Source organism: Larus michahellis, chromosome 4 (assembly GCF_964199755.1).
Source record: "Larus michahellis chromosome 4, bLarMic1.1, whole genome shotgun sequence".
NCBI classification, from domain to species: domain Eukaryota; kingdom Metazoa; phylum Chordata; class Aves; order Charadriiformes; family Laridae; genus Larus; species Larus michahellis.
This window is the reverse complement of record NC_133899.1, coordinates 78,906,331-79,194,688: the sequence shown is the minus strand read 5'-3', so window position 1 is coordinate 79,194,688 and position 288,358 is coordinate 78,906,331. Positions and strand designations below refer to the sequence as shown.

Here is a 288,358-nt window from a genome sequence, read left to right as displayed (position 1 = left end):
CAAACTGCCAACGCCAGGAAAATAAGAAACTACAAAGACAGGGATTTACAAAAGAACCTAAGGGTTCAGGCAACCAGCTTTCAATGAAAATAGCAAAGGTTGATTATCTCCTCATTTGCCTCAAAAATTCCACTTTAGAAAGCTAAAAAAAGGCTACATTTTAAATGAAAAATTTTGCTCAAAAGCAAACAGCATAGCCATTTTCATGGGTTTGACTGTTTGCTTGTTTGGAGTTATTTTATTCAAAACCAAAATATGTCCTAACATCAGGTAACATGAAATAAGACCAAGGTCATGTCCACAAACACCAAAAAGTCACAGGCCTGGTTTAAAAGATGGGTTAATAAATTTAACCATCTCTCATTGACTTGACTAAGAATAATGTATAGTCATCCAACAATTTCACAGAATCTTTCAAAATAACTCCCTTTTTAAAAAGCTAAGCTTTTTCTTGTCTTACAAACACATATTGACACTAAGAGATTGCTGGGCATAAAACAGATCATGTACATCACTAAATAACTGCAGGATTTTGTACGCCCTAAGTGTTATGAATCAAAGAAAATTCCATCAACAGCCAAATGTCACTTATAAAATAGTGCTCTTTTCACCCAAGCACCATCAGCTCTAATAATTCCAAGACATTTTAGTTTCCAGAACTAAGATTTCACCACTTTTGGAAAGCAGAAAAAAAATTACTTATTTTATAAAATCTTTAATTATAATATTCTGATTGTTCTAAGATAGAGCCTCTACAGGTAGTCTGTCTTTTCTGTGCACAGTCATCAGGGAGTGCGAAGGAAGCCTGCAAGTAAAAAATGGAAGCAGTTATTTAGTAAAAAGCATGGCATCATGTTATATCATTTGAGAATGTGGCCTATCATTGTGGGCTGCTGGGACTAAAATACATACCATTCAACAACTGTTAAAAAACTATTTTCAGAATTATAGCATGATGTGAAACGAGAAAAAGGAATAATACAGAAATGAAGCTATACATTTAGGGCCTGAATCACATAGCAATTTCACAGCCTGAAATGTGCAAAATTTCACAATTAAAACAACATTAATGGCCTGTAAGCCCCTAGCCACAATCTCAAAAATTAAGGGGGCCATAGGCTGTTATGACGAGATCCTTTAAGTTGGCTTTCTAAAAATCTTACTTGAGTTAAAGGGTACAGTTTCCAGATGATTCAATGAAGAATATGTTACTTACACATGGAAAACTCTGCATACATGATCATTTCAAAACAGGAAAGTAAACACAGTAATTAACCACTACAGATGAGACTTTCTACGAGAGAGACAAGGAAATTCCTATTATCTTCCCTTTGTGTCACTTCTCTTCAATGGCCCAGGATTGCGTTTTACTGCTTTTGCTGGCTTGTTTCTTAAACTGTTTACTCTCCTTGGTTCCATGCATTAGCAAAAAAAAAAAAAACCAAAAAAAAAAAACAAACAAACATAAAAAACCCAACCAAAACAAAACAACCACAATGTTGTTTCCCTAATGCTTTTCATTTAAGAATAGTCCCTCTACTTTGATCCTCATTTGGATTTTTGTACTCTGTAACAGAGATTGCAGCCAAATGATCTATCAAAGGAGGAATCAGAGGATACCACCTGTTACGCAACTGGTCATTTTAAAACACATGTTGCATCACAGTGAGGTAAGAACAACACGGTGCATACGATGTAAACATTGGTCTCCAAAGCTCTGTACTCAGTCGCTGCCTTTGCTATAGATTTTCTGCTTGACCTTCAGCAAAAGAGTTTCTTTGTGCTTCTTAGTTCCTTATTCACAAAAAGGAGCTGCTATTTCTTCCTTCTGTAACAGTGATGCTTTACAATTCTACATACCAGAAGCTGTGATGCCGTTATTACAGAAACGATGCTCAAAAAAATACCTAAAATAAGACACATCTCCACAGAGTTTTGCAGGGAGATGTGAGCTCATTCTGCCCACACTTGGAGATGACTGGCCACAAACCCACTCTAATCCAGTTTAGCTATGGTTAGCACTTACGTAAACTACATGACTTCCAGTTTAGAGCAACCTCACATCTGCCTACAAAAAGCATGTCGACATACAAATACAATAGACGGTGTTTCTGTAAACTACCTCTTAAAATAAGGAACCCTGCAAGCGTCACCACTCAACAGTTGTTCCCCGTCTCTCCCAAAAGGGTATCACTCAGTAGCAGCACATGATCTGGCAGCATTATATTATATAAGTGACTATAAGAGCTTCTTATGATCTCTTTTGTAAGCGCACATGTGTTTGCAAAATTGCACTATGTCTTCAACAGGCAGCTCGTGAAGGTTTCTTTGCTGTGTGCCTGCATATCTATAAAGCACCCAATCACTGTGGGACCTGAACACAGAATACAAAATTAAGGTCTTTTGGGCTGTATCACTTCATAGCATAGTATCAGGTTAAGACCAAAAAGGATTTTGATGAAAAAAGTACTGCACACATCCAACAACTAATTTAAATGTATTATTATACCTGCCACTAAAGTTACACTTGAAAAACACCAAAAACATCTAATTCTCTGTGTAGGTGAAAGAAATACCTAAATATGTATTTATTCTTTCATATAAAAGGAAAACGGGCCAGCATTCCAGATCTGATAAGCTCTGTACTCATACTTTCAAGCAGATAAGAACCACAAGACATACACCACACTGCTTGGAAGGCTGGAGGCAGAGGAGGAACTCCAGTTATAACTCATGGGTTGGAGATCGCAAAAAACTCCTCAGTGGCCGGAGCAGGCTGGTAAGCGCTGCCGGCTCCCTGCTCCCACATCAAGGGACTCAGATTGCCCAGCAGTTCCTGCACCAGCCCACTGCCACTCACATGATGTAGCTATGACACAAAAAACACTTCTGAACTTTTTGTGGAGCTACATGACATTTTAATAGCCACAGGCTGGGTCATTCCTAACCAATATGACTGAATTAAAGAAAACAGAGAAAGCTTTCAAAACGGGTATGTTTCTGTAGCTTTTACATGTACAGATCTATGTGCTGAAGGCACTACAAGGCAAATTAAGCCCAGAATGAAGAGTTACAGCATTACAAGCCCCAAGAAATATGGACTGGTGTTCCAAATACCAGAAACCCTTCCAATATGTGGTACTGTTAGAAGGATGTATCAAATACAGGACGAGATTTACAGCAAATACAAACTGCACTTGGAAAGTTACTTCCTACACCTTGCAGCCATGCGGAAGGGACATGGTTTGGAAATGGCATCCAGGGTCGCTCTTCAGAGACTCACGTTTGTCATAAAATTCTTGAAATCAGCCACACAAAGACAGATATGGCAGCTCTGGCATTGAACTCCACTATAATGTTGGGCTATTTTTTTCTCTTCTGTCCCTCTGTGCCTCAAATGTACTTTCTCGGTTTGGGATGATAGCTTTTTAATCTCTGCCTATGTGTGCGCAGAGACTTGAAACTGTAACAGGGTCTCAGGGCGCTACTGTAAAACAACCTCACAAGGGTTCTCTGGGTACAACTTTAACACAAAATAATAACAATGTTTTTGTTTATTATATAATATTATCATTAGGTAATAATTGCATTCCAGAAGAACACCACCACACATACCAGGAGCTGTTAGCCTATCGCACCAATACATTTTTTCTTGGCAAATTGTATTAAAATTCTATTAGTAGTTTTTGGCTCCCTTTATCTTTTGAATACATAACGTGTCAGGTTTCCTGCTCTTTCATATTCAGACCAATGTTTAAACTAATTTTACTGAAGAATTGGCTTACTTTATTTAAAAGAGGGTATGTTCTTTCAGCTCAGTCATATGACTGAAAAGGACAGTATAAAAAAGTATAAAATGTTATTCAAACCATAATTTAGCATGCAGTTAAGTCTCTTTAATGAGCTTCATGAGCTCTGGATTGAACTAAATTGAAATTCAATTACACAACAGGATGGAATCACATTGATTTGCGATTCAAATCAACGATCTATATTTACAGGAACATATTCACTTTATCCCCAATTTTTTATATATTATCTATGTATTTTTTTAAATTTTATCTACAATTGCTGACCTCCTCTGAGCAAATAAACAGTCTTTTTGGAAAGAAAAATAAAAATAAATTCCGTGACTGTATTTTCCTTGCTAGACAAAGCACCAAGAATTACATAGAGCTGTGAACAGTTAAATAGCATGAGAGGCTTTGAGTCATCATACGGCACTGCTCAAGGTCTCAAGCTGCTGCACACAGAATACAGAACGCATTTAGGACGCATCTTCATCAAGTTCTTTCACTGGACTTTGACTCAAACACCTACTAATTTGTACTTGCACTACACTTACCAGATGCAAACTCCTTGGCACAATTTCTGATAGTGTAATAGCTACATATGCATAAACAAGGCTTGGAGTAGTAACAAGAAACCTCTTAAACAGGAAACTAAAGCCCTCAAGCAAAGAGATAGTGGGGAGGAAGCATTATTTGGGAAAGTCCAGCTTTACCATTACTTCCAAGAACTTGAAATGGCAAGACAGTTGAAATGCCTATCTGGTATTTTTGAGATATCAACAATAATACTAGCGCATGGGAACACAGTACCATGTCTAACATTCCAGCATAAATATACCACGTAGCAATTGGATTTGAAAAGTCCCTGAAAATCAGAGATTCAACCTGTCACAACTATGGTGCACTAACACAACAGAAAAAATAGAGATTGGTGGTTTTGATTTAAAAAAAAAAAAAAAAAAGAAAGAAAGAAAAGAAAAGAAAAAAAGAACAATAAAAATGCAACAATGTACTCTTACCTTCAGAATTTAATATAAGCAGGTTGTGAACTAAATGGCCAGGAGCTGTCATCTGTACACATGCTCACATTTTTTTTGTGACAAATCCATTTTTTAATATTACAATATAACGTAAGTGTGCCATTTGCTCCCATTGAAACTAGTGTTAATCCAGACAAAATATTGGGGGTCTGTATTGGAGAGTATCATATTACTGAAGCTCAGATTTTCAAAGCTAGTTAAGTAGGACATAAAAATCAATTAGAAGGCCTTAAAAATATCTGCCTTCAGGTCTACTTCCCTGGATTCCCTGAGGGACAAAAGCTCCTTACTACACATCTTAGGGGTATTTTTCCCCCGAAATCCTGAAACATAATAATTATAGCTTAAGTCTTAAAAAAAAAAAAAAGAAAAAAAAGAAAAAGAAAAACAAAGAAAAAAAACCCCTTCATATACTAGCTTCCCCTCTCAACTCCGACTTTTGAATTCATTTCTCCTGACACTATAACCAGAGAAAAGGAGGTCCAGGTGCTCTCATTTTAATTTCACCTTAGAAGAATTACAAGTAAATAAAACTTCTTTCTTCAAGGATCCATTCAGTCAATTAGAATCCCATCTTGCACATGTATCCTCTGTCAGAAAATGGTTCCCCAAGTATGCGGCACAGACTGCTACCAGCAAGGATATGGCTTTGTATTCTGCCCAAAGGACCATTCTATTTGTGATTATCTACAATAATCAGTCCTGAGGACAATTAACTCTCACCTGCTGGACAAATAAATCACATTTTTAAAAAACTGACGTTACCTCACCAAGCCCTCAAAACAAAAACCTCCCTTCGGTCTCTCCTAAAGCATGACTACTTTGTAAGTTAAAAAAGGAAGCAAAAAGTTATGTTTAAGGGAAGAGTACACCTTGAAACAGAAATTTAGGTGAAGCCCTAGTTTCTTCTGATTTTCACCTATGACATCTCTGTCAAATTCTTGTTTGTGATTTTGAACAATACCTGTTCTTGTTGCCTGTCATCTAAAGACTTTTATTTCCTGTTTTTTTCTGCAGCGTTCGCCTCTGGTATTTTGAAACCAGAACTGAAATATGTTCACCATACATAGAAATCCTTGCAGGCAATACTGCCCATCAAATAAATGATACAACAACCCCTAGCTCCAATTCATGTTAAGACCAATCATGGGTACCATCAGTCAAGCAGGTTAAAATGCTAAAGCACTACTTTTTATTAGCCCATAAAGATCAGGCTTATGTTCATAGTTTGTTTTTTGTACTGTGTATAGAGATCACATATTAGTAAACTGTTGATCTTGGAGTCAGAGGTACCCTGCACTTTAGGACAGGCTGTCCTAAGCTACAAATTTAAAAACAAGTTTGGGGGAAGGGTTCTGTTTTTCACGTGCTGAAAATGATTCCTAGCCTCTTCACGTAGTCATATAAAACCGTATCTCCAGGCATTTACTAGCATTGCTCAACATCTCTGAGCCTCAGGCTATCTGCACCTGCCCTCAGCATGATACTGACAAGCAGCAATGAGAAGCTGATGGCTAGAGGGGTGGCTACTAGGTGCTTTACATACGATATTTCAAAAATGTAAATGCAATACTCATCTTAAACAAAAAAAAATCACGCACTCAAAAAGTTGGCATTAATCTGGATAGCAAACCTCAAAATTTTACAAAATTAACTCATCAGCCTGACGTGTCCCATTACAAGATCTTATCACTGGTTTAACTAAACAAAAGGAAAAAAAATGAACGAGAGAAGAAAAACATACAGGGAATAATTTATATTTCTTTAAAAAGAAAGTTCTTTAGGAAGTGCTTCAAATTTGTTTCTGTCTTGTGCTAAATGAAGCAGCTATTGCTGTGGAATTTTAGGGTGTTGTTTTCTCCGCTTTCTTTCTAATGAACACTGGAGTGAACATTACAGCAACATCCATCAGAAATCATTACAGCACAAGTTATAACTACTCCCCAGCAACTATAAAGTATGTAGGTTGCTTTCTTTTTTTCTTTTCTTTTTTTTGGTAAAATTTTCTGATTCCTGTATTTTACTTTAACTAGACATACTTTGCTTCTTCGAGCTAGAAATTTCTCTTTTTCCAGGTGACTGCCCTCTTTTTCTGAGATATGCACCCTTTGGAATCCAGTACAAAGTTTATTACTTACGTATAAGTAAACTTACAATAAAACTTTCTGGAGAACCAAGGAAAAAGAAAGGGTTTAAAGTCTTAGCCAAAGCCACTCTCAAGAACTAAAAATCACATCTATAGATCATCTTTCACACTTCACGAAGTTTTTAACCCTTATTCTTCTCTTTCTTTATTTAAGAAACCATAAAATATTAGTTATAGTTCCAATGAGCACGTTTATAACTTCAGTTATTTTATTGCTAACTACTCCTTGCTTCCAAATAACTTAACCCATCACTTTCCTTCTAGCTAAATGCACCAGGGTGGTACCACAGGTACATTCAAGATCCCATTGTTCTCAGTGTTGTGTAAATTGCCATAAAGGGTTGGAACTAGATGATCTTTATGGTCCCTTCCAACCTGAACCATTCTGTGATTCTGTGATTTTGCTAAATATTCTGTCATCCCAATGAAATAAAGAATCCCTTGGAAATTTTCACAATTTTGCTGAATTATTAATACCTGGTAATTCACCACAAAGTCAAGCACTACTATTATTAATCACCAAAAGAATACATTGTGCACCTATATAATGTTTCCAGATGAAATTTTAAAGTACCTTAAAAGAAATAGATATTTTAAAATACTACAGTTGGATGATAGTTTCCTCTGTACAAAGTGCCAACATAAAGCTTGTGGAACTTTCAAGTCATAATTTGAGGATCTAGAAGGGAGATCAATCAATACACATTTCTAATACTGTCACCCTGTACAGGGATTGTTTGTACAATTAAGTAACACCTTAATAGCAAGTCACCTCCTTGAAAATTGGGGAGTAAGATTCTTACTCAACAAGATCGGAGACAACAGAATCCCAGTCTAAAACATGTAGAGCTTTGCAAAAATCAGTAAAAATACTATTAAAACATTTAAAAAGTTATAAGTATAAAAAAATGCATTGCTCTTAGAAGTCAGATGAATCCTCTCTGTAAGCATGCCAACTCCGATTTTAAGATTAACTAATCACAAGTTGCTTAAGTGCATGTACAAAAATTAAGACATAATTATATCAAAAAATTTAGAAAGTGGCTCAATGCCAACAAGAGAATCTCCCATCAATCATATATGGTACTCTTCTTGTTACATCTCCCTACCTGGAGAAGCAGCTGTGTTCTACAGCAAGTCCCAACAATCTTTAAAACCTGGCTCCTGCAGACACAATAAGAGGGTCTAAAATCATAACCAATTAGGCCCTTCTGGTTTTGTTCACTGTTATATGGCAACATAAGAAGCAGGATCCTCGCATTTTATAAAACTCAAATTTCACAGCATTTGACAGTTGTACCAGTCCAATCCTGCAGAAGCCAAAGAACTTCCATGAGATAAGTGATGGCTGTACTTGGCCTAATTATCTCAACTACGCCTCATCCAAGATGTATTTCAACAAGCTGACCCTATAATTACGCTGCAGTCAATGGTGAAACTTTCAATGATCTCAACGACAATAACAACTAGAGTTTCAGACAAGGGTAATACTATTCTTGTGTAAAAACTGGAAGCAAATACTGACATCACTAGGTTCTCTAACATCACAAGGATTTAGCAAACATATCATACAGGTGCAAGAAAAAAAAAATCATACCGGAACACTTCATTCAAATACATACAAAGTTCTCTGTGATTACAGCACACAAGTTACTGCTATGCTGTTATTAGGGCTAGCTGGAAGGTATTAAAATTTAAAGTCAAATTTTAACACTGCAGAGGCAAATCACTTAATACTTCCAACCTGTATGGGCTTACTTTATGAAATCAAGCAACATTGTGGGACTTATAAAAAGTGCTGTGTGATCTGCTATTTAATTTCTGAGTTTCTCTACTCTCTAGATGTGGCCTTTCCGATTCCTCCAACGGGAAAATCTTCTAAAAGAACAGACCATTCTGTAGCCATCCCAGACTAGACATGAAAAATAAATATCATCATTATACACCTGAACCCAATATGTAGGATATATTCATATTGTAGGAGAATTATATATTAACAGCACACTGTGAAAACTGAGCATGCTGGGAAAATACCAAGCTACTCAAAACCAGTATTGTTCATAATATAGTTTTTCCACTTTGGAAACATACTTTGGCACCCTTACTATTAGGCCTAAGTATTCTGAATTTCAGATAAGCTTACAGAGAAGTGGGGTTTACTCAGCTACATGTAAAGAAATATAGGGTTCATTCTTTTCTGTGTCTGAGAATAACTTGTCCACTCTGATTAAAAAGTATGCTGCTACAGAGGTTGGTAATTAAGCCTTTGGAGTTTGCCATTCATTAAAACTTGGTGATCCCACCCAAAGCACTTCATCATCAGAACCATCTGGTGTTCTTTCTGCACAATTACCAAAATACAGAACATATTTTGACTTGGCACTTGCATTTGGTAGACACTTTAGTCATTTTATAAGCAACAAAGAGCATCTTGCCAAAGCACAGCCTCAAAAGGAAATTTCAACACACCAGAATTTGACTTCTATCCTAGGAAGTCCTACAAGAATAGAAAGAAGGAACGTTTTCACTTTCAGCTGTCCTCACCTTCACATGCCAGATACCTCTTACCAGTTCCGTTACTCCATGTTTCCCCTATATGTTGATGATTCAGAGCATTATCTAATGGATAAGGGGTAAACTGAATTACCTTAGTTTGAGACTCAGTTTCTTTTAAGGTCCCTGGCTCTGAAATAAACTAACGATCCACCAGAAATTAAACTACTAGAAGCAAAAGGAACCAAAGCCATTTCACAATAATACTCTGAAGAAGAATAATATCGAGAATATTTCACATGAGACTTTCCCAACACATTTTTTTTTCAGTGCCTGCACATACAATAATAATATAAGCTCAGCTTAAAATACAGGAAAGTCTGAAAAACAAAGGGAGAGGACAGGAACACAGACTACTCCTGAATGATACCACAATTCTTTTTGGCTCTTGGTTTTCAAGATCTACATAAAAGAAAACATGATGAGAGCATTGAACATACTTCCAAGAGCATTAATAAGTCTCTCTTGCAGATTGCCTTTAATTCACTTATTTTATTCATTTCTGCCAATAAAATTTGTGGGGAAAGGTGAAAATTTCTATGCAGTAATGATGTTATTCTCAGCTTTCTCAGGACAGTATGGATAGCACACACACAAAAATAATCAGAGAGCTCAAAGCCATGACCAATAATTCTCAAATCTAGACATTTCAGTCACTTTGGGAATTCTGAAGATAAGTTTACATTTTATGTTCCTCGCCTTACAAGAATCCCATATTCAAGGAAACAAAATGATGCAAACCTATTGAAACACATACTCTAAGGTATTTACTTTATATAGCATGCTAGGTGGAAAAAAATGCTTTTCTCAAAGACTAATGCTTACTGAACACACATAGTATTAGTCTGGTTGATGTCAAAATTAGTAAAAATATATGAAAAAAGCAACAGGCAAATATTTAAAAAAAAAAATAGCACAGTGTAGAAAATATATCCCAAATGAAAACTACAAGTTCCACATCAAACAAAAAGGCTGCTGCACTCCATATGGCATGGAAACCTTTAAAGTACTACAATAATATATAAACCGGGAAACACAGGTTTTCAGATCAAAATGAGCCAACCAGGACAGGGATTTGCACCCATCAAAATTTTGGATCAGTATTTGGACTGGTACAGCAAAAGAATAACATATTAGATAATTGTAAACATGGAGAACTGAAAAAAAAAATTACCAAAAAAATTCTAAGAAAGTTCTGTAAGAAATTTGGATGGAAATTAAACAATCTGTTATTGCAAGTAACTTTGCAAGGTTAGTCCCTCAATAAAACAACATTCTGAAGAAACAAGTCTAATGAAATTATAATAGTGAGATGCAAACAGGAGATGGATAAAATACGTAATAACACAAAAACATATCTGCACAATAGTAAAAGGCAGTGGAACTAATGAAAGTGAGAAATTAGAAATAGTAAATTTTGTGAAGAGATCTATGAGTGCATATGGCAATCTAAGGAATCACGATTGTGTTCATCCTTATTAGACAAGCCATCAGATGGACAAAATGTAATATATGAGCAAGTAAATAAACATTTGACTACATAGAATGTCATTCTCATTGGGTGACACTCCAAAGAGTATAGATGTCATCTGTTGGCAAAAACAAACTGCATATTACATCCTTATTTTTATACAGGATCTCAGAGCAGATTTCCTAACATCAGAGATTTAAAAAACAAATATGGTGGTTTTCCCTTTAATTTTATCATAGCTAATACTATTGTATCAAGTAGCAAATTATTATCACGTCATATTCTCGTATCTTTTGAGCATCAGCGTGACTTTCTTAAGTCTCTACCAACAAGTTAAAAGAACAAAAGTATTTACTTTCAGGAAGGATGATCAGATTACTGTCACCTTACAAAAGCATTATGGGGTGTCCCTGTTATTTCAACTACTGTCAGCACAGTGACATGTAGAAGCCATAATGTGATGATAAAACACCACCCCCAAAAGGAACAATTGAATTAAAATGCATAAAAATTGAGAAATCATTCAACTTACACCTTAGAATCTTGAGCAACTGCTATAACATCAGAAAAACTTTCACAGGGAAAGATGTTGGTGTTTTCAGGCCAATGGAATTAGTATTTTGGTTTAAATTTCACAGCATCTAGAAAAGCCCAAACACAAAGGAGCAGATTCACTAATGTATTACTTCAGTTTTTCTACGTTAACTTCACAGAAACAGTGGTGTCTCATTTGCTATGAGACAAAGTAATTAGGTTTAATGTCTATATTTAAAAAAAAGAGACATCCTAACATCTCCACTTCAATTAAAAAAAAGTAATCTGCATATGATAGGTCCTTGCTTTACCTTTTCTAATAAAACTAGCAGTTTACCATTTATAAAAGTGATACATTCTGGCATATTTTTGATGCAAATTCTGTACAAGCAATGACATGAGATAGTAGTAGTCCTAAATTCCTCAAGCATGTTAAGACTGAGTTACCAGCTCTGAAAAATGGACACTTTTTGCAAAGCATATGAGCTAGTCAGGAGCCCAGTGCACGGTTTTTTCTATAATTGTGCTCCAATGGAAGAAAAGAGAAGCTGATGGATATAAACAGAGCAAGATACATTGTCTGACCCTATTCTTACCTACCCAAATGGGAACAGGACCCAGCAGAGATTTCCCAAGTCCTCCCCATGCACAAATATATGCATTTCTATATTTTTTGGCCTTCACAACTGTGAATCAGAAACCAGGATCAGACCAGAAATAACTGCAGTCTGCTTTTCACGGAAACATAATTTTCTTGTTATGCCTTGCTATAGTTATATATCTTGTAATGTTATTCTTTTCACATCCTAAAAATCTGCATCACTTTTTTTTTTTTTTTTTTTTTTTTTTTTTTTTGCTTCAGGATGAATTCTGCCTTCAGCTGCAAACTGGGAGTTCCCACAGAAGCCACGGTGGTGGCACACTGGTGTAAGAAGACAAACAGACTCACACTTTGAGTTAATCGTGTCCTACATACTTTTATAGTAATATAATACATACAGTTTATGTTGTGATTTAAGAATTAAAAACTAATCATATGTAAAATTAGGCCATTCAAGAAATAACTCCCAAATAAGTTGGAATTAGAGCTGTATATGAACCATTCAATGCTTGCACTTGCATCAGTGAACTGGAAAAGCTCGGTAAGCCAGCAAGGCTTAGGTACAGAAGCTGGCACTCCAGAATTGTCCACAATCCCCTCTCCTTTAAACAATTAAAACAATCCTGCCATTTAATGGCAAGGAACAGGGAAGGAGCAAAGAGGAAAAAGGAAGGAAAGGATAAGGAACGAAATCCTTAACAGTATAGCCCAGAAGAATAACTTTTTTCAAATCTGGTCAAAAATTATTCCATTCTGTTTAATTCTGAATGCATCTGAAGCTCCTCCTTATTACAATTAATTATAATTGTAATACAAATTCATATGAGAGACGATAATCCCTTTTCCAAACTTCAAATAAAAAACGCTGAAGTCTGCCAATAATAAAACATATTTATCCTATTATGTGTTTCTCAACTTCCCATATACTTAGGAAGCACTTCCATCACTGGCTGCAAAACATCTGCATTGAACTCAATATGCTATTTTTCACTAAACTCTATGTAGATATTTTCCTGGAATTTAGAACTGCAAGTCAGTCACATGATAAATTAATCTAGAATATCATCAATTGATCTATATACGATCAAGTTACAGCCAACCGTATTAGTCTTAGCAAATTATTGTGTTGCTTGAGCTCTGGAATCAGCAGTCTTTAGTTTATTTTTCTAGCTACTTGGCTGTCATTTAGAATGAAATTTTCATCGGTTCTTTTGATGAACAGAGGATATAAAAGCTGAGCTATGTTGTTTATGGCAGACTAACTGCTTTTGGGGGTATTATTTTAGTTAACAGACTATATAACTTCAAATTATAAAACATGTTTTCACAAACATGTACACACATATTTAAATTCACAACTAGCCAGATACATACAAAATACTCCTGAACTGAGAGATATTCAAGAAAAATAAGAACATGACTCTTTACCTTTCTTCAATTTTTAAAATCCTAAGGGAATCTATAAGCTCAGTCTTTTTTTTCCCCTCAATTTTTTTTTCTCCCTGCTTTTTATGAACAGAAATCCTGTCACACCAATATATTTTTGGCCAGACTACTGCATTCAAAACTGCCCTTTGACTTTGGGATACTGTTTTTAATACAGAACGAATATGACAGGATGAACAGAACTCTGTTCCTGTGAAAAGGCGGAAGGCAACGCAGAGAAGCAGAGACACGGGGAATCCTGAATATGCAAAAGAAAAAGATAGACAAGTCTTTCAAGGAAAAGTAAGATGAAATAAGAATATACACAACTGCACTAAACTGCAGCAGGTATTTAATAGTATGTAAAGTAAATCTGCTCTTAAAGTAGCCAATCACTTTGTAAGACTCCATCTTGAGATGACCCTGATTTTCCTAAAGATGTTGTCAAAAACCTGTTCTACAGAGTCTCAAGTTTAACCCCAAAAATAAAAGCACACATGACTAATTTTACATTGAAAACGTTGACATTTCCTATCTTATGAGCTGCTGAAAATATACTGAAAAAATTCCTTGAACTTGCAAGCTAGGTAATAGCTATAAGGAACGATCAACCAATAGCAAACTAATTCAAATATGCAAGTTTAACATAGCTTTAAATAGAGAAAAATATAACCGATTATAAAGAGAGCAAAAAAAAATGTAACTGTCAAAAAAGAAAATATCTGGGTTATGTAAAAGACCTAAGAAACAGCAACAGTAGCATATTTGGCCTGTTTCAGATGCTTAGCAAAGCTTTTCACCCTCTAAACAAATGCATGGAAATTCACAAATTCAGGCAGACGAAGTATATGAAACATATCTTTCCATAGATGCAGATATATAGAATATAACATCTAAATATCTGTTTAATTACAGAGGAGAGAGCATTGGGTGTTTAACAAATCAGACAAACAGAAATCTTATTGAAAGACCCTGTTCTTACTGGAAATCTGGACTAGCCAGATGCTGCTGCATAAATGGATTAGCTGTTTGTGTGTGTTACACAGTTTGAGACGATCTGGAGTAACAGGGTTGGTAGCGACACAGATCTGACTGGAGGCCATCACTGAGGACCTTCAGCTTTGGTAGCCAGCAAAGCCATACAACTTCTGTATGGGCTGCAAGAGACAGCTGAGACCTACACAGTGCATCCTCTGATTCTGTTCTTGCCCTGAATGCCATGGAAATTCATTTGCACACTTCCTGGCAAGACTGTTCTTATTTGCAAAGTAAATCAGCACCACTGTTGCTGCTGGGCAAAGTGAGAATGTGTGCAGGTGAAGAATTTGACTCTCCATCCTTAAATGCATTCAATTAGACTTGTGCAAGTGACATACCTGAATGAACTATTCACCAAAACCGAGCAGCTTAAACAGCAAGTCAATAGACTCAGCTGTACGCAAAAAGCAGATGGGAAGTACCCACACAAGTGGAAGATACACCAGAACTCTAAGGTAATACTCTCACAAGGTATCCCTGGTTTTGTCTAGTCTTACCTACACCTGTACCACAACTGCCTTTTAATGCGTCATTTGTTAAAGACACCCGAAATGCCCTTATTTAACACAGCACATCGTGAGTGCTAAAATAACCAGAAAAAAGTATTTTCACAGTAAAAGAATAGTAATATATGGCCTGGTGATGGCTCAAATCACAACACTGACCCTTACTCTTTCAGTGCCAACATGAAAGATTAAATTGCTAATAGCACAGCAGTGCTATATTTTCAGACCTGAAGTATGTAAGATTTCTCTACCATAAAACCTGCAAGTAGAACACTTGTGAATTATGAAGGTCCTTCCTTTTTAAACAAATTTAGAAAATGTAATCATCCTTCACAGGTGAGATATTCTGTTTATTCTATGGAGAATCATTTCAGTCTAAATTAAACTCTTCAAATGGTTTGATGATTGCTGCAATAAGGACACAACAGGGAAAAGATCTGGGAAGAGAACAACATGTTTTAGATGAATGGCTGACAGAAATATTTCTAGTATATGAAAAATACTGTGGTTTTTTTAAGCAAATATCAGTATTATTTTTTCAAAGCATAAAAACTAATGCTGTTTATCTGCACTAAGTGGAAACGCCAATCTGCACTCTCTTCTTTATCTTCAATATGGACTGAGTACTTCAAAGATAAATAAAAGATATAGGTCTTTTCAGCATTCAAAAAAAAATTTACTAGTGGTACAAAGACACCTTTCTAGATACTTGACTGTCAGAAAACCCTGCCCATTCACCATTTAAAAATGAGGCCTTTTTAGGTGCCTTGACCTTGAATAACCAAACACAGGGCAGAGTGAAAATGGCTTGCCTGTTAAAAATTTAAGACGTAAGTCCTGCCACAGATTGCTTAGAATCTAAGCAGCTCAGAATCTAAATTAGATTTTGATAAGACAAGTAGTTACAAAAAGCAAAGAAAGAGGTTAAAAGCACAATACAAGCCTCTGGCATTTTCTGTTTTTTCTGACCCTAACCTCAAACCTCACAGACAGAGAGAACATAACCAAATAGATGTCCATCAAAAACTTGTGGAAAGGATTGTTTCATATGTTTCCCTCTTCCAAGCTGTCTCTAAATAAAACAATCACACTTGTTTAACAAGTGTGATTAAAAACACTACTGCCAGCAGTCCTGGAAAATTCTGATATGAAGTCACAGAACCCCACCATTACTGAAAACCAGGTGCAAGATATCCTACTACAGATTTTGGTTTGTTGCAGTATGACGTGCCTGCCTGTTAATGACTTAAATTATCTCAACAAAACATTTTTTAAGAGAAACTTCAAAAAAATAACCAGAAACACTGAAATCCGGGTGACTTAAAAACAGCTGGGTGAGGCACCCTATAAGCTGTCTTTTCAACCTGTAACTTGCTTATCCTGGTGCTAACACTCTCTTATTTCCAAAGAATACCCAGTGATCCTTTATATACTGCGCAAGGTAAACTGTAGTAAAACTCCGTCAAGCATCTTCTGTAAGAATCATTTGTCTTTGTTAACAGCATTTGCTTTCCATAGCAATGTACTCCCTGGAGGCTTTCTTGTGCATACCAAGCAGTCAACAAATGGACTGAAGAGGAAGAAGGCCAAGACAGGCTTGTTTTGCCTCTCTGAATGATGTTCCCATTGGCAATGGCAGCTCCAGGCTGCACCATTTACACCATTTAGCCTTCTCTGTAATGAAGAAGTCTCACTGAAACCAGAGTGTTCTTGCTAGTATAGTTGAAACAGGCACTCTGGCAAGGATCAGATCCAGACACAGAGGGTTTCTGCATGGCCATCTGTCTGCTGCTGGTCCTGAGAACTTTGCCAGGTTTACGGACAAGATTTGAGGTTTACTGAACAGTGCACCCTGTCCTCTTCATTACAGTAGGATAATGGGGAACAGAAGGTATGAGCCAAACTAAAAGCAGCAGAGCTGAAAACTGCAGCTTAGGGTTAGATCCTTAAGGGAAGAGAAGGAACTGAGGATAAGGACCTGGGACGTTGCTCTCGCTGGTTGGTCAGTTTGTAGTATGGAGCTTCTGGAAGATAAAGGGTCCAACCTACATAAGGGTCATAGATCTAAAGTTACCACTGTACTTAATTAGGCAATAAGAAGCTTATCACGTGTGTGATTGAGTACCTCATAATTAAGGGCTTGTTCCAAAGCCTGTTTAAGCCAATAGGAATCTTTCCATTGACTTCAAAGGGGCTTTTGATCAAGCCCTGCCTACTTAGTAGGATACCTCTCTCCCCATGTCATAACTTAGCAGTTGCCATCAGGAGGCACTCAAACTGACAGTCTCATGGCTTCACCACAAAGCTGCTGGTGAGAGGACACTTTCATTTTAGGACATTTGACCTCATTTTGTCACTGCAGGCAACTGCTGATCTTCAGGACCTATGACATCTACTTGGTCAGAAGCGAAAAAATACACTGAGGTGACTTGAGGCGGGTAAGGGTAGTACTGAGACATTTCTTGTGTTAACTGGGTCTAATTTTTGTTGGTGCATGTACAACAACATAGACTATTGGCACAGAACACAGAATGTACGTGCACATTTTTCAATCCACGCAAAAGAAAGAGAGGAATGACAAAGGCTCCTCTAATACACATAATACATTATATATATACTTCCCTAACCATTAGGCAGTATCACATAATAATCATTTATACAGATACATATTTCTGAATGCATATTAATTCTGAAAATGCGTACTGTGTGGCCACACTGTAACTTGTCACTGACAGACATTGTGGAAATCCCCCTTATTTCATGGATCATTGATCCAATGTGTAAATCCTTCTTAGCTTGCAAGCCATTGACCAGATAAACCATAAGGGCTCCAAAGGGAAAGAGCCTTTCTGGTCTGTCGAGCAAATTCAGCAGTAGCACATGTACTTCAAATCCACATGTGAAAACCTCTTTGAAATTAGGGTCCTGATCCTGCAAATCCTTATGCCCATGATCTATAAGTCATCCCAATACAAGTCTAATACATTTATCAGGCACCCCTAGAAAAACATTTTGCTTTTCATGTTAAATGTTTGTTTCCAGAATCAAGACCTAAATACAACTGGAAGAATAATGTCTAGAAATAATTCAGCCTTTTAAGATTTTCCACTCAAAATAAGTAAGTACTGTGTACTACATGAAACAGGAAAAAAGTCATTTTTTAAATTAATAAGTAGAAAAACTTGCATCTATATATACTGACTTTTTAAATTTACGTACTCTCCCAACTTTCAGAACAGCTAACTGGACTTTCCCACCATCATTGATTTAAGCCAAATCTGCAAATTTACAGCTATGATTCAGCAGCTGAATGCCTTTGAAAACGTATATGCTAGTAATACAGGCAATGCTCGTACAATAATATTTTGCCTTTTAAGCATTTTGTTAGATAACCTATATTTTCCTTAATTTCAGATCTGAGGCAAATACAAATCCAAACTACAGAAATACAAATGTTATTTTCTGTGGTGCTGGCACACTGTTATTTTCCAGATCACCCTAACATGAGGTAACTATTATCGATTGTGAAAGCACAACAGGTGGGTCACATGAAAGGTCACATTAGTTTTGTTCACAGGGCCAAACAGAAGGTTTTCATTATCCTTAATAAAAACAGAAGCAAGTAATAAAATATATCATTGCAATAACATATCTCTCCATTCATATGCAATAACCTCATACATTAGATCCTACCATTTCAAAATACTGCTGTTGGCTCCAGCAATACGATTATTTTTGCGGTTGCTACTTATAAAAATAATATTATAAATCATAGTTTGACTTGCAAATTTCCACACTGTTCTTTTTAACTGCTTTTTGAAATGTTTTTCTGGACAAACCTCCTCAAAGCATGAGTTCACCTAGAAATATTAAGCACTTTAAATGGTCAATAAGGCGGCAAAGATTTTTAGTAATTCCTGTCATTAGCGTAATAGCAAATCATGGTACCTAGAAGTAGTTAGGCACCTTGTTCAAACCCTGATGGTAAATTAAAGTAGAGTCATAACTCAGACATGGTGTAAAAAAGTCAAAACATATTAGATCCTTTCACAACGGTCTTCAGGACAGACTGGTTGACCAGCTCCCTTCTGCTTGCAACACACACGTATGGACAAATACACACTCACATCGGTGCAACATCAAAGGTTTATAGTTTAAAGTAAATATAACATATTCTTGCATCTTACAGAAAGCATATTTTACGTTTGTCACTTGGATTTCTCATACGTATATCATCTGTCTTAAATACATTTCAATACAAATTAAAGGCTTGTATTAAAAAAACATCAGTCAGTCACTTTTCAACATCTATTTCAGAGAAGATGGTTAATAATTTCTGTTTCTTTCCAGATAAATACATTTTTAACTTAAATTTTACTTTTATTTATTTCTAAATGATGCCTCAATATTTCTAGGCTGAATGTTAATCAGTAAATTGGCTTTTCTCCACAGCTTCTTCTAACTAGACTATTCTCCAATGCCTTCTTTTGCAGCTGTGCATCCCCACCTCAGGATGAACAAACCTGGATATAACATAGAATTGAAAGCAAAAAGTATAAAATAAATTTGCATTTGCCTAAAACATTATTTCCCAAAATAATGGGGGTTATAGGCATTAGCAGTAAGAGTCAGGTGCCTCCCCATTGATATCATAGCAACAAAGAGAAGGCCCGCTCTCAAAAGCAGTAACTTGTTATCAGAAAGCAACATGTGTTATTGGAAACAGCAAATGTATGGGACAATGTACAGCTATCTACGAGTGCAAAATACCCCTGCTAGAATGACTTTTGAGTTTAGTTCCAGAAAAACGAGCTGCTTATCAGTCTGTAACCTAATTGTGCAAAGCTCATCTTGGGGCATGTTGTGTCTGCAGAGTGACTTGCATTCCGGCAGCCAGGCAGCCGCAGCCGACGCAGGGCCTCACTCCCCGGAGCCCCCATTCCTACAAGTTTTAGGACAATGCATTTCTTTTCAGAGCCACACCTGCTGCCACTTCTGACAGACTATTTTGTCGTGTCTTCCTTAAGAGGTTTAAAAATCTTTCTCACGATTCGAAAATACTAAGCTGCAACTTCACACTTTTTCACACCTTACTCCTCCCCCCTCACAGTTTGATGTGCTAATATTAAAAATCCTAGAACATAAATCAGTAAGTATATTTCCATGTTGGGTGAGGCAAGGGTGCGGAGGATCTCAAGCATTTTAGGTCAGGAAAAATGTCTCCTCAGTTACAGTATCTGATACAGACACACACTGTGTGGTATTCTCCAGTTTACAGGGTATGCCAAAATCTTTATCTATAAAGTGCTAAAGTAAAAGTAGTGAAAGGTAAATAATTTAGATGTGAAAAAAATGCATCTTGAAAGCATAGTCTGACCAAACAGAATGTGTTTTATTCTCTTCCTGCTTAAGCTAAAAATTCCAATGAGTTATTGGAATTATTCCAATCAATTTAGATAACTAAATTTGTATTTCACTTTTTCCTGACATTTCTGTGTGCACTGTACTGAAAACAGTTTTCCAAAAGAAATACAATTTAAAAAAAATATATAAGTCCTCTCATTGTCTTGGTGAACTTTAGAATAAATTAGTACTCTTTGACAAATTATCTAAAACCCCAGTGATAAAATGGTAAAAATGCTTTTTACCTCCCATATCCCAGAAAAGCATAAAGTTAAATGAACCTAATCTAAAACAGTATGTAGCTGACATTTTGTAAAGAAAGCCTAGTATAAAAAATAAAAACACTGGAGGAAAATTTTCAATGTCAATAACATGATTTATATGATTTACAAAAGGTCAGTTATTTGGGGGCAATCTTTTGAAAGATTTCCAATATTTACAATTCAGCTATTTCTACATCTTTCATGGTATTGGCACACCAAATTGAATATTTAGTTTCTTCAACGCTCATATCAAAGCATTACCTACATTACAGTTAAAATGGGGGACCGAGGTACATAGTGGCTTATAATCAGGTACGGTCCCATCTGACTGTTCCTCCGAGAATCGACGACTACTCAGGTTTGTTTTAAGTGTAGGGTGAATTAAAGATAATGCTATGGTAAGAATAAGACATACGGTAGCTGTTTCCAAAACATAACTGGTAAAGCAGCTGAAGCAGGAGCACCTAAAGCAAAACTCCTAAATTCACATTATAGCCATGAAGTCAAAGGTAGCTTCATTTTGGGAGGTGTTTGGCAAATATCTCTTCCTCCATAATTCTAAGGGCAAGTACCTTTCCAAAGCCAACCACATCCACTTAGAAGTCTTAGCTTGAATCAGAACTCTAACTTCAGACGTTCCTGCTCTGAAAACATCATCCCGGTGTCCATGGGATCATTTCAGCAAGACTTCCCTAATCGGCATTTGCAGCACATGATTGGGTTTTCCCCCTGAGACCTTCCCTGATCAACACATCACGGCAGTCTCATTTCTACCACCCATCCCAGCCTCCTCTATTTTCACACAGGAGTTTACACACCCCTGTACTTAGCATGTTTCTGATCTGACACTAATCAGGTTTTTTGGCTCAGCTTTGAAACAAGCTGTTGTCTAACAACAAACCTAGCATTTCCTTCAGTATCACACACATGCATGTGCCCACTCACGCACACATTTTAACGTATATGTACTATATACCCCTTTCTAGGAAGAAAGGCCAACTCCCTCCAAAAATCTATGAAAACAGATGACAGACACTTGTTGCATTCAGTCCTGCTGTAGTATATAAGCTACAGACTGAAGTGCTTCTCTATTGTTCCTGTTTGTCTGTCCCACTTCACACTGAGAGCTGCAGGCATGAATGGCTAGTTTCATAAATAAACGTTATTTTTCAACTAACAAAGGAACTAGCAGTTTGGACTAAAATTTCAAAAAGGTCATGAAAATCTGGAACAAAGCCAACGCATTCTGCATTCAAAAATTGCAAAGCCCATCTCACTCTCACTTAAGTGTTGTTCTTAGTTCTCAATTACCTTTCTTCAATAGCAATGAAAGTATATGCTAACACAACAACTTTGTCTGGCTAGAAGAGCCATCGATGAACAATGAGACCAAATCAGAGGCTTAGCCTTTGGATTCTACTTGTATGATTAATCTGTAGTGTCTATAACCTTGATAGCATTCATATACTATTAATTAATTCCACCAGTTCAGGTAGCATACCCATTGACTTGAGGAAATTTCAGACTTTGGTCAGTATGAAAAAATTACATTACATCCTGTGGATGACGAAAAAAAGGAAGGAAAAACCTTTGTACCTACCGAATTGAGCTGTTGTGATCTCAAATCAGTTGTTCTGCACGTACGGATATAATGACAGGAAAAAAAGTAATTATAATTAGGTGTCTATTTTGATTTTTCTCTTCATAGTATCCGTACTGAATGTCATTTGATTTTAGCAAACTATAAAGTCATTTCAGGCAGGCACTGTATATCCTTGCAGTTACCGGTCTACTTGGAGTCTCTAGTTTATTTCAACAAAATTTTTATATGCGAGCATTTAAACATTTTTAAGGCTTAAAAAAAAAAAACACTTAAACAGTACGGTGATGATCCAAGAAGGCAAAACAAAAAAAATCACTGATCTGAGCAATGTATTAACAACTGGTTTTCAGTGATGAAAACAGAGAAAAATCTCAAAACAGAAAAAAAGAAGAAAAAAGCCAGAAATCAGGGAGGCTCAGCTCCATTAATGGTCTGATTTTGTAATTGGAGCTACACTACCATTGAGTCATGAGCCCAAAAAAAGTCTTATTTGACTTTAATGGGACTCCATAATGTGCCTAAGGGCCTGTAACACATAAGGAGGACATTCATGAGGATTGAGTTCTTCATTTTCAACAGATGTCTTTATTGAAATTAAATTTCTACTACTAAGATGCCCAGTTTACTACTATTACTTGCCTGGAAATTTTCACTAACATCAACTTCCTTGGCAGCAATAAAGTTATTCTCACACTTTATCATTACCGAGAAACTGATAAATTCTTCGCACCACATCACTTCAAATATCTAACATAAATGCCTAAATTAGGAGCTAGGGCCCTCTATACAGTTACTGGTGTTCCCAGAATCATAAAAGCAACACAAATAGGAGACCTTCTCTCTCTGCTCACTGAATAAGAGAGTCTGAAGTTAGATAAACTGTGCATATTACGCAGAGAACATTTTCATTTGTAAGACAATTAAGCTTCTCCAGGAAAAAAATGATCTCAGGTTAAATAAATGGAATATTTCTATAAAAAGAAAATCCAGAACACAGGCACAGAGTTCAGGACATGTCTAAGAATTACATTTTGAGAGAAGTTAATCTTGGAAGTTTCAATAAGTTTTCAATGCAGATTGCCATCATAGGATGTTCAGACTACTACTGAGGATTCACCGCTGGAGAAATAAATTAGGTAAAGGAAATTAACTCAATGCTGATGAAACAGATTGGGATAATAAATCCATCAACCTAAGGAGTGTTTCCCCAGAGATAGTAGTAAAAGTCCAAATACTCCATGGAACATTTATAAATATACTAAAGGTGATAAGAAAAATATATTTTGGAATGGCAATGATAATGAAGAAACATTTACATTAATAGTCATAGAATATTTGAATAACTTTCATTTGTTTCAGTAGCACTAATGGGGAAAAAATGTTTCTTTAACAAGAGTATTGCCATAGTATCCAAATAGTAACAAAGTAGTATTCCATCTTATTGGAAATACAAACTACTTTCAATTTCATATGCATACAAAATGCTGTCATTTGTAATCTGTACCAGGCTTTCTGCTACCTACATCAAGAAGTTAACCTAAAACTTTCCAAGCTAGTAGCTCCAAAGCCAGTACTGCAGCTTCTTCTGCTGACCAAATCAATTTCAACATTTCGTGTCTCTGCATTCTTCACAAGAGCACAAAACTATACCACAGTAACCTGGGTTATCTGCAATTAATCCCTCGTTATGTAGATCTGAAAACTAAAATTAAGATGACAGCACCACCTTCATATCAAGGCCAATTGTCAATGCCACCATTTTATAAACAGACACTGTTCATACAAAACTGTTTCAGAAACACAGTTTTAGCAGTTGCACAGTTTATAAAAGAAAAAGTTAATATGGCAAGATGTAAACTTATTTCCTATTTCTCTGTTTGCTCAAGTTAAAGAATTTGCTTCTGTTTGCTTCTGCACCCTATCATAGTCCATCCTTAAAATACATAATGTCAGACAGTTTCCTAATCCATGAGAGACTTCCAGGACAGTAATACTGTATCTTAGAGTGCCAAAGTTGCATTTTTGAAAAGTAAAAGTATTTCCAGCTTAGTTTTGCTTCCCAGCCCACCTTCAGTCTGATATCACCTTCATTGTTTTTCCAGACGAAGCAAATCACTTCTTAAATGCTATGCCTCATTTTCTTTTACAGGCAGTTTCCAAGAGGCACCGGCATTGAATGAGCTGTGAAACTACGCTGAAGACTCAGACTCAAAATCTTAGCAACTGGATGTTCACTGTCTTTTTACCTCACAGCAAGTTAGCTTCTACCTTATGTTTCCCAAATGACCAAATCTTTTTAGATTAGAAATACTGAGCAGAAAATTACAACCGTCCTTTTAAAATTTGCGCCCTATAATGCTCACTTTACCAGAGACAGATTATCTGACCGATGCGTTTCCTTCTCCATTTGTCTGGCCTAATTTAACAAAGAAAACAAAGCTGGCATAGTAAGTGGTTTTTTGCTCTCCCTGACCGAATGCTGCCTATACCAGTCCAAGAGGAAAAACAGTCAGACTAACCCTAACCTACTTTTCTCTACTACTTTTGCACATGGGCACCAATTAAAATATTGAATCCATGAGTCAAAGAGGAGTTCGCTCATTTAACATTAATGACAACCCCCCAACACACATTGCCTAAAAGTTAAAATGCATCTGTTTTAAAAAAAAAAAAAAAATTAGGTTTTAGTACCAGCAAGCATGTTAATTGTAGTAAAATGAACAATACTGAAATTGTTTGAAGATGGAATTAAATTTAATGAAATTCACAAACAAACCCCTTTTAGAAAGTAACAACAGTTTTTTGAACATTAAAGAGAAGCTCATTATATCAAGACAACTCCAATGTAAAAGGCAACCCGACTTCAATCACTGCATATCTGCATGTTAATGAACTTGCTGTGTGCAGCAGGGACTGAACAGAGTAAGTAATGGGAAGACTGTCTTAAAGCATACAGTACACTTTAAAAAAAAACACGCCACCTTTAATCAATGAAACACCTTTTCATTCGTACCTTAATAGCAACTGAAATGATTTCAAACGCAACACAAAGGGAAGATGATACTTAGTAAAGGTTTCTTTAAGACATAACATTTCTTGCACATTCTTTCAGCATTCACATGCTGTCAGCATCACTGTGGCAAAGACTTTCAAGTTTCAGCAGACAGATACCGCCTAGTACAAAGTCTTTGTCATAATAATTTCATTGCAGCCCCCTGATCAAACATCTAGACAAATCTGAGACTGAAAAGTGAGAGCTAACCAGTGACCTTTGATTAGAACCACAAGCACCAGTTTTAATAAAATGCCTCATTCATCGCCTTCCACTGCCAACAAGGAAGGTGTGTTTGAGCCTGAAAAATGTAGTCAATATACCATTTACACCCATATAATGATTCCTATTATTCACCGTTAGAATTTGTGACTGTAGCAAGTGAAACATAGACATCTTAAAATAGCTAAATGAAAACACACTGACAACATTCTACCTTTAAAATATATTCAGGAGCCTGCCTCTGCCTTTCTGTTGCCTGCTGCTGGCTTTCATGTCTTGCTGATCGTATTGTAATAGGGTTGGCTTTTTTTCCCCCCACAAACCCTCATTTACACAATGTTTGGTTTGTTACTCTTTCTCAAAATCTATGACTGTTGGTGAAGTCCAGTTTTAAGGGGCCTTTAAACTTGAACTTCACTTAAGTAACAGTGCCCCATTCAAACATACATTTATAAAGCTGCCTTTTTGTATATTACACAGGAATATTTATATATTAAATTTTGAACATTCAACTAATTTCTGGAGCTGAATATGCTACCAAACTTTGAGGGAAGGTTGTAAAAAGACTTTGCAAACTTGAGCAGTTGTTCAACACACGTTTTTGCCTAAAAATGTCCAAGTTGCTGGTCTCTAATACAGAGGTTCAAGGAAATACAATTAAAATCCATTTCACATATTTGTGCTTTAGCATATCAGGCAAGAGGACAGAAAGGGGGTCTTATCACATTTATTTCCCACTTGAAAAGCGAAAGTCTTAAGCAGGGTAATAAATATTCAAATGACTTTGCACCACTGAGCTACCATATCAAGCTAATGATCTGTAGTCTGGAGCTCTATAAAAAGAAAGCTTACTGCCTGCCGTCACCTAGAGGTGTTGCTGTAAACACTGTGGGGGGATATTCTCCTCTCAGTGTGTGTGCGCGTAACTACACTTAATGTTGTTTTCAAGACAGAATATATTGCTGAGTCGTAAAACAGAAAGACAGGATGAAACAAATGCAGAAAAATGCAAGGACAAAATGAATTAAAAGAAAGTTTCTGGAGATTTAACTTAACTTCTTTCTTCACTGTGCTATGAAGGAGTGGGCTTGCATTTCAGGCCTCACTTGCGCAGCCACGAAAAAGAGAGATATGGATGTTCAGTCATATCTATGGTGGGAGCTCATGGCTAGTTAACTAAGAGCAAGACGGGTGAACTCCACAGTCTGCCAGAGCCTGCTGTAATCTTGAATTCAGTGTAACAGAACTACTGATGTTATAGAGTGGTATGGCCCACTGCATGAGAGAGCAGTCCCCTTCAGGCAGGAAGAAAACAGGAATAAACGACAGATTTGTTACGAACAGTCTGCATCCCTGCTAGAGCACGGATCAAGCAGACATATGCTCCATCAAAAGCCATGGAGAAAAGGCAGCTCCAAGTACATAAAGAACTATTTCTAACTGCACATGTAATGGTAGAAAAAGTCTTATCTTTATTACAAAATATTGCATAAGAAAAAGAGAAATGGCCTGCAATTCAAGCGTAGGCCTGGAAATGAGCCATATCTTCCAAGTTCGAATTCTGGCTAGGACCCAAACCATCTTGAAACCTTCCTGCTTCAGTTTCCCAACTGGAAAAGTGAGAATAAACATACTTGCCTACAGTATTCCTCTTGAGAGAGTGAAGGATTAATTAAACACAGTGTACTAGTATCTTGTCTATTCAGAAGCTCCAATGTCCCTTATCATCTCTAAACAAACATAAAAGAACAGCAATCGTGCATATTCTCTCTTACGTGCACTCACTCTCTAACCTGAAAGAGAGTTCAGACACGGTTGGATAGGTGATTTAGATAAAAAGAGAGACTGAAAGAAAACTGCATGGAAAAGACAGATAGAATCAAAAGTAAAGCTCCTCCAAGGTCCACATTTACTTTCTTCTGAGTCTTACTCTTACAAAAGCACTAACCATCTTCTAAACCTGGAGGAAAGTGCCTGTCATCAGAAACCCTCAGGTACCTCTCACCAAAGACAGGAAGGCTTTAAATGACAAGTAACCTGGAACCGGACAGCACAGGAGGGTGAAATAATTTGCCTCTCTCCCAACACAGTAACATAAACCAGGTTCTTTCTGTCTCTGCTTTTTGTTCTTATAGATTGCATAGCAATCCCTGCTGGCCCAAAGATGGCTGATGGTGCCTTCTTGCCTAAAGTATATAGCAAGCAATGCCTTGCCAATTCTTTGGCCTTTTAAATCAGTTGGAAGAGGCAAAGTTCTGTTCAGTTATAAAAATAATATAGTATCAGATACCAACTTTTGACCTATCATGATTCTGTCAGTGCTGAACTACTCAAATTTACTCAGCAGCCAGTCAAACTCTAAGACCTAAATCAGCCACGGTTTCTCACATACCAGGATACAGCTGAAGATCCGGTTTAGCTTCAGTTCTGTAAGATGGTGTACACAGGCCTTTGCAACTCACAGGGCCTGTCTACAGCATCTCCAGCATCTCTCGCATCTCCAAAAATGGGAACCCTTAAGTGGCCATTCTTCATTGACTTTTCATTTCCGGCAGATAGCTCTGAAACAGAACTGTCAGAAAGGAAGACAGTTCTGACTCTGTGAACACAAGTGAGACGTTCAATAAGAATGAGAAGCTAAGACAGCTAAGACTTCCATAGCATCTAAATGACCATTTTGACCAAAAAACTAAAAGATGAAAAGGGAAAAAAGGACACTTGTTATTCTTCACTTGAAGGAGAAAAATACCTCCCCATTATAATTTTAATTGTAATTCTTAAGGTTTGCTTGTTTTCCAAAGGATGCCTTCTGAACTGTTCAAACGCACAAGTCCAGCTCATGCACAACATACATGCAAACACTTTGCAACTACAGAATCAGGCTCACAGAATTTTGTTTACCCAAGGCCTGAATGACCCCTAAAAATATAATACAGTTTTAACATCCTGGTTCATTATGCATTTACCAATACAAAAATGAATGGCTGAGAGAAGAAACTTTTATCACCTTCCACTGATGCTTTTCTGATTGTATTTACACGTTTTAAACACAGAAGAGACAAAGACAACTTCTCAGAAGTGTTTTAAGTACTGTGGAGTCTGACAAAGGCCAGGAAAATCTAGAGCTACCGACCTGAAGCTGCCAAGGGATACTGTCTATGTGTGTACATACCACACCTTTAATGACTTGGTACTTCTCATTTTCATTCTATAACAGGAACAGCTAGTGACAGAATAACCTATCAGAAGGTTAGATTTCCTAGTTTTTATTATATGGGGTCCATACAATCACAGATTTTAAACATATTGTAGATTTAGAATATAATTAGTCTTTGTTTCCTCTACATAATTAAAAAATTGCTTAATGTACATTCACATTAAATTTGCTGGACGTTTTTTCAACTTTTCACTTGCAGACAACTAAATACAATTGCTGCTGTAATATAATATAATACTACTGTTTGTTTCTTTCCTGGAACTGCCTGGCCTTTACACGAACATTGCCACCAAAATGGAGCAAACCAGACTGTTAAGCATTAGCCCTAAGTTAAGTGGTAACATGATCTATTTAGTGGCACACTTATCAAGTCAGTTCTACTGCTGTTTATTTAAATCGAAATTGAAATATTAGCTGTTCAACAAAATCCAAGCGTTCTATGCAGGAAATTGAAAGGACTCCAGACCTTCTTATAATGAGAGAATTTTTGACAAGTCCTCCCTAAACAGTTTCCTATTCTGAAGTACAGTAACATCTCTAATAGTCAAGAAAAAAAAAATCTATAACGACGCTGCAAGAAGAAAAATGTAGCCAGGATAGACAGAGCGCAGATAAACTGGTAAGCATCATTACTTGCATGTAACAAAGTCCTTAGGCTCTGCAATTACATGCTAAATGAAAGGATACTCTGTCCAAGATAATAAAATAGTCAAATGGATTCCTGATAATATACATTGTTTGATAAAAATTTGTTTAAAAACAGTTTTACATCATACCTTTTAAATCATGGAAGAAAGGAAGAGAAATCTACCTACACTCTCACACTCTTGAGGGCATTAGAACTATTGATCAACAAATACTTCAGATACAGTAGCTAACCAGATTTTGTCATGTACCTTTATAATCACTTAAAATCCTCTGCAAGACCCATTTCCACTACCCACATTTTTCTTTCTTTGTATATACTTTAAATGTTGTGATTTGAGATTATAGAGCGCAAGGATAATTCTGTATTCCACTGTTGCCACCTGTCAGTGAGTATTTCCTAAGGGTAGTGCCACTATTCCCAGAGCTTCACACATCAGTATAAAGAGTTGAGTTTTCATTCTACGCTAGCTGCCTCTGAATGTTCAGCCATAAAGATTTTGATTTGCTGATAGGTGTGTTGCAATGCAGGAAAACCAAAGGAGAAGTCAAGCAATGTTATCTAAATAAACCAAAAACATTACGCCTGATCAAAGCTACCATACAGCTAGTTTTGGTCAACTAGCGTGGCATAAATAGCATAATCTCATAAATACCTCAATATAAATTTCAAAATTGACCCTACAAGCTTTTAGTGAACAGAACAGCCCAAAAATAATCAAATTATCTATTTACCTGAGCAAGGACCTCAGAATCATACCTCTTATTCCTGGCTGGGGGGGGGGGGAGAGAAAGAAAAATCCTACTCCAAAGAAAGAGGCACATTCTTCATGTAATTTTTCTCATGCCTGAAAGTAAGTATTAAATATATAGTACAAATTCTGCTAGTGTCTTGTTTATGATTAAACGGTATTGTTCAGTATTGTTCAACTTCTTAGTTGTCTGGGGTTTTTTTACTGGAAAAGTATTACTCTATTGTACACATTTTCATTTTTAATAGATGATTCACTTGCTTGATACTAAATGGAACAAATGCCATAGTAACGTAATCAAAAATACGCAGACATGTGTTTCCAAAATTAATTTTGATATTTCCTGTCACTGAACTTGCCTCATCAGAGCATAATAGTAATTTTATAGTTGTAGCAACGCTGATTTCACCACACAAGAATCTACAGGAACATTTGAATTTGCGCATGTTCAAGAATTATTTAATTTTTTGTCTTGAACAGCTACACAGCCAGTTCGTTTCAAATTCCTATCACCTTCCCTTTAAGTTGGGCAGAAACCGGATTCAGCATTTCCAAAGAATAAGAGTTGAAATCTATACACAGTTAGTTTCTCTCTTACAAAAATAAGCAAGTCTCAAAAATCACTATTACACTTTTGCTTGCCATTTAAATTGCTTTCTTACTATTTAAAATGTGTATCTTGATCCTCTTAAGTAATTAGGCAATCAGTAAAAAAAGAATTTGGCCTATTACAATTATTGTTCAAGGCTTATTTTATATATGCACTGCAGGGGCTGTACTGAACGCTTATTTTATAAGAGTCCTTTTCCTCCTGTTTCACACAACATTTTTCAGAAAATAAGCAGTTGCACAAAAATGTTAACATATGGCAGTATTTTTGGAACTGCTGTAGAAATTAAAGGCAATAAAAATTGCCTTGGACAAGAAAGGACAAATAGGCCAAACCAAATAATTATTCTTGCAGCTTTCTTTAACCACTAACTCCATTTTATATGCAGTTTCCGATGTCTCATATTAAATCTGATCATATATATTTAATTCCATTCTTAAAAATTTCAGTAGACAACTTCAGTGCTAACCTACAACTGCCCTGTCAGAAAATCTTTGATGTCACAGCATAATAGCTCCTGAAAGAACAGCACTAATACTTAATGTAACATGAAACCAGGGCCCTGCAGTGGGGCTGTCTGCTGTCAGGAACAAACAGTTTCACTGCTGTTCCCCAGAAGTGACAAGATTGAGAACTAACAGGGCAGCACCTCCTCAGCGCTAAAGGAGACCTGTGCACCAGAGTCACTGGCAAATCCGATTTCATCATTTTAAATACATCACCATTACTAAAAAAAAATAAAAAACAAAAAAACCCAAACCTAAATAAAAATGCCCAGCATTGCAGCCATAGTTCATCTGAGATGTTCTCTTCATCTCTTGTAAATACAACTGTTCTGATGTGAAGATGAATTATTCCTATGCTGCAAATGATGAAACAGGAATCTGTGTTTATGTGGAATTTCTTTAAATTTCATGCTTCTAAAGATACTTGTGTTGCCCAATGCATCCTAAATTCTTTTCCAGAATTTATTATCTTGCTTGCTACGACCTTTGGATCTCTTCTATTTTAGTTGAAATTTTAAGACTATAAGTATTGCTAGGTGGCCTTCAGCAGAAAGCATAAGATACCTTTCTCCATTGCTAATGCAGGTGATTACAGGCCCGCCTACGAACTTACTACCAGATTTTAACTAATGCAAACCACTGCATCCCACAGAAAGCACTGGACAGACCAGATTCTAAAATCTTACATTGCCCATGTTCTGAATGGCACCAAACAGTCACTTGGGCAGTGCCCCTGTCAGTGGAACTAAAGGCTCTCACAGGAGGTATAAGATACTTACAGAATCAGGCCCCATACGTCTCCACTTTGCACTCCATATTTTTACCTCTTTCGAAATATTTTTAAGATTCGCATGTAACATTGCTTTAGGTCAAAATATATTATTATACATGAGAGTACCAAGCTGCCATGGAAATCAGCTCCATTTCTGGATTTATTTTCTCTCTTGGAAAGCTGACTAGTCTATTTTATAAACTAGCAATAGCTGTATTTTTGAAGTTTATAAAACCTGCCCTCTGGCTAACTTGTAAACATAGGATATATTATCCTTTTGTTTGTAAAGCTTAATCCTACAACTGTCAAGCTGAATAAACCTTTAGAATAATAGTAAAAATACAAAAAAAAAACCAGTCATCATTAACAGAAAATTGAACTCAGATTGAGATAAAAATGTCAGTGGCACCATTTTTGATACAATTTTTGGGAATACACATAAGACTGCTAACATTTTTATCATTCAAATTTCTCAAAAGTATTCTTGGCCCATCTAATTTTAGAAGTCATGAAGTGATAAATGTTTTTTAAAAGTATCTATGTTTCACCATCCTCCTTCAATGAATCTCTGGTAGTTGGCAAAAAATAATTCTTTGTGTTTTAATCATGTAGGACCTTACTGACGCTGAATTGGAAATGAGATTCTTCTTGTGGGTTCGAAGCGCATATCGATACAGCAGCATTAAAAACTATCTATCTGCTCATATATTTGCAACTCTTAGCATTTGTTCCCAGAACATACCTAAATACAATACCCATGGTACAAACACTGAATTAGAGACATTCTTTACACCTTGTAGTCTAAGAAGATTACACAAGAGGAAAGAAGGGTACTGTGAGTAAAGTAATATGTTTTCAATCATGGTCTGTGTCAGTGTCAAAACAAAGATAATGCCAAATTCTCCTACCTCCCTGTTCAGTGCCCTAAGTACTGGCACCCACCACTGCATGAGAGGCTTATATCGTTCCTCCTCTTATGAATGCAACTAGAATTGTTTAAGAAGCCACTGCTAGAACTCACTGTCCCTCCACTTAGACATTACATGGTTTGAGCTGTGGTTTCAACTACCTCCCTTTGCCACACAGTGACATTACATTTGAAATGTTCACACAGTCATTTACTGCACCTCAGCTGAGAGGCAGGAAAAAGAGAGCTAAACGTATGATTTCTTCTGTCCCTCCAGCTAGACGTGCAACAACATGCCTGTCTACACTCTAATCTAGGCTATATATATACACTTTACCTCAGCTATTTTAAAGATGGAGCATAAAAAGAAAGACAAAAAGTCAAGATTTAAGCTAGCACTTCACTGTACGCCTATTCCATCTTGGTGGGGGCAAGCAAAAACTCTTACACAGACAATTAAATTCTCTTTCCTCACTGGTTTGAAAAGATCAAGGTTTGTTCCTGCTGAGGAGAAACTGCATCCATTACCTTTGCCTGAAACATCTAGGATTTTCACAAATTTCTTCTTTTTTTAATTCAGTTTGTTCAGTTGATCCTTTATGATGCTTGGTCATGAATTTAGAGAGAATAATGGACAAATAGGTAGGTAAAAAATAAAAAATATAACTGGGAATAATCATACAATAACAGAAAATTATTCTCTGGCTCCTGTAATTCTAACACCATTGAGGTAATGCCAAGATTATGCTTTGTAGCAGAACAGGTAAGAGGAAGAAAACAATTAGAACCATTACCTTACATGGCCAAGACATTTTGAGTGAAGACCAAATATCTGACAGAACTGTCTAGAGATCTCAGTTCAGATAAAGCCCACTGCTAATTATTGCCTGAAGAACACTCTCTCAGAATGAGAAAAAAAGCTGGTAGAAAGCAGAGAGAACTTGGAAACAGAAAAAGTCATTATAAACAAATATAACTTATTTTCAGAACTTGATATACTAATTGTAGACAGGCATTCTTAATTTCTGCAGACAAACAACATAGTTCTAAACAAGGGAAGAAATAAAAACTGGGTTAAACATTGGTCTCGATATAAAATCTTAGCAATTTCATATTAAACATAAATTGATTATAAAGAACATATTTATTTAGCATCAGCAATTATGTAAAATGAGCCATTCCCTCTAGAGATTATCCATAGCCTTCTAGACAAAACAAGCCCCAGAAGCTTTTAATCCTGACCATGTTGCAGGCTGACCATTAAACAAAGGAGCAGGTCAGTAAGGAAATTTGTAAGCCAAAAAAAGATATAAACCACCACTAGTGAATAAGGATTCAGTCCTCCAAAGTGCTAAGCATGTTGGCTCCAATCCAACAAAGTACTCAACTACATGCTGAATTTTAAGCATATACATAGTCTCATTCCCACTGAGATTATTCACAGGCTTTAAAACTCATCATGTACTTATATAGTCTGTTGAACTAGGACCAGAGCACTTGGTATCCCCCAGGACTTGAACCCTGAGTGTTATCAGCTGGACCTGAAAGAGCTCAAGCAAATTCATTTTCTACCTGCCTTAGACAGTAACTCTGAACTTCATTCTAAAGATGTGAACCATTCAGAGATTACGAGTTCAGATTACCCTTCTTCCACAACTACAAGTAGAAGAATGAGGGTTCAACAGCCATTCCTGTGGTCCACTGCAGCATTTTCTTTTGGTTTGGGTCAAAAAAGGAAAGATAAGAAAAGAAAAAAAAAAAAAAGGAAAGAAACAAAGAAAGAAACAAAAATTTTCTCTCCCCTGAGAAAAAAAAAACCACATGCTGCACAGTCCAGCTGTAAGAATCATCATTGCCTGAATTATTGGGAATAAATACCAACTATCCAATTGATCATTGCTGTTTGTTTTAATACAAAAATTGTGATAAGGGGCAAACTTCTCTTCATACATGTGATCACATTCATTGTGGCTCCAGTGCCAGAGGACAGGCAGCCTGTGGCTGTCAATGACTTCTGGCAAATGAGAATCTCTTACCCAGCGATCGCCTTTACCACAGCTCTGGAATTCACCACGAGGGGACTGACACTCAAGCATGACCTATGAAAACTGGTGTAACACTGAGCTTGCTTTCAGACAAGCAAAACAGCAGAAGAGCAAAATGCAAATAAATTAATTTCTCACATCAAACAAGTAATGGCTAATGTTAAGCAGCCTTTTATCTGTGTGCAAAAGGGGTTGTTTGTTTTATGTTCTGCCTTTTCTTTTTTTTTATTTCAGGGCCCTATTCATTGCAAAAAAAAAAAAAAAGAAAAAAGAAAAAAAAGATATACCAAATATTTTTAAATACAAGTAAAGGCATTTTATCAGAATCTGAATTTTATAAAAAGCTTAGTAAGATACTGACACATTAATCAAGCAAAAAGTTGCACAGAAAAACTTAAGGTGAATAGAAAAAGCACATGCACCTTCATGTCTGAAACAACATTTGAAACAAATTGTAAAAGACTATTTTGTGTAGTGGCTGCTGTGCATCATTTGGACAAGTATATTACACAGTCAGGGATGATGCTACTAACCCTGGACACTCTTAGGAGAGACGCCGAGGATATATGGATCCTTCACTGGAAGTTTCAGTGGCTCAGTGCCTCCTATGATAAAGCTTCAGATTTCTTGTATTTTTGGACTGTCTCCCTATTTCTTACCTCTACAACAAAACTAGCAGGCCAGCCTGCGTCTTAGTTATTTAACCATAGTGCAGTGGGCCCAGCCCAGCCTAACATGCACAGCTGGAAGACTGCAGGCCATGGTCTACTTCTCCTAAAAGAATTTTCTATCACAGGAAGTCAAAAAAACCCTCCCTCGTTAAAAGTACAAGAACTGCAGAACTTTCCAGAAAGCTGACAAGGTAGGAAAACTGTTTCCCTCTTACATAACACAATATTCCCAGTTCTGGAGGTTATGCATCCCAGTTATCAACAGCTGTTCAGTCATTACTCCCACTCTAAGCTCAATTAATATCCCATTTGATTGTGAGTGACAGAAATGCTCAATTTGATATCTCATCCTCAGTTTCCTGGGAAGTGGAAGAGCATAGGTGAAGAAGGAGAATAAAGTCATTAAGTATGCCTTGAAAGGCTGCATCCACTAATGCTGCTCTGCCCCCACACATCTTAGGCTTTTTCTGTCTCTCTGCTTCTCACCTTATCCTCTTTCTTCCTTTTCCCCCTTCTCGTTTCCTCTCATTCAAGTATTCTCCCTCCCTTCCCATCCACAGAAACTGACTACGTCAGGTTCTAAAGCGCCTGTTTCGTTTCTGCTTTGCTTTTAGCTAGTCTCAAACCTTCATCGCTAACAAGACCAAAAAGCTACCACTCCTCCATTCACAACTATTTTAAAGACATAAAATACAATTTCATTTCACGTTCAACATTCAGACCACAAACTGGTGTGCCAGTGTATTGGGTTTACTAATTTATACTGATAATTTAGAATATGTAAAGCCTTTCAACAATATTTGCTATCAGTCAGTTGTTAAAGGATCAGTAAAACACAAAAATCTTTAAGATTCATGCTAAGTATTCAGGGGCTGTTCACACAAATATTTATGTACACATACAAGACTTGCTAAAAAATACAAAAATGACCGAACTGATCCACTCATTCCTTCCCCGGAAGCCTACTTTTTCTCAGACAGCAGGGACAGATAACTTGCATCCCAAAGTATTTGTTGTGAACAACTTGATGAGCAACAGAAAAGGAATATGGAGTTCAGTCTTGAATACAGTAAGTACTAAAGGGGACTTTTTTGACCACTGCATGTTATCTTCTCAAAAAGACAGCATTACACCATCTATTTAGATAAGTTTTAATAATTTAAATGTATCAAGCTATTAGCAAATAGTGTCTGACTACAGATATGCATGTTCAACAGCAATAAGAGCATTACAGTTATTATTCAGTTCAACACATTCACTCTTCCCTCCCATCTTTGTCCTTTCATATCCCTTCCCCTCCTCTTCCTCTCCCTTTGATTTTTCATCCCTTCAAGAAGGCCCAATTCAGCACAGTGTGGCATCAGCAGAGACCAGCGACAGCCACTGTTCCAGCTACAACAGTGAGTGGATTTGAAAAAAAAAAATCAAGGGACAGCTTTAAAGTTTGGGAGAGCTGTTTAAATTGAATATGTAATAACTCTACTGAGGATTTGGACTTTAGCTACACTCAATAGGGGTGCTTCATTACCTGCTTGTGGGAATGCCACTTGTCTGTGATGAGGTCACAGCCTCCTGGCGATAAATTCCATATCTGCTGTTTAGCCCGGTCAGCTGAAAACAAACTAGCAGATGCCATGCTGATTTGCATCTAGTTGCTATCGATACTAAAGAGACAATATGTGAAAGACAGGAAGTATCATACGGGAGCCACGCTTAGACAGTGTGAGGGGAAACAAGCGTTCACCTTCATCTAATCATCCCATGCTGAATTACTGAAATAGAAAGTCTTCCACAAGAGGAATGCAGTAATCAAAAACAGTTTGGGGCTGGATTTGTCTCTTACTGGTTTAGTTGTTATCCTAGGCATTTCTGTGCCACTTTGACTGGGGGGGGGGGGGGGTGGAAGAATCCATCAGAAGTAGAATCAGCAACAGCTTATGCCTTGAAGTTTGTACTTCTATAAGAAATCACCCTTACATACAATTCAGCAAAACAATTTCCTCCTGTTCCTTTTGCTTTTGGTCATGTTATACAATATACTCACATCATGAAAAATTGAATTCAGCCTGTCCAAGCGAAAACTACATAAATTAGAAACTCCAGCTCATTCCTCAGTAATTACTCTTTAGGTTGCTCAACTACCTTCTCTCTCCTACTCACATTTTCTCTTTCCCTGAAAAGACTATGTCTAACACTCACAGCATTCAAAGCCTTTCGCTTTTACACCATCATCTTGACTTTGTGTCTGTAATTTGATCCCATTCCATTAGAGTGTTGTGCAATGGTGTTTTTGAGTCAACTGTTAGAGGACACACCCATTCACCCCATAAAATGCACGGCAGTATATCTGCACTAAAATACACTCTGGTGTATCTCCACTGCCATCGCTAATTAGAGTTTTTGTTACATTCTTAAAATAAACATTACATATTGAATCATTATTGTTTAGAGGCAACTGTGAAGATTAAAATAATAAGGAGACTTTTCACTGATACAGGAAAAAAAAGGAATCACAAGGAAAGGCTGTGTACACAAGCGAGGAAAGAAAAAACTTTTTTGGCTTTCACCAAAGGCTGAGGGAAGATCTGCAAAGCAGGGAACAAAGGCCCACTTAATTGCTTGAATACTGAGTAGACATGGTCCCTTGAAGTCTAGGTTGAATGTTGTGGGTGAGCATACAGACACACCTGAACTGACTCCACCGTGTCTATATGAGTTCGTATACGGAGGCAGCAAAGGGTGAAAAGTTAGAGGGATTGTTGCACCTAGTGGGGGCTACCTGAAACTTACCATCCCTCAGGAGCATCAGGCATGTGGTGCAGAAGCCCAAAGGCATGCTAACGCATAAGCTACCATATCCCCAACCTGTGCAAATCATTCTTGAAGAATAAAGGGAGCCTGTGATTTATTTACCTGCAGCAACAATATAGCTTCTAAGTAGAAAGGCTAACAGCATCTGCTCTTCAAGTCTAAGTAGCCAGATGCCAGAATAGCCAATATGAGCATGTTCTTCCACCTTAAGGCAGAAAAGTGACTTCCCACTCAGAACTTTAAACCTCAGCAGAACTTCTGCCATAGGAACATTCTTTTTTTCTCTGGCAGGTATGCTGACAAATTTGTAACTTGGGGTATTCTAACAGTGATCAAAATACATAAATAACACCAGTAAGAAGAGTACAAAAGATCTGTTGTACTATGGCTCAGCGTAAATGAAAATGTTTTATCTTACTCCTTTTTCTAGAACATTAGGTGGCAATACTTTCTGTCTTTATCTCTTCTATTTCACATTTTTCCATCTCACTACACTCCTCTAAACTTACTCCTCACAGCTCATCCCAACACCAGTTGACTACCTTCTAACACACAAAATCAAGACAAAAATCAGATCACATCTAACTTGTTTTGAAATAAATGAAAAGGTTCCGTCATTACTTTCAAAGAGAAATACCACAGGTACCATAATTTCTATGTGGAAAGAACAGGTAGTATAATGGGAACCAGAGCCTATGGAAGGCAACCAGAAAGCATGAAAGGCTTTCCCTAGAATTCATCTTTGACCTTTTGGGCAAGCAATGAAAATAGATATAGCCAGCAGAATGTAAGAACGTATGCATGTAACTACCATAACAAAAATACTACTAAAAAATATATTGAAACATGTCTACTTCTGTACATAAAAAATTTTCATGTGTCCATCTACATATACTTGCACTAAAGGTTGAATAAAGTACATTCTTACTGCAATGGCCTACATGAATTCCTCAGCAGAAGAAAAATATTAAAGGATATGGGGGAAGACAATCCACCCTCAGCAGATCAGGTGTGACTGAAAGAAAAAAAAGAAAATGTACAGACACAGCCTCCACCATTACAGGAAGGCAGCAGTCAGAATCCCCACGTGCTGCATGTACTATACCAGAAGTCCCACTGAAAGATTAGACATGGAGAGAGGGTTGATCTAATACGTCGTTTACATGAGATGAATTCCTGTAAATGTCATCCTAAAGCCATAAGCAACATCACGTAGACAAACCTGATTCCACCCTAACTGAAACCAAGTTATTTTCTACCGTGAATCCAGTGCAAGCAGAGCCTTCACATGCAACCCCTCTCCCAACACAATCACAGAAAGGTCTTTCCATTGAATCCAGAAGGAACTGCATCACGTCCTAAGGAATGCACTTGTGGCTAGAGTAAACTGGCACTCTTCCACTTAAGTAAATGGGAGTTACACTGGCTTGTGCCAGCTGAGAATCTGTCAAATATCAAATTATATTAAAATATTCCTCTGAAACAGCTCAATGTTCAAATACCATATATATTAAATCCTTCAAAATGTTCATTCTAATAATAATAAGGCATTCAGGCATACGGCACCCCTCTTATCCAGAAAACTCCCAAGATGGGATTCATTATCTAGTTCCACCTACTACTTCAATAGCTGGATTTGGTACTTCTGAGGTAAAATGCTGCGAGTGTCCTTAGCGCACTACTCTACTGCATTTAGGAAAGGAAGTGAGGATTAACTGAGCCACTTAAAACTATAAGAAGAATGTAGATGGGCAACTACATCCTATCTTAGCTGGAATTAGGCCATGACATTGAGGTTAACCCCCCTACTTGTGCAAAAATACCACGGGTTTTTACTAACCACAAATGGTCAGGAGCTCAGTTTAACAAGCCCATGCACAACAATAATACAGATGTAAAAAGCATGCAGAACAATCTCTGAAAGTGTGATATTCAAGCTCAAAGTACTCACGTATTCATACACCAATTGTAATGTAAAACTAGAAAAATGAAGCGAGATTGCAAGATTGCCGTAATACAATACTTTCACAGTACAAACATCTGTTTAAATATGAAGACTTCCTAAAAGCTTCATCTCAGTAGTTTTGGAGCATTAATGGATAGAGCCTCTGTAAAACGAGTATCTATGAGTAATGAGGAAATTTGCAGCGCTCGCTGCCTCCTCCGCACTGGGACACTGACCAATACAGTTTATGAAGTAAACAATTCAACAGCAGCCCTCCCGGAACAGCTCCTCACCAGGGCGATCTACTCAGGAATTAGTCACATTTATTCCAGAAAAGAGTATCCAGACAGGGAGTGCCCTGCAGTATTTTATGTCAATTTTCCCAGGTCAGCAGGTCCTTGGAGTAATGTATTATTTCTCCTTATGTTGTGTAGTAGTTGGAATTAGTAAATACATATTGTTTCATTACAAGAATTATGTTCCAGCACATGCATTTAATTTGCCATAAAGTATGGTATGTAAGAAATCACACCATCTACAATAAATCTAAAAAGATATTAGCATTTTTGTTTCTAATACAAGATATTTCGAGCGAGTAGTAAAATTTCAATGGTATATGGAAGGGGTCTTAGAGAAACACAAAAAAATATGACTATAAACAAGCCATCATTCTGGTAAGAGGAAATACAAACAACCAGAATAAAAATAGTTGATGCACAAAAGCCATAATGAGGGGGTTGCTCAAAAAATAACTTCTACTTTGAATGGTTTGGATGAAATACAAATTATCCACAGAAAAGTGTGGACTGGCATAAATGTTTGTACAAAATTATAAGTATATTTCTAGAAGTATGCAAGAGACAACCGCCTGCATGCTGCACAAGGTCCCAACAACGCTCTGCGTAAGTGCTAGTGCACAGAGTCCAAACCACTGCATTTTAATTACTATGCAGCCTCAGATATATTGCCTTTGATATGGAAATGTTCTTGTTCTCTCATCTTCACATACGGTCTCATGCACAGAAATCTTTATCTGATTCATAAAAAATAAACTAGAATCCAATCTCAACACCTGACCTCAGTGCTTAGAAGTTTTTTACTAAGCATGGTGTCACTATAAAAAGAATGGGTAATATTGGTGTAAAGTTAGATATTTGGAGCAATGATATGAAGGATTTGCAGTTAGGAATCAAATCAATACTGCACCTCTGAGGTTTTAGAGTTTCCTGTTGCCTTCTGTCAGTCTACCAGCGACTGGAGAAACAATTGACTGTACACCTTTCTATCTAGCTCAAGAAGAAAGGAAAAAATATTTAAATGACATCCTGTCTTACCGCCGATAGAAAAGATGTAACTTAGACACTTGCTATATGAAATAGGTTCTGAAATCTAATAAACCAGTAAACATCAAACTTGCCAGCTCTTTTTTTTTTTTAATTTGCACATAACATTTTTGTGCATATTTTAAAAAGGTATGCACAACAAAGTTCACAGAGGAAGACGCAAAATGTTTCACAAGCTTTACTTTATCAAACAGGTAAAATGAACATAAAGAATTCTTAAAATACAAACCTAGTACTTTTCTATATTGTAAATTAATATGATGCCTGTAAGAAGGCTAAAAAATTTCGCTTTGACGAAACTTACCAGTCATTCGGAAAAAATATTAAATATTCAGACCTAGATAATTCTCCTAGCTCTATAGAATTACATTCTCTTTTTATAAAGAATACGATCTGTGTAACCTCTCTATAGAAGATAATGACCCATCTGTAAATCATTTTGTTGCAGGTTATCTGTTTTTTATCACTTCTAGTACCTGTCTGTGCCTGATATGATACCCTTAAACACATTAACTTGATGGAATGTTTCGCCTGACTTCAAAAAAACGTCGACTGATAGATATTTATTCTCCACTATAAATGAATGACTCTGATTAACCTAGTTTACCAATATACCTAATTTTATATTACTCTTTCCAATTCACAAGGCTCAAGAAATATTTGATTAAACTAACTTCTGAGCAATGATTTTAAAACTTGGGATACTGTTTTCTTTCTTCTTAATTTAAGGAGACAGTAAACATAAAACTGATATGAGTATTTTAAAATATACAAGAAGAGGAAAGAAATGTCTATGTACTGATTCTTGTTTCTTTAAGAGAAAATCCATTTTTCAGGTTCCTGTTGTACTAATTGAAAGAGAATTATTTAAAACTTCACTGAATACTTGAATATACGATGGGTATGTGTAGCAGTTTCACCAGTGCCAAAGAACTCTAGACTTTCTGAAAGACAGTAAACTAAAAATTGGCAGAAAATCTCTTACAATGATGTCACAAATATTTGTTGTTGCCACAGAATAATGTTTTAAAAGAACACCTACTTCTGTGCTGAAAAGGCTTTGGGAACATGTAATTATCCAGTTTTATCACTGTAGAAATCGGCTGCTTTCCAACAAATACGTCTATCAGATCTCTCTCTCCTGCGCAGAACTACATCTAAATAAATATACACGTATTTCATATAGACATCACACTGGCCCAAGTACACAACCTTACTGATGACAGCATTATACCATATTTTGTTGTTTTCACAATATGATGTCATGGCCTGTAATGATACATTAATAGATACTGTGGGAGAATCGCATGTCTAAAAAATTCTGAATAGCTTGTATAAAATAAAAGGAAATTCAGTTTCTGTGTTATGGTAACAAGTCCCCTAAAGTTCCCATTCTTGCTGTTCTATCTAAGGAAAAAATAGAAAACGGTGTAAATAAAAATTACAGAAAAAGACACTGAAAGAGGTGCCTAGAAATCAGCTTACTAAGGCACAAACTTGAAAACTTGCACAAACGTGCACCTTTGTGTTTTGCTGCTACTTGACGAATAAGCTGTATGTGAACTACTGAATACCTCATAAAGCAGTACTTCTCTCACAGGTTCTGACATCATGCAGAAATGTTTCAAAGCTCTGTCTCTGTGATTTACTATATTAACTGAAATGTTTCAAAAATATGTCCTTGTATCACTTCAGCTGACATAGCTTATATATACACAAACAGCCCTATTTACATAACTTTTAAAACTTTAGTCATTACACACAACCTCTGCCAAACCAGACCACTGATCTTTAAAGTCACACTACAGAAAAAGAAATATACACCACCCCATTGTATGGGGTATAAAGAAAAGTGCATCACTGCTTCTCTTTCCTAAGTAATTTTTGTTCTGTGAAATAAATAAATAAATAAATTGACAGAAGCCTTTTAAATGGGATCTATACACTTTTAAGGGGAAAATCAAACCAACTGTAAAAGATTAATGGATATGCTTCCTGAAGTGATATCTCCCAAGGTGATTACAGTGTTTAGCAGATATAAGGTCATGACTAAAGAAACTTTCTAATGCCCACTGAGAAAAAACATATTTGGATTTGCCATTATCATGCAAAGCTCTGGCCTTTATTACCACAACATATTCCAAGGCCTCTAAGAACTGCAGACATACATGGATATTTTTGACTAAAAATACAATCAAAGATGCAAAAAACATGTCCAAAGGGATTTTTTTTCCCCCATTGAGCAAAAGAAGTTCAGCTGGAAGTGACCACTAACAGTTGTTGGCCACATATTAAAAACCACCGGCTAGGGAACAAGCACTGGCAGTTCCCACTTGTGAACAAAATCAAATTGACAAGTGAAGGCAACTAACTTTGGTCATCAAGTTATTATTTTCTACAAGTCAAGCACTAGTGGCCTTATGAAGGGAACTGATGGGCTCCACTTTGTTTCTCTTCTCACTTTCACCAGTGTGTAAATGTAGGAAGGAAAAAATGACGCAGAGATACCTAAGTTCAGCAGAGAATCAGCAATGTGCAGGGAGAGACAGCCATCTGTCTCACTCCCTTTATGCTACGTGTTGTACACATGGCACTCGTTTGCACCCTACGATCTAGCAGAAAAGGGAACTACGAGAGCTTTGAAGCAGCCCAGCAAAGTCTCCCAGCACTACTGAAGCAGAGTACTGAACTGCAAAGAAGAGAGAGAAAATAATGCATTTAGCAGAGGATGCGCGCCTGCAGACCAAAGGGCCTCTTACATTCTCATCGCTGAATGAATTAAAGTTCTAGGGGAGGAGGCCGGAGAAATCAGAGTGAGCGAAACAAAAAGTGTGACAGGAGAAAAGGAGCCAGGAACCGTAAATCCGGGGACAGCGCGGGGAGACGCCAGCAGCCCGACCCCGCGGCCCGGCGGCCCTGGGAGGCGCGGGGTCCCCCGGCGGCGGCAGCTCCTTCCCCGCGGGGCTCCGGCTGCCCCCGCCCGCCACGGGGCTGGGAGCCCTTCCGACAGTCCACACGGCTCCGCGGGGCGCGGAGGGCCAGCCCCACCACCACCACCCCCGCCGGGAGGGAGCTGCCGCTGGCACGCTGCGAGTGGCTGCGGGGGCCGGCCCGGTGGCCCCCGACCGCCCCAGCCGGCGACAGCGAGTGCGCCGCCGGGGCCCCGGGCCCCGCGCCCCCTCCCCCGGCCGCGGGAGTCCGTCGGCGGGCAGGGAAGCGGCCTGGAGAGCGGGGCTGGGAGCGGTGCCCAGGGCTCACCTTCCCCTCCCCCCGGAGAAGTGCGCTTCGGAATGGTTTTGCAGGCGAGGTTGGCCGGGCTGCGCTTGGTGCATTGATTCCAAGTGCAGTGCCTGGTTTGGTTTCCGTATATTCTTTGGCTTTTAATAGCTAGCTGAGGAAAAAAGAAAGCATTATTGTTTTCTTTCTTTCCTTCTCTCATTGCCTATTCTAAATTTGACTCCAAAGTTTAAGCAGTTGAATTGGCTAATTCTGAATACAGTCTATTGAGAGACCAGACACAGCAGTATATCCCTGTATAGCAATAGATACAATGTGCTGAATTGGCAGTCTAATTATAAATGTGGCATTTGGACCTCCTTTCAGACCCAGTGCCACCTTACCTTATGAGGGAACTTCAACTACAGCAACTGTTCAAAACAAAATGCCATTACAGGATCAGCTTCACCCAACACTGGAACCAGCCAGGGGATTGTTTTACAAACAGCCTTTCTCACTTAACACAAGAATGTATTATAAGGAAAAGTTATGGATAGCGCAGAGTCTGAAGAAAACGCGTATGTAGTTTCTGCCAGGTGTTGAGCTACTTCAAACTGCAGCATACTCCAAATGACCTCATTATTTTCTTTTAAATGTACTCACTATAAATAGATTATTTCTTAGTTTTACTAGAATGAGCTGCTAGGTACGCTTGCTGTTTATATTCTGAGTGTAGTGTGCATATAACGTTGTGAGCACGGAAACACGCAAAATATCCTGGCTCAAAACAAAAACCTGCAATAAGATCTTGCCAAAGAATCACGGTGTGCTGAAAAAAGTTTTTTTAAGCGTCTTTTCCAGGGAAATATTTGTATATAATGGCAGACTACATGCACATATCTCACATTCATTCTCATTATTTACTTTATGGTATAATGGCTTAATTAAATGAGTGGGCACAAGCACGTCAATAAAACAAGTCAAGTCAAGTCGAAGTCTCAAAACAGGTTTCAAAATTACTCCATTACACGAATACAGAAAGGGAAATTCGTTAATTTTTGGACTTGAAACCCTGTTTGGGAACTGGATAAAACTGTTCTTCTGCCTTCACGATCAGCACTGAAGCTGGAAATACCAAAAATGTTAAAATGAGGGCAAAAGAAAACAGCAGGAACAAAGTGCCGCTCGTGTGCCGAAGGCTATTTAAATTAGCTTAATAAACATATACCTTATCTACAAACAGCAGGCAAAGATATATTACTTTATCACAGAAAGTTTCACCGTCTATGTTTTTGGGAAACACCCCTAGGACAGAAGTAATCTGTCGTCCCCAGGCTCCCACCAGGCTGACTTTCCCTGCAGCCCCCCCACCCCCGCCACTCAGACACAACACTAATTGTCTTTTCACGTTGCCACTTTCACTCCTTCCCGTCCTTAAAAAAAAAAAAAAAAAAAAAAAAAGAAAAGAAACAAAACACCCAACACCACCGTGAAACGGCCCGCAGAAAGCAAAGACAGCAATCAAATCGATATGATCAGTGCCTCTGATTGACCTCAAGGCCCTGCTCTGCTAAAGCACACAGCCCCTGCTGCAAAGCGGGTTAACTGCTCGATGCTGCTCGACACGACTCGGAAAGGCAGCTGGGAAGCTCTCCCGGCAGAGGAGCGACTCTCTGGCAGCTCAATTATTAATGCACGCGTGGAAAGTACCTGCTCACATCACGCCTATATGTTCTCTCTCACGTATCTACACACGGCCGCGCTCACGCAGGGGCGACCCCGCCGCCGGTACACGCGTGCATGCATTACACGAGCGGGCTCGGCGGCAGCGCCGGTGCCCGCTCCTCCCCGGAGCAGGGCAAGCCGCAGAGGCACACTCATTAGCTCCCACTGATGATTCCTTTCAGGATCATGAATGGAACAATTGTCAAAAACTGCGGGAAAAAAAAACAAGCCCCGAGACTATTATATACAGACACAGCTTGTGTGCGCGCATGTGACATTTGCAGGCAACCCAGATTTGTTCATAAACTCTTCAGCATTATCCGAGATAAAACATTAAATTGCTTATACGGTTAAAGAGGCTTCTTATCCCCAATCAAAAAACAAACAGCTTCGAAGGTAGTGAAAGCCAGGAAAAGAACAAGCTCTCCACCAGACACACCTTGCCTTACTCGTATCCTACAGCACCGTCTGTAAACAGCTGCGCTAGCTTTTGCAACTGCCACTATTTTATTTTAAAAGAATAGTAGTAATAATAATAGTAAATGAAATACTTCCTGAAAACTTACTTTGCATTTAGTTTAGGCACTAGTCTTTTTTTCAGCTCGCAAAGGAAGCCGTTTTGTCCAGGTTAGGTATTGTCTACTTATGGATCAGCCTCTGGCTAAGGGTTTATTTTAATTTATGGCTTATGCATTCTTTTAAGGTCGATTTGCATGACCTCCGGCAAAGAGCTAAGGCAGCAAGAAATCCCAAGTCGAACGTTGCCACAAAGCGGCACACATCTCCCCTTCCCCGGGTGTAAACAGAGCTCTCTGATGATGGACTGCTTTCTTCCCCCCTCCCTGTGTATCACAAATTAGGGTGCGATATCAATTTTAAAGTTTTCAGTATAACTTTATCCAAACCCTCTGCTTGGAGAGATAAGGCGCCGCCACAGAACTGCAAATCCTCGGGACAGTGCCCCGGTGTGGCCAAAACCGACATTACCACCTCCACTCCAGTAGCTTTGTATTATTCCATGCTCCGAGGATAGCACTCATTTGTGGCGAACTTCAAAGCAGTTACCCACCTCAAACTTAACGGAGAATTTAAAAGCACCACTAAACTCCCTTCGTCTTTCTCCATCCCGTGTCTTTTGGGGTTATCCGTGAAGAGAAACCCACGCGAGCACTTCGGAGTAATGACAGCAGCGCTCTGCTCTCAAAGATTTATTTCGGATTTTATTTTTCCTCTCTCTCTCTCTCTCTCTCCCTCTCGTGTTAGTTCCTTACGTACAGTATCTTCCCAGCACCATGTGTTCGCCTGCCGTGGGTGATCTTAAAATACAACGCTGATCTGTCACTACATTTTAAAATAAACTCTACACGGGAAGGATGAGAAAGTGTTGTGATTTGAAGGTACTGGGGTCCCTTAACATCTCGGAAACCTCGGGATTCAAACAGCCCCGGAAACTCGCATGGGGACGAGACTATAACTACTTTTCTCTACGAAGAAAAAAAAAAAAAAAACAAACCAACACAACACAACACCCTCGTGGTATAAAAGTAAATAATCGTGCATGGGGAGGCAGGGGGAAGGGGTGAATTCAGCAATGTTAAAAGCTAAACAACAGATCTACCTCCGGACGCTGCTGCTTCACTCAATTGCAACTAACAACCCATTAAAGACAGCGCAGGGGGAACCGGATTCTCTCCTGCAAAGCGACATAAATCCAGCGAAAACCCATTAAACCACCACCACCACCACCAAGCCACGCAGCACTACACACCACAGCAAACAACAGGTATACAACACAATAGGGCTTTTTTTTCCTGGTTACCTCCTCGGGATCCAGTGTGGCACAAAGCACTGGGAGAGCCTCCTTTTTTTTTTTTTTTGCAACGCGCTTCGGTAATTTTCATTAAAAAAAAAAAAAAAAAAAAAAAAGAGGGAAGGAGGTGAAAGGGGAGAGAGAAAGAGGAATAAATAGGTGGTAATTCAGTAAAATAAAATAAATGAACTAGAGTCTGCTGGTGTTTCTCCGGGCCATGGATGTGCAGGATCCCGATCGTTAGAAGTTTGCGGATGGGTTGCCTGGAGATTTGGTTACAATCAGGTTCATTATTATTATTTTTTTTTCCCTCCTGAAACAAGTGAAGGCGATGGTTACTGCTGTCAATCTTGGCAATCAATGTGAGCGGCCATGTCGTAAGTATTCAAAGCATTTCCCGTCGTGCAACATCAGAAAGTGAGTGGCCAGGGCATTGATCTGAGGAAGGCAAAAGGAGGCAGGGCTCCCCCGCCCAGACAGCACAGGCAAGATGAGACAACACAGAGAGAGAGAGGGAGAGGGGAAGAGAGAGAGAGAGGGAGACTGAGAGCGAGCGAGCGGGGAAAGCAACAACTGCGGAGAAAGTGAGCACAAAACAGAAAGTGAAATCACCCCAGGCTGCCAGCCGCATCCCCGAGAAGCTATCACCACTCACATTGCTATTAGACAAATGAAACCTTAAACCTCTCTCCTCTAATGACCACTGATTGCCCGGAGTGGTGAGGAAAGGTACTAGAAAGTTACCGGGGAGGGGGTGCGAGGGCGGGGAGCCGAGGGCGGGCGGGGGCCGGAAAAGGAGGAGGGGGAGCGGGGGGGGGGGTCCCGGGAGAGCCGGTTCGCGGGGCCGGGGCTGCGCGGGGGGAGCGGCGTGTCACACGCCGGCCCTCCCCCGCCCGGCACGGCGCTTCCCGGGGAGTGCGTGGGGAGGCACACGCCAAAAAAGTCCTACCGGGCTCCCGCTCGCAAATCAAAAAAAAAAAAAAGAAGTCAAGGAGGGAGAGGAAAAAAAAAAAAAGCGGGAGAGAGACGATCTGCAGGACATGGGAAGGACTGGTGGGGAAGCGGGGACGAGAAAGAAAGCACTCAGCAAGCGCTTACTGACAGTTGATAAATGGGGCTCTGAGGAGCCCGATCCCACAGCCCGGTCGGGGTAAAAACCAGATGAAACGTAAAGTATGAATTACACTGGAGAGGGGAGTCCGGCTACAGGGACCCGGGGGAGAGGAAGGGGAGAGGAGGAAGGAGAAGGCACTCAGAGTCCACAAACTGTTTAGTGATGCGTTCAACAGAAAGGTAAAACGTGAGCACAGTTAAAAGGGAGAGACAGGTACGACCGGAGAAGAAAAAACTGATTTAGGACGGAGTCGAGCTGAAGTTGGGATTCTCGTGGCGACGACGAGAGATTTTAGCAGCGACAATATATAAATATCTCTCTTTCTGCCTACCAAAAAGCAACAGATAGGGACTCGACTATCAGCTTGAATACCAATTTAGGAACTCACGCTCCCTTGGAAGTGCTAATTGGGGGGGGAGGGAAATCTGGGAGAAAGAAGGGAAAACTATAAGGAACCGAGGAGAAAAATCAACCAGTGGCACAGAGTGCTGCAAAACCCAAGAAAGTCTCTCTGCTGTATTTTTACATGCCGAAGGTAAACATAAAAGAGTCTTTCAAACTGTCAGGGGCCCGCAGATCAGGTGGGCAAACAGCGCTGCAAAGCTAACGTCTCCCTCTTTTGATATTATTCACACCTAGGCTAAACTGTTGTTAAGATGGGAGTGCGGAAAGCAACCTCAAGCCCACAAAATGAGAGAGAGAGAGAGAAGTTGTTGATTCATCTCTGTATTTTTGGCACTTTCTCCCCATTTTCCAGAAGGCGCCTGGAACAGTTAGTAACAGAGAAACTTTTTAATTTTAAAATAGCTTCATAACTTATAGAGGCCAAAAAGACGAGGAGAAAGCCTGATTTCGCTTTCCTCCTCTCTCAAGTAGAAATTTGCGGAATAGGTTAGATCCAGAAGCATATTCAGCCCCACTGCGAATGAACCTTGCTTCATAAGGACGTGATGAAAATTGAGCATTAACGTGATGGCACAGGACTCATCTGATCTGGCTCTATTTCATTTTGTTAACAAGCTGTAAAACTCAACACACTATTAGCGTCGTGCACGTTGCATCCTATACCTTGCTATCCGAGGTACTATCGTCCCTCTCGAGTCGAGTCCAGGGAAAATGAGTTTTAAGTCAGAACCTCTTGGAATAGCGGACCTATTTTATACAGTATTTTTGGCAATTCCACTACGATAAAAGGAGCAATCAAGTCCTACTCGGCAAGCAGCAAACACCTTGAAACAGAACTTTAAAATTATCTAGTAAAGCTTTATTACCAAATTAGCTGGCTGCGGGCATAGTAGCTAATTTCCATGCATTCTTTCAATTTTAAGAAAAGATACTGAAAAACTGAAACTCGGAGACAGGGGGTAAATTGTAAGATTGTAAATACTGAGTTTGTATTCACCTGCGCTCAGCTAATTCAAAGTATTCACCTTGCTGCAGTTATCTGGGCTGTGGATTTAATATCAGGAAATAGCTGCCTTTCCAGACATTGCTATGTCCTTTTTAGTCTTAAATTATATGAATGATTGGTCACTAACACTTTCCTTGTAACACATTTAAACCTGCTGCAAATAAAGGAAACACCTTGACTTTTTGCATAACTAGTAGCTTTGGCGCGCTAAAATGAGCTCTGTAAGAAACGAGATGTAATCAGAATACAGGGACGAACTATCCTGCCCGAGTTTGCAACCCCATCAGTTTGTTACTGGAAGTTTGTGGGGTTTTTTCTTTCAAGAAACAAACAGGAAAAAAAACACAAACCACCACTCCTCAAATGTAGCGTCCTCCTTATTAAGTACAAGCCGGTAATGGGACAAGAGATAATTAAGGCATCAGATAAATCTAACCGCCCACCTAGCTCCAAATCGGGGGAGCATCTCGCTGCACTCCCGAAAATCCTTTGCGGAGAATGACACTCGGCTGGGGCAGGACACCGCAGAGATGCGTCCACATTCCCAGGCGGAGCGCAAGTAATACTCTCCAGCTTGTTGCTTCCCCTGTGTGATCAATTAAGTTACAGATGCAACGCACAGTGCCAGGGAGCTACAACTTCTCCGCGGTAGAAAAAGAGGACTCCTTGGGCATTGTATGCAAATGTGCAAGTATGTGCGCTGCACAGGAATAATTGTGGTTCCCTCTTTGTTTGCATAAGTGAACACCCGCCGTGTAGATACGTATACACGTGCCGAGAAACAAGAAAACGCTTTTACTTTTAGCGTTGCCATACGTTTAGAGACCGCGTTTTAAATTGCTCCCCTCGCTTTTGCTTCATTAAGGCTAAAACCAGGCAGAGCAGGGCAGGCAGCGCAGGCAGATGTTGAGGAGGGATGCTGAACTGCTGTGGGTCCTTGCGGAGGGAAGGGATCGGAGGCGCTCAGTTCACGTCGGGGCACTTACCTGTTCACAGCTGGCATTGCATTTTGCGCCGTCTCCCTCATTAAATACGTTAAAGTAAGGCAATATTCAACAAGCGAAGCAACCTGTCTATGTGTTGTTTTACATACCGCATCTTTAACATGATGAGCAAACCTACAACTCTTGTAGAGTTGGTGGAACAGCCTCAGAAGTTTTGATTCAAAGGGCAAGAAATTCTACCTTAAAAGTCACTCACCCAATTCTAAACTCCTCTCCCCAATTAATGCCGGACAATTAACAGACACATTTATAAATTCCCTCTGCTGAACCTCTCCGACAATGAAGACTTTTTATAGGCTTGTTAAAGATGTTCAGAGAAACTTTTGCAAAATAATCAACAGCATCTGAGAGAAAGCTAAAGGAAAAGAAGTTAAAGCCTGATCATATGATTGGGAGAAAGTTTTGTTAGACTAGATAGAAGCATATTATGGCACGTTTCTTCATAAGCAAACCCATCATCTGATACGAGTTCCCCTAGAAAAAGAACCTCTGGCGATCTCCTCAAAATTTAGGGGACGTTTGCATCTTATAACGCCCAAAGCTAAAGATCTGACTGAAAACAAAAACTCTGAATTCCTTACAGCGTCATCTGCCAACACAATGTATTGTCCTGGCGGAAAGAGGATCAAGCGGATTTTAATTTCATTTGAAACTGTGCATCATCTTGATAGTGAAGCAAAAAGCCGCAGCAACAGTCTCCCCACTCCACCCCCCCGGTCCAAAAAAAAAAAGGGGGGGGGGGAAGTGGAAAAACCATATAAAGTTTTACAAAGAAAATAACAGCAAGTTTGACATGAAAACCCCTTCCTGTCTCGGAAAGTTCATTTTAAAGGTCCCCTCTGTAAATCTAAAGTGCAAACACCAGGCTAAGGTAGTGAGTGGCTGGAATTTGCATGCTGATAAGAGAAGGCTGTTGTACTTACAGTGACAGAGGGCAGGCTGCGGAAGAAAAGCTGTTTGTGTTAGCCTGAGAGTCACCCAGGGCTGCAATGAGAGGAGAAGAGAGGAGTGGGAGTGCCAAGCTGGATACACCTTCACCGCATCTCATCACATCTGCCAGCCTCTCTCTCCCTCTCTCTTTCATTTCCACATTCCCTTTGTTCCTGAAAAAAAAAATCTACACGTCACATCAGTCCCCAGATGCAGTCTACACCAAAGAAAAAAAATGAATAATTCAATCAAACTGTGCATAGTCTCTAAGGCAATAAATCTATTGCACTTAAAGAAACGAAGGGTAATTACCGCTATAGAATTAGAATAAGGCCAGAGCGCGCAGGGATCCCAGGGTCTGTAAACTCCACGGTCAAATAAAGTTTCATTTATTTAATCCTTTGACAACCCCAATGTAAACTAAAGGGGAGGATCGGAACTTATTCCGGTTGGGTTTGAAAATGCTTGGAGTGAATGTTATAAAAGGAGAGCGCCCGTGATCTGTAACAAACACAATGCAAGGAAGTAGAAGTGTTTCGCTGCATCACCTCCAGGGTCCGTTCCCCCCTCCCTAATGAAGAGCAGACCACGCTCCCACTTCCACCGGCTTCTGCTGCTCTCTGCAAGTGCAACGGGAATCGCTGGCAGCCAGCAGCCGCCTTACCTGCTCCTAGATTGCCAATAAAGCCTGACAAAAACTCAGGGTAACCGGCAATTTTGTTCCACGCTCTGGCGGAGAGAAGCCATGGGGAATTTGCGCCGGCACGGATTGACTCGAAACGCTGCCCCTGACTTCTGGATTTGTGCTGGGCTGAGTTTGGGGACTGCCTGCCGGGGGGCGGGGGGAGCACGCTGGGGAGCGGATCCCAGCTGGGCAGTCGGCGGCAGCGCTGCCGGAGCCCTGCGACAGACCGGCCGAGGTAGGATGGAGGAGAGCCACACTTTTCCCTCTCCTACCTCTAACGTTGCTCTCTCGGCTCGGAGGTAAGATGACTCTATATTGTGTTTATTCTCTCCGGGTAACTCAGGTCCCAGGGGCATGCTTCTGTATTAACATGAGGGCGGCGGCTCAGGGCTGTGTCTCAGATCGTTATACTCAAATCAAACTGGAGTTTAACGTCGGCATCTGCCGCTTTACACTTTCAATCACGTTCTTTGTAAACTTCTCCTGGGGAGGCTGGGGGAGGAGAGAGACAAGGAGGGGAAAAAAACAACCCCAGGTGAGACCTCGCTGATCAGACTCTCGCTCTTGTTCAGCCGGCCTTTGTGCGGCTGGGAAGATTAAAACATCTTCCACTGACGTAAAGCATCGCGCATCTTCTATACTTGAACCGCTTTAATAGACAGTTTTGATTTATCCAAAACATTAACGGAACTGTTATTCTAATAAAGGTAAACTAGAAAACACACTTGCCTCCCCGCTCACTTGGGCTTTGTTTATGTGCTTAAAACGCCACCGTGAGGCGAGTGCAAATAAAGCAGCGAGAGCAGCCGCCTGCCAAGGAGCTCTCGGATTAACACTTCGCAAAGCAAAACAAACAGCGTTAGCGGCAGCGCGAAAGTCATCGAAGAACCCGCTGCCGGCGGGCGCGGGGTCGGTGGCTCCGCCGCGGGAGCGCCGCCCGGCCGCCTCCCCCCGCCCCGGCGGGCTCCGAGCGAGCACACGCACACTCCCGCTCGAGGGAAGGGCGGGCAGCACTTAAGGCGAATTTAGGGAGATGGGAATACACAAAGAAAAAAAGCCAACGACAGTGTTTTCCTTAACCCGAGTCCCTCTTCTTCCTCCGCCTTTCCCGCAAGCGCTGAGCGCACCCTGCCCTTCCCCCAGCGGGACTCGGGGGGGTGAAGAAGGCGCACCCCGGCCCCTCTCCTCCCGCCGGCACCGGCTCCGCAAAACGCCTCCGACCGCTCTGCCCGAGGGCAGTTTCCTCTGGCAGCGTGTGCCAGGGAGCACTTCTGACTCCTCTGCCCATCTTCTTTCCTCCTCCTTCCCCGGCCAAAATCAGGCCAGCTACACAGCCCAGGATTTTCCTTCTCAAGTCTTTTAGGTGATTTCAAGTCAAAGGCTGGGTTTATAGATTATAATCTACACTCGATTTATTTTTTTTTAATGGAAGGGGAATGCAAAAAAAGAAAAAAAGACAGGCTGTTATGACCCAGTAACAGTACCTGGGGTGACACTGTTAAAAGTTGTGGGCAAGACTCTGCACGGTGAGTTTCTTAGGCACTCTCCAGGCGCAAGAAAGCTATAGGAGTGGATCAGCTTTAGGAGAATGATCCTGTTATATAGGGGCACAATGCATCACAATAAGTGTATATCATCATAAATGCAGCTCTCAGCCCTACTCCCACGAAAAGCCTTAAACCAGGAAGGGGTCCTCTCGTGGGACTTTTAGCTGCTGGTGGGATTGATGCTCTCCCCCAGCCACCGGAAAGCATTCGTCACATCAGGGCATCCTGGCACCCAGAAAAGCACTAAACTTCACCGGCAAAGTTGAAGTCACCAAACTCTTGGCTACAAGTTGCACTGGCAGCTCTGCAAATGAATCATGAGAATGCTAGTAACAAGCTTAAAAAAAAAAAAAAAAAAAAGGCAATTACATTCAGCTGTGATTGGAAATCACAGTAAGACTGAATACCTGATACTTTGCAGGTAGAGAGTAAAAAAGAAAAACAGTAGCGTGACTATGGAGGGTGCAAGCATTTCCACTGAAATGCTGCTCTTATTCTGGGTATTTCACCTAACAGCTGGATTTGCCTACTTGTCATTTTAATAATTTTTCTACTCCCATCTCTTAATAGGATGACCATAAAACACAGTTAACATATAAAAAAAAGCAGTTCAAGATTAACAATTATTTTAAATGTACTTTTTCAGAAGCCACTAAAAGCCAAGCAAGAAACGCTTACAGCAATCATCACTGTCATACTATGCAATCTCTTCCTTAAGCATACACCTGTGTGGTCTCGTGTATTATACCAATATTCCCAGCTTCATCTGGGAATAACTGAGCACATCTTGTGAATGAGGAAGGACGGAAAGATATACTGACTTATCTACACCCGCACGCACATTTGAGGAGCTGCTCCACATTTGAGGAGGGGCCACATGCTAGAAGACCCCCTTATAGCCTGCAGTAGTCCTGTTTTATATTATAGCCCAGGGTAAACCGTAGGTCAGTGATATAAACGTGAAAGTTCATGAATATTTTTCCCTAGAATCTCCATCACAGAAAAACCTTTGCTAAACATGATTACTGCAAACCCCTATGAACCATTGCGAGGGTTTATCAGCACACCACGGTGCTTTTCTTTTTTCACTGGCAATGTCCCATTCTGACAGCACATGCTGGAATTCACCAGAATACATACAGACTTTATATTATAACATTGTATTTATTCCATCAGTTTATTTTTGTTTCATAACACACACCCCCCCAAAAAAAACCCCCACACAAAACAACCAAACCATAATCCCAACAACAAAGCACAATTTTTAAAGTTCTTGATCTAACTACCATGCTACAAACAAGATGCTATGTAAAAAACCAAAAAACCCTGAAGGCTAGAAAAAATATACAAAGCTGTCTTTCACCTGAGGACTGGCCACATTGCAAATAAATGCATCGCCACTAAGCCACATATATATACACATGAACAAAAATAAAAGGAAGCCTCGAGATAGACCAGTGATTTTGTATTTTATATTACTACCACTGTGCATTTAAAATTGCATTGGTTTTAAGATGTTCCTGTGGGTTTGTGATAATATGGCCTAATCTCGTAGGCTTGTGTCATCGTCAATTGTTTCACCCAGAAGCTCAAGCCCTGTGCATGTAAAGTGCATGCTTCTTATTAAGAGGATCAAAATTATGATGCTGAAAAGGATAAGCTGTTTACAAAATACCAAGAAAAAAGGTGAAAATATCTACAAAAAAATTTTGGGGTACAAAGTTGTTTCGGATTGTCCCATTTTGCCTGGAGCTTATAAATATCATGGCATATTGCATGGGGAGTATGTCTGTCTTCTCCCTTTGATCACCTCTTAGAACACTTTACGTTTTGTAACCAAAATACGCAGTAGTAACTTCTTGCACCAAAGTTGACTAAGAAGCAAATCACTGTATAAATCTTTCAAAACATGTTTAAATATAGCCTACTAAACCAGGAACACTGGGTAGAAACTGCTGAAAGTATTCAGACTGTTAAAAACTAAAATGCGACATGATCTCAACATATTTGAACATTCAATTATATGAAATGTTTTTCCAACATAATATCAAATTTAAGACTGAAGTAAAGTAAATGTGATTTGACTGCTTTGGAATCTTCCTAAGACAAATGACTGAAAGATCAAGGTGTTTTATTTCCTATTTGAATCAATGATCAATAAGTCTTACACAAGAGAATCACGCATTTTGAATATAAACCACACTTTCTTAATAAGTGCAAGTTAGACTGAATAAAATACCTATGTTTTGAGAGGAAAACTCACTATTTTTTAAGTCATTGCAATCTATATAATTATGAAGTAACTTGAATAAGGCATCTTACATTGGTCCTAAATTTTTTACTGAAGTAAAACACTCATTGATTCCAATGTGAGTGTTGCCTGAGTAATAGAGTTACCTGTCAAACTGTTAAAATCAGCTAACTTTTAAAAGCCTGTAGATTGATGGAATAGCGTGATTATACTGAAGGTATGTATTTAATATGGAAAAAAATAATCAAGTTACCAGGCAAAGCATTTTAACATATAGAATAAAAGAAAGCAGCAGTATAAGTAGATATTTTTAGGGGGTTTGTAATTCTGTGCCTGGTCACGCAGACGCTTATGCTTGTAACTTTATTTATGTAAGTCACGCCAGTGAATCAGTACTCCCATGTCACAAGCATTTGAGGTTTAGCACCTAGGACAATAGAAATAGGAATAAATTGGCTGTAAACATTTCACTAGCAAAACAAGACTATTTGTAAATCAATTGCAATGGATTACACTGTAAGAGTTATTTTGGAATATCGTATTTAAAAGTTGGTGACATGATATACATTTTCTTTGTTTTGATTGAATAAGCTCTTCATCAACATTACGTAGCAGAGTTAAATTTTAAAAATGTTCTCATAAAAATCAGAACTCCTTTACAAAAAAAGTCACCATCAAACAAACGAAAAATACTGACATACACCTTTTTCTCTTTTTTTTTTAAATGAAGTATTGAAAGCTTAATTCTAATAAGAATATTAAGTAAAAAATGTTTACTCAGTGGTATTAGCATAGTTGAAATTGTAGTTTATAAATTTTTGAGAGCATCGGCATCATGCTATGGTCGTCATAGAAACTACCACAATATGTCATTTCAATTAATTTTACATGCAGTGATGCTGAGGTCCGTGTAACAATTCTTTTAAGAAGTTCTAGAAGTAAACATTGAAGAGCAGGAATAAGCAACAGCACCCTTCAATTGTTATTTAATTAACCAAACAGGAGAATTCTAAATAATTTTAAAACTATAACCAAGCTGGAGAAACTAGTTCAGCAGACTTTGACTTGAAAAACATGAAGAAAGACGAAAGCTACAGAAACATTCAGACTCTAACTGAAAAAAAGTATCTTTTCCCAATGAGGCAGGTTTGGCAAAATATGTAAAAAAAGATTTATTCCTGTTTAAGAAATATAAAACATGAAATAGTTTTAAATCATGAATGTTCCTTTTGTGTGTGCAAGAAGCAAAAAGTCAAATGCTACAAATCCGGGACCATAATACAATATAAAAAAAGCTTTAAAGGTAGGAAATGTAACATGAATAGATTTATTTTTCCTGTATAATGCAGCTACTGTGTGTTATGAATGCTACCTTAAGTAAATCATTGCCAGACACACTCAGCTGACATTATTGACTTGATTGTTAGAACAGAAAAGCTAACCAAAATAAAGGCAGTGGTTTAAAAAAAAATAATAATTGTATTGTTATAGTATAAAATTAATTTCTTTATTTTTACTGTTATAGGACAGTATGAACATATGCTCTTGTTTTCTTATTGCATATGTATGATACAATACCCAATCCGATAGTTTATACATGAAAGAAAATACTGAACAGATCCTAATGAGAAAAAAAATGTACATTTTCAACACATTTTACACAGTGATCAATAATTACATAGTATATTTTGTTTAAATTTACCGAGTTGCAACACAGACTAGAATATGCAAGACCTTTCAAACTGAGACATGAAACAAGCTTTTTGTAAGTAAATAAAAACTATGGATATTAAAAACAAAACAAAAAAAAAAGAAAGAAAAAAAGAGAAAAACTACAGCCTAGACAAGCTATCTGCAGTGAGAAAGGAGAAGCATCTAGAGCTATCCTTTCTGATAGGATTAAGGAATGCTACAAAAGAAGCATTTAAATCTCTAGTTTTCCCTGACAATTAACAATGAAAAGCAGATGTTTACAAAGCTATTTTACATGCTCGTTTATAAGATGCTAAAAGATGGTTTGTGGATGGTAAGAAGGAAGAGCTGGATAACTGCTTGTCTGGTGTATATTTAAAAGCATTTTCATTGGCTCAGTTATTGTTAATAATGAAAGAAACACTTTGTGCTGTATGGCTGTGACTATAGAAAACTGCCGTCATAAAGTCCTCAACAAACTCTTAAGATGCAATTTACAAAGATAATAATAACACAGAATTATTTCACTTCTCTGAATGCTACACATTTGCATACCAGGACTGTGTACAATATACTCATAATGCACATTCATAACAACAAGGACTTCTTAACATTGCAACAGCACAAGATCTGTGCATTAAAAATCTACAGTTCCAAGTTTTCCTTTTTGGTGGGAAACCATTTGTATAAACCAGATGCTCTGCATCTACACAGGGTAAGCCCACATTCAGTTCTACACCTTCATTGAATGGGATCATATCAAGAAAATTATGAAACACTGGAAGGTAGCAACAATATTACAAAATTCCCTCTCACATAGAAACACGGCAAATTAACTTTTCACACAAATTTAAGAAGAAGCCTGGTCTATAGCTGTGAGTCAGGAGATGTGGGTTCTATTCCTGGCTGTGCTACAAACCTACAGAGTGTTTTTGAACAAGTCACTTACACCAAGTCACTTGAGTAGAAAAAATTCAAAGAATGCATGCCTCGAGCTCCATTTAGACAGATCCGTATCTGCTTATATTGGATGCATGCGAATGTAGGCATATGTCTCTGAAAAGCTAGGGCCTACCCTTTTTGGACTTTTCATCTTATCCTATTTTTCAACGTGGAGAGAGACTGTTGGGAGACTTAATTCATAAAAGACTCCTCACATATCAATTATATTTATGCATAACAAGATTATCGTTAAAAGTCCCAGCCCTGCAAAGACTCGTATGCACGTTTCACTTCACACATTTGTAGTAGTCCAATTTACTCTAATAGAATTATTCACTCTGTATAATTCTAGGCATATAAACTTCTGCAGTATCAGGAACTAAGTTAATGGAATAGATAACGTGTAAAAATACTCATACAAGTTAGTAATGAGGTTCAGGCTTTACATTCTTGAAATCCTACGTTACATTCAATAGAAGGAATTTTTTAAATATTGCTACTGTAATGTCCTGGTACAAGTAAGTGGATGCATAGCCAACTCAACATGAAAATTTTTTGCTATCTTATTGCATCTACATTTTCAAAACAAACAAAAACCTCTTTGCGACGTGCGAAATAATTCCAAAAACTTCAGTTCTAATCATAAAAGATACTCATAAATCACCTGTGTGTTGCCACCATCCAAGCTGGTTTTGGTTTTTACCTCAGACACTGAATAAATTCTAATTTCTGTTAATGCTTATGCTATTCCTACTACTTATTCAGTTGTGAATGAATATATTACACTAAAGTACAAAAATATTTAGTTCATATTAGTTGGCCGGATTTCATTTCTTCGACGGACTCTTCCGCAACTCAGGCTTCCCATTTACAGGCTACTCTCTTGGACTAAAATTATGCTACATACATAATGATATGCAAAGTAGGTCAAGTTTCAAGCTTGCAGCTACAGCCATACTTAACTTCACTCAAATGGATACTGCTCACAAGGTTAAAACTAAACACGCATATAAATGTTTATAGAATTGGGGCTGAAAGTAGCAAACAGTCTTCCTGATTTGGATGGATTTTTACCATAACACAAATTATTTACACAGAAATCTAACAGCAAGGCATAATTGAAAATATTTTGTATACCTTTCAAAAAACACCATGGGGAAAATACCTTCCCAGCAGCTGTTATGGGTAGAGCAGGCAGGGACAAAAGAAGGAAACAACTTCTCCCTCAGTCTGTAATAGCCCACGCTGGTATTGCGCTAATGCCAAGTACCAAACAAGCTAATACCAATGCAATTCACAACTGCCTATTTTTTCTAGTACCTCGTTCCTCAACCCAGAGACACAAAAGGTATCCTCCCTTCTCCCCACAGAATTGATACTCCTGGCTGGGTCCTTGAATGCTGGCCTGCCACAACCACAGAGGAGGGGACACAATTTGCCTCTGTCTCAGTATTTTGCCGTTATTTTAATTTGATGGCATTTTAATAATATGGAATGGTTAGCTTTCTCAGACTACCATCTGAAATGTCTGTGACTAAGGTTTAAGTTCTGTGGGTTTTTCTTTTTTTTTATTTTTCTTCTTTTCTGCTTTGAACATGTCTTTCAATTAGCTTTCTAATTTATGCAATAGAAAGGTATGCCCAAGGTGAACATTATTTTTTAAAAAATTATTAACTTAGGAAATGTTCACAGTTAAGCAAAGAAGCCCATGCTCATGCAATTTGGAATTAAAAAGAAAAACATGTTGAGCAAAAGGAGAGCACTTTAGAATCAATACGATCAGACGCACCTCAAATCCCCAACTCTTATGATCAACAAGTAATAATTTCTTTAGCATGGCAATTTTTCACGTAAGCACTGAAACCTAAACCTAGATTGTAAAGCAGTATTCAAGGGGTCATAGCTTCTGCCTTTGCTTTTCCTGTCCTTTCTAGAACTCAGAGTTGCAAAGAAAACTTGTCATGTTATGGTTTTTAATGTACAAAAGTGGGGAGAGATGAGTGTGGAATTTGCAATGTATTAGATTTGAATGCACACATCTATTGTAGCCATACATGATGAGTCTTTTATCATCCTTGTCTTCAGCACAGGGAGCAATTCCTCAAAAACAACACAAAATACTCTGACATACTTTCTAAGGTTCTGGGTCAAAGGAGGTGAAACCAGAATTTTTTAAGGGCTATTTAATGAAAGATTGATATAAGAAAAGACTAAAATATGTGCTTTAAATGTAGTACACCATACTGAATCCTTTTTCAACTCTAAAAAACCCAACCCTCTCCTATACAGTATTTGGCACACTTGTTTTCTAAGAGTGAGATTCAAACTTTTCAAAGCCCTTACATGAGGAACTTGTTTCTTTTTGCTCAAAAAATTAATGAAAGATACAAATCCTTTGATTTAGAGAGAAGCTTTATTTTGTGGAGAATATTAAGGGATTTTACTGTTGATATTTTCACATTAATATACATTATTTATCTCCACAGGGTGGCGAAAAAGAGAAAATTGCAAAGACTTACTGGGTGGCAGGAAGTGGGATTCACTATAATCAACAGCAGCAGGGGACTCTTTGAGGTTGTGTTGCAAGATATATTCAAGATTTTAGCAGAAAGAAAATAATTGCATTTAATATTGTGCTGGTGGGAAATAACATATGTTCAATCTATTCCAGCTTTTATACTTACATGCAGATTTAGACTATTGCCCTTTAGATGCAGAGATACTACTCCTTAAGATCTGGATACTTTTTTTTTCTTTTTTTGTACACTTATGCAGAGGATGTCCTATTATTAGCCAGCTAGAGCTTTATACTACTTGCAAATTTTACCTCAAAAATTTACTAAGGTTTCAAGAACATACTCACTGGAAAAAATAAACAGATCTATGTTCAATAAGCAAGCTATTACCAAAATATAATTAAGTTTCCAGCACTATTTTATTTTAGTTTTTTTTTATTAAAAACTCAAAAATTATATGTTTTCTCAAATGTTGGCTTAAAATTTCTTTCTGGGTCAAATCATTACACTTCTTACAAATTCAGAACTTCTTTAAAATGGATGTAGTTCTGTCTGTGTAAAGAGTAACTGAGAAGTTGATGAAATAATTGAAGTTTGTTAATACAAAAAAGCTGCCAGTCATATAAAGGTTTTCCACACTTGAAGGGGATAAAAATTTGTGCATATGATAAACTAACATTGAGGCTCAATTATATCTCATATAAGTTCAGGAAATTAAAAGTAGCTGTCTAGTCTAAGCTAATTGTGTAGAATTCCCTTATAATCAAATACATACATACAGAGAGGTATCTCCATAGCATGTCTCAACATTGCTCTGTTTTGCCCATGAATAACTGAAGTAGAAGAGACAAACTCGACACTGGAGAAGTCTGTCCCTTTCTCCTGACTTAAAAAAGACCTAGAAACAATTAATTTAGGCTAGATACCTATCTTTTAGTGACTAAAGCAGGCGAGATGAATTCTATCTGGCACGGCTGTTGCAACCCTTGTCTAGTCTGACTGTTTACCTTTTGTCATTCTCCTGCTTTGTGTTACTTCAGAACAGTAATCTCGGGGCTGACCATCATCTATGTAAAATGCTAAAGGAATGGTGATGATTTACACCATATGCGGATCTGCTGTTCCTCCCCGATGAGTTTAGTTGAACACTTCAGGGAAGCATATAAAATTGTTTTTCAATGAAAATCTGTTAAAGCCCTCTTTTTCATAATCCTATAATTTTCTTAATTTTCTATGTAAGTACAAATGGGAGTACATGTATATATGTATACAAACACATCATAAACTTCTGGAATATGAAAGATGCCAGATCTGGGCTTTATATTGACATAGACTTCCAGGTGTCTGCGAAAAGACTTACTTTGGGAGTTGGAGGAGGAGGTGAGGGGAAGCAATCTTCCTTTCAAGAACAGCCCTCTTAGAAGTCATATCAAGGCTAAACAGATTGGTTTCATTTGTAAAATGCAATATATATACTTCACAAGCTGCAATTCCATGGTCACTTTATGTAACTTAAATGGCTGGCATTACAGAATTTACCTTTCTTGCCCCATCCTCACTGCCAGCAGTAACATTAAGTGGCTACATAGTCAGCCAGCTGAAGAAACTGCTCTGGATTTGGGGGGCGGGGAGAGGGGGTCTGTTGTGATTTGGAACAGCGCAACTACACAACAATTAGTGCTGGCGCAAGAGGGGACAGAGGTTAGTGAATGGGTGCTGGTGTGGAGATCATACCAGCTTACAGAGAGTGGAAGTGCAGGCTGCGGGTGGGATCCTATGGAACCTTAAACCAACAAATGTTCAGGTTGACAGTCTTGCCTCCCATCCTTTCTCTAGCAACTAAGCATTTCTATTATTTCCCTTGCATCAGCACTAACACCCACATAAGTGTGCAGGAGCCAACTCAGGGAGGTGACTTGTCTGGAAACTAACCCCACAAAAGTGAAAAAAAAAAGAACAACCAAACAAAAAAACTTTTCAGCCAGATCTGCTCCAAGGAGCAATTCACAGAATGATCAGGCAAGAGCTAGTGCCAGCACAGCGGAGAAGGTGGAAACACAGAGCCAGAGGCAACAGAGGAGAAGACAAGGCAGCCCAAACTTAGATCAACTCCAGCTGTGATGGACCGAGAGCTGGAGCCAGCCTGACCGCTTACAAGCTTCCTCTAAAACCTCTGCACTTTCTTTGAAAACACTATGATAGAATGAGTAAGTATACAGAGCTGGAATTACCAAGATGCCGAAGAAATAAATTCAGGATGCTTACTTATACACTGAACGAGACAAGAAGCAAGAAAAAAAACCCCATGGTCTAAAAGCTATCTAGCATGGTTTCTGCAGAATGTAGCAGGCAAGGACAAATCATTCCCGACTAGTGTACTGGAGCTATACAGACCACATTTTTGACTACATTTCTACTTTCTAAGCCTTCATTGTGTAGTTCTGGGCTGACAGGAAGACATTAGCAGTGGCTTCAGAAAGCATTACTCATAGTTTAGAGGATTCCATATCATCATTATAAAACATGTTATTCTACGTATTATTTTTTCAATGCAATCATTGTGGAGTTGAGAACATAAGGTAGAGACAGCTTGAGAAGGACTGGAAAAGATTGAAATCAAGGAAACTAGGAGCTAGCATTTGAAAAATTAATATTGCGGAAGACCAGACTTCTTTTCGCTATGCAAGTATCTAAATACTGCCATCCCACTTTCACAAAAATATGACTCTTTTGTTGCTTGAGGATATGTAAGTTTTTAGCACAAACAGATATACCCTAGCTTACGTTTGTGAGGGCAACTATCTAGACATGATGAAGTGTTGGAAGTGTTGTAAAACTGAATTTAAAAAAAAGGAGAAAAACCTTTATTCAAGGAGAAGTAAAATCAACAACAAAAAGATTTCTAATATTATAGTAACACTATAAACAAAATAAACAAAGTCTAATATGTTGACTACAGTAGCAATATTAAGGAAAAAAACCTCTGTAAAAGATAGATTTTCTTAAAGCTTTGGAAATCGCAGACAAAAGCTGAAGGGAAGATATAAGGGATTGGCATGTCAGTTCCTAAAAGAGACTAGGCTATTTGCATGTAACTTTGATTAGATCAGTAAGCCAGCTACAGGGAAACTGAGATATTTGATTAGTTTATGTATGCAAAGTACTTAATAAATAAATAGATATTAGTTAGTAAGTTTAGATATTCCATCCACAGCCTGTACTAGTTGGAAGGAAGATAAAAACTATCACTGATTTAGAGGAAAACGTCCAAGAAAAGATTTAAAAGTTTGACACCACCTGACTTTCCAGGAAGTCCCAGAATGAAGGACTCTAACAGACAACAAAGTGACTGTGAAACCTCTGTTCCCATGAATACACATTGACTAGCAGACAGGTCTTTGAATTTAACTAGGATAAACTAGTATTTACAGCACTACATTTGTGCTCCCACTGTTGTATCTTCCTGTACTGAATTACAAATGTTCTAGGGTCCTCTGCCGATAACTTAGGAAATTAGTTTAAATTATATGAAAACATAAAAAGATTCCAGAAAGTTAAGTAGAATGGTCAAGATATGTTAAAGGTTAACACAAACATTTGAACACATGATGGGGTAAAAAATGCTTACTTCTGGAGGACAGCAGTGGAGAGCAGCAAGGAAAGAGTGTGAAGAATACTTCAAGGGGAAAATGCTGGAAAAACACTGTCAAAGGAATTCAAAGAAGAGAAATGCGAGCAGAAGTAATTACATGCAATCAATCCATTTTCAGATTTGGAGAATTATTGGATGCCAGTTTTCTAGAAATAGAAGTTTCTTAGAAACAAAAGGTTCGTGTATGACTGTCCCCTGGCCCTGTGTACAGATACTGAGGAGAGGGAAGATAAAGAATTAGATTTCTGAAACTCTGATTACTGACCTGCCCTGGTTGAGACAATAAAATCAAAGTTTAGTTGAGTTAATTCAAGTTGGATGTATATTGATTAATTTATTTTTTTTATTAGCAGCATTGCTATGGTATACTTTCTGTCTTCCTGGACAAGCAGAAAGCATCCTGGGAAGGGAAAGACATATGGGAAGGGGAAGAATAGGATGGCATGGAAGGAAGGAAACATGTTTTTTTATGATATGACTGTAAAAACACCTGTAAATCCCATGTCTTTCTGATCTGCTTTGTTCATAGAGATTTGATAGCAGTCCTCAAAACTGAGTTCTCATTAGTCAAGCAGATCAAGTCAGTTGAACTCAAACTGCCTGTAGCAGCACAGCTCAAGGATTCAGCCACACTTAGTGGCTAGACTTAATTAGATTAAACATCTGAACATACTTCCTTAGGGAATTTGTCATAGAGACAGGACAGTTTTGGGTTTTTTTAATTAAAAAAACAACAACAAAAATCCCCAAACAAATAAACAAACAATTCCCAAGCACCGTTTCCCTTTACAGCAGAAATATAGTAAAACATATTCATAAGAATATAAGGACCACAGAGCATCTTTCCTATCAACAGTATTTTAACCTAGAAACTATAACTTGTGTAAGTCAGTCATCAGAATGGAGTACCCAGATTTCAAGTGATAGTATTTTTAATAAGTATATGTTGGTGTACAACTGTGTACCTTTGATTGAAGCCTGGAACTGCTGTCTTCAGAGCAGGTGATTCAGGCAATATTTTGCAATTACCCTATACTGTGTACCACAGGATTGTTCAATCCAGCATGCTTCCTCATAGTCCAGCCATCACAATAAATCATGATATGCACACAGAAAACATTATAATAACACAGTTACAAAGTAACCACCCTAATTTAGTAGATCCCGTATAGTATTCCAAAACAATAACACACTTACTTAAAATTTAAAAGATTGCTAATAGTGAGGGGACACGACTGGTCTTTTGTAATGAGTTCACGATATCAAATGTCCTCTTTATTGGGTGTTTGTCACTGGGAGAATTCACGGGTAATCAGTGATCTTTTAAAATCTGCTGGATTGTCTCTCATCTCCTGTAATACCCTAAGAAATGTCCTTTCCTGATTAGAAGTTTTGGTAACTAAAAAAGGCCATTCATAAAAATCACAGTGAATTTAAGCTTTACAAATGCATATCAGTGCAGCAAGTATAAGTTGCCCTATAAAAACTGTAAAGTAGATAATCAACATGCCAGGACACTAGAAACTAAGGTGGAAAAACATATAAAAGGTTAAATCTCTAGACAACAAAGAGAAACCCAAACAAATTCCTCTATCCTAAATTATCACCAGGATTACACATCAACTAATTACAATGCAAGAATATGAACTAGGTTGCTTACAGGCAGTGTGTAAACTTAAAGCTGTTCTACACTGAAGGTTCATTTTTCATACATGCTGTCCTGTATTAGGCATAAATATCTTTTCCTGTACAACTATTAAAAGTACTTTCAAGTATACATATAGTCTGCACGTTTCTCAGGATTCACAAGTTTGAACATATGAAATTGACAGTTCTTAATTAAATTACACATAGTTACAGACTGTCTTTTGGTGTCTTACAATTTTAAAGTCATTTCAAAAATACAGTAGTGCCTATTTACATCTTGAGAAGTTGTACTTTAAAATTGAAACAGTTATGGTTCCAATCTGCTACTCATAACATACAAAAATAACAGATATACATAATTCCAGTAGGCACTACACTTTATTATATTAGCCTTTACCAAGGAAAACATTTTCAAGTAATTTTTCTGAACAGAAGTTTATGAACTGAAGTCAGAAAGGTGGTCTATAAATCAAGTAAACAATTTCACTATCAATGACTTCCTCCCTTGCTTCCAAGTATCTATTGCACACAGAGACTTCATTAAAGTGGATTGCAAAAAAAATTATACAATAATATTTGCGTTTCATGTTGCAGTTTTAATTTATTTCAATATAATATCACACACTTCCAAATCAGTAATCAGTAACTTTAAATTTAAAATTCCTTACCTTTTTTCACCAACAAAATATATAAAGTACTTAAAAAACAATTGTTCTTTTAATAATATTGTGAATATTAGTTTCATTAAAAACAAAATGAAATTCATTATATTGCTTTGCAAGAACAACAGTTACAAACAACAACCAACAAAAATTAAAAAAGCCTTTGCCTATATGTTCATTTCATTATGTATCTAAAAGATTATGCTATCTCTGTTCAATTGCTCAACAGTTCAACATTCAGAATCCATTTTTACATCCCTGACATAATAAATTTAGTCGTTTGTAGCTGTGTTACAAAATGCCTGAAGACTAGAAACCCCAACCCACAGCTGCATCCCATTCTACCAGGAACTATTCATACAGACAGAAGACATACAGTAAAAGACAGATTCTGTCCTGAATACTCTGAAGTTTAACAGACAAGAGAAACAGAAGGTGAGAAAAAGAATGTAATGCCTAAATAAAAGTATGGAATGTGGGGCGAAGAGAAGGTAAGCAAATGGGTCATGCTCACCGAGGAAGACTGTGGCAAAGCTAGAAATTACACCAGATCTCACACTGTCCTCTAACACAAAAGAATTCCTTTTTGCATACATATAGTTTGCTTGCTTTTCTGCAGGTCTTATGCCTTATTAAAACACAGAGTAAAATAAAGAAGAGATTTAGGACCTTTACTCACTTCTTCAAATTAAAATCTGATCATTACTAGGGTAAGCAGGAAGTCCCAAGCACTACCCCTCAAGACAATGGGAGCTCGTATTTGACTTGCTACTAATAGTTTTCTTTCCCTCACTGTGTATGGAAGAAATCTTAAAGTAAGAAATTTTCATCCAGTGAGTAAAGGAAGAAAATATAATCTGAAAATTTCCTTTGACGTCTTAAAATGGGAAACACATAATTACAACAAGGGAAATTAATTGCTAGCATTAATCCCATGTCCTCATTGCATTCCTAATTCTTAGTTCACACAGTCATCTAACAAGAAATACAAAGCATACATTATATATAATCCCAAAGCATTATAATATTTGTATTAAGAGGATACACAGATTTGCATTCTTAACTGGTTTTATATGTATGTATGTATATATGTATATTTATATGCATGGAGACACAGGAAGACAAATACATATATAGTATATCAATACATAGATATATATACACTTCCTGAAGAAATCAAAACATTTTGAAAGAAGAAAACATACCTTGCTTGACCACACTCATTACCTGTTAGTGAACTGTTAATTCAGATTTTTCTCAGGCAAATGCCCAGTCGTTGAGTTTTACTATAGATACTTTTTTAACGAAAAACCTTTGTTCAGCAGATTTCTAAACTAAACCTTTTCCTTCTAGCTGAGTAATAGATATATCTATTTGTTTAAGTGTCGTAACATTTATAATCTCAAAATAATACCTGCATAAGTAAAAACAATTCACTGCATTCTAGCACTTCTAAGTGAAATTAGTGCCTGTTACAGAAAGAGCTAACAGAGGCCAGCACAGAAAAAAGAAGTTGGGTTCTTTACGGTCTTTCTGACACACCTCTTCCTATGTCAGACTGCACTGCTGTCTTTCACTTGCTATCTCTCTAATCCTAATCCTTGCCACCACGACAGAAGCTACTACTAGTTTTGTGGCAAACCAAAGGAGAAGCTATGTAGTACTGATGTACTCCCAGAGAAGGTCAAAACACTCATGGAAATAAGGAAATCAAAGCCCACTCCAAGATCCAGCACCATGTTTTAACATGACTTCAGACAAAGCTTTTCTTCTCGCTTCTGTGTTGTAATCTTTAACCAACATCTTTGTTCTGCTTCAAATGTACTCAGCTATCACCATTACAGTCATCAAACTGCTGTTAAAGCCAGGTATTCACAAACTGATAGCTTAAAATAATAGCAATGCTGTTTAGCAGACATACTAAACAAGATAAACTATTTATTCTGTTGAGCTCCATATAGTACCAGAGCTACTGAAGCTCTGATAGAATTCTGCAGCACTGTACCTACTTTCCCTGACAGCTAAATTCAGAACAATCTTTTAACCAAAGGTAAGATTTTATTTTAGATATAACCTATTCTTTGGCTGTATTTCTACAGGCATATTTGTCCCTGGTTGTAATGTATCTATCACCAAATTATATGTTTTGTTCTTTGTTTTGTCCAGCAGAGATTTTCTTGTTGTTATTGTTGCCTGTGAGCACCAGCCAGAACAATAAACTGTTCCAAATAAGTTCCCCTTACGCAGCATTGGACATGCTAAAAATTTACCTGCTAATGCCTGATCACAAGCGAAATGCGTTTGAATTTTGTTAGTTCTTAAAACAGAAAATCTTCATTTATTCTGACATAAACATGATGAAATCTAGAGTTAAAACTTTGTTAAAAATGTCCCATCATTGTAAAACAGAACTAAATGTTCTATTTCTCAGTGCTGCTCAAGGAGAACACTTTGAATGTTCATTTAAAAACAGAAAGCATGTATATGAAATAAAATGCATAGACTTATCAAACAGAAGGAATATTATAACAGTAGATGCAGTGCTGTTCCTTTTTACTTTCACTGGTCTGCAGTTCTTCTGATTTGTATTAACTAGATTGCTGCCACTGATAAGTCTCTTTGCTATGGCATCTGACATGACAATTAAAACTAATTTTAGGAATATTATAAGTGTTCTTCTAGAAGTATATCACACAGGTTTTTTTCAATGCACAAAATATTTTCCTCCTAAATATCAAGGAGATAATAGACATTCATTATCTAAATTCCTTTTTAGAAGTCCAGGTTACCCACATTTCTCCATGTTTAAGGACAGCTGGCCATCAGTTGGGAACAGCGGGTTGAAACTGTTAAAATAATTGACAGGACACCGTGCAGGCTCCAAAAAGCTGTCTTGAATGGGTGTCTCCTAAATCAAATATTATAACTTTTCCCTGAGTTTATAACATGCAAGATATAGTCCTATGGCTTGTTCATTACAGTCATTTTCGTTCCATTCTGTTTTCATGTTCTTTTTTTTCTCTTTAATACATCTTTGGATCTATTCCCTTTCTTAAATCCCAGAATATATGGTAAGAGCTTATCCAATAAACACTTTTCCAAATGTCCTAAAATATGTTACATAGCTCACAAAATATGCAAATAAATGGTTATTGCATTGATGTGTTCAGCATCTTGTAACACTCTTCATAGCGAAACAAATTTGTTTAAACAGTTTAAAATGCAGAGATCTGCCTATATCGGTACATCTAAAACACAACTACTTAAGCAGCATGCCATCATTGTGGTTTTCAGACTCACTAAGCGTAGATTACTGAAAGATACCACCTGTTTGGAAGAGCAGCATTGCCCATTACGAAATATTTTTCAAATCCCGACACCTAAAGCAGCCATGTTGTATCTTTAAAAGTAATTGCATGCACCTTTCAAAAATAATAAAACAAATCTTGTAATATCCCATACAGTGCTGTCAGTATACCATCTCTCCTGTACCTACAGAGAAACAGAGATATAGAACGAGGACTTGATTTACCCCATTCAAAAAAAATGTCTGTAGCATAGCTGCAAGGAAAACTCTGACCTCTTGAGTCCTTATGCCTTAGCCACTTGACCAACATAAACACCCTCCTGCTCCTTAATAATTATTTCCTAAGAAATAAACGTAGCATACTTTCAAAACTGTAGCACAGATAGACTGAAACAACACTTCAGCTGCTTATACTTACAGATATAAACAGTACACAGTTCATAATCCACCTGGAGTTTTCAGAAGGTTTTGATATCAATGCTGTTCAAACACATCCTCTAAAATGTCGAGTCTATAATCCCTCAATATGTGTCAGATAAAGGATTTCTTATTGATTTGAGGTCAGGATTTCAGCATAGTGAAACTCATGCAAACTTAAGGCTTTTTATGTTGTTTCCTTTCCTTTGTCTGGCTACTCCCTTCTCACTTTCAAACACGCAATCTGTGATCCATGAGACTTAGGAAAAAATCCAAAACGGTTTTCCTTGTAATTCAGTACATCCAGATAAAACCATGCTAGAAGGTTATTATTGATGCCTTGTTTGCTAATGCTATACACACAATCTAGTATATGTAATCCTTGGATGTTCTGAAGAATCGTTGCTAAAATTAAAGAACCTTTGTTTGAACTTAAAGTTTCAGTGAGTGAAAGGCATCTGCTAATTGAAGAAAAGCTTAGGAAAAACTGCAAAAAACTGTACTTCCTTACTATTACTGCTTTTGCAAACTAGCCACAAAACCTATCACACTAGGTAAGCTCAACAAATTGATTCAGGTGCCTAAGATTAACATTCACAGTGTTTTCCTGGGACATATCTTGCCCTCCTTAACACATACAGAGTTGCATCATTAACTCATTAAGTTTATTTAAAAATTGTTCTCCCTATTTGCGTGATAGGCTGCAACTAACAGTCTGTTTTGTAAACTAAGCAAGTTTATTCTTGGTCTGTGTTCATGCAATGCTTAAGATTTGTCTACATACAAAAGTTATGCTTAATTACACTGATTTAATTTAATCAGCTCAAGCCCTGTACTGTGATGAGAACATAAGGTTGCTTTCTACATGTGAAATTCCTCTTGTTAGGGAAGACGGACACAGTCCTTTTGTGCTATTACAGTTGCATCCACATCCAGGTTACACCTGCACAATTATTTCAATAAAACATAATGCATAGCCAAAGTGCTTACACTGCTGTAGCACCCACGTTTAGAACAGAACACAAATCTGAAAGAGCAGATGGTCCTTAGAAATTTTGGTAAGAGATTTCATCAGGAATTAAAAGTCTCTTATCTTTGATGTGTACTATTTTAGAGCTGATGGAAAGTTCCGGACATGATAGTCAGTCTCTACCAGAAGAGAAAATGGCATAAGTACTGGCAGAACCAGCTTCCTGAGGTTCTGTGGCAACCCAAAGGATGAAAAGGTGTTTCAATTTTCATAGCAAACAACCTCTAACTTTGGATACTTTTAAATAGCATTCAGGACGTATTTATATTTGCTACTTAGAAAACTGAAAGACTGAAGATCCAAGGTCACCTGCACCAACAAATCCTAGTAAATATTTGAAAGTTCAAAGTATTGAAAATGTCCCAGAATTTCTTTCAACTTAGGATGAGATTTTTCAGTATTTTGCAAAATATAATGGCTCTTTGCTACATGGTAGCACATGCACTGAACTATAAAAACAATGTGAAACATTAATAATTTGAAATTTTCTTAATAGAAATATCTAAAAAGAAACTTTAATCATTGACCACATTGCTATTTTTATAATTGAGCTAGGATCTCCATTCTAGGGCACTAAGAAAATAGGAAAAATAAAATTTAGGTCTACAATATGCAGTTTCATTAATGGAATTTCAGCAGTTAGAAATGGTTTTAATGAACAAATTGCTCTGTAAGCAACGGAAATGTTCGTAAAGTGGCTACAAGTTGATTTGTCCTGTATCACACTCACGTGGGTCCAACCACACTAATTGCCGTTTGCTGCACATATGTCCTGTGGCCTCTCTCTCCTCTTTCCCCTGACCAAGGGTAACACCATGAGCTCCGGTTCCCTTTAGCGCTTCACCAGAGAACACAGCTTGGTAATCAGGTAGGAGCTGGGCAAGACGCAACACACCGTTCACACAGAAATGAAGACAAGCTGCCTGGTTGGCTCTAGATACTGCTGCATTCACTTTGCAGTATTAGCTGCACAGAGGAACACTTTGGACCACTGTCTTTCCCCATCTAGTCACCAGTTTTTCTGAAACTCGTTAAGAACTTGAAACTTTTCAGACACTGCCCCACTGTCAAATTCTATTGAAATCAGCAAACATTTTCTTAGGTACAGGCTGGCATAGACATTGCAGATGCGTTTCTATCAGAAATGAGAATGAAACACACTTGATAATGAACATAAATATATCTCTTCTTTTCTGGAGATAAGTGGTTGTCCTGCTTTTCTGCTTCTAGATTCCTAAACTTTGTCCCTCTATGTCTGGATAATGCAAGAGGTCTCACTTTGCACAATCACAATATCTGATAGTAGAATGAACAAATTCACAGATTTGTTAAATTCCATCATCATCAATATTTCTAAGCAATCCTCTACTTCAGTTACATAAAATCATTATTAACTATATAATGACAGAAACATTTTAAATGCTATCAGACTGTAAAAGCAGTATGTTATGGACTCCTGGAATCCTGGGCAACAGGTTATGGAATATTTTATATGAGTTTTCAGTTTTGGATAAATAATACTGTTTGCATATGGAAATTTTTAGGTATAATATTATTTCCTCACAAAATGCCTGTAGATTCAGAGAGACAAAACCACACCAAAGTGTAAGAGTTAGGTATATATGCAAATGACAGAGGGCATGCAAAAGATCGTGTGCTGTTTCTCATGCATTATATACAGAGTATATATGCATCTTCATCTATGAATTGAGTATCTTATGAAATTCAGTGTAAGATAATGAAATACAGATAGACTTACAGATGAACATTTAGGCTTCCCACTCTAATTTCTGTTATCCGCTACAAAGCAAAAATAGTCTGAAATGGCCAAACCTGTCTTCAACAGATAAATCTTTTTTAACTAGATATATGAATGTTATACGTGGTCTAAAAAATTTCATGTTATAAGTCACTTCAGAAATAACAATGGATTTATAACTCCCTCTCGATAGCACAGACAAGTGCTACTCTAATCCAAACCACTGGGTTGAGGCAGGTTGCATGATATGCCCTCCCTCAGGACTGTTTAGATCCACCTAAGCATCAGCGCTGAAAGTTATTAGCAAGACATAAAGTATTTGGAACTTTAGTATATTTACTATTGTTCATATTTAAAATCTCCTTTTAAATATTTTATAACTTTCTGAAGTTCTATTAAGGAACATTTCTTGGTTATTAAATCACTCCCCACCCTGTTGCTCTACAGGACAACACTGTATGCTCTTAAAGGCTTGGGTGGCCTAACAGAGTCTGTGGCTGCTCTCAGACTTCACTTGCTAGATATATTTACCTTCTACCATTTCGTATGGAATTATTTGTCGGTTTCAGTGCCATTCCTTCCTCTGAGCCAGCGCTTTCACTTTATTTCATTTTTATCTTTTAGATTCATTTTGCCTCTTCAAAGGGATAAAGAAATTGAGGAACTAACTCCAAATGTACCTTCATATGGCTTCCATCTCTTTATGACAACCCTCGAGATGAGCAGGCACATTCTGAAAAGCACAATGATAGATTCCTTTGTATAGTGATCTCTCTTCAGATCCCATAAACAAGCACCAAAAAAATTCTTAAATAATATGGAATTTCAGCTTAGATGGTCACAAATTAACCAGAGAAGGGTGTATGTTAGTTTAAACAAATTACTCACATTTTCCATTTTTGGTCTATAGCATAAGAAATTAGATAGTTAATTTTAAATGCAAAACTTTGTACAGCGTGCAAATCATGTCTGTATGTCAAAGTAAAATAACAAACCTAATGAGGAATGTTAAAAAAGCAAGACCCATTAGTTTAAAGATACATGGAAGCAGCCAAAGATGACAAACATGCATAAAATTCAAAACATGATGGAAAAGGGAACAGGCACTGAACCACATAAATCAGTGTTTTGAATTCTATTTCTCTGTGGGTATAATTGTACCTTAGTTTCTTATAATGATTTATTGAGGTAAATAGTCTGTATGGTTTAACAGCTACAGCTTCAAAGTGTCAGGCACAGACTCTCCTTTATTCATGAGGCAGCTGAGTATTGGGATGTGAATTAGCTTCTGTATTCTGGGACTTGGCAAAGTTTGTTTTTAAGGTCCTTATAAAGGATTCATGTTGATGCAGCTATTCAAATGTGAAAAACACTGTGCTGTAATGGATGAAATAGAAAAGCTTTACAGTAATTCTGGAGGTAAAAAAGTAAAAACACTGAAATAAACCATTCAGAATTACCTTCAGCAAAAGAAAGGAATGCCCCAGAGTTAATTTTAACACATTATATCATTTTGGGGAACACAGAAAAAAACTAATTTCTTGATGAAATACAAACGTGTGGTGGGATTCCAGAATTTACTTTTAAGTTAAAATAAAATAATGTACAAAAAAGAAATGGTAGAAGTTTAAGCTGTGATATTCACATTTTGGGTTGATTGCCAAACCACACGTTCTATTGCTCACAGACCAGGATAAACCAACCATTAACTAATCAAAAGAACCATCATCCATGAAAGCTATGATGGCATTTTAACAGTTCTTAATCTATTAATAAGAAAGAATAATTTGCAAAATATATTCCCTCTTCTGTTTATATTCATAGGGCCATTCTTAGCAGAAATTATATGTAGGCTCCCATGGTGTAGAAACCCTATGAAAGCCATGAAAATTCACTAAGCTTCCTTACGTACCGTGCCAAGATATTCAGCAGGAACTTTGGTCGTTGCCAAGAAACACGTGTGCCTCAGATACAGAAGCTCTGCATGTACCAGTATTTCAACATTCCTGGAGAGAAATGTGACCCCTTGATGCATACACTGGTTTGCTGGCATGCTTGCATTCCTCCCCATCTGTCAGAGTGGCATTCTGCCTTCTCACAAGGTGGGATGCCAGTTTTGGAGCACAGGTGCCAACCAAATATAGGTTCAGACTAATACTCTGCAAAATGTGGCAAATGGCATTTCACCTGCAAGAAGATTGTCCTACCTCTGACCCATGCCAAATTAGGATTGCATGCTTCATTAGCAAAAGGGGTCATCAGCTGAAAATCATAGGCAGCACCAGAAACACTGTGAGTCTTCAGCGCTGAGGCTTAATTTACAAGACACCAAATCTTCCTAACATTGTGGACATACAGCCCTTTTGAGAAAGCTGCGACAGACCATGGACAGAGATCTGTTGAATTCGTCCTCAGGCTCATTTCTGACAAATTCCAAGATTCTTAAACAGGGCAAATGAATTAACAGTGGGGGAAAGGCATAAGTAAAGATCTGTGTTACCTCTAAGGGGGTTTGCTAACAACACAAAGAAAACTACCCTTATTATGACTGTCAAAAAACCCAAACCAAAACCACTTGTTATCAAACACCAAATTGCTCATATAATTCTAAAATTCTTAAATTATAATATAATATTTTGTTATAAAAATTGACATATGATATAAAAGGTTAAGTTGGCTTTTAGTTTGAGAATTTATGTACATGTGAAAGCACACTAGTCATGAACAACCATTATAAGAAAACCATTCAACATACAATGACAACACTGGATAATATTAAATGGTATTTCAGTATCTCGGAATAAAGTATATTTTGAACTCTTTAATGAAAATATTCCACACAGAATTAATCTAACAAGAAAAGTTAAATATTCAGTTGATCAATAAACAGAATAACCACAAAGCAGTGTTGGTTTTGCTTCCAAATTATCATAGCCTACTTTATTTATAAACATACAAAACAAAAATGAAGCATTGCTAGTCTAAAAGTTATCTGCTTTCAGGAAACAATTCATTATCCCCTCTTTGGTAATTTACTGTGATTTCTGTAATTTATTTATCCCAGGATGCACCTGATATATCATAAGCTTTAGATGATTTTGTTAACTGACTATCCAAAAATGAGAGTCATATTATGCATAATTCTGCATTATTTAGGCTATTCAGAAGGCATGACACTGCTATTCCCAAAAGATAAACTCAAAGCTATTAATTCTTACTAGCACAAAATTATAAGTCAATATGTTGAATTCTATAATTATAATTCAATACATTAAGATGCTGAGTCCTGCATTTGAGTTGGAATAACCCCATGCAACAGCACAGGCTGGGGGCCAACTGGCTAGAAAGCCTATTTGCAAGAAAAAAACTAGAGGTCCCTGTGGACAACAAGCTGAACAGGAGCCAGCAGCATGCCCTGGCAGCAAAGGCGGCCAACAGCATCCTGGGCTGTTTTAACAGGAGCATGGCCGGCAGATTGAGGGACCTGATAATTTCCCTCTTTCTGTCACTTGTGAAACTGCACCAGGAGCAATGTCTCTAGCTCTGGTCTCCCCAGTACAAGACAGATATTGAAATGGTGGACCAAGTCCATCAGAGGCACCAAGACAACTAGGAGGCTGCAGCAGGATATACAAGGAGAAGTTGAGAGAGCTGGGTTTGCATGGCCTGGGGAACAGCAGGTGAAGGTGAGAGCTTATTGCTGCCTACAACTGCCTAATAAGAGGTGTACGGACGGTGGAACAAGGCTCCTCGCAGAGGTGCATAGTGACATGACAAGACGCAATGGACACAAGCTGAAATATGGGAAATTTCAATTCAACAAACAGAAAAAAAACTTACCTTGAGGGTGGTCAAACACAGGGCCAGGTTGCCAAGAAACACTGTGGCATCACCATCCTTGGAGATATTCCAACTTGACTGGAAATGGCCCTGTGCAACCTGCTCTAATTGGATCTGCATTGAGCAAGAGGTAGGACTAGATGACCCCTGGCGGTCCTTTCCAATCTACATAATTCTGTTTCTATGATACACATGATACGATTTTGTATGATACATATACAAGTTTTAAAAATGCTGTATACAGGAACATTTATGACTATCGCACTCTAGGCACTCTCTATTTAGGGACACCATACAGCCTTCCATTTGCTTTTCTCAGATTTTCATTCAAACAAAGGCTTCAGTCTTTTGTACAGAATTACTTCTAGTAAATTAACAGCATTATACATGGCATTTATACAAAGCCTTCCCACCTCAGATCCCAAATGCTTTAGAAATAATGCATTACTTAAAATAGAAAAAGGCACCTGTTATGCCCCCAGAAAAACAAGGAAGGTGGCATAAAGTCAGTAGAACAGCATATTTTTCTTCCTGGCACACTGTGTGCCTGTATGTCACAACCATACACAACAATGTAAAGGACACTGTCCTGCCTCTAGGCAGGATACCACAGTTCCATGACAGTCTCAGACCTATCATAAATATCACGAAATATCATATTAAGAGGACATGCTCTTTCATGCCTAGGTTATTTTATTTAAAATTTATTATTTCAGACTATTAAAGATATCATAACACTTGGGCTACAAATTTCGACGCTCGAAATCAAAATGTACATAAATTGTTGCAGTACTGCACCTGAAACTTAATGTCATTTATTATAAGAGAATGAATACCAAAACGGTAAAGTCAACTTCAGTACAGGCAGAGCACACAGCAGGTTCTTGGCAAAGTCACCAGATAGTTTATGGTTTGTTAATACGGTGTATAGCTTGAAAAGATCACTGCATTAATTTTAAAGACCTCATGTAAGAAATAAGATGTTGGTGTTAAACAGGTAAAAAAGGGTATTGAGTTTCCCTTTTATTTTTGTGTTTATTGCAGTCACTCAAAGCCAATAGGCTGTGACTGATACACGGTTAATAATCCATGGGCCCAGTACATGGACAAAGCAAATATGTATTTGTACAGTATACTTTTGTACAGTAAAGATCTTCCAGTAGCTAAAATGAGCAAAAATCAGCATTGCCAGGGAGACACACTGCCTACGTTTTAAGTAACACAAGTCACCAGAACACATATAAACTGGCTGCAATGGACCCGATTCATCCTCCTGTAGGCTCCTGTAAATAAAAGGAGTAATGAGTGATCACATATTTAGAACATATACAGTCAGGCCACAAATTAATGAGAATGTTTTTGCTGGAGAAAAAAAATCTTTCTGATGCGGGGGGCAGCAGACAGTATTGTGATATAGCTCGGTCATGGAGACGCAGATATTGTCAGAAAAGAAAAATCTTCAGTAGTCTTCAAAGTTTATTTGGACACTGGGTGCATAGGAAAAGTCTATGTGGTCCACTGATGATGAAAGTTAAGCAGAAACATTTCTTTTCAAAAAGGACTCTGACTTGGGAGCTAGGCAGATAGATCAGAGTTTTAACACACCCATTTTTTTCACACCTTTAAATCTTTCTCAAAACATTTTGGATCAAGTGACAACCAGCAGTATAAAGACACCTGGTGTTATTTCTTATTCCTTTCTGCTGACCACTTCCACAAATGTTACTGAAGTCCCTAGGGAGGAGCAACTACTACAATCGTTAGGAAAGAGAACACACAGAGCAACTGTTTTTCCCATACCAATTACATTTCCTTCTAATTTCTCTTTAACCATACAGTAAAAGACTCAAAGGTGTTAAGAACAGGAATAATTATATGAAGAGAAAAATTCTGTATACAGACAACTTTCAACTGACTGCAGAGACTTTGGCTTTCACAGCACCACGTGACTCAAAAAAGGACAATGTTAATTTTGTTCAACATTTTTCAGCAGAGTGTTAGTCACTGAAGTATGTTAAGGAGTGGTTTGTTCATGCCATTTTCAAATTACCTGATCACTTAAATTCCCTAAGAAAAACAGACGGAAATGTTAGATTCCCTTTTCCTTAAAGTATTCTGCTTTACTACAGACGGATGAAACAGGAGATATACCAAAGGAAGGAATGACTGAGTTTTCACTCTAAAAAAACACAATTCATTTTGATAATACTGAAGATTTTATCTCATCATTCAGACACACAGCAGAATAATTGAATTTGGCGGATACTTTCTGTGAAATGTCTTGTCTTTATTGGTGCTTTTATGTGTTAGCAAGCACAAAGGAAAAAGAAGGAAAAGAAGTGAGATCTATAAAGCTATATCTTCGTTGCTATAAAAATGATTTTTACTCAGGTACAATATTCTAGCACTGTACCATGTACAGCGGTAAATGAAGAGGCCTAGTCAGTCTAATATGATGTAAAATCTTAGAGGAAGCAAAGAGCTGTATTTCCTTATTTTGATGTAGCTGGTTCACATCAACTCCAAGTAAGAGATATATGGTTGGCCTTGACTGGCTACACTGATATAAAAACTACCTGAGTCCTGTCTCCACTAGGACCGTACCTAGAGAAAGGTGTCCCAACGTACCTTTTATGATATTAAAAAATGGGGATTTTTTTAATCTTTGTATTGAGGACAAAGCCTAATACATGCAATGGCACTGGAAGCCTGCACAGTGCTAGGTTCAAGGACATCAATTCTCCATTCTTTGTTTTCTTCATTTATTAAACTGGGGCAACAATTTTTTTTTTCCTGCGGTATTGAATAATGGCCTGTTGTGCTAGCCCAGAAATAAAAGTAAGTAAAGATAGTCTTTGTATTGATGTGCTGCCTGTCTTGTTTACGATAGAAACTATTTTGTTTTTAGAAGGGAAGTGTTCTAAGAAAAGCTTTTATAACAGGTTCAGAAATATAAAAGCCATTTCAGGATGAGGACATCTCTATCCTTTATTTTGTTAGTCCTTGAAAGGGCTTTTTAAATGTTAACAGCTATGACTGCCTTCCCTCAACTGATGCTCCCTTCTCAGCAATCCTTCTGTTGACATCTCTTTGTTTGCTCTTAGCTTGTCTCTCCTTCTTCACAAGCCCTTAAAACAAAACTTAACCAGAGCTTGGAATTGAACTTTTGGCAGACATCAGGCCACTAAAACACACTGAATAAGTATGTTGTGTAAGTCAGATTTCAATAAAAAAATTTCTTTTCCCACCTCCAATGATATACAGAATATTTTCCACTCTTCTCTGTGGCAACCTCTATATATTGCAGTGACAACTACTAAGCAAAGCTGGTCAGAAAACAGGAAGCATTTTCAGCTTAAAATATGCTGAAAGAGATGAAACAGTTTTGAAATGCTAGGGTAATGTCCTGTTTCCATTTAAAAAGAAATAAAGCTTTCTGCCTAAAATAAATTTAATTTAAACTGTGCACTTAAAGTAGGTGTATGTGTACATAGATACCTTCTTTTTTTTTTTATTTCAAGATAAAAAAAATCAGTAGTTTCCTTGTTAAGCTTTGCTACAGACAGATACTGGCAGCATTCCCTGTCTCACAGTGATAGCTACTTTGAGTATCAGAAGTTCATTAGTAACAATTAAAAATTCTACAGCACTTGAGAAGAGATTGATCCTATTTTATATGCCAATGTCACTTAGCATATTATAAATTACAGTAGTCCAATTACACTATAGCTAATATTTAGCACTTACACATTGGTTTGAACACACACTGTGCAAGCCTTAATTAATTCTTAATGCTGGCATGTAGATATTATCCTAATTTCACAGATAAAGCAGAAAGGTGAGATAATTTGCCAAAGGGCACTTAGTTTTGGGTGGAGCCAGGGAAGATTCAACACTGGATCCATAGCTTCCAAGCCAGGGCTGTCCAATGTCTTGGTCACTGTGTGATAGTTTTATTACTGTAGCTTTGTTGGTCCCCACACGGCAAACACATCCTTATCACATTACACAATGAAAAAATTATTGTGGCTGTCAGACCTAGTTCTACTTTAATGTACCCTACCTCTACACAGAGAGATCAAAAAAACCAAAACAAAACCAAACCATTTCCAAGATTCTGCATCAGGTTCTTCAAACATGAAACTGCTTCTGCGAGATCTAGTTAAGCCTCAGCTTTCCCATACCTAGCTTTCCTAAGCTGTTGTCTGCCTCAAAGTTTTTATAATACAGATTGCTCAGGTTCAAAACTTCGATATGGATTGGGGTGGACAATCTTCATTAAGGTAAATTTTCTGATATTTCCTGTAATAGAGCAGGTGTTCACCTACCCTCCACCCCCAGAGATGTTTCCCATCCACAGACTGGAGCTCACAACAGAAGCAGAGATATATAGAAAAGTCCAAGACAGAGTATAATCGTACATGACAGTGAATAATTTTGTTACCTTATTTGTCATTTCACCTCATCTCACTCTCACCGTATTGTCTGTCTCAGTTCATTTCCAACAAGAAACCTCAATGTTTTGCTTTGGCTATAGTGATAGTCATTTAGTTGAGGTCTGATTTCTGCATCATAGCTGGTTTCTGCTTTGTGAAAAAATCTCACCTTTTGTAATTGAGTGTTAATTTCGAATAGTCTCTTCAGAGAGACTATGTCAAAGAAACGTGGAAAACTCACACAAATATTGCCCAGGATCCTTAGCTATTGTTTTATTTATATTCTAAAACAGTCTCACAGACTGGAGAAGACAGGTTTCTTCTTAGAAACCAAATCTGTCTTGTTCTCCAGGGAATCACTGTAGTTCTCATTTGTTCAAAAGAATACAGCAAACATAACATTGAATCCTAGCATTGCAAGATTATGATTTATTAGTGTTATTGGAATTATACAAAGCTCATGAGTTGCACATCCTCAGAATTATCTGTAATATCTCCATAAAGATAAATGAAACCTTTACGTCACCAGTCTGCTACTGAGAGACTCCACATTTTTGTTAGCAATCTGATCACGCCATTTTTAAGTTACACCATAAGTAGATGGATGCTATTTAATGCATCGGATGTATTTGTTTATTAAGGTACCTCTTTTGGTGCAAAACAGAGCATTTTTATCCCAAGTGAGCAATAAACTAAGGAAAAAAAATATTTGTAAAAGCCTCTCACTAAAATATTATCAACACATCATCATTCAAAATGTAAACAAAAACACAGTTACCAAACCATTAGTCAGCCATATAAAAATTAGCACATTTCAGCTGTCCTGAAAAAAGACTTGGATTTAACAGTAAATCACCACTAAGACCCAATTATAATAGCTGATTTAGAGTTTAACAGTCTCATTTTCTTGTACTTCTTTTTTTCCAAAGCAAACCTTCTCAATTTGTCCCATAAGGGAACTGTAACCATGAAGTTAAATTTCACACTTTTTTAAGGAATAGGTCTTTAATAGTACAGAAACTATAATAAAAGCTTAACTTAAAAAAATGGAAAAGGTACAATTTCACTGGTACTAATTACCACAATTCTGATTAAGCTAACAGACTAAAAATGCTTCTAGATTCTACTCAAAAAAATTGAGTACTTTAATTTATAAAGTGATGTTATTTTTACAATTTTTGCTTTTTTATTCCCCTTCTGTTAGAAATATTTTTTTAAATACTGAAATTTAAATTAATCCACTGTTACAGTCATTATATAATATTCTATATATTTAAATATATTAAAATTAGGTTAACATTGTAAATATAACATTCTCTCATATTAACACTTCCTGCTCTTTATCATTGTGAAACAACTGCTATAGAAGTTGTAGAAAGCAGGCGGAACAGCTGTGCCTTTCTATTTGATTTTGCACACTCAAGGAGCACAAATATGTGAACATGAATTTAAATATCACTATCCTAGTACTGTTCTGTATAAATAAAGATTTAAAATAATAATATTCTACATGTATCTTAAACTCTGAAGCTACCTACCCAGGAGTGGAAGGGCTATACCAGCACATGTCTACATTATTAGATTTTGTGCTTCATCTTCCAGAATATTTTCTTAACAGCTCTTCTTTCATTGTATTTCAGTCCTACAAAATAATGATGGGTAACATCTGAATAACAAGGCTCAGGGAAAATGCTAAAAAGTATCAACATGAATTAATAGCTTAATTACCATACTCACAAAAAACATTATCATGACACATTTTTAGCTCTGTAAGGAGGAAGTTCATAAAGACAAACTTAGCTAGGATCAGTTCATCCCCCAAGCACAAAGATTCCTCTCAAAGGCAGTTCAGAGCAGAAGCCTGACTTCAGGAGCCCTATAGGAACTTTTCATTCACTACAGGGAGAGCATAGGAAAAATACATTCAGAAAATGGAAGGTAGCCACTGCAGGATTTTTCCCCAAACCGTTTGAAAGCTGGACCCAGCTCTGACCAGCAGTCAGATCACCTCAGCTAAAAGCAAGTTAATGGGACCACATCCACCACCATTACCCGCTCCAAGCTGCTTCAGCTTAAAGAGAAGTTACTTGCAAGGAACTGAACACGCCTCCTTTATGAGATGTGTTGTCCATCAGCATCTTTACACTGTGTGTAGATCTATGTGTTATGGGACCTATGCACTATGTTTTCAATGTTATGTTTGCCCCTAATCACTCTTTGCAGAGCGTGGTTGTCTTGCCTTGCAGATGACTACACCTGGCATTAGCAGCCTACCTTGTCCATCCTTCCCTCTAACCTTCAAAATCCAAAAATTTCCTTGAGGGAACACAGAGCTAGACAGGTGGGTGGATAGACTTACTGGCTCAAATTCAAAACGTTTTACAATGGTATTGACAAAAACAATAAAAATGCGAATGAAAACTTATGGATAGAAGAAAATAAGCCAAACAAACCACTAAAGATAAGTAGATGCAATGAAATGCAGCTTAGATCACTGCAAGTTAAAAGAAAGTTCAGATTCAAGCCAACTATTGAGAAGAACTGAAGATTTGTGGCATATTACTGGCGGTAGCAGTCTGAGGAGTATCAAGGACTACAGAACCCTGGGAGCAGTGGTAAGGGACTCTCAAGTGCAGGTAGTTTTTTCCTCCTGGTCAAAGGGAAGAGGGTTGAAAGGGCCAGTTGAGTCTGGCCAATCAACAAATGGTTACAGGACTGGTGCCACAGACAGGGGTTTAGTTACTTAAACTAGCCAGGTTTAAACTGCGATATGAATTGGCACACATCGTTCACACATTTCAGCATGCACACCTGAACCTCCTGGCATTAGCTGGACTGCCACAACATTATCATGAGGAAAAAGTCACTATGTAATTGAGGAATTAAAACAAAGGGATTTTCTTAACATTAAGGCAAGAAGACCTAAAGATGTGACTGTGCATCTTCCCATCCAATAAATCTAAGCAGAAACTCCAGAATATTAACATTCAGTGGCAACCCATTCAAATTAAGCTAATTTTGAAGCAGACATATGTGGGAAAATAATAACTTGGGGGCTGTAAGTGAATTTCTGCTTGGTACACAACATACACATGGAGGAGATGGGACCGCAGGAAGGACAGTGATGGCAAATGGCCAGAGCCGCCGAAGGGTTAACTGGAAACATATGGCGCTCCAAACATGGGCTTCCACACGGGTTACAAACTGCCATTCTCCACACGAGGGGTCAGTACGGGCGGGTGGGAGGGGAGTGGGTCAGGCTAGAGCCGAGGGGACGCAGACGGTTACCGGTGCGAACCAGGGAGACCGCCCGCGCCGCGCCGGCAGACGAGGGAAGTGGCGGGAACCTGGCGGGGTTCTCGCGACTGCGGCCGTTACCTCAGGCGCGAGGGTGGGGGGCGCGGGGGGCGCTACCGCCGCCTTCAGGCCACCCGTCACCCAACCTGAGGCGCCGGCAGCAGGACGCCCAGGCGGAGACAATCGGCGGGCGGAGATCGCCTTCCCTCAGCGGGGATTACCTCAGGCTCCGCGCCAGCCGCCGCCCCGCCGCGCTCACACGACGGCCGGAGCGCATCCCGAGGGGCCGGGAGCGCCCCCCGCTTACACCCCGTCATTCCCCCAGCGGCACTTCACGCCTGACCGACAGCTGTGCCCCGCCAGACACCACACCGAAGACAAAGTGCTTAGGACCGGCTGCGACACCCCCACCGTCGCAGCAACAAACCCCACCCACCATCGCCCAACCGCCCGCCGCGGCCCCGCCCTCGCCTCTCTCCGGAGGCGGTGCCCGGAGGCGGGCCCGCGCACCTGCCAATCATTGCACAGAGGCGGGCTCCGGCACCGCGGAGGCCTGTGGGACTTGTAGTCCCAGCCTGCCCGCCTCGCGCCGACACAGGCCGGGCGAGAACTACCAGTCCCAGCGCGCCCCGCGGCCGTGACCCGCCGCGGGCCGAGGGAGCGGCTCCGGCAGGAAGGCGGCAGAGGGGCCCGGTCACCCAGCCGCAGCCATGAGCTCGGCCAGGGAGTCCCAGGGCCACCACGGCCTCAAGCGAGCGGCTTCCCCCGATGTAAATGGGCGGCGGGGCCCGGGGCGGTGGCGCGGCGGGAGAGGGGGAAGAGGAGGCCGGGAGGGAGGCCGCGGCGGGGCCCTGTTACGGCGCCCGGGCCCCGTGGCGGGACGCGGGGAAGGCCGCGGCCTTCTCGGCCGCCGCCTTTCCTGACGCTAACGGCCGTCCGAGGGACCGCGGCTGGCGGGGGAGGCGGTGGCGGGGGGCGAGGGGCCGCTGGGGGGCCGCCGGGCCCGTCGCGTCGGAGGGGGCGGGCGGGCGCAGTCAGCGTGTGGTCCCGCAGGGCTCCAGCAGCTGGGAGGCGGCGGACCTCGGCAACGAGGAGCGGAAGCAGAAGTTCCTGCGGCTGATGGGCGCTGGGAAGGTGAGGCTGCCCCGCTCCCCCCCCGCGGGCACACGGGGACCCCAGCGGGAGGATCCCCTCCTCCCCCCCGCCCCTTCCCCCGCCAACTGTGGCGGGTACGCGGGGTTTTCCATTTGCGATGCGCGAAACCTCCCCAGAAGGGGCCTTGCTGCAGGCCGCAGGGCTCTCTGGGCAAGAAGACAGCGCTCAAAGGGAATTTCGCTTCAGGACCCTCCTTAAAGGAGGATTTGGGGTTTCACAGCCGCAGCTGCTATGTCAGCAGCGGCGCAATGCGAAACACCGGTCTGAAATTGTCAGGTCTCTGCTCTGTAGCTTCCTCCCTGCCCCAACGCCTTTATACTTCCAGACCAGCTAATAAAATTATTTGTAGACGCTTCAGAGAGAGTCTTTGTTACAAACTAACAAACCTGTGCACTAGGTCTGTAAAATTCTCTCTCATTGGAAAAAAAAATAAAGATTTTTAAAAAATGGTAGCTGGTAGACTAAAACAGCAAAATAATAAATCTAATTAAATAATCCAGGAAATATTTTTAAGGGCAAAATGGTCTAAAACTATTTCTACTATGATTTTTGCACAAAATGCTGCAAAACTAGTAAAATATAATCATACTTTTGCCACGTACAAAATGTTGTTTTAGAGTATTGCAATTCTATTTCAAGAAAAATAATTTCACTTGTAATAGCTTATTTTGCTTGAATGCAGTATTTTTGTAAGCTAAAATATTTTACTGTATTAAAGAGGTGAAAGTTAATACTTCATAGTGGATAGGAATACAATAGCCTGTTAAAACATCCCGCTACTGCTAATCTATAGGTCTGCTTGGATACTTAATGCTGCTTGCTATGTAATGCCAGTTCTTGCCTATAGGGATACATTTGCTAATGAGCAACTAGTGAGACAATATCTTAATGAGTGCTGTGAAGGTCTTACCTGATACTGTGACCAGTCTAAAAGTGGGATCATTGTAAGATGCACAGACTGAACTATTGCATAGTGCCAGAGAAAGAGACCCAAAGGGTGAATTGTTAGAACCTAAATTTACACTTGTCCAGCATTGTGTTGTGTAGTTTTCATATCAGGTGATCACCATTCTTCCTTGTTATCTTCCTCGTTAAGCTGACGTACTAGCATGACTTGTCTTCATCTTTGGAGCCGCAAGAAACAGAATGAAATGGAACCAGTTTTGGGCTGTGGGTAGAGTAAAGAGTACCTCGCTTTGGGGTTTTCTTTTTCAGAAAATTCAATGAAGCAAAGATGAAACAAGTTCATCAAGAGGCAGAAGCTGTTAGCTAATAAAACTTACAGACTTACAGTTGGTTGTCAAGGTTTGACAGGAGACCTTTTCCATTTGAGATTTCCAGAATGTTGGCAGAGCTGTCAGTGCACCCTAAAGCTCCAAAACAAACTACCTTTTCTTTTAGAAAGAACATACTGGCCGCCTTGTTATCGGAGACCACAGATCAACCTCTCACTTCAGGACAGGTCAGTTTATCCAACAGCTGATACAAAGTTGGAAATTGAACACTTATTTAGGAATATCCCAGTACTTTGAGCTTTGTAGATGTTGCAGGGAGGGATTTCAGGTTTTGTGGAAGAAGTTGAAGACTGGTCAGGCTGTGCAGTTGTAGAAGTTCCTAATTTCTCTTTTTAGATTACAGACAGTTTGTCTGACTGCACTTACTTGCCTTCTAAAGTCCAGGTTCTGCAAAGTCTTGATGGTCGATTAAACTTGTGTACAAATGCCCTGGAAATCAGGGCCTGTAGTTCCTCTGTCTTATTTTGCTATCAAAATTGGAACGTAAAGTTTTATTGCTATTGGTACCTAGCAGTATTATACTTCTTTCTTGCTGCCAGGTATGGATATCCTAACCTCTAAATCATTGTGCATGGGAAAGACCAGAGTTGATTTCTCCCCGCACCTGATTACCTATTGAATAGAAAGATCTCTGCCTTAAAGCAGTGAGGTAGAAGTTGAAAAGATCTGCAAGGTCATTGTGGCAATCAGCAATAAGTTGATGTCATGTAATGTATGAGCATGATAACTTCTTATCAGGCTTGCTCAGGTAGTAAGTCAAAGTACATTGAAACCAAGCTGCGCTTGGCTGTCTTGAGAGACGCTTTGATAGAGCTGTATAGAATAGCAACTGTCAGAGTTCCAGAAAACTTCTTTATTTGATATGCTCCACTAGTAATTTTTCAGTTGATGAAAAATGATCTATGGACCAAAACACCAAAAGAAGCCTGAGGATTGGTTCCAGGTTCTGCTGTTAGCTTGCAGAGTGATTAAGAATCACTTCCTTACACCTGAATTTCCTAGAAAGGAGATGATGCTTCCCCTAAGGAGTCATAAAGAGTCAGTACTGCTTTGTTATTAGCAAAAAGTTAGGATGCTGGGATTTTTCACATAGAACAGCTATTTTCTTAACATGTTACTTCCTTGTCCAACATACGGTTATTGTCCTTTTATAACAACATACAGCTCTAACTTCCACATGTGGAAATGTTAGTTTGCAATAAAAGCTTTTAATTTTACAGACATACAAATTTAAAACTAGAGTGTTGTAGGCCTGTCCGGGGAGAATTAGAGATTTCTACCTTTCACAAGATCAGAGTATTTTTAGCTATTTTAGACCATATTTTCTACCAGTAAAAAATGATTCTTTAGGTACTTATTCAAACAAGTAAGTAAAGAGCATATAGAAGTAGCTCAGGAAAATTAATTTTTTTGCTAATTCCTAAAGATGGAAGAATGTAGAGCTGTAGTGATTACTGATAATTGAGGATGGATGAAATAGTTTCAGATACAGCTCTAGAAAAAAGAGTGGTAGTATTGTCCTGACTTCTGCTGCTATGACTTAATTTAAAATCATGGTTTAATTATAGTAATTGCATGTTATGTGGTAAAGGTCAGAAACTTTCTCCTTGCTGTGACGTGTTGCAGTATCGGCAGGAAGCACAGAGAAGTCATAGTGGCTACATTTGCCTTGTTTAGTAGAACATACACCGCATGCGGTACAACCGTCTGAATGCGTCAGGTCTTAGGAACTTACCAACCCACCTTTGTATCAAAGCAGTTTTGCTTGCACACTGATATGATTGCTTATAAATCTGATTGTTTGTATGCAATAATAATCTCGTGGGTTTAGATGGCTAAATTTGAACTTTTTCACATATATAGTGATAAACTTTGAAAACGTGACTTCATGTAATTTGATGTCTTTGTTAATTTGAATGAACCATAACCAAAGTACACTGGACAATGCAGGGGAAGAAGACAAGAAAATGAATGAGGAACTGGAGTCTCAGTACCAACAGAGCATGGACAGCACGATGTCCGGACGAAACCGGCGCCATTGTGGACTTGGGTTCAGTGAGGTAGTAAGCTGTTTATTTCCCTAATGATTTGACTTTCACTTCGCTAAGACAAGATGATCCACGGTTTAAAAATCCAGTCACCACAACTAGTGGCAAACGTCAGCAGTTTGGGTTAAAGGACAAACTTACTGCAGGCACTCGTCCCCTATTTGTGTACACTGGTGGCCATTTAGATGCCGGGACATGATTGATGCTTCTCATTGTTCTGAAAAGTGATATGACATGCTTAATGCTCCATAGTAGTCAAGACTGATTAGGACAGAAAGTGACAAATATATTAAATCAGGGTGTTGCCAAGGAATACATAAGAAGGCAGGATGGCCGTCTGCCTTGCTGATGAGAGCTAATTAATTTTAGCTTCTTGTTTGCAGTGAGGCACATACCTCTATGATCCTGAAAAGTAAGTGGCTGTAGAGGGGTCAGACAAGGGAAGGTCACTGTACTTCCAGTGAGCTGACACCTGGTCTTGTACTTGCAAGGAATTCTGTAGGAATAAGCAGGAAGAGAAGCGTGGGAAAACCCAACAGAATTAGGTTATTAGGAACATGTCTCCATCTGCCAATTGAAAGGTGCAATAATTAATTTTTTGCAAACTGTTAGCAGCAACTACTGCATAAAAACATAGCTGATGTTTCCAGAGTGAGTAAAACCACTGAGTGCAGTGCTGAGAATACTTAATATTACAGCCATGGAGGCTTTGCTCTTTAGGAGCATGAACAAAATTCCATTTTGATTGTTCTTGTTAGCAGTATCATTGGATTACTTCAGCGTTCCTCATGCTGCGGTGTGCTAAACTTATTTTCAAAGATTAGTCATGAGTGAATTCTCAATGGTCTAGCTGTTTGTTTCATTATGTTTCACTCCATGACAAATATTCAAGTGTCATCATGTACTGTGAACATCAAAGTAAGGCATTACTTAAACTGATGTGATCTGAAACTTTTCCAACTCATTTAATGGTGTCTTTAGGATTTCTGCTGTAACTAAATAAGAATGTGGCTGATGAAACCGTGGGCGTCACAGTTGGTATGGTTAACCACTTCAGCAGAGTTGCTTTCTGTCTAATAATTGGTATATTAAAGACCTGTGTTTAGCAACATAGCCCATTTTATTACTAAAATGAAAGAAGCCGTTAAGCGAAACATTCTCACTGGGAGCTTTTAAAAGCTGCAGTGGAGTTCCTAGGATATAATGGTTTATCTGTCTCATAATCGGAACTTCTAGTTTCAGGAAAGTGAAGAGCAAGAAGAGGCAGCTGGACACTCCTCTGAAGAGAGTTCAGAGGACTCTGAAAGTGGCTCTGAGTCAGAGCAAGAGGAGTCTGCAGAGGAGCTACAAGCTGCTGAAAAACATGATGAAGCTGAGGTTCCAGAAACCAAAAAAGAAGCAAAAAGCAACTATAAAATGATGTTTGTTAAAGCCAGTGGCTCATAACTGCAGATGTAACAGCTTTGTATTTGAAGTACAGTAAGCCTTATTGTTACAGTGCAAAGTGGAGGACTGCTACAGCACAAATCTTTGTATTATGATTTTAAAAAGACCCCGTTAGATGACAAAAAGTAGTATTTGCTTTCAGTTGCCATGGATAACATTTTTATGGGCACAGTGGTATTACTGGTTTTTGTAAAGCGTAAAATACTGGATGGAGAAATAAATTCTTTTGGTTCCTGCCCAATCTCTACAATGTTATCTAAACTGTCCTTCCCCTTATTCCATGCCAGATAAGGAAACTTCATGTTAGTGGTTTCTTTTGTTAGTACCCCAGTCTTGAGTTTTTAACTATTAAGATTACATGTGAATTACTGGATGTTGCATTAGTTGTACAATACCAATATCAGCACTATTCTGTGATGTACTTGAGCTTTAAACAATGATTTTGTCTATAGATGCTAGTGTTGACAGGGCTAAGAGGAGAAATCACTCACTTCTGTGATAGTATTAATCACTGTATCCATCTGAAATCCTACAGCAGTTGCACGGGAGAAGACGTTTTAGGAACGTGTAATACAACAGGAGGCTCTGATTCCTTCTTTGGGTTTATAATGAGGGGGATAAGCTGTAGTTATACCTTCCAGTAGAAAAGAGTGACTTTTGAATTATTGGCTCCTGGTTATAGCACTGAGCTGTTATTAAAATTAAGTCCTCCCGAAGAAACCAGTTTACTTTGAAAGAGAAAATATACTTTGATAATGAAAAGGATATACAGATCATTTAGCTTTTTTAAATATAGAATAGAGAGTTAAGCACACACGCCCTTCTTCCTTTTCTCCCCGTACACGCATCACTTGGAGGTCCAAGTCAATCATCAGAAAAAGGTTGTACCTCTCAAGTAAAGTTGATACACTTAAAGAGTCAGGAGTTCCAGTCACTCCTTCCAGCAAGAATTAAGCGCATCCATTCCTCTGCAAATTTATAGTTTACTGTATTCAAGTAATTAATAAAATATCAGACCTTTTTAGACTCTGTTTCCTCTTAGTCCATCAGACAGATCAGCTGCCTCTCCTTGCTGGGAGAACAGGCCATCTGATCTGCACCTCCAGTACAGCTTCATTCTGCCACAACAGCGTCTCAGGAAACACTCCGGATGCTTGTGGAGAATCTTCCATTTCTGGATACGATTTATGACATGCAGACAATTGCAAGCCAGTTGGCTTACATGAAAGCAGCAGTATGTACTACCATTGTATAGGTTTATTGGACGTAAGCATTGCAGCATCAGTTACGGGGGGAGGACTTGGAATAAGTTACATTATGGAAAAAATAAAAGTAATATGATTGTAAATAAAAACTTGAGTGTAGATTTTGATTAATGTGTTTTACTGTACTATGCAATACATATTTTTTCAAAGACATTGTTTTAAGCACAGCATTACAGCAGCCGCTAATGGTCAATGATTTATATTTGCTTTGTGTGGATTTTTTTGTTTTCCCAATACTGCAAGCTTCATAGACAAAAATTAGAGTTGCTTGTACATGATGAAGAAAGAAAACCTCACCATGACTTAGGAAAGCTGCTCTATCTCTAGGAAGAGGGAAGCCCTCACTAAAAGATCAACTGATTAACTTTCCTAATAGACTGACACCAGTTTTTTCCTAGTTTTAGGCACTCTAGCTACCCTTAAATCGGCATTTCACTGATAAATTCCATTAGATGTGTCTACTGGCTGTTTATTGCCTTCAGTGCAATTACAAAATTAAGTCATAGGCTGCAAAATGCTGCATATACACTGACCTCTTCGCCCTTCGCCTTCCCTCTCCCAGCATCGAAGCTAGCGCCGCCCTCACCACCTTTTCATCCACAGCTGCTCAGCACCCGTGCAGAGCTCCGGACTTGCCCATCAGTGTGCACTGGAACAGAGACGCCTTCAGAAGGTGACAGAATCCATTGCTGTAGCCCCACCCTGCCAGGCAGAGCGCCCCGGCTGCTTTCCGACTGAGGAAAGGTACAGTAAAACCTCACCTGAGGGCTCTTCTCTGCAGCGCAACCGACCTGGAAAGACCCAGGAGCAGCAGCTGCAGCTGGCAGGCCCTGCGCGGGTCTCTGCCACAATGGGCACCGGCAGGGCCCTCCGCCACGGCTCTGCCCTGAATTGATTACAGCCGCCTGCCTCGTACAACAGATTTGGCCATCAGTTCCAAATACAAATAAGCGGACTACACAAGAATGAAAAATAAACTGAAATTAAACTATTCTGGTAACAGCTCTTACCAGGAGAAAAAAAAACAAAACCAAACACAAACACAACACAACACAACTATTCCCCAGAAGTACAACACATAATATTGGGACCATCTGATGAGGTTTGCTGTAACCCATTTCTGATGCTGACTTACTTAAGACTCATCCGCTCAAAATAGGAAGAGTTCTACACAATCATGTCTGTTTCTGTGTAACTTAGAAACATACTTTTAAGAATTTGCAGATTCATCTATGAAGCAGCCTATCTAAGAAGCTTCTCCGTGCATACTGAGAAAGGCTGACGTAGTTCAGCATAGCTTGTGCAGTAAATGTTTGAATTCAGGAGTCAGTTTTAGCCACATTTGGTGTAATAGCATCAGCAGTAGCGGCATGGATCATAGCACCATGGGTTCAGCTCTCATAGGAGACAGAGAACCCAGGAAAAATAAAGGCTGATGTCTTGGCTGACCTTTGCAGATTGGTATGGAAGGAGCTCCCAGAGATCACAGCAAACACTAAATCATAAAGACACTAACTCATAAACTGCATTTGTCTTTTCAAACAAGATTTGGCCACTGAAATTCCTCAAAAACCAGCTTATTTCCATCCCAATAGAAAGGCACAAGTCTGCCTGTACCCCAACGCGTCTTAGGAAACAACAGAGGAAAGTTAGATCTGTCGCAGAACAACGATTGCATCTGGTAAAAGTTTTAATCTGTTTCTAAACCACCCTGAAAATCTACCCGCACAAAGGTCAATGCAGGCGCGTTGTCAGCACTTGGCTTCGGGAGACTGAAACCACCTGCGCAGGCCGAAAGCCGCGGTGTGCCTGTTCCCCTCCCACTGGCCCGGGAATAGGGCAGCCCTCAAGACAAGTACCATCACAACCCTACTCCCATAAGGCCCTGCAGTCACAAAAGAGGATGTTCTCGGCCAGGTAAAAAGGGATCCATTTCTTTCTCAGCATCGTACAGGAATTCTTCCAGGCCAAGACAACTAGATCTCGAAGTTGCCCTGTAGCTTTATGCAACTGCTTTACAGTTTACTCTCCCTTTCTCCCTGCAGAGGAGGCTGACAACTTGATTCCTGAAAGCACAATTTATAGGCCAGCTTCAAAGCTATAGGTCCTTCTAAGGCTCTGGTTGGGGAATTCACATCAAAGCAGCTGTGCACATGTTGTTCTGATGCCAGGGAGGACGGTTGGTAGAAATCTCGGTGGATTTGTTACAGTCCCCAGAACAGGGATTAAATTATGCACTGAAGCTGCCTCTGTAAACTGCAGGAGACAAAGAGAATAAGTGGCAGTGCAATATCTCATAATCAAAGTCGGGCACAGTTATTTGCATCAGTCTCTTGGAAGCTGTCAGGGGATTAAGAGAAGGGACATGTGTCAAGGTACCCTCGCTGAAGGGACAAAGCGGGAGTTGGGTTTCTTTGCTTTTAAGACTGCCACCTCAACTGCATCTTTCCTGAGAAAAATATCTGAGTAGTACACAGGCGTCCAGCATCATGATGGGTAGATAAAAGTTACCTTAGTTTTTGCACAGCATTAAAGAAACAAAATACTTGGTGATTTAATCTTATTTGACTTGGTTTTGATGTGCAGGTGCAGAATGAGATCACGCTGACACTTTGTGCTATTATCTATCCAAATCCAGTAGCATTTACAGGGTCCATAGCTCAGGATGATCTAGTTGAGAAAAAAAAAAGAGAAGCATGAAAAGTAACATACATCAAAAGAGGGGGGGTTGGTACCTTCAGTGAAGGAATACGGGGGCTCATAAAAAAAACCCCTTCCTCCCTTTGAACTTTTTCAACACTGCCCACCTTGACCAGCAGGGAAATTCTCTCAAACTGTTACCATAAGTAAGCGTTCTTAACACAACTATATCAAGCTACGTTAAAGACTGCCGCAAGGTTTGACAATCTGAACTAGCTCCTTTTCACCCTCATGTTTCTTGCTAAAATTTAAAACAAATGCAGGTGAAGCTTTTAATCCTTAACTGGCTGGGGCCAAGTCTCCTTCCTGTTACAGCCACTGAGGTCTAGTAATCATGATCTTGTATTGTATGGATGCAGTAACAACATCTCTTTCCAAAATATAGTTCTTGGTTGTTTTTTTTTTCAAAAAGACTTCTTAACATAAACTGCTACTGGACACACAAAAAATAGAGAACAAATTTACTCAGTAATCAACTGATGGAGCCACTACCCAGATCCTGAATAAAATGTGTGTAAAATCATTTGTCAAGTCACTTTTAAAGTGGATTCAGTAAAGACAACTGAAGAGTCCTAGGGCATACAGAAGGCTTTGAGGAAGCCAAGGAACACAGCTACACTCACGAGATGTCCCTCTCTCTTCCCTCTGAGCCTCTCCATCCAGGTCAGGACTTGGAAAGCGAGCAGAGGAGCCAGTGCTGGTACTCGTCTTGGCAGTGGTCCCTCAGCTTTTGCCGATTCTGTGTCTTAGCACCAAATGAAAGGAGAATGGGATCAACATGTGTATGTGTGTATTCACACCCCCAACACACACGCACTACAACCATGTTGGGCAGAAGACAGAATCCTGTTCCATACTGGGAGAAGATGATGCTCAGAGGCGCAGTACGGAAGAAGCAGAGCAGAGACATAGAAGGACTGTTCAGCATGAACTAAGCAGTGAGAAAAGCCAACAATACAGACAATACAAGAGACAAATAGAATTAGCAGTGATTTTTCCAATGTCAACATTTTCCCCAGAGTAGTACAACTCATTGTAATTAAATGTCACCAGCGACTTCATTTCATTAGAGTTACATCTTGCATAAGCCGCTGAGGGTTTCAGAAAACCTCCAAAAACATCCTGTGTCTCAAGAGATGAACCAGAAAACAGCGTTAAGGCTTTTCTCAATTCTGGCTCTAGAGACAAAATTGAGCCAACCCAAACCCCCTGACAATAGAACAGAACCCAGGCCAGAGACCGCAGCAGGCCACCCAACGCTCCGTCTTGCACTGGCACTTCGCAACCCCTGAGGGAGAAGCACTCGCTCGGGCCAGGCTCTGTGCCAACCACTTTCACCCCTGGCTCCGGGGCAAGCCGTTTCTACAGGGAGGCAGAAAGTTTCATTCATACCAGCCATTCCTAACTGCAATTTGGCAACAGCAGCTGCCAATAGAAAAGACAATTGTCCTGCTACCAAAATACTATTTTAAAGTCATCAGTGATAGTCTCCTTCACCCACTGCCACCATCAACACTCTACTCTCATTTACCTCATTCACAAGGTATTTTTTGTACTAGGACACTAGACTTAGACTCTCGCTTGCCAGCTATTCCTTCTTCTTGTTTCCTCCTCTACAATTTAGGCTGAGTCCCCTTGTTAAAGCATTTTGCTCCTGCCTGAGTCCATGTATTCCAGCTCCCTCAATCTTTCCACAGCCTCTCACTTCAAACCACTGGCTGTTCTCCACTCTCACCTTCAGCCTCTCACTTGGTCTTGTTTGCAGGTACATCTCTGCCATCATTTCCTACAAACTCACCACTCACCTTTGTGTTCTGAACCTCTCCCTCCCTTTAGCGCTTTCTTATGTTACAGTTGCTGCTAAAAGGCTGCTTCTAGCTGGCAACAAGAAAACAGCATTGTCCTTTAAGCTTACGTCTTAAAACACTATTTCATCCATAACTGCTCCAAAAATGCTAATTCTCTCAGTGTTTTCTTTGGGGGCTGTTTTACACTCTCTGTAAGGCAGCCAGGAGCACTGACAAGTAAATAACAAGTAAACAGTGCACAAATGTACACGTATGCAATACTTCCTGCTTTTATGTACTTTTATAATTAGCTCTCAAAGTTATTCTGCCATCTCCCAGTAATTTCATGGTAGGCTTTATAATTTTACCTTCTTCTTAGGTTTACCTGTAGTTTAACATTCAAAGTACGGTTGTTGCACAGAATACCTCAACAGACTTGTATTAAAAATGCTCTTTAAAATTCCAAAGCTTTGAACTAAAGAAGTATCTCAAGAAGTTTTCATGGAAAGTTCATCTCGGTTGGTTCAATTCAGCTACAGTTAGATGCACCTTTTCAAATAATGGAAAAAAAAATGTAAAGGGGTCAGACCCAATCAATACAGTTGTTCAAACAGAATTTCAGGCACTGTGATGTGTGTATTTTTTGTGCTCTTTCTTTGTACTGCTCCACTGTGAAGAAAGGTTGCTTTTGCTCGTAGAGCAATAAAAGTCTTAGCCTTTTGAATACAGCCAAATAACCAATGGGAATGTTTACTAGGTGTGGAAAATGTAGCAATTTTTCATGTTCTTCTTGTGCATGGCTTTGTTCTTTTTATAACTACGAAATACACAGACACACGCACACGCGGCACAAGCAAACACTTTAAAATACCCGAAGACAGACAGAAATCAGAGGGGCAACATCAGATCATGCCTCCTATATCTTCTAAGTTTTGACACTAAGTAAATCTGGTCTTTCCTTCATATAACACCCAGAAGTTAATTGCCAAGACACATGGGAAATATGTGGGTTTACAGAGGGGAAGAGATGCTGATATAAAATACATACACATATATTTGAAGATCTGGAAATCAGATGAGTAAATGGTGCAGGTGGAAAACTAAGGATGTAAACAGCACCAGACCACGTTGGGAGTGCTCCGCTTTCTCAAAACTCCAACCCCTCCCTCCAAAGGCTGCTCTCGGGGGCACCCGACACCGCCTCACTGGGCCTTTGACAATTTTCTTGAAAGAGCGGCGCCCAAGTTTAGTACTACCTTTCAGTAGCTTCCAGTTCCACACATAAGCAACTTTCTAGAATAGAATCCCTTAATGCAGCTGCATCCTGGAAAACTTTTCTATCTAGGGTTTTTTTCCAACTGTTCCAAAACAGTCTGGATGGCTCGTAACTACTGCTACTGCCCAGTCCTTCAAAAGAAGAGCTTCATGTAGACGTACAAAGACAAGCAACAGCTCTACAGGATTCCCTACCAGCCCAGCAATATCTACAAACTCCCAATAACAGTAGTGGGAAAAAGGGGGTGTGAGGGTGTTAGGGAAGTTCAAAAAGGTGAAAGCGGCGCTACTTACGAGTATCGGGCTGTAGGTTTATACATTCAGCTGTGCAATAAAACTTTAATAATTTTAGTTGAAGAAACTGAAAACAGATGTATAAGGGAAGGCAGTCTGCATAATTTTTGCTTGGTATAAAATTACAAGACACTAATTAGAAAACAGCACCTTCAAAAGAAGAACTAATACAGCTTTCTAATTAATTTCTGTTTCTTTAATTATAATTAGTCCCAAACACTTAAGCCGCTTAATAGGCAGAGAAAAAAAGCCACTTTGTGACCAAAATTATATTGATCTGCAAGTAGACATCATTTATTTCTAGTCTTAATATTCGAACAGTAAGTAACACCTACAAAACAGGATTTTGATTAAAAGAAACAGGACTGAAAAAGGAAATTGACCCAAACCAAACACTATATGCATATGAAAATTAGTCCCAATAATTTAAATAAATACACCTAGCCCTGAAAAAAAAAAATGGTCACTGGAGAACAGCATTTCATGTATTTAATAAAAAGTTTTGAAAGAAAAGTTATCTTGACTTATTTTTTTCCCAAATATGAGATTAACTATGGACACAGACCAAAATCTTTAGAAAGAGTAGTTTTGTTAAAAATATTAATGGTGTAATTACTTAGGGCAAGATCCTTCTCTTTTATGCATGCCTGAATGAGCAGATTTTGTGCATGTGATCAAAGGAAAGAAAATTAACATCTCCCACAACCTGCAGAGCCAAAGCGCCTGCGTCCCTTTGCCTTCACTGCTGGGGAGCAGACGGAATTCAGAGTCAGTGGCCACTGCCGGCCGGGATCCCACGGGCTCTGCTCTTCTCCCGCCAATTGTGGCCACATACTCTTCCCTCCTGCTTAACAAAGCCTCTGGAGAAAGAACGCCCGTTTCACTCAACCACCAAACGCGGTCAAAGGCCCCTTTGTGTGCCTGAGAAACAGGAGGAGCATGCCGTAAGCAGCTCAGCTCTGAATTTCTGCACCTGAAGGTCAAGTACTCGCATTCTCAAATATTTGCTCTTGAGTTCGCAGAGTCAACGCGAAGCCACAGAAATACTTCTGACTGCTTCCTTACGTTTTGTTCTAGAGATTAAGTTTCAGAGGAATTAAACATTTCCACTGGTCTCCATCAAACTGATGTCATTTGAGGGATGCCTGTCAACTGATGTCATTACACTGCTATAGCGTAAATCACTGCTGGTTAACGGCTACTGAAATCTGCTTTGCCAGTTGCCCACCAACCCTCTCTTTGGTCAATACCCCGTTCACACACTGTGCCTGTTACTACGGGATGCCTCCAGGTTTCTTGTTTATTCATTTTTAAATGGAAGTTACTTTTGATACTTTATTTCACCAGAAACTAAAGGGCTAAGACTGTGTCAGACAAACATACGCATCTAAAAGATAGAAAGGACAGTACTGTAGTCATTGTGTTTAGGAGACAGCCCTGGAAAACCTTTCTATTCAAGAATAAAGGCAGATTTCATCAAATGCTAAAAAAACATTTCTAAAAGAAAAAAGAAAATAAAACTGAAGCTTTGGTACAGGGGGAACCTGATCCAAATCCCAGTGAAGCGAGTGCAAATGGACTTCGATGGAATTTGAACCAAAGAAGAGCAAAATGTGGTAACACCACAAACGACTCCAGATTTTCAGCCACATGGACACCAATAAGAGAGTAGACATGACCGAGGCAATAGGAGGCAATTAGGTTAATATTTTAATCTGTACATATACCATTTTCCAAACGGTTACATTTCACTTAAATTAATGTTTTCTTGCAAAATATTCATTTATGCTTTCAAAACTTTTTATAAAGGCAAAAATAAATCATTATTTTGGCAAAAGGTTTTGAAGTTGATACTGGCAGTATTGAGGTAAAATAGATTGCATTAGCTAAATATATACTTTTAAGAATATTTCTGAGTATAGTGTTAATATAATATGATTTGTCTTAAAGTCTGAAACTTGAAGGTCAATTTCAAGGGTTTTGTAGCTATTACTTGAATACAGCAAATGAACAACTTAGTGGTTTCACAAAATACTGCAGGAATATTTCTCGGTCATTTCTGATCCAGAGCTGTACTCAACTAATAATTACACGGTGGGAAATCTTTGCATGTCTTGCATTCAATGCGTACACAGCCTTTTTTTCAAGTACTTGCAGCAATTCATTTAATCTTCTTTTCTCCTTATGTAATTACCTCACCCTTTGCCCTTTACATAAGTAAAACACTGAATTTCAAAGTTTGGCAAAGTTAAGCACCAGGTGAACATACATATGAAATTAGCAGGTGCCACATTACATTAGTTTTGCTGTTTCTAGGATAAATACTAGTCAATACATCATATTGTAATGCTTATTGAAAAAAATCAGAAGAAAAATACATATTTACTAGTAAAATGACATATCCTATTATACTTTTTATTGCTTAGTTCACATATTTTACTTAAAAGTTCTCTTCTTCCACATCTCAACTTTCAAAAAAATAAAAATAAAATTTGTTAGCTGTGTGTTACTGAGGGGACAGCACTACTGTCAAGAGCAACCTAGCATACTGTGTATTGATACCAGCAAGTTAATCATATGGGATCAAAAAAGCGAATGGGAGTTAAAACTGGCTTTCATTATGGCTTTTGTGGAAAATTTCAGCTATACGGTGGTTACCGATACTTAGAAATTCAAGCTACAAGTTCCTTGCAATGTAGCGTTTAATGGGCAAAAGGGTGGGTGGTGAACTCTACAAACATATTCAATCCAAACCACCCTCTCAGCAAACGTCTGACTGGCGTTAGCTCTACCCACACCCTATGAATGTGCTTCTAGGTTTGTTCAAATGTGCATTTTCTTCATGTAACTTTACATTGTGCATCTGAGCCTGAGGGGGAAGTAACAGCATCTTTTAACATCTATGCAAGTAGTTTTTCTTAAAATGAAGTGAGCCCTTGATTTAAAAAAGTTCTAAAATACATTGTCCTAAAAATACATTGTCAGTATTTTACAGAGTTTATTAAAAGTGCCATTTATTCATATAAAAAGTCTGAACTAAACTGAAGTCAAAATAAAATTATTTGCGATTCTCTTCATTTTCATAGAAAATCCCCCTATTATTCTCTGAATTCTCAGAAGAACGTGTCATCAGCCGATGAGTATCTTCACAGAAAGCTGGGAATCAATCTCCTCTTCCTTCCCCGCAGCGTCACTAGGTGGGATTTGCTTGGAGTCTTATGTCAGTGTTCACTTACTGCTTTGGCTAGCATGAAGTAAAATAAAACATGGTTAAATATTAGCGGGAGTACACCAATACCAAGAAGTAAGCGCTTTCAGGAAACATTTTTTTTATTAAAGCCTTCTGCAGTTTGACAGAACGAACGATTCATCTGGACACATTAAGCGACCAATTATCTCATGACGCCACTGATGCTCAAACTCCTGTGTCCCCTGCACGTCGCTGGTTAGTGCAGCTAGTTTCTTGATTATTTTTCCTGATGAAAATGGAGGGGTTTATATATGTGTGTGTGAATATATATCTATACATACACATGAACGTATGTATACTTATACAGACATGTGATACATGTGTTTTTAAGTCAGTCTGGAATCACAGAATGGTTGAGGTACAAAGGGACCTCTGAAAGTCACCTGGTCCAAGCCCCCTGCTCGTCTAATACCCTGGGACCGTGTGGTTACTTTTCTGGGTTCTTGAGGCCGCACATGGGTACCCTATTCGTTTGCAAAGATAGTGACAATCAATTAGCATATCCCTGGATATAATAGTAGAGTCAAGTGTAATTCAGACACAGTAAAGATGGTAGAATCTGGTTCTCAGAAAGATAAACTGAACCAGAAAAGCAAAAAGCTAATTCCATCAATGACTGGAGAGGCTTCTAATGCCTATACACCTCTCTTGATATAAATTTGTCATTTTTCACAGGCCTTGTAGAAAGCGGGTCACTGCCCATTTGTGCCTTTCTGGTATGTGCTCATTTTTATTTAGATTTTTATTTTTTGCTCAGATATTTGACTCTGATCAGTGACAATGAAAACAAAGGTATCTAGAGATTAATGCTATTGAAGTTATTCACTAAATCAATCCTCTTGACGACTTCATCTATGTTTTAGCTTTTTGTCCAACATCAGGCAATAAAATTAGGCCAAAGAAAATCAGAAAGGTGAGAATAATTTCGAAGTAAACTATGGAAGTATGACAAGTGTCTTAACTAGGGGCACACTTAGTGGTCAAGTATCATAATATTTACAGGTTTTCCTATGTCAAATAGGGAAAACTCCGAAAGTACTACTGGGAAGAAATGATACACAGTTCTTTATAAGGACAATGAAATTATCACAATTTTAATACTTGAAATAGCAAAATAATCCAATTAGAGACAAAAATCAAATCTTCTGTTAACACGATTCAATGACAAACACATAAAGGCATGAAAAATTCAAACGCAATATCGTAGAATTAGTTATAAAGGGCCAAAATTTCAGCGCACCTTAATTAAGACTCCGATGATAGTTCATGTGTAAGATACCAGCCCATAAATGAGCCCCCTGTTTATACAACTTTGCACTTTGGATTTTCTTGAGCAGCAACTGCCACGCGCAGGCAAAAACACCTACGCACCCCTATGGTAGCCACAGGAGTACACAACCCTAGCCACCGGAGTACAAACTGGTGCTGAAAATCTGGCCCCACGCTACCGAGAGTACAGATGTCTCTCTCCTTCACCACATTATGGAAGATTATGGAAGCATCTTATCTGTAGAGCGACAGCAGTTATTTGAAGACTTCATTAGCCCACATGTTAGCTTATTAGAAGCAATATTTACAAGAATAAAAGGTTTCTGAAAAATAGATGCATGCGTTCATTTGGATCTAATTTAGGTTTAGTAAAAATGTGAAAATTCAGCAAGCCACAGCAAAGGCGCATTGGCAAATCAGACATGCCGAGAGCAGTTAGTTCTTACTTTTAAGGTGTTTAAACAAATGTGTAGTGAAATCCATTGCTTAAGGGGGAGTGAGGTGGCTGTGGTACAGAAGGTGAGGGTGCTTTAGATGGATAGGTCAACTGCTGAGCTAGAAGGGATCACATACAGGAATTAGGCTGCACAATCAAACATTCATATTATAAACGGAGCGACCTTAATTTTCTACCACATGAATAGGAAACCTGATTAGTAATGCAACGAGGTGTTACACTATTTTAGTTAAACGGAACATAATTTAAACAACAACATTTCTACCTACTGGTTTTTTCTATTAGTTGCTTAAGTTATGCAAATAAACGTTCCTGTTTTGATGAGAATATGGACAACCTATCTTAAGATGAAGTTTCATTGGAACATTTTAAGGCCCACAACACTGATATAACCTAATCCAGCTCTGCTTTTAAAACTGCAGTTCTGGACTAGCACCTATAGTTGCCGATTTCAAGATTTCACTGAGGTTGTAAAGGTTTTCAACATTTCCTTTGTTATATGCCAATGACTTGAAATAAAAATAATATATAGAAAAATCACACATTTTGCTTAGTACAGTGCATGATATAGTAAATATATTTTCAGATCTCAGCTTGAAACTTCAGGATAAAGAATAGAATGATTAAAACTATCCCTGTTTACAAACCAGAGCAATGGTATAGTATTAGAAGACAATAATCATAAACCTAAAGTAACTGAAACTCAGTCTTAAATTCTGCTTTTACATTTTGGAGGGCCAAAAGCAGACATAATTCCAAAACACACAATTTATGAAATGACTTCTTGATACTCCTGCATTTGATTTTAATCTTCCAGATTCTTGGCATGATTTCCATTTAGAAGGTTGATTTCTCACTAGGAACAGAGGAGCTCTAAAATGCTGCTTTACAAGAATTAGATAAATGTACAATTTATTTTAAAATATTTATATTATAGCATCTTAACATAACCTGTTTCCCCCTGAAAAGTGGGAAACGCTACGCTTCACAGTCTTTTCATAAACAAATCTTTGTAAAATATCTTGATATTTAGTTTTGGATTTTCAGATACAGTCTGCTTCATCAACAAGGAGTAAATGACAAAAAAAAATAATCAAACTACAAAAATAGGAATGTGAAGGAATCTGTAAAATTAGGATAAATAAGAACGTGCAATCAGCTGTGCAAAGCATCAAATGCTTTTCTTTTCAATCACTTTAGATCATCAGAAAATAGTCCGTAACTAAGAAACCTGAACACTTTTTACGGTTTGCGTATTTTCTACCAAAACCAAACCACTCAGGTTTTTTGTTTTTTTTTTTTTCAGAATTCCTTGAAAAGCGCTTGTTTTTAAAGTAGCAAGTAATAATTGAAATCAAAGCAAGACATGTTTCAAGAAATGACTGTTTGAGATACAAGCGTGGCAAGGCAAACCGCACACACATAAAGGTTTGGGCTTCCTTAAAGAATCAAGGACTTGGTTACTATGTTAGGTTTTTTAAGTGTCTAAGAGACAAAAGAGCTAGATGCTATAATTCAGAAAGAAAGTTAAATTAAAAATCATCTCACAACTAACTGAATTTTTTTTTCAAGCAGCATTTACATGTTTCAGTGCCGATATACATTTTAATTCCCTCTTTGGGGAGAAATAAAGAATTAAGAAGATTTCTTTGGTTATGTATACCTAAGAATATGTGGTGATCGCAATTTTGAAATAATTACAATTAAGAAATAAAATATAACCCAAAAATCTGTAGTAATGAAAACATAGCTACTACATTCACTATACAACATAAAAAGATCAAACATACTTCAGTACTGTACAGTTACTGCAACTTCACCACACCCAGAAGTAAGTTAACTGGCCACATGAAGACTGTTTAATCTTCACTAAAGGCAGGCACTCTGCTCTTATTGTACCGACACAGAGGAATAATTCCATGTATGAGCTGCGTTCATCTTGGCTGATCTTAGCTTTGGTGCTAGATTTTCCCAGGAGAAGTTAGAACCCATGTGGCAAAACGCTGTGTCGGTTCATTCCTCCTGAAACACAAGGCCACTCTCCATAACCAAAGTGTGCGAGTCCCTCTTACAAGGACCTGGTTACTAGGACTGGGACCAGACTGCCTGCGGAGAAGCCGTTTTGACTCATAGATGCCTGAAGGTCCAAAAGGTTGTTTCTGAAAATGCTCCCAAGATTTTACGGTTCTAAGGTTTGGTTTTTTGTTGTTGTTTTTTTGTTTGGTTGTTTTGGTTTTTTTTAATAATGTCTAGCCTCCTCAGTGAATCATTAAATCCCTTCCGGTCAGTTAAATTACCCACAGAACCTCTCCAAAGTCTCAAGAGTCATATATTGAAAATGTATTCCAACCCCCCAAAATCCCTTTCCCCCTAGGTTTAGCTGCCACTGCATTCGTGAGTATACAGCCACATCAATCACCCGTCAGTTACTATAGATACATATTAGCATCTGGATATTGGAATAATCTGTCTTTAATGGGAAGGTCTAAAGGGCTTCTGTGGCAAGTGCCATAAGTTTAAACTGACATCTTCAGGTGAGAAATGTGCATATTTTTTCTCCATCATAGTTGAAGTTTCCATTATTTCCATTCTCCACTGGAACAGTGAACTGTGCCAGTTATAAATGGCCAGTCAGATACTTGCTAGAATAGCTGCTGCATGTTTTACTGTGTGATACAAATCTCTTGACATTTCTTACTTATTTCAACTGTAAAGCAATCAAGAGTGAAATTATCACTTTCAGTAACGTATTGCACAGGATCTATTAATTTCCAGGCATCAAGCAGAATTCATGCACAGCTCTCTTGCTCTGACCTCTAATCTTGGTCACCAGACAGAAACATGCCAATACCCATTTTACAATGTCTTTTTCAGCCTGTTGTCATACAGCTCAAGCTGCGAATGATTGTACTCTAATCTCAGTCACTGGATCAGGGAATCTTTCTGTTAAAAAAAAATTTAAAACCCCTTTGCCTTGATTTTTTTTTAAATGAAAGATCAATTTACATTTTAAAAATGAATATAGAAATACCTCAACTAATGTAACTATAGGGAATTCATTGAAAATGTTAATTTTTTTAGTACTAGTAATAAGTTTCCAAGCAAGTTTCCAAGCTCTGAACTTACTGATCATACTATTTTGTCCCCTTCACCCTGTCCATTGGACGCCAAATATCTCAACAAAAATCTTTAGTCTCTCTAAATGTGTTATCTATGCACACTTTTCACTATTTTGAATATGAACGACTAAAACTCTCTCTTATGCCAGGAGTTCAGCAACAACCTCACACAACTTTAGAAGCTGGTAAGAAAGAGCTGTTATTTTGTAAATAACTAAGTATTACCTGCTACCTCCTTGCTCCTCTGAGAGGCTTCAGAAGCCAAAGCGTATGATATGGTAATGATGCGCTCCTGCTCTTGCAGCTGTGAATCTAAATCAACCGAGTTGTGTTTGTCCTGGGCAACAGTAGGCTGTAGATTGTGCATACTAGTGGGAAAGTGCAAAACAACATTAACATTTACAAACATACAGAAGAATCCACCATGCAGATGAGAACAAGCTTGAATTCACACAGCAGTTTTCAGATCTCATCTATCAAGCGCTGTATTTTATTGAAGTTCTTTAAGTAGTGTTAGATATTGTATGCAAATGACTGCAGCATGCAAAGACAAATGATGCAGCCATTACACATCTAGTCATAATTTCTGTATAGTCTTAAGTACATCTGAAAGTCCTTTGCTGTAAATACGCTGTTTACATGAAAGTGCTACCAAAAAATGCGATTTATTTGAAGTTGTTAATAAAATTTGGTAGTGCCCAGAGGAAAAGGTATAACCTGGTGGTCCTCAGGTACAGTCTCTTCCCCAAAAGACAGCAGGTACTTGAGGTAATCAAATTCTTGAAACTGAATGTTTCAGTTGACTCTACATTAGCTGTAAACAGCCAACAGTGTTCTTTCAGAACTCCATCTCTCTGGAGACAACTGAAACTTGCTCTCACACTGACTTTTCTTCTGCTTTTGGCCAGATCTGTGCCTGTCCTTCCTCCTCATTCTCATCTACAAGTTGCTTGTTAAGGAATTACTACTATTTTAGGATATTCTGAAAAAAAATGGCCATACACAAAATTTGTCATTATCTCTTCTACTCTGTTTTAAAAAGGAGTTTTAAGTATACTACATAAATTCTGCGTGCATTTTCTAAAAGTCACAAGTTACACTTTGATAATCCAACAGGAATAAGACTGTCGTATGAAGTTAGTTACCAATGTTTTACATCAGCCCTATATAAGATTTGGAAAAAAACCTGACCTTGATTTAGTAAGAATATTCTTTATCTTTTCTGCTTTGCGCTGCCTTGCTGCCAGTTCTTCTGTAGAAAGAGGCTCTTCTGGCTCCAGTTCAACATAGCGTTCTGGAATTGCAACCTTCTTGGGTTTTGACAACTGCGGAAGGAAAGCAAGCATCAAGTTTTTAATAACAAAGACTTACAAAAAATTGAGATAAATTCTCCTCAATGGGAGAACACAGTGAAAAGAATAAAGCGTGGGCTTTCACAGTCAATACATGTGCCTGATACTAAACACTCCCTCTGGATACGAGCTGATGCCCTTTTAACAGTGTCTTTTCCCTCTGATTCATTTTACTTTAGAAGATAGATCAAACAAATATTATAGAGGATTACCACAGAAATCAGAACCAACAGAGAACCTTTCTTCAGCTCAGGCTTAGAGCCCAAAGTAGAACGTTGCCTAAAGCTGTTACAGTAGAAAGAAGCAACCACTACAAGACTCACTGGACAACCTGAGATTTTTATGCCATGATATTTATGTCATGCCAGAGAGAACTTCCTACAACTGAAAGAAAATATCACCTAAAGTTTTAATCTAGGGTATCAGGTATTATTCTTTTGAGAACGCATCATCTTCCAGAAGCAGTGAAGAAAAAAAAAAGAAGAAGAAAAACAGTTGTTTGTAATCATCTTAAGAAATTCTTGAACTATAAAATCTGAAATTCTAGGTGTTCAAAAGTTGTCCAGGGCACTGACCCAGAAACATATCACATTGTACAATTGTAACAACACATTGCAGGCACATAATTCTGTAGACTGAAAATTTTACTACGATTGCACAAATGCTAGCAACAAGTTTTTGTTAGCATCAGTTTCTTTGTGGAAAATTTTTGCTCCACATAAAAGACAAAAATCACCCAATGAAAATTCAGTTTGCCAATGGACTTTGAAAACCAATGCTTATTAAAGAGAACAGCTTGCTTTTGAAAAGCACAGATAGAAGATGTGTGAATATATAAAAATAAGTAAAGAGGAACTATTTTTTTCTTCTTCTCTTTAGATTTCTGTTAAAACATTCATGAGGCAATGAGCTTTTAGAAGCCAAAGTTTTAAATAAAAGTAATCCTAAATTTTTCACCACTGAACTTAGTCCACGCTAATTCAGTGGCATAAGTAAAATGGTCTGACCTAACCTTCAGTAATTAGGCTCAGTAATTTGCAGGCAATCATAGGCCCAAAGCATACAATACAGTCATTGGCATTCATAACCACATTAAAATCAAATCCTTAAATATTTTTATACTTCCTTCTCAGTAAACCCAAGGCCAATGCTTCCTGAAAAAATCCTCATTTTCCACGACACTTTTTTACCTTCAAATCCAACTCCTCTCTGGAGCTACACGTACATGTATTTTTTTTTCTTTTTTTTTTTTTTTAATTTATATGTCTATTTCCATACTGTAACTAACCCGGATCAGCTCATCCTGCCACTTCCAGAATAACAAACTCTGTTATCATGTGAATAGCAGATTTATTGGCCTTAAAGACTCAACTGAGTACATTTCCTTATGAGGCACAGAAGCACCTCCAGTGCAGAAGTGCCTGCCAGGTGAAGAGGGTGGGTATGTGAAATGGAAAAGGACAACTGGGGTATCTTGTGAAAGAAGATTTACACTCAGAGCTTCAAACCTGCTTTGGTTTGGAATTCTCATCTGGAGAAGGCTGGAACAGGCTGCCCAGGGAGGCTGTGGAGTCCCCTTCTCTGGAGATTTTCAAGGCTCGCCTGGATGCAGTCCTGAGTAATGTGCTCTAGGCAATCCTGCTTTAGCAGGAGAGTTGGACTAGGCGATCTCTAGAGGTCCCTTCCAACTCTGAAGATTCTGTGATTCTGTGGTTACTCTGAAGTAGGATAGAAACGCCTATAAGCAAAAGTGTTTCCTATCCTAGGCTTAAGGCACTAATTTGGATGTATGAAGTGATTCACGTAGCCCTGCAGACCTTCTGGAAAAAAAAAAACTAATAGCAGAATGCACCAAGAAAAGGTAACTCAACAAAAGTATTTTTTCCATTTCTGAAGTTTACAGGAGCCCTGCATTTTCTGTAGAAAATATACAAAGATTAATTGAAAGATACACTCATACACTCAATAGATAATGGCTCAGAGATACCACCTCTTACAAATAACACTTTATATAAAATGATGCATTTCCAACAGCTTTCAAAAGAGTAGAGGTGCTTTTTAATTATAATTAATAATTTTACTAACTTTCCACCCACCATGGCATTTTACACAGTGCATAGTACCTACTGAAATCTTTCCACTTGCTATATTCTTTCTTTTCCACAAGATGGCTCAATCGCATTTCAAACAAATACTTCCCTCAGTTACTAAAGTTTCAAAAGATGTAGTGCCCAGAACACCAACCAAGTCATTTGAAAAGCTGACAGGAAGGTGTTTTCTGTTCTGACCAGAATAAAGCAGAGCTTCCTCTTCTCTACCATGTTCTGCCAGTCAAAATGAAGAGTGAAGTAGCTCTGGGGAAATAACTTCTACTTCATTGCTGTTCCTTATTTTCAAATACTCTTGATGTTGTGAAAAAGATTGGTGCCTAAGTTATCTTTTCTTCCATTTTACCAGTTAAAAGAAAGGGAGCAGACAGAAATGGACGGATAACGCTACATGTCTGGTGCCCTTGTGAGGGTTTTGGCTTTTATGACAACAGGATATTCTTTGATGAATATAACCTGTTAGAGAGGGATAGGAACCACCTGCCTAGAAGAGGCAAGAGAATCTTTGGCAGCAGGTTGGCCAACTTAGTGAGGCAGGCTTTAAACTGAGAGACTTGGGGAGTGGGGTCCAAAATGGCAGTGTTCATGCCATTGCATCCAACTGTGAATAAGCCAGGCCAACCAGAGCAGCGACAAATGTTCCTTAGCTGACTCAAGAGGAGGACCAGAAGGCCAGCAACCTCAAGGGTGTGTATAACTACGGTGGATCCTCTTGCACTACTCCAGGGAAACCTGCATGCTCGACTACCTCTCTGAAATGCCCGTACACCAACGCACGCAACATGGGGAACAAGCAAGAAGAACTAGAGGTCTGTGTGCAGTCACAGGGCCATGATCTCATTGCAATTAGAGACACGGCAGGAGAGCTCATATGACTGGAATGCTCTCGTGGATGGCTATGTACTTTTTCGGAAAGACAGGCCAGCAGAGCGAGGTGGTGAAGTTGCTCTCTATGCAAGAGAGCAGCTGGAATGTACTGAGCTCTGCCTAGGGGTGGATGAAGAACGTGTTGAGAGCTTATGGGTAAGGATTAAGGGACAGGCTAATATGGGTGACACTGTTGTGGGTCTTTACTACAAATCACCGGATCAGGAAGAGGAAGTCGATGAGGCCTTCTACAGACAGCTGGAAATAGCCTCACGATCACAGGCCCTCGTTCTCATGGGGGTCTTCAACCACCCTCATATTTGCTGGAAAGGCAACACAGCCTGGCACACACAGTCCAGGAGGTTTCTGCAGTGCATTGATGATAACTTTTTGACACAGGTGGTGGAGGAGCCAATGAGGAGAGGTGTGCTGCTGGACCTTGTGCTGGACTAGTTTGGGGATGTGAAGGTTGGGGATAGCCTTGGCTGCAATGACCACGAGATGCTGGAGTTCAGGATCCTGCGTGGAAGAAGCAGGGCAAAAAGTAGAATTACAACCCTGGACTTCAGGAGAGCTGACTTTGGCTTCTTCAAAGACCTACTTGTAGGAATCCCATGGGCTAAGGCTCTAGAGGGTAGGGGGGTCCAAGAGAGCTGGTTATATTTGAGCATCACTTCCCCTAAGCTCATGACGGATGCATCCCTATGAGTAAGAAATCAAGTAAAAGAGGCAGGAGACCTGCATGGATGAGCAAGGAGCTTCTGGAAAAACTCAAATAAAAGAAGGCAGTCTACAGAATGTGGAAAAAGGGACTGGCTGCTTGGGCAAAATATAGAAATGTTGTCAGAGTATGCAGGGATGCAACAAGGAAGGCTAAGGGTCACTTGGAATTAAACCTCGCAAGGGTTGTCAAGGGAAATAAGAAGGGCTTCTTCAAGTACATCAGTAGCAAAAGGAACACTAGGGAAAATGTGAGCCTGCTGCTGAATGAGATGGGTGTCTGGTGACGGAGGCAAAGGCGACAGAGTTACTGAATGCGTTCTTAGCTTCAGTCTTTACTTCCTTCTTTCAGCCTCACCTCCATCCCTGGAAAGGTGATGGAACAGCTCACTGGATGTCATCTCTAAGCATGTAGAGGAAAAGAAGGTTATCGGGAACGGTCAACATGGATTCACCAAGGGGAAATCATGCTTGACCAAACCGATAGCCTTCTATGATGGCATGACTGGCTGGATAGATGAGGGGAGAGCAGTGGAAGTCATCTACCTTGGCTTCAGCAATGCTTTTGACACCGTCTCCCAGAACATCCTCATAGGTAAGCTTAGGAAGTGTGGGTTAGATGACTGGACAGTGAGGTGGACTGAGAACTGGCTGAATGGCAGAGCTCAGAGGGTTGTGATCAGCAGCTCAGAGTCTAGTTGGAAGCCTGTAACCAGCAGTGTTCCCCAGGGGTCCGTACTGGGTCCAGTCTTAGGCAACATATTCATCAATGACCTGGACAGGTTAGAGAGTTGGGCAGAGAACCTAATGAAGTTCAACAAGGGCAGGTGTAGGGTCCTGCACCTAGGGAGGAATAACCCCATACACTGGTACAGGTTAGGGATTGACCTGCTGGACACTAGCTCTGCAGACAGGGATGTGGGAGTTCTGGTGGACAGCAAGTTGACCATGAGCCAGCAATGTGCCCTTGTGTTCAAGAAGGCCAATGGTCTCCTGGGGTGCATTAAAAAGACCGTGCCCAGCAGGTCAAGGGAGGTCATCCTCCCCCTCTAGGGAAGAGGAAGTGAGGCCTGGTGAGGCCACATCTGGAGTACTGTGTCCACTTCTGGGCTCCCAGTTCAAGAAAGACAAGGAACTACAGGAGAGAATCCAGCGGAGGGCTACAAAGATGATGAAGGGACTGGAGCATCTCTCTTATGAGGAAAGGCTGAGAGACCTGGGTCTGTTCAGCCTGGAGAAGAGAAGACTGAGAGGGGATCTCATCAATGCTTATAAATATCTAAAGGGCGGGTGTCAAGAGGATCGGGCCAGACTTTTTTCAGTGGCGCCCAGCGACAGGACAAGAGGAACAAACTGGAACAGAGTCAATTCTGTCTGAACATAAGGAAAATTTCTTTCCTTTGAGAGTGACCGAGCACTGGAACTGGCTGCCCAGAGAGGTTGTGGAGTCTCCTTCTCTGGAGATATTCAAAACCAGCCTGGATATGTTCCTGTCGAACCTGCTTTGGCAGGGGAGTTGGACTATATGATCTCTGAAGGTCCCTTCCAATCCCTACCATTCTGTGATTCTCACCTTTTTTTTTTTCCAATTTATATAATATTGTCTAACTTAATCACTTTTTCCTCTATAAAGCCTGAGATGTCTATTTCAAACAGTAGAGCAAACCTTTCAATTTCTTCCCTCCACTAAAACAAACCTTACAGAGATTCTAAGTGCTAGGCCATAAATAAAATACCTAAAAGACTCCTTTTCGTTCAAACTTCCAGCTAACTTTTGAAAGAAAAGATGAGAATTCACTACCTAAATCTTAGAAAGGTTTTTGGGGGACAGAATTTTGGGGCACAGAATAGAAGTCAAAAAACGATGAGTGTTACCTCTCTGCTGATATCTAAATCATAGTCTTGAGGCTCCAGGTCGGTCTCTGTCACTGCTACTGGCTGAACTTTTAACCATTCATTTTCATCCTTGTCTTCTCCACGAATTGCCCTCTCAAGTAACTGCAAATCAAATTCTTGCTCTCGTTTCCACTGGTAATAGATACAAAACAATTAACAGCATTCAACCATACTGACAAATCCATCATTTAGCAATGTACATTACTACTGCTGTAAATGCTATATTGCTGAAAGAATCCACAGAGCAAACGCCTTTAACTGACAAGAAAAAGAAAATGCAACTCTATTTCTTGGAACATATGGTTGGGAGATCTGATCTCTAGCTGTGCTGCACAGATTTTGCAGTATTGTTTAATTTTTCAGGAAACGTTCAGCAGTATTAAATTCTAATAAATGTATTAATCACAATTTCACATATGCTGATTAACATGGAACTAGCTACACACAAACATCTTTGGAAGCACAGATGTCAACACAAGTGAGACTAGAGCCTGACAGATATTCTAGGCATTCTAACCAGGCCATGCTGTGTGATTTTGAATCACTACACAGGAAGGGTATTTATATTGCAGGTTGAGTATTGCTACTTGAAAATTTTATCTGTCTTGCTAGAATAATACCCAGTGATTAAAGCTGATCATATTTTACTTACTAACATCAACTTGTCTTGAATTAAAAAATAGTCATTTAGTAACTTCTAAGCTCTTATGTCTTTACTAAAGTAAAGTATCTACCTGCAAAGATAAAAATCTTTCACATTCTGTCTTTACAAGGTAAATATTTAGCAATAATGAATTCAGAACATATTTAAATTAAGCAGCATAATTTTAGAGTTCCCAAATCCTTGTATAGTAGCTCCTTTACAGCTAAGCACAATACAGCTCCATATAAACTCGCACTTAAGAACACTACCAACACTTTTGTTCAAAAAATTAAGTTTAGTTGCAGCATCATTCCATCCAGCAGATCTCAGCAACTTTACCATACAGAATTGAAACGTGATATTAAAAGCAATGGGAAAGAGAAGGGACAAAAGGAGCAACAAAAACATTATCTCCTCAAGTGTTTAAGGGTACCAATAGAATGTGCCATTGTATGTTTGTTAAAAGTATCTCTGCCATTTCTGTTACAAATCTTTGGCTTGTTTTGGTTGAAGTTTGAACTACATATGAAGTCCTTAGACTTCATTATGCTACTTGCTTTAATAAATCTAATTGAAACCTATTCATGCACAAGCTCTCAATATTCACTCAGAAGATACATATCTTCCATGTATATTAAAGAAGTTAAATAGCTAAAAGGCAATTATATCTCAAAAATTAAGATGTTTCTTTACAGAATTCAAAAGAGAAAAAATGTTTTCTCATAGGAGTACTCCAAACTCATTCTTCTACTCATATTCGAACCAGGCCTGATTGACATAGTATTTTTTAAATACCCAGTATCATTTTCAAGTTGTTCTACATAGGTAAGAAAAACATCAAACCATTATTATGAAGCAGTATTTTTATTGGCTTTGATGTTGCGACTTTTACATTAAAAAGGCATTGTATGTAACAAATGAATTCATGTACTGTGATCAATACTTAAAATGTCATACTACACATGAGAGCTGACTGATTAAAAATTAGAGTTACACATACAATGTATGTTTTAAGCAAATGTTACATTCTGAGCAGCACTTCAATTATACATTTAACTGTTTGCCATTTTGGTTGCTAAATAATTGTAATGCTGTAAGTAATTGTGCTATCAAACATGCTTTCTGCGTATCGAAGCCCTATAGGTACAAGAGATGACCTCTACAAAACATTGCTAGGGCTGAAAGATTCTATTTAAACTCTTTACAGCAAGAAAAAGACCAAGATGGCACCCAAATTTATAGATAAAGTGTTTGCCATAAATGTTAATAAGGAGTGTTACAAAAACGTTTAATTTCAACTTGTATATGTTACGTGAGTCAGGAAACATAAGAAGCTCAGATTTAGTTTTTCTAATTAAAATATGAAAATAACAGCGATACTATAGTTCTACAGTTCCCAAATATTATGCACTATCTTTAATGAATTTGCGATTACAAAACAGAAGACAAAATAGATGAATGTCTCCAAGTAGTTCACTCGTATTTACTGGGAAAGTAAATACAAATAACTGGCCGGAAATTAGTTCTACAAAACAGTGGTAATGAAAGGCTGAATATTATAGTGTGGATTTTTTTAATGCCAGCAACTGACACACATTTACTAAATGCAATTAAGCCTGGTAAAAATTGAGTAGTCCAGTTAGAAGTTTTAAAATAACTACAAAATTCTGCAAATTAAAAACAAGCAAACAAAAAAGGAGGCATTAGGTATGATAAGTGACGAATCTAAAAGCAAGAGATCTTGTGCAATGAATTAGGTAAAATAAGGTGATCATTCTAAAGCTCTAGTGGACCAAATAAAAAAATAAATTAAAAGACCACAGCATAAGTGCAATTACAGTACAATCTTGGTTTAGCACCAAGTGAGCGACTGGGTAACTTCACCAATTAGAATTGCTTTGGTTAGTATCCAAAATGTATCATTACAAACTTATCGTCTGTACAGCATTTAATCTCAGAACGCAACAAAAAATCCTTTTCTTCAGCAGCTTAAATTTGAGCCTTATTAGAATATTCTACATTTTGAGCTTTAAAGAAGAATTTGTATCAATTAAAACACACTAGCTCTTACATAAATTTCTAATCAGCATGATTAGATTTTGAAACTGATTTTCTATTTATCATCTCTTTAAAAAAACAAACACACACCACCCTGGACTGATGTTACCACCACTTGCAGCCTAATTTGTGAATTAAAAAGAAAAATACTCATGGGTGAATAAGAACATTCTAAAAGGCCCATTCCATTATGAAGAAGTTTTAAAACTGTACAAGCTTCTTACACTTTCTAAATACAATTCCAATAAAAACCAATCATGTCTCGGAAATCACTCCAATATACTCACATCTCCACTCAGCACACTAACCTCTGACCAACTTACCTGCTGAACTTGCTACGTATACTTTAACTACTAGTGAAAAAACCATCATCTGTTACTCACACTCTCTGATCTCATTTTATACTGTATAACACTAATTTAATTAGACTAGAAGCATCACACACACTCAAGTGAAAGTGCTTGCTAGGAAAAAAAAAACAATCCAAAGATATTTTTAGTTTAGTCCTTTTAAGGCATATCTAACATACTGAGCCTATGTCTGCAGAAATGGGCCTGATGAAAGACCGAGATGGAACAGACTGCCTTTCTCCTTGGCTAAGAGTTCTCTTGCGTTCACGAACTAATGCCTTCTGATGTCGCTTCATTCTTTCTAGTTGTTCCTCTGCACTCATCTTGCCTCTTTGGTGGTCTCCAGAGTATAAACGTTCCAAGGCACTCTTTGGTCTCTCCTGTAGAAGTCACAAGGCACACAAAACACATGTTGAAATTAATACTTTCCAAGAAGTATACAGAAAGTTAACTCTTTCTCCTACCTCATTACTAAATTAAAAAGATTTTGTTCTATTATTTTTGCATTATTTTGTATATTTCAACTCCATATTTTTTATTAGTACTGCTGATTTTTGGTTCTAAACCTTGCTTTATAAATCTATTTCAAGAGCAGTAAGTTATCTGCTTCCTGATTCATTTAAGAAAGTGAGAGATTGGAGATTTTAGTAGATCACAGGTGTCGGGTCCTCTCCCATGCTACTACAATCCCACCTCCTGCTATGTAAAATAGATTCTGGGCTTAACTATTTTGAACAGTTCGGACATTTGTCTTCAGATGTTCATTTAAAACTTACCTTGGACCTATCCCTTCGAAGTGTTGCATATGATGAAATGGTAGATGATTGGTGCAATCTGGAAGTCGATCCAGATAAACCTTTATAAGGGAAAAGTGAATGCTTTAAAACCAAATGACAAACCAAATGAAGACACGTGTCAGTTACGATGCTTTTTCTACGATATTCTGGCTACTATGTTAGCTCATGTTTCACATTTTGCAGCTCAGAAGATCATGAGAGGCAAGAAATTTCACTTCAGGCAAAAGTAATGTGTTTCAGGTCACTATTGATCAAAATTCAGGAAGGTCTACAATAATTTAGAAGCTCCTATTAAATGAAGTATGGAGTGAACTCAGCTGTACAACAGTAGATAAGCTGTACAAATAATCACACCTATGAAGAAAATCAATCCTTAACATTCACAGTTAGAAAGGAAAGAAATAAGAAAATGGCTAAGAAATTAATTGCTCTTCCCCAAATATCTTCTCTATCCTCATTTGCGAAACAGTTTCAGGACTGTAGCACAGTGGGGATGGAGCGTCAAGTGACATGTAGCATCTGGGGACGTTATATTCTTATTCTTTATCCCTTTCATTCCAATAGCAATGAAAGTGTTTAAAAAAATACTTGAGTTTGTAAAAGATCACACAGAAATTATGAGGAAAAATAACTCTGGATATAGCAGACATTCTAACAGCTAATTTCATGTTTTGCTATTCTTTTTTTTAAGCATTATATGTTAAGTTGCTTTGCAAAAGGCTGGTTGTCTGTAACAGCACCATTAAAATACACAAAAATCTCTAGACTTTCACAGCATTGTATAGTTAATCTAAAAATAATGATCTGATGATAAAGACCATCTCCAGAAAATCCTAGGAGACAAAAACTCCCATCCGGACAGTACTGTTAAAAATCAACTACATAAATTCCTGGCTTACCACGGGTAGGTAATGTCTGGTATCCACTGTTGGAGCTTATTAAACCACTGGAAGGTTGGCTGAGGTCACCACCTATCATTGCTAGTTCTGGTTCACTCATGTATGAACGCAGTTCCACCTACATGGAAAAATACTCATCAGATCAAATGAAGTCACAGACAGCAAGTCTTAATATCTTAAATCCTAAAGCTTTGTTTCTGAATTACTAAGCCTCTCTCTGCCATTATTATACAGCATAGATCCCGCCTTGCCATTAGCTCTCTCTCCTTATTACAAGACCTAGAGGTCTGTATATTTTACAGACGTTATCTTTTATTACAGATTCACATATCTTGAACGTGCAGGTGTATAGGTGTATGAGTGCTCACCCTATAATCTCCATTTACATACTGTCCGAGTTCTCTGTCTCTCTTTCTTTCATCTGACTGACGTTTCAGGCCCCGCACTGATGTGTGTCTGATGACAGTGGCTTCTCTCGGGAGAGGTGGAACAGCTGGTGGCTGATCATCAGGACTGTACAACTGAGGGAGAGGAGGTCTGGGCGGTGCTTCATCTTCCTGGTAATAGGGAAGTACAAGTGTTTGGCAAACAGTCTTAAAACAGTCTAGCATAAACTGACTGAAAGTTCATTACATTATATGAGTTATTTGTGACTTCTTTAGCCTGCTCTCCTCTGTCCACACCAGGAGCTTAAAACCAAACAAGACCCAAGAAAGCAAGCAACTGATCAACCACAAAGCGTTACCAAGGAAAGCTCTGCATTGGTATGTTCTAAACCAGTATATGGCTACTGCCCATAAAGCTCCAGGTTATGCACATATATACTCCTGTAAGTGTTATTGCTCAGTTTCAATAAAAACACCTTAAGTGTCTCCCTGTTGGGCCTCCCCACCACATGCACTTTGTAACCATGAAACTTCCACTGTTTCTGCCAGAAGTAAATGGAAACTTTGGTGAATGAATCTCACAAGAGCGGTACTTACAACCTTTGGCTTTAGCTTAACTGGTGACTGAAGAGGCGGCTCGATTTTTTTCAGCTGCTGTGCTTGGTGCTGTGTTCTGGCCTGGAAATAAGGCTGTGGATACAGCCGAACCTCCAGAGAGGATTTAACCGGACTGGATGGAGGGCTCTGAGGAACTGAAAGTTTGCTCTCTGCAGTTGCGAGGGAAGCTGGTAAGGAAGGCACTGAAGACTGAGAAAATGAAGGCACTATTTTTCTCTCTAGGGGAGAAATATGCAAATTTGTTGTTTCTTATCAATAATGTTCATAAGAATAGCATTTAACGTCTTAGACTTCATAAAACAGCCTTAATGGTCTGCACATTGCTTTGAACACAAATGGGGGTTTTTGTGGACATAAAAACATCTCATTGTTCCATTATAGTGGGGGTGGAAAACATTGTCTTGATGAGGATCAAGCAAGCCTTTCAGGCCAAAAATAAAAACACATACTTTAATATCATCCAGTAAAATTCCTTGGTGAGGGCAGTGGGCGGGAAGAAAGGAAAAGCCCGAGAGTCATACAAAATCAGTTCATAGGCTGTATCTGACCCCTTGCCACAGATTCCTTAAGATGCCTACAGATCTAGACAAGGCTAAGCACTCCTAGCAACACCTTAAAGCAAGATCTCCCATCTCAGAACTATTTTATCTCTGTATGTAGAAGGTAAGCAAAGATACTTTAGATATAAAGTGAATTTACAGGAGGCGTTAACAGTCTCTTGCTATCCCGATGCCTTAGGTCTTTTCTTTGAAACATAATAAAGCAATTGAAATGCAGACCACACACACTTTCCTCTTTTCCATAGCTGATGTTGCTCTGCCCACCAAACACCTGCCTGAAGAGGGAGGGGGAAGGCAACTGCAGCAAGGGCAGCTGGGCAGCATCCAAGGGGGGGGGGAAAAAAGCAAAGAACACAGAGAGGAGTTCCTGGACAGAATGCAGAATAGATACTATGAGCCTGGCATGTGACAGAAACTCTTTCTGCAACTTGCAGAACTTAGGCCATTATTATTTCCCCTTTTATGGCTTGTTAAATTTTAATGCCATCAGTATGTGAAAACAAACAACAAAAGACCTTTTTGCCACCTCAACCAAAGAAACGCCAAGTTAATGTGTTCAATCAACTGAGATTTCTGATGCAACCAATAGTAGAATTAATGGGATTTTCTGCAATAGAACAGACTTCTAGACTATTTGCACAGACCCAAAAATTCAGCTGCATTTGTATATTTTTGTTTTAATTATGTTCTCCTTACCTGGATTCTTGATAGAGTCTACTATAGTTTTGTAGTTTGCTTTATTTGCACTCAAGCCAGCTGTAACATCTTCAATTCTCCACAAGTCTTTTTGTATTTGTGTTTTCTCCTAATGTTTGTAGTAAAAGAAAAAATAAAAATCAATTATATCTAATTTTTCATTTATTATGGGCTTATCCTTCTTTTGATACCAAAACCAAACTAAAGTTTCAGAACTTACATGAAAACTTAGGAGTCTAGAACTTAGCTAAATAACTACTTTAAAATTAAAAAAAAAAATCACCACCACAAACCAACATATCTCACCCATTAAATTTCTTAGAGCATTTCCTGAGTCTTTGAAGACTTCCTATAGAAGGCTGGAGAAAGAGACACATCTACATTTTTCTCTACAAAATTATTCAGGCTACAAAAACCTAGTTTAATGTTCTACATAAAAGGAGCTTAGAGAACATTTTCACTTGAACTTTGTTCTTAAATCCTATACTAACACACTTAAGACTCCTAAGGCAGCCTTACAAAACTCATCTTAATACATTTAGGGGAAACGTCCAATATTAAAAAAGCAAAAAATAAGAATAGTCTCCCTGAATACTGCTGTGAACTTCCTAATGGCTTCTCTCAGCCCTAACTCAGAAGGGCTGACAAGGTTAATTTCTGCTTATGTTTGGGTTGTTAGGCCTACTGGACATGATGTATTATATGTTGAAACAACATATTGCTGCTGTTCCAGGATTTGGTCTCATCTTGCATCCTATTTGCTTTACCGAGTCTTTCCAGGAGGAAAGGGAAGCTTTGTCTACAGTCTGGACTCCGCCTTTGATTGCATCTTGCAGCCAGAGGTCTCGGCTACTGAAACCACCACTTCAGTCAGATGTTCACTGCAATCATCATAAATAGCTATTCTCATCTACTTAATCAAAGCCTGGTAATTCTGCCTTCCAAAATTGGCATTAAGAATAAATTTAGTAAAACCAAGAGGAAAACCATATTATTAAAGAAAGCAGAAGGCAGTGAAACACTTTAGTTAAGAATTGCTTATGAACTGCCCAAGTGGTCTAGAAATTCATCACCTGCCACGAGCTGTAAAATAACTGCTAATTAATCCTATAAACCTGAGAGAGAAAAACTTTAGTAAAAGCTCTTACACCTCATAGAGCTAAGGAAAGCATATAAATTGCTTTCCACTTTCTGTCTTGGATCAGAAAATACGTTCATCCAGGTTACAGATTAGCACACAGAGTGCCAACAACACAAACATTTAAATGATGGAGAACGTTATTTGCTGGTAGTAAACTCACTCGATAGATGGGACATATCTTGAAAGATTGTCAAGATTCAACCTATAAATTTGCACGTTCCATTTCATTTTTCTGAGATTAATCATACTGCAAGGAACCAAATGATGGATTTACAATAATCAAACCTCAGAACTGGTTCAAAATACCCCACATGTACAAAAAATCCTGCTTCTGATACCACTCTGAAAACGTTCAATCAGTAATGTACAAAAGCCAGGAGATCTTTTAATATTATTTCTTCCCATTACTTAAATATTGATGTAAAAAGAATATTTTAGATCAAAAATGGACTAGATCTAAAAGATAAACAGATGAATTTATTCTTAAATTATGAAAGCCAAGATTGCTGTTCACGAAAGGGTATAAATATACTTTATGGGCAAGCATGAAAAGGTAACTTGGAGTGATAAATCAATTTCTCTAACTTCCTTCACACAGAAACATAATTTAGAATGATTTATAAAACCAGAAGAGAAACACTTATGAACTAAAAAGTTATCACTGACAAAATACCGCATCTCAGTTAATTTCAGCAAGGCCGGATCCCCTCAAACTTTAAGCAAAATACAATGAAGATGACTCTTAGAAGCAAGACTTACTCTGACCAAGCTGCTTGAAACATTTAGTAACAGCAACTTGAGCCTGCAAATTTACTGAATTTTTAACAGTAGTTCATGAAGACTGCATGAAATTAATATATTAATACACAGTGTGTATTAATTTAGTTCTATTTCCAATACTCAAGATACTAGATAAACAATCTTGAGTCTACATATCCTTGGGCAGAGATAAAAAACTCCTCTATCACAGGTACTTCAAGTGAGACTTCTTTGAAGGAATATAGGTTTAAGAACATTCAGTACTTTCCGAAAGAATCAGCTCCCCTTACTATCTCCAAAATAGGCATTCAGAAGCATTTTTTTAAAAATCTTAGCTGAAGACAAACACATCTATGCATACATATATACACATACATATGAAAGTATACACACACAAAACATGTAACGTGCGTATTTGTCTCTGTGTGTACGTGTATTTTTTTATAATTATGCATGTATGTGATACGAGATGATAATAAAACAGAATTAACATTCTTTCTGTGCAAACTACATTCCCTTCTGTATGTATTGCCAAATCACGTGCCACACATCCAGTATTTTAAGCACGCTTACTGCATAACTGGAAATTGTGTGTTAAGAGTACTTTAACAACGTATATTTTGTTTAAACCTGTAATTCCCCTTTGTTAAATAAAATAACTTCATGAAAGGATGATTTTATTCTAAAATACTCCTGGGTTTTTTTGGCAGGATGTATGCTACAGCTGAGCTCAATTACATAATATTCTGGCCCTAGAAACTGAATCACTCCCCCACCTCCCAAAATTAAAAGTAAATTAAAATGGACTTTGAGAAAGACTTTACAACTCTTGCTTTGATACAAAACATTTATCTGTTAATGGTGAAAATAAATAGACTTCAATTCATATCTGATCAGATATTTGTTGTAAATAAATAAATTTAAAAATTTAACACGTGAGCTCTTTTGGTCCAGGATATTTGGAAAGGTAGACCAAGATTTGAGCAAAATGTATACATTAGCTTTGCTCCTTGTGTTTTATCTTTTAAATAAAACTGTTCTGCTTAAGTACAGCAAAAATAATCCAGACCACATTCCTTGCTCTAAGAGTAAAATCACCAGTTGTAAGCAGGTACGTAGAAATAATCTGGTATGCCACATCCATTTCAGCAAACAGAATAACTTAGCTTCAAACAAAGCTTCTTTGTAAGAACAAAAACTGAATAATTGATTTAAAACCGAGATGCCTTTCAATTACCAATGGCTGTTAAACACTTATTCCACTTCACAAAACAATCTGCAGAGATAAATCTTCCATAAATAGAAGAACATGACAAAGAACAAGTAATGACAATAACAAGCTAGTGACTGATGTTCTTAAAAATGGATAAAGCAGCCCACAATGTCAGATCAAATAAATGGAAGACTAAGAAGTCCTGCATAGTCTTATAAATTAAATACGTTATCAATGTCAAGATGTCAGCATGTAATAAAAACATAATAAAATAATGACAAATTTGCATAGACAACTTAAGAGAAACTATTATACATGCTGGAAGATAGCTAGTTACTGCACAGCTGTGCTCTTACAATGTCTGAACTTTGCAACCTAAGCTACATGACAGCTGAATACAGTGCAACAATTGCAGAGAATTGCTCTTATGAGAGCATCGCTTTCAAGTTCAGACAAAATCATCTCATAAGTAAATGAGTGTCTGGAAATGGACTCACCTGAGATACCAATGAACTAGTCATCTGTTCCTGTAAGGCTTTTTTCAGCTGGTTCACATCCTTTTCTAATTTCAGATATTCATTCCAGGCATTTTCCATTTCCTATTAACAAAGGGGATACTCTAATACAATATTATGATAAACTTTGAAATCACTCTATCCATTCTCTAATTGAGCACCACAATGTTTTTAAGATGGTGTTGTTATATTATAAAAAGAAGCAAAAAATCCATTTCGTAGTTTACATTTTTGCTTGGAGTTGATGATTAACTTCAAAATGCTTTATAGCTTGCAAGATCAAGTCAAGAAACCCTACGTAAAAAATTCTGGCCAGCTTCCTCACACAAAACTATTTCTTAAGCATAAAACTGGCATTTAATAGAATCTGAACTATGACTAATATGCTATGAAGGAATCAAGTCTATTCCAGTTCCATTTCCTTTTACCTTACTCCTCTATTTAAAACAAGTTTGTAATTAAAATCCAGTCACACTCATGTTTTGAAACACAAAGCAGATTATTCTTTAGAAGTTCTACAAACTGTGTTGTAATGGCACTAGAAGCGAATAAACAAGCAGACACCTGGAAAATAAAGCTATCCAATCACCTTTACTTTACTTAAATTATTTCCACCATCCGTGGCACCATAGCCTGCCTTCTGACCCAGAACTGAGAAAAATCAAGTGTCTGGAGCGTTTTTATGTGAGGAATGATGAAGTAAGCTTTTTCTCTGAAGTTTAGAAAAGAGAGAACTTGGGAGTTGAGGGGAAGAAATCACGGAGGTCTATGAAACCATGAGTTGCACAGAGAGAATGGATAACAACTCAGCATTCCCCATCCTTTCTTGTACAAGAACAAGAGTCTATCATATGAAACATGCATATGAAACAAATAAAAAAAAAAAAGGTGGTTGTCCACACAGTGGGGAAAAGATCTGCGCAATACCTTGCCAAATGATGTTTCAGATGCAAAAGGTTCATGGAATTGAATAGGTGATTGTACAGGTTCTCGGAAATGAGATCTACTGAGCATTATTAAATAGACAAAGAAACCCAGCAGCCTCAGGAATTCTCTGAGCAGAAAAATAGTTAGAAGCTAGATTGGTCATGACAGGAAATACTACCCACCGCTCCTACCCTTACTATTCCCTGAGCATCTGCTTATTCCCACTGCTGAAGCCAGAACCCTGGGCTAGAAGGAGCCTTGGACTGGACCAGTACAGCCATTCTTACAATTACTTGTACTTTATGCCCCCAATTAAATTTTAAATGCTGTTTGTGAAAGTCACACATTTTCTACAGCCACAAAACATTCCATATATACATTTAAATACTGGCATTTTAATGACCAGATCTTACAATAGGAAAGGTGTTCATGCAATACTAGAAACAATCTTATGAAGACCTGGTCCCTTAGTCATTAAGAGGTAGGATTAATATAGTGAGTACAGAACACTCGAGTTTAATATACCCTCTTTCATGGTCAATTCTTACAAATATATTTATTAATAAAAATGCAACATTAAATTGTGTTTGGATTTCATTAAATCATAGTATCGACAGCAAATTTTGACCAAAATATCAAATATTCCCAATTCCTTTTCCCCTGGAAAAATATCATGCAATCACATTTATATTTTCAAAGGACTGGCTGAAAGATCTGCAATTTAAGCCCGATACATAAATGAAAAATGTATAAAAAAGTTTTTTGAACTTTGGGGAAGGAGATGGAAAGAGAGCATTGAAAAGGAAAACTGGAGAGCTTGTTTAAAATTCTTTTTCTGGTTTAGTATCCTGTACCTTAACCACATCAGTTCAGAATACGACTTAACTCCCCTATCCAATGATGAATACAGTTTTACTACTGTAGCTGGTATTTTAATTATGGTTTTCTTGAAACAATGAAAACCACATACCGTTGAAACTTTGGATATTTCAGCCCGAATATGTATGAGATCCTCTTGCAAAAGCCTCTGCTGGTAAGAAATTTTTTCAGCGTGTTGTGGTTGGTCTTTGTACTGCTCCATCTGCCTGTGTAAAACCTCCAAAACAGACTCCAGCTGATCCTAACAAAGAGGATGATGGCAGTAAGCTTACAACATTTACATGGAATTTTATGGATCTACCTGCAGGAAAATAAAAGTTGTTTTTCACAGCCCCAGTCTCTCCTATAAGCCACTAAAGGTGAGGACTGGCCTCCTGTTGTGGAGACTAAGATGTAAATGTAAAAGTGCAAGAGCCTTAATTAACTATTATAGGCTTGTATTATCCCTTAAATCTTTCCATTAGGTAGCCAAAACTGTGGAAAACACAAAGGAGTAAGAGGGGAACTTTTCTATTTACAGTCTGTACAATGCCATAATTTACAGTTTTAGAAAAATTCCCTTAAGCAGTATAAAACTGTGACAGGCCTACCACAGCATGGCATTAGCTGTTTATTTAAGGATAGGTTCTCGTTCACCGCTGTAGTTAAATTAGCCACGCGAGGGATTAAAACATTGTCTAAACCACTAAGTAGGCCTGATTCATTCCATCAGTAGTAAACAACAGTCAATCATTTTGGCATGGTAGCTCTTTTGAAGGATCCAACTAGACAGTACTTTCATTTTAGAATAGATTTTTTTTTTTTAATCACCTCGATTTATTGGCAGCTATAGCTCATAGGCAGTGAAGCAAATAAAGATACATACAGGCAAGGAAAGGCAACCATTTTGTTGTTGTTTAATATTTGAACTCTGACTTGGATGAGCACAGAGGAAAGGAGGTGGTTTACAACTATAAACTTGTCACAAAAGATATTCCAGCATTTCAGTCATAACCCTCGCAACTAAGTTCACAGTACTATATATAAACCAGCACAGGTTTCTGAAATTACTACAAAATTGAATCTCTCCCCCTTCCCTCACCTCCCTCCTTTTTTTTTTTTTTTTTTAAGAAACAAACAAACAAAAAACCCCAACAAACCACCACACAAGTTACAGTGAGAGCTCAATATGGTAGCACGCTGCTACGTATGCAAACAATGTTTGCGCAGCTGGGAAGAACTGCAAATGAAACATGACTCTGCCTCACACCATAAACATATTAAGACATAAAGCAAAACTACACAGAAAAGTGTACACACCCCAATTTGTAATAAGTGACAGAAAAGTAAACACATGCGGGTTTAAAACATCCATTTTCAAAACCACGTTTTCTAAAAGTGGGCACTCAATCCTAACAGAAAAAACAATTATTCTTCTTAAGTCTATACACATGTACAAAGAAGCACACGACAATGCAAGCAGCATCTAGTAATTTGATTTTTTGTTTGTAATTCTGTATTTTATGATTAGAGGGAAGTTGTTATTTTATTTTAGAAAACCCTTTTTAATCTACTTACTTTATTTTCCTTAAGGGCTCTTATTTTGTCCTCCAAGTCCTGCAGAATTCTGTCCTGCTCACAGAAAACACTTAGCTTCACCTGAAAATGAAATCATGTAAGTATATAATGTTAGATTTTTAAAACCAAGCAGAAAAGTGTAGCAGTATATTACCCCAAAGAGCACAATAGTGTGAACGCGGGACAGCAGAAGATAACCAAAACACTGCAAGAGATTGTGAAGCGGTACTCGATACTTACATCAATATCACTTTCTGCAATCTTGACAGGTTTTGTACTTCGTTCTTTTAACGTGTCACGCCCCGTCACCTAAGAGGAATAGGTTTAAAGATCTGAGAAATTTGTTGCAAACTAAAACCTAATTATGCTTCAGCAACAAATAGAACAGTTTTGTTAAATATTCACGGTTATTAACAAAGATGAATGAAATTTTGAATACGAGTCTTTTCAAATATGACTTTAGTTTTTTAAAAAATATTATCAGAAAGGACTACGAGTTATATTAAGCTATTTAATAACTCTTACAGTAGTTTAAAATTCTGCATAAAACAGCACAACCCCACTTGCCTATGCTTACAAAGGTCCTGTTCCTGCAAAACCTAACAGTTTTAATAGTTCACCTTTAATAGCCTTCTTGAAGCCAAAGGACTTGAATGGTTCCTTTAAATGCACGATTGCATGTATAACAGCATTAATTAATGACTAAAAATACAAATTTTTGGCAACTATTTCATCCTACAAAGGATAGTCTCTTCCATAGTACAGGGTGAATTTTATTGAAGACAGACTGCTCTAAAAGTGCTATAGTGGAATTAAATGTAATTAATCTATTTTGACATATTTATAATATACAGAATTTCTCATTCCATAAACCACTGGTTTCATATTCTATTTCTGGTGAGAAGATTATCTTCTCATATAACGCAGTTTTTAAATCAGTACAGAAACTACACCATATTATACCTCCAACCTTCAAAGCAATCTTAAAATGAAGGCATGTCTATATCTGCAGAAACATGTATTATTTCCACTGTCCACATGGGACCATTTTTGTGAATAAATGAGGTTAAGAAAATGACAATATAATATAGCTCATTAATCATATGGTTTTTAAAAGCCTTAAAATCTAATGACTTAATATTACTAGATTAGAACACTTTTAAAGATTCCTTAAAGCAAATACTATCTTAGCGAAGAAACATTTGGTGTTTAGAAGTATGGTACTCATACACAGTATATTTCTATTCGTATACAAGCAAGAGTTTATGAAGAAAAATTCACCTCGATATTGTCTTTAATAATACAAGTGCAGAAGTTTTAATACAAGAGCAGAAGTTGTTGGCTTTTTTGGTGGGGTAGAAAGGGTAATTTGCTTTTTTACTGACTGGCTGGCAATCTCCAGGCTTGAAGCTACATAGTTTATTTATTAACCTAACTGGCACCTACAGGGTCATGCTAGCTTTCTTAAAGTAATCAAATTTTACTCTAAGTGTAGATAAATCTTTGATACAATCTCAATTTCTCATTTAGCATGTTATATGAAGTTAGCCATCTACACACAGTATTTTCAAATAACAAAGCAGGTTTAAGACAGAAGAATATGGTCAACGTTTATGTTTACTGTCTTTTTTTTCCTCCAGTGGCAGACTCCATTCAAAGACTTATCATGTGTTTTCATGTGGTGAAATGTTACTTGCCCACCACCAAAATCAAAAGCATTTACTGCCTCTCAAAAATTTCAATTTTCACGTATTTTAATTTTCAACAATGACGTGGTTGAATCCTTTCTTTCAAAAGTATTAACGGAATTATTTAAGTGCTAAAGCCTATATATAACAGTAACAAAAAATTAAATATAAACATAGATACTAGTATGTCAAAGTGATAATTTTGCATATTTAATTAACTGCAAGCTAAGAGAATGCCAAAGCCTTTTTCAAAGCAATGGAGTTAACATAAAAACCAGAGTCTACAGATTTGGGGGATATTTTAAAATTACATAATCAGAAGTGTAAAGAATTCATTAATTATCAAGCAGTGAACATGAAAACATAACAAAGATTTAGCATGCTTTCACATTTTCAAAATTACACATAGGAATCACTATTTGACACAATCATTTTCAAAACATGATAAAATGAAACCAAACACTGAGGTCAGCCATAATTTCGCACACAGACTTCAAAGGGCAGGGGAGGGTGGGTGGGGGGGTGTGGAAGGAAAAAAAAAAAAAGAAAGAAAGAAGGAAAGAAAAAAAAATGTACAGAAAGCTTTACTATTTACCATAAGACACCTGTAAAAGCCAGAATATGTAAACACTGACTGCTATTTTAAAAAGCAATGGGATGAGCACATTTCAGATGCAAGCAGTCTTACATGTATACTGGATAGTAACCCTTGTGCTGAGTTCTTTAGCACTTTGTATATCATGTTGATCAGAGGTCCATTATTTTCTATCTGTTTCAAACAAAAGTTCAGTAATAGCTTGTTATAGTCGTAAAAATTAAAACCCCCAAACTGTACAACTCAAAACTCCATGAGTGGCAGTAATCACATGCTCTATGTCACACCGATCCTTGAGGTTTATAGTCTATATAATTTGTCATTATGGAAGCTACAACTGGATATCTACCTGTCCTGTTATATTGCAGGTAGATTGTTCATCCAACCATAAGACTTCTTTACTTTTGCAAAACACACAACAGGATTTGCCCAATTGCAGTTTCAAGAGCGCTGGGAATTACAGCAAGATACTTTCTGTCACCTAATATGAAGTAACACTTCCACCAAGAGCTCTATATTGATAATTTGAGCAACCCAGTTAAAACCTCATGGAAAAAAAAGTTATTTCAATCACACTTACCCTTCCTCCCATAACGAATACCTGCCACGCGCTCTTTCCTTCATTATCTATGTGATACAAGCATGCACTAGCAACCTCTTTCAACTGCAGTAGAAACTAAGCAGCTTCAGATACTACAGTGCGACTGCAGAAGAGTGAAGCAGGACCACTGCTGAACCACTGAGAGGGCTCCAGGTTTGCTTCAACTGGTTGCACAATTTATACTTAGGGACACAAACCTTCCTATACTTCCTCATCCATATTTTGTATAACCTGCTTGGGAACGTTTGTAAACTATTCTGAAGGGGGGCTGCCCATCCATCCCTCCTGTAGCCTCCTTGAACTGGATTTCACAGTCACAAAAAGGGAAGCTTCCTTCACCACTTGTGTTTCACCTTATTTGCAAAGTCATCTTAGAAGCTTGTGGTGAAGATAGTTTTTCTTTCCTTTGTTCTTCCTTTTTGCTTTCCTAATACAGGGTCTATCCACGTTAGAGATAAAAAAACCCCAACTGTGAGAAGACAACTGTGGAAATCTGTTTGCAGAAGAGGCATGGTTATGCTATAGCATACAACTACACCATTTCTTTCATGCTCCACATGCCTCTAGTTCATGATTGAAAAAAAAAAAAAAAAAAGAATACAGAGTCATTGCAACAATTTTTTATTTTTTTTTTTTGAGGGGGTAGGGGGGGAGTTTATAATCTAATGGCAATATCCTTAAAGCAAAGCTCCACAAAGTATGGCATTTGAAAAGTTCAAACTTAATAATTGTTTCTCATAGCGTGAGTAGACTTTAGACTTTTTTTTTTATGTCAGAACTAGCTTGCATGCAGGAGAAAACTATTGAAATGGATTAGTATCTCTAGAGCATTTTTATTTAATTTGTACTTATGTTATGACAATACACTATAATGCTGAACAATCATCTTGGTATTAACATCAAAAATTATTTCTTAGATAATATTTTTAAACTCTTAAAGAATAAAAAATAGGCTAATATAAAAGGATAAGAGAAATGGGGGCAGAAACATGTGATTAATGACAAATTACTAAATGCTGTGTAACCACTTCCTGTAATCAGTTTCAGTACTATAGTACTAACTACTATTATGCAGTTAATTACTTAATCACTATTTCATGTTGAAAAGTTACACTTCAAAACCTCTAGGAACAGAGATCTTCAGAAGTAATGGATTTAGTGAAAAGAAAAACGTTTAACTCCACTTATAAAATCTTCAGTCCTGTTTGAAATTGTTTCATCAGAGTGGGTCTAACCCAAAGCCCAATGAAGCCAAGAGAGACCTGAATTAAAAGGCTTTCTATCTAAGCCTTCAGTGTCTTAAATGAAAGGTTCCATGTATATTAACTGTGAATTTGCCATACTCCATCGTTACCAAATCAGTAATTAATTTGCTAAGTTTCATTCAGCATTCTACTCTTCTTTCCTCATACTGCAAAATAAAGCATCTCTTCAGTAATTTATATTTAGTGGCAAAACACCAATTAAACTAACACAAAGACACCTCCTCAAATTTCCCATGGTCTCTTTAATCTCTCAGCAACCTGACCCGAGTTGTTACATTTCCAGACCACTACTGAAAGACAGTTATTAAGAAATGCCCATTTTGAAAAATTAGATCATTCTTATGGTAACATATTTGACACTTTAACTGTCAAGATTTTCAAAAAGGAACTAACACTAACATTAACGCTAATGCTGGGGGATGAAGGGATTGAGAGCAGCCCTGCTGGGAAGGACTTGGGGGTACTGGGGGATGAAAAACTGGACATGAGCTGGCAATGTGCACTCGCAGCCCAGGAAGCCAACCGTATCCTGAGCTGCATCAAAAGAAGCATGGCCAGCAGGTCAAGGGAGGTGATTCTGCCCCTCTACTCTGTTCTGGTGAGACCCCACCTGGAGTACTATGTCCAGCTCTGGAGTCCCTGTCTACTCTAGGCAACTGTGTCCAGCTTCTGGAGGTGGGTAGATGCCCCATCCCTGGAAACAGTCAAGGTCAGGTTGGACGAGGCTTTGAGCAACTTGATCTAGTTGAAGATGTCCCTGTCCACTGCAGGGGGATTGGACTAGATGACCTGTAAAGGTCCCTTCCATTCTGTGATTAACTTTCTTTTCACAGAAAGATCAGGAGCCCCCATACATTTCTCTTTCTGGCTGCTTTCGTCAGGTGCTACACAGGCTGCAGGAAGGCACAAGGGGAGCTCCTGGGAGACTACTGGCTCTTCATGTCCTGGACTGCAACAAATCAATCCAGATGTAATCCACTAAAAAGTTAAAAATCCATCCCAATATATATGAGTATATAACATTTTCGGAGGCTTAAACTGTGGCCACTCTTAACTGTGAAAATCGTTGTGTTTTATAATGGACAAAACACTGCGTTTATTAAAAATTTCTCAAATTGTAGGACTTTTAAATTGAAATTTGTCGTAAAATTCAGCCGATGGCTTGGGATATCGTTACATTTGGCAAAGCCATTAACAAACCAAGAACAAGGCCTAAAGTGAAACGTGTCCAACCAGTTTTAAATTCATATATTAATGATTACAACAGTTTATGTATTTGATCATTTAGACTATACCGCATATATTATATGATAAATATTTTATATATATATGATACTATACATATGTGTAATAGGTATTACTAATATTTTGCATTGATATATTTGGTTCTATATTCAGCCATTAAAACATCAGCTAAAATCGAAGTACACATACTAAAAGGTCCAGGGAGCTCAGTAGTTACACATACACAAAGCCCCATGGCATTGGTGAGAACTATGTACATGCAAACAATAACAGGGTGTAAAATTTCACTCCACCCTGATTTTCAGAAACACCATATAATTTATATATGGTGAGACATCCTACACACCATAGAAAATGGTAGACTGCTTTGCTAAGCAAAATGATGATACATTTTGGGTTTTTTTTTCTTCAAAACCTGTTATTAATAAGTCTAGATTTGCTTTCAAATTGCCAGCTATCAGGTGTACTAGATACAGAACTAATTTAGTTTAGACAGACGCTTTGATGCTCAATATCATATTTTTAAATTATTTTTTAAAAGGACATATCAGGTAACATTATTTAGGCAGATTATATCTATGGACGGATGGATGAATGGGTACATTTGAAATCTCTTAGCTGTAATAATATGAAAACAATGACAGGTGCTAATTAATCACCACATTTTCACAAGAAAGCAAGACATTATAAATATGGCATATTATAAAACCGAGAAAAAAGTCAGGTTAAGAAGATTTAAAGGGAAAAAGCTGGATTAAAAGAACACCCTATTTTAACTTAGAGGAGTTGACTTCACTTTGATTCTAAAGCTACAGCAGACAAACATTTTGAATCAGGTTTTTATTGATTTCACTAAACCCACATAGTATCATTCATCTGGAGTGCCAGTATCACAAGTTCTTCCTACAAAACTGAAGCAACTACATTTTCTGAGTTTGCAGCTTAATTGCATGGTCAATACTATAAAGACAGTCAATATTCTAAGCACAACAGCAATGGTAAAAGGCACAGAGCCTCCATCCCTGAACAGAAGGTGATCTGAAAACCTGCAGGTACCAACATGATACTCAAAATACCACTGGGTTTAAAAAAAAATAATGGAAGTAGACTCCTATAAAATCTTACCTTTAGATCCAAATATTCCAAATCCTTTTTCAACTGGATATAAGTGTCATCCGCCTTCAGGTAAATACATAGGGGGGAAAAAACACAATGTATTTGAATGTTTGAAACAATTTCAAAATACTTGGATTGGTTATATGTAAGAAAATGGATGAAACAGAAAACAAAATAACAGAGTAGGAAGTACATAAAGAAGCACACTTGCTCCACCAGCATTTTGCTATTTACAGCTGAAAAATGGGCAAAATATTTCCCAAGAATATTACGACCTCACGGCCACCCTCCAAACACAGATTTGAATTTTCCACCTCTAATGAGACGTGTAACTACCTGAAACAATAGATTTTCAAAAGTTATTTTTTCAAGACCGATTTCTGCTGACTGTCCCTTCAATGAAAATGCTATGGTGTTGTCCTCCAGCATAGTATGTCCCTTTGGGCGAAGAAAAGACCTGTACCTAACTGAATGGCAGATGTAACTAAAAGCCATTATGTAACAAATAATTAGAATACTTTTGATCGCATTTCATACACATTCTAAGACACGAATTTCTTTATTCAGGAAAAGTACAAAGTAAGTTTTGTGAATAAAATACTGAAAATGATCTCACTTATACGATTAGAGAATCCATTTTGCCTTTTAAGTAATAGCAATCAACTTGATCCTTATTTTTCATTGGCTCACCTGTAATTGCTATCGGCTTAATTTTACAGTTACATTCACCTAGCAGTATCTTCTTTACAGTCGCTTCAAGAAAAGCATGCACAGAAGTCATAACAAAGTTATTTCTCATTCTTTCAAGAGGCATTTGCAATACACAACAAAATAAAGCTTAGATGTTGCAAATGTGCTTTGCAATCAGCATAAATGCCCCCAGATTCCTAGAACTTTTACTAGTATTTTGATAGGATTTTATATCCTGGGTACCTTAAACTTCAGAATAAAAGAAAAACACAACTATACCTTTTCTCAAATTTTGAGCCAATGAGAATGTGTAGTTAAAGAAAAGAAAAACCCTTTATGCCATAAAATCAATACATCACTCTTGCATTTCTTTAGAGGTGTTCACTTACAATTCTTGTCTGATCAGCTTGTAAGTCTGGCTGAGGACTTGACTACAAAGTCTGCCCATTTTTTTGAGAAATCCTTGTTACTATCGCCCATCTTATTGCAATTGTTCTGTAGGTGAGGTAAGTTGGGAAATTAAACTTTTCGAAACTCAAAAAAATTCCTTTAGTTTTTGGGGCAATATAAAGCCTTCACCAATTCCACGAAGAGTTACCACATTTTATTCCCAGATGGCTCCATTTTTGAGGTAACATGAACCAAAGAACTCTTTAAGTAAATTTCTGTTTGTTCTCACATTTACAAGTTTCATCCATCAGTGCAATCAAGAGCACTGCTGATGATCCTGGATGCCCATGAGCTTTTATGAACCAACATTCACCTGCAGAACTGACACAGTTACAAGCTCATATGAACGTACAAAGTAGCTGATGCATTTCAATTTGCAGGTGACGCAGCATGTGGCACAGGGAGCCAATCCCATCATGAAAGCAGCACAAAGAAATGGTTTTGCTTTGAATGAACTTATCTAATATTTTAACCGGTATTTCTGAAGATGCAGCATTTTCAGAAATAGTATAAAAAGGAAGTATACATAACACTTTGAAACATACGCACTGCTGCCCTGTAACTTAAAACACTCATATCTTTTACAGCAAATACAGCAGCAAAGAAAAACCGCAAACGACCTGGGAATTGTAGAATACCAAAGAATGGGCAAGAAAGCACAGACTCAAGCATGGCACTAATGAAGCATTTGCAGAGTCACAAAATGTCATACGGCACAGATGAGCCAAGCAGCAGCTGACCTGATAGGTGGAATTAGTTGGCAAGTGCTGCAGTAATTGTGCGATTGTGTAATTTCGTATACTAGCCAACTTAGCCTGATGTCTCCTTAATCGAATGAGAAGCAATGTTAGCTCTTCAGGCTGCAGGTATTTAGACACATTGTAAAGAGGAAATTAGCAGTCTTCAGGGAGAGTAACTGTAATTATATTTTTCACCTCAGTGCCCAGAAAGCAGTTACTTGACATGATTAAGCAATTATTTCATTAACTTTGTGTTTGGTCAAATAAACGTAGTAAAAGTTGAATCCTGTACTAACAGACAGCTCACCCCTGTTCACGTTGCAGATAACAGCAAAATTCCTACAGGCTTTACTGGGAGCTGGTTAAAATTAAGTTCTCATTCAAGTTATTTATGTTTTAAGTAATAAAAATACAGCTACTACAGAATGAGCAGGATTTGACGACTTAACTACAATACTATGATGACACAAAAGGAAAAGTAACTGCTCTCTCAACTTACCGACTTGCCATGCAAACTGGGTGCGCTGACAGTATGTGTCATGTAGCCCATGGCAGGCATGGAGCGCCGATCAATGTGAGTTGAGCTCTGCAAGAAGCCACAGTCAGAATTGTAAGGATTGTCTCAAGCAAGAGGTATGTTGTACTTGAGGGAAAATTCAGAAGATCTGCACCTCTGCCACCGATTTTGTATTTGAATTCCTGGCTTGCTTAGATCAGGGTTACACTCGTGGGCCAGCCAGATCCTTTGATGATTAATTAAAACTTACGAATGAACAAATGCAGATTTAGCACCTGTGATGCTGGGGAGATCAGCGGATTTTAGCAGCACGAGATGCTTCAGCAGACCATGCACAGTGGCTTCCAGCAAATTTAAAAAAAAAAAAAAAATATTCATAAATTTCCCCCCCCCCACCTAATGTCTCCCAGAGAACGGCGGGTTGGATTATGCCGTCCGCCGGCGGGCTTGTACTCCATACAGTAACAACCGTGAGTGCCCTCTTGTAGCCAGGGAACACTAAGCTACTGACATGAGTGACACCTTGTGGCAATGGGTTCCATTAATACCTTTTTTTTTTTCCCCCTAAATAATCATATTTGATCTGCCCCTTTCTGCTTATAATACGAAAACCTACTGCACATCCATTCTTTCACCTTTCTCTTAATGCCAAACTTTTGTGGTTTTCTTCAAGGCAGCCTAAATGTCTCACAATTTATTTTTATTCCTGTCTCTGAATTTCACTGAATGCTGTTTTGTTCTGCCCTTTTTTTTTTTTTTGAAGTGTAACTCGATGGAATTTAATAAAGCATTCCAAGGAGGGGGGAGCATCACAGATTTCTGTAGACATATACATTTAGATGTAAAATGACGCTGTGTGCTTACATACAAAAATATAAGCGTTTTTCTCTACAGAAGTTTCACAGAAAAGTTTTACAGATGAGAAAAACTACGTTTCCCTATATTGCTAAAACCAATATGACATTAAAAGAGTTTTATTTTATGAGTAAAGTTTATGCAGCTACATTGCACAGGAAGGGAAAAAACTGCTGTGCATTCCTTCATAAGGCATGTAATGCTCCTTCCACTTACACATGGAGAAATCAATGTCTGGTATAATATAATCAGGAGTTAAAAAAATATTAATTTCCAATGCTGCACATCACTAGACTATTTCATCCTCTGACAGAATATTATAAATCTATAAATGCTGAAAGACATCCAACAGCTACATTGCATATATACTAGGAAAAAGTCTAAACTGTGCATGAAGCTGGTACGCAACCTAAAGTCATGGTCCTGAACCCACACTGGGTATTTGAATTTACAAGGTTGTTTTTCTTTGCAAATACTTTCCCCATCAGAGCCCATGGTTGAAGTCAAAGAATTAGGTGAACACAGAGGCTTTCGTTTCCACTTATTCCACTGTAAGAGCTACTAAGACAAGTAAATTCTACTTTGATTCAATCCTGAATTTCCCTAATTTCCTTAAGCAAGGACAGCCATGTGGAGTACCAAATAAGGAAACCTCTGTCACCTCTGGATATGAGGGTACAGCAGTGCCTACAAAAAAGCCACACTGAAAATCTGCAGAAGGTTAAAAGTTTCAGACCAACGCTATTTGATTTTGGTGAGCGCAATGATAATGACCCTGCAAAGGGCTTAAAAATATCAAATGCATGAAAAATTATTATGTTTTTAGCCATAACTAAAAATTTAATCAGTTGTAAGATTACCTACAATAGCAAAACATGTAGAGAAGGCAAAGCATAAGTAAAAAATCAAGGAAAAGTGCATCCTGCTGAGTTTTATATTCCTGCCTATCTAGTCTATACATTAAAATACTACAAATTGTATATTTTATACATATAAACATATGCCTTTCAGGTTTTCAATAAAAATATTACAAACCAATGTAATGTGCCACCAATTTTCCTTTCCTAACCAACAAAAATTAACAAATCTGAAATGATGAGAAAGACAAGAGTTTTAAGAGAAAATTATTAATTGCATTAACTTTTACAACCTGCACGATCTTTCACACACAAGGAAGGATGCAATGAAAATGACTAAATTAAACTATCAATGTATGACACCACATGTAGAATAATTTGAAATCAGTTATACTGTATACAAACCTTTACAGCATGATTTCGTATCTTCCTGGGTGATCCAGCAAAAGGAACGTCTACAGTCTGTCTCTCATCAGACGGTTTAACTGTAAGCCTTTCTGCAGGAGTATGTGGTCTCCTTGGGGGAAAGTTTTTTGGAGGTCCAGGTGGAGGAATATCAGATGGAGAGGGCGGAACAGATATTGATCGTGGAACATCTAATGAACTTTTTGACTTACCACGATCAATAAAGTCTGAAGAACCTACATAAAGTGGGGCAGTGGGGCTGCCATGTTTAAATTGCTGTCTCTGCTGCCACTCATAGAGCTGCCAAACAGTTCCATCTTTATTCGCTTTCCTTTCCTCCTGGGACATCTTCAAGTGGCTAACGCGGTCCTGTGCATATTTGTAGTCACTCGGCAAATTGCGGTTTGGTGGTGGTGGTGAGCTCCCTGAAGGCTGCCTGGTATTCTTTGGCAAAGTGTGATAGTTTTCAGGAAAAGGTGGATTGGGACCCTGACGTGTAAGAGTCTGATCAGAAGTGAGGCTGTAAAGGAGCAGGGGAAACAAAAGGGTAAATTTTAGCATCCATTGATGAGTGGGAATGACTGATTAAAAAAAAAAACCAACCCAAAACACTAATGACTTTAGCATAGGAGCTACCAGACGCAACATACAAGAGTCATTTAAAAAGAATTTACAGAAACATTAACAAAGTAATATTAATGAAACCTACCCTGCATAAAAAACATTACACTGTATTCATGCAAAGATGCAAATACTATAAATACGGGCTTTTAATTTAGTGTCTAACCTACTGGAAATAAACTTAAGGGACAGCAGCATGGTGTACTTAGACCAAAAAGAATGTCGAGAGGACGAAGAAAGGAATTACTGTTACATTTAATGAGCAAATCCCTAAATTAAACTATTTCTTTTCACCGAAAGCCTGATCACCACTAGGTGGTGCAGTTTACGAACAACAAATGCATGCTCATCCCAAAAAATTACCTTAAAGTGCAAGAAGAAATCTCAAAAATCACAGAATGAGTATCTCAGATAATTTTTGTTCATATGAATGAAGCAAAAAAAAAAAAAAAAAAAAAAAGTAAGAAACTGCTCAAAGTCCCCAGGTCTGTATGATTTACTTTCATCTGACCTAATGCTACTGGTTCTACTGTTTTAAGCAATGCAAGGCTTTTTACAACAAAACTCACTGACAAACTAGAATTTAAAAAAGAGGCATTAAATCCTGGCTTTAGCACTGCATCCATAATATACTCGAACTGTAGAAATGAAATCTTTTAGTAGATAGAGAATTAGAGTTGGCAAAAGCTTTGACAAAGCACGGTTAGCTCCCTCTCCTACTTTGAAATCAAAATCTTTCCGTAGCCTCATGCATAAGAGCCTGCCTGTCTAATTTCTGACTCTCCATTTAAGCATCTGGGGGAGTTTGCGCTTGCAGTCATTTGCCCATTGTTCCAGGATCTCCAAACAAAAAAAACATTCTGCTAGACTTGCTAGAGAGCAACGATACAAAATAATAAACAAAACCCCCAAAAAATCCAACGCACAAATGAAGAAACTGAGAGCACATTCGTCACTCCACTCAGTAGGCTCCACTCTCTGCACAAGAGGGACACCTGATGGTGTGGGAACTGCAGGAATTCCACATGAAAGAAAGGGCAGGATGGAAAGGAACATCTTTGTTCAGCATCCAAGAATAACAGAAGCAGGGGGAAAAGAATTGCTACCAGTAACTGCTGTTTAGTAGTTGCCTCCATCTATTTCTACTTGCAGGATTTGGCACTGTCTTGAAATATGGAAGCTCTTGAGAGGATACATAATTCCTCATGTCAGAAAGTAGAATAACTACCCTGCACTGCATGGAGGATTACAAATTTGTAATAACACAGAACCTTGATGTTACCTCGAATTTTATAACGAAGGTTAAAGCATTTAGGTAGTATGAACAAAGACAATTCAACAATCTGCATTTAGTGGTCAGGTAACCTCTTTTATTTGTGTAGCTCATTACATCATGTGTACTCTGTATGTTCTGTACTGTACTGCCAATTCTCTCCACGTGAAAATCAAAGCGGTTGGTGTGTTTTCTCTAGATAGGAATGAGAACTGAGAAAGCTTGGAGCAGATAATGCTTCAAAAGGACATCTGAGACAGGCATGCAGCTAGTGCAGATACTTTTGGTAATTTCTCTGTGTAAGAAAAGGGAAGGGGCTTGACCATTCCTACACTCCAACCTAGTGGAGCCCTCAGGAAGGCATCGGCAAACTATTGAATGTTGCAAACCATCTGCATATGGTTATTTTCCAATTGGACGCGAAAAGGTAAAGTATTGAGATGAGCAGGAATTTCTTCTGGTAGTCAATGAAGTCATCAGGGCTAGCAGCTTTAGGAACAAAAGCGAACCGAAAACAAAGACCCCATGAGTTGGGGGGGGATCATCCCATCCTTCAAGAAAAGGACGCATTAATCTGAGAGAAACTAAAAACTCTTTGGATGAAAGCAGTACTTCAAATAGCGGGGAAGTGCTGGCTTCATGCAATACTTCGGCCTGCTAGAAAAAAGAACAAAGTTGCCCGTGCATTACATTGCCCAGGGAAAGTCATATTCAAAGCTGAACTTTAAAGGCAACTACCCACACACGCACAGGTTGCAATTTCTCAGTATCTGAAGTGGGGAGAAACCTCCAGCTAAGAAGACAGGCTTTAAGCAGGTGACATCTCTACCACACAAGGTTTCAGACCCTTAAAAATCATCTGCATTATATAAAAATAAGTACCTAAGACAACATACCAACTTCTATAACAGGAAAGGAACAATGTTCTAAATAACTCAAATTAGTCCACAATGGGTTGTGGACAATTGCATTCTGAGGGATCATGAGTAAAAGTGAGCTAAAGCCGCTGTTCTTAGAATCTCCCTCTCTTGAATGATGAGGCAGAAAGAATATTAAAAGGAAAGCAGACACTGAAGGGTGAAAAAATGGTCTGATGCCATATTATATGATTATTGACCATGAAAATCATTCAGGGTCTGCAATGGGAAGCAACTGCACAGAAGATATTGTAAAGAGAGAAGATAAACGTTCAAAAGAAAACAAATACAATCATTGGAAACACTATGCCCATTCATGGGAATGCAGAGAAGCTAACAAAGACAAGTAATGTTTCTTCCTTAAGCAAATCAGGAAGGAATGGAAAGTTCTGCATAACAAGAAATGTTTAACACTGTACTTGCAAGGGAGGAAATTCCTCAATATGACTGCATTTATTAAGCTTACATTTATCAGATCTATATACATTTTTTAAGTGCAAATAAGCTGTTAGAAATAGCAGATTCTTTACAATTATGCATTCACTATGTCTATCCAGGCACTGGAATAGGATCAAAGACTAATAATTTTGGACAGCTGCTGTTTGATGGTCCTGACCTTTAATTACTTAAACCCCAAATCTCCTGAAAGTCTCCTTTCAAACCTCCTTCCAAGTCTCTAGATCTCTCTCAAAGGCTGGCACGAACCCTACCAAAGCAGGTATTCCGCTTTGCTGAGAACAGAGGGCGGTTAGATGATTACGTTGGCCATAACTGTAGTGCAGCTATCAGTTCATTGTCCAAGAGAGATGAATCTCCAAAGAGACAGCCAACATTTACTAGCTAGCAAACAGTTCTGAGTGCTTTATAAAAAGGGGAAGTAAAATATCCTATTTGAAAGAATTAAATATCCATATAAAAGGAGCAATCCCTGCAAATAATTGTACAAACAACCGCTGTATTTGCGTGAAGACTCTAGCTGAAAGGGTTCTTTCTTGTCATAATCAACTTGCTGGCATGCATTGCATCTTTATACACCTGAGCCAGGAAACAAATAAAATGTACTCATCCCATGTCCAAAAATTATAAAGGCTTCTAAATCCTCAGAGGTTCTTTATTTGTAAGATTTCAGGTGGAATAACAGTAAACATGGAGCATTAAGAAATTAAGTGGTCCACTCATACTTACTAAAATCAGAATGGAACATCAATCAAATTATCATCTTTATCTTAAATTTCTACATCCTGAAATCAAGAAGACATTTGACAACTAACGTGACACTTTTATCTATCAGTTAAGTGCACTGCAACAACCTCAGCAGGTTGAGAGAAGGTGCCATTTAAAAAAAAAAAAAAAAAAAATCAATCCATTAATCTTCGGGAAGGTAACATGCAATTTATTCTGAAGGCAGAGAATATAACAGCATTTGTCAGGGAAAGACAAAGAAAAAAAGGTCAAATGAACTAAAACAGAACACAAAGAAAGCTAAGAAGAAAATTACTATATACTTATATAAAGTTAGATTTTGGTTACATCATTGCAGTTAACTCTTGCGAAGTTTCGCTGAATACTTAACAGCTCCAGCTAAGGCAGCTGTTTTTTTCTAGAACAAATGCTGGCACTTGCAACAGCACTATCTTAACACTACCTCTGATACACACCTAAAGCTGATTTACTGCAAGGAGTAATTAGGAAGAAAACAGTACTTATTTAGCTATCAGTCAAGCCTGTTCACTGTCTGTACTTTGATGTGAAAAACATCAACAGAAGTTTTCTTAAGCACTGGCTAATTAGTTCAATAGTTTTCTATTTATTTTAGACTAATGCATCTGTGCATGTAAGAAGAACTAACATAACATGTACTTTTTTTTCATTAAAGACTTAATCTCTCGGGAAGCACTGATTGATATCCAAGCAAAAAAGATGCAAGTAAACTGACTCTAGCGGTCTAGAAGAATGTTAAATAAAATCAAAAAATACAAAAGCTTCTTTAAGGATAATTCCAAAGCTAAGAGATTAGAAGAATGGACTTCCAAACAGAATTGACAAGCCTTAAATTTCTTACTGGATCCAAAATGACAAATGTTAGCTTCAACAAGCATTAAAAAAAAAAAAATGCCCAAAATATTTTCTCCCTCCTAAAAACCACACAGTAATGTCTCCTGTTTTCTATATTATAATTATATTTTAGCAAATTTTTAAGGTACTAGTTCAGTAGGTTTCCCACATTTGAAAACTCCTCACATGCAGCATAGAGCCCAACTGTCGTGCCTGCCACTTGACAGACGATGACGTTCTGAGCGGACACATACATACAGCACTGCATTTTTTTCAACTGGTACCTAACCTGAGTGCAAACTTTGAAAGTAAAGCAATTATGACATTTTCAAATTACAGAAGCATTGCAGCATGCATTCTACCTCTTGGTACAACTTATGGCATTTTCAGTGACTGAAAAGGGAAGAGAGAATCCTGAAGACCATGGGAACATCCTAGGACCTCTTCATTAACTAAATGAATATATGGAGACCTTTCAATATGTGATGCACACACTGTGACTTTGAGTGCAGTGATCCAATATAGCGGAGCGAATGGATGTTTGGAAAGGAACAGAAAGGAGAAAAAAAAAAAAGAAAATCAACATTCTTTAAGTGGAAAACAAACGATTATCTATAATAGGTAGATAATATCTGTATTACTGAGGGCTGCACTTCACTTTCTGGCTCTTCAATTGTAGCAAATTTTAAGAAGTTTTAAGCATCCACAGAGATTAAAAACAGTAAAAAAGTAGCACTCTAATCTCACTTCTTCTATTTGCAATATAGCAACAACATTAAAGGGATTTGATTAGCCAAATCCCATATTGACTCTCCCATGAGATAAACACCTGAAAAATACCATTCTGCACTGGAGGAGAAAGTAAGTTTTGTTATATATTGTCTCTGTAAAATATAATTCGGTTTTGCACTAATCATATTACTAATACATATTTTCCTCTAATTGATGAAAACACCATTTGGCTGTCTATTTAAAGATGAGCTATTACTAACCTTTTTGTATCTCCTTTTTGGACTTTTACCCAGTGCTCCACTTGAGCCATGTTACTTTTTCTTTGAATCTGTTTATCTGGATTTGTTCTGGGAACAAACCCTCTTTTATATGAGCTGGTACCATTCTGCTCCGCTAGGCCAGCACTCATACTTAATGAACTAGGAAGCGTTCCATTCTTCTCAGCTGGCTGAGGTTGAGCTACTTGGGACCGTGGTGCATTCGTTAAGTCTGGAAATAATGAATCAGCTTCTGTTAACGCATGCTTAGCCTTTCCCTTCTTAGTTTCCAGAGTTTCCTTTCTGTGGATATAACGCTCCTCCTCCTCTTTTTCTCTTCTTATCTCTTCACGCTTATCATATCCAAGCATTTCACCTGATTTTTGATAACTTTCTTTTGCATCTGTAATCTCTGCCTTCACACACTCTTTACAGGCATCCACATGATTGACTTGGGGAACAGCTTGCTGATCCACTTTTTCAGTTTCTCTGAAAAGAAAATACATGTCAGTAATGAACACTGCGTAGCTGTGAAAAGTTAATGTGGTCTTGTTACTGTTTTAGAAAGGATATTCACAAAAGCACCTTCTCCAGGCTGTGATAAATTTGACAGAAGTGTGTTTAGATAGATATGCGCAGGAAAACTCAGTTGTTATCCCAGTTCGACAAAAGTTACCTTTACGGTGCTATCAAGGAAGCAGAAATCATTTATGCGCATCTGTAAAAATAACTAAAAGTAATAATATTGTATGAAAGAAGTATTCTACTTGTGTAATATTAAGTACAAACAACTGTAAAAAAGAAAGTCTTCCTACCCTGGGAAACAGTGAAAGCCAAAAAACTAAACTCAAACTGCCAACTACTCATTTCAAAGTCAAAAAAGTCTTTCATATCTTTGTAGATGCCTTAGGGCCTAGTCATTGCTGGCCAAGAGGACAGAACAATATCTACATTTGAGTCACTACTATCATTGTCCAGGGAATTTCTAACCTGGGGGCTATTCCTGCAAAAAAATTAAAAATAAAAAATCTCCATTTTTCCTAATTCATCCTGCAATGCACAATAGTTTACTCATTTACCTTATTGTTTAAATATTTCAAAAACTCCATACCAGAAATCTTCATATTAAACTTACAACATACTATAAAATGTCTAAGGATCCTAGAAGTTTTATATTGCTTTTGACACATAACATGCTTCATTTGCAATTTTCTTCATCTCCTTATATGAGCTTCTTGACAACATTTTTTTCTCTTACAATTCAATGGAGTATCATTGATCTCGGAGTAGCACCTCATCTTCTCTGAAACTAAGTTCAGCTTCTTTAAAGCTTTATGGAAGGTGAATTCTCAGTAAATGCCATGAAACAATTGCTTTCACTTCAACCTACTTAATATCTCAAAACACATAGTGTACTAGGAGGAAGGACGCTGGATCAATACTTCTAACACGCCAAACTTCCCATTTTCCTTTCAATTATTTCTATCCTTATATAGAAAAAACAGTTAATAGGTTACACACTATTTGAAATTTAAATTAAATCCAGAAAGCTCAACACAAAATTGTATAGGATGCAAAGCTCTGGAAGAAATCTTGTTCTTTGCTTACATTTGATTTGCCAAAAGCAAGCAGTAGCAAGCAACTGCACCATGACATTTTAATCCTCACAGCCCCAAGGGTTAAAAGCAGGGCTGTCTCACAGTACAGAGTATTCTTTCACAAAGAGTTGTAGGGAAAGAGTTACATTCCCAAAGTCAAAACATCAAGAAGGCTATACCAATTTTAAGAACAGGGAAAAACTGGAAGCACGTGAAGGCGCAGCTGAATTTGTCTGCCTCTAGCAATGATTAAGAACAATGGGACAAAAGACATTCTCCTTTTGTCACAGTGCTTTTTTTCTACACTGAGAAACACATAAAAAGCTCTTACAAATACTAAAGGTCAGCAAAGTAAGTAAAAAAATAAGCAGTTAATACCTGCATAAATTAGTTTACATCTGTAACCCTATGCAGTTACGATTTACCTATCTTTAACATTCTTTTCCCTCTTAACAGCATTTTAATCCTAGTTCTAAACACTCATTTGAAACAACTCATTACTCTTCTGCCTTTTCCCTTTTACCTATCTCTCCTTGGGGCTGAAGACTGGTTGTTGCAGGTGTATGAATTTGGTCACAAAAACTGTAACTTTTTAACTGAAATTCCCTAAAAAATTATATATACACAGAAATTAATCCATGCCATTAGATGTGGACACACAATTTGTGTATAGACACAAATACTGAACACCAGGTTTTCTTAATTAATGTTAGTTAACTGATTTGCAACAGAATGTAAATTCAAAAGAATTATTTCTTTAAAATAGGAATCAGTTTCGTGTACACATTTGCAAATATCACTTCCAGAAATCACCACCAATCTGATTTTTTTTTAATATCTATATATATATACACACATACATATATATAGATACATAAAATATTAAATAAAATTTTTAAAGCTAACAGTTTGTGTACTGAACTTGCCTCTTCAGTGAAGAGCGTGTTTGCATAAGAGCAGCTTGATTCATAGCCCGGATCCAGCCATTCATATCCTCTTGGGTATCTGCACTGAAGTAGTATGTCCGCATCCCTGAATGCTCTGCCTGAGAGCCAATAACAGAATTCTTATTATAAATATATGCCCGCATACCTGTATGAACTGCCTGCAAAAAAAAAAAAAAAGGAAGAAAAGAAATAAGTCAGACAGCCCTTTCCTTTTTTTTCCCCCCCAGAAAATTTACCATAACATTTGCTGCTATCTTTAAATAACTTTCCAGGTTCTTTGACTTTTTCTTGAATTTTGGATAAAATTATTACACTGCCACAATGGGCTGCAGCGCAGCAAACTCAAATAGCACTCTCTGATTTTTACTGAAATTCCTCTACCTCTTTCTTGCACCGTTAATCTAAAAGTGCAGCACTTCTGTTTTTCCTAGTAGGAAATTTCAGCTTTTCATTTTCTCTTAAGGGATACATTTCGTTTGCCATAAATACCATACAAAATAAATTAAAGAAATTCTCACTGAGACACGCGTAAGCAAACGAATTTTCCCAGCTCATTTAATAAAGCAATTTATTCAGACAAAACATAGACAAAAATCTTACAATTCAAGCAATTAAACTGCTTACTTCAGTGATTATAATGCATGTTAAGATCTTTTGGTTAAAGCATGCACTTGAACCTCTGTATTAGCTAAAAAATCACAAGACTTTCTGATAAAGTTAGTAATACAGATGAAATTACCATAGCACATAAAATATTGACAAGTATCTCTGCACACCCAAATACTCCATGAAATTCCACTGCAAATTGGAGGTATTTGGGAATTCCTCTGTAAATATATTCAATATTCAAATGTTTTCAATATGGAATGCCTTTGTAACTCTGGGCTAGTTGAGTATAATCAACTCTCATCCACATTTGTATAAGCAATAGTATAGCTACTGCTAAGTCGTAACAGTCCTGAAACACTTGACTATATTTCCTCAAAGTTACTTTACAGATGTGTTTCAGATTAGTAAGGAAAGATTCATTTCCTTACTTTCCTAAAAACTGAAGGCGGTATACTTGGCTTGAAAGCCTCTTGTAATGATATTAAAACAAAAATTAATATTTTTAACTGCTTTTTATAAAACTAAGCCTGCTATCACACACGAAAGCTAGTAGCATGAAACATTGCTGAGACAGGGGTTTTTTAAAAGGAAAAAAAAATATCTCAACTTTTTAATTTGGCTACATCTTCTTTTAAAGGTTAAACATATTTCATAAATCTTCCCTGAATGACTGGTCTTTTTATTTTGATGAAATCCCCTCCCCCTCATTATTCCAAATTAAAACAAAACAAAAAACTCTCTACAGATGGCTTCAGAAACACAGCCATAGTTTTGACAAAACCCAGGACATGTAATCGGGTGCAGCCCTCCCTAAATGTTGTAATTTTAGTTGGTTAGCCTGAATTTCCCAAATTACCATAATCTCAGAGACTCGTATCAACAACTACGAAGAGCAAAATATTTGCTTGCTAAATTTCCCTCCCTTTCTATTGGAGCTTGTTCTTATAAACACGTGAAGCGTGGCCTTTCCCTTCTGCGCCTCAAGCGTGGAAGCCTCAGTTTGTTTTGCAAACTGTGGTCACAGAGCCTCCACAGGGGTCGGTCCCCGGCCTGCCATCACACCCATGGTGGAAAGGATGAGTCTGCAGCACAACAGCCAGCTAGAAAAAGGAGGAGGAGAAGGATGAGGAGGAAAGTGTGACATAGAGACGTTCAAGACCATCTCTTCTAGAAAGAGTCTCTGCTTCCCAACAGCATCGGCCGATAAGGGAATACAAGGAGGTTTCTCCCTCCCCACTATTAGCTGCCTACGTTACCACAGGAAAACAGGACATACATACGTGACACAGTACCTCTGATCAATTGGGTATTTAGGAATCAAAGGATTTTTTTCCATGTTTGCCTGGCTGAGTTCTTTGGGTTTGAGTTTTCTTTGCCATTACTGGGGTCTTTCTGAGTTTTTTTGCCATATTGAAACTGTTACAATTGCTCAAAACAAATATGATTCAGAAGCATTTATTTCATTGCAATTTATGGTTGGCATCCAGTGCAAGAACAGACCAAAAACTGGCAGCTCCATATGTAAAGAAAATCAGTGATTTTAATGCTAGATTTTATGACTACAGGATTCCTTCGCAGACCACGTTGAGGCCATAGAAGCAGATGCTAAAGGAAGTGCAGCAACTCCTGCAGAAAATGCCCCATTGCGGATGACACAGTAGGACCCTACCATGGTTATATACTTGCTGAAAAAAATCCTGAACCTTGGGTAACTAACTGCGGAAACTGCATACCACATCAATAAATGGACTTAACAGCTATCTGTCTTAATTGACCTGCAGGTCCTGATGAACACAACTCATTTGCCTTTCAGGTTCTCTTTTCAGCGGTGCATGACAAACACAGCTGAAAGCACTGCCTAAGAGGCTGTAGGTGAAAACGGTATAAAAATGCAAAGTATGTTGCACCATTCTCCCTTGAGAGACTGAAGCCATCACAGCCATTAACATTCATAGCTTCAGAAGGGATAACTGATATGGTGTATTATTATCAACAAACACGACATTCTGAAGTTCCTAATATATAAAACTGGTTAAAGGAAAATTCAAATATATCTCAGTTATTTATTAGTAGCGTGTTTTATATGCAAGAAAGCCACTTTGTGCCAATGTCCTGTAGCTGTCACTGCTAGCAGACACAGAAGCTAGCGGTTCTTTCCCTTTTTTCTTTTTAAAGCAATAGCTATTAGGATGACTATGGCATACTAAAAAGCCTAAAACACAGCACATGCGCACATGTACACCATACACACAACAGGGAAAAAATAATATTGGTACCTATTCATGCATTCAGATGCCTTAACGTGGATAGATTTGAGAAGAAAAGCAGTCTCTCTCCCATAATGCACGGAAGGAGAAATGGACAGTAAACCCCAATGGCATATCAATAGGACAAGACAAGGACAAAAAGTTAAACAAGTTAAAATCATGAAAAGATTCATGTTTCCAAAGAAAATACTTTAAAAAAGACTATATTAGAAGTAACTAATGCCTAGAGCCATTATGTTCACCTGCAGTAATTCAAAATTCCTAGGAAAGAAAAAGCCACAGTTCACAGGACAGAGGAATGGGGAGGGCAACAGTTTTCTAATAATTGTAATCTTTCAAAGTTAGTCCTCTCGATAAGCTATAAAACACAGGAAATTCTCCCTTCTCCTGCTGTTTGATATTTGTGAACATTTATGAGCAAAAATAGAAATAATACTCCGAGCCTTCACTATAAACACAACAGCACACTACAATCTAACTCGTCTTTCACCCTTAAAAATATTGAGCTTTTTCAGGACTTATAGAATCTAGAAAATTCCCTTTTCCAAATTCTAAAATGGCACTTCTCAAATTTATAGCCCTTGGCAGTTCTTCACCTGACTTCCCAGAACCAGAGAAGCTTAATAAGCAATATGGGAGCCTAAGGAAGCAACAATGATCCAGAGAACATAGAGGAACAAACTATGTCAAAATTTTTTAGGAAAACCAGTGAGATCAAAGAAACAGATAAGAAGTTTGCCCTGGTCCCAGGAAGTCTAAGCAATGAACAGATACTTCAATTAGCACATCTTAGAGTGTCAATAATGAAAAGATGTTTAAAATCAAGCTGCAGCAGCATCTTCTGGAAGTCACGGTTCGACCTGGCTTCCTGGCTCTGAATGCCCTCATGCTGAAAGAGTGTATCTCTGAAAGAATTTAAAAGGTAGTATCAAAAAAAAAAAGAGCAATTTGTATCTCCAACACTACTTCCCAGCTCCTACAGGAACATCAGAGCATCCTACATTGACTCTATTTGGTAGCATGATATGCACTGAAATACAAACGTATACTTGCATGTCTTTGCATGAAGTTTAGTTGCTTTCTTTACAGCGAACATTGGTAGGCCTTCCAAGTTTCTCCATTTGTATTACTGTCAGATTCATATAGATGAGTTTACATTCAGTATTCTCTCATATATTTGAACATATATAAGACCAATTTAAAACAGTTTTCATGATTGAGAACTTCATGATGAGGCTGCGATGACAATAACCTTCATAAATTGATACTACTCATGTTTAAAATTGTTGTATTACTAAAGAGTACAGTCAATTCTCTATTAATCGCAGGGAGTATTTCCAGCTATATGTTAATGTTGTGCAAACTTTTTGACATTAAAGTCTATACATTGGATTTGTGCTTCCTCACATTTGCATCAACAAAAAATTAATGTATTAAAAAAATGTAGTGATTAGATTAATTAAATAACTTTAAGATGTTAGCTACTGACCTAAATATGCAGTAAGAATCTTGAGTTCTAAAAGGCTGTTACCCAGCTTAATGACAGTAGCTTACAGCTAGTCACAGCACATTGCTTGGGACAAATAAACAATGTGAAAAATTCATCAAGATAAATACTTGATAGCCGATTTTCTAAACAAAACAATTTAACGTACATACTACTATACTTCAAAGTAGGATTGTGATTACATTTGAACAGCCTGTACACAGTTCTGCAGGCCTGTAATTGTTAAACACCCCTTGAGACAGAAAAGCTTAAAGCTGGGCCTTAGGAGATGATGAAAGAAAAAGAATTTTGAGAACTCCTACGGTGTACATTTTAACAGTTAGCAGTGTTTAACATATATCCTAGTGAGCATATATTTTAGAAACCTTCTTCTAACTGAATCATACGCAAAGAGCATCCATGTATTTGCTAAGTAAATTTCCTTCCTTTAGTTTTACAAACAAAAGTGTAGAAATTTTTTGCAGTCTGACTGCTTCCCTAGCTTCAAAAACTCATTGTAACTTAAAACAGCCATTCAAAATGACAGCCTATACCGCTATTGTAACAGAGGATTTACAACAATCTGAATAAATGACAGGCCAAATGTAAAAAGCGACATGGCGCATTCTCCCACTCATTCAGGACTTAAATGTGAAAAAGTCCTATCTTTATTTTGGGTTTAATCTGCTTATGTTTTCTATTTCTGGCTGCATTACGTTCTGTTGTGAGACAGAATGTCCGTCTACGCTCTGGATATCAAAGTGTACTGAAGAGATTAGATAAAGGTAATGCCTGCTGAGTGATGGAATGCCAGTACGGCCGGGCCTCTGCCGCCGTGTGCCCACAGCCGCCTCCGTGACCATTGAACGTCAGTGTTGGATGCGGTCCATGCAACAGGAATCTTACAAAATCCTCCTACTGCCCTAGCAGTTGGTTCTAAATAACATGAAACTGCAGCATCAAGTCTGCAGTCAATCATCAAACACCTAAAGCAGAGTTAAGATTGGCCCAACAAACTAATACATAAAATGTATGTTGTGGGGGTTTTTATACAGATTTCTAGCATAAAGTTTCTTTTGCTATCAACTCTCTACTTCTCTAACAACTTTTTAGTAACAACCCTAATGTTGAAAGTGTCAGGTTACTTACTTATGCTGATTTTCAGAAAAAGACTCAGATTAAAGACTTGGTAGAGCTCGTATAGGTATGATATCCTAAAAGGAACAGGGGAAGCCTGCAATTGCTTCTGGAAACGTTTAACTGTGATCACAACCACGGATTCTACTCTGCAGGAAAGGAGAGGCACAACTTGGCAGTGGTGACTTGAGAGCTTGCCTAAAGAACATGCTGCTTGGAAACTACATGTGTGTATGTGTGTCTCTGTGTGTGTGCGTGTATATACACACACACACACACAGAGGGTTTGGTTTTTTTCCCCCTTATCACTGGTAGTGTTAAACTCGTTAACAATCCTAATAGACATTTGATTTAACATTTACAAACATCCTTTCAATAAAATAAAAAGCAGATATTTTTTTTCTGAACTCTAAAGCAACTAGGTACCATCGCTGCTTTCTTTATCTCCTTCCCCAGACTGCACTAATAGTTATTCAAGAGCAGTAGAAGCCTAGAAGTACGTTAGGTCCTCTTCTTTCAGTTTGTGCTTCTTCCTAGGAAAAGGCCCTAGAAGAGGAGGGCTTGATGAATTACGCTCATTAAATATTAGAGTGGAATGTTTTTCTTAAACAAAGGTTCCTTTGTAGCGTGCCCTGCTATCTCACGTTCAATGCTTTTGAAAAAGTACAATAAACATTTCCACAAAGTGCACTGAGTCTTTTTTTAAACACATTTCCCAAGTTAATATTTGTTTAATAAATTTCAAACCATTATCCACTTGAAAATAGAACCCAAAGCAACAAAAGGCAGCCTACAGTTTTAAAACACCCAAAAAATCAAAATGCAAGACAAAGTCTAAGCTGAGCACACGTTCTTTGTAATTTCGGCACAGAACAAACTTTAAACAGAAAATTTCCTTCTAGACCTCCTAAAACATACCTGATCAAAACCTGATTTCTAAACTTTTTTTTTTTTTGAAGTACATTGCTCATTTGCTTGACATAAAAACAGGTTCTGCTCCAAGTATCAGTAGCATTTAAATCTGCAACATACACTGGAGTTTCTAAACTTTGCCTTAGTGCTGCAGCTCAGACAATCAGAGTCAGGTTTCTCCAATGTCAAGAAGGAATGCATGTTTTATTTCATTTTCATAGGTTTTTATAACAAAGAACAGAACTGTAAATGATACGATTGATTAAAAAAAAAAAAAAAAGAAAGAAAAGCCACAAAACCAAACGCAAAAACAATTGAGTATTTTTTCTTTAAAAAACTCCATGTCATGTAGGACAACTATTGCTCCCCCTCAAAAAAGGAGAAAAAAATTGATTACTCTTTTTCCCCTTGAACTGAGGAAATTATACATCAAAAGCTAGCATTGCCATTTTCTAACTGCAAGAATTGAGCTGATTCTTTTATTTAAAAAAGAACACAATAACACCAAAAGACCGTCAGTCCACTATGAGATCAAGTACTCTATAAAGAAAAAACTGTCAACTTTTCTTTCAATTTGTAAACACTACTGGAACAACTTATCAATGCTAATTTCTAATTTTAGAAACAGTATCTTTACTCACAGAGACATTACGCAGCTCTAAAGACGCTTACATAGTAACAGATATATGAATGTAAATTCATAAGCAACAAAAAAAGTCCTATGTCACATTTGAGCAGGTAGTCAATAAACCTGTCTACTTTTAAAAAAATAATAAATAAAATGGGAAAGCGGATGACATTTCTGTTTACAACAGCATCTTTTCTAATGCAAATAAGCATTTTTAAATATGATTAACTAATAAGCTTTGTAACTGTACCTTAAAAGAAAATTTCCGATTTATGCGATCTTCAGGTCCAACTGGAGATATTACGTAACTAGGCAATGGTATGCTCCCCAAAACAGATTCTTCTCTGCTGTCTGTTGAATAAAAAAAATAGAATCTAATTCACTGTACTTTTCAGTGGGGTAACAATACATTTTCCTTGATGGATGCACATACAACAGGCATTAAGTAGAAAGAAGAGTGGTTCAGACTGGATATAAAGAAAAGAATTTTCCCCGTGAGGACAGAGCGGCAGCAGAACAGGCTGACCAGGGTGGTTGTGCCATCTCCATCCTTGGAGGTTTTCAAGATCAGTTTGGGGTTTTGTTGATTTTCTTTTGGGAGGGGTTGATTTTTTTAGTTTCAGACAGAAGAATACGCTTTGAGAATAAAGCTTATCGTGAGAAATGAACTCTGACAGGCTGCATAACGTGATGGACCTTCCATTTAGCATTCTACATCTAGGCTAATTGCTATAATTAGGAAACCTCTATTACTGTTGGCTCTAAAGTGATCAGCAGCAGAAATGCAGCACCTAGAAATATAAATTCCAAGTTTCATATTCTGTAATGCTTTCCCAAAATTGCAGCACACTACGCAATACCCAAAACTTCAAAATAACCTTATGTAATACCATTATTCCTAGTTCAGGCTAAGAGGGCATCTAACCTTTTTTGGTAGAAACACTGGATTCAGAGGTTCTCACTCTTACATTATCCCTTCGATTAAAGCTGCACCAATGCCCTGATCTGGCCACCGGGCATTCTCAACAAAGCAGCTGTCCAAGTGCAAGCAAGTAGGTAAGAGAACGCAGACCAGAGATGGGATAAATCTTAAACTGGTATTGCTGCCAAATTTTTTTGCAGCATAACTCTTGCCATATATCATACAGCACACCCTTGTTCCCCGACTCTGGCCTGAAATTTGCTGTGCATTAAGGACATATGGATAAGGAACTGTTCCACTATGCATCTCCTCAGAATACCTAACTGTATCTGAAGAGTTCAATTAGTTCAATTAGCTTGCAATGTGATTTGAACAGGTGAGCTGTTACAGACTAACTCAAAAGAACTAGTATCTACTCACCTTTGTAGTAAAACAAACAATAATCAGCAAGCACAAACCATCGTCTTTTCCATAGTCGCATTCCAGAGCTATCCTGAAATGCAAGAAATATGATACACTTTTAATTTAAGGAAAGTAAACAGTTTATCATACCACGCTGTACCTGTGAGTAGTTTAAAAGAAGTTTACCTAAATATGATATTAATTGCAAAAACAAGTGGTTTATATTTTAGTAAAATATTATGTACTAAGAAAGATAAGGAGCAAAACATTCAGCTATAAAATAATTAGGGTAGAATATTCAAGCCGCTAATTTTCATTAAGTAATTAAACTTGCATCCCCAACGAGCATTCAGATTAGCTTTCTACACAACCAATGCATATTTTATCTAGACAGATTTATCCTGCAATAAAGAAACAAAGTATGCATCTGGATGGCTAAATATCAACAAGGATGGCCTGTAGACCAAGATGAAAATCACTACACAGCTGTGAAGTATGACCTCACATTTCAGACAATGATCCCCTATAATTCTACGGTCAACCTCCCATATGTTATCCATGCCTAAAATGTAATTTAATCAAATATTCCTTAGGAACTAAAACAAGGTGCATATTGTGCAAATTTTAATGAAATATAATGTAATATGCCTGTGGAGATCTGTATATATCTCTCTCTATATAACATATATCTCCTTGTCAAAATGAGCAATATATATACTGAAATTAATTTCAGAAGCTTGTAAAATTGCCAGGCTGTAACCTAAGCAAGTACAACTTACTCAGTTGAGGTAGGCTTTGATGAGACCAGCAGCACAGAAAACATCTTCAGGCTTTAAGTGCTTGCAAGTAGAGGAAAGGGGACAGAAGGAAATAGCTAGAGGGACATCACGTATACTATTTCCCTTCTTCTTTCTACCGTCATATTAAGTACACAAGGACTTTCTTCCCTTTACTTTTTCATGCTACATTGCTGTCAACACATACTGTGTCTGAGTACTTATTCTGTCCTGAAAACTAATGGACTTGGGTTGTGGATGTCAACAGAGTTGACAGCAGAATACAGCTCTCCACACAGGAGGAAGTGGATGGCTGTCAGCTGTTTCACTTTCCTGTATATGTAGAATCCTAATTGTAAGCCTTAGATTTCAGCCTTCTCCTACTCACCCCTAAACCTAGCTGCTGGATCTCTGGTGATAATCTCATGGACGCTGACTGCCAAATTAGAAGCAGGGAAGTATTCTCATACAACAAACAGCTTTATTCACTTTTTGCACTCAAGGATGTGCTTCTGTCAGCTTAAGAGTTCAAGATGCAGCAGCTGTAAAATTATGTTTGTTGGGTGAAATCCTATAATCCAGCCTTTGGTTGGATACTAGCCTTGGTGACAGCAGTGTGTGGTGAACGTGTCCCTGTCTCCCTTCATTTTCTCCCTCCTGCTTCTGGAGAACAAAAGGCATATGGGTTGGAATTAAGCCTTTGATATATAAGGGCAGAAGCAAGCAAATGGAATAAGGCCTTGACGGCCAACCTCGGATTTATAGTGCATCCTGAAAGAGATTGAGATCAGCCTGACGGCAAGCCATCAGGATAAAACAGGGAAAAGAACCAAATTTAGACAATAAAGTTATAGCCTCAACATTTAACCATGATGGCGATGTGCGTCTATCGTTGTTTACACGTCTGAATTATATCTGTAGGTAAAACTTGGTTTTCACACTTGCTGAGCACAAGCCCCTCATTACAGAAGCTTGTGGGAGCACCCAACACTGCCCTGCATCACCAACTTTGGAGCTTCTGTTTTTCTGGTTACTTGGTGGAAGGGACTTATTTTTACTTGGTGATTGCATTGAAGTATACGAACAGAAACAGATGATTCCATGCATACCTGTTTGTGTAGCCAGCCTCTTACTATAACAGGAACATTGGGATTCCTCCTGATAGCTTGTTCCCTCTTTCCAAAGCTATGAACTTTGTTTCCAGTCTTCACAATCTGTAAGTAAGTATAATGTAGCAGTGGTTTTTAAACTGCACTGAGACCCATTTCATATTACAAATAACCGTACTGCAATAATTCATACTTCATTACACGGTAACAAAGTATTTATAGCATTTTCAAGGGCGAGTAAATAGACAATGATATTTACAACACAGCAAAGTCAATCTCCCACTTTCATCAACCAATGCCAGGACGGGTTGCCAACTCCCAGCTGAACAGCAGCAGCACTGGTGACTCAAGTCTGAAAGGCAGAACTGCTGAAGTTTTAGTGTGCTTGGGCAGTATTTTTGAGTGTACTACAAAAGCTGTGTGCAAGTCTCTCTCTGCAACATGGTACAAGTCTCCTACACACGCAGGACTTTGTGCGCATGAATCCTGCTTTTGCTGTTCATTCTTTGTGGGGGGTTTTGGTTGTTTTAGGTTTTCTTTCCTCTTTAAATTCAAACAACGTTGATAGCTAAATAAAATGTTTGGACTTTGACCCTGCAAACAAAAGAAGACAGAATGACGCTGCTAAGGAGAGACCTAGACTGCAGTAAGTGGAAATCACAAGGTCTAGGTAATGGTTTGTGTTTTACTGCAACCTCAGTTTTGACTCACATGGGCAAAACTATTTCAAAAACAAATAAGGAAAGCCTATCAGTCTGTGAAAAAGACAGCAAGAATCTCTGGATGAATAACCTGCCTGTTCTTTTCCATTCTCAGCACAGTTTGCAACCGCAATTGCTTTAGGAACCTGAGGTGCACAGACCACCCTTACAGTTGCTCCCAACTTCTCCAAAGAAAGAGCTGTCCAGATTCACTCTCTCTGTCTCCTTCCTACAATGTCTCCTTCGTTTGAACCTCTTCTTTCTGTCAGCACATTTGTCACAAGCAAGGGATGATATCATAAAAATATCTCAGCGTACTGCTTCTACCAGTCAGGCAACATCTGGACCAGAAGACAGCAAATATATTAATAAAATATTCTAGCAATATATAGAATCATAGAATGGTTTGGTTGGAAGGGACCTCAAAGATCATCTAGTTCCTGCCCCCCTGCCATGGGCAGGGACACCTCCCACTAGACCAGGCTGCTCAAAGCCCCATCCAGCCTGGCCTTGAACACTTCCAGGGATGGGGCAGCCACAACTTCCCTGGGTAACCTGTTCCAGTGTCTCACCACCCTCACAGTAAAGAATTTCTTCCTGATACCTCATCTAAATCTCCCCTCTTTCAGTTTGAAGCCATTAAATGGATTCTGTTAATTTTGAGGCCAGGTTTTACTAGTCTGCGCTAAATTTCACACATTTCAGTAGTCATAAGCACACATCTTAACGCAGGATTAAGATAATAGCAATAATCAGTAAGAAAAAAAAAAATCACTTTTTCTGTAGTGCTACAGCATGTAAAACAGCAATGTAGATTTAACACTCACAGGAGATATCAAGGGGCAGATTTTACTAGGCAGTTTCCCCGAGGTCTGTTTACTGGGAAGCTGCGTGCTGCTTGCAGCTCTGCTGAGAAGTCAGGTGAGCTGCATGTCAGGGCTCTTTCTGTGGAACACCCTGACACTTAGGAGACAGGAATAATGCCAAGCATGGGCTTTTCCCTAGGAGTAACGCCTCACCTGACACCTCAGGGACAGCCTGCACAAGATTTCTCCGCGGTCCAGGCCAGCCCAGGAGGATCACCCGAGCAGCCCCAGCTGTTCTAGGGCTGCACAAACCTATCAGGCCAGGCTGTAAACAGCAACAGGTTTCTGAGCTGATGCAACTGCCATTCCACTGGCAACAAGCAGTTCCCAGTAAAAGCCAGGTGAGGATGGTATCCCTGAGACCTCCCAGCCCATTTCTCTGCCATTCCTATGCTACGACACTCAGCTGACAGGCTGCAGAGCACTAGCTTTGTGCAAACACAGTGTGTCAAGTATGACCACAAAACCTCTCTCACAGACCTACAAGCAGCGAGTCTGAGACTAAAGGAAGGACAAAAGCTGATGTCAGGCATTTTGTGTTCGCTATTGAAAATATTTCAAAAGATAACTTGTGAACAACCTGTGTGCAAATATCGCTTTAAATGAACACACAAAGATGTATCATGAGGACAGCCAAGCTCTGAATGATAATATGATCATCAGGCCAAGCCATAGATATTTTCTTTTAAGACTTTAAAAAAAAAAATAAAAAAAATCAACAGTAATCAATTCAGTCAAGATTTTAAAATACTGTTGCCAAATGTTAGATGCAACAGCTACATTACAAGGGTGATGACAAATCATGAGGCCAAAACTGTTTAAGGCTCTGAAAGTCAAAAATCTATGCTTGAACATAAATCAATTTACAAAATGTACAGAATTTAGTTTCCTAGTTTTTCTTTCCCATATTTATCCTAGGAAGGGTGGATGACCTGAGGAACAGTTAAAGTATAGCTGATCTGGCTACAGCACGGTTTAAATTTCATTTTTTCATCAAGATGCCCTGTCAGTGATTAAGCACACTGATTCTCTGGCCTTATTTAATTTTAAAAAAATGTAGACCACAATGTAGAAAAGTCATCCTTGGATTTGGTCAAAAAGACCAAACAATTTCTATTACACGGGAGGGGGAAAAGTTTTCCTAAGGCTGTGTGTTCTTTATCAATACAATACCCATAGTAGAAACTAAAAATCATTTTATGGTGTTTTATGTAACTAAAATTTTCACATAATCTATAGAATTAATCATCTCATTCTGCTCTGGAATAAAACAAAGAATAACAGATACTGAATGGCATGCCTTGCTTCCACTGGCCAGAATAAAGTGTTAGCTTTGAAGAAAAGATATATTTTAAAAAAATATTTCTCTGTACTGCAGTAGTCTTTTCCTAACTTAAAATATTCTGATGTCATTGTCGTGTGTTGAAAAATGCAGGTCAGAGCAGCTGCCTGTGTCACTGAAGACAAAGAAGTTGCTTTTGACTTCACTACATTTGTTATGCTGGCTTGTCTGTGAATGACTCATAAGTTTTTCCAAAAAACCCAAAATGTCAAGAGCCAAAATTTTCAAATCCCTTTTCATCACGGTGTCATCTTCTTCCTTACAGTAGCCTCTAGCTGGGGAGGAAAGTTGCTAACTTAATTATAAAATGTAATTCTCTTTTTTAGTAAAACTGGACAGTCAAAAAAAAAAAAGTAAACAGCCTTTCATTTGGAACAGATTTTCTAAATAGCAAAAAGGAAGACTGTACCTTGGTAAAAATATGGATATATATATACACACACACATAAAAGAACACATAACTTACTTTCAATCTACAGGGAATTGAAAAAAAAAAAAAAAAAAACCAACCCACAACAAAACCAACCCACAAAACGCCCCACTTGTTTAACTCTACATCATAAACTCTTCCATTCAAAAAAATCTCAATGTTTTACTAACAAACGAACTCAGGAATCCTTTCAGTATCTCTAAGAAAATTAGACAAAATCCTTATTTTTCAGATAGGCAAACCTGAAACGCTCAGAAATTTATGCTCTTCATATTGCACATTCATCTACAGTGGCCCTGAATTAAACCCTGTGTTCTACACTCCAGCCGCAGGGAGTCCCACAGAGCTGGCATCATGGCATACACGTCACCATCGCCTGCTTCTCTCAACTGCTAGACCCATTCTTTATTTACTTGTTGTAATCCTCACCAGTTCACCTTGGAAAAATACCAGCAAACTATCTGCGTCATCAACAATTCAATTACTTCTCTTGCACAGAACCCATCCAAAAAATACTCTCAAAACATAGATAGTAATAAATACGTTACACTTCTGTCCTTTACGCTTTCGACTTGACCAAAGTATGGTGTAGCACAGTAACATTTACAAGCTTCCATTCACACCATCAGACAATTTAACAGACTAAATTCCAAATGTACCTTACTCTCAAACTGAAACAGATCTTTATTCCTCAATATCCTTCATTTGTAACAAATATAAATGGCTTTTAATATAGTTAATAACAGGGAAAAAATTACTCATCTGTAATTGAATTGGCTGTGAAAAAGCAGATCTTTGGGACAGAGAACAATTGTGGTTTATCAGCACATCCTTTTGCTGTTTATTTCGTCAGCTCCATATCCCTCAAATTTCAAAAGGAAGGATAGACTGCATTGGTCTAAAGTCTTCAGATGACTTATTCAGATAGTGACAGCATCAAAATGGTGGGGCCCACCCCAAGAACCTATGTGCATTTCTGCAAAACTGCCCATCTCAGCTGTCTTACAAAGTGAAGCCTTAAATATTTTATATGCACATCAATGGAACATAATGACATTTTGATAAGTATAAGTGTCATTTTGGTTTCTCCTTTTTCTTCTTTCCAAAATGCTCCTCTCATTGTACACTGTAAAACTGACACTGCTGGAAAGAACATGTGAAATTCTCTTTCCAAATAATTACTTTTTATTTCAGAAGATTTAGTCAATCCAAGCTCAGACTTGACCACTGCAACAAGCAAGCCAATAGTCTTCATCTCTTTCATCTTGAACTGAGAATGACAAATCTGCTGTACAGCTGGCAGCTTACCTTCCCCCTCCACCCCAAATGTAGCAATTCTTAGCTGTCAACTTTCTGCAGAATAACCAAGTGGAAAGCCATGTACCTCTTCCTGCACTTTCTGATTTGGTGCTACTTCAATGTGCATAGCTCTATATAAAAATCAGTTTGAATTTGGCCAACATTCCAACCCTGTACCTACATAGTTCTGTGATGGCATTTGCAGGACAAACCTATGAAAGCATTTCATAAGAGATAATAATTAGCTGTGGGTATGTAGCTAGAGACCTTTGCCAGGACAAACAGAACATGTCTCTGGCTTCATGACTGTGTCTCACATCTGCATCTGGGAAGCCACTCTTTGAAAGAATGATTATGGAATTAATGGAAGAAAACATCTAGAAAGAGATGAAAGGATCTTAAAATCTACTCTCAACGTGCCAGAAGTTAACCTCAAAATGGAGGACACAGGTTATTTACTTTACAGTCTTTGTTCTCGTTGTTAATTAACTTGAATTAATTTTGTGTTAGGCTGTGAAGGAATTCAACAGAATTCTGACTCTACAGAATGAGAGGAGTGATTTCAAGCCTGGAAACACATGCAATGATGAAACAAAACACATATAAGAAAGATGTCGATTCTCTGTCTTACTCAAAATTCCATTAAAGTACCTACTGAGGGCCTGCAGCAGGATGCATCTTATATAAACAAATTTGGTGGAGAAGAAAAGTACAGGCAAGTGCTTTACAAGAGCTGTATTCAAAGTCTAAAGCTGCCACGTATTAAAAAAATGCCACATCTCGGAGCCTGCCAGAAGCACGAGTGGCCACACTTAGACTGCACTCCAATCAAAACAGAAGCAGAGACCAAAACTAGACCAACTGAAGTTTCGGGAGGTGATTCTGCATATTCTCCAAGCTGTGATGGAAAAAGCATTACCCTCACCTTTAGCCATGCAGTTCTGATGTGTCCAGTGACCTAGCTTCTAGCATGTGGGTGGCCCTGTAAATTGTAATCAGTGACCATTTTTGATCTCACTGCTTTGCAAAGCCTGATTAGATCAATGCAAACACATAACAAAGGGAAGCAGCAGGAGCAGGTGACAGAGGATGCATGCTTTTTGGCAGAAGGGGGATGCTGGGTAAGTTAAAGCCAGCTGCATCACTGGAGAAATCCCAATCTCAATGCAGAGTATCAGGTCCCCATTAAGTCTGCTGGTTTTAAGAGCGAAAAAATGAGCCTTCTCCCTCTAATGCTGGCTTTAAAAAAATCAGAATAAGGAGGATAAATACAGTAAACACAAATGCCCAAGTACTTTGGATAAGTTCAACTGTTACAATATCAAAAAGAAACATATCAAGTAACTCAGGTAACCTAATTTTACTGTTTTCAGTGATAACTTTACCTAGCACTTTAAAGGTATACGTATTCTTGAAATTTGACACATGACAATCTTTACATTGGTCGAATAAACTATACATTTTTAGATTTTAATGAAATTGTTTTCATATCCAATATTCACCCAAGCTATTCAAAACATTAGAAAAAGATTTTAAGTGATTCCAACTCAATAAAAATATCTTTGCAATCAATTTGGCAAAATCCTTTCTTCAACTCAATTACTTAACAGGCTTCACATCTTTGCATTTAAAAAACCACTGAGGTTTAAAAACTGCAGGCAAAGTTAAGAAATCTATCTTATCTCCGCTAATTCTTCCAGTATTTTTTTGCTTCTTTTTACCCAGCCCCCACCCAATCTCACTGTACTGTAATTTACTGTAAGGTCAAAGAAGCATCAAAATAGTTGGTGACACTTCAAGAACAGTATTTTATTATATTTTGTGCAATAATAAACTCAGGCCCTTTGTCAATGCCAAATAATGGATTTTCCTATTAGTAAACATTCTGTGTGTAAACTTGGTGTGTGTACTGTTTGTGTGTGATGGCAGAAAAGCACCCATGCTGCTACTGAGAGGAGGAACAGCAGTAACGTTTCATGGAAAAGAAAGAACTGCAAATTACAGTTCCTGGTATTCCGCAGCATTTTTCACCCTATATCCTGGACTATCCAAAGGCTTGCCAGAATACTAGTATTACATATACTTACTTCCACTCTTAAGAAGCCTCTCAAACTTTGTATGTCACAATAATCGCTATTTTTTGAATTATCATTCAACACTGTCTTGTGGGTATATGGTGTTCCTGTGCTGTAAAAAGGTTTTTGCTTGGGTAGAAGATATTACCTCTTCTTTGAGGTAAGTTATTAGACTTCGAGTCTCAACCCACTGTCCTATTAAAATCAGCATTAAAAGAGTATTGGATTTAAAGTGAGTGAAGTTCTAATCATCAAGCTTGTTTTAACAATAGCATTTTTCCTTTACCTTAGAGACAGGTTTTGTATCAACAGCGGATGTAGTTACTGCAGTGGATGTTTCACTGACCATGCTTGAAGGTCTTTGGTTTATTTCTTGCTTGGACATAGATGAATTCTGTCTAGAAAACAAACAAAACCAGATAATCTAATGCACATTGTTTCAAACAGTCAGCTTTACCTTTTTATATTTAAGATTCACAGTAAGCAAATGAATGACAGGTCAATCAAACATATCCCATGCATCTAAAACTTCCTTTGCAGCACCCCTATTATTTTGATTTCAGGTATTTCTCAAGCAGATGCTGCCAGTGACATCTGATGACTGATATTTGCCAATGTATTAGGAGGAAGAAACCTGCCAAGGTGTCTGCAAATCCAGCCGAGAATCAAGATATAACAATGAGCACTCAGAGAAGATAAGGCAATGCAGAGAAACTCAATTGTGACCAATTTAAAGGCTTAGCTGCAAACAGGTGGAAAAGCCTGTACTGGGGAGGGAAGGACAGGAGGCAGCATTTTGCAATAACTGGCTTCTTATTTAAAATCAAAGCGAGACTAGCCTACTGTTAGATCTTGCACTAACTTAATGTTAGATCTCTGAACCTGCCCAAAATGTGATTCATACTACAATATGAATTATTAAAATACCTTTTAAGTGAAATGGTGCAATTCGTGGCAGATACTGTTAGAAATAAATGACTTCTGAGTCATACTGAGATTCACGAAATCTTGATAACTAGCTCAGATGAAGATACCCGTTAAAAGCATACCGTAAGAACACGTTCAACAAGTAAGAATTCAGCACTGCTGCCCAGTTGAAGAAATAAGACGGTAAATGAAGTACAAAATCTTGTGGAATCCAACAAGCATGTTGTGAAGAGAAGCCTCAGCAGCCTTGACAACAAGTTGTGAATTAAACCCGCATGTGGTATTTTCAAAAATCATTGACAACATAGTTTAGCAAATTGTATTTTAGGAACAAGTAGCAATACAATCACATCAGAAAAAAAAACCAAAACAAAGCAAACTATTAACAAAAGACATACAAGCCATGACAAACCTTATGGTTGCTACTATCGAAATTCAACCGCATTCTGAAAAGAATAGAGTAATCCTGAGCAGTTACCACTCATAAGAACACAGAAGAGTGTGTGATTGTAGTAGCTCAACACAGGTTTTAACTGAGGACAAAGCATTTGCCACCATTGCTCTTCCTCAGTTACAACTTGAACAATTACCTGTGTCCAAAAGCTTTTGTAGTTGATTTGGTGTCAGGGAGAGCACATTTTTCCATTTGTGACCACACAGTTTTAATTAAGCTTGCGAGGAAATAACACAACTTTTCGGTTATGCCTTGCTTATCTGGCATAAAATACCTTCTTTCTAGCTTTCATACATAAGCTCAGGTCCAAGGTATGAGAACAAACTACAGCAAGTCCCTAAAATCCCTGGTCAGACTTTAATGCATGAGAGTTTCATCACGTCAGTTTGAGTCAATTTGCCTTACCTCTCATGAATCAGGTACCCTACTTCAGCATTTAATCAGCCTTAGGAATATCCAGTTTCAGCAAAGAGCAAATTAAGACACTTCCCGTATATTACGCTGCCTGACTAAGCTATTTCTGTTGATCAGCCAGTCTTATTATCTGCTTTTGACTCTGTTCTCACTTGTTCCCTTCCCACTCTATAAACTTTCAGAACAAGTAAAAAATGCAGACTTAAAACATGCCTGCATCTTACTTGGAAAACCATCTCACTCGCCTTTTCCTAATAGTTACTTATCAAAAAGGTTCTATTTCCCTGCTTGAGGCAATTAAACAGAGAGTAGGTATTTCAATGCGGGAGGAACACTAACAGAGATGTGACAGTGTTCTACTTTGCCTCCTCAAAAGGAATTTAAAGGATTAGATTTGATATCATCAAGAAGGCCACTAGAACTGAGTTGCAAAAGTATGAAAACAAAACACATCCAAAGAAAACATTTTGGCCTTAGAAGACAGAAACTTTCTCTTCTTCCCTTGAGGTTTAGATTCTTTACAATGTCCACACCACAAACTATTGAGTTTTATACTGTAGGACAGTCGCACGATATATGTTATTTTCCAGATACCCACTGAGGCAAGGATAAGAAAGAGGTGCAGGGAAGAGGAGATAGCACATAATGTCCAGAAAATCTGTAGGCTTTCCAGGCTATAGATAATCTGATTAGATTATGTTTCTCTGTAGGCTTTCCAGGCTACTGATAATCTGATTAGATTATGTTTCTTCATTTTATAGAGTAGCTATTTCATAGAGAGCTAACTTCCTCAGGAAAGCTAAAAATGAAAAATAAAATTTAACTTTCAAGAAGTTGGAATTAATTTTTACCAATAAAAGCATTAATATGGAAAGAAAAACAGCCCCAGAGGAATGGTTTTAATCTACAAATTAGGGTAGGCAAACTCAGATTGAACAGATTTTCACTATTCCACAAAATACTGTTTTCACGGTAGCTTAAAACATACTGCAGGTTGGGTTTTTTTAAAATAAAAATTTAGAACTACAGAGGAAGATAAACTTTATATGTTTAACAAGACCATTACTATCAGGAAATCATAATGCAATACAGAACCATAAACACATACTTTCTAAGCATTTATAATTTGACCATTTAGCAATTTCTCTTCCACTTGCTACTGAAAATGATCATTGCCAATAAATCAAGCTTTCCTTTTCTAGAAGTACCAAGATTAATGATGAACTTCAACTGGGAAAAGAACAAATTCAGAAGGAGAAAAAAGTTTTTTTTTTAAAAAAATGTAAGGGTGTTGCGAGGTGGAAGAACTCAAATAGCCATCAAAAGAGACAGTGAGCCCATTGAAAGAGAAAATAGATTATTGTTCTCCTAAAAAACCACCTTCGGCAGCAAACACTAGTGGTCCAAACTTTCTGTACCTGAGATATAACGGAAAACACCAAACAACATTGAAAATGAATTGGAGAACTCACATATAGAATTTCAAGAATAAAAGAGATTTGCCTGAAATCAGAACATAACAAAACTCAAGTATGCAAGTCTTAATAGCCAATTAATATTCTCAGTGTTTTTAAAAGCAAATAAAAATACATAGAATATGCAGAATTACCTGAAACATCCCAGCACGTTAATAGAGTTAACACTGTCCTAATAGTATTTACAGATTCATCTTTAAAAATAAGTGACTACAGCATTTACTCTGTGCACTCAGAAACATTAGTTCAGAACCATTATTACCAAAGATGTTTGATAATATTTGTTATCCAAGATACCCCATTCTGGGGTATTTACATTCCGAGCTCCAGTCCCTTGTAAATTTTTTTTTTAAAAATACTTGAAAATAATACTCTATATAGTATCTCCTGTCAAGTGACTCCCTGCTCTACTCAAACAGTGTCAGTATGTCTACCAAAATTACATTGACTAGCTAAAAAAAATTACATGGCCAGTATTTGATTTATTTAAAAAAAAAAAGCAAACAAACACTGAACAACGACAACAAAACTATTACTTCAGTAGCCCATATTGGAAATGCAATACTCACAAGAGAGCACATTCCTTTTCTCTAAAGGACCATAAAGATCAGTCGACTTAGAAGATCCACATTCATAGCAGCAACTCAAAAAGTTTATTTTGTTGGAACCAAATAGGACACAATAACATCATGCCAATCTAGCTTTAATACTAATAAATTTCCTATTCATCTAGATAAAAATTTAACTGTCCTAGTATTTCTATACATGTAAACATGGCAGATGTTTATTTTGGGGCTGTTTGAGTTTCCTCCTTTCTCTCCACCTGATATTTTTGCTGCTATAGTAACCAAATGCAATAGACAAAATAAGATGGCTCTCTCCCCAGAGGTGATATACAGGCTTTACCAGCTGCACAAAAAACAGGCAAAGAAGAAGATAACACTCATTGGATTAGCCACGGTATTTTTTTTTTCTATATTTCTACATTTATGAAGAAGTCTTATCTTTTTTAAGTACTATCTTCTCACTTGCAAACATACTACTGTCACAAATATATTATAAAGCTTCTAATACACAGCTACTAGTATTTAGCAACAGATACAGGTAGATAAATGTCAGTAAATGCCTCCTTCTTCCTTTCTGTATACAATTATTTAAAGAACTGTTATTTAAAGAAAGATAAGAGAGAAGGAATCTAAACATTATGTACATCTATCCTAAATAATTCTACCACAGATTTTTCAGAGAAATGTGCATATAACAATGTGGTTAAACTAAAATCTAACACCTGTCTGGCAGCCTTATCATTAATACTCATTTTTCCATTGGTTGTTTAGGAAAGGTCCCCTTGTGGATTAAGGGTTCATTAAAAACATGGAAGTAAAGCACAGAAATTAAGAGACAGTTGTGAAATGGAGGGAGGCTATCAGAGGGACTTCCCATACAGACAAGGTGTTCACATTATTTAGAAGTGATCCTGAAAACTATGAAGTGACTAAGTCAATAGAGGACAAAAATTATTCTGGACAAAAACTGAAATGCTGACAGGAGCAGATAGAAAAATAATCCTAAAATATGAGTAACCATGAGATAAGATGCCAAACTGAATTCAGTGTCAACAACAGAAAACTCATTTAAAGGTGGAAGAAATTAAAAACATCTCTGCATCTTTTATTGCTCAAAAGAAAATTGGCAATATGAGGAAAAGGGTATTTTTAAATCTTAGCACAATGAGTAGCAGCAGCCAAATTATGTTAAGAATTATTAGGAAAGGAATACAGAAGAAAAAGTACAATTACATTATTATAAAAAACAATAAACTCATACGTTGAATACCGCATTCAGTATTCAGTACTGTAACCAATCACTCCATCAGAAAAAAAAGACAAATATAAAAGCATCATACAGAAAAGAGAGCGCTCAGGCAGAGGTAGTGAAAGGTACAGAACACACGTCCCACACACTAAGTGACCAAAGCTGCAAAGCTCGGAAAAAATAAAATGAGAGGTGGGGATTTGACAGTATTCTCAGCTAAGAATGGGTTAGGAAATATTAATCACTATTTCTCAAAAAAACCTCAGACTAAATAAGAACACATTTAGGAAGAAGGAAGATCATAAGGATTAAAAGATAATGTAATTCAAAATTTATAGGTTCCAGGCAATACTCTTTGTTTTTATCCTCCAGTTACAACAGAGTTGAGGAAATCAGATTTTGGCTTAAAATCCAAGATTGATATGATATTGTTTAAAAGGGGAAATGCCTTAGGAAAAGACTAGTGAAATATAGCCTCGGTCTTCCACTTAAAGTATCCAATTCTCATTCAATCAAGTGAGGCAAGGGCATCTGGTTCGTAACTGACTCATAAACAAGCTAGGATTACATCACTTATTGACATCATTTTCCAAAACTTCGTTTCAAATCTTCCTGCCAGAACATTGCTTCCTGGATGAGAAATGGCCAGAGCAGTCTGTACAGTCATCATTTCTGGATTACTGCAAATTATTTTTCTGACGTTAAACGTGTCCTTTTAATAGACACAATTGTTGCAGCCTGAAAAAGTTTGTGCTTACAGCTCCCCAGTAGCTCCCAGTCAACATCTGTGACAACTCCTGGCTTTGGCCCTAATTTTAAATTAAAATCAACCTGTAAGTAATAAATCACGTCACAACAGCACTGAAGAACAAATTGCTGTTTATGAAACCGTTAAGAGTGCTACTACTTCAGACAGTAACGCTATCTGAATTCTTCAGCTATAGAAAAGTCTTCAGCTTTAGAAAAAAGTACTCTTGGTCAAAAGGATCCCATGATGGAAAGTTTCCACAGACCACGCAAATCCAGAGACTCTTTCTGATGGCAAACTCATTTCATCACAAGATACTATCTACAATACTGATTCTAAACTAATACGGGATCAACACCACCGATACCAAACAAATCCCTGATGCCCAAGGGAAAAGAACTGAAAACAGCATAGCCGCATTGCGATTCCTAGGCCTAAAGCCAGGGAGGTGCTAACAGCACCTTTGATTTCAGCAGAGACATCCACGTGTGACAACAGTGTCGTTTGACAAGAATTCAGATATGACTGTAATGAACAGCATCTGAGTAAAACCTACACTGTCACACAGAAGTGGTACAAAGCTAAGGAAACTAGAGCATCCCACGCACTTGAAAATGACATCTTTAAAGTAATTTGAACTGCTACATTAAAATAATCTAATTTTAAAAACACTCTGTATGTACTTCAGGCCAATAATGAAGATCACAAAAATGTTCTCACAAAGACTGTTTCCTGAGTAGTCAGTACAAACGCATACTCTTTATCTCCCTCCAGCCATTCCCTCCCCTTTTAGAATAAAAACCACCTGTCTCTCTTAATTCTACTACATTGTAAGATCTTTTTCCCCACTTTTGATACCATCTCAGTGTAAATGAAGTCTAGAGACGACAAGTTCTGCCCATTCATCTGATTGCCCTCCAAATAAACACCTTAATTTCTCTTCCAAAAAAGTTTCTAACGCACACAAAAGATCACTAAAACCATGTGCCATCAGCAAGTTGTTCTTTCAATTCTGCTTTTAATATTTTATCTGCTATCAGGATTACAAAACCAGAAACAGCCCAGGGAAGTGTGACTAACCCAGGGAGGCACTCCAAGCTTCTATCCAAACACCTATTTTCTCTTACACATGTACAAACTTTTTTTTATTTTAAACTTCATCGAACCTTTGAAACAGATTAAACAAAAATGAATTAATGGGTGGAAGTTGGAACACAGATGCACAGTGGCTGTTGTCCATACTGTCTTTGAGAATTGCTCCATTGCAAGATACCCATTCTCCTCACTAAATGACTTGGAGCAGCTTGTTTGTAACGAGCCAAACCCCTCGTGAGCAGCAAGTCACCCTCACCCACATAGCACACAACACCTGGGGTGACCTCCAGCTCAGCAGCCATCCCACAGTACTAACCCACAGATTAGTACCTAATCGCAGGCCTCTCCCACGCACTGCAAACTATGCCCAACATTCTATTTCATGCTAGTTCTCAGCCTGGGCCTTAACATAGGATTGGCCCTTGGATTTGATTTGGGGTTTGGGGAGGGCAGCCGTTTAGTTGGGTTTTGTCGGGGTTTTGTTGCTATTGTTGTTTTTATTTGGTTGGTTTGTTTTTTAAACCATATGAGAAGCAGTTCTCAGGGCTGTACTGGAAGGTCTGGGCAGAAGGCTGTACAGTCATCCCCCTGTACTCGGCACTGGTGAGACGCCACCTCAAGTACTGCGTCCAGTTTTGGGCTCCTCACTACAAAAAAGACACTGAGGTGCTGGAGCAGGTCCAGAGAGCGGCAACAAAGCTGTTGAGGGGTCTGAAGAACAAGTCTTATGAGGGAGCTGGGATTGTGTAGCCTGGAGAAAAGGAGGCTGAGGGGAGACCTTATTGCTCTCTGCAACTACCTGAAAGAAGGTTATAGAGAGGTGGGCATCAGTCTCTTCTCCCAAGTAACAGGTGATAGGACAAGAAGAAATAGCCTCAAGTTGTACCAGGGGAGGTTTCGATTGGATATTAGGAGAAATATTTATACTGAAAGGGTTATTAAGCATTGAAACAGGCTGCCCAGGGAAGTGGTTGAGGCACCATCCCTGGAGGTATTTAAAAGACGGGTAGACGTAGTGCTTAGAGATATGGTTTAGCCATGGTTTTTGTCAGTTTCAGGTTCATGGTTGGACTAGATGATCTGAAAGGACCCTTCCAACTTAGGTGATTCTATGACTTCTCCCTTCCTCTCCAAGCCCACAACAGAAGACATTGCCAGAAAAGCCTCAGTCTCCTAGGAGTCTCATATGGCCCTTCTCTGGGCCTCATTTTTCTTAATGCTATACTCCTTTAAATTAAATGTAAAGCAAAGTAAATGTCACATTATTTGAAACATAAAGTGTTCAGAATTGTGCCAGCAGCCGTAAAAACCACCACATGCAGGCCATCACATCATGATGCCCAGTCTCGGTGATGCATGAAGGGCTAGAAGCTGCTTAAACAGTGTTGGAAGACCAGGCTGGAAAAGAAAAAGCTATCTAGTGGTGTCCCATTCCTCTTGCCCTTTAGAGTGGTTTTAGAAGTGATGTAGAACTTTCTCCTAGCCACCATCTACAGAAGATATCCAGTCGTTCCATTACAGAAGGGATTCCAGGAGCAATCTAGTACGCAGCAAGGATGACAGGAGTAGTTAAGCCCTACAGTGAAACAGGGAGTGATCCAAACCAGTACCAAAGATGTGCCAAGATACACCAGTTTGAACACATGCATTTCTTTCTTTTTTTTTTTTTTTTTTTTTTTTTTTAAGTCAGGGAATCAAGATAAAATATGCTGGAAACTAATATGTATGATTCTATTTGTCTAGAATAAATTGAAGAATGTGTCATCAAAAAAATGTTAATAAATACCAGCCCAAGACAGGGAACATAGAAGATCTAAGGCATAAGAAAACGAAGAAATTACAATGGAAGCTAGTAATATTTTGTGTATTTCAGTTTCAGTACAAACTTTCCAGTTTGCTCTAAAGACATTTTTACATTTATGTTGTGTATATTTAACATTTATAGAAAGCTAAAGCATTTATTATTTAAGTATCCTATTTATATTGCCTTTTTTGTTTGTTTGGCGGGAGGTGGGGTGTTGATTGTTTGATTTTAAAGATTTGATAAAGATTTTCTCTCGAGCTCTAATGTGGAACAGTGCTAGAATCAAAAACACACTATCACAATGAGAAGTAAATTTTTAAGCACAAGCCATCTCCATGACATTTTTGCTACAATAACAGAAGAACTGTCAAACTACTGAACTACGGCAGGTTATTCTTTTAGATCTCTTGACGTGGGTATAAAACTACTTACTCTTCTCGCAAAATAAATTCAATATTTTCTGGAGAAACCTGTCCTGTCACAGGATGTCTAAATGACGTGGTCTGCTGATTATGGCTGAAAGGAAAAAAAAAAAAAAAAAGAAAAAAGAAAAAAGAAATTAATATTGGTAAATGTAAAATGTATCTATGATCTCTAAAAGGCAGAACATATTGATGCTTTGCTGCTGCTACTCCGGGAATTAAACATATTTCTGAGGTACTTTTCAAACCATAAATGTTTTCAGTTCCTTCCTGCATTCTTGTTGACTTTGCCAGTGGCATACTGTACCATTTAATTATTAAACAGGTTAATGTTTTAAAAGCAAACTAGCTGCAATCCTTAGTTAGGGAGACACACTTGAATTTATGATTATTGACACCTGACTTTTACCAGATTATTAAACATAGCATAGAAATTACACAACATAAATTACTGATTTGTATTTCTGTAAATTTCACAGAACAGAACCAGTAGAATAATTTAAAGTGTTGCTGGACAACACTTTAGACAATTTGTAATATTTAATGAGATCAGAGAGAGAGATTCTGTGGAAGACATTCCTACATCCTTTTTTTTTTTTTCCTCTAGTATGGTATTTCTTCAATGATTTTTCTTTACACCTCCATGCAGAGGTGTAGTTGTCCATATAGTTGTTCAGTTGCATGGCCTATATAAACCAACATAATTTAGTATTTCATAATTTAGTATTTCATCTGAGTTTCATCTCCCACTTCATTGGGATTTTCTATCAACTTTCCCCTAAGAGTACTACCTAGATGTTTTGCTAGCCCCTGTGAAATATTGCTATCCATTAAAGACAATTATTTTATTTGTCTGTGTAACTGTACTCATATAACGCAAAAATACGGAGTGAAGAAAGCTTATTTGAAGATAAACTGGTAGCCTTCCCTCCTCTCCAAAGTAGATAATTTGAATTAGTTGTATAGAAAATACAAGACAATTTCTATAGTCTCATATCTACTAAGCCCCTTATTCCGCAGCCCCGTCCAAAGTGGCAATCTATAAAAATCACAAATCTTAAAGAAATAAAAAATTGATGATCTTATTTCAGAATTAGAAAGGCTGGGTCTGACATGCTGTTAGGGAGGCTTAGAATTAGGGAGAGTAATGAAGTGAGAGCTTACTTACTTAAGATTCTGAACTTCTATGGGTTTAGTTAACAATATTTAGGTAAACGACATCCAAAACTAGAATTCTGATCTAATGCAGCAAAATCTTAACACATTGCAAGTATATTCAGAAAACAAAAATACTAAGCCTTTTAAATGAATTGCACCTCAAAGAATCAAAAATTAACGCTTCATCCACTTTTTGTTTCAGAGAGGATCTGGGTTTTTTCCTTCCATAATGCCCAGCGATTTCAGGTCTTACAGGTTTGACTCAATTATCTAGCATAGCAAAATGCCCCCCCAGAAAAAGAATAAGGCATAAAGAAACATGGGGTTTCAAAACAATGAAATTCCAAAGAGGTAACAGCCTTTCTGTAGAGTAAAGGGCAGCTAAAAATCAAACAGTGCACCCATAACATTCAAATGTAAATAGCTCAGGACATGCTTTGATTTAAAAAACAAAACCAAACAAAAAACCCCAAAACAAAATAAAAAAAACCCACAACCCTGCAAACCCCTCTAACAACCACAAAAAAACCCCACAACTAAAATCACAAACTGCTCGCTCACACTAAGTCCCACTTGGACCATGAACAGCAGAGGATGTTTTCTGTGTTATAAACTTTTCACCCTTTTCCAATATGCCTTGCTACAAGAAGCCATATATAAGGGACCAATATAATGAACATTTTCAATGAAAAGCCGAAAACTGTGGCAACTTATGCTACACCAAAAGGACTATTTCCAGCCTTGCTTACTGCAAAAAATATAGCCCTACAGCCATTAAAAACCGTGAACAACATATTAGGACATCAACTATCCCACAGCACCAGCACCAGCAGTCATTTCATACAGTGGTCAGAACTGACCACTGCTACAGAGGTGGGTTAATGAAGTACCTTTGTAGTTTCTAACTCTTCAGTTTTCCATGAAATCAGAGAACAGGGGGAAGTATTTCCAGTAAGCCTGCGGCGCTAATATCTACAAAGCAGCCATGATCTTTTTCTTACAAAAGGACTGAGGAGTATTGTTTTCTGAAGAAGCACTTTTACACGAGTTTATAGTCTAATTTTGAGTATACATCCAAAGAAAGGAAAAGGAACTCGCAGATGTCAAAGAAAATAATAAATAATTATAACAGTAACAATTAAGCTCCATTTTGCCACACAGTTCAAACATTTTTAAGCTATAAGTCTTTTCTTTTAAATCAGGACAGAAGGCAGTCTGTTTAACCTTTGATACTTAGCCTAGGACTACTAGCAAAAAATGCAAATACACAGTTAGCTTTAAAAAGGAAAGTACATTGTCAGCCTTATTCTCCAGAGGCAGACGAACTGTCAGCAAGCTCTCATCTGCAGGCTTTTAGTCATTAATAACTCGCTCTACAATTAAGACTAAGAAAAAAGACTATATTCCAGAAGTGCTCTAGGGTTAGTCAGGAAATGAAGTTACCCATTATACCATACTAGCACTTTTACAAATGTTTTATTATTTCCCATGAAATAAATACACCAGGCCTTCAGAAGATGAATTAATCCTTTTGCTTGTAATTAAAGAGCAAGTCCATGAGTAACAGACTAATCATCACTCGCTAATAATAAAGTTTCAGCGGGAAAGTAAACACTTAAATATCTGAGCATTTCCATTTTGGGACAAGATTTGCACTTTGTATAGTAAGAGCAGAGAAACCGAAGGATAGTTCCGTTACTACACAAAATGCAGATGGTAATTTTATCGACAAGGAGAGGACATACAAAACCAAAACTTCCTGCAAATCTGCAGCTTCAATCCTTAAGACTTCACTGGGAAGGGAGAAATGAAACCACCACCACCAACAATTAGTTTTGCAGAACACAGTGGTTTATTTGAATTTGAAAAGTGAGAGTTTAAGTGTTTTACCTCATAGGACTCATTAAGAATAAGCAATACTATTCAAAACAACCTATACAACAGATGGCTAATGCCTTGCAACAAGGAATTAGATAGCAGGGAGATTTTCGTCCACAATGAGAGCAGTCAAACATTGGAAAGGTTGCCTAGCAAGGCTGTGGAATCTTCATCCTTGGAAACATCCAAAACGTGGCCAGATAAGGCCTTTAGTAACCGAACCGAACTTTTTATGTTGGTTCCAACTTTGAAGCTGGCCTGGCTCTGAACAGGGGAGGCTGGATCTGATGGGGTCCCAGAGGTTCCTTTCAACCTAAACTGTTCTGTCATTCTCTGCTGCTCCCTCCACTTTTCTCTGCAATTTAATTCTCACTTCCCTTCAAAGCTTTCCCTGTATTTAAATAGATGTATTCTAAGAAAATTAGCAGTACCTTGTTTTGATTACAATGAGAGAAATTGTAACATTAGATTTTCAGATTTAGATCATGACTTTTTTTTGTTTTGTTTTGTTTTCATGTCCTTTAAACATTTGCTTAACAGTAATATCTGTTTACACAACAATAACAACAATAATGTCTCCAGTGAGAGTGATGTAGTAAACTAGTTGCAGTGAAAGTTCTCCTTCTTTTCTATGCACTGACTAAGAGAAGACCTGGCACAGTTGTTCTCCAGACACATCAGCTAACCAAGCCTCCCAGTAGTTAATCACCTGTTTCCTCCAAATAGCAACTGCTGAAGGCATTTCTATTGTCCAGGAATCTACCATGTAAAACAGGAACAATAAATGAACCTTAATAAAAGGACACAATATGCTGCTCCACTCTCCATGCCTCTCTTATTCTTTTTTTATTAGAGAAAGACTTAATACCCCCAACAAAACTGATGCTTCCCCACATGAATTCTGAATGCCATTAACTTGTATTAGTACACCACCACACACTGGAAATGCCAAGCTAACTTTTCTAGTAACATCACAAATTTTCTGTGTGATAAATTATGGCATTTTTCCTAGCAATCATAATTTAATTTTAACAGTTTTGTTAAACAAAGCATGTATGAAAACATGAAAAATCCACATAAAAATACCGCTACCATCGTTATTACATTACACTATAGACGGCTAAAAGCAATTCTGAATTTCAAAGTTCCAGACCACCATTTTCCAAGGGTTCCTGTTGGTTTGTAATAGTTAAGACTCAGACTTTTCATAACAGAATCACAGTTCAAACACCAACCAGTTCTTTGAAATCAGATGCCGCAACACAACTTCTACCATTTCACAGCATGCACAGACAACATTTACAAACCTAAGGATTGATACTCCCCCACTGTCTTAAGGTTGATGTAATACAGCAGCTTAGAAAGACTAAGACCTTCAAGTTGTAAACGATGTTAATATAGCTGGCTAATATCAGCCATATGTGAAAGCATGCTGTTGGAGCATCTAATGTAACTTCTAAGCTGGCCCTGGGTTCAGGGGTGGTGGTGGGAAACCAGATAACCTTACAAACTGGGTGTTGATTATGGTCCTACTTGGGTGGGTGGGAGTGCAGACAGACAGACACATATGTCCTTTGATAACACCTTACTGCTTGCCATCAGAATGCAGACCTAAAACATTTCTCAGGTATTGATAAAGCAAGTCTGCAAATTTAACACTGCCTATCATTCATTTGCACTAACCTAACCCATAGTATGATGAAATTTAACAGATTCAAATACAGGAAAACCACACAATTACAATCCAGTTTCCAATCCTACAGTATAATTGACACAGGCAGACACTTTTGCCTGCATGGATCCTTTTGCAGAACTCATAATTAACATGGCTTCACCTATTTTTATTTTTTTTTTCTTTTCAGTTCATTTTGTATTTGAGTCAGACTCAAGTTTTAATAAGTAACTTTTGGACATGACTGATGCTGATGACCTTTCATTTGAAGTCAAGTAAATTTATAGATTGCCTCTAGAGTAATTTAAATGCCGAGCCAGATGAATCTTGAAATGTATGTATCAACTACTGATTGAGTCTACATCACATCAACAACAAATTTCTAAGTTGCAAGAAAAATTCAAGTTGTCATTGGAGAGACTGTCCTATAAATTATTAGGAGCCATTTCTACAGTATTTATTTTCCATGTAGGCTTACTCCTTTATGCTTACCTGCAAGACCAAAAAAGCATGAACGTCTTTATGTTGAACCCCCCAAATGGTGGTGATAGGTGTGGGTGAGTACCCACACTTCTGTGGCAGTTACTGGTGTGAACATTACTGAACATTATCCACAGTTTCAAATAGTTGGGTACCTCCTCAGAGTAGTGGTAAAGTCCTTGCTCTGCTGTAATCACTGTCTGGGAGGCTTTCATAAGGTCAAAATTTCACCCCCTCATACAGTTTAATTTGCATCTTAACGTATGAACTATTACATAGGAATCACAAAGTGAAAGTGATTCTCTCAAATCTCATATCTTCCTTAGACTATTGCCTTGAGAATTCACAAGTGTTTGGTTATTTAGTCAGAATACAGTTCAGTAACTGTCTTGAGCAGCTACGTCTGTGACTGCATTCAGTCAACAGAAGAACCTGTGCTTATAGAAACAGTTGAAGGGACAGCTGGCGTGACATCAGATTATATCCTATTTTCACTTTTCCTTGTAAAAGCTTGCAGGCAAGAAAAGTTTGAAACTAACAGTTAAATGGTCAGTAAACCAACAGACATGCTCTCATGCAGTGTCCTCCCTTCTACCTAGCTCACTAAAGATGAGGTTAAAAGGGAAATGCAAATTTCCTTGGAACTGAGTCAATATTTTTTTCTCTCTTAATGAACTACCAAAGATAATTTATACTATTCAACAGTAGTATTGGCAGGAAAGATTTTGTTGCTAATGAACATCCTTTTAAGAACAGATCTAATAAATCAATGGTAAGCTAATATGGAAAATGCCACAGAATCACTACAAATATTTTTAGTCATTAAAAGAAAAGATAAAAGGATGAGTATACTATTACATCACAGGATCATCACAGATTTCCATGAGTAATACAGGTTAAAGTCATCTGCTGATTCACAAATCCTTTTGATGCATATCATGAGACACCATCAGGATTATTAACTCACAAAAACACATTCAAGTAAGTCGAAATTAAGGAAAAAGAAGCATGATAAAAGTTTTGAAGACAAGGAAATCCTTAGAAAAGAAGACATTCCTGGCAAGTGAAATTTGATTCTACTTCCTTACTTTTGCAACTGTAGAAAAACTACAGTCCTTGTCTTCAAGACTGAAAATTAAATTTAAAAAATTATCTGGGCACAGAAAAATAAAATTAGAAAGGTAAAAGATCACATTATCTTAGTTCTGGCTTGGAACTCACTTAAGACTGTTCCTTTCTTTCCCACTAACGTATCTGAAGATAGATGATTCTCCATAAACCTCAAAAATAAAATGTAGTGCCTTCAAAACTATCTAAATTAATTTGGAACTTTGCTTCCTAATAAAAATAGTCTTGACTTTTAGTGACAATGAAACATCACTAATGTCCCAATGTGAACAGCAGACTCAATCAATTCTACATTTCTTACAGATACCATGTGAACATCTAAGTCAAATCTTGGAAGTTTGAAATGGAAGTAGGAGTAGATCCAATAGTTAAATATACGCATTGATGATATATATACGCATATATTTGTATGCATACATATATATGTATATATACGTATCTATGTATATCTGGGATATACATAAACACACCCCTGCTTTACATAAAAATATTATATATCTCAATTTTTAAGCCATAACAAAACTGGTTAAAATAGAAGAGAAGTTCACATGCATCACATCTAATTTTACAAATGGAGGCTGACAACCCCCACCAGTTCTATTTGAACATATTTTACTTTGATGCAAAGACTTACACAATAACAGACATGATGATCCACGTTGTTCTAAATATGAAAGTAAATACAAGTTTTCCGGCATCCAGCTTTCATCTAAGTAGCAAGACATACACTGTAGAAAGCTGAAACAATTTAATACAACAGCTACAAAAATTGAATAAAACAGCTTTCAAAAATTTTGTTTCTCTGCCATGTAAGACACACAACCTCAAAACATTTTCTCTTCATTGGCTTTTTTTTATGCTGAAGACAGATTTCAGCTTCTTAAGGCAAATGCACTTCTGATTTATTATTCATTGAATTTAATTTAATGCATAATAGAAAAAAAGTGATTATCAGAGGACAATACTGCAGACTGAGAGCTTGCTGGCCTGCTGTGTGTGCCCTTCAACAGTGTGGAAACACATTTCCCTTTTCCCCTTTCCATAAAATGGAAATGCTTTATCTACACTTATACCATGGGAGTCAAGTTTTAATCAAATGCTGTTTTCTTACAAAATCACAAGTGTCCAGAACAGAATTAAAGAATTATAACTAGCATCCATCAAGTTCTCTCAGGGCTACAGTCTAGAATACTGTACCCAATTTTGGATATCTCATGCAGGAAAGGCATCAACAAAGTGCAGTGAGTTCAGTGGAGGGGCATCAAGATGGTCAGAAGCTCCTGCTCTGGGAGGAAAGGCTGGGAGAGTTGGCCTTCTTCAGCCTGGAGAAACAACAGCTTCAGGGTGACCTACCAGCAGCCTCCTGCTGCAAGAAGGTAATCAAGAAGGCTCTTCACAGTGGTGCATGACAGAAGGACAAGAGACAGCAGGCATAAATTGAAACACAAAAGCTTCAGACTGCCTGTAGAAGAAGATTTTTCACCTTGAAGATATGAAGTTATATCACAAGGATGGTAAAGCACTGGAACAGGCTGCTCAGAGAGGTTGTGCAGTCTCCATCCTTGGAGGTTTTCAACACCAGATTGGGGAAAGACCTGAGCAACCTGGTCTGACCTCATCACCGACCCTGCTTTGAGCAGGAGGTTGCATTAGAGACCTCCTCAGGTCTCACCCAAACCAAATTGTCCTACAGTCATAAGGCTGGGTATAGTTCCTGTTTCTACCACAAAGCCAAAAAAACTCAACCAAAACCCAAAACAACCAAAACCCAAAATAGTTTCGCAGAACAGATCTTGCTAATAGAATAATGTAAAAACTCCACATCATTTATGAAATAAAAACTCAAATTGGCATTAAACCCTGGTTTCTTTCTTCAACCTTTAGTAACACCATTCATTAACTTCTTCACCAAATAGTTAAATTCAAAGTTCACTTACATTCTACTAATAAATATTCCATGAAAGAAGAGAATTCATGAACCTGGGGTCCTGTCGTTATGTGCTTTTTATCTAAAAGGATACATGTTCAAACCAAAGCCTTTCCTGTAGTTAAGGACATTCAAAACACGCATGGGTCTGTCTCAGTCCCCCTCTAGCCGTACCCATGTCCTCCACTGCTTCACAACACTGTTGAGATATTGACTGTAATCCTACAAACCTCATCCCCTTCAGACACCAGGCTAAATAATAAACAAGGATGTCAGCATCACATTTGCTGAAGTACCGTTTAATATAAAGAAGCCACAATTCCCACAGCTCACACCTATTCTTGTGGGTTGGCTGTTTGTGTTTGCTGGCATATATATTAATAAAAGTTCCTTAATTAGTAACAAACTGCTCCAGCCTATATTGCGGTTAATTCTGAAATGCTTCAAACTCTACTCATATACAGCTTAAGCCAAAAATAAAAAATTACAGCAACAAAGTTACTTCCTTTGGTCTGGGTAATTCTTGCTGTTCTAAAGGAGTTCCTCCTTCCCCAGTCTCACCCATCTCACTGTGTTGAAAAAAATATGATGCATCTCCTCCAAATTTAAATGCACTTGTAAAATATTTTTCCCTATCAAATCTGAAGTATGAAGTGGACCACAGTACACCTGAAAGGCACATAACATCAAGCTTTTGCTTGAGAGAAGACCAGTAATACAAGACCATCTTGCCTAGAGCAACAAGTGTAAATTAATGGAGTCTATCAGACCAATTTTTCAGCGCTTTGAGTTCTACAGCTACTGGTTACTTTCCTTTCCAAAGAGGCCCAGCACCTACACTACTGATTTACTGACACATACGAAAGCCACGACGTTAGCATCAGTTTATAGAATGTTACCATAAGTCACACACAAATCCCTACAAACCCAGAGCCAAATTTACACTCCACAACTAAAACCGACAGAAGGCCCATTAACAGGGGACAGCAGGAGCCATTCCTAACAGAACTTCATCCTCCCTCTTCCTGAGCCTTTCTTCCCTCCTGTCCGCAGTGCAGACCTCAGAGCCGCGGGCACAAAGCCTGGCCCTGCAGCACACCTGCGCAGGAAGCGTGCAAGAAGCGCGCCATACCTGCACGTACCACACGTGCACAGGACCGATTCCTACCAGTTAGAGAAAAAAACCCAACACATTATAGCTGGCACTGCCATTAAACAAAACTTCAAAGAGTACAGAAAGAGGTTATTTGCACTGTCAAAGACTAGTTTCTCTTAAAAAAAAATAAAAATGAAATCATAGTCATCAATACATTATTGGGAGTTACCATGTATTAATCATACTCTTTCGTACCTCATATAAAATGGTTCTGAGGCCAAAGGCAATAAAACTTTACAGAAAAGTTATTTACCCAAATGTTTCCATCATACAAATTACCCACTGTGTAGTGAGTGACTCACTATGATTCATAACCTAAAACTAGTTCCAGATTAAAATTTTGGGATTTTAACTGTAAAACAGACATCTGAGAGTCTCTTTTTAGATCATGCACAGAATTTATAAATTATCCAGAGATGCCTTTTTTAATTCATCAAAAAGCTCTTCAGCATTAAAAAAAAAAAATAATAAAATTATACTTATTTTATAGCTGTGTCAGTTGTGCTCAAAGAAATGTAACTTAGAGCCAACTCATCCTTACGGAGATGTAGAAACACTCAGTGGCCCCACGTCAGACAAGCAGAGAAACTCTCATGACATTTCCAAACAATCAAAGAAATTTGCTGTAGAATTGAATTTTAGAATTGCTCTTCGGCATCTGTAGAATGCAAAATGCTAAAATATACATAACACTACTAGATAAGTTTTATACAACCAAACAAAAGAAAACAACATTAAGATTTTAAGAATGTCAACATTGTATTAAACAGTTACGATCTCTAAACTTTTCTGCTTTTAAAACTCATTATTTTACTCAATGCAGATACCCAAGAAAATTGTTGTAAACCAATGAACTAATTCTGCAGAAAGAAGGTAATTTTTTTCAGTCATCTACTATATCCTCTCCAATCTTGAAAATCACCACCAAGTAATCAAAGCATGTCAAGTCACGATATAACCTACAGCAATGGGTTAATAACAATTTACATTATTGGCATAAATTATGCTGAGTTTAGTCTATTGAATGTCTAAGTACGTGAACCAAACATAAATCAAATTTAAGGAAACTCTCACATAATCACATTCTGCATTTAATTTCTTGAACCAACACACCACACTATCAGAAGGTAAAAATTAGAAAATAAAATATTAAAATAAAATAGTGAGAAGAGTGGCACTGAAAACAACCCAGCCACAGAAGAAAAATTTGCATTTTCTTAGTGTCACTAAGTAGACACATTAACAGTGCCCAAACAGCCAGCTCAGAAAAAGCCCACAGTAGACACAGGTGATGATAATATGAAGATATAGTCAGTAAGGAAAATAGCACAAGGAATGTAGAAAGACAGACATTTTCACTGCAGTGACAAACACATTTTTAAAACTACTTTGTTGGTTTTCTGTGAAGTGGTTCAGAGCTTTCGTTTATATCGGCAAACATCAATATCCATTATTGGATAGCATGCAGTCATTTGGGGATAGCACGCATCTTCAGCTCTGAATTAGGCTGTGTGAAACCACATTATCCCATTGGAAAAGATGAAAACTTTTTCCTTAAACACTTGAAGAGTGCTATTATTTTTCAATGTAACTGGAAGGAAGCAACTACTACCTTTCACAATAAGCCTGGAAGTCAACAGCCAAAATATCAACAGTCAAAACAGATTAAATCAAGCTCCTTAACTTTGGTTCAGGGAGCAAGGCTGCAGCAAAACTCAGCCAAGGACAGCTCTTAGTACATCACTATATATAGTGGAGCTATCAGCTACATTCCTCCTGTACCACTTGAGCAGCATGTTACAGCCGCTTTCTCTGGTTCTTGTCCTGTAGCTCCACCGTACTGAAGCCCCCACCAGAGCACTCCGTTCTCACCAACGTGAAGCCAGTGCAGATAACGCCTCCAAGAGCACAACAGCACTGCTCTGCTGCTGCTTTATCGCCAGGCCTTTCACAGCCCATGTGGCTCCATCAAAGAGCTCACATAGCTGAATATCAGAGAAACAAGCCCTTAAATAAAACCTCAGCCAGAGGATCTACAGTATTACCCGCCTCTCACCTTTGTAATGCAAAGTCTAGTTCTCCACCATCTCCCTGAACTGGCCAGGGAGCTGTGAGGACATTCCTGTGCTGGTCCTTTCTGGCCTCAAACCACCACCGCTGTTCGCCACCAGAGCGGAACACAAGCACCACTCGGGGAGCGTTCCAGTTTGCATGTCTCACCGCTCGGCTGGCTTTCTTCAGTCAGCCGAGGCACAGGGAAGGGCAACACTGAAGCGAGAGAATCTGGCAGCAGGCAAGCTCTCACGTTGCTGACGAGGCCTGGGGTGAGGACAGGGAGCACTGGCAGGATTAGAGATTGAAAGAAATTCCAAAAACTTTGTCAGATCCTGCATTAACTCCTTTCCATGCTGAGCAAGTCTCTATCAAGCATGTGACTGAAACTTGGCAGCTATGAAGGTGAAGTAACTTCACATGAAATAATATTTGTTCTTTTGGTAATTATTTAACAATACATAAAATGACAAAATGCCTTCAAAAAATGTTCATCTTCCACTTACAGAAAACTTTGTAATCTCTTGAAAATACAGGTGTTAAATAGTCCTTCACTATTCAGAGAATTAAAAGTTTTTTCCCCTTCAGATGCAGCAAGATCAAAAATAAAGTGCTCCAAAGCACAGGAGCGAGCAGAGACAGATCACGAGCTGGACACTTCAGATAAATTCAGAACAGCATTACAGTAAAGATGGTTTTATTCAATGCTAACTTTTAAAATGCAAAAAACCCCAAATGCAACATGTTGAATATTGTACATTTGATCAAGAGGAATACAGCAGCACAGTACCTTTTCGTGCTTTTAGTGCCTCAGTTGCATTTAAATTTACTAATTATAGAAAATGCACGTTTTAAAAAATGCTTAAACGAATGTATAATCTAGCAATTTAATTATTTGCAAAAGAAGATTCAGTTGTTTTGGGGGTTTTTTTGGTGTGTTTGTTTTGGTTGTGGTTTACATATTGACTATTCTGTACAAGTAAACCACCACCAGACATCAACATTGCAAGGATTTTCTGAAGAACTCTGGGGATCTTCCTCTCCTCTCCAAAACTACATTTGACATTACAGCAACCGAAACCAAAGCTACTATTTTTCCTACCTTCTTGAACAGTGTGCCACACTACATTAGAAATGTTTAGCTTTAATTTCATAAAATGTACTTAAGTTTATTTGCTTTTCATTTTGTACACTGTAAAATACGTAAACTCCTCTTTTCCAAGCATCCTATCCTGCTTTCCAAAGTAGTTACAAAGAGTAGAATAATTTGTCTACACAGCTGCTCACTTGGTCTCCATTCCTCCACATGAATTCGCTCCTGAAAAAGCTGCAGCTTACAGCAATAACCTCCACAAAAGGGCAAAAAGCTCCACCAGAGCTATTGTTTGGAAGCTGGTTAGCTGTGACTGCTACATTCACCTTCTCTGGGACTTTATCTGATTACAGAAAGTCAAAACTTCCAACTAGGAAACAGCTCCTCTAAGAGAATAGCAAGTAACTGGATAAACCCTATAATATTTCCACCTGATGACTTCAGTTCTGCATGTAGATCCTTCATTTCAGATTAATTTCTATTTTAACTTCTCATAATCAGCTATTGAAATTAATCAAGGTCATGAATCATTACTCTGAACATTTGCTGCCCATACTTATTTAATTCTAATAAAGTGACCAGCAAGTGACACTTATTCCTAAAATGTAACTTAATAGACACTGCAATTACACTATCTTCAAAAAATAATAAATCTGTAAGTAGCACAGAAAAGAGTAAGACTTCAGAATGACTGATTTTTGCTGAATAAGTCATCACTGACTCACAGAGTGATGCTGTTTCAAGGTTAAATTCATCAGGTTTGCATTATAAAGTTGAAACAATTTGAATTCATTGAGTGAGGACATTTCAGTTATTTTGCATACTTGGAAATGTGTCGTTACAGAGAGATGAGGTTCTCCCACAAGAAAAAAGAAAGAAGTGTCTAAATTTGTAAAACTTGAAGTGCAGTAAGTTTTTTCTGCATCGTTAATAGATAAAAGAAGTTAATGGTTTTGGCTCTACTACATTGGGATTTGGGAGATCAGGGTTTAGATCTTAGCTCTGAAGCAGATTTCTCATATGACCTTGTCGAGTAATCCTATTTTTGTAAAATCATCATTTCATTAACATTTAAGACTTTCAAAAGAGAGTAAAGGTGCCTTCCAATTTAGAGCCTAAACCTCATTTGCAGCTTTTGGAGTGCTACTGCAGTACACAAAAGCAAAAACTTCCAATGTTTTTCACAGTAGAAAGGACTACCTCAACCTTCCCAAAGAATTCCAGCAAACCTGGGAAGCGAGAACAGGCTGAGAATTTCTGGATCTAGCCAAACAAGATACATTGCTGTCTTCCAAGTTTAATTGTTGGCAGATTTACGGAAAATCTCTTCCAATGCACAGAAGTTTGTTCTTTAAAATATTTATATCCACCATAAAATAATCTGTATTCTGAAGACAACATTTTGGCTACATCGATTATTCTTTTCGCTTAGAGTACTAAGTGTAGGGATGTGGGAAGAAGAAAGTTGCCTTTTTTACTAGCGTACTTTTTCACAGCTGTGAGGTAACACACTGTAAAACAGCATACAATTCCATACAAAGATAATAAAACCTAATCCATTACAATACCCAGAAAGCAAGTTTAGCAAAATTATTCGATAAGATTAAATTGCCAGTGCAATTCTTCAAAACTGAACCAATCAGCACCATCTGAAAACTTGCATCTCCAAATGTATGACTTATAAATAACTGCACTGCAACGTCAAGTTCAGCCTAACATGCCCTAGAATATGTTTGCTTTTGTGGTATCACATACTGTCATCTTATCACTGTTCCTTGAAAACAACCTAAGAATCTAAATCTAAGGTATTGATGCTAATACAATAGATTAAATTCCAAAAGTGATGAGTGGCAATATTCATTCATTTCCAAGTACATAACTACATTGTAATGCAAACTACTGTCAAATCAGAATAAAAGGCGGGGAAACACCCTGTTTCTGAATGAGAAGATGCTCTCTAGGAAAAATAAAATAAATTAATTCTTTTTACCTTGTATGACACAGACTTTGTTTTATATACACAGTATTCTGGGACTTTTGTGTTATATGCCATGACCTTAAGCGTTAATACCCTGGAATTTAACTATTCTCAGACAGCTCACAAATTCTGCAAATACCATGTGCATATTCTACATTCTTCTGATGTGAACAGGTTGCAGAGTAAGACACTGTATTCTTAAGACATTAAGAAAAGGCAGCTCAAACTTTTCGGCACCTTGAAATGTCTGGTCTTACATACCTTACATACCTACCTGCCTGTTTTCATTCTCAAATATTTCTGAGGACATGAATGTAAATTTTATCCGCATGAGAACTAGAAAATAGAGTCGAAAGCTATTTCGTTGATACATAAGAAAATGACAATTGAGAATTATTGTGGTAAGGAAAAAAAAAAAAAAAATCCACTAGAGTTCTACTTGGAAACAGTTATTATGTTTTAGGGACAAAAAGCAGAAGGTCTAAATATTTTTCTTTTAAATAACATGTAACTGTTATTTAATAATGTAATTGATTTAATAAATAATGTAATTGATTGAAGTTCCAACACTAATGTTTCTGATTAGTCACCATGCCCTACAGGGAAGGGCAACAAAAATAAGAAAGGGGAAAAAAAACAAACAAAAAAACAAACAAAAAAATCTAAAACACTACCACACATTCCCATTTCCACAAAGAAACTGAACAGAACTTACTCCTTAACAGATATCTTACTGTCCATAACTTAAATCAAACTATTTCACTATTAGTTGTTATCAGCAATGGTGTTAAGTGTATTTCCCTTTAACTGAGGGAACCCAAAATCCACATCGGCAGAAGACACCCGAACTATCCAGCCGCAACAGCGGAGCCATGGTACAGCAGAGATCAGTCAGGTTCTCTGCTGTGAGTTGGGAGCCCACCTCCCTGCACTTTATATTGAAGTGTCATTGGAGGAAAACAAAACAAAACAAACCAACCTTGACAGCAGGATCAAGAATCATGTTATGTTTCTTAATAGCCTTCCCCAAAAAGTTATCTGAGGGAATAAAAAAGGACGGGTGTACTATTTTTACTAAGTGGTCTTACCCAACCCAAAATCGCAAATGTAAGGAGCGTGGTCCCATTTTAAAGATATTTCCTGCTACAGGTAACAGCAGATTCTTAAAAGGAGAGGGAAAAAAAATAATCCATATACATGACATGTAACACCAACTATTTTTGGAAGCAATGAACCTTCATCTAATGCCAAGTGGCGTGTATGAAGGACACGTGCAAGGTGCCACTTTTCTAACTGCTTGCCAACAGAAGAGAAAAAACCTTAAAGATTTCTTTCATTAAATTATTAATTCATTAAAAATGAATTCAATGCAGTTGCCATTGAGGAAGAAAAAAGGGTTCATAAGAGTTCCAATTCTATTACAGAAAAATTATCATTAGAGCTCAGAAACCAACTAAAACCACCATATGAGGGACTGGACTAGCAAGAAATTGCATGTCCTTCAACAGGCAAGCTGCGTTGTAATACACACAGCCAAGGTCACTGGCTTTTCACAGGACGTCTTCCCCTTAGGCATACCAAATTCCAGCAACTAAAGAAAGTCACATAAGCACTACAGGGATTTTCCTTGCTTCCTAATCCTCTACAACCGAGATGTTCTCTTCTGTTCCTTGAGTTCCCAGCTGTTCCCTGGGGCTGGAAGTACAGGTAATTCCAGCTCTCCTAAGAAATATCCTGTCCTGTTCTTCACACAATAACTAATGTATAACCATATTATAACCATTTATGGTATATTCATATATAATTATACAACTTTTACACTCAAGATCACTATATATTCATAAGTTCACTAATCAAAACCAAAGTATTAACTGACCTATGAGATTCCAAGTAGAGCAGACTTTTTAAAATGCAGATATTCAGAATGCTGAATGTGGGGCATTCACAGCAGCAGCAGTTGTTTCTACAAATTAAATCTCAATGGTATCAATTAGCAGATTTCTCAGGAAATAATTAAAATTAGATTCTCAATTCAGTCTTCACAACACCGCCTCTACTGCAACCTCCGTAATACAATAGATTCTTAGAAAACTTCTAATTTTCCATTTTCTCACAGCCCGTATTTACAGCATTATTTTGTAAATTAGAAGTTTCAGGCACTCCTATCTCCAAATGTTATAACAATGATGCACACGTATTGCTCCAGGCTCTCCGATCCTCAATCTCTCTAAACTATTCAACTCCAAGCAAGATTTTCACTTTACTTTCAGCCTAACCAGCCTGCCGTACCACTGTGGTCACTATAGAATTCCTGAATTAGAAGCAGACAGACAGACAGACTGCAGAGACATATCTTATCTTCTGAAAAACAGCTGAAGTTCAAGATACATCCATCTCCATCTTTCTTAAGAATGTTTTCCACTAACTTTCCACACTCTTTATTCATAGAAAACTATCAGGCATCTGCAACAAGCTGGCACCAAAATGTACAGAGAGAAACATAAGGTAAGCCCTTGAGTTACAAAATAACATTGCTCTGGCACACTTTCTCTTTCTTACTCTGTTTTCTTCATCTCTACCTGGGATACCATTTTAGATATTGAGCTGCTTTCATCCATAAACATTTTCTTGTTACTGAAAAATCAGAATGACCAAAGAGGGAAAATTGTACTACAACATCTCAGTATTTCCATTGTGGAGTTTCCAAGAATTAATTTGAACAGCTAATACTAATTAACAATTAATAAAATTTATTACAACTAAACCCATATAATTTACTAAATCATCCTCAAAAACCTGAATTATAGTAGGTAACACTTCCTGATCATAAATTAAGATTTACTACAATGCGGGCAGCAAAATACAGATTAAGGTAGAACTTGAAGGGTGCCGATTTTTCTTGGCTTGTGTATGCATTTGTCCATCTACTATCTACTATAGTTAAAGGTCTAATCACATTATTTTAATTGCCAAGAAGCAGATTTCCTACAGAGGACTAAGAAAGGAAGTAGGGTTACAGGCCCTTATCAGCCTTATCCAATGCGAAATACGATTATTTTACCAAAAAAAGCAAAGATCATATCATTTGCTGACCAAATCACAAAACAATTTGGCTTCATATTGCATATATTCAGCTTATTAAAAGACATTTTGTTTTGAAATGCTTCCATTTATTTTTCTTTAAATGACAAACCTCTGTGTGCATTCTCCTCTTCTCTGTATCCAAGACTAGAATAATCCATTATATTTCTGGACCAGTACTCTGTATATTACTTGAATTAAAATGCCTGGAAATGACTTATCACACTAAAAACTCTCTTAATGTAAACTAATTATAACAGGCACTATTACTATAGTAGCAGAAGCAATTTAGGCAGTAAGAAAATAAAACACACATGTACAAAACACAGTTTAAAAACAAAACAAAACAAACCCCAAAAAACCAACCAAACAAGAAAACCCAAAACCAAAACAAACAAAAAAACCCAAACAAGCAACCAAACAAAATAATGTTTAAATTATTAACCAGAAAGTGTATTGCCTTCATCAAGAAGTGATGCAGAATTTATGCAGTGACAGAAGCCGGGAGTTCCAAGGAACAGCAAGACTTTTACAACAGCGCAATAATAGCCTTTGCATAGCTGAGACCTATCAATGGTACCCTCTGAAAGTGCAAACTAAAGCACTGATACTATTTAAACTACTTAATAGACAAACAGATCAGTAACAATGAAACCTGGAAAAACAGAGATGTCATTTACCTACTACAACATAAAAACTGATTAAAGGCATGCTTAAGTTACAAACATTTCAAATGGGACAACTCACATTTCTCAGTGTTTGCGGAATTAAGACCACCAAGCAGTATGTCTCCTTTTGTCAGCATGTAAAGGATTGTTATGAGCCTTTTTGTAAGACGACCCCTTAAGAATCAATACTCGTGGGATGAGTTAAAACATAGAGAGGTAATCTTAGAAAGTCTAAATTTACTTATAAAACAGATAGAAAACAATGATATTTAAAGCTTACAATGTACTGAAAAAATACTTCAGTGCTCTTACCGTAATGTATTCAACCTCAATTTTAAATGGTGTTTTTCAAGTAAGAATATGTTCTAAACTATTGTGATCACAAAGTTATGAGCCAGAAGCAAACAGAAAAATACTTTGAACATCTTTAGTTCACTTATTCCTTGGTAAATGAAAATGAAACCTGTCAGGGACAGAATGACAATTTGGATCCAAGAGACTTCATCACCTCTGAGAAAGATCTGACCAAATTTGGTCAAATTCACAGTTATGGAGAAAATTTCTTTGCATAGTCTCAACAGAGTTTTCCTCCACAAACACAGAAGTCCTTCAGCTCTCCAATTGTTCCAGTCAGAGTCTGCAGAAAGTATGGCAAATGAGGTTTCCTGAACTACTAACGTGGCCAAAACCAAAAATTAAAATTATTCTCTTTTGCTGTTGCTTTTCACTAAGAACAAAATTAAAACAAATATATATATATTTATTGATACATGTACATACACACACAAACGTGTGTATGTGTGTGCGCACATGTGCATACTTGAGGTTTTCATTTTGAGGCTCTAGACACATCACAAGTTAGGCAGATTTCACAAAGATTAAAATTCTTAAAATTCACAAAGTTGATCTTTTGCATATTTAGGAACAGCATGTAGGTTTTGATTATAATGTGCTCATGTAATTAATTATAATGCCTTCCAAATAAAGGTATCAAAGCCCACAAGTCTAAGCAGCACTATAAAGGATGAAATGAAGCCATCAAAATTCCAGAAAAACCTTCAATTCAGCTTATTATCAGAAAGGTGATATATCAGTAAGCCACCATAGATTAACTCTGTTTACCAGTGGTAAGAAGAACATGAACTCAGGCAGACAGGTTAACACACCATAATGATCTTAAGGAATTCTTATTCCATGAGCATTTCAAGAGATCTTGAACTAAATCGCTGACAATATATCATACTCATTTAAAGCAAAGCTAAATTTAAAATATTTTTCCTAAACAACTCTCAAAACTTAAGAAAGTATCTTAGATTTGAAGAAAAACAGGTATGTGGTAACAAGGACATATAACTGGATTGTACTGTTGTGTACAGTGTTTTGAAACAGTCACACACTTTCTATCTTATGCACACTAGTCACACACTATTATCTAATGCAAATCACAACTTACAAACACCCTCATACCTTGTAAATCTCAATTCTCTTGTCATTCTTAAAATCATGGAACTGATAGGGGTAAAAGCACTGTGGAGACTGTAAAATCAAGAATACAGAACTTCCCCTAATAAGTGTATAACTTCCACTGTTGAGAAATGGGATTCAAAACAACTTTTCAGGGTCTGAAGTATAACTCTAAACTGACTTTTCCAAGACAGTCTTGCAGGCAGTAAATACAACATCATATAGAGAAACTGTACATGCATGCCCATAAGACGCATCTTCCAGGATGAAACACATACACACCGCTGCTGTAAAAAGGAAGAGAGTTAGGGAACAATTCAATATAGACGATTTGCAGGGTACTACGCATTCTAACCAACTGCATCAGCTAACAGCTCCTGTCAATTTGGCCCTTCTCATCAGAGCAGGGCAAGAAAAAGCAATTAGCAGTGATATTTCACATGGCTCTTAAAAAGAGCCTTCTGAAAGGAAGTCACCTAGACAGTATTTCTTTGTACAAAAACATCAGGCTAAAAAAAAAAAAGATGTTTTGAAAGCCCAGTAAAGAAATAGTATTTCATCCTGAAATCCTTTCTGAAACATTGTAAATGTTCATAATGGAGCTCTCAGTAGCAATTACTCACTTTGAAGCTGTCACTCAACTGTCACCATGACAACAACAAAAACCTTTTCACGCCTAGAGAAGACAATAGGAATTTTAATTACTGCCATTCATTCTGCTGACAGTTTGAGCGAAACAAAATTCTACTCTCTAAAAAAATACAAATACCAATTTGAGATTTCAATACTGTTTTTTTTTCCCCTTGAACATCTTGCTCTTTATAATGTTTTTCCCCACATATAGATTTCACATTTGCTATTTACCAAATACTTTGGTGAATATGAATTTTAGGACGTCTGACAGAATTCTTTTCATGTCAATGCAGAGTGAGTTTTGTAAGTCACCTCAGTAGGAAATCTCAAATGCTTATCAGGGACTGACTTGTCTAAGTCAGTATCATCACAGATCAGTTAAGTGCAAAAGACTGGAGGCAAAGCTGTGGGCAAAGCATCTCATGTCTTTTTCAATTGCTCCTAACAGCATGCAAGATTTTAGTCTTGGGGAAAAATTAAGACAATTCTTCTAAGTGCTCTTTTGAAAAAAAAAAAAAAAAAAGAAAAAGAAAACCATCATGTTTTGGATCCTGCAGATTCTTAAACATAAACCCCTGACTTGACAGAGCTATTCATTAGTCACAGCATGCATAAACAATCCTAGAGATTAGAAAATATTTTCAGTTCCCTGATAAAAATACACAAGGGGCTAAAAAGAGGAGCACTTGGTGGTAATTTTTCCCCATGCTACCAAAAAACACAAACTGCAGGAATTATTTCACATAACCACATAGCAATGTTTTTCTCTAACAAGCTGGCAAATGGATACACCTTGATAATATCATGATTTGCCATTATTTGTAGCTGTTTATATGGTATACTCTATCGTCAGACAATATTATTCAAAGTGCATTTGGAATATGATGCTAGATCACAGAACAAAGGAAAAAAATTTTAAAGTTTACTCTTGGCCTAAATCCACCATGACATGTCCCATCAGGAAATATAAAAAAACCCCAAGAAACTCGTATGATGCTAGAATGCATAAATGAAGATAAAAATGCAGAATGGCAGAAAAACTAGCATTTACACAGGTTTCAGACAAATCACTTTGCCTAGAAATTTTATAACATACAAATAAGGGATACGAAGCAACTGGAAATGTAGTTCGATTACTCAGGCAAAAAAAATTATTTTTTTCTTCTGATATTAAGGGCATCTGTTTACACCACAAGAAAAACAACAAAAAAAACCCCAAAAAACCACAACTAGACCACCAGGCATGTAAATTTAGATTATGCAAATAAATTAATACAGAATATATGCTATCCTAATCAGTAAAGTGTTAGGATTCTGCCTCCCATGGTTTTTTTTATCCTGCATACCTATTTGAAGTAACAGTTGCATTCACGCAGACTGTTAAGTATTCACAGATGCCAAAACGCCGTTCTATTATACACTGATATGTACATTTATAGAGACAGAACTGTGCGTAATCTTCACAGAATATGTGAATAGGTGACACTTTTAATCCCTTGCTTGAACAAATGAAACAAGTAAACAACAACAGTTGTTTACAAAAAAACCAACAAAAACATGAAGAGTAAGGCACAAGGAATGAGAATTAATTCAAATTCTCTGGAACATGAAGCCCAGATGAATGTTTTAAGCACAGGCTACAGCCAATGTGATGAACTGCAATCCAAAGACCAAAACAAAGCAACAGAAAAAAAGCACAAAGGAAACAAATAAAAGTTACTAATTCTGATATTACACTATGTCCTAAATAGGAAATATGTATTCAATCTAGAAAAGCACTTCTGGTGGAAGAGTTCTAAAACAAATATTCAAGAAAGACACTTGGAAAGCACCAACACTGAAAGTTTCAAGCTCAATGGGGAGAACAAAAACACCTCTTCGATACAGTCAGAAAGAGTAAGTTCTTACAGATCAGCAAGACTTCCACATCAATGAGAAGACAGTGTTACATGGAGAATCATGAATTAATTACTGATCTCTTGGAAGTAAAAGAGATGACTGGAGACTCAAAATTTTGGGAGGAAGCATGAAATTGAGCCTTTGAGGAATTAAAGTCTGAACCAAACATACAGTTTCACTCATACCACGAATACTTATCAAGCCTGACCAAAAGTATTGAAATCGCACCACTGAAGCAAGGTACTTCACAACTATTGCAGCAGCCTCAAACCTATCTTGAGATAACATCGCAAGAACTTTTTTGCAGGAAGTGATCTAAACCACTGCTAAGTCATTAAAAGAACACAGATGGAAAAAAAGAACAGTACATGTTAAATAGTTCCCTGCTGTTAGAGTACGTAAAAATGTTTCTCAGCTCGGTATTTAATTTCCTATGCAGCTGAATGGATTGGTTTGTTATTATTTCTAAATCAAGGGCAGCATTTCTATTGTCATGCAGAATTCATTAAGGCACTCAACCAAGTAGCAAAGGACAAAAAGTAGTTGACTATTCTCAGAAAATATGTACATATTTTTCTACCAAAAAAAAAATAAAAGTGTCCTTCTATGAAGAATTAGTGTTGAATTACTTATTACTGCAAGGGCAAGAAGTGGTAGCGAGTCAAAGCCCTTTATTTCTGCATATTATTCCAAATCATGACCAAGCAACGTTAAGTGCTGATTGACTTTCTAAAGGGCACCATTTAACAACTACAAGCTTATTCACACAACTTAGCAAGTTCTACAGGCAATGTTCTAAATCAGCACACACACACACAAAAAAAATCTCACATGCATATTGATTAGAAAAACCAACTAAATAAAAATCTATAGCATTAATAAACTGTATTTACTTTGTTTAAACCATCACACTATAGAAGTTAATGATCAAAACCTGAAGAGGCTTTATCACCAACACTGGTTTAAATCAAATATCCTACAGGGACCAAAGGACTCATGGGGATTAATGGAATTATTTACATCGGTATCTTGAATCCGGACCGGGTTGGTAAAGACAGTAAATCACTAAGATACAGTGCCTGAACAGAGGTTTTTATGAAATATAAATGTAATCAATCCTTATCACAAAAGCTCAAGTGATATTAATTGCCAGTATCACTTGAGAAATCCAAGCCTTTTTACGAAGTGTCGTAACTACCTATTTGTCCTTGGTAGTCAGTCATAGCCGTGCTTATTCGTAAAAAAATACACAGATGTGCAAATTACTCATGTTATGGTACACCTAATCTGCTAAAACGCAGCGGACTTCAACAACGGATAAGACTTTCTAATGCGGCAAAATAAAAAAGGTCAGAATTCAAGATGAACAATGCACAATGTGATAGTGGTTTTAGAATTATATCTTTAGATACAACCATTTAAACGGTAATTAAAATAACAAGATTTATACACACACTTATATCTCATAGCTGTATTTTCCTTTTGGTACTAAAATTTGTTACTATGTTATTTAAAGCTTAACCAGTATGACAAGTCAGGTGAGAAACAAGCAATCTTAGCTCCACGGAGACTTACTATACCTTTAATTAACTGCAAATAAAGTATTCCTGAAAGTCACATCCAAAATAAAGCAATAAACTTTCATGCTGCCAACTACCTAATTAGCAGCTTAAATCATTCTAAACATTTTGCTGGCTATCTTTAGCACTTGTACTTGCACCTTAATCATACACTGTCTACATAAAAAGGATAAAAAGAACGATTCTGTTACTGACGTCTTTGGCTGTCCTCTGTAATAGACCTCATCTATTAGCAATACCTAATTACATTTGTGCTCTACAACACTTTTATGTTGTATTCTTTACATTTTAAAGTTTATTGATAAAATTATAAAGTGCTGGAAGCCAGTATCAACTATCAACGTGCAGTCATAATATCAAACAACAAATAAATAAATAATGAGCCAGTAAGTCATTCCAATTTTATTTGTTGAAGTTCTCACATTTGGCAATTCATCAAATCCTATAAATACTCAAATTTGTACTATGCACAGAAACTTTTAACTTCTTTTCTATCAGAATACTAGTTTTACTAGTTGAAAGGAGCAGTAGCTCAGAAACAATAACTTCCAGATACCGGTAATATTAATCATATTAAGCAGACTATCTATTTCCAGCCCAAGGGCTACTGAAATTATTTCAATCATTATCCCGTTCTCCTGAAAAACCTTAAACATAAAGAACTTACAAGTTCACAAACATCAGGATACATGTTATACAAGGCAAGTAACATTTTAGGAGCAAAATATAAATATTAGATTTTGAAGGGGGCAAAATTTCAGTATATGTCATAATTTTAGGGAAAGCAAGTTCCAAGTTAAAATTATAGCCACCTCTTTTAAAGTAGCAAATAGAAAAATGGTATATTTTAAGATGTGTTGTATTCTTAGTATTTCTAATATTTAGAGAAAAAGTTCTTCACATGTTTACACCACAAAATTATTTGCCTCAAAAGCGTATTCAGACGTACTATCTGCTGCCCTCCTTTGCAAGTAAAAGTCCTTTTGCCTCTATATTCACAATAAACCACAGTTTAAAATCTTTTGCTTTTCACTAATCAGAGAACAAAAGAAATCCTCAAGGAACTAATCTGCAGATACTCTCAAAAAGAAAGTTTCTAGTGATTACTCAGTGACGGCACACACATTTACTGTCAGATTAGACTCCCACGTAATTTCATGTCCTGGCACCAAAACTCACTGATTCAAACAGGCAGTAAACAGACTGTGCTTTCTTTGAAACACACTTGCAGGGCATTGGTACTTTACAAAATAGAAGTGTGTTACGTGTAACAAAAATAAGACTAAATTATTACTGTTTTCATTAAAAAAAACCAAATCCAGATTGAATCCTAAAAAGAGCAACAGATGAGCAAATTGGATGGGACGCACAATGGTAGTGAGATTCGGGACGTAGGGAAAAAACCTTTATTTCTTCTTCAAAGACCATTTGTGTTATTGCGTCTGCTCTGACTACTTCAGAAGCATTTTTCCAGAAGAGTGCAAAAGCATGCCTGCTTAGGCAAAAACCAAATTACCAATCACATCTGACCAAGAAGTATGGGATTTTTTGTGAAAATACTAATTGAACTCCACGGAGCAGCGTTACAGTTGTCTGACAGGAAGACTGCAAAGCCATCTCTGTCCTAGAGGCACTTCCTATTTCTCCTTTCTGCCCTTGCTTTAGCACTGAAGAAAACTTCTGCAGCTTCTGTGTGAGAATTCTCCACACAAGAGCACAGCAATATGCGCAAATGAGAGCATCGTGACTTGAGTCCTGTCATGACAACTTTGAATCCAGAATAAACCAACAGCTGAAAGGAAGCAACAGATGCCAACTGGGAACAAACAATTATGTTTTAAGCCCAAAAGGTTGGCCTTAGTACTGAGTGCCCATGGTTGTTTGCATAGCTCTGACTTCCAAGTTTTAAAGATGCATATTGTCATGTATCAGAAGGCTGACAGTAGTATAATAGCCCAGTAAAAGCAACCCTTACATTCAAACTAGTTTCTGCAGATTCATATGGGACAATTCATGGCATATGAGTTTATGAATTTGCTCTAAAGCAGTTTTTCTTTCCACTGCCCAGAAAGGCAATCTTTCTTTGAAAAAAAATAATTCAACCATCTAAGTTACATATCTAAACTTGAACCACAAAAGCTTGCACAATACATGGTGCCTCTAGCTGGGCTCCAGTGAAGGCTGCCAGTATTTCATCAGATTTCTATGAAGTATATAAACATTCACAGCTTGAATCCAAGATGCATGTCCTAACGTTTACAGATCTCCACTTCCAAACCAGTGCACTTAACGATCAGCAGATTAACAATGGTCTCTCCGCCAATAAAGTTCTGGCTAATATTCAAACTGGGCTTAATATGCTCTATGTCATGCAACGAGAAGCTGAATAAACTGTCAAGAAAAACAAACAGCACGAGGATATTCACAACTGGGAAAACAACCAATGAAGAGACAATAGTTTAAAAATAACAGAGCAGAGAACGGATTCATGTATTGGGACACAACTACTTAACAGAACTAACAAGGCAACAGCATTGCTTCAAAGAACCTAAGCCCAAACACTTACTGCAGTTTCTGACCCGTCCAATACTAAAGTAGAAAAGAAGAAATGCTGCAACTTACTACCCATCCGTAAAGCTTCCAACTTCTAAAAATTCTCACAGCCTCAACAAGAAGAACAGAGATTATGGGAGTATGCGTCTCAATTTTGGTAAGCCATACTCTACCCGAGTTTAAACTGAACCTAGAAAGAGTAGAGAATATTTCAGAAGAATATTTTAATATTAATGAATATTAGTAAACTACATAGGAAGCTTCTTTCAAATCATTGCAATAAGTAGACTATGCAAACTTGTAAGTACAAACATTCAATAGCTTAGTTGTTAAGAAAATTTAGGTTTTAAAACATGGAAAATTATGACATTTAAGCAACTGAGGTTTTTCAGAACAGCTTGTGCTTAAAAGTAAGGGCTTATCTTTAGGAGCTTTTAGCATCTGAAACACAGCAAATCATGACCCAGCAGGGTGAGAGTGGGCAGAAAAGAATATATAGAGAAAGCACAATGGAGTGAAATCAAGGCCCATGGTGCATAGCAATAGAAAAGTTTACATTAGCAAATCCATTGCAGATTAGCCTAATGTTTTCAGCGCACAGAAATAAAGCAGGCCTGGCAGACAGCAGCAATAAACCCATAAAGGAAAAACATTCTGCCAGTGAAGGAACATAAAAGACTCTTAGCAGGCATTAATAGATCAGTGCTGCTTTTCCTCAATTGGAACAATTCTCAATTGTGAACTGAGATTTTACTATTACAAGTTGACACAGGCCACATACTAAATATTCTGCGTTTTATCCATCCATGCTAACACAGTGCAGGAAGAAAATAAACCGCCTGTAAGGTGTCTACATGAATAGTCAGAAACGGAACAAAAACTTGATTGCGTTTTTCCCCAACCAAAACCTGCATCAACACTTGCTACTGTTCTTCAAACATCACAGAACAGCTCACAAAAGCTGGAGTTAAAACAACAAAAGAATCTTGTGGATGAGCCTGAAAAATCATTATAATTAAAATTCAGTTGACCTGCAAGCCAATATATATACATTTCTCTAATCGATATACACATGCTGACTTTTCATTAGTGTGAACAATTTACAACAGAGAAACTCTTGTAAAAATTTCTGTATCTCCAACATCACCTGGAACCCACCTTCCCTCACATGAGGCCAACAGAAGACAAAGGCACAATTAAAAGACTCCACAATTACGGGTAATGCTCCAACTTTGTCTTTTACTTTTAGAGCAACGGAAAAGACAGAACAGCTGTAGGAAAACATAGGGAAACACTCTAGCTTTTACCTGGAAAAGGATAGGGGGAGGAAGGGAAGGAAATCAGTAAAAGCCAGAATAGGCTGAGAAAGACAAAACAATTAAGTTTTCAGAACAGTAATAAGTGAGTGATTACTCTTACAGAGCAACAGTTACAAATTCTGTAAACCAGGATATATTTCAAATCTAGAAATCTTACCTAGTCAACAGCAGACAAGCGTAAAGCAAATCATTTTTAGTACAGCCACATTTGAATAGACTTGAACAGAGGGAGTAACCTGGTAAAGAAACCAGAGTGGGGACAGAGGTAATGACACGTCTTAAAGCAAGAAAGACAAGCTTGAACTTGATGCAGTTTAACAGGAGAGCCAAGAAACGGATTTTTTAAAAAGATGATGTAGTTAAAGCAGTAGGTAAAATGCGGATAACTTACAGCGGAAGAGGAGGATAAGTGCTGCAGAGCTGCAAGAAGTTACAATAACCTTGCAGAGAGACAAGGCCTTTAACAGGAGGTTCTGTAAATCCTAAGGGAAAAGGGACAGGTCTTCAAACATTTTAGGGAAAGGGGCAGCAAAGTGCAGGCACAGCTGGAATTTGGAGAGTAAAAGAAAACAGCAGAGATGTTGTCCCACTTCAGGAGAAGGCAGTAGACACAAGGAAGACAGCAGTAATGTCAGTAACGTCACAGCAAGCAAACTTCATAGTACAACATCCAAGAGCTTCCAAACAGACATCAACGCACAACAATGCCTGAAAAAGATATTTTCTGAGAAAGCACTCTATGATTTGCCTGATTTGTCACTTGGGGCAAGTTGTATCTGAGACAGACGTGCTGGGGCAGCGGTGTGGTTATGTGGTGTCCTGGCACCCTCCCCACATGAGGTCAGTGTCTCAGCCATTACAATCTTCTCCACTGTAATTGTTTGTCTTCTGCAGATGATTATTCCTTACCTAAAGTTATGAGTAAATTAAACCTCTCACAGGAGCTGAAAACCTGATGTAAATTTTGAAAAGGCTGGCACCATCAGCATTATCTGCATTGCAGTCATCTCAGCAGTGTACAGAGGCATTTACACGTCAACAGGACTGACTGACTGTTTCAAATAAGTGTCTTTAATTTAAGATGGCTCTCCTCAGCATGTGAGAAAGAAGCAGCCTATTTTTTGCAAAAAATCTAAAAATGGAATATATAAGTATCCACTTATTAAGTGCTCAAATTTATGCTCATTTTCTGCAGGAAGATGTCCTTCAACTGAATTGCAGGACTCATGAAACTGGATTAACAATGTCATAAATCATACATCTGCCAAAATAACAGCATAAAAAGTGAGACTAAATATAATCTACATGTTATTTGAGTAGATACTATCTATATTTAACAATTTGTTATAATTCAAATATTAGCTGACAATTATTCAAATTTAAACATAAATCACTACATTGGCTATAATTTTCCTATAGTTAATTGTTTTAAAAATAACTTTCAAGCTTCTGCAATGTCCTCATTTCTGATTTAATAAGTTTTAATTTGCATAAAGAAGAAACTTGCAAATTTATGCTTTACAAATTTTCTGCTAGTGCTTCGACTTTTTTTTCTTCAAACCAAATTGTAACAAATTCCTAGTTTACATTTCTCAAGTTATCAACTAAATGCTGCACAAACCAGGACCATTTTTAGGACCATCCTTTAAACTGCAGGATTCATTACACATCAACGTTTCCTCTCTATATACTAGAAAGAACAATATTTCTCTCTAGGCTCCATTTCCAAGACACAAAGTTAGTTTCCATATTTAAATTTCAAAACCAATGTATTAAGAACATAAACTCTCAGTGTTACAGGATGGTTCTTTGATGTACATTTTGCTGCATAATCCAGACCCCCAAGCACATCAAGTAAATTTCAGAAAACCTCCAGACACATCCCTGTAAGGATTTTAAAAGTATCCAAGAGGTATCCAGGCAGCTTCAGCTGTAAGAGAAGCAATCACAGTGTAAATCTTGGGAAGCACACTACTGAACCAAGAACTATGATAATTTGTTAACTAAATTCCGTAAGTAGATTTGTCAACTGGTGAGGCAGAAATGGTAACGGAAAGAAGAGAAGAACTGAACTGAATTCTGAACAACCATCATCATTTAGGAAATCAAGTTAGTGTATACTTATACCAACAGAGCGATTTTGTTTCAGAAGAGACATGCACAAATTTCTCTAAAACAACAGAAATAATGCACAATGTTCCAAAAATAAAGAAACACACTACCCTTTAATGCCGAAATCCTCAGAATAATGAAAGTACAAATGATTTTACATCTGCATCTCTAGTTACACTAGACATTTTCCTTTTTTTTTTTTTTTTTATAATGAAGAATATGTTAGAAAATAGCTGTTAAGGAAAAAGTAACACAGAACTTGTTGTAACTGGTTCTGCTGGCCAAATATCAACGTCATTAGAAGACGAACTACAATAATGTTTCTGTGCGTAAGAGCCTGAAATACCAGATATCAAAAAATAAACAAAAAAATATTCAAAGTTGCAGTCAGAATGAATTAAAAAAGCAAGCAATCCACCTCAGAGCTATTGCTTTGCATCATATGCAGTTTATACTTTTGTCTCCTTTTAAGAATACTTAATAGATAGCATTATTATAATGCTCACATTTTCCTCCGAGTTTCCTCTTTTCTGACAGAATGATTTATAATGAATTGTTGCAATCTGCCACACATTCAGCAAGTGTAACCCGAGCCATGCTAGGAATGTGGAAAGACACCTGAGGAGCCAGAAGGTAACTTGTATTAAACAAGTCAGAAGAGACTCACACACCTAAAGAAGGCAATACCCCACGTAACTCAACACAGGAGGAACCAGCAATGTACCACCACCACCCCCACCCCCCCCAGTTTCACAGTTGGTCCTGTAGATCACAAGGGAGCCACGTGTGGGATTGGGTCGATCTAATGGCCAATTCACACAGAACTGCGGCTTTTCATTTTCAGTTCAGGTATGACAGAAAAGGGGAGGCTTTTGTTGTTTTGTTTTTTAAAGTGAATAAAATAAAAGTGAGGAAAAAAGCGATGAGGAAGGAGAGGCAGAAGATAAGGCAAGGAGAAGACACTTCCCATACCAGAGGCATTTTGGAAGAAAAGCATTCTTACCCAGCTCTACTTTTCCAAGGAAGCAACTGAAGAAAGTCGCACAGGAACCGCAACCCCAGTCCACACCTGAATCAACATCTCTCACTCATGATTTTGTACTTGTAACTTCTGGACAAAATTTAGAGATGGTGATCTTGCAACCTGCTTCGTCTTTAGCAGTTTGCCTATCATTTTGTCTTCTCAGAGAGCAGCTCGTACTTAAGATTTATTCCCTGCAAGCAAAACCCTTTTTTCAAGTTCAATCTTGCTTAATGAGTTACTTTTTATTATGTGAAACTTTTTAATGTGTTGTTTGTTCTGTCAAGCCCAAATAACTGCTGACATTCTAATCATGAGGCCCCCTGGAAAAAAAAAAGGGTGTTTTTTTGCTTAAAAGCAACCTTTACATTTGCCTGTAAAGCAATTATATAATGTTTAAACCATTTTAATATAAAAATAGCCTGCCCACATTTTAAATATTGGAGAGGATAAAATATATAAAACTGTCTTCTTCAGGTTTTGATTGTTCCCTCTCTTACTTAAATCAGAATTTATTATATTCTTTTTTAGACATAAAGGGGATAACTAGTGATAGCAGCCATCAGCCTTCTTCACTAGTTCTTGCAAGTCCTGGAAAAGGAATTATTCATCTAAAAAGCAGTGACAGATCTCCCTCTCCCAATACAAAAGCTACATTTTATTGTAGGTATATATAAAAATCAAATTCTATGGAGAAACAGCTTCTAAGGCCAGCTCGAATCTAGCACACCATGTTCTTGCATATTTTTTGTCAATTTTGTCAAAAACTCTGCCCTCCCCTTTCTCCTCCTCTTCTACCTACAGGGAAAAGGGAACGTCTCCGAACCAACAAAGACCAAAAAATACAGGAAGCTTTGCTCATCTTATTCCAAGAAAAATGCAACTGTAAATCCCTGTCATACACACGCATACTGCTGAATATTCAGAACGGCAACATTAAATAGTTACCCAGGATTTTGGTTAACGCTACCAAACAAGCAAATATTTTAATATATTTTTTGTTATTCTTGATTGATATTTGCCTTACCTCATTATTTCTCAAAGATTTTAGTTTAACTAAACTTGTCAGATTATGCAAAAAGAAAACTCACTAACTGTTGTGTTTCTTTAAAAGCACTTGCTTTCCTCCCAACACTCTACAACACGGAGATGATCAAGATTTATTCCTCTATCTAAAATACAGCAGTGTTGGTTTGTTGGTGTTTTTTTTTTTTAATTTAAGAAATGGATGCTAATTAAAGCCCAACATTTGAAGTGAGCAGTGGCTCCCTCCTCAAAGGAAAAGCAGCAGCTTAATGCTGCAAGATCTCTTCCCCTTCCACAGTTAAGCACTGTCAGTTTATTGCTTAGTTTCAATTATAACACCTAATTTATGATATTGCTATAACTGGATGGGATCTGCATTACTGCATTTGAGTCAATTGCATCTGTGCAGTTGATTCCATCTTCAATTCACAAAATTACAAGTTTTCACTCTCCCCCCACCACATAGCTATTTTTTCTTGTTTTCAGCAGACAGAAAAAGTATAATAGCATGCACGATTCCAAGGAAGTATTGATTAAACAGCAGCCTTCTGTTGTGAACGTTGTTTCTATCAGCTTCCCTAGAACATGAAATTCCAGTATTACAAAGGGCTGCAGAAGGTTCTGACGCTGGTTAGGCCAAAGGACTATGACAGCCCTGAGAAACCCTAAAAACTCTTTAGCTACTTTGAATGTAACTACTGAAAATTAATCTCTCAACTATGCAGAACACCCATGTCTTGACCCCTCTGCATCTGTGACAGAAACAAGAAGATTCTTTCTAAAGAGGAATCTTCTTATGAAGAGTATCAGGGTCCACCAGCAGAACTCCAACTCCATTACAGAAACAATAGTAATTGCTCCATAGCTGAGACAGGGTTGGGGTTTGTATTATCTCACATTTCTGTGTAATTCCCCCTAGTAACAAGAAGTCCTCCTACTCAAAACTGGTTTTGAATGTGTATTTTTCAGGCAAACATAAAAACGATCACCATTTTCTAAAATGGCTACAAACTGCTAATATCCCAGTGGAGCTGAAAGCTCTGGCTTCTCTTGTCAAACATGGCCAAGACACTAGATCTCTTCCATTTCTCTTTGCCAAAGGAAAACTCGTAAGTCTACCATCTTTTGCTCTAGCAGCCTAAAGCAATGAGAAACAGCAAATGTTCTTACAAAAAAGGTCTCTCGCCATACCAGGGTAACTGGGAAAAAGACACGAGCACAGCCTTTGCAAGCTCTGCCAGAGAAAACTTTGTTCTTAATCTCTAGTGATTAAAAGCTTATGAAAATCAAAGAATTAAAAGCATATTTTCAAAGACTATCTTTTGAACAGACTTCCTGCTACACTATATGATATATGAAAGAAAATGAACACTACAACATTAAGCAATTGAAAAAAATGCAATCTACGTGGCTAATGCCATTCCAGCCATTGTAAGAAGCACATAGCAGGTTTACTTGCATGCTTTGGCTACCATTTAAAGTTGAGCCACCAATACTAATTTTACATTTGTTGCTGCTTGAAGTACAGGAATCATAGATGGCAATATTTTCTTTTAATTTCTATATTAAATACCAAATCTGTAAAAAACAAAGACGATAAACTACTTCAGGAAGTATTTTCTACAGCTAATATCTAAATCAGATCTCTTATGTTGTGCCATAAAAGAAACAACAAGAAATTTGTTATCAATCTCAACATAAATTCTATTAATCCCTAAATTTCATCCAAATATGGAAATGTTCCCAAGAAAATCCAATTCTGCGTTGTATGGATACCAAAAATTAGTTATAATATGGCTCAAAAACACTGTCCCCAAGATGAACTCCTGACTTACGCAATTCCATAATTCACAGCCGACCAAAAGATCATGCCACGCTGAGTGACCTAGTTTTGGAGACCGTATCTTGGTCGTCTCCAAGATCAAGTATGAACAATGTCCTGAGCAATCTTTAGAAAACTATAAATGAACAAAATGCTGATTGTACACTCTTTCAGAACAGGCTATCATCAATACTTCAGATCACTTATCCACAAAAATATCATACCTAAACTACTACTCCTTAAGTGTAACAGAAAACACAATTAATTCCAAACACCATGCAATTCCAATGATAATTCTGATATCTAGAAAATCAATCTTGCCTACACAAAAGGCAAAGTTTCCTGAAGACAGATCTTTTCCAGAACTCTCTTCAAGACTTCTATGCCATCCCAGATGCAAGCCATATTAGATTAATGTCTCTGCCAACATACAAACTTCGCATAATGTACACTAACCCTTTCCACTTCATAGAGATCACAAACCATTTATGATAAACAGTAGTCTCGCTGCCTATTTATTTTACTGGAAAATGTTAACTCACTAGAATATGATGACTAGAGTGGAATAAAAATCCTAATTCAGTCCTGTAAACTACATTAATCCCCAGTCAGAAATGGACATGTGCTACTATTCTGAAGGAAAATTCTGCACTGAGGATGAGCTCTAAAATGACTGCAGGAATACTAATTTTACATAGTTGGAGCTGTGAAGTTATCAGTGGTTGTACACAATGTAAAGAATTTCTCTTTATAGGTACCGGAACAAAAACAGAGTCGCAAAGTCATAACGACTTAGTGATGAAATGAAGTAAGTCCACCCAATTCCACATACCTAAAATAGAATTTAATTATCTCAGTTGCATACCACAGAAGCTAATCATCTTATCTGAAAATTATCAAACACAGGTTTCATTGAAGTGCAGAATTATTTAAAAACACGTAAGGAACAGAGAGGAGAGAATTAAAAAACAAAATGCAGTTAAACAACCGGGATTCAAAAGTTCAGGAACTTCAATCTATCTCTATTTACAACAGAAAGGTGCGGACTTGGAACTCACTCACGAGACCTTCATTCTGCCCAGAAGGTCACCGTGGAAACCAGGAAGATGGGTGGTAGGCTCTGGCCATTTTGATCTTAGGGAGTTGGAGCGAAAAGGTGTGCGTTTGACTAAGCATCTAACACACTTCTGGGAAGAGAAGGCTTTTACATCAGCTGCCATTTACTGAATTTCTGTTGGTTTTAGTTTCCAGCTTATTCTTCCCTACTATCACAAAAAAGGCCAGAAAAAAAAGGAGAAAGGCTACTAGACTTCAGCATCCTCCAAAGTTAGGCCAAAGGACAACAACCATAAGCAATCATCATGGTTGACCTCTAAATGACTAACTCTGGTTTCAATAAAACACTTCTGGTACCTTTGACCAGACAGCCTGGTAGTGCTACAGAGATACAAATACGCAAATAAGAGCCAGAATTTATTTCAAGAAACACACAGAAAAGTGGTTAAATGAACACTATGCAGAACCACTTTTGTTTCTATTCACAACTGACTGTCACTGCAGCCTTACAAAAATTAACCCATAACACTGCATATGCCGTAGTTTATGAAGATTATTTGTCAAGTTCATTCTCTGGATATGAACATGTTAATAATTAACTTACTCTCTTATTCTACTCTTGAAACATGTAACAGAAAGATGAGTAATAGCACAAAACTCCTGTTCCAACTCCGATTTTCCCCTCCCTCTGTTATTGTTGCAGCATGAGAGGCAGGAACTTCAGATTTAGACACAATAAACAGAGATTACATTCCTTTATTAAGGTGTGCCAGAAACCTGAGCTCTTTCAGCCAAAGAAGTATTGTTACACATTCCCTCTAATTATTATGCAATATCACAGTCTTCCAGAACAGGAACAGTAATTTCATGGTTAGAATCCAACCCATTCACTAGGAAACTGTTATACAGCACTCTCAGAAGGAAGGAAAACAGAACTGCGAAGTAAAAAAGACGAAAGAATAAGAAGCCTGTATGATTAAGCTTTATCACAAAGCTAGCATTTATCACCCTTCCACACGTGCACATTTTTTGTGAATTCTCTTAAAACCATAATGACAGTAAGCACTTTTGTTTATTTACCTTATGCAATCCTGCATGAAAAGACTTAAAATTATTAATGTTTTTAGAAAACTGTATAATTTCCATTTCTCAACACCATAGATATCTGGTTCCTAATAAATGACTGAAATATATGAATACTTAACTCACTTAAAAAATCTCCAGGCTTACAGCTTCTTTTTTCCAGTCAGAAAAATTCTCAAAATATTTAGTATCTTTAGAAATAAAAAAATATTTGCTTTACCTAAATGCAATCCTAATGATAAAATCAGGTATAAAGCTTTGTAAAACTGTTTTTATGTTTTTCAGCTTCGTAATTCTCTGATTTCATAATTTTTTTCAGAGAACAAAGAAACAGAAACAAACAAACAAAAATCTGTTAACACAAGCATCACGCTACGGCTTTATATGCAATGGTATTAAAAGATAAAACTTAAAACACGATATACCTGCATGACACCTGGTAGAATGGATATCCCGGCAGAGGAACAGAGTTTGAAAATCCAGACTGACTCGACATTGCCTTCAGGTATTGTATCCACTTAAATTGCTTCTATATTCCATATGTTAATTCCTCACCAAAAAATATGTATATATGTATCCATCTATACTTTTGTTCAAAGCTAACTAAAAGGAAACCAAGTGCATATTTGAAGGTCTTGAAGATTCTGTCTGCATGTCAAACTGCTTCCTCAGTAGTGAAATTCCCAAAAGCCAACACCCTCATGACATCACATACTACAAAATCAGAAACGTGCAGTTGTTTCAGTAAAGCAAGGACAGCCCGTCGCTTTTGAGTCGACATAAAATCCTGCGCCGCATTCTACTTGAAAACACAGTGCCTTTCAGGCTGGCGAAAGGCAGAGAGACCTGCTGTCTTCAACAGCAGCCCTGCGCTGGCAGGCAGCCAGCAACCAGCAGAACTTATTGCCAATGCCGCAAATCCCTCCTATCAGCTAATGAAGATCCAGACTGCAGGTGAAACACGATTTTAGCCCAGGACAAGAATTTCCTGGAAAATGCATGAGATCCATGACCTTGAACTCAGTGATAAAAATTTCTTCCAAAAATTTCAGTTAAATGTACAATGCATACTACTGCTCTATAAGCACCATCAGATTGCATTGCACGTCACAGTAGTATGAAAAATCATACTGAGTTTTCCCCTGCTAAAAAAGAATCCTCTTATGATACACTCTCTACTATGGGAAAGCAGGAGGGAAGGACAGGAGGTTGACTCTTAAACCACACTATTTAAGCTACTGAATACAGAAATAAAATTATCTGCATGCAATTCCTGTAGTATTTTACTACAGCTTAAATCAAAGAAGTATCAAAAGCGCGATTTCTTTTGATATACAGTACGACGGTAAGTTACGTGAAAGCTTATTTGAGCATGCCTTCCTCGGGAGAGGAAAAGACAACTAAAAAGCAGGAAGACATGTGAGTATGATTATCTGCCTACGCTACTCTAAAGTAAAGAAGGTGTACAGTGCCCTCACATCAAGACTTGCTTAGTTTATGCAAAATATTAAATAAAACAGATTTTAAAATTATTTCGTTATCTGTGCTAGCTGCACCGGAAAACATTAAAATGCTGAATTTAATACCTCTACCCCATGACATATTATTTACTCTCGTATTGTTGTATTTTATCTCAGTATTGGAAACAGATTGAATCTGTTTCACTCGGTTTATCACAATCTCAGTCATTAGGAAAATGGTACAAAACTTTGTTGCTATTCTAGTACCTTCTAAAGTCTGACTTAAAAGAATGGGAGCTTGTTCTTCTACCTTAAAAGTATCTTAAATTTAAAACTAAGTCTGATCTCAGTGAAATGCTTAGTTTCTTGTTCATATAACTCAACTGGTTTTAGAGTGTTTTAACAGCACTGCAATGTTTTACATTGCTTAACTAGTTTTTGTCAAGGTGCAAAAAAAGGGCAGTATATTTGTGAAAAATGATAACATTTCCAGCAGGGATAAAACAGTAGGCAAAAAAAGCCCAAAACAATCACATGCTACAGAATAGGGGCTTGGTCCTCAAAAATATGGGAATGCTTATTAATAAGCTCTGCACACTGTCACACAGAGTCAAGTAATTGACTATTCCCACAACTTGGGGGAATCACAGGCCATTTTACACAATAAATGCAATGCACACTTGCACACAAAGTAACATGCAGATTCCATAGGTCACTGCATACAGGACCAATTTCTGAAGTCCTACAAAAATGCCAGGATAACACGAAGAGAGAACACTTTGCCCAGCGAAGTAATTCTTTTTTATTATTAGCCCAACTGATATGCCTGGAAAAACAAACAACCTTCTGGGCACATCATTTTGCAGAAGTTTTTATACCTCTCCTGGCTGTAAAGAGAAGGCTTGAAAAGGCAGTTCAAGCACAAATGATGTTGTCATATCAGCTGAATTTTTACAGACAGATTTGATAAAGTAGCTTTTAGAAACACAGTCTCTCTCATGTCTAGTATGGAGCATTAATTCCAAAACCAACAACACTCAAAAACCACACAGGTAACAGCGGGCGAGAGGAAGAGAAAACTCTACCAGGCCCGTCCAAGTCACCTTTCCCTGCTGCCTCAGCAGGCATGTTAGGATAAGTCCTGTTAGGTTTCATCCCTACTGCCACAGCTGTTGAGGGTCATGCAGGTCATCCTGCTACACTGCTGTGGTTGGACCTGGTGAGTCATCTTGTGTGCATGTCCCTAAAGCACTTACATTTCTATGCTGTGTATTTACTTATTTTTTTATTTGGTGCCTCCTTGACACTGATAATCACAGCATTAACACATTTATGCAGTAATTCTCATCTCAGAATAGTTCTTCTTAGTCCCAACCAGGATTTAGGGTGTTTCCATTTGATTTGCCAGCTCAAAAGCATGTTAGTGTCAAGTCAGCAGATTACAGGCTTATAAACCAGGAGTCTTAGAGGCTGCCAATGGCTCGCCATGCCATTTTGCGAAAAATCACTTAGTCCCTTAATGCCTAGCTTATTCACATAGTAAGGAAAATACTCGCTGACAGCAAAGGAATTATGTGAGGTTAAATTATTTTTTTGTGTGTAATTAAGTATTGAAATCCTCTGATTAAAGATTTATGAAGGGATAAAACAGCTGTAGCATTTGAGGGAAAAGATATGTGGGAATATTCAGAATAGAGCTTTCTTTTTGTCTCCTGCTCCTAGCTCTAACACAACAGAAGCGCTATTGCTCTGAAACTTCAATTTAAATACAAAAGCCATTTAAATTTTAAAATGTGGTGGAAACTACACCATTTTTAAATGTGCGGACTGTGTTACATAGCATTTAAAGATGGGAATAGGTGAGATGACGATAGGCAGACAAAAACTGAATTTAAGGTGATCTTTACAGAAGCAGAAACCTTCACTGGTAAGCATCACACCAGTTCAGTGATTTGGAAACGGGAAGGGAACCTGTGGCATAAGAAGGAGAAAGGAGGAAGAGAAAATCCGGTAAGGACCAAAGAGAAAGCCTCACACAATGACATTCAATATTTACCGCGTGCCCCTTTTATTTCTTTCCACAAGCAGGCTTGATTACAGTACAGAACTACTTCTGGGATCCAGACCTACTTGCCAAACATCACCTCCAATAAAAGAGACAAGTGGGTTTCGTTCCAAGTGCAGTCATGTTTGTTTGAATTTTACTTCCGTGTTTTAGTGCCAACAAACTCACTTAAAAATAACCACATTAGTATTGTTTGGCATAGCATTCCATGTAGAACTTACTACTTTGCTGGAGCAAAACTAAACACAGAAACTAAGTTTGAGGCACAAATACTGTGTGTGCCAGAATTTACAGTGACCTTAATGCTGAAGTAACTGAGCTGTTAGCCACTACAGCATTTAATTTGGCTAGTTGAAAAGGTATGCAATACTTAACCGAGGTGTAACTGCACTTCAAAAAGCAGGGATAGGCTGAAAGACTGGAGAAGAGCAAACTGATGACCACTTTCAGGTATTTCAAACAAGTAGCATCCTTGGTAAACTAATGGAAAATTAGTTTAAACTAAAAAGGCAGACCAAAGGAGAAATAGAAATTAACCTCATTACTGGAAGCTAAATCAACCTCATCAAATCTAGAAGTGAAAGCAGGCACATTGCAGACAGTTATGTGATGATATATCAAAACACATATAAAATGTTTAGTATTCATAAAAATTGAATGAAGTGTCACACAGAAATTATTGTAACAACAATACCATAAATCAGTAATTTACTCCCATATATAGTGTTATATTTGGTATTTTCCCTGCCTGCTAAGAAATATATCACAGACACTAAAATAGAAGGAGAAAAAATATTATAGGAAATGTAGGAAAAATCATTATGTGGAGTTTGAAAATAACAGTATTACTTACAGAGAAAATATTACAGATATTCAATATAATGAGCAGTACTTAGAAGACATAATGGAAAGTCTTTATTTCCTTTCCGTATGAAACACAAGAATAGAGAAGTATTCACCAACACTGAAGAATAATGGCAAATTTGAAACTGAAGGACACTATCACTGAAAACCTAAAACTCATCCAGAGTTAAAGACTAACTGGATATTCATATAGGGGAAAAACAAAAGCAAAAAAGAAAAAAACAAACACAGAAGTGATAACAGAAAAGCACTGGAAGGAAAAAGGACTTGAAAAAAGCAGCAGAACTTGGGAGAAAACATCCATGTGAGAAAGCGTTACCTAACCTAGCTGCTGAAGGATGTCTTTCACTGTTTGCTGAGGCAGACTCTTGTGGGTTCAATGGTAAAGCATAAATGTCTGCTGCACTCCTAAACTTGTTGGTCAGACAACTGAACTAAGGTTATTTTTTTTCCGCCTAGTTTCCTAAGAAAACTGAAGTGATCACTGTCACATAAGCAGACACAGAATAAGCAGGTTAGCTGTTGTTTTCAGGTAGGTTACCTAATGAAAAATAAAGTGAGCAACCTCTGAAAGAAAACAGGCGGTGTACAAAGATGTTTGTATTCTGACTTCAATTAAACTGGGTTCTCCAGAGCAAAAAACGCCACATCTACTTTCTACCTTGCCTTCCAGTCTTTCCTAATACCTGGTTGCTCTGTTCACCTTTCAGAGGCTTTAATTCTCCGTCCCCTTTCCCCCTCCTGCTGTTAAAGCAGCTTCCTTGCCATAGACACAGCACTATCCAGGTAGGCCTATTACAAGCTTGTTCAGCTTGATAGCCCGTTTATCTAGCCTAGAGACAGCTGCCTCTTACCCATTCTCATCCTCCATCATCTTTACATAATTCCCAGTAAGATCTTTAAAAAGTAAACATCGCAAAGTACAAGCAACAGCTGATTAAACAACTAAGCATTGCACACTTCACAAAGACACTGAAGTTTCCCTACATTTTCTCCATATACTCCCTGTCCATACACTGTCATGTTCTGAAATACGTCTAGTGATGCTGAAACAAAACTTACAAAACTGGTAAGAGTGGTGGAACTCCATAAAGTAGAAATAATGAGGGCCTTGAAGTGAAAGTATCTGAAATTTAAGGAATTTATTTCCATTAAGGATTTGTCCTTCGAAGAACAGAGAAGTAACTGCAAGATATAGCAGTAGGTTTTATTTGAGGTACAGACACATTTCTGCATCCAGGGGCTTAATCTTAGAGATGTCACATAGGAAAGCAAACAATTCTGCTTCATTCCATGCTCCTCTTCAGAGCCACAGAAGTTACACGGAGACAGCAACAGCACCGGCTTAGAAGTAGTTGTCCTCTAGACAGACACCAGCTTCCATGTGTTCTGAACATCATTCCAGGAATCAGCCATTAAAAGTGTAAAATAGAAAGCTAAATACTACTGGACAAAATGTACTTTTAAACACATTGGATTTGGAAGAATTCCACAACGAATACTCTATTTGTTAGATTTTATAAAAATAGTAAGTCTGGATTGAGCGTTTCTGTCAGAGTCTGAAGCTAGATTTTAAAAATTCCTTCATCTGAAACAAAGCCTAGAATTTACTCCAAACATCTGAGAATTCATAGTGGAGTTACTAGGAGTGATGTCTGCTTGCTACCTTAGTCCTTTCAGACATTCTTACTTGGATTAAGAAATAATATTTTTCATGCTTTTTTTCCAATCTGGAATAAAAAAAGCTAAAAAGTTATTAAAATCTCATCTAAACAAAATTATATCTTTAGCTCAAACATAAAACCGCTCTTAGCTACTTTACTACTAGACAGGCTGTAAAGATGCTCAAAAGTCCAACCCCAGGGCCCTGACTTGCAAGGCAATCTAAACAGCATTCCCCAAAAGCCATTCCAGCTACACGCAGTTACAGCACAGCTCCACCAACCTGACACATTCCAATTCTACATCAAGTAGAAAAATCACAGCTTAAGTACTAATCACACATTGTCATTAGTACTTGAAAGCACATCTTCCTGGCCTTTGTGCACAAACTGGAAGTGGCACACCTCCCTCTTCCTGGAAGTTGCTGCTCCCCATTTATAAGCAGCTTAAGGCTCCGTTCCTTCTACTGTCCTCCTGGTGCTCAAAAGACAGGATCCTTCTTCAGGCTTCACATATTAATACTGCCATCATCCCTCTACCGTAACATCCCATGGCACCTAAAGACGCCAGGTTTTAGCATGCTCTTCTGTAACAGTGACCAACACAGAATGGCTGGAGGGCAGCAGCAACTTAGCCCAGTTCACAAAAGGCATCTCCTGGCAAAGCATCTGTTCAGGGAGTAAGCTAGGACGATGTTGTTCACTACTGTACCTCAAAGCAAAAGGAGGTATGCTGTTGTGTGTAAAACCTGCATCACTGAAGAGCCAAAACAGAAGCCCTCACGTACAGAAACAATCACCACTTGTGCAACTCCTGTGCAATACTGTGTTTTACACTGCAACTTCCCCATTCCTCAGGTATCACACCTTCCAAGATTTTTAAACAAAAAATAGAACTCAGTTTCTGCTTTCAGTTACAGCACTGAATGTAGAAGGCGAGATAAGCAACTAAGCAATTGCAAGCAAAAACTAAAGCTCATAGACCAAAAAAAGCCATTTAGGGAGCCTGGAGCCATAATGGACAAATTTTATTTGACATAATTATTTCACTTATTCTGTATCTCAGGTAACTTCTACCACCAGAAGTTTCAACAGTCAGCCATGAATTCACAATGGCTGTCACTAGTATTGCGTGATAGCAAATACGCAAAGAAAGCATGCATTAGAATTGAGATTAATAAGCTACAATCTTGATTGAGATGTCAGATAACCAAGGCATGTTTCTTTACCGTTTAGCAAGCGTTCAGGCAGAAGACAAACAACTCTTCGTTGTGGCCAAAGGTTCTCAATTGATTCAGAAGCAACTGAACACAGTTGGCATCCTGCCTGTCAGAGAGATAACCCTGTCCTGTTGAACTAGAGCAGTGAATCTTCCTGCCTGAAAACCTAGAATCACAATGAAGTTGCTATGTAACCAGGCACCATGTTCCCAACCAGGCCATTCTGCCCTACAGCTGGCTAAATTAGTCCACAACAATTTGCAGAATGAGCAAGAAAAATTCTTGTCAACAATAAAACATCAGGATGTCTTCTAGGGCAGAAAAGGAATACCTGGGCTACAAATTAACCTATTGCAAGTCATGAAACCTCAGATATAAAGCCATTGGCTGTGACATAGACAAGAAGGAGGAAGTACCCTTCCTTACGACCTTGCCTTCCTCTCCAACTGCAATTCCAGCTGAAACAATCAGCAGCAAGTAACCTGCAATTGGAAACTAACTTCCAGGATTCACCTGATTGATACCAATGGTCAGAGGTACACGGATGTTAGTTTATCCATACCTGTGCACATAAGCAGTCTGAACTATACATCTTTGAATTCTAACCTACATAAACTTTGGGGGATGATCTCATACTCAGGAAACGTTTCCCTCCCACACGAGGTTCACTCTGTATCACCCCCATGACCTTTACCAGGAAACAAAGTAAACATATCACCTGGCCACACAGTCAGAGCTATTACCAGCAATCCATCACCTGCCAGTAGACTGGAAGAGCAAGACTGCTGTTGCTGGAAAGCAAGAGGTTCCCAGGCCACAGCACCGGCTGCAGCAGCGAGCATCAATGACACAGCAGTTCAGCATTGGCCTGACACTGCCCTCACACTGGCTTTGGAAGGAGATGGCTAAAGGACTAAATACCTCTTTCCCTCAGCTTTACAGGGTACACAAATTATACGGGCTGACACCTGCACTACACTGAGAAAGCTGAAGTCAGGTACACCAGCCTGCTGGAGAAAGGCCGCAGGATTCACATGGCTGAAACCTAGTGCATCAGAGCTGCAAGGCTGTGAATCCACCCCAGCATCACCACTGGCCAGAAAGGAGAGAATTCCAAAACAGATCAAGCAAAAACACCCTAAACCACAAAAAACTAAAGACGCCCAAACCAGAATCCCACCTAGTTCCTCATAAAAGGAAAACTTGACCTTATCTGTACAAGACTTTCCCAAACAGTTCCACGGAGCAAAGACTTTTAAGGCCTGGACCAGGTACTGACTATTTTCAAAGACCATTTGGGAGTGATCATTCCATTTTCTGCTTACTGCATTTGTAAACATAAGAGTATAAAACTTGCATGCTGTAGAATCAGCAGGTATTCCGCTTTTCAGTTCAAAGAAAATCAGACAATCAAATTACATTCTCTCGCTGTATGAAATAATGCTGTATTCTTAAATCTGAAATAACTCTTCTAAACAAAAAAAAAAAGCATTCATGAAGACATGACATTATTATATCAAAAAAAAAAAAAAGAACAAACGCAGAGCCTGAAATGGGATTAAGCTACTTTATCCCACTTAGAAATTAATTATAGTGGATAGAAACAAATATTTATTGCCAAGTGACACGAAAATATTGAACAGAAAAATAACTAAAATGATTGAATAAAAAAAAAATTTTGAGTCAGTCAAACTTTAAAGGAATAAAGTTTTGCTAAAAATCTAGTATTTCACTGAGTATGGGTGCATGTAAATTGGACTGAAGTGATTTAATAAAAAGACACTATAAACATATGTAGAAGCCAGAATGCTGATATTATAAGCAATTTTTTAAATTACTTTTAATTTAGAAGGCAGGTTCCTCTCCACCATGACACAAATAAATCTTAATTTACTTGAGCTACCAGAATGTAGTAAGTTTCTCTCTCCAATAGACACAATTCATTAATACAAACTGAACGGATGCCTATTTAATGGCATCCAAACTTCAGCTTGCTGACCCTTCATGAAGCTCAGAGTATATAATATACATCTTGTAGGACTGCAAATAAGGAAGGCTGAGTCTGTTTTTGATCTTTAGGATAAATCAAAGTCTTCTACATAGGAGGACTGTCATACAGCGTCCTTTTAACTCAGACATATTTTACATTAACATCGCTGATAAATTCTTATCTATAACAATAATCTCTTCAAAATTCTTACTAGCAAATAAACTGTAACTACAATGTCTTGTAAACTGTGCAAATCACATATCAGATTACAGAAAAGCGTTACAATTAGAGGCAAATGAAACACTTTCATTTCACTTTAAAGTTGGCAATTTGTATAATTCGATGGGCCTCAAAAGAGTAAAAAGAAAGTGTAGGGTGTACAAACTCCTGAGGTCAGGGTGATAAATGAAATCACTTCCAAAATAAGCTTTCCTAATTAAGGCTTCTAAACCAGAGCTGGCTTGCATTCAGTTAATATCACTGTTACAAGTAATGTGAAATATTCGTGATAAAATATTTTTAGTATCAACTCCAGCATATTAAGACCAGTTGAAGGTCATTATGAGGATGAAAAAAAATAAAGTTCAGACACAGGAAAGATAACAAATTCATCCCTGAAACCACACAAAATATCTCGAGAACTCCATACTTAAATCAGTTCAAGATTAATTGTTTGTTTATAACTATCATCTTAATGTATTATAATCTCAGTATTAAAAAGAGAAACAACGTATCCATCAATTCTTGGATTACATCTACTGAATTCTACTTATTTGCCCCCACAGGCCCAAGTGGACTATTAAAAACAGGGTGAGTGGTTTTTTGTTAAAAGACAGAAACATTCTATACATAATTTCAATCAAGGTTGTGTCATCCCAGCCTCCCTGAAGAAATATTTAATTTGCTTAATTAGACAGATGGTACTTTTTATTATACTTGTCTTTGTTGACTGCACTTAAAAAAATTTAATTCGCATAGCAAAACTTTTTCATTTGCTAGGTCAATTCACGTGCCACTAAATGACAATTCAGCACTACAAACTAGAGAGAAATCTAACCCATTCTCTGAAATGTAAATATTTCATACTGGTCTTTTTAAACAGTCAACTTTTTAACTCTTGATTCTGTGTTGATGTAAGAACTTATTTTATTTCTTTAGTTCTGGCACAGTCTTTGGTATGTCACTTTAATCTCAGGAAAAAAAAAACTATGCTAAGGAATCCTTCATATTCTGCTACATTCTTGTGATTTCCAGTATCACACACCATCTTGAAATGGAAGAAATTAAACTTAACCATGAAATGATACAATATACAACACACATTTGAATCAGTCACACTATTAAGAACTGAACAGACTGCACAGAAGGCTAAAAGAGCAATGAGATTTATGTAAACACAAAAGAATGAAATACCTAAAAGCACTAGGAATAGCAGTGTACAAGGTAACAGGGGACATATGCTTTTTAAGGGCATGGCATTCATTTCTATGCAAAACAGATGAGACAAGCAGGACATGCATTAAAATGTACTTACACACACAAATAAAAATCACTAATTATATTTTCCTTAATCTTGTGAAGCCTGTGAAATGATTAATGTTTACAACACCTGACTAACCTCAAGTGCTTTGCCAAAGGAGAGGAGGGGTGTGTTGTTTGGGTTGGTTTTTTTTTCCTCCCGCTAAGAACAACAAGAATAAAAATGCAAAGGACAGAAACTCAAACCTGGACAATAATACCTATGACTCGCCATTATAAGAAATAGCCAGCTATTTTCCAAGAGAAGGCATTAAGATTCACAAGAGAGCTTTTGATTGCTAGAGCAATTTCATTACTTCAGAAGGCATTACAAATACTTCCACACTTCATCCCTCATAATAAAAACTGTTTAAACACTTCTGAAATAATGCTAATATTTATTCTCTTTGATAAGAATTAATCATCAATTTGAAGGCAAAGTCCACAATGATCAAGAAACAATCCTACCCTTCTCATCAGGATCTTTCACAAACCTGTAATGTAAGTGCTTAGAGACCAGTATTAACAGTATATGCCAGGAATATCCAACATTCACTGCACTAATTATTTAAGATAACAATACACAACTTCCAGGTAGGTATTCTATTCACAAAGCAAGCTTTGAAAAACGTGTCACTAAATAAACAATGCACGTTTAAAGTTACAGGATGGAAAACTCAAAACGGTTAGCAAGAGATCAGTACAAAATCCTTGTATTATCTCAGGCATTTAGTACATGAAACACAGGAAAAAATACAGGGTTTCAAATGAAACATTACAGTCTTTTTGCAAGCACTGAACATTGATACATACCTAAGATAATACTTTTTCATAGCACTGTTTACAGCCCATCACCTTCAGTCAGTCATTAACCGTTCTCATGATTAAGCCTGAAGCATTCATAAGCATTCAAAAGTGAAGCACAGTCATTAAAAAGGACCACGCTTGCCCTCTCCCCATTTGCTGAAAAAATCATTAACGCCTTCACTCCTCTCTTTCTGCCTAGGGAAAGAAAGAAAGGGGAGGGAAGAAGATTCGAGCAGAATACCGCCTACTTCATTGCTATCATTTCCCCCCAACAGGTCATGCACACATAGAAAAAGCACTAAAACTGGTCTCTAAATCGGTTTCAGAGCTTCAGACTGGCTTAAGCGAAACAGACCATAATTAGATCATTTTATGTAACTGATGTGAGTTTGAAATTTAATGTTAGTTGATTTTTACACCGGTATTAAAAACACTTACTCCTGGAGATACCCTAGCATGACCACATCCACTTAGTGCCAACGTTCTTTCACGTGTTTCAAGATAAAGGCAATCAATTTAAATACCAAATATCAAAAAACTGTAATTATGATATCATATACCAGATAATTCCTAAAAACAGGAAATGATGTTTTAACAGGGTTGCATTATTTTAATTAGCTCTCAACTTTGGTTCTTGGCCACACAGTTTCTGTGGCTGAGATGACGGCAGCTTTGCATTATTACCCTTGCAGACAATCACCTTCCGGGTTTCTTCCCATCTAGAACAAGTTAATAATCTTGTTATATAAAGCCAAATTAAACATAATCTTTCAAGAAAATACCCCTGCTCAGATTAATTACTCAAAGCAAAGCAGAAATGGTTATTTCGAGCATGATTTTAATGGAAGTTCTTATAAAATTGGAGCACTTTCAGGATGGGTGAATTAAATCTGTACATTTCTCCTCAGAGGTATAAATTAAAAATTTCTACAGTTTTGTGAGATATTAAATTTATTAAGAGAGCCTTGACATATTTCATGATTCCTATTTCAAAGTAACTAAATTGTCGGGAATTATTATGCTTTATTTTAAAACTACCTTCAAAATACTGCCTTATCACAAAATGACTTCCGGTACAACTGCTTCAAAAAGTTTAAAACTTTTCTGTAACAAAATTCCATACAAACCAATCAGAAAACTCACTGTAACTGTTCTTGGTAACTAAATTTTGTCTGAACAATATGCTGTGTTAAAACAATTATCTAATAACAATTATGCTAATTTAAGTAGGTCACACTGTTTCTATTAGATTTGCCTTAAAGCTCTTCCTAATAGATCTAGTTGCAAAAGAAGTGTTTGCCTTATTTTCTCTAAAAAGTTGTTCATTTAAAAATATATATTAGACTACTCACCATCTTTGAGAGACTCAAGACATTCCCTGACAGTTATATCAAAGTACAGAAGATGTATTTTATATTAATTTTGTTATGCGGCAGATACACAGAGAAGCCTTTGTGAAAATACCATCATTTACAACTACCCAACTGAAATTCTTTCCGTATTAGCAAGGAGAAGGGGGCTGAAGGGGGGTGTTATTTATCACAAAGCTGCTATGACTTTCATTGTTGAAATGCTCTTTGCAGCTCCCGTGATCATTGCTGTTATCTGTATTTGTATTATGGCTGTGCTCAGAAGAGCAACGCACAAGGCATGACACAAAATTGAAAGAGGTTCTCTTCATAGCTTAAGCATACATCAGCTGTGTTTACATATACTATTCGTTTAAAAATAAAGATGTTTTGACTGAAATAAAATGCAATGCAAACAATAAAATGCTCTTTTAATTGAGGGATATAATTTTAAAAATAAGATTAAAAAAATAAAATAAAAATCTGTAAAACTGCAAGCCTTGTGTTTCCTTTCCAGTTCACCAAACATACATGTGAGAAATTACTTTTTCCTAAGCTTTTATTTTACTCATCATCACAGGATCAAAAACTTCAAAGTTTGGAAATACTCCCATTACTCCTTCTTTACCTTATAAATGAGATATGAAAATACATGCAAAGAAGTGGTTCTAGGAGTAAATGCTATACAAGTACCTCCATTAAAACCTAACAGCAGATGAGATCTAGCAAGTAAGTGACAATCCATCATAACTCCACATTTGTTTTTGATTACTTTACATTTCATTGCAGGTGCTCACAAAGTTTGAAAAAAATTACACTGACCTCTGCTTACTACAAAATATTTTAAGCTGGAACCATAATATTAATTAGTCATCAGTAACTTGTTTTTGCTTTGAAACAATATTTACATAATGTTCCATCTGCAAACATGTCCCAGACAGTACTTCCTAGGGGTACATTACAACCAGAAACAAGCACATACAAGGTTTAAGGCAACATCAGAAAGAAGTTGTTGTATTTCAGCTGCATGGTGCCAACAAACTTTCACTCTTCAACCTTATACAAATGTAACAGTAATTATTCACCTAACCTGACACCAGTTCCCATATTGTTCACTCCCACAAACTACATGGGGCAGAAGGGGATGAATTTCTTCCTGCAGTGTTACATGTAGCTGCCGAAATCACAGTGTCACATTCTTCTCTCATCACTCAGAATCAGCCATAAATGCCTTCTCCGCACTGAGCTACCAATACACCCACGTGTACTGGCTGCAAGGAGGTTTTTTGCCTATAGAAATTTTTAATCAACACATCTACTAAGTAACGTTTTATAGATTGTTCTGTCCAACTATGTTGGATATTTAAGCAACCACTTCTCTTCCCAGATTCTCCCAGTTCTCCCTATCACAACTTCAACATCCTGGTGAGTCACTCTTCTCTTTCCTGCTCCCTTTTCAAAGGGTCGTTGTGATCTCCCCAATACTTCAGCTGCTGTTTCTGTCCCTGATGCCTTCCAAATTTAGGAACTGTCTATAACATGAAATCTTCTTATCATATTCAGGCATTTGCAAACCAGACTTTTTTTTTTTTTTTTTTTTTTTTTTTTTTTAAACACAAGACTAAAAAATCCTGGCCATTCCTAATGGAATTACTTCTTCTCAACCTGTTTCAAGTTTTATTTTGGCTTTGTGGAAAATGCCAAGCTCCATATCTTTACCATGCATTCAAAAATCATAATTGTCTCATTACCAAGAAGTACACAACTTTTTACATGCAAATTTTAAATTCTAAAAGGGAATTGTTGATAAATACACTACAAAAAAATCACATGAAACAGGATCACCTCTATTGCCCCACCATTTAGATTCAACAAGCTAAAGGTCTCAAACTTACTTCATGATTATTCCATTATACCTAAGCTGTTTCCTCACTTAATAAAGGAGCAAGAGGAGACAGATTAGTCTTCATGCTAATGATGAAAAAGGAAATACCAAGCATAAAAAGAGACAGAATTTTCAAATTTCCAAAGGGCTACTATAATAAGTTAATAGAAGGGAACCTTAAACTATGGGATCTGTGTTATCATGCCCTTTAAAGAGAAAAGAACAAGAACAAGCATAAGATGTCAGTGATGATTTGTGGACCTGTTTTCCAGTTTTGGTATGTCATCTAAAATGGAACAGACCCAGGGAAGTACCAATGTGCTAAACAGCTTTTCGGCATAGAGAAATACTGTGAAGCTGTGTGAACAGCTTTCATAAGGTTTAAGCTTTTGGCACAGAAAAAGTAATTTTGTAAGAAGATCAAATTAAAATTATAATGGCTCTAGAAGTATTTAAAGACACAAAAAAAACTGCATTGGACTTCTCTACACCAAGAAACCATTTCCCCTCATGCATGACATCCTTGGTACTAATAAAGAAATTACAGCTGGAATACCAGAGACTGTGTGAAACTACTACTCTCTAAGACCAAAGAAGATACTTGAAATTTTGATCTATTCCTGATTTAACATTCTAAAATGTCAAAGCCATTCCCAGTTTACCTGTGTTACACTAGATTAATTTTGCCATCTAAGATAGAGAAAAGCACTGCAATTCCATTTCAGAAGCTTCCAAGTGTTTGTTCAGCCTAAACGTACACCATAAACTTCACATCATAAATGATGTGTTAGTCTAGAAGATTTTTTTCTTCTGCATTGCGGGCTACAAACAGTACAATAAGGATCTAGAAGACTACAGAAGATGACCTGTTGATTTTAATTTAAAATGTCAGAAGATAGGTATATCACAGGCTGTATTTCTTTAAAAAAAATAAGTCTTCAACAGAGGAGAAACCTGAACACCAGACCTACCCAGATTCACTTTTACGCTTCACCTTATTTCTCAATGCTTGTGCTAGAAAGATTTTTGAAGATTTATTATTTAACTAAGTTAATTATCCAAAATATGCTATTAATTATGTAGGCATAATCAAGGAAATTTAAAAGGAGCTTCAACAGTCTTAACTTAGAATTGTTTAAATGATGAACAAGTACCATGCTGTAGAAGCAGCTACTTGTAGTAAAATTTCCTCATGATGGCAGCATAAACCATTCTGATGAAGTGCTAAATGACAATACACATTCCTACTCATACAAAACAGTGAGTTCTGAACTGCTCTAGAAACACTGTTCACTACTTTCAATTTTCTTCCTCTTCACATTGCCATTTCTACACTACTTTGCAGTCTTATTTAGTCCCCACAATTCCATAGGAGTATTATTCTACTTGACATATAATTTATCAAGAAAGAAGAGGTACCACTCTACAGACACTCTACGGTACCACTCTATTTTGACAAGTGATAGATAATTTTATGCATCTACCCTATATGCTCCATTAGATTTTGTATCATTTGTATATTCTACTTTAAAAAGTCTACAACAACTGCACAATCTACACATTTGCATGAGTCACTAAGTTGAGGCTTCAATCAAGATCTATGAAGTTCTTCTAAAGAATGATCTTCCATCAAGTTCTGTTTGCTTTCAATGTTTCTGCATTACAAAGAGGACAATACCATGACTTCGAAGATCCTATTATTTTATTGGAAGTAGCAGTCATTCCAAAACTGGCTGGAAGGATTCTGAAAATCTTGCATTTTATCTTACTGACCTTTCACCATATACAAATTACAAAGATTTATAGACACTTGTATACTTTTATAAGATATGAAATTCATTAAGTTCAAAATATGCATAGATTTCCACTTTTAAATAGATTATATCAATTAAATCTGTGTTGATTAAGAATAGATTTGAGATTAAGAAGATCACCACGCTTGGAAAGACTTTGTTTAAAGGCTATTACCAGCGCAATTCACTCTTTTCAGACTATGCTGCAAGCGAGGCATTGCAGAGGCTACTGCCTCCAAATGTTCATCACCTCACACTTCAAAAGGTCAGCCAGTGTCCCCCTCAGATCATAGAATTATAGAATCATTTAGGTTGAAAAAGACCCTTGGGATCATCAAGTCCAACCATCAACCCCACTCTACAAAGTTCTCCCTTACACCATATCCCTTAACACCACATCTAAATGAGTCTTAAACACATCCAGGGATGGTGACTCCACCACCTCCCTGGGCAGCCTATTCCAGTGTCTAACCACTCTTTCTGTGAAGAATTTTTTCCTAATGTCCAGCCTAAACCTACCCTGTTGCAGCTTGAAGCCATTCCCTCTTGTTCTATCGCTAATTACCTGTGAGAAGAGACCAGCACCAACCTCTCTACAATGTCCTTTCACGTAGTTGTAGACAGCAATGAGGTCTCGCCTCAGCCTCCTCTTCCTCACACTAAACAGTCACAGCTCCTTCAATTGCTCCTCGTAAGATTTATTCTCCAGGCCCTTCACCAGCTTCGTTGCCCTCCTCTGCACTCGCTCCAGCACCTCGATATCTTGCTCGTATTGAGGTGCCCAGAACTGGACACAATACTCAAGGTGTGGCCTCACCAGTGCTGAGTACAGGGGGACAATCACCTGCCTACTTCTGCTGGTCACACTATTTCTAATACAAGCCAGGAGGCCATTGGCTTTCTTGGCCACCTGGGCACACTGCCTCGCCACTGTAACTGTACAGACAGTTGTTCCTTAACCCAGTTCTACCAAAATAATCTTAGTTTTTGAAAACCATGCAGTAGACCAGATTGTCGAGACACCAGGTTAGGAAGAGTTATGCCAGCTGATCCAAGGGGACAGTAAACTGGGAGAAAAGACAGACAAGTAATGAGTGAACACCTCAATCTCCCACTCAGTTACAAGTTCCTATCTGTTTACAGCCTTTAGAAGTGCACTAAGCCCCGACTTGTTTCTCTTTTAGAACACCTACACAGAATTTAAACTTCAGAAGTGCATGTTTATTTTTTCATCTCCACGTTACTGATGAGCTGTGCTTAAATATACCTGAGAACCTTACCAATTTGTAGTTTTACACCACCCCCAATTAATCACCAACTGCTTAAAGGAAGCAATCTTGAGGCTCCGTCAAACTGAAGATAAACTGCCACTCACCCTATTTCTAGATGTTAATAAAGACTGAAAGAACAAACATTCAGAAGGAAAGGAAAAAGAAAAAAAAATAATCAGTCTGGTTTAGATAAAATCAAAGCTAGAAGAAACACAAATGAAAATTTAATTTGTGACCCATGAAACACAGAATGAGTGTATTCGTTCTAGAAGCTGAAGTCGCAGCACATGTTGCCATACTACAGCCTGCACAACTTGGTAGTTCACGCGACTTGGAATTCCTGGACAGAGCAAACAAACATGCCTGCACTCAGGTGTAACAGCCAAAAGCAGAAGTGAAGGGTGTTTTGGCTGTAGTCAAGCTTTTCCTTAATTATCTTTTTTCACATCTTAGCAGTTTTATCTCCACTATGGTAAGGAGGGTGGTTAACACCAATTTTCTCGAATCCGACTCAGACTACATTGACTGAAAAGATGGAACATATTTTAATTTGAGGGTTTACAATAAGATTAAAACAAACCAGCAGTATCTTAGTTTTTAAGCAATATACTCACTGCATAGCAAACAGACATCTACTACATGAAAGACAAAGTAGCTTTATAATGAAAGCCCATCTCTCAAACATTTATGGTTTCTAACAGAATTGTTATTCTTCCAGAAATGTCCCATTTTCTTCTCCATATGCTCTTACAGTACAGCTATTTTGGCCAAGAGAGAAGCAGAGATTTACCATGTTTCCTCTGCTAACAGGATTTTTCAAATGAGCAACAAAGCTTGGGAACAGCTGGAGCTTCAGACGAGGATTGCCTCATTACCAGTAGCAATAAGCAGAATAGATCAAGCAGAGGAAAAAGCCAAGTTCTCCATCTGAAAGAACAGTTACTAGGTTTAGAAGTCACAGCCTAAAATCAAGATTCTGCTGCTGGTATGTCCATTTGTGTGCATTATTATACAACAAAACAATGCAATAACAGGAGTCCTATATGAATTTACAGCTTTTTGATTCTTTAAGTGCTGTTAGTTTAATTCAAGAAACATTATGAGGTCAATTGAGTTATGTGAAAGAACTACCCAGATGTAATTAGAAACCACAACTTCTACCATTTTCAGCAAGGCACTTCTTCAAACATATAATGAAATATTCATGGCGATATTGTAACAGAATAGCCTACAACCAACTTAAAAGATGCAAAAGGAATTGCATGACAGCCTATCAATTTAAAAACCAAACATAAATCAAATAAAAAGGTGTATTTGTCAAGACAAACTTTCACTCCCAAATTATTTTTTCCTCTAGTCTCGCTCTCATTGTTAGAGACTACCAAAAAATACTGATTTTTATAGAGATATAACTATGCAATAAATATACAATGAAGACATTTTTTTCAATTATCAGACAAAAGGTTTCATATGAAGGAAATAATTAGTCGAACACAAGTTAAAAACAAAACAAAACAAAACCTGAAGTTTTTAAAAGCACGAGAAATGGAATACTCAAAATTAGATCCAAAGCATGACCTAACAACTGAAAGGACAGAAACGCAAAGATAATGCATAATATATGTCCTGCAGTAAACTGATCAGTAAGCAGGAAGTACCCTAGCATGAGACACCACTGTAACATGGCAGTAAAAAAGACAAAATTCAATGCTAGGATACATCATGACGGATATTTCCAGAAGAGACAAGGAAATATTTTAAGCAGCCTTTAACTGTAAGTGTTTCAGCAAAACTTTATCAAGAATATTATGCATCATTCTAGATAATCCAGATTTAGAAAACATCAAATACACGTATGTAAAAAGAAGGACTTTCTGTATCTGGGGAAGAGATCAGGACACATCAAGTACTCTGTCATTTGCAACAAGCTAGGACACATCTACTTTGTAAAACGTGGCACAAGGCAGAGAAACTTGAGCTAAAGCAAGCCAAGCTAGTGTCTGAACCAGACTGACTGACGATGGAACCCTACGAGACATCTGATAGCTCAGGCACATCATCATGCAGACATGACTACACTGCTTTTGGCTGAAAACTAATGTCTGTAACTTGCACTGTGCTACACAGGTATATGAGCTGGGCCTCCTGTTCAATCCACTGCACAGTGTAGACATGCATTAACATGTAGCTTATTCAACCCTTTATTTTGTAGGGTGTAGGACTGGTCTGTTTAAAAACAAACAAACCAAACAGCAATACAAATACCAGAGAAGGGAAAGCTGCCTTCATCAAAAAACATTAATGGCAGGAGACCAACAGATACCAAATTGCCACTAGTCAATACAAGTCAGAACTTAAAACAGAGTTCCCAAAATTTCTTTATTCTTAACACAATCTGGTAGGTACAGGAAAATGAAGAAAAAACAAACAAACAAACATTATAAAAAAATAGATGCAAATTAATCAGTCCACGAGATCATTTAAATGAAGTGGTGAAAATTAAAAGACATGACTGAGTCAATACCTGCTTGCAGACACCTGCCTATTGTTTGCAAAAATTAGAAATAAAAGTTAATTCATATGTTTACTAGAATTTCATAACACTGCTCATGCAAAGAATTCATGCTTGTTTGTAAATATCAATCAATATTTTGGATTCTACTATATCTCTGAAGCCTTGAAACTTCTCCAATTGTGCAAACACCTACTTGTGATCTTCAAAACTTCTGAATCAAGAATATTCAAAAGAAGTCTTTGATCTGCAGCATACTAGAAGTTAATCTGTTATGAGTTCACCATGCTAAGCTACTATGCAAACTAAGGTTTAACTCTACTTTTTTTTTTCCCCTTTTTTCTTAAACTTCCCTTTAAATCATCAGTAAGCGGAAGCTAACAAGCATTAATGTAGAGCACAGGTCAGTAAATTCTTAAAACTTCAAGTCACGTTTCAGATGAGGAAAAAAATATAGTTTTCCCATGTCACGAAAGTATTAGATTATGTAATACTTAAAAACTCCTTATATTCTGAAAACAATTATGTTATGTCCACAATAGTCTACTTACACACATAAGGTTTTGTTCCACTACTTCAAAATTCCCACAAAGCTCTATTTGGGCAATGCATGTTTCTTGGGTCAAGAGAGTTCAATAACATACACAGAGTTATCTAGTAAAAACTCAGCAAGCACTAACCATCTTCCCTCTGTGGTCTCTTCAGTCCAGCAAAGGAATCTGACCTGAATTCTTGCCTCCAGCAATCCGGTTCCAGCAATGGTACTGGAATCTTCTCCTTCCTCCCCTTCAATCATGTGAATTACAAGGGCATCAGAAGTTGGGTATTTTCTTCTTGCTGGCAAAGTAGGGCCTCAGCTACCATACACCATTTCATTAAGAATATACCTTCATCTGATATGAGCCTAAGTCCAGAATGTCAGGAATCACAGCTTCCTCCGGAATCATTAGATTACCCCAAAAGTATAAAAACCATTTTGCTGCAGTTCAGCCCACACTGCCAGGATACCTGATCCGCTGAGAAAAGGATGTTAAAAGTTTCAAACGATCAAACTAAATCTAGAGAAAGGAAGAAATCACCATACAATCAGAGAATCATAGAATGGTTCAGGTTCGAAGGGACCTTAAAGATCATCTAGTCCCAACCACCCTGCCCTGGGCAGGGACAAAGCCCCATCCAGCCTGGTCTTGAACACTCCAGGGATGGGGCCTCAACAACTTCCCTAGGCAATCTGTTCCAGTGCTTCACCACTCTCATAGTGAAATTTTTTTTCCTGATACCTGTTCAATTTAAAACCACTGCTCCCCACTGCCCGTGAATCTCTTTCTCGCCCTTTAGTTTGACCAGCAGGTCTTGACTTAGCCATGCTGGTCTCTTGCCCTCCTTTCCCAATTTCTTACACCTGGGGATCAAGAGCTCTTACGCTCTATGGAAAGTGTCCTTAAAGATCTGCCAGCTCTTTCTGCTCCCTTGTCCTTAAGGGCAGTTTCCCAGGAGGTCCTATTGACTATCTCCTTGAAGAACTGGAAGTTTGCTTTCCTAAAATTCAGGGTCCTGACTTTACTCTTCCCTGACCCATACCCCTCAGGGCTGCAAACTCCACCAGTGCATGATCACTACAGCCCAAGCTGCCTCCAATCTTGATGTTGCCAATTAGCTCACTTGCATCAGTGACCATCAGGTCTAGTATTGCCTCTCCTCTGGGGGTGGCTGTCTATTACCTGGCTTAAGAAGTTATATTCGATGCACTCGAGGAGTCTCCTGGATTGCCTATAGCTCACCGGCAGACATCGGGACGGTTGAAGTCCCCCAGAAGGACAAGAGGATCCCTCAAAATCCCTGCTTTATCCATAAAAGGGCAACTAGCAATACCCAAAATCTTGTCCCATACTACTCTGAGGAAGACTTCGGTGTGTACAAGCCTTACCCTTTCCCAGTGAACAATCACAGAGACATAGAAAAGCCTAGACCGGAAGGGATTTCAGGCAATCATCTGGTCCAACCTTGTGCTGAAAGCAAAACCTTAGATTGGATGATCCAGAGTCGTCCAAACTGAGTCTTGAATACTTCCAGCAAGGAAGATTCCACGCCTCTTCTAGGCAACCTACTCCAATGTTTAATTGTTCTCACAGTGAAGAATTACCTTTCCTGTCTGATCAAGGATGATGGGGAAGGCTCGTGAACGCTATACTTCAATGGTAGACAGCAGTGCTTATACAGCCCCTTCAAGCCCCAAAGCACCTAAGCACAACACCTAACATGCACAGGTTTTTCTCACGTGTGCATGTCAAAAGTAGGGGGAGAACGAGGATAGATTTGCAAAGCTCTTACCTATGCTATAAATAAATGAAACATTAATATAGTTTTAACCAATCTAACGTAAGTACCAGACTTGGCCTTAGAACAGCTGACAAAAACAATCCCACTAGAATATATTTGGCTAAGAGGCACTTGCTCATTAGCACTTCAGCAAGAAGAGTAATATACAGTGGCATTAGTCAGGGAGATACACATTTCCAGTATTTTGGGCCAGCCTTGCCTTTAATCAAACTAAAAGGTTTCTGCAGGCAGTTAAGAGCTGCCATTTGCAAACTGAGGTGATATTTAGCGTATTTATTAAGACCACAACTCCTGCAATCATGTAATAACTTAAGAATGCCTGATTTCATCTTATAAAGATGTTCCTAATATTCATAGTTTAAAAGAGAAAAAATATGCCCTGAAGAGGCTCAGGAAGCAGATATAAATACGTGGGTATAAAGAGTAAGAGCCCAGTAAATTTAGAAATCATTAAGCAATTCCACATGAGAAGTATAGATTCTAGGCATTCTTCTGTACTCCATACATAAATTATAATACGGTCCACAAATACGCTATTTTAAAAATCCTCTTTTTTGCATTTTACTCAGAAGATTTTCGTAACTCTTAAACCCTAAACATTTCCTTTGTGCGTTTTTTTACCTTCCCCTCAACAAAAATTCAAAATTTGACCTCGTAGAGACTTTAGCTCAAAATGAATTTAAATAAAATAAGAACAAGTGAAATTCTTTGGCTTTGCTGTTTCTCAACTGCCCCATCTAGCCTCCATTTCCATTCCTCTAATTTACTATATATCCTCATAAAAATAAGCAAGCCATCTAAACTGTAGACATAAGCAGTGCAACAACTTCCACTGAAGTTCTATATAGCTTATAGAGACACTTAACAGCACATCTATAAAAAGACCTGATCCGGTTGCTGCCATAAAAAAAAGTTTCATGCAACTAGAATGAACAGGCAAAGGCTATTTGGTGATTTTCTCACAAAGCTGTCACAGTCCTTCACAATGAATATCAAAACGCACACACATAAACCTAACCAGTTGAGCAAAGCACAATAAACTCTTGAAGAAGAATTAGAGCAAGACAATCACAGATGCTTGCACCAGCATTTCTAACTTGAGTGTAACTTGGCTTGAAGTTTTGCTATAGCATCGCTGACAGTAACAGCGTTCTTCTGTAACAGTGATTTGATTGAGAAAAAAACAAAAGTTTTTTGAAAGCTTTAATATTTACTTGCAAATAATTAAGCTCATACACAGAAAAGCACAATTAACAATGAAGATTTCAACAAACATCTCTCTTACAGAGCTCTCTACCATTCTTTGAACACAGGTGCACAAAAATAATCCTATATGCCACGCATTCATCTTCTACATTTATCAAATTTATAAAGTTCCATACTAGTACTATATTATATAAGCAAACTGAGACCATATAGATGGGCACTTTGTGCACTAGTGCTATGAGATGCTAAAATTCAGACTTGCCTTTAAGGCTGCTGATACACCATACTTTCTTATAGCCATTCTTCACAACATAGAATTAAAGAGGAAACCAATGCAAAAGCTGACCAAAAGCCATGCTTAGTAAACCTTCTAAATTTACTACAAAAGACAGTTTTAAACAGCTGGAGGGCAGAGCTGCATTTGGAGGGCTCTTGACAGGCTAGAGAAAAATGCTGACAGAAACATTGTGACATTCAACAAAGACAGATGCAGACTCACGCACCTGGGATAGAATAAGCCTGTACAGCAGCAAAGGTGGGAGGCCAACTGGCTAGAGAACAGCTTTGTACAAACAGACCTAGGGGTCCTGGTGAAGAAGTTTAACGCTATTTATTACACAATTTTCATTCTAGATATTGACCTCTCCACTACTTTACAACAAGGAAATGCAGAAAACAAACAAAAAAACCTAGATTATTACAGGCCTTTAAGTTTTCTGGAACAAGCAATACCAGGAAAGCAGGGGAAAGGAACAGATAGCCCTTGTCTCAAAATCGACCTAGCATATCAAAACAAGCTGGTTCACTGAGAAGGACTGAAATGCTCTTGCAGAAAAGCACAGGCTGATCAAAACAATTGCGGAAGCATCAACATACTTTGCTGATTAGAAGTTCTTTGTCCCTATCACCTGGAAACAGGTCTGACAAAAGTAACTTTCAACAAGGTTCAGCTCCTGGGGTTTCCAAAAAGATCCTCTTCTCACACAGAGCTCCTTTGGTACTTCAGCTGCACTCTCCAGAAAACTAGCATGCTGCCATCATTTCCAAGCAGCTGAGTGTATTCGGAATAAAGATGAAGCTTTAGCAAAGACAGAAATGCAAAAGTAAAATTACACTATTGATGCGCATTGCCTATCTGAGAGAGGTACAAACATAGAGCTCTTTGAAGTATGAAGACGTATAAGTTACTTCTACTTTCAAAATCTATCATGTTCCTCTGAAACTGGCTCGGATAAGAATTTTTTAAATTACATTTTATTTCAGTATTGATGTTCTCTCAGTGTCTCAGGAATATTCATGAACCCTAGATATAATGACACACCATTGTATTCTACAGATCGAATCAAATGTTTTTCTTGGCTTAATCTTATATTGTTTAAAAAGTACTTCTAAACATCAATTTTTATACTCTTCCTGACTGCCATTTCTGAAGACATATTTTGTCTAAATTTGACTATCTTGTTTGCTCTGTATTTTTATTAAATTCTTACTCAACCATTTTTTATAATATTAAAAATTCTAGCCCCTCTTCAAAACAGAGACACCTAAAATAATCGTCATCTTGCATTAATTACAATCTGATATTTCCAGTGAGGAAAAAACACAGAGAATAAAGCACATGACAGGCAAATCTCTAGGAAATCCATTAGTCCTACAAAAAGTTTTTACTTTTACATTAGACAGTATTCTGTTATTTAGAAATCCTCACAGCTGATACACTAGACCTTAAATTTGTAATTCTCTCTCACTGATTACATGCCATAATCACCACCACATTCTACCCATATAGTTTCTTTCAGGAGATAAAGTTGCTGTTACCAACTCTCCCCTTCCCAAAAAACCAAAAATAGACACTTTGTCAAATACAACTCTTAGGGCTTATCAAATATTTTGGTAAGGTTTGTTATTAAACAAACAAACAAACAAACACACAAAAAAACACCAAAAGCCAACTCATGATTCCTGTGCTCTTTGTTGGATTTCATTAAGAAACAGAAGAAAACACCCAGATTCACCACCTCAAGTTAGAAATATGAGTTTGTTTTGCCATCTGTGGAAACTATTTTGCAGCTAGTCAATACCACAAAGATCAATAAACGCATTAACAGGGTTCCTTCCTAGACCTTTGCAAATAATACCATATTAGCATAAAAAGCAGACAGTAGAAGATTGCAGATTAGCTGCAGTTTTCAACATGACTACATAAACATTTGAGGAAGAATAAACAATTCATCTTATTTATTCAAATTAATCACTTCAATTTGCTCACCAGGAACTATATATGGTCAGGTAATTCTTCTGCTCTCTGGGATACATAGAAGCATGCCTCCTGTAATTTGGTTTAAGCTACAAATACTTCAAGAACACTCTCCAACAGCACAATCCCATTCCCTACCTTGACAATAAATGTCTTCTGTTAAACTGTAGGAAAGGCATGCCATCTTGCAGGAAGGGTTCCCATTGCATACGTCTTTACAATTAAGCTGGTCTTTCTCTAAACTGTTAAGGAACACATTTTGTTAAATGTCATACCAAGTGCATTCCATGAGATGGAATGTACGTGGTGTCCCCACAGAAACCACATCCTCCCACCATAGCTGTAGATTTGAATGTTCCTTTGTATGCCTTGTTTGGAAAAAAGGACAAAAATATCCAATTCTTTTACAAAACTAACTCTCCATGCTTGGTATTTGCAAAGTTTTTGAAAAGGGAATTTACTCAGTTTCCCAATCTCAAAGGGTAGCAAAACAAACCAAGTGCCAAGCACCATTGCATCTCCCCAGGAAAGTCTATGTACCATAAATATGTATCAGAACATACCAGTGATCGAGCCTAGGTATCTGCATATCCTTATATAACGGTCAGACTCCAAAAATGGTACTTTAAAGCCTAAACTATGTTAAAACCATGTATATCTGTATTCAAAACTCCACAAGACATTCATTGTCTATAAGCATTTGTAAAGTGCCCATTTTTTAAAACAGAAGCTTAGTGCTCTTCCAATAAAGCTTAAACATAAATGCCATTTAGCAAATTTTTAATTTTTCTTACCTTTGTCAAAGGATTTTTGGCATAGTAATGTCATTTCAAAGTTCACATGAAATCCAAGGTAAGCTTTCACAGGTAAAACTATTTCATTTTAATTAGACATTGTTTTTATTTAACTGGAGCTATTTTAGTTCTGCTCAGTGACATGACAGGCATAAAAAGCAAAGGTTAGGTAAGAGATATTTAAAAAAAACGTAAAAAAAGTAAAATAAAAGTAATTACTTCATATGGGAAGTGTATAAAACAAGCTCTTTCAGGACGACTGCCAAAACTCAAGGAATATCTAGTATCTTGTGAGGCCTACTGTGCTCTACTTCATTCCGATCTGCCATGCAGTTCCACTGAATGTATAATTTTCTAAAGAGCTTGAGTCCAACTAAAATTCCATTGCTACTGAAAGGAACAGTCCCATCTCCTGCCTTCCCAGTGCTTCCTCTGCACCAGCACTGGTGCTTGTGCAGCCATGCAGCAAAGCGCAGGGCAAGCTATTCAGCCTGAAATCAGTCTCATAGAATGCGTTTTTCAGCTACATCAAATAAGTGTGCTGGAGCATCAGGCTAAAACAAGTGTTCCAGGACTGGTCAGGAAAGGGCTGCAAAGGAAAGATACATTGGAAATCTTAGCACCCCTTTCATTGGCAGCTCATTTTTAGATTAATTTAAGCCCCTTGAAAATTATTAAGCTAGTCAATTTGTGTTCTTCTAACCCACAGTAATCAGGATAGGACTTCACACCTTTTTCTTCTAATGAAAGTGAAGAAGTTGAATTAATTAGCCTCTAACTCAGCCAGGCAGTAATCTAAAACTCACCAAAATCAGCAAGCTTCAGATTAGAACTTTAATGACCTAGAGTGGTGAAAGCACCTAATTTACTTTTCTTGTCCTTTGTTTCTACAGAAATGCTCAGAAACAGGCGCATGTTAATTCCTTTGACTCTTCCACTCCCACACGCTGGATATAAGTAGCCACTGTCTGGTGGCAACAACTACTTCAACCAAGCATATAATACCCCCCTAATAAAAACAGTAACCTAAGAAAGAAATTCCTGCCAAGTTTTAAGAAGCAATAAGACACTTTTCAGGGCACCATTTAAAACTTCTCAGAATACATAATGCATATCTCTATGCTGGGGTGAGGGGAGTGGACTTGAGAAATGGTACCGAACAGAAGACAAAAGTACAAAACCACCCAAGGTTAGTTGCTTTCAAAAGTCTTGGTTCTTCTCCCCCATACATTTTATAATCTGAAAAAAAGGTAAACAAAGAGACCTATTGAAATTAAGGAAAAAATGGAGAAGAATTTGTAATAATATAACTTTCAAAATAGGTACTACAGTACCCTTAATGTTTTACCCATGGATTTTCTGATTTCAATCACTCTAGTGATTAAAATCTTTCTTTGTCTTTCACTTAGATACTCCTGCTGACAGTATTTTGTTAGCTGTTTGGAATTTGAAAGCCCACAACACCTATTGTAACAATCGAGAAGCAAAACTAGGGACTTTGTTGAATGGCTTAATTGTATGCAGGCAGAATACATTTTAGAGCCAAACAGAACATTGAAAAACACCAAGATACCCGAATTTGTGTTGAGACTCTATTTAGAATCAAAACTTTGATTAATCCAAGATAGTATCTCAACTAAGAAAGAAAAACCCAGGAAATGTTACAACACCGAAGCAACTACCCACTTTGAAAGAATAACATGAATTTTAAAAACGACGACACTACTGGTTTTCTTTATAAATACTTGTTATTCCATCAGTCCCAGACTAGTAGGAAGCTGAAAACACTGCCTAGCAAGGAGAAAGTTCTCTCTGGACCCAAGTTGACAAGCCCAAAAATTGACAAGTAGGTATTAATTTTAGTATCTTTACTGAAAGTATTTAAGAAAAAAAAGTTCTTTACCCCAAACAGCTACAGAGGTAAGCAACTTTTCTAGTTTTGTACGGAAAGACCTACCATCAATCAAGTACCGGCAGCATAAGTTGCCAGTATAAGCTGGTAGAAAGTAGCTGCATGGTAAGTTTCCACCTATGACACAGTGTGGGATTTAATTCTTCTATCTCAAAACATCAATAGCTGAGCTAGTCATTGCATCGCAGTGCACTGCATTTCATAGAGGAAAGAAAGGGAATTTGGAGGGAACAATTCATCTGTTCTATTTTAGATGTCAGCTTTAAGATAGGTGAAGTTGTCCTAGAAATGTTTTTCTTCTGCTACCTATAAATGAACATGAAAGTGACTTTCTCAGGTGTCATCTATGTTACAGATATCTACAGCTGGACAAAAAGTAAATCTGTGTATGATTTCTAGCTAATGGCTTCAAGACCATAACAAATACAAAAGACATGCATGAAAGTAACAAAGAAAACCCATGGGTGAGCACAACACATCACAGATTTGTCTGAGCTTGCCAACTGGGCAATCATATAATAACCGAGTATGCACAAAACCAAGGGTGGTTTGGCAGATGGCACAGCTTTCAGAATACAGACATTTTGTTTTACACACTTATCCTTTTGGCAGCTGCGATCTCATGGTCATATTAGGACACACGGCTTCTGGACACTCTTAGCACATCCTCTCTTTCCCCTCTTAGGAGGTAAGAAACCCCGTAAGAATACTAAGAACATGTTTTCAACATTCTTGGTAAAGACATCTCTAGAGACTACCCACTGCAAAAATGTAGAGCAGTCCTAAAACACAATCTTAGTGAATAAAATTGCATAAGGAATGAAAGATGCTAAAAGGCAGAACCAAAACTATACTTCTACTAAAGTAACATTCAACAATTAGGAAGCATGGTTAAAACTGATGACACTTAATGCTTCATGAACATTTTGCTTCTTTATGTTAAACAAACTGCAGTACAATTAAAAAGCATTTAAATTATTTGAGATATTTATGAACCCTATTGTAAAAATATGTCTCAATGTAAAACATGGTAATGGATAGGACAACAAAAATAAATTTGGGACTAATCTTCTCAATTTACTTTTTTTAATATAACTATTATCTGGCTTTATATATATGCATACTTGTATTTCTATACATATTATGCATACGTATATAACTATTCTGCCAATTCTGTTTATTCTCAGACTGTACTGTAAAGATTTATAAGCTAAAATATTAATTACCAGAGTAATTTATTAAATCAATAGCTATTGCTCTTCAGCCAAGATCAGTATACTGTTGAATACTCTCAAATCGCACAGTACTTATTCTGATATGCATAAAGCTACACAACGTTCACTGAATACCTGGAAGTTTCTCTCTCTTAAAACTTGCATATATAGTATAAAAAAATTAAAATTAAATATATGTGCATATATATATATATAAATGCTGTTCAGGAAGTGCTATGACAAACAAAACTGTGCCAGGGAAGGGGTTTATAGAAATAGGAATACAGAGATACTGAACAGAATAACTTTCAGATTAGAGCCTTCAAGATCAGATCTCATTAGGAATATCCAAGAACGTAAAGGAAGTGGACACCGTTAGAACTAATTTATGCCAGATCTGAAAACTCACTGAAGTGGTTAAATTGGTATCACAAGAAAGTCTAGCCAAGAAGCATTTATCCGTTTTCTAAAGCAGGACTGCAGCTTGTGCTAGATCAGCAGGGAATACAGTAGCCATGTATAGAAGGACTCCAATTTGGAAAGGGTTTTAAAAACGAAGGCATTACACATTGTGTAACTTCCAAATACACATGGGGAGAGTACACTGAATTATAATTTGACTATTCGATTCTCTCTGTAACAAAGTCACCTAAAACGTTTAAAGGAGTTGATTCAAACTTCAAAGTATTAAAAAAAAAAAAAAAAAAAAAAAAAAAAAAGGAAAGAAAAACCAACATTTAATCACCAGACTGAAGGAAAAGATGACTAAACACAACTAGTTTAGAATGGCATTGTTTAACACATTACTAATCAAAAAAATTGGGGGTGAGAGGGAGATGAGGAATCCAAAGTCAGCGAGAGGGGCAAAAACCAACAAGAAACAGAGAATAAGGAATACTCTGCCTAGTAAATAAATCTTACCCTATAAACCTCCCACTTCACTTTATTTTTCCAACTGAGATGCGTGCAAACATATAACAAGCATGAGTAAAAACTGTCCAAAGCTTAGTTAAAAATAGAATAATATTGTTATTAAGACAGTTCCCGAAATACCTTTCTGTCCCTTATTCCACTTACTGGGGACCTTTACAAAAATCCAGAACTATACTGGCAAACAGGCTTTTCTACAATTTTCACATAGCCTGAAAGCTTAACTCTTTATAAAAATGTTTGGCTAAAGTACGATATTTTCTATATAGACAGAAATTATGTTCCCTTTATAGAAATAACCTGTTTTAAAATGCAGAACTCTGACAGCCAAGCTTTCCCAGCTTTAATATATTCCCTAGCATACTTAAGAAAAAGTTAAACTACTGGAGAAATGCATGTCAAGAATGTAACAACACGCAAAAATGAATCTGTAACAAACCCAGGTTTTACGGGAGTGTAACTACATCCATTTCCAAGACGTTTAACTTTTTCTGTAGACTTATTTGAGTGACCCATTACTTAGCACTCCTCATTTTGCATCCATTAAAATTTCACTTATGAATACTTCTCACAACCATCAGCACACTCAGCTTAATTGAAAGGCTATTGTTAAGAGCTCATATAAAAGGAAAAGATAGAGATGGGTACTGTGGGTTTACCTCAGAGAACAGAAACAGTTTCTGGAAAAAGTCAAGGCATGAGATTTAAAGATGACAGAATAAAGCCTTTAATTATCACTCAGCTGATCATACAAGTACACTAATTTATTAGTGTGCAAGTAAACATTTGGTTCTTCAAAGTTTTCCTCTATTTCCCACACAATTTTTGCCTCCAACCTTTACATATATTTGTTAATACTATTTATGGGTAATTTGGTAGAAAACCCACCAGAACGGATGACACACATTCTGGCAAAACACCATATGCAAAGAGGATTCACTGGAGGGAAGGGTGGTGGGATCTCAAAAGTGTAGTTTGAAATTCAGTACCTTGGTTACAAGCAAGATGCGAGGTTCTCAAACTGCCAACTTCGACTTTTAGTTGAAGAGATGAGTACTTCAGCAATCATTTTAGGAGAGCAACAGGCACATGCATAGCTACAGAAGTAACAGGAAGAAATGCTACAAAACATCGCAGTCCTTTACATTGTAGCATTTTCCTATATGTTTCCTTCTACGCATAGGCTCAGCCAATAGTGTTCTGACTTACTGATATCTTTTTCCTTCTTTGCTAGATTCTCGGCTTTCTTGTCCTGGAGGAGTACTCGATGCAGGCCACTGAGGTCCAGCACTTCCCGACACAAATCAGACCACTGTTTACACATTCCTACATTTCTTCTGCGTGGCTGCTGAATACAGTATCTCCACTACTTTTTCAGCTGATTACAACTCAGATATCTGAATGGAACTTATGAGGCACACATAATGAGAGTTAATTATATTCACATGATGCAACTGAATTTATGGTCACACAAACTCTCAGCTACAGTAGCAATTACACAGACCTAGCAAATATGCATGCACAAAGCAACAAGTATACTACAATGACGTTAAAAGAGGTAAGACAGGACAAACATGCACATCAGTACTACCCTAAGGCGTACTAATCTAAACCATGGCAAGACGGTTTACCTAAGTCTTCTAGATAAAACTAAATGCACAAATACAAAACCAACATGCCATCTTTCTACAAAGTTTTACACTAGGACCTAATTACATAAGAAACATATATTGCTATTATATTCTTCAGAAATAAGCAGCAATAATTATTTTCTTACTTTGAGTAGTTTAGCTACATAAATTTGATCTTTTTAAGCATTGACAGAAGCCCAACTCTAGTAACATTCAAAATTGTGAACACACAATCTATCATCTAATTTCATTATTTACCTTAAAAACAAAAGGCCTAAACAAATGCCTCAGAATGGATGACAAGTTTGAACATTAACTGCTAAAGAAATTTCATTTTCCAAAAAGGTACTCTCAAAGTCATCAGCTGAATCATCACTAAATAATGTTTATATTCATTAACCAATCCAGACATCATCTGTTATATTTCAAGATTCCCACACACATAATAATCACGAGGGAAAGAGGCCAGAAAATGCAATTGCCCCCATCTATAACAGTGTATATAGCTAGCGTATACACAGTACAGACACCTCATTTTGTGCCAAATATAATAAATAATGTGGAGATAAAGTAGAAAAAAAACCAAATACATGTGATAAGTAATAGGAAAAACAACTTTTACTGCTTTTAACAACTTCATTATTTTCTACAAATATTTATTAAATATTTGTAGGAGAGACTTCATAAACAAGCAAAGCTGCGATATATGTGCTCTTATTAATTGTTCTCGTTTTGTTCTATTACTTTAAGTGCAGAAATTGCAAGCCATTCATGTATTTGAGGAATGTATGCAAAGATGTTTCGTTCCAGTCAAATGGATATTGTCTCCAGCTTAAATAAAACTGTTCTCCCTTTCTTTCTCCCTTTCAAAACCCTGGAAAGTCACACATAGAGGATTTTACAAAAGTACGATGCCTATGGAGAGGTACCGTACTCTCAATACCAAACAATTTTGTCTGCAATAGAATGGCAGCACGCGACATATTCAAAAGGACTGCAAGTAAGAATGCGCATCATGGCCAAATTAACATTCCCAGGATTTGGCCCTGGCTTTAAACCACAAAGCGGACATGCTCTAGTTATATCCAGCAATGCTATATTGTTTTGTTTTTATCACTACTGTATTCTTTCCACATCAAGTAATACAGTAATCACAGAAGTAAAGTGGGGAGCAATGTTTACTCATTTATAGAGCAGTATACAGCTGAGTAATATCCTAACAATTTCTTGGTAAAGCTCATGTCCAAACATGATATGTTTAGGAACGGTCACTCACATTCGGTACACATCCCTTCACTAATTCTTCCCCTCTCCTGTAATGAATTGCAAAAAGTAAAAATTTCTTGGGCAGCACATAAACACAGCATTCACTGTTCTAATAGTTCAGAAGCTCAAAAACGTAAAAAGCATATATGATTTAAAATGTTTCAAGCAAGTGTTTTTCTAAAGAAGTTAACGGTCTTAAATTACAAAAACATTACAAAAAATATCCAGCCTATAAAGTACAATCTATTCAATAATCAGTCTTAGCTGATGATATTATTTTTCAAAGCCATTCTGAAGGCACCAGAAGTTAAACATCATTACTTGAAAAGTGCCATTTCCATTACACATAGGAACAAAAGCAATCATTGTCACGTCTGAATAAGGCTGATTGCAAATAGTTTACACTACAACAGGCCCTTTATTGTACTATCCAAGAGCTTTACCAATTTGAAGTAACAATTAAGTTTCAATGGAACTTCCCTGGAATCTACTGCTTGATTTGTTGGATAGGTCTCCACTGGAAATATTTACTACTAGCAGCATCTTTGTAAAACCTTACCATCCAAAACATGACTTCTGACAAGATATTTAATGTCTTATTTTCCACAAATCCAGCATGTTTTTTTTCCTCATGTATACGGATACAAGTTCTGTAATTCTACGCTGATGCAAGTGTTAAGTCCTGTCATTTCTACATGTGCATGTGTGGGAAGAGGGAGGGTATGTTTGTTTTTAAATACAGCTAGCACAACTTGTCATACTTCCCAGACTCTAGATTTAGAACAGAAGGGTTTTTGAAAAGTGTTTTATGGGCAGTATGAGTTCCAAGTCATGTACGTATCTGCAGGCAAGTACATCTGTTGCATAGGTATATATCTTTGGACTTCTACCAGCTTCCCCTACAGTTAAACACCAATTTATAGCAGAATTTATAGAGGAAAACAACAGAGATTCCATAAGTAATCCAAGCCAAGCCTCAATTAAGACTTTCAAAACAATAATTACTTGGTGCCAATTATGACAGTACTTCTTATATGAACATGGTTTCAGAATCCAAGAAGGGTTAGCCAAAGACTGCAAATACTTAGCCTTTATTAATTTTTATTCCACAAAGTCTCTCTAAAATCACATATAAACGCAGATCGCCCGCAGCTTTCTACATTTTTAATTGTCACCCCTAACACTGTGAAAATAATAGAGCTTTAGTTTGGAACCAGCTATTATTGCATTTCTATGCAAAAACAAGCTAAAGAAGTTTAAAAATAGAATTGATAAAATTATTTTAACTGCCATCCTAGTATTAATAAACTCTTTCTAATGACTAAAACACTGTTCCTTAAGGGTATACAATGGAGTTACTAGCACATGCACTTTCTCATTGCAAAAAGATTAAAATCCTGTAACAGCCCCAAAATGAAGTTGTTCGAAGACAAAGGAGCATTGCAGAATCCGGTTTAAAAGAAAGAAAAATCTGTTAAGGTTATTCTTTCTTTCAGCCTCTGTTCAGTTTGCTATGTCTTCTTTCAAAGTACATGCATTACAACAGTGTTTTCACATGCTTTTTTTTTATTTTTTAAAAAAGCCAATAAAGCAGATTTTCTTTTAAAGGGCAAAAAAACAAAAACAAACCAAGCAATGAAGTAATCTGATTATTGGCAAGCAAGCTATAAAACCAGGCACATCATATACAAAAGCACATAAATTTCAGGAAAAATATACAGCACGATAAAAAAATCCCAATAGAAAACCACGTCAGAATTGTTTTTCATAATGAGCCATGCCAAATCTAACTGAACAGCATTATTATAAATAAGCATCCACATTGCTTAGCTCATGTACAAAAATTACTGGTGCCACCATACTTCTCCACATGAAGTATTCAGAAGGCTTCAACCATCCTTTGAATAATCATGCAGGGATGCTGCAGAACTGAATGACAAAACCACAGTTGTCTGTTTTCCTGATGCAGAGCATACTGCTGACTTTTAAAGGCACAATTTCAGTACAGTTTTGGTTTCTGAATTGGAATATTTTAGAATGTTAACACAACAGCAAGAAATGCCAAGTGACAGAAGTAAATAAAGCTAAAGGTATTTCCATAACTTAAGTTTTTATGGACAGAGATCTGATTTTACCTTTGAAGCTAATAATGGATGGGTTGGTTACTAAAGAAAAAAGTTAATCTTTTATTTTAAATGTGAATTTGGTGGAGTAAAAATTACATTAAAACAATCTAAACAAATTTGCTGCAGATAGAATTTTTGTGTCAAGTTTCCTAATTCCCAATGTTTTTCTAGTATTTGCTAATATCTTCATCCTAAATTCCGCCCACCAACGAAAGAGCATGAGCAATGGTTCACAAGCCTTAAATTGCCACATTTAAACAAACAAACTAACCAAATCCTACCACTATTATGTTTTGTGTTCAGTGAGATCGGAAAGCCCCCAAAGATTAGTTGAGCTGGCATAACAAACCAAACCTGTCAGAACAATTCATCTGGTTTATATGCTGTTCCTTGTGGACATATTTTCCAAGGAATGCTCAAAACCAGACATATTTCAAGTTGGATAAACTATTCTAGCATTCTGCTCCCACAACTCTCTTTTATGAGTAAAGAGCACCCTTATCACGTGACAGGTTTGAGAATCAAGATAAACAACTGAAGTGCATGAATGTATCCTCTCACCTGATACAAGCACGTACTGGAGGACGCCTCCATGTTGTTGAGAGGATATGCACTCAACAGGTAACAGGCACACCCACGTCCCAGGCACACGATGAAGCAATCTCATGCAGACATCCTCATGCGCAAGGAAGAAGCACCAGGCAAAGTTCTTCTAGGGCTTACTGAAAGAAACCATGGCTCATCCCACTACAAAGGGTCGGCACCTCTGAATTAAACAGCGTCAAACTTACTATGCACGTTCTTTTCTCCCATTTACAATATTACTGATCTTCAGTGATAAAATGCAAACTCTATAAAATGTTAGCATGATGATATCTTGCAATATTTAAAGTACTTTATGCCGCTGTATTTATAGTGCATTTTCTCTAGCGTTGTATTCCATATAAACAGAACAAAAGGACATACTGTTTTTATGATCACCATCTTCCACACTGAACCACATTAGTTTAAGTTACTGGTCCTAAAAGGAAAGCAGTTCTAGCATCCTATTTTCTTCAATGTCCAACTTAATTCCTTGTAATCAATACTATGCAGATAGTTTAAATAAATTTCACCAGCCACAAGACTCTGAATGTAACACAATTCTACTTTGAATTCTCAGGCTTTATGTAATTACAAAAATCATTCAACACTTCCACGTTAACTAGGAAAACAAAGATCTCAAACTGGTTTTTATTAGTTATGAAACTAAGAAGCTTGGAGAAAAGACGTATCATTTCAATTCTATTTTTCTAGATTAATTCATCCAAAGCACACACATCCATTCATTTAAAAGCACATTTATTCCTTAATAGTTGCAGAGTTGGCACCAAAAATGCCCTCTTGTGGCACAGCAGAACCCTGCAGAGCCTGCCCTCCGTTCTTTCAACTCACATTTTAAAACAAGAATGTACTACTTGGGGTTTATTTTGAAACTAAAATGAGACAGGAAAGCACATAATAAGCTAAACTAAAACTGCAGGCATTGTTCAGGGTTTAAATGAATGCTTGAACTCAGTTTCTCTATGTGGTTCTTTCATTTTCATTTTTTTGAGCGTTAGTGCAAGCAGTGAGAACATCTGGTCCCTCCTGTAAATTTAAGCATAACCAAATTCCTGGGCAAAACTGGTCTGGGAACAGACCACTGTCACTTCGGCAGATTCCTGAAAGGAGAACCTTCATGCTGTTTGAAATCTTTTATTAAAGAATGTTTGTAAAAACAACTTCACTGGGTAAGTATCCATGCACTTGAAGTTCTCCAACAATAGGTGACAACTTGCAAGGCTGCTTCCCTCTCATCCCCACAGACTACCAATTCTCAGAGGTGTACCACTGAATTTAGGAGAAACAACCAACAGACAACTACCCAGCAGATGTTTGCCCACTGAGCAAAGCTAGCGCACTATATATTTTTCGCTTAACAGAAATGTGACTGTGACGGCTTCAGTTCCCTTATTTGAAAGCAGCATCTTTCACACAGTTTTTATTTTTGCTGCTTTTTAACTCTTAGCCTGCCAAAATGACATTAACGTGGCAGTTCATTTGCAAGCAAACCAAAAAAATCACTAAGAAAGCCTTTCAGCTGAAGCCAAGCCTCAACAGGCGCTGAAATCCTGATGCCCAGTGAGGGGGGGACGGCTCCCGTCTCGCATCTACAATACACCACGGTTAAGAGCACATTCTTGAACAAATCTCTCTTGGTTGCATTTCCCAAACCCACGGCAATTCAGCAATTGAGGCTGCTTGGCCGCCTGCCAGATTATTCATGAGGATCCTCACTAACAGCTTGTTTCTCTCAGCCTGCTCCTGTGTAAACAGCCTGCTCTGAAAGGTGTTACTCTGTTTTTTCAAAACAGGGTTCAAGTAGGAAACAATTGTTTGTAAGCACAGGAATACCATATTTCAGCTGCCAGTTAATCTGCGACAACCCAGAGCGTGGTCATATTTCACTCATGCTTGCTCATTACAAGCACTGGTAGTGGCATACGCAGCGCTGCGCAGCGCAACAGAGGAGCAACTAGGCCTTAAGTCTGCGAGAAAAGAAAAAACAAAACATCTTGGTCAAACAGGAAAATATTCAACCAGTATTTTTACCTCAGTGCAATAATTAAAGCCAAGAAAAACACCCACTCAACACTTTCACAACCTATGATGAACCCTCATTCAAGCCCAAAATTTCAGTTGGATTATTCAGACAACCTCAGAAAATAACAAAACATTTTAACTTCTTGAGTTTGAAACTTTCTCTTTTCAAACAGAAACCATCCACAAAGGCATTTTCAAAGTTTTCAACTGAAGTTTCAAGTTCTGAGAATTTTTTTTAAAATACTTGTCATAAACCCAGTCTTTTAAAATAAAGCTATCATTTAATCCTTAGTGTAATCACACGTAAAATATTTCTTTTGACAAGCATCACTGAGCTTTTTCTCAAAACTTGGTTTACATGTAGCAGAGATGCAAGTCTTCCTTTAAGAGGTCAGCTGTACGGATTGTGGGCTTACTCGTACCCTGGATTTTTGTAGCAGTGTGGGCCCCCCAGACGACAGAACGCTTTACGCAATGGTCATGGAAACGCACACATCACTGACACTGAACATACCAGCAGATTCCTAGGGACAAAGCCCTGTTAGCCGTGCTGCAAAGCTACTCAGACAGTTCAGAAATCACAAAGGATTATGGCAACAGAGTTTACCAACCCAGCATGACAACATGGGAAATCAGCAGGATTTGAGATATTTTTGATCATATTGCTCATGCAGCATTTCCAGTAAAGATTCTCAAAGAGAATCAAGAGTCATTAAGCTGCATTCTTCCAGGTGTAAGAGTCCAACCGCCCTTTTCTTTCTAAGTACAAGCAAGCTTTTCATCCCTTTTGAAACCAATAAATTAATATTTTCTTCCAGAGTTATCCTAGCTTGTGTCTATTTTCTACATTCTAAAAGGAAAAGTTAAATGTCAGACACCGAGTGAAACCAAGCCATAGAAAGATCTACAAAACCAGCTATCTGGTCAAGATGCCAACCTATCAAAGCTACAGTCTTTCATACAGTTGTATGTAGTTCTCCTCTGACTGCACAATATAAGAAAAACATATATGTGTGTACACACCCATAAAAAAGGAGCGGTATGGGTTGGAGAAGAAGAGAAAAAAAAACCACCCGAGTTTCCTTATTACCTGAGAATAGCTATTAAGCCACACCTAAGACTGGAAGAGAAAAGTCTCCAAATCGGTAGTATGCAGGCTTGCGAGGTGTCCTGTTCAATCAGCATTCCTCCAACATACCATAACAAAAATTCCTCTCTCCATAATTTAGCCCCAATCACTAACCTGTGCTGTCCCAGGACGTCAGCAGCTCTCTTAGCCTCTCTCTTTGTCTTCCGATACTGGAAGGAAATTCTCAATCTCTGTACCCACCCATCTTGACTCAGCAAGTCTCCTCTCCAGAGCGCCAGCCTACCCATTCAAGCAGAGAACACCATTTCCCAACCCCTACGGGAAATAACTCCTCATAATCCTTGAGCAGTTGAATGCTAAGAAGGTCTGTCATTTACAATTTCACTTCAGTGTATGCATGTTTAAATAAATGGTACCGATTATGCAGGTCACAAGTTTTCTTGAAACTAGGAGCAGTTTCCCATCAGTGACGGTGTCTACACCATCGCTAGTACCAATTGTGTGAAAAAGGCAAGTATTCAGCTGTCTGTTGCAGGTCCCTTCGTTGTTTGCAGCTACTCTGAGCAATTAAGACAACATACTATACAGGATATCCTTATACAAGTCAACTTTTAAAAGGCAGCTGTGACATTTAAGATAAGCTTCTTTGGCAGGCAATCTAAGGAGAAGTCTACACTTATTAAAAAAAAAAAAAAAAAAAAAAAAAACACAAAAAACCCCAAACCAACCCCACATTTATTAAGTACAAACTAAGCAGTAGCTCATTTGAGTGGGTTGATCTGCCTTTATTCCAAGCATTCAAACAGTTGCTTTCCAAAATAGAACATCTCTAAAAACTGGGGTTTTTATAGTCTTTTTACAGTTTATTTCCGGAGAAGCATTACCTAACTATAAACCTGTGTTTCATGCCCTGTAGAAACTTTTCAACACTGGGGGAGGTATTAACCTAAGAGCTAGAAAGCTTCAAAGGACATTCCTCTCCTGTCCTATTTCCGATTAAGTACAAACTTCTTAGATCTGTTGAAAGAAAGTAGCCATCCTCATGATTAGTCACCTTAAAAAAAAAAAAAAAAGAAAAAAATTAAAAGCTTCACTGTAACAGTTACCCTAGCCTATGTGAATACTTAGTGAAGAGTCTTTATCGCTATCAATAGTAAAGGTCCACACTTTAAAAAAGAAGGAAAAATGGACAAAACACCTACAAGCTAAAAGTTTACTGCAAATCTCTGACTGACCTTTTAACATCCGAAATGGCACAAATTCCAGGAAAGACTTACGACAGAATTGCTCCTACTGTTTTCCAAAGCTTTTGAAAAAGAGATACAACTATTTTTCCTAGCATCAAGAAAAATACCCAATCCAGAAATATTTCCTCAAAGCCATTTGTTTCAGTAAGTAGCATATTTATAATGTCGTCTTATGAAAATGGCAAGCGCTCACCTTCTCAGAAGATTTATTTATCCAGCATGAGATACAAAAAAAAACTTCTACTAGACAGTCTTTGACCTGCTTGAGCTTCAAGAGTACATTTTGCAGGGTGAGGGAAGATGCTGTTAGCTACATCATTATAAACTTATTTTAACATAAATACATTTTGAAGCAAACTGATTAGGTAGAGGGAATAACTTCATTGACCAAATCTTCCAAGATTAGAGCTCTGTACCTTTCTTAAAGAATGGGAGTCATTATAAAAGCAATTGCTATCTTAGATGGAATGACACAAAGAAAAAAAATTTACCTAATATTAAAATTCTATTTATTTATTTATTTTACATATAGCTTTTAAAATTCCAGTTCCAAGGCTTGCTTTTAAGACCTTGATGCAAGACCATTACCAGGAACTTTTCAAAATGTATGCTTACATGATTATTTCAACACAACAATACCACACAAATCTTTTGTATCATATCAGAAACTCCACATTTTAACATCATTGTTGTTAATTTAATTAGCCCATAACATATGGTGATAAAGTAAATCTTGTACCTCTAAACTACTTTCAAAAGCTTGTTTAATGCTTTAGCTTCTGGGCAGGCACAGACGAAATATTTCCTCCTCTTATTCAGCTAATTCAGTTAACAACTATGCCAGAAGCAGAGAAAAACTATCAGGAATGCACTTAAGCTCCTTGTTCTTTTTGTAATTTATGACCCGCTAGGAATGGAAGAAAAAATTTATGTTTCTAGATCAAAACCAGCTTGAAAATAGAAAATGAAATGAAGATTTGCTATTTAAAGTTATCTGAAGCACTCAAAAAAGTCTATAGTGAAATTAAAAAAAAAAATCCATTTTTATCACATACTAATAAGAGACATTTTATTCTAGCTTACTTCCGAAGTGAAAAGCAAGTGGGACCCACATATTTACTGCCAAAACTTAAATTGCTTTGTGACCTCTACCACAGATAACCAAACGTTAATTTCTGGAAACACTGGTGCAACATGAAATATCCACTGACAAATTTCTTATATCAAATTCAGAAAAATCCAAAACATTACAAAAAACAACTACAAGTAAGCAAAAGTACTTCAATGGTTAAGCAGAGTATATTTCATAAATAGAAGTAATTTTGTTTATGAAGAGAGCAGTTCAATTAATGCTAACTTCTACTGGCTCTCCAACTAATGCCAACTCTCTACTTCCCTGCAAAAAGTAATTTATTTGATTATTAGACAGAAATTGTTTTGTCTACCTCACAAGTACTTCAAAGCTTCTAGGAAGGTTGGTTTTTCTTACAATAATCCATTCATAGAATCATAGAATAGTTTGGGTTGGAACAGACATTTAAAAGCCATCTTGTTCAACCCCCCTACCATCTTCAACTAGATCAAGTTGCTCAGAGTCCCGTCCAACCTGACCTTGAACGTTTCCAGGGATGACACATCTACCACCTCTCTGGACAACCTGTGCCAGTGTTTCACCACACTCATCAGAAAAAATTTCTTCCTTGTATGTAGTCTGAACCTACCCTCTTTTAGATTAAACACTTTACCCACGGTCCTATCACAACAGGCCCTACTAAAAAGTCTGTCCCCATCTTTCTTATGAGTACCCTTTAAGTATCGAAAGGCTGCTATAAGGTCTTCCCTGAGCCTTCTCTTCTCCAGGCTCAACAACCCCAACTGTCTCAGCCTGTCCTCATAGTAGAGGTGCTCCAGCCCTCTGATCATCTTCATGGCCCTCCTCTGGACCTGATCCAACAGGTCCGTGTCCCTCCTGTACTGAGGGCTCCAGAGCTGGATGCAGTACTCCAGGTGGTGTCTCACCAGAGCGGAGTAGAGGGACAGAATCACCTCCCTTGACCTGATGACCACGCTTTTGATGCAGCCCAGGATACAGTTGGCTTTCTGGGCTCCAAGTGCACATTGCCAGCTCACATCCAGCTTTTCATCCACCAGTACCCCAAAATCCTTCCCAGCCGGGCTCCGCTCATCCTCCAGCCTATATTGTACCTGCCCTGACACAGGTGCAGGATCCTGCACTTGGCCTTGTGGAAACTCATGAAGCCCACTTCTTGAGCTCGTCCAGGTCCCTCTGGGTAGCATTCCATCCCCTCAGGCATGTCAACTACACCACTTAGCTTGATGTCATCGTCAAACTTGCTGTGCGTGCACTTGATCCCACTGTCTATGTCGTTGATGAAGATATTAAACAATATTGGTCCCAATATGGACCCCTGAGGGACACCACTCATCACTGATCTCCATGCAGACATTGAGCTGTTGACCACTACCCTCTGGATGCAACCTCCAGCCAATTCTTCATCCACCAAACAGTCCACCCATCAAATCCATATCTCTCCAATTTAGAGAGAAGGATGTTGTGGGGGATGGGGGCCTCACAGAAGTCCAGACAGATGACATCCATAGCTCTTCGGATGTAGTCACACCCTCATGGAAGGCCGCTAGGTTGGTCACGCAGGACTAGCCCTTGGTGAAGCCATGCTGGCTGTCTCAGATCACCTCCCTGTTGTCCACGTGCCTTAGCACAGCTTCAAGGAGGATCTGTTCCATGATCTTCCCAGACACAAAGGTGAGGCTGACACATTGGTAGATCCCAGGGCCCTCCTTTCTACCCTTTTTTAAAATGGGTGCAACGTTTCCCTTTTTCCAGGCACCAGGGACTTCACCTGACTGACATGACTTTTCAAACACCGTGGAGAGCGTCTTGGCAACTACATCAGCCAGTTCCCTCAGGACTCTGGGATGCATCTCATCATCTCCCATAGACTTCTGTATGTTCAGGTTCCTCAGGCAGTCACAAACCCTTCTCTTACAGGCAGTCAAATCTTCTCTTACAGCGGAAGGGACTTTGCTCCCCGAGTCCCTGCCTTGTGGTCCATCCACTCCAGAGGTGTGGGGAGAGAGGTTACCAGTGAAGACCGAAGCAAAAAAGTTGTTGAGTACCTCAGCCTTCTCCTCATCCATTGTTACCAGTTTGCCAGTCTCACTCATCAGCGGTATGCTTTCTTTGACCATCATTTTCTGGATGACATACCTCTAGAAGCCCTTATTATTATTCTTTGCATCCCCTACCAAGTTCAGCTCCAGCTGTGCCTTAGCCTTCCTGACCCTGTCCCTGCACAACTGGGCAGTGACCCTATACTCTTCCCAGGATACCTCTCTCTGCTTTCACTGCCTGGGGAACATGGCAGGTTCTGATGTTTCCTGAACATTTTTCATAGCTTTTGAAATAGAGTTCAACGTAAAGAAAGCCACAACACAACTGAGAAACAAGGACACTACCTTCAAATCAGCTGAAAACATTGGGGCTTTCCTAACATTACTACTCCACTGTAGTTCCTCACACGGGCACTCTTCACAGACCATAGCACCCTGAATTCATAGCTTCTTTGTATTTCTATTCACCTGTCTGGTAGAGAAGTCTTTCACTGCAATTTAGCATTTTTGCTACAAATTTCAGTAGCCAAAATAAATGGAATGTGAAGTCCATTGGCATGGAAGCTGCTGAGCTGAATAAAACATAAAAATAATACAGTAGAATTTTTAATATATTTGCAGAGGTCAACAATCTCTCAGATTTCTGTACTACTGCAGAACCAAGAAACCTTGTGACAGAATACTTAAGAATTTTCTTAAATCAATCAAACATATAATCATGCTCAATATATTTTATATTTTCACCAACATGTTTTACAAATGCCGGTATTCATCCAGAACAGCATTCTCAGCAAGTTTCTCTAATTCAGTTTCACCCAAAACCATTACACAGACCCAATAACAGGTAGAAAACATGTTCATTATCATTAATGAGATTCCTGAAAGATAAGATGAATGGAAAAAAAGTTAATTTGTCATTAACATTTTGAGAAAAACAAAAATTGTTGGTGCTGAACTTTATTTATTCTTAAACTGACCCCATCTGCATTAGCTCATTTGGAACTATCACAGTTTATTCAGCTCATTAATAGAATTTCTTATTGTGCTTCTAATCATAGAAATCTTAAAAATTCATCAGAAATAAGCCATCTGAAATTTTCTCTCTAAAGGAAACAAACATAATATTCACTAACAGGCCATTATCTATAAAAATTCACTTTTTATCTACTCCCCTCCCCCCCAAAAAAAGTAACAGGCCTATTGGCCTATTTACAATATACCTCATTATAGTTATAGAAACCGCTCAGGAAATAGCTGTATGACAGCCTAAACAAAAATTACACATCATCTCATCTTCCTACAGAAAAAAATTCTGTTCCGTACATCAATAATTCAAAAATTCTTGTAGCCTTACTAATCACATTACTCAAAAACACAATCTATAGCTACTTTTTTTTTTTTTTTTTTCAGGCAACACAATCTGACTTCCACAAACCACAGTTTACTCATGCTTCTGATGTCTGCCTACCACAGTGACACAGGAACACCACACTGGTAATCAGACACCCCTCAAATTGCTAACTGTAGGTACCCTACTAGATCCATTGAGGAAGATGAGCTGTAAAAAACTGGACTCCTGTAGCTCTCTCCTCTCTGACTGCTACTTTTCTGGTGAGGGAAGAGAAAAATCACATTATACATATATAGAAGCTTCAGTCTTCCTCATTTTCCCTCTTTAGCCCATCTTATTTATCAGTAGTATGTAATAGTTTATTTGCAACTAGTTTAAACCAATGTTTTCCAAGCCTCCCACATCACTAAGTTTTACATCCTGTTCACTGCTCACTCAAGAACTTATCGTCCTCAGAGATGGCCGATATATATAGCTCCATCGTTCGCTTCTTGAGCATTGCCTGCCTGTCTTTTTCTGCAGCTTCCCAAGCACCTCATCACCCAGCTACTCCTACGCTACCAGAACCACAGGTTTGACCAGTGAAAGGACAAGCCTTTCAGGCAGCTGACCATTGCATCTGGTCAATGGGAAAAATAAAAAACTGTGAGCTTCCTTATATGCAATGCTGATGCTGTAAAAGTTGCAGAAAGTGGACATAGATTTGTGGGGGGCTATTTTAAATCCCCCCAAAACTGTATTTGAAACAGTCCATAATATCCAATGCAAACACTGCTTCTGGCCTTTTCAAGTCGACACTGATGACCGTTCAAAATGCTTCATCTCTTTTCTAATTCATGAACATACAGACACATCCAAAAATCCAAATCAAAAAGTTTTCATTTCACTGCTTATCTACATCTCCAGAATTACTTCCCATCTTTCCTCCTCTTCTGCTAACCTTGATTATTTTATGTAGGCAAACTCAGTTTAAACAGTGTTTTCACATGCTTCCAATCAATGTCTGGGGCATGTTTTTTACTGTTATTATTAGAACTGGAACCATGACAGCAGATTCTGCCTACCCAGTATGAGCAGCCAGCTACCCCCAGACTATCTGCTGGGCCTGGCACACAGCACACCCTGCCCCTTGGCCCCCCCCACTGCCGACTGGTGTGTTGCACTGGTGTGGGGAGAGCACAGCGAGCCCCCTGGCAAGCCCCGGTTCAGACACTGCCACTGCAGTTCAGCTACCGTCTGACTCTGCAGCCATCCCAAGGGAAAGTCCCAGCTGAGATCCCATCTTCCACATTCAAAGAAGACCAGCGAAGCTGGTGAAGGGTCTAGAGCACAAGTCTTATGAAGAGCAGCTGAGGGAGCTGGGGTTGTTTAGCCTGGAGAAAAGGAGGCTGAGGGGAGACCTTATTACTCTCTACAACTACCTGAAAGGAGGTTATAGTGAGGTGGGGGTCAGTGCCTTCTCCCAAGTAACAAGTGATAGGACAAGAGGAAATGGCCTCAAATTCCTCCAGGGAAGGTTTAGATTGGATATCAGGAAAAATTTCTTCATCAAGCACTGGAACAGGCTCCCCAGGGAAGTGGTTGAGTCACCATCCCTCGAGGTGTTTAAAAGACCTGTAAATGTGGCAGTTAGGGACATGGTTTAGTGGTGGACTTGGCAGTATTAGGTTAACAGTTGGACTCGATGATCTTAAGGGTCTTTTCCAACCTAAATGATTCTATGATTCCTTACTGCAGTCAGTATACAGAAGTGAACATTTCCCTGCCGTGCAGAAATTCATCAAGTACAAGGTTATTTAAATCTCATACAAAACTTGAAGATTTCTACTGAAATTCTCTGAATCACCTGGCAAAAACAGTAATATTGTTGCAGCATTTCAAATTGCTCAGTAAATGAGAGGGAAACTACCAGAGTTTAAAAATCCATATTATTTGCAAATCTCTAAGCAAGGGCTATTCTGCATCAGTATGACAGTTCCTGCATAACAAATACTGGGTATTATGTTTGAATGCCTTAATCGTGTATTTTCCTATCTTGTCTTTAACCTTGACACTAGATGTTCTGGGTTAGTAATGCTTACTTCAGGAAAAACTGCAATTTATGTTTCTACCTGTGTTGAGTTTTTTAATCCTTCAACTGCAATAAAAATGCATTAGCAAAACCTGAATTTCACGCCCAATAATCACATACTGAATGCCCAGCAACCACATGCCACAGATGGAAGTATACTGAAAGTCATAAAAGCGAGTGCTGTTTTACTTCTTTGTCAGATGATATTGTCATACACCTCAGTAATTTCAATTTTCCTTCCTCTGTTCTGTTGTTTCAATATTTCCTTAGACAATTCAATACTCTCCAAAGGCATGGAAACGCAACTCTTCATCTGGAGATTTAGCTGTCCACCTTCTCAAATGAGTTAGCAGTAAGAGAAAAACCAGCCAGTGACACTGAAGAGTATCTGTTACAGCGATACCAACACCTTGATGAAACAAAGATTTATCACTTCACGTTTCAACTGAAAGGACTAAATACACTGTTAAATTAGTATATCAAAGCCCGACTTGATACCTGTGATCTGTTTATTAGAAGAATTTGATATAATGATTTCACATGAGACGAGTAAAAATAAGTCATTGATTTTATTATTTTTTTTAAGATCAATGAGCTCAAACTGCAACTCACTACACAGCTAACTGGAAAAGCAAAAAGAAAGAGGTCAGGCTATTTAACATTTAATACTGGGAGTAATTACATACACAATGTTGAAGGAATAAATCTTACCACTATCTGAAATAGTTTTAGGTATTCAAGTATTTCTATACTAAAAAAGTAAAGCACAAAAGTAGCATTTAAACAACAGCACCTATCTATGATCTGCAAGGAAGGAAATAAAAACATTCTCTCAAGCCACTTGACAACATCACTGTCTTAACTGGAAAGCAAGCAACAACTTTACATTAAAAAAATGTCAGGTTCACAAATGACTCTCTTAAAATAAAAAATAAAAAAAAGAGGGCTGATATCCTGAGACAGTAACAATAAATATCAAGTGTTTGATATCGTCTAAGAAAAATGGTTTTCAATATTTTGCAGCTAACTTTTATGAATTTAATTTTACTTTAGTTCAGGCAATTCAACGTGGTTTTGAACCACCATGTCCTCTGTGAAACAACTGTCTACATCTAGATTTTGTCAGTCTTATCTCACCATGCAAACAGCTAATGTTATAACTCCTGATCTTCAGAAAAATATAAAGAAAATATTACTAATGCTGCTTTACCAACCAGCAAAAATTACATATAATGAATCACACCCATTAGCATAGTTCTGTCTGCAGAGGTGTTTAAACATTCTGCTGAAACACATCTAACAGATTTATTATTCTAGGTAATAGGATAAACCTCATTTCTTTCCCTTTGATCCAAAGTAGGCAAGGAACTCAAGCACTAAGAGGTTAACCTGTAGAGCACACATTTAAGACACCTAAAAATTTGCTTAAAAAGACACCTATTAAAAAAAAAATTAATTTGCCTTTTGCCCTCTGATTTACATTGCTTGACATAAACAGTGCCTCTCTTTTTTCATTGTTCTCCATTATATTAAAAGCAATATCCTAAGTTAATCAAAATGAGTCTTTGTTCCGCCCAGAAAAGGGATAGAGAAATAACTGCAAAAAGCAAAGAACCAAGTCAACATTAAAGTCAAGTGAAAGCTGCTGCTCAAGATTTTGCTAGTTTGAAGATGACTGTGAAACTCTGACGTATTGAAACAAATATGCACTTTGCAAAAATCCAGTAACTCTACATTTTTTCAGATGAAATAAAGTAAAAAATTAACAGCAGCTTTTCTGCTTAGTCATAATTTACAATCATAATCTATATGGAGCTCCTGGAAAAAATTGCCTGCATGTTGCAGAATCAACATGTATTTTCAAAATATTCAGTACTCTGCTCTTAGTTCAGGATATTTTGCCTCCAGGAAGTAAATAAGATATAATAAAAGTCCTCACTTGACAAAACATTGTAAACAAAATCCAGTATTACTCAAATGCATTGTTTCAGCATGTATCCAAATGTAATTTTTAAAGTTTTGGTGGTTTTGGTTGTACTTTTTATTAAAATAAAAATAAACCCTTTATAAAGATACAGATAAGCAATAAGGAAAACAAGGGTTTAAACAGAAAACTACAGGCAGAAAAGCAAATACCTACTATGTATTGGTAACAAGCTTTTGTACCTGTCTAGACAAGTCAGTGACGTTCTTGCCAAGTCCTATGTGGCAGACAATCAAAAAGAAAAGGGTTGGGCACTTAACCAGATTCTTCTTGGATTTTAACATCTTTAATTACAAATCTGCTTTTAAATTAAAAGTTCTGCTTCTAAGGACAATATCGCAGAACAGACCTTGTAAAACTGTCTAATAACGCTGCAGGAAGAGACAATTAAACTACAAATAAAATGAGGTTTTAGCCCCATCCTTTACCGTTACCCAAGCCAAGGTCATAAAAAAAAACATTTTTAAAAAAGCACATCTAGGAGGCAAGGACAAAACAAATTAGATTTAACAGTAAATTAGACTGTACAGTCATACCAGATAGATAGAATCGGATGTGATATTAAGTAAATGTGACACCACATTATTCAAGTTGGTCTTTGCAGGGATGCAGCACTACAATACTGAAGCAGTACACTTAATCTGTACCAATGAAATGTAAATATTTGAGATAATGGCAAACTTTGATCAGTAACATGGTGAAAACTTATTTTAATATATTCCAGCTGCAGCAAATGGAATGATGGGACAATGCAGGGCACAGAAGCCGGGAAAAAAACCTGCACCTATGTACTTCACAACGTTCACTTCCCTCCTCACTGAAGCACTTGCCAAGACTGTTTAATATTGCGAGTATTTAGAGTCACCTGGAAAAGGTACTTTTTTATTTCCTCCATTATAAAATACAAAAACATCATGCACAATATATTTGCCTGCAGACAGGTAATCCTTTTAACTAGGTCCAGTTGCTACGGACAGATTGAAGAAGCAACCTTCTTCAACAAAATGTGTAGTATTAATATCAAGATTATGCTGCCCCAAATATTTGACATTCTCTCTTTTCTGATAGATAATAGGTAACAAAATGAAATTAAAAGGTTTGAATAGATTACCTATTTCCTCATCTGATGTGGTAGATACATTGCACGCTTCTAAAAGCGGTCTGAAATGTAACAGAAGATTATTTTTCAGACTATTGCAATATCTACCTGGTACAGCTGTATTTATTTTTAATTTTTACATTTTAGACAGACTTTCAGAAATATTGAAACCCTCACTGCAATGTGCAGCTTCCTAAAACACACGCTCATGTTCACCTGCACACAGATACAAAGAATGCAGAAGCGGACACTACTTCAGGAAAGAGGCTGAATGAATGAAGTTTTTTTTTCTGACAGATTCATATTAAAGAAGCTAGAATGTATGCTGAACAAAATGTGGATGCTGGCAGCTCTGAAGAACTAGTTCGTATCCTTGTTTCTGAGCTACAACACAAATAAGTCATAGAATCCCAACCAGAACAAAAGACTGTCCCTCTATTTCACAGAAAATTTTGATTTTTCAGAAGTGTTCAACAGCCAAAACAATACCTCAAGTTAACAGGAACTATGCTTTAAGTATATGTTATCCTTGCTGGCCTCCTCAGGTAGTCAAAATCCAGTTTTCCAACGTGTGTATTTTGGAAAAAAGGCAAACAAGGATTGACAAACCAAGCTAAGTATTTTTGGTGCAGCCTTGCTTTAAAAACAAAACCAGCACCTCCCCTTATACACTCCTCCCCCTGCCTCCAAGGAATGCATACAATGCTCCTCTTCATTCATATACAGTGTTGAATCAAACCGCACATGGCCTTTTCCTTATGCACAGTTCCAAGATTGCTCTTGCAGAGGGCACTCTGCAATTCAGGCAGCATGAATGTACCCTTTTGGCCTCCTTCTGGGACCTAAACTACAAAGTACTTCTTTTGCTCTCTGCAATCATCAGCAACCTCTGCCTGAGTACAAATCTATCAGCATTTACTTCACTCTTTAATGAGTGATCTCTCATTTTAGCTGTCATCAAAAAAGGACACTTAGTTGTTTCCCCAACTTGAACGAAACATAGCTACTGTATCTACCCAGCAGGTCCAATATTCCCAGCTCAGTTCTATTCACAATACAGGAGAACAAAATTTATTAAACAGGCTGTCTGATCAAGCCCAGAGCTGGAGAACAAAGGACAAAAGAAGAGATATAGAGAAACTCGTATAAGCAATACTATTTACTTTTACTGTATATGTAGTTCTTCTTTCCCATTGCCCAAATAGAACACTTCCTTACAAGAAGGTAAAAACTAATAATAAAAAGCACCAACACAGATCGACCCCCATCCTGGCAGCTTTTGTCTTGCTGCCTAATTTCCTGCCAGTGAACCAGTAGAGGCCGCTCAAGACCATCTATTGCTTCTGCAGAACTGCAGGATGGGACAGCTTGGCTACCCTCGTATTTCTATACAAAAGCCAGTTCTAGCATTTTTCTTCCACTTCTCAATTTAATATCTGGTTTTCCGCCCGTACAAATTACCTCAATGAAGTCTAATCCCCTCAAGGACAACTCCTGATTGAATTCTAGTAAGCAGTCATAACCTACTGATTGCTGCTTATGATGCCTTTCAAGATTTAGCCAAACTAGAGCTTTACCCATTGTCATGGAACCAGTCCAGGTTTCGTTTCCTAAAAGTTTCTCTGTGACATTTTACAGTACACAAAGTCCTTTCATTTTTCCAGAGACTATCCTCAAATTTGCTAGTGATGGTGTAAACATCTTCACTTTTGGTTAGTGAAGTTCTCATGTGGTTCCAGCTACACAATTTTTATTCTACTTCGGGAACTCTACCCAACTCAAACTGGTTATACACAGCAATGACAGAGTGAAGTACTTCATAGGCCAGCTCCTCACAGGTGGATTTCATATCAGTTTATATATTTACTTATACACTAATTGAGACCTTTTATCTAAGCACAGGTCCAAGAACCATAAAGAAGATAATCTATATTGAAGATCTCATTATGAGGGACATCACTACTCCGTACAGTAGTTAAGTGCTCCAATATCTTTTGCTTCTGCAGCAATAACCATCACGGAAAACAGAGCAAGAAAAAAAAATAATAATGATTTGTATTTACACTAGGACATGGAACACACAGAGTAAGTAATGCTTTAGTCCACCTAAGCAGCCACTAAAAAGAAACAGTCTTCAGCATCCTACTAGGAGTGGGGAAGACAGGAATTTCTGCAGGGCAGAAGAAACCTGTTGATTAAAATTATTAATGAGATTATAAAACAATCTTTTCAGATAATCGAAAGGACTGAACTCAGTAATCCAGATGGTCTCTTCCCCTTTAGGCTTCTCTGATTAAATAATCATTAGTTGGGTATGGTCTACAGCCCACAGCAGGTGAATCTGAGCTCTTGTGTGGTTTTCAGTGACGTGGTATCTAAGTGTACACATTTGGCACAACAGAATCAAAGTTAAAGGCAGACTTCAATTTGGTGTTCACAAACTTCTGTGTTCTTTGCTCGTCTAATATTTCCAAACACATAAAACACATACCGTGCGTATTTCCTACATACAGTAAAAGCTAAATAAAAGAATTAAACAGTTACAAAGTCACAGACCACTGCTATGAACAGTGGCAATTTTGCTAAAAGTTTGGTTTCTTGTTACATCCACTGTTAGCCGAAGAAGAGGCCAAGTTGGACTAAAAACTAATTTCAGAAATAAACAGACAAAGGGTTAACTTCAGATATTTAAGTGCTGAATTCCACTTTTTTGTTCTCAATTTTAGGCTACAATTTCAATGATATGTATACCTTTGAGATGTGCAATTATTATTGCAGCATTCTAAAACAACCTCTATAGCAGCAGTACACTTGTTTTAACATACTTTAATACACACCAACTAGGTATCTGATACTGGAAGAACCCATCCTTTCACATAAATACTCATCTCAATCTTTCAGAGCTATAAGAAGGTAACAAAAAAAGCATTCCAGACTTTCATAGCTTTCCAACTTCGTTAAGTCTTTCAGATGATCAGAAAAAGATAATAAGCAAATGGAAACAAAAGCCTGAACTATAATACATGCATGCACTGTTTTTCCATCAGTCACTATTTTCCCTGCATGTCACGTCTTCTTCCCCAAAAAGAGAGTATGCCAACCACACTTAGCACTGTGCATCAGCAACCCAGCTACCAGAAACAAACTGGAACAAGCATTGTTAATTCTTCATTCAATTCCACATATGCTCACCAACAACCTCCTTTCTGCAGTAACTCAAACACAAAGCAGTTGCCCAATAAACACAACATATTTCAAAAACATCAGCAGAGAAAACAAACAAAACAAGAGATGGAAAAGAGTAGTGCAAGCTGTCCTCAGCACTCAAAGTCAGAAAATGCAACATCCATGATACTTTTAGACAAAGAAACATCCAGTCCTATGATCACACCTAAATCAATATTCCTCCTAAAGTAGATGGAAGGTTGGCATGCTGAGCAAATTGAACACTCTTTTTTTTGGTTTAAAAAAAAGTTAAATTGCTGTGTTCACATATTTTTGTCACTCGAAGAAAAGAGGAAATAAGTCACATTGATAAAAAAAAGTCTAACAGTTCACAAGCGATGGTGACCAAATTGCAACCTTTCAAAATTGTTATCTCTATTGAGTATAGCTGATTACACGATGTCTTTATTTGATTAAGAGTAATAAAGATGCTGAAGCAATTATGTGGAAAGACATGAAATTGTATAAAAAGTTAACCCATTTTCTCCTTAGGACAAGCTATTTAAGTTGCAAATAAGCCACAAAAGAAACAGCGAGATTTTACCAAAACTACCAAATAGAGATCTAGAAAAATCATTTTATGCATCATTTATTTAATGTTTTATTTAGTGATTTAAGGATAAAAGGCAGGACTGAGCTAATAGGGTTTGCTACTATCAAGAAAACCTGAAGAAACCTAATCAGAACAGAGAAAATCATTCAGGAAGATGTGGATGTGCCCAAATGGGAAGAACCAGAATGTAGCTTCATACATGGCTTCCTAATATAAATTACAGTCTTAAAGCAGTGAAGGAAGAGAAAGATCAGAATGTATGAGGCAATTCACAGCATTCACATGTGCTGTCACTGTGGGTGTCTTCCCCAAATAAGCGAACAAACTAAAATGTAGAAACCTGAGAAATTTTTAGAGCCAAGAAAGCACTTTTGTTGTTTGAGAGTCTCACAACAGCTCATTCCAGTGTACAATTCTGTTCACTCACATGTAACAAAGATGACTTCATATTGCAAGAGGTGCAGAGAAGAACCACAGGATAATCAAACAGACGGAGAGCCCTTTTTAAAGGGCTGGACAAAGAACCCAGCTTATTTCGTGGAGCAAAACAAGACTAAGAGGGGATGTGATTTCAAGCAAACATCTCAAGTAAATAAACGAAGGCACAATAGTCCCCCTTAAACTACAGAACAGCACTGACACATAAGAAAAACCACATTAGAAACCAAAGCGTGTTAATTTGAAGAGCTTCTATCCATCAGAAGTGGAGTTCTGAAAATCTTCAAACTCATGGTATGTGAAAAGGGGAGAAAAGCTTACCTGGTTTTGATATTAAGTTTGACTTATATAAGCCTTTGCTTTAATATACGATGTTTCAAGGTTGTCCATCATATTGGAGGGAGTAATAAAGACATGGAGGTAAATGGACAAAAGATCAGTTAATTTTAATTTTTTTAAGTCAAAGACAGCTCACCTCCAATGTTTTATCTAACATTTTGATTACTGCTGTACCACAAATGAGTTATGTAAGTGGAGTTAGCCAATATACATTTAAATAAAAAGTTTGATACTGTCTGCCACATCAAATTATTTAAAATAGAAATAATCCTTAGTAATACTTTAATTAAATTAAAAGAATAATACTTAGATAATATTTAAAATAGAATTAAGACTTACAAGATAAACAAATAAATTGACCAGAGAGGAAAAACTACAACAGGTTGTATTAAAAGCAGAAATTATCACAAGAGAAAGGCCTTACTTATAGCATCCATCCTGACGCCCTTCAATAACTTAGTAGCCAAGGAATAAGAATGTGCTCAAGAAATTTCTGTAGATGACACCACATGGGAAACTATCAACAGTACAAAGAGGACTGGGTAGTTATGCAGAAGAGCTCATGGTTTCCGTGAGCTGGAATGCCAGAAAATGGAATTTGGTAGTACAACATGTGAAATCATGCGTTTAGGGACCAGCAACCTTTTCTGTAAGCTGAGAACCCATCACGTGGAAGCAACATAGGAGGAATGAACAGAGCAGTGAAGTATGGAAATCCTCATCTAAGGATGCTGATGTTTACATGAGCACAAGGGGAGCTCAATATGTTCATGGAAGAAAAACTCAGAAATTCCACTTGGCTCAAGAAGCCTCTGAACTGAAAAGAGAGAGGCTAGAGCAGTGCTGGGGGAAGTATCACTGCTGAAGAGGATACCGTATCAGGTGAATCTTTGGTGGAAAGCAGTACAGCTGAACAGATTTATGTCAGCAAAACTGCTGTTGCTCCTCACAAAACTTAGCTAAAGATGGTCGAGTTTATCCAATTGCTCTGTAAAATACACACTCCGTTGCAGCAATTCCAGTTCAAGCTAAAGAATGCTATTAGCACAAGTTATGACAATGCACTACACACAACTATAATTTAATGGATCAGAAATTAAAAGTTTTGTAACTGCCTGACGAACAAGACATGAGAATGGTCTTCCAAATACAGCAGCCAGGAAAAGGCATATAAGCTGTTCTAAAATTGCACCAGTAAGCTTTTGGAAAGGACAAACAAACAGACGTATTCCTACAAAGAAGAAAGAAGTCTGTGTTGATGTATCTGTGTAATACATCTGTTTACTTTACATTTACAGACTGTACAGTTATCATGTTTTAGAGTTCCACCAGTCAGATACATAACTTTTCTTTCAATACATTGGTGATAGTTAAAAGGTGGCTGCTATAAGTGGCATTCAGCTGCTTTCCAATGTCTTGCTGCTCTAACTAACTGGGCTAAACTAACTGCCCAGTCCTGCACTGTAAGGAATTCTCTGGCTCAGCCAAACAGGGACTGATGGGCTTTTTACTCCTTTGTAGGGAAAAAAAGGAGATTTTAGGATCGTTTGGGATTTTATTTAACAAACATCCTACCGTGTGAAGTATTTATGATGCCTTCAGTCAATCCCTCCTTCACCTGGCCCAGTATCATTCTGAAATTTGATATTTACTAAAAACCTCAAGTTTGTCAAAGGTTTTGGGGTACACTCTACAGGCATTTCAAAACTAGATGCTGTGACACAGTTGTCAGTGGTTATAAGGGACTGTACTTTATGACCTGGATTAACCGTCCCAGTCGGTCACTAAAGCAATAAGGTAGTTTGAGGGTTTTGCAATCCTTTTCTGTTAGTTTCATTGCATTTGTCACGCATTCAGATTTCCAAAGGAAAATGCAAAGACATTGTAAGTGACACACAACTCCATATCCAGGGTGTACCAGAGTTTTACTGATTTGATTAAATCTCTACTTTTACATCAGTGTTTACATTTGAAAAAGCATTATATACGTAATGTTTGACAGAAGCTCTCTTAATTATTCTATTTTACTGCAACATGCTTGCATCTTATAGAATAAGAGAGCCTTAACAGGCAGCACATCTCAAGTTTTTAGGTGTTCTCCAAAGAAGATATACTACATTAAAGATACGACAGCCACCACCAGCCCAGGCAAGGCAATTTCATCTGTTCAGCCCCGTTTCTGGGAAGAAACACTGAAAGCCTTTTGCTGGCAAAACTTCCCCATGCTGCATCCGCAGCCACGAGCCATTTAAAATTAAAACAACAACAAAAAAAAAACAAAAACCAAAAAAACCAACCAGCCATCCACCTTCAACCATGACCGGCGCTCAGCAACGCAACGCTCCACCTGCCACAAACCGCACTTTAAATACCAGGAAGAGAGGTGGGGGGAAGAGAAAAAGGAAAACCAACAAAAACCGAAGAGCCCGCCTCCGAGGAAACCTGTTGCCAGCCACCGAGCGAGCGAGCGCGGCGGGCTGGGGGGGAATTCCCGCATCCCGCCGCTCCCAGCAGCCAACTTTCCCCATCCGCCGAAACCGCACACCTCATTGTCACTTTCCCTCGCGTTGATTAATTAATTAAATCAGCGGACGTGCCGGGTTGGGGGGAGGGGGCGGAAGCGGTCCGGCGCCCCCTCACGCACACACACTCCCACCCGCCCGCTCCCGCCTGAGGCGACCCCGCGGGCGGGCCGGGGCCGCGCCGCCAACGGCCGCCCGCCGGCGGTGCGGGGCAGGGCAGGGCAGGGCAGTACTCACTCGATGAAGTAGCTGGCGCCCTCCTCCGAGAAGCCCTCCTCCCATCCGCGGGGCAGGTCTGCAATGGAGGCGGGGGGGGGAAGAGAGAGAAAGAAAGCGGGGAAGGAGGGGTGAGAACTTCGCCCGCGGCCCCGGGCGCCTCACTGGCCGGGGAGGGGGGGGGGGGGGGGGGGGCGATGATGAGGGGGAGCGGAGCGGCCGTTAACGGTGCGCGGCGCGAGGGCAGGGCGGGGGCCGCCGCCCCCGGGCACCCACCTGAGCGGATCATGTGGCCGGAGTTGACGGGCTCCCCGGTGCGAGGGTGCAGCCAAGTGGTGGTGCGGGTCAGGTCGCTGGGGCCGGGGGGGAAGCGGAAAACATGCACCTGTTAGTGACTGCGTGCGCCCGCCCGGCCGGCGAGGAGGGAGGCGGGCAGCGGCGGGAGCGGGGCCACCCTCCACCCCCGCACCTCTTCCCCCGCCGCCCCCGCCCGCCGGCGCCCCCCCTTACTCGATGAAGAAGACTCGCCCGTCCTTGCAGACGCCGTAGGACCAGTGCTCAGGTAGAGTGTCCCGCCCCACCGCCGCCGCCATGTTCGCCGTGCGCGCAGCCAGCCAGCCAGCCGGCCGGGGAGGGGGTGCGGGCGGGCGGGCAGGCGGCCGGCGCTCGGCGCCCAGCGCCCGGCTCTGCTCGGCAGCGCCACCGCGGCCGCCGGAGGCGCGGCGCCCTGGCGAGGGTGAGGGGCGACACCTCCCGCCCTCCCTCGGGGAGTCAGGCGCCTGCCCGGGGAAGCCGCGGAGAAGCCCGCGGGGGGATGTCGGGGCGGGAGCCTGAGGTGGCGCCGGGCCGGCTTTGTCCGCCGCTGCCCCGCGCCCGCCCCGCCACCCTCCCACAGTCCCGCGTGGGCCGGTGGCCTCGTCCCCTCAACGCCCCGGCGGAGCCGCCCGCCCCGGGGAGACACAGGGGCCCCCCGCCATCGGCCCCGAGTCGCAGGGCAGCGAGGGGGATGCCGCCCGGGCAGCAAGGAGCGTACCGCGGGGTCTCGCGGTCTGACAGGAAGGGTGCACAGCCTTAAAGATGCTCTTCCCTCAGCGAAGAGGCCGGATGAGTCTCCTGCTGCAGTCCCGGAGCCCTAGCGACCCTCCGAAACGTGACAAAAGGGAGGATAAGTACATGTGTGAGAGCTGATTTCCACCATGTCCCGGGATACACTCTCACCAATGGTGGCAGATGAGGAGAGAAAGGCCGTAAGGACTTTGAACCTCGGGCACAGAGGACGATCGCTGCAAGGTTAAAAGATAGCAAAGAGTCAATAACAGTCAGCTCACAAAGTAGAGCTGTCACCGGTATCACCAGGGACTGTGCCAATCCCTATACTCATCAATGACCTAGAAAAGGAGGGAGCGGTAACATGAGAGAACCCGCTAGGTGAATTTAAGTTACTCATTACTCGCTCCCAGCTCAGACCGGTGACGTTAAGATCTCTACCAGTGCTGGTGCATGGAGAAGCTACAGCTAAGGACAGAGTTAAGTGCTCCAGGCAAAGCTGCAGTCACTTGAGAATGTGGTTTAGGGAAAGAGTGGATGGGATGGGCAAAGGTGGGCTGCCATACAGCAGAGCCCTTACGCTTCTTCCTCCAGTCCTCTATGCCAGGCAGCAGAGCAATGATGGGTCCCTGGTGAGGAGTCCCAGCTTGTGCCTTGGCGCTAGCGATAATTGCAGCAGCAGAAGGGGACTGAAAAAGCCAAGGGGGCTCAGGGTGGGGAAATCTGCACCTGCTTCTTTCAACAAGGGCAGCAGTGGTAGACTCAAGTGTGGCTCCGTGGGGTTTTTGCTCTTCTGATACTGGGAAGAGAGAAGGATCAAAAAGCCAGGAAATGGGATGTTTGCTAGCTCAGGATAGAACGAAAGTCATAGGTAGGGGAAAGAGAGTCTGCAAAGAGGCGTGGGAAAGCATAGACGGGCTTGACTGGGGGCAGGCAAGTAAAGAAAAACAGAACAACTGAGGGCATGGCTGTGGGAGAGTGGGAGAAACCATGCAGTATGGAAGGTGTAAGAGCGAGAATGCTGCAGTACAGGGAAAATAATACATGTATGCTTTTCCTTCTTCTAAATAATCAAAAGACATCATCAGAAGGAAGTAGGAGGCAAGAAAAACAGGAGCAATGGGAAGAGAGAGGACTTTGCTCTATCTCATGGGAGTTTCGGACAGCATGCAAGCTGTCTGCAGGCTCAGGATTGCATTGTGTGGGGCTCCCTTTTTAGATAGCGTTGGAAGAGATGATGCTATACTAGACCAAGAATGGTCATTACTTTGGGACCCATTACAGGCTAAATGTTGGAAAGTAATTTGATTTCAGTTGCACATGAGAAAGCATAGGCTAGAAATCAAGAGTTTGGTGGGGGTTTTGTGAAAGTCTAGCAGAGTCTTACACCTGCAGAACTATTGCTAACTTTTGTAGACTGATTTCCCTGACATTATACCATCAAAAATTCTTCCTCAATATTGTCATCTTCCATCAATTCACAGAATTTTAGTTTATCTGCAATTCAGAAGCAGGAGAGAATATCTTCTAGCCCTTTATTCAAAGTCAGAATTTTGATTAAAACTTCTGCAACTAAAACTTCTGTGCTGCTTTTCTTTGAAACCCTAACAATTTTGAGTCATTCTGGTAATGTGATTAGATGTGAGTAATTACAGAACCCTCAATAAGGTCAGTTCTCATGCCAATTACAAAGTACATCAAATGTAAGTTGCCTAGTGTCATTGTGTGTTTAGGTCTGTGCAGTAGAAATAAGACAAACTCTTGCTCTAGAGAGATTAATTTACATTGATGCTATGAAGCAAGTCTTTCATGCTGTGTCAGCTGTGTGAACTCATTGAATTTATCTCGTAACTCCACCATGCTTTAGCCACTAGACCACCACGATAAGATAGGCTTCTCCACTTATAGTGAATAGTAACTTAAGTGAATAAACATTATTGTGTTGTGGATTTCAGGTCCTAAAAGCATCTGTACTGGATCAACCTGAATGTCTGTTTAGCCTAGTATTCTGTCTCGGATCAAAAAGAGCAGGTGCCAGGAAAGAGTGCAAGAGCCAGGCAATCATATGAAACTCCCCAGCTTCTTCCCTTAACTCTAGTATCTACATCTAGTTCTTGTTTTCAGAGCTCAGAAGGCTCTTGAGCAAGATGTTTCCATATGTAACTCCTAATAGATCTCTTCTGTGAACCTGTCCAGACTAGAGCCCACATAACTTCTATCATCCAAAGCAGTCAGTAGCAAAGTGTTCCTAATGCTCATCTTACCTGAACCGTGTATGAAAAATCACGTCCTTTTGTTTGTTTTGAACCCATCTCCTATTTCATTCTCCTCAGTTCTTGCAATAAAAGAGACAGCGGTCATCTAGTACAACCTCCTGCAGGGTCAGCATTGAATTTAGACTGGGTGGCTCAGGCCTTTGTCCAGGTAAGGATCTGAAAACCTCCAAGGACAGAAATTCCATAGCCTCTCTTAGGAACTAGTTCCCATGTTCTTGTGGTGAAGGCACTTTCATTACATCAAGTTAGAAGGTCCCTGTTTCAGTTTATTACCCTTGACATATGACCAAATCTTGAGTTGATGCATTTTGGTGCCTGCAATATTAGCATGTTATCACACCTGTTAATTTCAGAAAAATGCATTATTGCAAAAGCATGTTTTATTACAGTAACTTGCAGAACTCTATTCTAAAATTAAGATCAAGGTGAAAACTTACTCTAAATTCATAAAAGTTCACAAGCTGACTTGTTTTGGGCTCATCAGGAGGTAGGTTTGTGATTTAGAGCCCTGGAGGAAGAATGCCTTCAAGCATTGATAAGATTAGCAGATTCTTCTTGCTGCTTACCCAGGGCTCATATCACAGATGTCACCAAGAGACTACCAAGCCTCATACAGCCCACTATTATCCACTACTGTTGTTTCACATGGGCACCAGTGACACTGCCAGGAGCAATCTGAGGAGTATCAAGAAGGGCTACAGAGTCCTGCGAGTGGTGATAAGGGACTCTGGAGTGCAGGTATTTTTTTCATCAGTCCTCCCAGTCAAAGGGAAGGGGTTTGAAAGGGCCAGTCGAGTCTGGCCAATCAACAAATGGTTACAGGACTGGTGCCATAGCCAGGGATTCAGTTACTTAGACCATGGGGACTCACTTTGAGAAATGAGGTCTACTGGGGGCTGGTGGGGCCCGTCTGTCAGAGAAGGGGAAGAGCACCTTCAGTCAGAGGCTTGCCAAGCTCATGAAGAGGGCTTTAAACTAAAGTTGCCAGGGGAGGGAAACCTCAATCCATTCCACTCCTACCAGTTTGATCCCAGAGCCTGGAGAAGTATCACAGGTCTGCAGGAGAGCACCTTCAGTGTGGCACAAAGGCATTCCAACCACTGGAGCCAGTAAGTCAGCTTCATCAGGGGCCCAACTTAAATGCCTCTATACAAACACAGGTAGCACAGGGAGTAAACAAAAGGAGTTAGAGATATGCGCATGCCTGCAGGGCTATGATCTTACTGGTATCATGGAGACATGGTGGGATGGCTTCTGTGACTGGAGTATTGGAATGGAAGGGTACAAGCTCTTTAGGAAGGACAGGCAGAGGACCTGAGGAGGGGGTGTCACCCTCTATGTCAATGACCAGCTGGAGTGCATGGAGCTCTGCCTGGGGGTGGATGAGGAGCTGACGGGTCAGGATTAAAGGAAGGGCAGGGATGGGTGACATTACAGTGGAGGTGTGCTACAGGCCACCAGACCAGGAAGACGAAGCGGATGAGACCCTCTACACAGATAGGAGATATACAGACAGATATGAGTGGCCTCATGTTCACAAGTCCTGGTCCTCATGAGAGACTTTGACCACCCTGATAGCTGTTGGAGGGACAACACAGCAGGGCATAAGCAATCCAGGGAGTTCCTGAAATGGGTTGATGATAACTTCTCCAAGTGATAGAGGACCCAATGAGGAGAGGTACTATGCTGGACCTTGTTCTTGCCAACAAGGAGAGGGCTGGTGAGGAATGTGAAGCACAAGGGTAGCCTTGGCTGCAGTGACCATGAAATGGTGGAGTTCAAGTTCTGCCTTAGGGCAGAAAGGAGGATGCGCAGCAAGCTCGCTACCCTGGACTTCAGGAAAGCAGACTTTGGCCTCTTCAGGGGTCTGACTGGTAGAGTACCAGGGGATTAAAGCACTGGAAGGAAGGAAAAGCTGGTTAATATTCAAGGATCGCTCCAAGCTCAGGAGCAATGCATCCCAACAGAAAGGAAGTGAGACAAAAATGCCAGGAGGCCTGCATGGATGAACAAGGAGCTCCTGGACAAACTCAAACACAAAAAGGAAGCCTACAGAGGGTGGAAGCAGGGACAAATAGCCTGGGAGGAATACAAAGAAATTGTCCAAGCAGTCAGGGATCAGGTTAGGAAAGCTGAAGCCCAGATAGAATTAAGTCTGGCCAGGCATGTCGAGGGCAACAAGAAAAACTTCTACAGGTATGCCGGTGATAAAAAGGAGACTTGGAAAATGTAGGCCCTCTCCAAAAGGAAACAGGAGACCTAGTTACCCAGGACATGGAGAAAGCTGAGGTACTCAACAGCTTTTTCACCTTGGTTTTCACCAGCAAGTGCTCTAGCCACACTGCCCAAGTCTCAGAAGACAAAGGCAGGGACTGTGAGAATGAAGAATCACCTACTGTAGGAGAAGATCAGGTCTGAGACCATCTGAGGAACCTGAAGGTGCACAAGTCCATGGGCCCTGATGAGATTCATCCTTGGATCCTGAGAGAACCGGTGGATGAAGTTGCTAAGCCACTATCCATCATATTTGAGAAGTCATGGCAGTCCAGCAAAATTCCCACTGACTAGAAAAGGGGAAACATAACCCCCACTTTTTAAAAGGGAGAAAGGAAGACTCAGGGAACTACAGGCTGGTCAATCTCACCTCTGTGCCTGGCAAGATGATGGAGCAGGTCCTCCTGGAAACTCTGCTAAGACACATGGAAAATAAGGAGGTGATTGGTGACAGCCAACATGGCTTCACCAAGGGTAAATCATGTCTGACAAATTTGGTGGCCACCTACAACAGGGTTACAGGATTGGTGGACAAGGGAAGAGCAACTGACAATTCTACCTCAACTTGTGCAAAGCATTTGACGCTGTCTCACATGACATACTGGTCTCTAAATTGGAGAGACATGGATTTGATGGATGGACCACTCGGTGGATAAGGAACTAGTTGATGGTTGTTCTCAAAGTTGCGGTCAGCGGCTTGGTGTCCAAGTGACAAGTGGCGTTCCTCAGGGGTTGGTACTGAGGCTGGCACCGTTTAACGTCTTTGCCGGTGGCGTGGACAGTGGGATTGAGTGTACCCTCAGCAAGTTTGCCAACAACACCAAGCTGTGTGGCACAGTCAACAGGCTGGAGGGAAGAGATGCCATCCAGAGGGACCTGGACAGTCATAGAATCATAGAATTGCTGAGGTTGGAAGAGACCTTTAAGATCATTAAGTCCAACCTTTAACCTACCCTGACAAGAGCCACTTCTAAACCATGTCCCTAAGTGCCCCATCTACCCTTTTTTTAAACACCTCCAGGGATGGTGAATCCACCACCCCCTTGGGCAGCCTGTTCCAATGTTTAATAACCCTTTCAGTGAAAAGTCTTGAGAGATGAGCCCGTGTGAACCTCATGAAGTTCAACAAGGCCAAGTGCAATGTCCTGCACATGTGTTGGGGCAATCCCAAGCACAAATACAGGTTGGGTGGAGAATGGATTGCAAGCAGCCCTGAGGAGAAGGACTTAGGGGTGTTGGTTGATGAGAGGCTCAACATGAGCTGGCAATGTATATGCTTGCATCCCAGGAAGCCAACCATATCCTGGGCTGCATCAAAAGAAGCATGGCCAGCAGGTCGAGGAGGTGGTTCTGGCCCCTACTGCACTCTGGTGAGACCGCACCTGGAGTACTGCATCCAGCTCTGGAGGCCCCAGCATAAGAAGGACATAGACCTGTTGGAGCAAGGCCAGGGCAGGGCCACGAAGATGATCAGAGGGCTGGAACACCTCTCCTATGAAGACGGGCTGAGAGAGTTGGGGTTGTTGAGCCTGGAGAAGAGGAGGCTCCAGGGAGACCTTATAGCAGCCTTCCAGTACTTAAAGAGGGCCTACAGAAAAGATGGGGAGGGCCTCTTTATCAGGGAGTGTAGTAATATATGAGGAGTAATAGTTTTAAACTGAAAGAGGGTGGATTTAGATTAGATACGAGGAAGAAATTCTTTACTATGAGGGTGCCGAGGCACTGGAAACAGGTTGCCCAAAGAGGTTGTGGATGCCCCATCCCTGGAAGTGTTCAAGGCGAGGTTGGATGGGGCTTTGAGCAACCTGGTCTAGTGGAAGATGCACTATCTGGAAGAAGCTATTTGGGGTTAAATTAGGAGTTTCAGGCCACAATATCAGGAACTCGGTTAAAGGAAGTGAAATACGCTATTCAACAAGATTAAGGGTCTAATAAAAGGTAGGAGATTTGAGGCTCCCTTTGTTGATAACTGGGTAATCCAAGGAGACATGCTGAGATCCCTGAATACTGCAAATTTGAACCCACCTTTGGCAGCTTTATATGAATGCATTGCTAGTGTTACTTGCTCTGTCTGCGTCTCCTGGGAACACTTATTTGGATGACTTCGTTAAGTTTCTTCTGCCTTGGGAGAACAGTGATACATTTTAAAGTATGCCAAAATCTGTATCTGTACTTTGCTATTTCCAGAATAAAATCAAATAACTGAATATGAACATCCCTTCTACCTCATCCCTATCTCTTCAGTGTTTGACCTTAAATCCCAGCTTCACCCTGTCAGTGCCAACATCCAAACCTTCTCATCTCCTTTTTTTTCCAGTTTTATTACGCACACCGCTGCCCCATTCGGGTCTGCATGTTTCCCTGCGCTTTTTCAACCCTTCATATGCTATAACTTTTCAACAAATCATGGAGTAGGAATCGGGAAATAATACTGGAGACACTATATAGAAACTGCCCGCAACAAAAAAAAATTTTAAAGTATAATTTCCATCAGTCACAATTAGATCCAGTGTCTAGGAGGTTACAGAGTCACAGCTGGATTTCTGGCTGCCGTGTACTGTAATGATCTATTCCCTATTTTTCTGAGAATTGAATATAATTTAATTTGATGGTCTTAGAGGTCAAAAGCTGCTGCTGTTTCAGGAAACTTAACTGAAATGAGATACAATGCATAGAAAAGCCTGCTAGTTATGACTTTTTCATCATGACCTGTACATTTTTTAAAGGACAAGCACAACCTATAAAGGGTGTGAGGCCAGACAGAGGCAGAGGATTTGAGGAGCAATGAATCTGAATTATTAAGTCCTGGTTAAGAAAGCTCATTAGCCATAATGCAAAATAGGTAATATGCCTTTTAGCATGATTTACCAGCTCTGCTCAGAACAGCTGAAAATTTAAATCACAAAGGTTTCACGGTTAGACAGATTAATTTGCAAGACAATTTTGGAGCAGTTTGCCCAATTCTTTTTCTGATTACACTCAAATGTACGTTGTACAATGGAATTGTTCTTCCAGATTGTTCAGTGAGATTCCCATCTAGTAGTGTAAAGTGATTAAAAGACCAGAAATCAAAACAGTGATTCTTATGGGTAGAAGAATATGTTAGTCAGACAACAGGGAAAATATAAAACAGATCTTGGAGAAATTAGGCAAATCCACATTCCAGGAAAATTTCTGATGCCATTTCTTCAAAACTGCAACGCCTTTGCCAATGATCGAGGAAATTCACTAGGGAATAGCTATGGTGTATTTGTTCAAATTAGGTAAAACAACTTTCACTGTTGAACTCTCAAACAGCATGGGAAAAAGCCATCTCAAGAGAACAGTATTAATAATTGCAAAAATAGCACAATAAGAATAATAGATTCCTTTGTCCCTGGGTAACTCAAGGAGACACACTGACGTCCCCAAATGCTGGAAGTTTGAACTGACAAAAATGGTAGTCTTCAGACACTTAGGACACTTCTGGGTAGCTTCTCTTCAAAAGGAATTATAAAGAAAAAAAAGAGAATATATGTAACTGATTACCTAATGTCAGTACCTCAGCGCAGAATAAAAATGTTAGTGACATCAACAGGACTCTTCAATAACCTGAAAAACAAAAAATGGCCATGCACAGCTAGAGCCAGTGTCATGCTGTAGGATAAAGAAACACTATAAAGAAATAGGTTAAACATGCAGTAAGGTTTGTTTGGGTTTTTTTCCTTTTTTTTTTTTTTTTTAAGTCTGACGTCCAAAAATTGTTCACAAGTAGAAGAGGAGACATTAAAAATATTCAAGTCAAAGAAAGACCAAATATTACCTTACTAAGTAGGGAAAGCAATCAAGATAACAAAAAGATCATTATTGTTTTCTTCCAAAATGCAAATATAGTTGATGTTTTTTAATACACACCAATCAAATTTATTCCATGTTCATCCATTTCAGGGTGAGTAGAAATCAGCCACATTTATGCCAAGATAAATTCGAAGATAGATACTACACAGACATTTTCCCAAATGTAATTAGCAGTAAAACAGACTGAGTAGGAATGTCATGGTATTCCCTTCGTCATCAACTTTCAAAGGCTGTTCCAGACAAAACTTCTGTCAGGGAGATTCTAACTATACTTATTTTGTCTCAGATGAGGAGCTATGAACAGATGATCTCACAAGATCCCTTTTAGCTTAGTTTTCTATGAAAACAGACGCTGATTCAAAATGTTCAGATTTTTAGAAATAAGTGGACATCAAAAATTGTCATCACCTGATATCCACTAAAGAGCACTATTATGGAGTGGCTAGCTAGTTTACAGAAAAAATAGATGGCAACCATCTGAATTTAAAGATCTCTGTTATTTACAAGAAGAGGAAGGACAATCCCTTATGTAGTTAAGAAAGATAAGCAACTTGCACAATGGTACTACTGATGACAAGACTAAATATAGAGTTAACTATAGAGCACATGCTCGTTCCAGATCTGGAATGTTTTCTGTTGAACCACACAATCCACAAAGTCAGGAGAGCTAAACACAAGGAAGGGTGGCAAGAGTCACAAGATATGTACAAAAGTTAGGCAAACCATCTGCAAGATATCACACATTTCCAGCCTAAGTACTTTCCAGGACAGAATTAATACACTTTGCTTGCAATGCCAAATAAATGTTGAATAAAACAGGAAAGGTATTGTCACCAATAGATTGTGGTTTATCTTTTTATAAGCATTGATATTAGATGAAGCATCTTTTGCATATTGTGCACAGGGCAACTTATGGTGTGGGGAAAGTGATGGCAAATTTTAGACAAAGTAAGATTTTTAAAGCCTGTTTCCCCTTGCAATAGGTTGAGACAGTTCCCTAAATTTCCATGGGACTAGTGCAAAGCAATAGAATTCTATGAGTTCCAAAAGATAAATACAGCTTATAAAGTAAGAAGGATTAAATAATAGTAAATCTATTGTTGAGGGAATTTCAAATACGGAAAAAGGAACTATTCATTTTCCTGGCCTCTGGAAAGAATATATACAAGTTCAAACTGTATCCACAGTTCCTTTGAGGAAAATACAGAGCATGGCAGACATTGTACAAGAATAGTTTTCAGGCTCACTGTGTCACCACGTGGTATGATCTGACTGATGACTGCACACATGGATCAGCTGAGACTGTAACACTGCTGAGCGAGACAGATGGGGAAATGACACTGAGAAGGCAACGCTCCTGCTGCATAACAAATCCCACCTTCTCCTTCCAAAACATGCTGAACTCTCCTAGGAGTAAGAAAAACGGTAATTATCTTTAGTTAAAAGGTTTTCTTTTCCAAACCACTGTCAGTATTTAAAAGTGTGTTCATGCTGAAAGTACCTTCTGTGGAATCCAGAAGATATTTTCAAAACAATTCTATTTTCCTTACAAATCTCCTTCATTTTTAAAGACATCCTACCGATTTACCTTTTAGCTGCTAATATCTGAATATATCCAATTACCTCTCTCACTTGAATATCCTATTGCCCAAAAGATTTATATTTCAGGAATCAAGTTAAGCTTGTCCCCTGACATGCACAAAAATGCATGCAAAAGCAAAAACGAATGAATACATTTCCTAATGACTGTCAATTTACAATTTTCTGTCACAGAAGCTTTTATGATTACTATATTTAACACAGTCCTATTGCTTCTTCTCGTCATTTTCTCTCTTTTGCATTTCACAAAGTCCCAATAATTTACATACCCAACACCTAGAATCCTTGTACTAAGATAAATTTGGTAAGCAATAATTAAACTAAATGACAAATAGTCATAATTTTGTCTTATCATTCTAAACATAAATGGCAATAATTAAATGGCTGCACAGTGTTCAAGTTACTTGTAGAACGGAGAAATACGAAAAAACATTTACATGCCAAAGTCACTTAAAGGATCATTTCCAGAAATTTAACTAAGATTTTTATAATGAACAGTTGATGGTCTTTTTCTTACTTTTTTGGCCAAGAATACTGTAGGCCTGGCAGTGTAGGGAAACCCTTAGTTCTTCAACATTTATGTACCTGTGACCATCAAAATTTGGTTTGTTTTAAAGCAGACACTTGAAGTCAGTTCCGTGTTTATGAACACAAATAGTCTCTCTGTCGTGCCATAGCCATGGGCACTTGAGTATGAAGAGGAGATCCTTTTGTAAGAAATGGGACAAAGGAAAAGATGGGCCTCTCTGACCTTTAAGACTAAAAGCTGTAAAATTTTAAATCAAACTGATGAATATCTGAGATTTCCTCACGGACCTCACTTCTGTATTCCCATTAAAGCTTTTTTCCCCAGCTTTGAGTTCACTATCCGGTGTAACAGCCCATTACCCTTGCCTTGTGCATTACCCTTTTCCAGCACCTCTGGCAACTGCTGTTACCACATTTTCTTTTTTTTTTTTTTTTTTGCAACTACATACCGCACTCAGGGCAAGCAGAATGTCACATATTCCCAGTAATCTTCACTAAGACATTTTTTCTAAAGAAATTCTAAACCCCTGAATTCACTATGCAGGCTCCTCCTGAAGTTTGTTCCTTGTTTGCTTTGCAAGACCCAAAACTGCACCCTGGAGCACCCTCAATAACAATTCCCACACAAAACTCCAGACAAGATTCAATATTACCATCTTCTGCCCTGTTTTTCCAGAGATGTTATTTTCTCAGTAGGCTTATAACTCACTGAGGTCTCAGCCCTCTTCCTAAATAAGCTTATGCCAGGCAGAGCAATCTGTTCCCACTGTGGGCTCACAGTTCCTCTTTCAAAGACTCCTCTGCAGGAGCATCTAAGATTTTGCTTGTCTGCTTGTCTCCAGCAGGACATAACTGAGGGTTATCAGGCTCCTTGATTTTTCTGGTAACATGAAGTGTACATACCTCATCGCAGGTTTTCCAATGTCCTACTTCTTCCCTGTTTCTTCCTGCTTTCTGTTAGAACCCTAACAAGTGTGCCTTCTTCCCAATCCTCCACATCCGTTTTTGCCTCTTCCTATAAAATGCACTTGGGTCCTTCCACGGTTTTCCAGTCTCCTGCTACATATCTGTATCCCCTGCACTCCTGGCTTCAATGGTTTGCAACGGCAATCAGTCAGTTTCTAAAGACAATGTCATAAAGCATCTGTATGTGAGCACGACACAGCCAGTAGCTATAGTAACAGAAAAGCATACTTTAAACAAAAACAGAAAAAAAAAATCTGATATCTCTCATCTTTCCCCCATCCCCAAATATTGCAGAGTTCCATAAATATCCTCCTGTGTATCTTCACCTAATTGTATCTCCCCCTAGCCCAAAACAGGGTGAGATAGAAATAAAGCTTTCTTTTACCTGGCTTAAGGAGGAAAATAAATAAATAATCACACACAACAAAACTAGAAAGAAAAGATTGTCTCTTTCCCAGAAAAAGAAAAAGTAAATCTGGAAGTTGCAAATCCAGAATAGGCAAAATTGTCACTATCCCAGTTCTACCTTAATTTCTGATATCGGTTCAGCTATAGGAGCCTTCTGGGCTGTGAAATTAATTTCCACTCTTCCCTTTTCATTGTCTTGTTCTCTTAGTAATCTTCCCTTCCTGCAACAAAGCTGCGCAACCAATGCCCCTTCGTTTGCAAGTCAGTTCAGTCTCGGATGTAACGGGGCTGAATAGTTATTCATATTCCTCAAAAACATGGATGGGATGCAGATGTGTGGCTATTACTTTTGGGTTACAAATTAGTCTTCAGGGCAGCAGTGCCCAAAGGCTTCACCCGGGGCTGAGGCTGGCATCGTTGCCTGGCTGCACAGCCCTCCAGCTGCAATCCCCAAATCCCAGGGGTGCAGGTGGATTCACAGGGCCAGGGCCATGGCACCCAACATGGGAGCGAGCCCCAGGGATGAGAATTACAGCTGAGCCTCCCTGCCTTGCTGGGCACACACCCAGCCAACCCCTGTAATGCAGCTCCCCACCTCTGGCTGCTCTGTGAGAACTACCAGGGTGCACATCCCCAGGGAGTGCCGGGAGCGGTTCGGGATGTTAGCAAGGGTTTGAGAGGACTTCTTCCCCAGTGCAGCGCTGTGCTGTGCTGCCTAGAGACATCTCTTCATATCCCCAAGCAGTAAGGCCACGTGCTGATGCTTGCGACCCAGCTGCCTGTAGCACAAACCTGGAGAGCAATTTCTAATAATTCCAAATAGCATAGGTAGCTTTAAAACACAGATATACAAAAAAAGAAGAGCCTTCTGCAGGTTCTTGAGAAGAGCTCTTGAATCTGACTGGACTGAGTCAAGGTATTAAAGAAAAGATGCTTTTTTTAACCCTTATATATTCTTCATTCCTCTAGAGCCTGTGTAGGTGGATTTCCACAGAAAAGAACAAAATAAACTCAGTGCCTCAGCTTACTTTACCACTAAAAAGGTCAGCAGGGTGCAAAACGTCGTTCAGCAATTTAATGCACATATACGTCTGTCACACCTTTTCATTCCCGTGGTTTAAAATATGCATATTGAAATAGATAAACAATACAGACTCAATTCGTACGAGAAACATGTCTAGTGAACTTCATTATTTTATATAAATATTAAAAAATGAAACCACCTTCAGTATTACCTTTCAAAAAATTACTCTTTCTTATTTGAGACTTCCCTTCTTGAAGGAGTAGGACTATTCCATATATCTTTTAAATATATACAAATTTATTACTATTCACAAGAAAACCCACCTGAAATAGATTTCCTTTTAATCAGTGAAGTAAGCATCCATGCAATTAAGGAGAGAGAATTACGCATTTCAGCAAGTTGCATCCTGATATTTATCAAACTGGAATATTGTTATACCTGATTCAGTTTTATACATTGACATCTCTCCATTGTTATTGATTAATGGTTAAAAGTCTCCAAGGTTGTTATAAAACACTGTTATAAATAACTGTTATTATTTAGATACCTAATGGATGCACTCTCTACAAATGATGAATTATATCCCACTTCTTAATTAGAGTCCTCTGAAATCTAACTTAAATAGTAGCTAAGCAGATTAAATACAGAAAAAGAACAAAAGCAAGGCAGCTTGCAAAATGATACATTTATGGGTTTTTTCTCAGCACTGTATAGTTTTTCCACAGACTGTTTTGTAAAGTATCGTCTTTCTCAATAACTTATTAGATCACTGTAATCTGGATTTACATATTAATTCATTCCGTTTCAATGTCAATCATAACGTGAAAATTTAATAAAAACCAACTCTAATTGTTCTTCAGAGACTTAGCAATAATTACTCCCACATCATCTCAGTCGAGGAGATGCCTTTCACATGTTCTGTTTCTCAAGCATAGCAATTGTATGTTTCTTCTGGGCGCCGCGTACTTCTCAACTCAGGATTTCATTCACTGAGATGTTGATGGCTGCCTTAACAACATAGCACATAGGGGTTACACTTGATAAAATTGGAACCGTATTCTGTCAACAATAATTATGTGGGTGTTTTGCTCATTTCCTGCTATCGCTGTCCCATGGCAACACTCTAAAACAGAACTCATTTTTTAAATACATAAATGACTCCTTAGATGACATGTTTCTGGCTCAGGCTTGGCAAAGGCATGGTGAAAACAAAGACTTTTTTGAGAAACTATCACAACTACTTCCATTATATGCAAATCTGTAGGGAATGTGCTAATTCCTGAGTGGAGGGTGCAGCTTTGCTGTAGTAGCAGCAGTGGTGGCCTGAGGCATTTCCAGAGATTAATAACAAGCATTTTCACTCCAGGTCATTCTCTCCACTTTTTGGTGAATTCCCCAAGAAATGCCTCAACCAAAGGTCATTATTCCAATTAACCCTGCCTTTGGGGTTGTTGCTGTTAAACCAAATCATATAAAATCATGTTAAAAATTCCACTTTTTATCAGGTTTACGTCATTTTGGAGTGCTGAAAAGAGCTGATAGTATCGGTGATTATATTGTCATATAAACTCTGGAAAAGAATTAGTTCGGTACATGGGAAATCAGCTTTGCAATTTTCAGTTTTAGCTGTTTTGAGAATATTTACTTTTCTAAGATTATTTTGTTTCTTGCGAATCAAGATTAAGACAAACAAGTATTGTAAATACAGTTCATAAAGCAGTTACAAGATGAGTTAGGGTATTGCAGGCTTTTACCCTCAGCTCGGTGAACACCTAATTTCCAATTTAATAAGACCTGACGGCAGGATCAAGTGCACCTACAACTCCAGCCATTCAAATATTAGCTGCACTGAGAAAATTAGCAAAAATGATACCATTACGGCTATCTTTTTCTTAATGTGAGAACCCTGACTAAACTTGTTTCATTAAACTGATGCTAATGTAATGAGAAACATCTGGAGATTAACAAAGTGGATCAGGTTCAGCCTGGATTTTTAGAAGAAACTATTTAATAACACACCATATGTCCCTGGAAGCATCCTTCCTTTTGGTTTTAACATTCTACAGGGATTTTAAGAACAAAATGTAGCACTAGCCAAGCGTAAGATATATAGATATATGTATTTAAGATGTGTCTATAATAGAATTCAGTGCACAACCATTTTGCACTAGAGGAAAGAAACACAACTCAGCACAAGGCGACGTGTAATTGCAAGCTGTATATTGGTATATTGATAAAGCCCAATGTGCCTGGAATGTCGAGAGTGCGTCTTACGCTAGCCACATATCAGTTGTCTTTTGTATTGTCACATGGATGTAAAGGAAGCTGTGAGTGTTTGCTATCAGCGTCTGATTAACCACTAAATTCTAACCATAGCTTTGGAACAAAGAACAATTTTATTTGATGCCAACCATTGTCTGTAGCAGTGAAACAGCATAGTTTCCATTAGAAGAGGATGAATTTTAATTCTGATAAGATGTGGGGATGAAATGTGAACTTAAGCTAAATGAATATTCATATAGGAAAGTGAAAATAGGTGTCAAGGACTTGCTGCACTTAAGTCCTTGGTTACATGAAAACTGTACACCATTCGACAAAACAACACGGTTTCTAATGATTACTTTCCCCATATAATTTATTCATCTATTCCAGAGCAGTGCTTCGGGGCTTAATGAGTGTTTGTAAAGCTCTGGCTGAAACGCACTCTCTAAGTGCAAAACATTATACCATTTACAATGAATGAAGTAGTGTAGATTACTGGTTCAAAAAAGCCACTAAAGCTCATCAGCATGTGCATTTGAAGGGTGTATTACTTCACCAGCCAGAAAAGCCCCTGTTAACATCCTATCCAGTTGAAAGGCTCAGTGTGCTTCCTTAACGCTGAATCCACTCTGAAGTGCAGAGAGAAAGGAAAAGTCGTGCAACTTTATCTCTTCTCTTATTTTCACTCCATTTCACCCTTATTTTCCACATATGGGGCACTCCTGTATCACCATCTCAAAGAGCTTCTCAGCAAATAAATAAACAAGATTAAGTAGCAATAGCGCTCCTTTTGGAAACAGCTTTTCTTCATTAATAAAAAATGATCCCTGTCTTAGTGACATGGTCCAAATCTCTTCTTCTCTATGTCCTATGAGTTCAAGCATTTTTATCACTATCCCTAACATCAAGAGCACTGGAACACCAGGACAGTTGAGCTCTTTCAGCCCATCTCTACCACCTTGGCACCCTATTGAAGTCAACTGTTGTTCCTTGCATGGCCATGTTTCTCCTTGGAAGATCAGCTTTCTGAAATAAGGATATCTGAAAGCGTACGACATACAATGGCCTTCTATCAGCAGAAGTGGCAAACAAGATGATCTCACGTTTCCATGTGCTATCTGCTTGATGATGTGATTCTCTTGCCCATTGTTGCAGTACCATTGCATCTGTTAAAGATGCTGTATGCCTTTTAACTAGTTAAATGTCTATTTGAAAAAATGAGGTTTCCAAAATGGTAATTTTCTTAAACTCTAATTTTTTTTTTCATTCTTTGTACACTATGCTAGCTGCATTATCACTAATGATGAAAACTGATATAACACTAGTGATGGTGAAGAATAGTTCCACTCATTCTAGAGGAAATCCAAGACTTTATAAGACCAGGTTTTAGTATGAAAAGGGAAAAATCAGGCACAATAAAGGTTGTGGAATTAGGTAGTCCTTCTTCCCATGTTAACTAACTGTTGCCCAAACATTCTATCACTACATCTTGCGGTACACAATAAATGAGAGCCAGGAAAGGCAAAACCTTGCCTTTTAACATCTCGCACTTTTCTGCCCATTAGCTCATCTCTCCCACGCCTGTAAATGGTGGTTGTTTCTACAGTGGCTCTTACTTCCCTCATACGTGACTTCTACTGCATCTTAGGACACAGGAGAGGGTACAGTTTATATTATACTCATCAATGCCAATATACCAAAAAAACCAAAGCTGTCCGTGGTTCATGGCAGGCTCATGCACGGAGAAGGATACAAATTACTGTTACGTTCTTTTTATTAAATACTAACTTTGAAGTTAAACATCATTTTTCCTCATTAGCTAGGCATAGTAACTAGTTTGGCTAAAATATAATCTAATAACCAGGGGTCAGTGTGGAGACTGCATTCTGTTGGGAAGGAAAAATAAAAAATAGCAAAAAAATTGCCCCAGAGAAACACGACTGGAATTCAAGATTATACCAGTTTCCTTAGCAGTACTGTATATGCAGATAATATTTATAGAAACTAGAGTTTATCATATCAGAAAGAAGCATTAAGTTAATTAAAATGTGCTATAGCCTGAGATTACATTTTATTAATTCCTGTTTGCAAGACGGTCATGTCTAATGGTTTCCTCTTGGCATTACTTTTTTTTGCAATTGGACCATTAAAGATATTGATTCTTGTTCTGCTTGTGAAGTTATTCAGATTCTTGCAAACACAAGTGCCAATTCCCTGATCTTTCAGTATTCTTGTTAAGTTTTTGCCCCAATGGGATTTTCTTTTTCTCAAGGGAAAACAGCTGCGCATACAACATCAGAAATTGTAATTAATTTTGCATCAGTCCAGAATAACCAGTATACTCCAGCATTCCAAATACCCAGGATAAATTACTGTAACAGCCCAATACTGTTCTCAATTGCATCATTGCTACTTTACCACAGCTGTGACAAATATACAATTCCTTGTGAATACTTAATGTTGAATCACACTGTAAATGCATATTAAAGCATGTATGACATTTTACAGAAAATCATGTATTCAAAGTGTTGTAGACAAATGAGATGTGAATTAAAAAATAACCACTACCTTCACTTCAGTTCTTGGGGGGTGGAAACATCCTGACCACTGTTGAGAAAGTGGATTAAAATCTCATCTTTTAAAATATTTTTGAAGCATGCAGAAACTCTGTGGAGAACATCAGAGTGGTTAGATGGGTAGGCAGAGAAACAGAGATGCGACCAATTTATCTGTTTAAATAAAAAGCAATGGTTTGCCATGAATCTGTTCAAAATTAGACACGTCTGTATCTAATATTACTAGCAGCAGTAGCACATAACACACAGCACATTCCACCCTTCTAAGTAATATTAATAAGTCTCAAACCCTTCTAAGTAATATTAATTAATCACATTACTGACCTGAGTTCACAGAGGGATCGAACCGAAGGGAGTTAACCAATTAAACACAAGTAGTCAGTGCTGGGGAAAAAAAAAAAAGCCCAAGTTTGCCTGAAGTTCTTTTCATCCTGACTTAAACAAGTCGATGTGTAGTTTATCTCATCTGCGACATACACAGTATGATTAGTCTTTCTAAACGTACTTGTTAGGACAACCAAAGTTACATCCAGTCCTGGAGACACCGATGTCACGCTTACCTTTATGTAGATTCAGCCTTTGAAGTTGGTGACGGTGTTCACCCAGGCAACACAAGGTGGGCAGACAGATGCCTTTAGCATCAGGGTCTCTCAGTGTCAGTTGTCTCCCAACATACAGAAAGACCCTGTGACATATTTCCGTTCCCCTACAAGAAAGTTGGTGTTATGCATCTTCCAAAACATTTGACCGTGGCTGGCAGAGGTATCAGGTGGAAGAATTTTGGAACTTCACACCTATTTTGCACACCTTAAAGATTACTCAGTTAAATTTCTCTGTGAATTGTGGGCATGCCTAGCACCTATGGTGATTGAAAGCATCTTGTGGTACCAGCATGTGCTGTGCTTCTACATCCAGGGTTCATTCTTATGGGTGCTTTTAAAGATGCAGCCTCCTCAAAGTCAGACACCAGTTTAGTTATCCCCAGCAATGAATGCAATGTATGTTAGCACAACAAGTGCAAATATTTGTAATCATGTCTCAGGAGGGGTGCCTCATGACCTGAGAGCAAAGAGCAGGTACATAGTGAAAAGCGAGGAAAGTGCTTTCAGACAGGTAAGAGGGAGCAGAACAAGAAA

The 288,358-nt window shown here is 38.1% G+C and overlaps 3 protein-coding genes across 25 annotated transcripts in view; 1 reads left to right on the top strand and 2 right to left on the bottom strand.

Moving 5' to 3' along the window:
• The window catches only part of SOX6 (SRY-box transcription factor 6), a 382,490-nt gene extending 329,051 nt beyond the window's left edge, over nt 1-53,439 (bottom strand). For 3 of the 9 annotated variants that reach the window (XM_074585849.1, XM_074585858.1, XM_074585868.1), the window contains exon 1: nt 47,380-47,655. The gene's annotated coding sequence lies outside the window, so the exon portion shown is untranslated. Of the gene's footprint in view, nt 1-46,798; nt 47,023-47,379; nt 47,656-48,632; nt 49,208-53,075 lie in introns of those variants that run through there. The other 6 variants (XM_074585857.1, XM_074585864.1, XM_074585859.1 and 3 more) reach the window with 5 other exon arrangements.
• A 33,909-nt stretch (nt 53,440-87,348) lies between these two features.
• C4H11orf58 (chromosome 4 C11orf58 homolog) lies at nt 87,349-94,078 on the top strand. The gene is made up of 5 exons (XM_074585847.1): nt 87,349-87,532; nt 87,816-87,896; nt 89,319-89,379; nt 91,163-91,272; nt 92,497-94,078. Exons 1-5 carry the CDS (start codon nt 87,473-87,475, stop codon nt 92,704-92,706), a joined length of 522 nt encoding a protein of 173 aa, XP_074441948.1. The 5' UTR covers nt 87,349-87,472; the 3' UTR covers nt 92,707-94,078.
• A 7,636-nt stretch (nt 94,079-101,714) lies between these two features.
• On the bottom strand, nt 101,715-269,065 carry PLEKHA7 (pleckstrin homology domain containing A7). Of its 15 annotated transcripts, none has more exons than XM_074585831.1 (27): nt 268,936-269,065; nt 268,702-268,778; nt 268,447-268,504; nt 174,613-174,696; nt 165,735-165,846; nt 158,736-158,840; nt 156,869-156,941; nt 155,777-155,877; nt 148,467-148,645; nt 145,946-146,431; nt 140,088-140,607; nt 137,953-138,039; nt 135,583-135,636; nt 129,304-129,372; nt 129,064-129,144; nt 127,598-127,747; nt 125,683-125,784; nt 122,073-122,181; nt 120,796-121,034; nt 120,181-120,369; nt 119,813-119,930; nt 118,893-118,972; nt 118,296-118,496; nt 115,045-115,197; nt 109,314-109,447; nt 108,348-108,490; nt 101,715-103,271 (listed from the first exon to the last, which is right to left on the bottom strand). In XM_074585831.1, exons 1-27 carry the CDS (start codon nt 269,016-269,018, stop codon nt 103,249-103,251), a joined length of 3,810 nt encoding a protein of 1,269 aa, XP_074441932.1. In that variant the 5' UTR covers nt 269,019-269,065; the 3' UTR covers nt 101,715-103,248. The 15 variants fall into 15 exon arrangements, with proteins under 15 accessions (XP_074441932.1, XP_074441933.1, XP_074441934.1 ...); XM_074585832.1 differs by having other exon boundaries at nt 148,467-148,585; nt 268,936-269,063; XM_074585833.1 differs by lacking the exon at nt 174,613-174,696 and having other exon boundaries at nt 268,936-269,064.
• Between the last annotated feature and the right edge of the window lie 19,293 nt (nt 269,066-288,358).

Bases quoted from the DNA above. Each gene is read 5' to 3' on its own strand.
- C4H11orf58 (XM_074585847.1), top strand. From the start codon at position 87,473: ATGAGCTCGGCCAGGGAGTCCCAGGGCCACCACGGCCTCAAGCGAGCG. The intron at 87,533-87,815 runs GTAAATGGGCGG...GTGGTCCCGCAG, and splicing joins AGCGAGCGGCTTCCCCCGAT to GGCTCCAGCAGCTGGGAGGC. The intron at 87,897-89,318 runs GTGAGGCTGCCC...CTTTTCTTTTAG, and splicing joins GGCTGATGGGCGCTGGGAAG to AAAGAACATACTGGCCGCCT.
- PLEKHA7 (XM_074585831.1), bottom strand. From the start codon at position 269,018: ATGGCGGCGGCGGTGGGGCGGGACACTCTACCTGAGCACTGGTCCTAC. The intron at 118,497-118,892 runs GTAAGTTTTAAA...TGACTTCTACAG, and splicing joins TTCGAAGGGATAGGTCCAAG to GAGAGACCAAAGAGTGCCTT. The intron at 108,491-109,313 runs GTCAGGTTTTTT...CTTTCCCACTAG, and splicing joins AATATTCTTACTAAATCAAG to TATGCACAATCTACAGCCTA.